Source organism: Echiichthys vipera (genome assembly GCF_963691815.1).
Source record: "Echiichthys vipera genome assembly, chromosome: 7".
NCBI lineage: Eukaryota > Metazoa > Chordata > Actinopteri > Perciformes > Trachinidae > Echiichthys > Echiichthys vipera.
Genome location: NC_139832.1, coordinates 21,041,986 through 21,266,357, shown reverse-complemented (window position 1 = coordinate 21,266,357; position 224,372 = coordinate 21,041,986). Strand labels below are relative to the sequence as shown.

At 41.9% G+C, this 224,372-nt stretch overlaps 9 protein-coding genes across 14 annotated transcripts; 5 read left to right on the top strand and 4 right to left on the bottom strand.

The window, feature by feature from the left end:
- Window positions 1–3,537: 3,537 nt before the first annotated feature.
- On the top strand, window positions 3,538–21,041 carry tshz3a (teashirt zinc finger homeobox 3a). Its single transcript, XM_083917448.1, has 2 exons — window positions 3,538–3,900; window positions 16,890–21,041. The coding sequence occupies exons 1-2, from the start codon at window positions 3,861–3,863 to the stop codon at window positions 20,189–20,191; spliced, it is 3,342 nt and encodes a 1,113-aa protein (XP_083773574.1). The 5' UTR covers window positions 3,538–3,860; the 3' UTR covers window positions 20,192–21,041.
- Window positions 21,042–78,044: 57,003 nt separating this feature from the next.
- On the bottom strand, window positions 78,045–87,358 carry uri1 (URI1 prefoldin like chaperone). The gene is made up of 11 exons (XM_083917462.1): window positions 86,993–87,358; window positions 86,111–86,145; window positions 83,661–83,739; window positions 83,242–83,377; window positions 82,027–82,118; window positions 81,872–81,935; window positions 80,602–80,803; window positions 80,277–80,514; window positions 80,033–80,184; window positions 79,635–79,875; window positions 78,045–78,785 (listed from the first exon to the last, which is right to left on the bottom strand). Exons 1-11 carry the CDS (start codon window positions 87,062–87,064, stop codon window positions 78,597–78,599), a joined length of 1,500 nt encoding a protein of 499 aa, XP_083773588.1. The 5' UTR covers window positions 87,065–87,358; the 3' UTR covers window positions 78,045–78,596.
- Window positions 87,359–89,685: 2,327 nt separating this feature from the next.
- LOC310949871 (protein C19orf12 homolog) lies at window positions 89,686–91,458 on the top strand. Its single transcript, XM_083917469.1, is given in 4 exon segments — window positions 89,686–89,804; window positions 90,197–90,383; window positions 90,386–90,442; window positions 90,444–91,458. Coding segments are annotated over 3 exon segments (384 nt in total). The 5' UTR covers window positions 89,686–89,804; window position 90,197; the 3' UTR covers window positions 90,585–91,458.
- An 89-nt stretch (window positions 91,459–91,547) lies between these two features.
- LOC310949870 (cytochrome b-c1 complex subunit Rieske, mitochondrial-like) lies at window positions 91,548–93,565 on the bottom strand. Its single transcript, XM_083917468.1, has 2 exons — window positions 93,285–93,565; window positions 91,548–92,267 (listed from the first exon to the last, which is right to left on the bottom strand). The coding sequence occupies exons 1-2, from the start codon at window positions 93,394–93,396 to the stop codon at window positions 91,657–91,659; spliced, it is 723 nt and encodes a 240-aa protein (XP_083773594.1). The 5' UTR covers window positions 93,397–93,565; the 3' UTR covers window positions 91,548–91,656.
- Window positions 93,566–93,802: 237 nt separating this feature from the next.
- On the top strand, window positions 93,803–97,464 carry rxylt1 (ribitol xylosyltransferase 1). Its single transcript, XM_083917463.1, has 6 exons — window positions 93,803–93,983; window positions 94,107–94,295; window positions 95,103–95,205; window positions 95,371–95,685; window positions 95,826–95,996; window positions 96,511–97,464. Exons 1-6 carry the CDS (start codon window positions 93,836–93,838, stop codon window positions 96,911–96,913), a joined length of 1,329 nt encoding a protein of 442 aa, XP_083773589.1. The 5' UTR covers window positions 93,803–93,835; the 3' UTR covers window positions 96,914–97,464.
- A 1,190-nt stretch (window positions 97,465–98,654) lies between these two features.
- srgap1a (SLIT-ROBO Rho GTPase activating protein 1a) lies at window positions 98,655–182,878 on the top strand. 6 transcript variants are annotated; one of them, XM_083917452.1, is made up of 22 exons: window positions 98,655–99,237; window positions 131,352–131,547; window positions 140,004–140,166; window positions 146,522–146,584; window positions 150,124–150,303; window positions 151,074–151,202; window positions 152,355–152,576; window positions 153,108–153,209; window positions 157,731–157,928; window positions 158,430–158,514; window positions 159,550–159,577; window positions 162,093–162,126; window positions 163,431–163,491; window positions 164,253–164,330; window positions 164,553–164,687; window positions 167,192–167,297; window positions 167,443–167,667; window positions 168,699–168,778; window positions 173,219–173,399; window positions 175,400–175,537; window positions 178,995–179,370; window positions 180,209–182,878. In XM_083917452.1, the coding sequence occupies exons 1-22, from the start codon at window positions 99,174–99,176 to the stop codon at window positions 180,608–180,610; spliced, it is 3,246 nt and encodes a 1,081-aa protein (XP_083773578.1). In that variant the 5' UTR covers window positions 98,655–99,173; the 3' UTR covers window positions 180,611–182,878. The 6 variants fall into 6 exon arrangements, with proteins under 6 accessions (XP_083773578.1, XP_083773577.1, XP_083773576.1 ...); XM_083917451.1 differs by having other exon boundaries at window positions 178,992–179,370; XM_083917450.1 differs by lacking the exon at window positions 162,093–162,126 and adding an exon at window positions 161,354–161,459.
- A 766-nt stretch (window positions 182,879–183,644) lies between these two features.
- cfap263 (cilia and flagella associated protein 263) lies at window positions 183,645–188,647 on the bottom strand (the record flags this gene model as incomplete). Its single annotated transcript, XM_083916474.1, has 10 exons — window positions 183,645–183,921; window positions 184,099–184,254; window positions 184,539–184,646; window positions 184,758–184,856; window positions 185,074–185,184; window positions 185,982–186,131; window positions 186,212–186,373; window positions 186,715–186,838; window positions 187,793–187,923; window positions 188,639–188,647. 10 exons carry the CDS (start codon window positions 188,645–188,647, stop codon window positions 183,784–183,786), a joined length of 1,188 nt encoding a protein of 395 aa, XP_083772600.1. The 3' UTR covers window positions 183,645–183,783.
- Window positions 188,648–188,764: 117 nt separating this feature from the next.
- Window positions 188,765–196,456, top strand: parp12a (poly (ADP-ribose) polymerase family, member 12a). The gene is made up of 11 exons (XM_083917457.1): window positions 188,765–189,144; window positions 192,271–192,406; window positions 192,542–192,806; window positions 192,907–193,056; window positions 193,156–193,345; window positions 193,879–194,053; window positions 194,216–194,451; window positions 194,572–194,659; window positions 194,916–195,046; window positions 195,513–195,664; window positions 195,906–196,456. The coding sequence occupies exons 1-11, from the start codon at window positions 188,825–188,827 to the stop codon at window positions 196,160–196,162; spliced, it is 2,100 nt and encodes a 699-aa protein (XP_083773583.1). The 5' UTR covers window positions 188,765–188,824; the 3' UTR covers window positions 196,163–196,456.
- A 153-nt stretch (window positions 196,457–196,609) lies between these two features.
- On the bottom strand, window positions 196,610–204,745 carry tbxas1 (thromboxane A synthase 1 (platelet)). Its single transcript, XM_083917461.1, has 14 exons — window positions 204,698–204,745; window positions 204,021–204,171; window positions 203,551–203,644; window positions 202,201–202,253; window positions 201,925–202,021; window positions 201,697–201,813; window positions 201,184–201,272; window positions 200,948–201,096; window positions 200,508–200,638; window positions 200,075–200,428; window positions 199,813–199,901; window positions 198,849–198,986; window positions 198,116–198,278; window positions 196,610–197,632 (listed from the first exon to the last, which is right to left on the bottom strand). Exons 2-14 carry the CDS (start codon window positions 204,119–204,121, stop codon window positions 197,519–197,521), a joined length of 1,689 nt encoding a protein of 562 aa, XP_083773587.1. The 5' UTR covers window positions 204,122–204,171; window positions 204,698–204,745; the 3' UTR covers window positions 196,610–197,518.
- Window positions 204,746–224,372: the final 19,627 nt, after the last annotated feature.

Genomic DNA, 224,372 nt, shown 5'->3' with positions numbered 1-224,372 from the left:
AATAGAAGCCAAAACTTTGCCACATTGTAGGAGATCCGTCCTTCGTTTGGACAGGGCGCTGCTGAATGGGGCTCCTCGTGAGAACAGAACTGTCAGATTGCACTCTGACACCGCGCTGCCTTTTTTGGGCAGGCCATATAACTGGGTGTATGCCAATAAGAGGGATCTGATGGTATTGAGGGATCGCTTGCAGCACACATCTGAAGGCTGAATAGCATTGTGAAAAGGAGCAGCATACATAGATGTCATGAGTACTGCCTCCCGCAGAGAGGTTGAAAGCGAAAAGTAGAGCGCAATGAATACTTGAGTGTTCTGGAGGCTATGAAATTGAAAGGCCTCTCCCTTTTTTGCCAAAAGATTTCAATAGAAAAATAGAGGCAGCTTGTGCTTTTTAATCACAACTTTGAGAGTGATTGGGCGAACTTGTGTGCAAATCAGTGCAGCCTTGACACCCGTTCTTCTTTTATGATAATCCAGGTGTTAAGAGCAAGAAGATGGGAATAATGCAGCAGGGCTAATATAAGAGAGATTTCAATAGAAAAATAGAGGCAGTTTGTGCTTTTTAATCACAACTTTGAGTGTGATTGGGCGAACTTGTGTGCAAATCAGTGCAGCCTTGACACCCGTTCTTCTTTTATGATAATCCAGGTGTCAAGATCAAAAAGAGGGGAGTAATGCTGCAGGACTACCTGATGTAAAAGAGAATCACGCATAGTCCTAAAAGTTATGTATTTATATTTCTTTAATATCCATACTCTCTGTATGAAATTGCATTTCTTAAAACAATGGGGTAAATCACTCAAACAGACTTGTACGCTTTTATTTTTTCTTTAATTAAAACATATTCTGTTTTACACTTTCAACAGCACAATAACAGTAAAGCAGTACAAGCATCCGAGATACAGTTTGCATTTCGCAAATTATATCCATAACGTCCTCTTTTTCATGATGGGCTAAACACCCGACCAGGTTGCAGTCTCTAGGTATCAGGGTTTTAATGCACAGAGCAAAGCAAGACATACACACAGCTGAGATAACTTCCATTTACAGTGTAAGCCTGGGAGAGCCGCAGCATAGAGGCCATATACTATTTATGGGTTAATCGATACAGTAGCTGGATGACACCATGTCCCCGCTACTTTCTGTCATGATGATGGCTCACTAATTTTGGAATGGCTGCTTTCTCCTCCTGCCTTCAGCAGCCTGCAAGTCGGTTTAATTTGGCTGTAAAAATGCCAATCACCAGGATACTTCTTGTTCCTGGGGGAGGTCATGATGGGGGCAAGTCCATAGGAGGAAATATATTCACATAGTTCTCTTAGAGACACTGCTAACCCCTGACATCCCATTTGGGTTGTAATTTCATGTTGTTAAAGTGACAGGGACCCAGCCTCTGTGCTCTTAGAGACAGGGAGGCGGGAGCGAGTCCTGATCAGAGCGGTCTTTAATTCTTGTTCTGCAAGTAAGGATTCTTGTGTGTGCGTGTGTGTTTGTGTGCGTGTGTGTGTGTGTGTGTGTGCGTGTGCGTGAGAGAGAGAGAGAGAGAAAGAGGGAGAGGAAGAAAGGGGAAAGAGGGTGTTGCCATTGTTGTGTGCAAAATGTTTAAGATTTGTATCTGAAAGAGTGAGCACATCCTTGACTCTGAGCCCTCATTACTGCATGTACGTGTAAGTGTGTGTGTGCGTGTGTGTGTGTGTGTGTGTGTGTGTGTGTGTGAGAGTGTGTGTGTGTGTGTGTTTGTGTGTATGATATGTGTGAAGCATTGAGGACCCACACGCAGCATGTTTTGGTATTTGTATGTGTCTTTTCGCTGGCAGGGGTCAGGACACATCAGAGGCACAGGGGGTGACCCGGCCGGGACCATCCCACTCTGCAGATATACTGCTGGCTCAAGAAAAAAGCAAGACGAGTATTGGAATAAAAACTCATTACCTTGGCACTGAGACTCAACGCTCTTTCCTTGAACTGGCTTTGATCTCTACCTAATGTGGATATATGGGAGAAGTGATGCTTTTACTGTGATGAAAGCTAACATTTAACTGCTCACATTAAATTAGCGAGGAAACTGCCTCAGGCATGTTTGCATTTTGGGGCAGTGGTGGGGGTTGCTTAACCATTTTTGAAGCAGTTATAAGGTATATAGACTACGTGAGCATGTTTTCTGTTTTTCAATGAATACAATTACAAAAAATTACTCATGTATAGGTCATTCCACTGGGACTCTTTGCTTTCTGAATGAGCACTTGAGCAAACTAATTGTTTATAACTCCATTTTGGACTGTACATTTTGTCTTGTTTTTTTACACTGTACACAATACAAACCTGCTTGCTCTTCATAAGACTCATTCTTCTGTATATTTGTTATTATTTACGATTTCTTCTCTAACTGTAATAGTTACGTAATTGCACATTTTGTATACCTTAAAATACATCACGTACTACTAACACTACATCACTGATCCATTGTTCATTATGTAAATCTGTTTATCCTTATACATTGAATAATGAAATTAAAAAGGCCTCGCAGCCTTGTGCTTTTTAATCGCATCTTTGAGAACTTTGATTGGGCGAACTTGTGTGCAAATCAGTGCAGCCTTGACACACAGTCCTCTTTTATAATAACCAAGGTGTCAAGAGCAAGAAGATGGGAATAATACAGCAGGGCTAATACTATGAGAGATCAAAGTGTTAAAAAAACATAAATGACTTTAACAACATAAAGGCCATTCCACTAGGGCCCATTACCTCCTGAATTTGCACTTCCTGTTATTTACTGTAGGCTAAATAAAACTCATTGTATTTAACTGTACATTTCGTCTTTTTTACACTGTACATTATACAAACCTAATACCTGTTCATAAGTCTGAATATACTATGTATTGGGCTGTAATAGTGACATAACTGACACATCAAAGCTTCCTGCTGCACATGTTTATTTTGTTTATGCACATAGCCACTGTTTGCACTAAATGCTAAACCACATTTGCTGTGTAATGTCCTCTAATCAAATCAATCAAGTCGAATTATTACATGAACCTGAACATAAGCTTTAAAAATGTGTGACATTCAGTAAAATGTTATTAGTGACCGAGAGTGTGTTTTTCATATTGACACAAAGCCTGTAACAGATGTGTTTATCACAATATAATGCCAATTATAATCACATAAAATACCTGTAAAGGGCCAATAATAGTATTAATAATAGGAAATAAGTATAGCCAAGCATAACATGCATTTCTAAAGAAATATCCCCATGACAGATTAAAACTACAAATGTGACTATTAAAATTCGGTTATGCTGACACATATCTGGAGACATTATGGGCATATTATTCAGATTGTTTGTGGTTGTGTTGGTGATTGTGAGAACACTGCGTTGCAACAATCAGCCCATGAGCTGTAATGCACATATGGGAGGACACTCGCGTGTGGTGTCCGCCCCTCTCTGAGAAGTAAAGAGTTAACGGAGCGGTGGGTTTGCCCATTCTCCTGCTGTGAGTGACGCGATCATCTCTCTTATCCCTCAACTTTGCCTGTTGCCAGACCAGGCAGCCGAGGTGGACGCTGGCTATCACCGCTGACATTCTTAACGCGATCACACACAGACAAAAAAAAAACACAGATCTCCTCCCACCTCGTTTATTTATTTTTTCCGATGACTTTTCCCGCAGGCTGCTATTCCGTAACGATGATTTTGAGTTTTTCTTTCCATCGGACTCCCCGATGTTGTGCAGTCTTCTACACGAAGGCGTGAATCTTTTTTTTGAGTAGAGGTGGATCTTCTTCCCGGATACGGCGAGGGGGTAAATGAAATAACAAAAAAAAGAGAAGAGTTCCACGGAAATCCCCACAAATAAAAAATGCCGCGGAGGAAACAAGAAGCGCCCAAGCGCGCAGCAGGTATGTGTATCCAGTTATATTGTGCGTTAAAAACCAGATTTAGCCCTCTATCATAAAACTGCGGATGTCACCTTTGTTTTGTAGAGCTCACTTTACAGTCACTGCATTTCCGTTTCCACTTTGTGTTTTTTCCCCTTGTTCCCTAACGATCCGCTTTGTCACTCTTGCGAGACCTCATAGAAACTGTTCCTTTTATTAAGTCGGATGTACTGTTTGTGTACAACAATCTGTGATTCTGTGTTTTCGCTCTCCACGCTGTGCAGCTACTGTAGTCCCATCGGATGAGTTGCCTGCTGTAAACTTTCGCTTCCTATTGTTCCCAACTTGAATCCCTGACAGTTTTACCGAGCCTAACCGTCATCTACCTTTGATCCATAGGAGTAAATCCCGTGGAAATAAGTAGTGTCTTCTTGATAGTGAGTGCCCGAGGCGTGCCATAAGGGCTACATAAGGGCTTTGTGCGCATTTGATCCGAGCGCATAACTTCTTTGCACAAGCTGGGAAAAAAAGCCCTACCTCTGAGCTTTTTTTTTTTTTTCTTTTCTTGGGATAAGATAAACAATTTGAGAGCGGACAATGGGGTTTCGTGGGCTGGAAGGAGCCATAATCGACAGTTGCCATGTCTGATTTGACGGTTGATTGATTGGCTGTCATGCGGCTTTGATCTGATCCTTCCCGATTTGCATCAGAAAATCACTTCCCACCATGTGCTGCAGGCCCCTGACGTCACGTTTAAACCACTTTTGAAAGGCCCTGTGTACTTTTCTCTCTCTCTCTCTCTCTCTCTCTCTCTCTCTCTCTCTCTCTCTCTCTCTCTCTCTCTCTCTCTCTCTCTCTCTCTCTCTCTCTCTCTCTCTCTCTCTCTCTCTCCTCTCTCTCTCTCTCTCTCTCTCTGATGGTCAACTGACTCACGAAAAAGTGAAAGGGTGAAGGTGGGGGGGGTTAAAGAAGTGGTTTCACAGTGAGACACACACAAACACACACACACACACTTCCAGTAGAGAACATCGCACTCCCATGTTCACTTGTTCACTTTGAACACAGACACACACACACACACACACACACACCACACAGTGGGTAGAGGAGGCGGGAGGAGTGGGTTAGAGGTTGTAAAAGGAGCCGTGTGCTATGTAATGGAGGGGAGGAATGGGTTTGCTCTGTCAGACCGGGCCGTCACAACGGCTTTGTTTCATGTTTGATTTAATTGTCTCTACCCTGACAGGCCCATTCATCAATGGCTTTAATGGTCAATCAGAGACAGGCTGAGTGAGTGCTCCCATTCTGTTTAGCCATAAGCTGGCCTGGGCTTTTATTTCATCAAAATGCCCCAGCCTAATGTACATGCTCACTGGCTCAGAGTGGCCGCGGGGAGCACATAAAGAATGACTGAAAGCTTTCTGATTTCAGATCAGTGAGAAGGATGTTTTTTTTTCATCCCCTCCTCTCCTCTCTCCTCCCTGCTACACTGCAGTTTCTCTGTTGACTAAAGGGAATAAAAGGCTGTAATATAGATCGTTTTGTGTTTTTAGAAAACAACTTTTTTCTCCCTGAAACCACGCTTCTTTGTTCATTCATTCATCTATTCATTTCTTCATTTTTTCATGCTCCCCTTCCACCCCTGTCAGTCAGCCCGTGCAGCTGCAAGTTATAAAGTTGTCAACTGTTCAGTGGCACACAAAGGGTGATGATGAATTGATTGCAGCACAGAGCATGGTGATAGAGAGAGCAAAGAAAAGGATGACAGATGATGGGCCTTGATTAGGGACTTAGGGGGAGAGTCAGCCCACTGCAACCTTGAGACTTGCATGAAAAATCTACCCCCCTCCCCTCCACATACACACATACACACACACGCCCACCCTGCTTTGCTCTCTCATTGTCTCTACAACACACACACTCTCAGCTTCTCCCTCTCTTTCTTTTCCTTCCTGTGTCTGAGAGGGTTTTCTCTCTCCACAGTACAAAACTTGTTTTGCCTGCTTCATTAGCGTTGGTCCAATTAGCCGTGAGGCTGATGGAGTCCTGACAGGCCCTGTGATTGGAGATGACAAGCTCGGGGTGCCCAGCCCAATGAGGTTTGCCACCACTTTGATGTAATCAACTTGATATTACACAGAGCCGCTCGCCTTTGGTTGTGCTGTAACTCAATTTTCCGCTGCAGGTGACAAATGGGCCTGCCTACCTGGGTCAGGTCTGAGTGCTCTAACAACAGAGGGCAGCTGGCCACGTAAACAGCCGAGCAAACATGAGAAAGAGACTCCAGCTGTGGAAATACAGACCTACTTCCTCCATGGCTGCCGATTAGCTGCGCCACAAGCCCGAGGCCTGAAGCTGTTGAAATGGCTGCAGAAAGTTGAAATAGTACGCGACTTAACAGGAAGTCGAAATGGGCTTTACAATGTGTGGGCAAAGACGTGACTATTTCACTGGAATGTCTAACCTGTACAGTATGTCTGCTGAATGGTGTCTGTGTTTACAGTATCCATTGTGTTGCGTGTGCTGCATGTGTCAGTGCACTGTCATGACATGTCATAACCTGTGATCTGGTCATGTGTGTATGAGTGTGTATTAGAGAGAGTCCGACACAGAAGGAGGGGTGAGCGGGTTAGTTTGATTTGGACCAGGTTCCACAGCAACAGTCTCTTCTTTCTGCAGGGTCAGGGTTATGGCTGCCAGACAGGCACCCATCACTCATGTCTGTGCGTGCGTGCGTGCGTGCGTGCGTGCGTGCGTGCGTGCGCGCGTGTGTGTGTTTGTGTGTGTGTGTGTTGAAAGGAATTGTAACTGTAGACCACCTGCTGGGGTCAGGCCATAATTCTCTGAGCTCTTTAGACCCATCTTTGTTGCTCAGTTTTCTCCTTCTCTTCTTCTTCCCTTCCATCTGTCTTTGCACACCATCCAATGCAGCATATTCCCACTTATAAACACACCACATAGCACACAAACTTGCAGTGTTGACGCCGTTGAAGATGCAAGCATGAACAGCACACATGGGCACATGTTGTGACTGGGTTGTAAAAGCAGCGGGTGAAATGAAGTAAGCTGTTTTTATATCTGTCTGTCTTCCTGTTGTTTATGTGTGAACAGCATGCCCTTACGGAAGCAGCGGGGGAGCACAAGTCGGTGCTTAATTGTTCGGCCGACATACGGGCTGACCGTATTAGCGTATCAACAACGATACGCCTCCGTTGGCGTTTGTTTGCAGGTGTGAGCTCGGCAAATGTTTTGGCCTCACAGGCTCTGTTGCTAATGAAAGTCCTGTGGCTGGATTCCGGCGTGGTTGAGTCACGTCTGTGATCTATGTGTCTGATAAGTGCATACCTAATGAGGCTGTGAGCACCAGTGGAAGGAGGAGGAGGGGAGCTGACAGAGTGTTTCCCACAGGTATTGACAGATGCCTTTTTGTTTTTGCCATAGGCCCTGACTCCATAAATCCTGCCTGTGTAATGATAACAGTGCCACCCTGCCAGCAAGTGAGTGAAAGAGACAGTGTAAGAGAAGAGAGAAAGAGAGAGGGCAGAGGGGGGAGGAAGAAGAGGAGGTGCTGGTGGTGGGGAGGATGAGGACAAGAAGAGCGGGGGCGGTGAAATGGGCCTTCTCTCCTTTTTAACACACACTTGGCAGATGTCAAGCCATAGGGTTGGGCTTTGGGAGAAAAAGAGGAGTATAAGTACTGTAGTAGTGTCACAAATAGAAATCTGTTAGCCATCCACTCTTCCCTTTTCAGTTTTCAGTGTGCTTTCAGCTGAGGTTTTCAGCCGGGACTGCTGTCTGGGCACTGAGTCGGAGCCTCTGTAAAAATAGTCCCACCGCTGTTGTGATAGATCCAGCTGCACCGTAGCGACAATTGGGACAGGCTGGATCCCTCCAACCCCAGCTCCCACCCACCCTCTCTCTCTCTCTCTCTCTCTCCGTCTCCCAACCCTCCCAGAGGTAGTGAGCGTCATAGCCTGGTGAGATGTGTGCTCTTTTCGGGGAAACTGAGCTGCTCCGGTCTTCAGGGGTCCTGAAACCCAATCCAGGAGGAGAATAGCCCGGCCATGCCAGAGAGCCGATTTCCTTTTCAACACAGTCATTTATCACTGACCCACCCTTCGCTTCTGACACAGTGACGTGTGTCATTTATCAAACAGGCTTTACCAGACACACAGAGAAGGAGGTGGATAGGGGGCAGAGAGGAAGAGAAAGAGAGAGTGAAAGAGGGGAAAACAAGACAGAGAGTGGACTGAGAGAAACAAAGAGAAGGAGAGAAATGAGGTGCAGAGTCAGTGGAGAGAGACAGAGAGGAATGGAGAGCTGGGAAATAGACTGTCGTTTGTGTGCGTGTGTGTCTGTGTGAGAGTTTTTCCAAGGAAGAGTGAGTTTTCCTGAAACCCTTAAGGAGAAGGCTTTGGGAGGGGAGATTTTTGCGAGATGACAGAGAGGATTGAGTTACATGGAGTTGTGTTTTGATGAGTGACAGAATATTCTTGTATGACACATCTGTAGATCACTGAATGAAGGGAAGAAATATGCTCTAGGAGTACACAGAGTCCGACAAGTGTGTTGTTTACTCTCTCTCTGTGTGTGTGTGTGTGTGTGTGTGTGTGTGTGTGTGTGTGTGTGTGTGTGTGTGTGTGTGTGTGTGTGTGTGTGTGTGTGTGTGTGTGTGTGTGTGTGTGTGTGTGTGTGTGTGTGTGTGTGTGTGTGTGTGTGTGTGTGTGTGTGTGTGTGTGTGTGTGTGTGTGTGTGTGTGTGTGTGTGTGTGTGTGTGTGTGTGTGTGTGTGTGTGTGTGTGTGTGTGTGTGTGTGTGTGTGTGTGTGTGTGTGTGTGTGTGTGTGTGTGTCCATATGGTGTCAATGTTTAATGCTGTACGTGTGTGCGTGCTGCTCACTGATGAGCGGGGCTGACAGGTATCACTCATGCAGCAGCCTGGCCTTTAAATGAACCCGAGCTGCTCTGCTCCCCCGTGGCCCTAACAGGCTCTCTCCAAGATGGATGCTTCTTTAAAAATCAGATTAATGATGGATACCAGGCTTATAGTGCCATTTATCATGAAGAATATTATTTAGGCCGGCCGTGTATGGCTGTAACTGGAGAGCCAGGACGAGAAGAAGCAGGGTGGAAAGCCTTAGACAGACACTCACTGTGTGATGGATGGCTGAGCGCTCTCTCTGAGTGTTACTAGACACCAGTGCCGCAGCAGTAGGCCATAATCAGATAGCCCAGGGATGTTTATCCCGCAACTACACTACCCAGATTGCCTGGCCTGGAGGGTTGCTTTATGAAAGGTATCATCTATCATTATTATCATCTTTAAAAAGTTAGTGGAAAAATCATGAAAAAACTCTCGACACTGAAGGGCACGTAGACGCCTCAATGGAGTTTATTGCAATTGTACATTATAAAATGATCCATTGGATCCAATCTAACTGACTGTAATGATTACCTAGAAGTTTCCATTAAGCTCAGCCCAGAAGAGTCCCTAGCCCCGCGTCATTCCCCAGCCATCATGAATAAAAGAGTACAGTGAGAGGTCAAGGCAAGGCCAGCTCTGCCGCTGCAACAGAAAAGGGTAAAAAAAGCTGTTGTTTTGTTTTTCGTCCTCTTCTTGTTCCTTCTCTCTGTCTGTCTCTACCTCCTCCTCCTCCTACTCACTACTGTGATTTATGGTGGCCATCCATCTTCAGGCTGCGTCCATCACCTCCTCGTTGCTAGGCGATCATGGCAGCAGCTGTGCGTTGTTGGTCGTCCCACTCCCAAGCCTAGACTTTCCTCCCTTCACCCCCCACCCCCCGATTCAACTTTCAACAGTCACAGTGTTAGTCCCAGCTACAAGCCACAAATGTAATCCCAGATTCAGGCCATAACCCATCCCTTATTTTCAACTGTTTGAGCTCCTGCCCTTACTACAGACCTGACTCAGAAGTTGGACTTTCCGATTACAAGTGAACGCAGCATAACCGTTGGTGACGATCTGGGCCGAGAGATCGCCCGCTGTCAGCAGCGTCATTAACATGGCGGCTTATTTTCATTAGTGGATCATATGACCAATCACCATTGTTTTAACTAACTCTTTGATAGATATTAACTTAAAAGGCAATCAAATAGATTGAAATCTTATGGCGTACAACTTTAACATACGTTTTTAGAGGCAGTGACAAAACAACACACACCTGTGCACCCAGGCAACAAAATGATTAACAAAGACTGCTTTGGTACATGGGACATAGAAAACATGAGAAGATCAGATAGGTCATAAGTAAATTAAGTTTTATCCAGTTTATGAAAACACTCAAATATGAACTTTCCATTAACAAAACGTATAATTGTAAACCATTGTGTGACATGCAGTTTTTCAGTACATAACAGACACTTCAGGAGGGATACATTTTATACACTGTCAAATAGTTAAGATTGTTGCCTTTAAATTGATGTGTTCAAACCCTATAAACTAGTGTTTCTAAGTGTGTTGGAAATAGGGCTGTACCTGACTCGTATCTGAATTTAATTAGATTACTTGAATCAGATTTGGCTGTTCAATATAAATATTTTACTACTAACTTACAATTCAGTCCTTTTTTTTAACAATAATAATCACACAGCACTTTATTGAACTGCCAAATTTTGAACGGTTTGGGTAGTAGTGTTTACGTAATATAGTAGCCTAGTTAGCCCTCTGAGCTAATGCATGCTAATTACGCTAGTGACAGATTGGAAATGTGCACGAGTTTTTTGCAGACACTAGATATCAAACAAAAAGCCATAGACTACAGTATATTATTGGTGTGAGCTGTTAATTAACCATTCCTAACAGAAGGCAGCAGATAAGGTTATCTCTGAGCCTCAGTGGACAAGGCCTCTCCGGGCAGCTGCCTCCGTCTCACTCACCCTGGGTCTGGATCCGCAGCTGCATGTACCGGAGAGAAGTGTTGAAGCCATGAGCTTTCGATGACTCTGCAGCTACATCACAAACTGACTGATGATTCGAATCGTCAACATTCAGGACACAGTCCTAGTTTTAAAGCCGTGTTCTGAATAATTCTTACCTCATTGTGTTTCCACAAAGAAGCGGAAGAGTCATATGTTCACATTGCCTGGTGAACCTTTAACAACATTTTTATGAGGTCTAAACTGTTCGAGGAATGGGCAAATAAGCAGCAATCCTGCTTCATGTAGCTTTGCTTGAGAACTGCCTGAGTATGGCTTAAAGAAGGAGGGAGGGATGTGGGATAGTTTAAGGAAGTCCGCCTGACTACATATCATCAGACTAGACAGGCTCTGTGTGCATGTCGTGCTGGAACAGTGTCTTCCCGTGGCATCTCGATCCTTATTACTGCCCTTGGTTCTGCACCTGTGGGCGCTGCCTGTGTTGTTGTTGTTTTTTTTGTTGTTTTCTCTTTTTTATCGCTTATTGTGGCTGCGACAAGTTTCAAACTGGGATTGGAAATATGAGTCTCCTCGTTCTCTCCTACGTTAGAGTTAGTAACGGCAGGCCTTAATGTGTTTGTGGCTCATCTTGTGTCAGATATACAAGATTAATTTTCAGGTTTTGCAGGTCTGTAGCTTACAGCTTTGAGGTCTACTCATAACACAACAATCAGCAGAGAGTTGAATCTATATAGTCTCTCTCTCTCTCTCTCTCTCTCTCTCTCTCTCTCTCTCTCTCTCTCTCTCTCTCTCTCTCTCTCTCTCTCTCTCTCTCTCTCTCTCTCTCTCTCTCTCTCCCCTCTTACTATGTGCATTGACAAGGTTCAGCCCTAAGCTTTGCCTGGGGCCAGAATGATCTCTCTGTTTTTCCCATCTCCCATATCACACATCCTGCACTACAATCGGCGGACACAATGTATTCACAATGCCATCAGGGGGTAGGGAACACACACAAATAAAAAAATCCCTGAGCAAGGCATCCATGATTGCTTGTAACTTGATAGCCTGAATAGGCACAATGTACTGTAGCAGTGGAGTTTTGTATTAAAAACCTTAAAAAATGAATAGCACCAGATGGCCATCTCTGGTCATATCAGAAAAAGGGAATTATGTCAGGACTTATTAATCTTTCAAATGGCTGCAGATCACCTGTTACATATTTTCTCGTGTGACTTTCATCCAGCGTGTAAGGATCAAAGGGAACGGAGGGAGAGAACTAAGTTTGATTGAGTGTGGTGCTTTGACAAATGTGTGCAACAGAAAGGCATTTTAGGTATGTTACTGATCTGCTGCTATTTTGACAGAATGGGGCTGTTTTAGACTAAATTATTCTAATCTATTTAAAGAGTTTTTGTCTGCTGGGAAACTTGAGAGAGAGTGTGGAAGTCAGTGGTTTGTGGTTTTTTTTTTTTAGTTTGATTGAGACTGAGGTGACTTCCTGTCCTGTAGCCTTCTGGAGCTGTTTCCTGTCAGTAAGAGCCCCCTGCTGAGGGGCCGTAATGTCTTAAGGGCGTCAAGGTCCGGTTGAAATACTGTACACATGTCAGGAAACACTCGTCATGTTGTGACACAGTTTAACTCTCTCCTCTCAGAGCAATACTATCCAATCACAGACTGACTTCAAATAGCTCAGCCCACATATGATCCGAGGTCTTGGCAACCTTTCCTCTGTTCTTCAACTTGATCATAATAATAATAATAATAATAATACACTTTATTTGTATTGTATCTTTAAGCCAGGAAATGCAGCTCAATGTCTACAAGACAAAATCCCATCACACGTTGTTGTATAGTTTATTAAACTATTAACAATAGACTTCATTCCCTGTACTTTCTTTTCCCTGTTTTTTTGTAATCTAAACATTAAGCTGTAAGGGACCACCCATGTCGACAATTTGCTCTCCCCTCCCTGTTTCTCAGTTGTTTTCTTTGTGTACAGTGATTAAATTCTAAACAAAGAGGTAATCAAGTTATGAAACCCATATAAATACAATAGCATTGGTTTCTGTTTTATTTTCGTAAAAATACCTGTAGGAGGTTAGTTTTACATTTTACATTTACATTATGCATTACATGGGTTTATAAAGTAGTTAGCACATGATTTCATGTAATTGTAACTTTGTGTGAATTTAAACAGATCCTCTTTGTAGAAAAAAGAAACTGAGCTAATGTAGCAGACATCTGTCGTCAGTGCTATTCTTTGGATTAAAAAAGATGGTGCAATATTTTACTTATGATGACCGCACAAAGGACTCGCCGTTTTTTTTTCACAGTGCCCTACACATGGATGTCCCTTTTCTTTCTCTCCAAGCATTCATTTGAGTATGAGGGTTAGACACAGGTAAAGTTTTTAATGACACATCCTGTTTACCTCGCTGCTGTGTTGGGTGCGATCTGACTCTCGGAGTGTTTTCCCAGCTGTGGAGGTCAGACCAGGAATATGCACTGTGGTCATCAAGGGACAGAAAGAAAAGGGGGCATAGCGCTGGGGCTGTAGGATTGCGCTTTTCACGAGGATATTAAAAATGTATTTACTAATTCGAGCTGTGATAATCTTTCAAAGAATGAAGTGCATAGATTTATTCTTGAGAAACATGGGATTTATTTTTTATTTATTTATTTTTTTAGGTCTTCATGTTGTCATTCTTGCATTCAAGGCCTATTTAAAATGCAGCATCAAAAACAGACAGTGCTTTCAGGAGCACTTGAGGAGAAATAACCCATGGGACAGAGGGAAAGGCACAGAGAGACACACACTGAGAGGCTGCGTTAGAGGCAGCCACAGCACCTTCCTGCTTAATCACCCCCTGTCCCTGCCCTGTCTGTTGTTCCTGATCGTCAGAGCAGCACTGCAGTATTTCTATCAGATGATCTCTCCCTCCTCGTCTGCGGCCCTTATGTTTATGAAAATGATACTCCACAGGAATGCCTCCTGCATGCCAAGATGTCACTGTCTTTCCTCATCGCTTGCATCTACGTGCGTGTATGAGTGTTTGTGTGTTTGAGTGGGGGGGGGGGGGGTGTCATAACTGACTGACTAGCTTTATTTATAATTACGTGGGGGTGTATTTGACGTTGCATATCTTAAGGTGAAGTGTGCGTTTCTGCATGGAAGACTTATTTTCGGCAGCTTTTGTGTTTGCGCGAATGTGTTCTCGCTATTTCTGTGTGAGCCGTGACTGAGATGTTGATTGTGTGAAAGTGCATCTCGTACCCTTCTTACCCAACCCACCCTGAGGAATCAATCATGGAACCTAATGATTCTTGTCTTTCCCCCACATGGCATCAGCTCACTTTATCATAACATGAATGCACACACACACACACACACACATACTCTCTCTTTCTCATTCACACACACACTAGGAAAACTAATACATTTCCCCTACACCATATGCTTAGATATTAGTTAAGACTGCAATCCAAGAGTATTGTTGTATTCATAATCCTCTTCTTTTTTCTATTCTAAGGGAGCCTCTATACTCCCATCACCTTTTATTAGCTTGATAAATCACCTCTGTTGTCAGTCAAGCCAGGGAGAATAATTGGATGTGGTTGTCGCCCTGTGTGATGGATTATCAGTCATTGGGGATTAAATTAACAGATAGTGCTCAGACATAATGGTTTTTGTTTTGCATTTTAAATTGCCTGGGAGCATGGCTAGACTCTGTAGGTTTTATAGCAGGTCCTTTTGGACCTCTCTCCGCCTCTCTGTGCTATCTAGGCTTAATGACAAATGAGCAATAACCTATAGGGCTGCAGCTCTATTTGTATGAAATGTAAAACATTTACTACCACGTTAAGGCACAGAGATAGCCCTGGGTAAGGTTTACGAATGTGATAACACAACGTGAAATTGGGTATGGCAATAGTTTGATGAAATAGCATGACAATGTGAAGAAATATGTGGAATAAAAGAAAGATGACCTGACAACTTGGTCAAGCGGTGTGCCAGGCTTGCCTGATGCAAGCTGACATCCGTGACCAGCTAGTCAGGACACAAACACATTAACTACCTTGTCCTGGCTGGATTTCCTCTTTCAAATGAGAGTCTGACACAAATGCCTTCCAGAGGAGAAGCAAGAGAGAAAGTAAAGGAAAAGAGGGTGTGGGCAATTGCTTGAGCGCTGGTAGCAGTGAGATATCTTCTTTGCATGTTTGCCTGAGCGTGAGCGATTTACCTCCTCAACCCCTTCTCCATCCTTCCAGACCCCTCCCCTCCCCTCCACATCCACATTATCATAATTGTGTCCAGAACATGAGAGGCCGGGGAAGTGATCATGTCATTTTATTTACACCCTGCTTGGCCTTTTTTACAAACGACATGCCACTGACTGCCAAGCGGACTGGGGCCCGACGACATCTTTTGATCAGGGCTGTCGGGGCCTATCAGCGGAGAATGGCAGGTAATGGATACCCAGTGACAAACCAAATCTCCGGGAGGACGGAGAGTGGGCTGCACCTGCCAGGTCTCCATTAGGCTGGCCTCTCAGTGGGGCTGCCTGCTGACTGTGCCCCCAGGGCCCAAATCAGACCAGCGCCAGCCGCATGGCTGCCTGGAGATTGGCTGTTAGCACTGGAAATGAGAGTTATTTCAGCTATGACATTTTTGTTTAGACTGGACATGAGTGCGTGGGGCAGTGGGGGGGAGGTGTGTGTGTGTGTGTGTGTGTGTGTGTGTGTGTGTGTGTGTGTGTGTGTGTGTGTGTGTGTGTGTGTGTGTGTGTGTGTGTGTGTGTGTGTGTGTGTGTGTGTGTGTGTGTGTGTGTGTGTGTGTGTGTGTGTGTGTGTGTGTGTGTGTGTGTGTGTGTGTGTGTGTGTGTGTGTGTGTGTGTGTGTGTGTGTGTGTGTGTGTGTGTGTGTGTGTGGCGTATACCAACAGCTTCTTTATGTGGCATTTGTCTTAGTTTATAATATTGTCCAAATGGCCACAGAACTGTACACAGGCCATCTACTATTTTCAGAGATTATTTGTTTTTCCTTAACTTGAGCGGTTTCGTGAGTGAGGACAGGAAATGAGGGAGGGGGCACGGTGACACTGCGGCAGAAGGGGGTGAGTGTTGGGTGAGTCTGCGCTGGATGGGTGGATTCAGGAGTTTGTGTGTATTTGTGTGCGTGGGCAAGTACAAATACACACAAACACATGCACACACACTTATCATCCCTCTTCATATAAACAGTTGGCGGCAACATGCAAAGTGACAGATCGCTTATGCATTGCAATCATGTTGACGCTCCTCATTCTCACCTTGTCCTCTTTTATCCATATCTTCCCCTCTTAGTCTCATTTTGTCCCTCCCTTTATTAGTTCTTTTTTTTTATAATCAGTGAAATCTGTTTGCATGACGTTTGACACCTGTTTAAACTGGTTGAGATTTGCTTTTGAATAAAATGCAGCTTGAACCCAGTGTATTGACTGACTATCTTCTATGTATCAAGAAATGAATTAACTTACGTCAGTCCAGATGACACTGTATTCAGCATGTCAAACTAAATTCTGAAATCCCATTCTTGAAATTCTTCAAGATATGCTCTTTGTCTGCCTGTGCGTGTGTCTGTATGTATGTGTGTAATCAGAGAAGAGGCAGATGAAGAGGCGTCAGACATATTAACTGACAGATGGAGGTTGATCCAACTCATTTATTACCCCAGAGGAGAATGCCACAGTGAGATTGGGCTTCATTAATTTCAGATTTAGTTTTCATTTCAAGCTGTTGCGCCCTGAGATAAATAAAATGGTGCATTATGTTTTTGCCAAGATATTTCTTTTTTGTTTTCCTCCAATAGAAGGAGTGAAAAGAGGGGAGGCATAAGTTCCGTGTGGCTGGGGTAGTATATAAATACAGGCTCGCCTAGAGGAAAATAACACCTCAACGGTTGATGAGGTGAAATGGGATGACTGTAATTTCTCAGCTCAGCTTTAAAGGCTCCCACACAGATGGCTCATTTATCCCTGGGAGTCCTCGGGCACACATAGCAGGGAAACTTTTTCTCCAGTTATTCTAACATAGCGTGTTCACTCCCTGCAATTTAACTCATCTCTTTCTTTCTCTCTTTGTCTCCATTCTCCTTGCAGCCTACTCTCCCGATGAGCTGACAGAGCACACTGTTGTGGAGGATGAGGAGGCGGAAGCAGACGACCTGGCCTCAGCCCCTCAGGATGATGAGTTTGTGGAGCAAAGTGTAGGGCCTGCCAAGGAGCAGGCATGTGACCTGGAATCAGCTGGGGCTGCAGAGCTCTCAGGACAAGAGATGGACAGTGAGTCACATGTGAGTGAGACCAGTGACCGTCTCTCAGACTTTGAGAGCCCCTCCAGAAAAGCTGAGGGCAACTTGGTCACAGCCCCTCTGAATGGTGGCACTAAAACACCTCCCATAGGCATGGACACCTTAGAACAAATGAAGGTCATCTACTCCAGCTTCCTGACTGGGCCCTTGTGGTCACCGCTAAACTTTAATTCCACACCACCACAGGCACAGACTTCGACTTCTACAGAGAAGCCAGCTCGCAGCAACAGCACCAGTAGCAGTAGTAGCTGCAGCAGTGGGAGCTACGACTGGCACCAGTCTGCAGTGGCAAAGACACTACAACAGCATCCTCCCCAGAGCCGTCACCCCGCTCAGTCTGAGCCCAGCCTCTTTAGTACGGTCCAGCTCCACAGGCAAAACCCAAAGCTGTTTGGCTCAATCTTTACTGGGGCCAGTAAATTCCGCTGTAAGGGCTGCAGTGCTGCTTATGACACTCTGGTGGAGCTGACAGTTCACATGAATGATACAGGCCACTACCGCGATGACAACCACGACAGGGCAGGCAGTGGTGGAAAGCGTTGGTCTAAACCACGTAAACGGTCCCTGATGGAGATGGAGGGAAAGGAGGATGCCCAGAAAGTTTTAAAGTGCATGTATTGTGGCCATTCCTTTGAATCACTCCAGGATCTCAGTGTCCACATGATCAAGACCAAACACTACCAGAAAGTGCCTCTAAAGGAGCCCATGGCCCCTGTGGCAGCCAAAATAATTTCTTCTAAGAAAAGGGGGTTTGTGGGGTTGGACTTGACTGCCTCACAACGTTCTAGAGAAGGAACCCCCAAATCTAAGCACCTGCAGGCAGACCTGAGTGAAACCTCACAGAAACACTCCTCAAGCCCCTACACCACCCCTAATAACCGCTACGGCCACCAGAATGGTGCCAGCTATACTTGGCAGTTTGAATCCAACAAATTTCAGATCCTCAAGTGTATGGAGTGTGGGAGTTCCCATAATACACTACAAGAGCTGAGAAGCCACATGATGGTGACAGGACACTTCCTGAGGGTGACCAGCTCTGTGGGAAAGAGAATCAAAACACTTCCTGAGGCCACCCCCCCCAACCCAGGGAGGGTTACCACGCCTACTGAACAGAGGGTCCAGTCCGTCCCACTTGCACCATCCACCTTCTCTCCTCCACCTCTTCAAACTGCAACAACTCCCCCCGCTACCTCTCCTCCTCTGAAAGAGATCAAAAAGGAGGAGGTAGAGGAGGAGTGCACCACGCATGAGGCTGTTGTAAATGAAAAGCAAGTTGCAGCTATAGTTGGAAAGGAGGAGGATGCTGAGAAGGAGGAAAAGTATGACATCTCCAAGTATAGCTACCTTACTGAGGAGGACCTGAAGGAGAGCCCTAAAGGGGGCTTTGATATTCTCAAATCACTGGAAAACACTGTGACATCAGCCATCAACAAGGCACAGAGTGGGAATCCAAGCTGGGGGGGCTATCCAAGCATCCATGCAGCCTACCAGTTCCCCAGTGCCCTCAAGCTCCAACAGGGCAGCATGGAAAAGAATTCCCCAATGAAGTTCTTGTTCAACGGAGGGGATGGAGTGTTGTCCTCTCTTGCAAAGAACCAGCCCCTCATTTCCCCACCTCTTAGTCAGTCCTCCCCCTTCCCTTGCAACAACTTCCAGGCCATGGAGGATCTAGTGAAAAAGGTGACTGAGAAAGTAGCAAAAGTAGAGCAAAGGGTGAAGCAGTTGTCTCCTAAGATGGAGAACCACCTCTCTTCATGTAGCAGTGAGGCTGGAGAATCCCATAAGGGAGGAGAGGCTGACTCACCTCGGGAATGGAGGGCAGTCACCCCTGTCAATAGTGACAGGGGAAGCCATAGTGGCAGAGCCTCCCCGGCAACAGAACCCAAGAGAGAGACAGTCAAATCCCCGCTCACCTCTACACTTAGATGCAGTTCCGCCATTATCACTGGCCATACTCCTCCAGAGCAGCCCTTTGTCAACCCTCTAAGTGCTCTTCAGTCAGTAATGAACATTCATTTGGGGAAAGCAGCCAAGCCCTCCTTGCCAAACCAAGATCCTCTTAGCCTGCTCTCTAGGCTTAGCCAGAGCATGGCAGAGAGGGCTGCTGTGGCCGCTACTCCCTCACAGACCAAAAAGCCGGAAAGTGTAGTTGATAATAGCTTTTGCCAGCCCAGCGAAGACCAGCCTATGGACCTAACAAAAGGGAAAAGTGACAGAGGAGGCTCTGTAGGCTCGGCCCCCCTAACCCCTTCATCCACAGCCTCCTCCATCTCCCCTTCCTCCCTTATTACTCCTGCAAAGCTAACAGTTGTCTCTCCCTACACATCCAGCAGCCCTCTGCATGAAAACGCATTGTCGGATATCTCAGACATGCTGAGGAATCTGACGCAGTCCCACCATGCCCCGAAGCCTCCCTCGCGGTCCCGGGTCACGGACAAAGTCGAGATTGTGGGCTCTACTCATGACGATGACGACGCGTCCCTGCACGGCCATAAACGCAAAGGCCGTCACTCTAACTGGAACCCCCAGCACCTCCTCCTCCTGCAGGCCCACTTTGCCTCGAGCCTGAGGCAGACATCAGAGGGGAAGTACATCATCAACGACCTCAGCCCACAGGAGAGAATGCATGTGTCTCGTTTCACAGGCCTCTCCTTGACCACCATAAGCCACTGGCTGGCTAATGTCAAGTACCAGCTAAGGAGAACTGGCAGAACCAAGTTCCTCAAGAACCTGGACTCCGGTCAACCTATATTCTTCTGTAGTGACTGTGCCTCACAGATCCGCACCCCAGCAGCGTACGTATGCCACCTGGAAGCCCACCTAGGGTTCAGAATCAGGGACCTGGCCAAGCTGTGCCCCAAACAGACTCTTAGGGACTCCCACGCTCTCACTGAGAAACTAGTGCCCCTTGAGTCCTTTCTTTCTTCACAATCACAAGATGACTGTAGTAGTAATGGGGCAGTGTACCGCTGCCAGCTCTGCATCCGTAAATTTGCCACTAAGCACGCCATCAAGCTTCACCTCAGCAAGAGCCATGGGAAGTCTCCAGAGGACCATCTGCTGTATGTGAGCGAAGTAGAGAAACAATAAATGACTCTCAGCAGTAGACATGCTGCAAAATACATGTAGGATGGCTGTTAAAAACAAAAAAATAAATAAAAACAGGATGTTTGGAAGTGTGGTAATGCACAAAGATGGCATGAACTACTGTTTAAAATGTCAGCACAAGGTGTTTACATCAATTCGGCCTATAAACATTTCTGATTTCTCTGTATTTCAAAAGACATTTATTTCACATCAAAACAAACTGTAGGTCAAAGATATTCAGCCTGATTCGTTGTCAGATTTGTTGTCTCCCTCACTCTATGTATACCTTTAGTAATGTGAGACAACAGAGGACAGATTCTTTCGTGATCATGGTGAATCTCATGACTTGAAGGTCAGCTAATAACTTGAAATGTATTAACTTTATTGTATTTATTTGTATTTTTGTGAGTTTGGTTTTGATTTGCTGGTAGACTGCATGTTCAACACGTTTTACCGTTACACTTGTACAGTCCTGTCCTGTCCAGATTTTAAAATGCCCTTTCAAACCGGTAATTCTTTAGCGCATTAAAACAGCCAAATGCCTGGGAAATCTACTTTAAAAAGAATCTGCCAAACAGCAAAAGTTAATTGCTTGTTTTTATAGTTTTCTCTGTACAGCCTATTGATTTTTTTTTTTTTTTTTTTTGCTGATTGTAAAAGCTGCCTTGTTCTTATCATTGAGTAAGGGGCACTTAAAATCCAGGTCTGTGTAAAAATGTATATATAGCGTATAAGCTTACAACTTGCTGTTTAAATTATGCATACTTGTTATATTTCCTAATTTAAGAGGACTATGACTATCCACTGGTGCAGAGCCTTTGAAGAAGATTAAAAGGACATTGTTTTGCACAATAGTTTTATAAATGTTGTTTGATAAAAAAAAATACAAATATGTTAATGCCTTGTGCTTCTATGATTAAATTGAATTAACTGCTGCATAAAACATTTGTTTTCTTTCATGTTTACCAATCAGAGAAATGTGTAGATCAAGGTCCATTAAAAATCTCTAATTTAAAGGAGACATATTTTCAGGTTCATACTTGTATTTTGGGTTTCTACTAGAACATATTTACATGCATGTTCATGTACGCACCTGACCAGGCTGGGACTGGTCCAACTAACTGATGAAGCCTCTTGGATGAGAGGTGAAACATCTTCCTAGAAAAATAACCAAGTCCAGTTGCTTTTGACTGAAATTGCTTTGGGGAGTATTTACAGGTCTTCTGCGTCTGCGCTTTTGGTGTCTTTTGTACCGTAATTGCAGCCGGCATATGAGTGAAACAGCATTGTAGCAGCACTTTCTTCATACATAGTATAGTTGTGACATCATAACCGTACAGAAGTTGGTCATTTTCTAAAAAAAAAAAAAATCTTTAAAAAACAGTTTTTCATATTTCTCATATTTGCTGAAACTGTCACTATCCTGACAGTAATATGAGACAGTTTCTGTGAAAAGGGGAGGAGTCTCTGTCTGTCATTATTCTGTCAGATTATAGTGACAATTACAGCAAAAAAGAGACAATTTTTGACATTTTTTTACTTTTTGTGAAACCATAAATCTTCAAGAAAAACTCCCCCCTCTCAATTCCTGTCCCACATTGCGATGACTAAGCATTTACAAATCAGTTGACAGATTGCTCACAAGGCTACATCTGCAGAAACACTGAGCAGAACTTTAAAAATCCTCAGCATTTTCATCTGCAGTTGTTTTCACAACCCCAATTTGTCTAGATATTCCTGGTGATTTCTGTGTCGTCGCATTGTTGTGAGGCGGACTCGAGAGGTGCGAGCAGTGCCACTGCCTGCGAGGCGTCTGGCAGGTGGTGTGTGCTGCATGTAAACCACCAGATGTTTCTGAAACGAGCCACTGGAGGAGGAGGAGGCAGGCGGGCTGCAACAGCAGGCAGAGTGGGCTGATTACCACAGGGGCTTGGATGCCATCAGGAGCCCTGGGCACAGACAGCAGATCTGGCACACACCTGGACTCCAAGACTGTCCCATGGAAAAAATAAAGCGGATGCTATATGTGCGCGCTGAGACAAGCTGACAGTGGTGCAGAATGCACAGACAGGTGCTATTCCCTCAAAGCAGGCTTTTGGATCTAACAATATTACTGGCAGGTGTTGATGCTATCAGAGTAGTCACAATTCAGGCTCAGTGCCATGTAATGAGAACGTTTTTTAAAAATGTTTTTCAGTATGCATGATAATGATATGGTTTACGCACACATTCACATTTACTTTTCCTACCATTTTCTACATTGGTCTTATTTGAAGATGCCGGTGGACATGATGTTCTTTCTGTTATGTTCCCAGGCTTCGCTTGTCATGACTGACTGACTGAGTGACTTGGGGCCGGGGAAGTTATCTGGTTACTATAGTGACGGCCATTTGCCCAGCCTCTAACCCTGCTCGCTCACTCAACAGAGGACAGCTCGAGTGCAGCACACCCATTTACTCTCTTAAATCTCATCATCTCGCTTCAGTTCCTCCCACCCGGGAACAGATTAATTAACACACACACACTGTGTCCTGACCCCGTCTTCTCACACAAACTCATTACCGCCTCAGACTTGCTCCCGGCCCTCCGACGTTTAGGATACATTGGTCTAACGTTGTGGGAGAACCCAGTGATGACTCACATCTGACAAGCAGAATAAAGCCCTTAACAAAGGATGATAATTGAAAGATGGGATTCAGACCGGTAGCCATTGATAATGCAAATGAAAAAGTCTGAGCTGCCTTATTGAATGTCTTGTGAGTTCTTTAAAGCTTACAGAGTCCTTGCAGATATGAAATTATCTCTCAGAGATGATCTTTTTTTCAGCACTGTATGTGTTGATGAATGCTTTAGGCTTAGTGATGGACTCGGGGTGAGGATGGTTGGGGGAGTTAATGAGATAGTTGACACTTTGGGGGTTAATGAGGGGCTGGAGGGAGAGGACTAAATGATTGGACTTCTGCTTGGATGAGCATTATAGTGGCTGCTAGAGGAGAGCAATGTAGAAGCCGTGGATCTGCTGCAGCCAATTATTTAACATGAAAGACACAAAACTCCTATCAATTGTATTTTTCTGCAATAATAAAGAGGAGATTAGATGTGTTATCCATTGTTCTTTTGTCTTGACTATCCTTGAGGGCTGGGTAGTTATAGACGCCGATGCGCCTCAATGCTCCTAAAACAAAGTCAGCAGTGAAGGGGGAAGAAAGGAGGCGGACAGGACAGGGATAGGATAGGAGGAGAATGAGTCCCCCCACTTCTCCACTCCACATATCTCCCATCAGCTCTTGTCATCCCTCTAATGAATATCAGTTAAATTGCTCTGTGGATCTGAGGAGTTTGGATGTCAATGTGATTTGTGTGAGTGTGGCGGATGGAGGGGCCCAGACTAATGAAAGGCGAGTCTAGCCTGACAGAGTGATGAGCATCAAGCCCATCAGACCAATCACACAAGAGTGGCTGACAGCAACGACAGACAGACAGCTGAAGAGGAGAGGCTATGTATTTAGGAAAACAAAATGGCTGCCAAAATAGTGGTGGATGTCTTTAGAGCACGTTGAATGTCTGTCGCTCATGTCTCTGTGTGCTTGTGCAGTTGTGTAAACTGATCCAGGCAGCGGTGTCACATGCAGATACGTGGTTCTGAAAACATAAATCGTGATTTTTCATCAAGATTTATGGAAGCCGGCTCCCTTGTGTGTTTTAATGCATCACGTTAATCAGAGAAAGTCTTAAAATATCAACAGGTTAAGAGGATAAAATGGGTAAACTGCTATTAAAAAGGAACAACAAATCAAATGTTTCTCCAAGTGTCTCTGGCTTGACATCGTAATTTAATAAACAGCCATGTCGTGGGCTACAAATAAGCTGCAAGCCTCCCTTGAACCTTTACATGCCAAGATGGAAGACTGCGTTAGAATCGGTGTCCAATCACCCAGTCTCTAGGAAAGGTGACATGATGTCTTCTGACAGCAGCGAAGGAGTCGTGGGTAGAGCCCAGTTAGCTTCACCTTGGACCTCTGACCCCCATCTCTAATATATGGGAGGAGTCAGATTGCAACTATGACAGTCAATATAATGGTCATTGGCCTGTTTCCAGTCGCGACAGAAAGGGACAAATATCGCCATTTATATCATTTATGAAATTGGCAAAAGATTTAAACCAACAATAGCACTAAGAGATTTGTGCAAGAGCACGTAAAGGAGACGTAGAGAGAAAGAGACAGAGAGGTGAGTGGTCTGATTTCCAAAAAGTGCCTTCACTAGTGAGTGCAGGTTTTCATGCTGCTGTGTTGCAGTGTGCTGCCGCTGCCTGAGATAGCTGTCAGAGGCGTTTTGGTGTGATATCTGACAGATTTGCTAAAGACACTCGTCTCAGGGCACTACTCTATATATCGTTAGTTTAATGCACAATGACATGACCAATTATAGTGAGCTCCATGCTCAAATAGTATGTCAAAACCTGTGTATCAATCCATTAGATCCTGTCTCCCATCACATTAAGTGGTACCTTTAGCTATCTGTTCTGCACGTAAAGGAAAATGCTGACGGAATGGAAAATCTGCCTGTGCTGTTCACAGAGTTGATGTCTTTTGGAGGAGGTGGTTGCCTCTCTCTCTCTCTCTCTCACTCTCTCTCTCTCTCTCTCTCTCTCTCTCTCTCTCTCTCTCTCTCTCTCTCTCTCTCTCTCTCTCTCTCTCTCTTCTCTCTCTCTCATGCTTCCTTGTTTTTCCGTCTCTTACCGCTCACTTGCTCATCCCAGCCACGGAGCGAAAAAAAAATGCATAAACAGTACATCTAGATAATGGCCTGCATTGTTTACTTAGCTCTGAAAATGTATTTGTGCAAAACTCTAAAATGCATTTAGGAGGAATCATTCACTCTGTGTAAAGCCTTGTTGACATTGGGGTGCACTCAAATGCAGGGGAAGTGTCATAACAACATCATATATCACTGTATCAATTGGAATAAAAGGATGTGATGTGTATTACTTGGAACAAACCAGTAGATTCGACCAGTAGCTGATCTGCCTCCCCCAGTATTTCTGCATCAACCTGCTTTGTCGGCCATGACAGTTGGTGGGAGGAGGTATGTGATTTAGTGCAGTTGGTCCTAACGACCTCTCTGTCCTTGTGACGAGGACACACAGCCTCAGGGCGCTGGCATGGAGGATGTGCCTAGGACCGCCTGGCACCTCGCCTGGCACCACGCGTGGCAACACGTCCACAGTCTGCCGGCGTTCTGATGGATTGGCCTGTCTCTGGTGCCACCTTCATGAAATCACTTTTTGATTTGTTGTCATGTTTTTCTCCTTTTTTTCCCCCCGCTACTTGGGTTTTTCACGGGTAAGAACACCCTCTGGTCAGGTATTACAAGAGTGATTAAATTAACCTTCAATAAATCAGCATAATAGAGCATTACCTGAGAGTGTGCGTGCCTGCCTGTCCAAAGGTATGAAGGTGTGCGATCAGGAGGTCAACATCAAATGTCCATCCATGACTACTGTATGAAACACAGTTGCCCCGTGGCTGAAGCTGCTCTTTCCAATGTGCCATTTCACAGGAAACACATCAATAAGGCGTGATTACAAGGCTGACAAAATTAATCTCAACTGTCATTTCATAGAGCTCCAGTTTGAGAGTGCTCTGATCAAGTTACATTAGCGGTAAGCTACTGAATGATTTGGAGAGGAATCAAAATCCATTTGACTTCCCTTCTGTTTGCCAATCGCTTACGATCATCAAGAACCTTTTTTTTTTTTTTATCAGAAATAAATTATGTTAATGAGTGCATATTAATCTAGGTTTCTGAATTTAATACATATAATCCTATAACTGTGGGGCTTTGTTTTATCAGCTAGTGTAGGAACTGACATTTCAAGCAGAGAATCATTAGAATGGCTTTTCCAGTGTGGGTGTACACAGGCTTGCAATGCAAAAAGTCCATTGTCCTTTAAGAAATGATGGAAGTGATATTTTACTCTACCAAAACATAGAAATAGCACACTGTAATGATATTAATAATAATAAATCCCAAGTAAAAGCCCTGCACTCAAAATGTTACTTAAAGCCATTATCATTATCATTATCATCGTAATGAAATCAAAGTCTGTTCATCATACCCTTCATGGCCTGCATTGTGTCAGCAATAGCCAGTTAATGTATTTTATATTCTGTTATTTCGGCTCTATATAGTTTTCACTGGTAGTGGCTGAGTACGCCATACCCGCCCTTAAAATTATAATAAAGATAAAATTTTCCTTCGTGTGCAGAAGGGATTCACAGGAAACTAAGTATGTATGTATTGCAGTTTTACTGTTGTAAGGAGTAAGGAGTTTCATGTTATATTAAACTGCATTTGTTGTTGCCACCAGTTACTAAGAGTGTCACCAAATCAGCCAGGATTAAAAATGTAAGTCTGGGCAATATAGCCAAATTCTTCTATCCTGATTTAGGTGTTTCATATGTTGATAATGAAATATTTACAATATAGCACATTTTCTTCTAATGGCGCACTCACACTGTCCATCGGTACCTTGCCCAAGCATGTTTCACAGCTAAAGTCTAGTTTGTTTGACCAGTGTGAGTACCGTACCGCTCCTAGGTACGCTTGCCGGCCACGGACCGTTTGGGAGAGGTGGGCTTTGTTAAAGCACGTTTGCACATGTACGAGCACAAGCATGCGCACATGTATAAGCTCGAGCACGAGACCTACGGCGGTTTTGACGTCATTTTGTGTGCGCCTGTTCGGACAAAGAAAAAAGAAGGACGTACCATGCGCTGACATTTAAAAAGATGGTGAAGAAAGGGTCACGTTGGTGTGATGCGGAGGTGGAGTGTTTACTGCAGATTTGGTCGGATGAAAATATTCAACAGTTGGACAAGACGCACAAAAACTGAGGTCTATGGAAAGATTTGTAAACAAAGCGAGATATCGCGATGACGTCAATCAATGCGTCTGACGTGTTACAGCGTGATGACGTATAGGCAGGCAAGAAGCATTCTGCCCAGGCAGTGTGAGTACAAACGGGCCTGGGGCGCGGGACGAGAGGGAGGGGGGGACAAGTACCCTAAAGCATGGGGCACGGTACGGATGGACAGTGTGAGTGCGCCCTCATATGAAATAACCACTTATTTAAAAGCCTCTTTTACACCCCTGTGTGACTTAAATACTCAACAAATAAAAAGTACTGAGTATTTTACCAGGCGGGACAGCGATGCTGGTATTGTTTTCACCTTGTGAGTCTGTGTGTGTGTGTGTGTGTGTGTTTATGTGTGTGTGTTTATGTGTTTATGTGTGTGTGTGTGTGTATGTATGTTTATGTGTTTGTGTGTGTGTGTGTATGTTTATGTGTTTGTGTGTATGTGTGTGTGTGTGTGTGTGTGTGTGTGTGTGTGTGTGTGTGTGTGTGTGTGTGTGTGTGTGTGTGTGTGTGTGTGTGTGTGTGTGTGTCTGTGTGTGTGTGTGTGTTTCATCATGGCAAAATGTGGTCCTGGAAACAACGACTGTAATATGACTACCTCAGAGGCGGTTTTGAGTATTTTGCCAGGTGTCATATGTCTGTCGGTCTGTCTGTCCGTCTGTCTGACTGACTGTCTAGCCGTTTTTCAAATACGAACCCCATAGATAATTTAAATAGATAATTTTTATATTTGCAGTGGATGTGTGAACAGGGCTTCTGTCCCTCTGTCTGTCTGACTATCTGGTTGTGGTCCGAGCAGGGGCGCTGGAGGCAGGGAGGGTAGTAGGTAGGGAAGGGGTTTGTAAGGGCCCCCCAACTTTACGCCCCTGGCCTGATAACCATGCAAGATACAGTCACAACATTTCACAGGTGTGTTGTAAGGCTCAAAATGAAGGTTGAGGTCGAAGATGGCTGTGGTCCGAGCAAGGGCACCGGAAGAAGATGAAGGGTTTGGGTACGTAATATATTCAGGCAGATAACTTACTTTATTAAAAAAGTGATACCTAATGTCAAACAGTTCTCAAAAAACAAGCTGAGTTGGCAGACTTGTTCATGGAAAGGGAATATTTTCAAGACTGAGTACTATGCTGTGTGATTTGTTGAGATGAATAAATCCTGTAACAGAAAATCCAACACTATTTTCAACACAGAGCTTAATGTTTCCCATCATAAAACTCATTCCTGACAGTGAAAAAAGCTAAAAAAGCTAAACCTCAGACAACTCATTCTTTCCATCCATGCTGTCTTCGGTGTCCTTCACGAGCAAATCTTGACAGCTCTGTCCAGAGGAAGGCAAACTCAGGACATCTGCTTCTCCGCTTCACAGAGACATGGCAGGGATTTTGACACAGGGTGTCAGGGTAATCTGACAAGACAAGCCTCATGTTTTATCAGAGCGTTCAAAAAATGTGCCGCCGTCACTCTGGCTCGTGTCTTCCGTACATCATTCTGTCTTCCCCTTGACTGTTATGTATTGCGTAGGTGGCATTGAAACGGAATGTCCTGTAAAATAGACAAAAGAGGAGAGAAAAGGAGAGAGAGGGACAATGAGAGAGAGAGAGAGAGAGAGAGAGAGAGAGAGAGAGAGAGAGAGAAAAGGAGGAGTCAGACCCGTGACCTCTTCGGCCGTGCGATGTGTCTGGAGCTGGCAGGGGACGCAATTGAGAGTGACACTCCTGGTTGGAGCTGCCAAACTGCCACTTCCTGTCCTCTTTATTCACACATAGCAGGAGTTTAAGCTGGACATTTGAAGAGGAGAGAACAGACATGCGTCTCCTTGTACAGCATCGCTTCTGACTGTCATTATTGTGGTTCACGACCACTCTATCAACGTCACAGCCAACACCCATCTGTGAAACAAGGACGGCAAAATGGGGGAAATTGAAAGAAGGCAGTGTAATGGTTGGAGATATGAGTTTTTGTGGGGGGGTTTCTCCTTGTAATTGACTGAAATATAAAACTTTCTTTGTCATCCTTGCTCCCTTTGTTCAACTCGTTATGACTCCTCTAGTGTATCATTGGATTTGGGAGTCCTCAGTGGCTCAGTGCGATCAAATTGCTGTAGAATTGGAGAAATTGGACTCATAATTTTGATGTTTTGTGGTGAATAACCCTTTAACTTTGTTAGGATCAAGTTTGTCACTCTCCTTCTTTTGCTCTCTCCTTTAATGGCTTTGTTTTTCTTCTTCCCAGCATCCCTAATCATGCCTTCGCCTGAGATGGGTCACTTTCACCAATACAAATAAGATTCAAAGTCATGTGTCCAGCTCCAGGTTTTCATTGAATTCTGTCCCCTTAGGTCAAGTTTGTTTTATTTCTCTGATATCCGTGTCTCTCCTGCCTGTGTCTTGCCACTATATCCATCTTTGTTTTTGCTCTGTTTTTTCGATTTCTCTTCGCACAGGCACACACCCTCTCACTCACACACATGCATAGACGCACACATTATCCTTGGGCTATTACCAGGATAAGTCAATTTGATCCATCCAAGGCAGTGGATGTCATTTTATTCATATATTTTCAAGCCTAGTGACTTTATTAAAGGCTACTGCTTCAATCTATCCTGAATGGATGAATGCATCCACTGATGAAACACAGGGGGAAAAAATGAGGCCCACACAGCCTGAAATGACCACAGCCAATCAGCCTGTCATTTTCAAACATGTTCTCAAATTCTCTGTTTTATATGCAATCGAAAACAGCTTGGTGATTCCGAAGCTTTTGGCACAATGTTTTCTATTCATCTGCGAGCGAAGAGACAGAGAGCTGCTTGCCCGCCTTCCAATGACAAGAGAATGGCTGTTGAGACTTCCAGCTTGGGGGAAAAAATTAGATGTTACAGTCAGAGGAGGCACGGAGCAGAGAAAGTTGGAGACGAGACAAAAATGTGTCTATTCATGCCAACTGGTGTCCTGACCCTCCTCCAGGCTGCCATTGCCTTCTGTCAGGCAAGAGAATTAAAGGGCCATTCACCAGACGAGAAGACTTCCGCTTCTTTCCAACCAGCCTCATACATTCCCTCTCACCTGGCTCTTACTCCTTTTAGGTCAGCTCTGATACCTAAGAGGTGCTGAAAGAGGAAACGTCCCATTAAGGTTCATTCAAAGATTTAAAAAAGCAGGTTCTGTCTCTTTAAGGTGAGTATGGAGTGCACACAGCCAACTAGTCTTCCAGAGCAGAGGGGAAGGTCATATAGAGTTCAGAGGGAGAGTGATGACTGATGGCTGTAGAGGGACTTTGGTGTCTGTTGCTGCACCTCAAAGACCAGGCTTCACTGACTGTGAACAGGCCAGGCTGAGCTGGGAGTGAACCAAGGACAGCCAGGGCTGAACTCAAGTCAAAGTGCATTCAGACTGCCATTAACTGGATCAACAACAAGTTCTCTCTCTCTGCTGAGACATAAACAAGATAAAATTACATCCATCAGCGAGCCTCACGGCTGTCAGAAGCTGAACTTCTGGAAGGTAACAATGTTATAAACTAAAGATCGTTCTAACTATTCTTTATGAATCTGTCTCATGTGGATCCATGAGACAAAAAGTTCAGTACTGAATTGCTGGAGTACCCCTTTAATGAGAATTGTGGTATTGGTGAAATTGGTTTCATATTTGTCCATAGCATTTGATTCAATACCTATGTTGTAGAGATTTGGTTAACATTAGTCTGGCTTACTGGATGTAGTGCTGAGATAAAGCCTGACATCCGGCAGGGCAGGCATTCACCTCCCCTTCTGTTTTTTGGCAAGTGCACCTTCACTGCATTCAGAAGCTGTTACTGTAGCTGTAAAACCACCTCAACCTGAAATCTACAGCCATTTCTGGAGTTGGGAGATATAGGGCAGGAGCTATGCCATGCATTATAACAGCTGGGTATATCCAGAGGACTGCTTACGTGTTCACCTCCAGTTAGACTCAAAGACAGCAGTTTGGGATAAATAAAGTTTTTCATTGAGCCGTAAGTGGCTTGCATGCTCTAACGGGTGAGATGATAAAATGTCTCTAGAAAGAAGAGAAAATCTTAGAATTTAGATAGGAAAGTAAGGATACTTTAAAATGATATGTGGATATGACCCACATAAGCATATGAGACCATCAGCCAGAAGATTGGCTGTTTCTATATGGTTATTCCTAATGCCACCCAATGCCCTGCAAAATCTTGACATTACAGTATATTTTATGGTTATGGCTGATATTTGGTCAGGATCAGCAACAAGAAAAATAAAAGAATTGACCAAATAATATCATAAAAAATCTAAAAGGGACAATGATAGTGAAAACACGAGTCAACCTTGGCCGTTCATTCAACAGATGGAGGGAATTGCAGGATTTGAAAGGATTCAAAATTAATCTGAGTTTGCTCTCTTCTTCCTGGGCAGTTATGTAATATGTCTGTTTTATTTATAAAACGCACTGTGATACATTCTTTTACATCAATAAATGAATTTACCTTGGTGGTTAATAGGCTCAAAATGGTCACTGGTTGTTGGTTGTTACCGGTGAAACAAACAAAAGTGCAATATCAGATAATTTTACATCATGTATAATAGATTTATGTTGTTTACAAATTATCAGATTATCATGCCAGATTCACTAACTTCTCGTGGAGATGGTCTGGTGGTCAGATGGTCTGAACAGTCCAGTCGGTTAACACCATATTTATATGCAGTCTATAGGAGCGGAAGGGAGGCAGCGCTTCCACCTCCTCCACACAACAAAAGTGTTCTGTCAATATGTGCTCCCTGTTGAGATGTGCTACTTAGCCATTCTGCACTTGCATGGGAGGATTATTTGATAGAGGATTTGATCTATTTAAATACATTATCCAAGAAACTTTAAATAACGCCATTATAATTGAGTATCAAAATATGTTTCCTTTATTCTCACAGTGAACCCTAACTTATGGTGTTTTAATGTTGACGGAAACACACATAAACACACACACGGTAGACAGAAAGGGGCCAGACAGTTGTGGTGCGTTTGAGGTCTATTCTGTTACACAGTTGTTGTGGGTAAATTCCCTCACTGTGGCATCCCCTTATCACTATGCATCCTGCGAAAATCTTTGTTTAAAAAAGTAAAATAATATTAAAAATACAGTAAAAATACTCCAAAACACATACACACATGCTAGCTAGATCAAGATCTTGATGACACACGGAAACACCACGCTCTTGTCAACACGGGCTGCCAAACATCAAATTAAGGTTCCTTAACTTTGTTGCCACATGGAAGTAAACTGGGAAATTCAAAACGTACTGTAGGTGAACACACAGACAAGAACTGGAAGTGGAGGGACATCACAGAGATTTTGCATCCATAGCGTGACACAGATCGAATCAAGCTTTGACGACATCCCATGGTCTTCCCAATGCTTTTTGTTTGACTTACACACCGAGTGATAAACCAGAGGCTCCCACAGCTGTAGAGAAGAGAGATATGTGCGAGAGCATGTGTGTGACAGTTACAGAATCAAAATTCATCCCCTCTTGCCTCCGAAAGCCTCCCACAGCACTCCACCACCCCTTTCCACCCTCCTCAACTATCAGAGCTGTATCGTTTTGCAAACCTCTGCGGTGATGTTGTCAGGCTTCTTTCTGTGAAGTGGCCCCAGCCATAAAACAACAGTGACGTGAGTGATTGATCCAGCAATGAAGATGGCAATACTCCTCTGCATCAATATGAAGGCAGCCTGCGGGACTGGAGCCCTTTCAGACAGCTCTCTGTTTCTCCTCAGAGGAAAAATCCATACACAATTGATGGCAGTTCAAAGAGAGGCTTTATTGTGGGATATCAAATAAAACATCAGAGAACACAGAGAACGGGAGAGAGAGATAGAATGAAAGAGTGCATGTGAGTGAGTGAGAGAGTACGGGTGTGAAAGAGGGGGAGACAGAAAGAGCGATCTGCATTTTGCTTTATCTCCTTTTTGCACCTGAATGGTAATGAACTGGCTTAGATGAAATGGAGAGACTTCATCGTTTCCAGAGGACTTGCAAACAGCAAGTGGATGTCAACAGTATCTATGGCACAATTACACTATATGATCCTACACAAAAACGGTATGCAGATACAGAGACCAGGTGATTGTGTTCGAATGAAGACAGCCTAGATAGGCGGGTAAAGGTGTTAAGTATTTATGGGGTTATTTCAGGATATAACAGAGAAATGCAAGTAAGAGGGAGAGATATCAGTCGTTTCCTGTCTGTTCTCTGCAGCCTGGCCTCCGGCAAACCCCGTTATGATTTCATCAGCGCTGCTTCTAATCCACTTACTTAATGAAATACATAATTAACACAGCATAATTGTGGTAGGGACAGTTTTGACTGAAATAATTTCCTGTGGCCACTGTTTCTGTAATTGAATGTGTTCTTCACACCCGATCAAGACCTTTGGGTTTAGGCAGGGGCTTGGTTGCTATGGCTTCATTTTGTGTTCTTTATGTCTAATTGTTATACCATTTGTTGCATGTGCGCACAGCAATCCGACTTGTTCAGTGATCAGATTTTGACAGTTTGACGCATTCAATTCACTGCTGCAGGTACAACCTGTTTTTATTATACTAAATAGTCCAGATGAGATGCCAAAATTACAAGTCAAAACAAGATAATATATTGAGTCATAACCGGCTGGGTTTCATTCACACAGTGTTTGATGTTGCCTTGGTTTCTTGCTCTCTCGCTCTCTTTCTCTGTCTCTCTTTTGCTTTTTGGTCATGATTGATCGATGTGTCAGGTATGATGGGGCATCATGGCGTTAGAGCGGGTTTGCAGCTCAGTCATGTGACCGCAGCAGATGGCACAGCTGAGTATTAGAGTGGGTTCACCTGCTGTTTGCTCTCCTGCTTCCTGCTTTACTGCTATCAAATACCACCTAGGGAGAGGGAGGCAAGGAAAAGAAGGGGCAAGGGAGTGAAAGGAAGTGAAGGAAGAGAGTGCAGGTTAAAGAAAGGAAAAGCAAAGGAGGGAAAAAATAGGAGGGATGGATAAAGTAAAGATAAAAAGAGGCAGATAAGATGATGGTTTAGGATGTGGGAGGGACGTGTGGTCTTGCAAACAGAGGAGGTGAAAAAGAAGGAGGTGCAGGAGAAGCACTAAAAATGAATGCTGTGTTCCTTCAGCAATCTCTTTCTCTTAATTGCCCTTTGCGTGGATCTGCCTCTCCTTCTCTCTCAGTCATAAGGCTCAAATCATAAGCTCATAATGACGGGATGTGGTCTAGGATCCATTTAACACCCGTTCCAGACCAGTGGATGAGTACAGATAGAAGAGCTTTAGAGACACACAAAGTAACTATGACTGATCGCTGAGCCTGGTGACTCCAAGGGACATCCTCTTTGTAATTCTCTTAGTGTAGCATAATATAATTTATCCAACAAATAGACATATGACCCTGCAGTGCCCGTGTCACTCAGAGTTCAAGACTCGGGGAGTGCACTCGAAGGACAGGGCACAAACTCATAATTACACACAATGTGGTTATACTGCTCGCTGAATTTTACACACATGCTCGGCAAAAATGGTGCTGCACACATAGACACAGATAAGAAACGCCATTCACACTAATACACACATGCTCATTACATATGCATAACCAGCGTACAGCGTCGCAGGCATTGCTGACTAATAGAGGCACTCTATGCGGCCTGCAAACATAAGCGGGTTATCAGTGATGAATTCCACCACACCTACCCACCTTGACAGCAGTCCAACCGACAGCCTCCTCAGCTGCTATCTGCCCTCTACAGCCCTGCTCCTGGGCTGTTTGGAAGAGAGTGGCAGGTGTGTGTAAATGCTGGTGCCGATATGTCACAGGCACCAATCTGCAGTCCCCGGGGATTCTACTGGGAGTTCAGCCTGAGTATCACACCGCGGAGAAAACAATTTCTGCTGCCAATACTCCCGCGCAGATGAGAAATGTTTTAATATTTGCTGCTGCTTTATGGCCGCGGCTGTGACAGTGATGGAGAAAATGTCAGCTTTTTCCACCCTTAAATGCCACTCTTTGTCTCAGTCTGTTTCTTTTCATTGATCTCTGCCTCTGCCTCAGAATCAATAAGGTCCACCAAACAGTCGCTTGTCTGAGAATGCATTGCCGCTTTCTCCTCTCAAACCTTTCAGCGATACAGGATTTTGCACTTTACTTTCTTTGCCTAATTAGTTATCCAATACGGGCGCGTCTTGTGTTAGGCAACATGTACAAAGGGAGAAATAGCATTGTAATTCCACAGCTTATTTAGTTGTCAGTCACTGGAAAGAATGTGTGCCCCCCACCACCAGCAGAGAATAGGCTAATGCAGACATTGTGGTGTTTTTTTTTTTGGGGGGGGGGGGGGGGGGGGGGTGTTTCACTCACTTTACTTTCTTTGGCTCTGAGTTGTAGTTGTGTGTGTTTTGTCTAACTGCAGTAACATTTACCCCAGTAATAGCACCACAAAAAAGACAACAATACCTCCCTCCATCCCTCCAGCTACTCCAGAGCTCGACAAAGGCTTGTCGATAGTAACTGACCCAAACTTGCACCCTCACGGGATGAAGGGTAATTCACTCAGTGTTGCCACTCAGCTGCAGTCCCTCTTCAGCTCTCCCCTCTGGTGCTGCTGCAAAGAGGGAAGAACAAAAGAGATAGAGCAGTCACAGTTTAAGGCTCGAACAGGATGGTGGATGTTCTCCATCGACCGTGGCCCTTAGGAGTAGACTGCTGCTGGAGCCTGTGTCAATCCTGATCAGATATCTGTGATGTCAGTTAAATAGACACAGAAAGTCATTTAAACAGACATTGTTTTGCTTTTCTACGTGAACATACATATTTCATCAGATGACTGAAAGGTTGAAATTAAAATGTGAGCAACAATAGGTCCATTTAGCTGAATCGTTGATTCCGGGGTCATTCAGGGGACGTCAGGGAGAGTGATGATATAATATAACGCATCACTTCCCTTACATGTCGACAGGGCAGACAATTAAAGGTTTGTTCTCACAAGAAATGTCTTCCATTCCTGAGGGTTAGAGGAGGAGGAAGAGGAGGGCAAATGAAACTGATCCCTTCTGAGACTTACCGGACAACGTATTGTCTTTATAGACATGTGTCGATGCATACACACACATTCAATGTGTACTGTATTGCACACAATAAGCTCATAAAATGTAACAATAGACCTACAGTCAGTCTTGTGATTCATCTTTCATTTAGAAAGGAAACGAATGTACAATACCTGGAAGCACCAAACTCTATGCATACTGCAGGCAGTTACAGGTTAATGTTTAAAGCAAACACACCACTTAAAGGGGTTTACAGTTCACTTTAACAATTGCCATGTTTTCCCTATGGCCTACTACAGTTCAATCAATAGCTACAGCATGAGCAGCTGTCTCCCAAATCCTTTTTCTGACCTTTCATGTTGTCCTGCTGACTGGGAAACTGTACAAGCAAACAAGTTGTATTCCAAAACAATGTACACAATGAGAAAGAAAAAGCTTTTGAACAATAAATGGCTGACTGGTTTCAAGAACCCAAAGAGTCACATTGAGGTTAAATACCAAATGAACATTGTTTTGTATAAAGTTTTGTTACAGTTAGCTTAGCATAAAGACTGTAAACTGGGTGAAACAGCTAGCCTAGCTCTGTGTCAAAGGTAGCATACCACCAGCATCTCTGAAACTCACTTACTCACACATTATATCACAGTGTTACTACTTTGTGGTGCCTTGACTACAGGAAGACAGCACCTCTTGTAAAACCACAACATGCCATTTTTACACGTGATGTTTTGTACAAATTAAACGAACAGCATAATGTGTTAAGAGGCGCTGGTGGGTGATTTTTTTTGTGTTTTTTAGATATAATCTGTAAGATGCTGCTAAGTTACTATCTATCAAATGTTGAGTTAAAATATTGGTGATTGATCATATGACCCACTTCTACTTGCCCTTTTGCCCAGTATTCCAATATCCATGTCTGTGCGGACATTCCCTCTCCAAATGCAAATGTGCCGCCATGTTAGTGACGCTGCTGACAGTGGTTGGTCTGCCGGTGGAACTCGTCACTGCCGGTTATGCTGCGTTTCATTGTAATTGGAAATCCGGAACTTCCAACTCCTGAGTCAGGCTTGTAGTAAGGGCAGAGGTTTAACAAGTGTGTGTGTGTGTGTGTGTGTGTGTGTGTGTGTGTGTGTGTGTGTGTGTGTGTGTGTGTGTGTGTGTGTGTGTGTGTGTGTGTGTGTGTGTGTGTGTTTAAGAGGGTAACATATAGAGGGAAGGACCAAAAGTAGAGAGGTAAATGTGTGTCAATAAAGTTTTCAAAAAGGAAAAGAAGTCAAGGCCTCTGAAAGAACAGGCTGCAATTACATCTTACTGCCAAAGAGGCTGCTAGAAACAAGATATCTCCAATCTTACAGATTATGACTTTAACCTTTGGACACGTAGCCTCTCCCAGTCTTTATGCTAACAGTAGCGCGGCTATCGTTTCATATTTAATGGACAGAGTGGTATTAATCATCCCATCTAACACTCAGCAAGAAATTTTCATAAAATGTCTACCTGGATTCATTTTTTGACAGGGCTTTCTTTTTTAAAGATGACTCTATATGGAGTTTGGACATGCTTGGGAAAGCTTTTTACTGGTAATGTATAATACACATTCATTTTTTTTTCATAGCAGTAGCAATATGTGATTGTTTTACAAAGTGCTGGTAAGAAGTTACTACTGCATACAAATTTAAATCTTTACAAGCAGGGACCCTTGAACAATTTACATATTTTTCACTGATTCTCAAAAGGGTGCAAATCATGAAAGGAGCTGACAATATCAAAGACAATTTAATTCAACACCACCACACATTACTTGTTTATAGTAATCACCACCATCTTCCAGAGTTAAAAATGAGACTAAATCTTATCGTCGACGAAATGTCATGCGTGATCATCCAATCAAAATGCTTTATGATTAAGATATCGCATTCTAATCCTAAAACTTATTGATATTCTGTATTAGGAATCAATAACATAAAGAAATAGTTACATATAGCCCCAGAGACACACTCTACATGAGATAACTCCTTGAGAAAACATGAGTAAAAGAAGCTGATGGTGTGTATACACAAGGTCTTCAGAACACTTCAGCGAAGGTGCTACAGCCTGTCAAAGCAGCCCAGTGTCAGGTGAAAGGACATCACGCCGCCTCAGACAGAAATGGCCCAGTAATGTCTTAGCCGATGAACCAGGGGACGCAGCTTTGTCCCTCCATCACAGCTGAGTCCAAACAGCAGCCTGCTGCTGTCACTGTCTGTTAATGTGTCTCCGCATAAACACCTGCCTTAACCGCATCAATGCTTCTCTTTCATGTGACCAGTTATCGTTAACTCTTTGATATGGATCTTTGCTGGTCAGCATTAATGAGACCATACGACATGGGGGTCCATGTAGGAAGTGAAATAAGCAAATTTGCTCAAGCATGCTTTAATTTAGTCTAACCCTGTGTTGCATACCACTGTCCTTAGTCGAGAGAATACATTTTTGTACCCCACTTCTCCCCACACTTACACTTGGCATTCACACCTTACCCAAGCATAATTCACAGCTAAAGTCTATTTCATTTGACCAGTGTGAGTGCAATTGTAGCATGCCTCCCGGCCCTGGCCCGAATGAGAGAGGTGGGCATCGGCATGGCATGACGGAGGGAGAGGGGGCAATCGCACTTATGCATGGCACGGATCAGCCGGGCCAAGGGTGAGTGTCCCCTTACACATGTGGTGTCACGGTAAGGTGTCATGATATGTCTGTAAACAATCCTTTGAGGTGCAGGAGCGGGTATGTACTGTATCAAGTGCAAGAGTTTTGCATGATTAAATAGGCATAACTCGTTCTGCAGTTAGGCTACAACATAGTACTATAGCATAGTATTCTGCTCAATGAAGGACTGTAATATGATGTGTAAAGAAGGTCTCTGTCAGTGTTTTTTGATGAACATATCCATTGAAATTCACATGCATGCAGAGACATTCAATGGGCCTTATTGAACAATTAGGTCCATACATATACTCTGATAGTGAGGACAGTGAGTTTAAAGGAAGTGACAGCAAGGAAGAATTCATCCCAGGTTTCAGAGGCAGAAAAATCCATTTACTCCAATTTCTTACTCCTGAAATATTATCTGTCTGAAAATAAACTGAACTGAACTGAACTGAACTGAAATATTATGATATAAACTTTAGTATAATTTCGTTTAGTAAAAATTTTATTTGAAAATTACCCAATAGAATATAAATTCAAATTAGTCGCACTTTCACAAACTACATCATTAAGATGCTACTAACACAGTAGGCATTATCCTGCATGATGAGCACTTTTACTTTTGGTACTTAAAGCACATTTTTTGCTGTTTAAATAGGATTTGACATCAGGACATTTACTTGTAACAGAGTATATTTTAGTGTTGTAGATCTTTATACTTCCACTACTGCTCATTGGGTTTATTTATTGGATTAACATGGTGAAGAAGTTCACTTGGGTAAGAAACACAAGCAGTCAAACAGTCAGAAAGGTTAGCCAGGAAGGGAACCGTAAATGACTCAACTCAAACTGTCTGTTATAAACATCCGTTTGCAGACTCATTTCCTGGTACAATCTTGACCTATACAGACCTATTTAATTGCATAGGCACACAATTGTCCTGTAAAATGAAGTATGTTGACTGACATTTCAGATACACTCACTTTAAGTTTCACGTCCTAAAAGTCCTGTAGATATGTCTGAGCATCTGCCCACTTGTGTTTCTTTCTATGTCTAACGTTATCATAGAAACAACTGCTTAATCTATGAAAACTGGATTTAAGGTGTAATAAGCCAGAATTATCCTTTGAGGACCATCGTATGTAGGTTGTCTTCCTGTAAGCTATAAACTGTTTTATTGTGTTTTCTTGACTACTCATGTCCACAATAGCCAGTGTCAGATTATGACCAAATATAGTCCTGATCTCTTACTCGTCACAGTCTTTGATGTCCTCATTGGCTTTTGTTTCATTTTGAACAACCATATTTTGCATTGATTTGTGTGGCTAAAACAAAAGAAAACAAGAGTGATCTACTTGAATCTGATTGAGCAAACAAATCACATAGAGAAATACTAGTTGAATTGCATTTGAATGCTGGTATTGTACATGTTTTCTTCTCTGCCACATATCCTCACAGTATTCTGCCTAATCCTCTTTTCCACAGTGTAGTCTGAAAAGGGCCTTTCACTCTATGGCCTAAGGGACATGAATAATTGTTGATACAGAGGCTGTTTCATAGACTCCTAACACTGTAATCACACTCTGACAGGCCTACTACATATGAACACACACGCACACACACGCACACAGACACATTCAGATTTAACCCCCTCTTTCTTTTCCCAGTGACTCACTACTCATATCAGCATAATGACCGCAGACTGATCCAGCCCACAGGGGCTGAGGGTTGGAGCAACACTGGGTTCTGAATAAACAATGAATGACGTGTGAGGAGCGGATGGATGTGGCCGTAAACTAGTGTGTGTTTCACAACATAAAAAGATACTTGTATTCCACTGACACTGGCCATGCTGCACTGATTTAAAAACAGGCCTACTCTTGATTGCAAGACTCATCTGATTCCAGAGAAAGATGTTGTGACAGCATCAGTTTAATTTGCTACATCTCCTGAAACTTCCAAATTTTCTGTTACTGCAGCGGATTATGAAATGAATGACATTTGACCAAATCCAGAACAATAGCTTGCAACCTAACCTTTTGTCCCTTGCTAAGTGACAGTATCCTGGTATAGATTCTGCCACGATGAAGCATGAATAGTAATTGTTTACCTGCAGTTGGTACAATGTCAACGGACTAATCCATCACATGCACCCTGTCTACTTATTTATAGACAAGGGGAATAAATCAGGCAAGTGGATGAAAGTTGAAAAGACAAACACAAGGACACAAATAGGAGTCCCATAGATAATCCTTTAAACATTTTTAATCAAGATGTCAGCAGCAGGAAAGATGAATGAAGCATCCATCTATCTGTAATTAAACTTGTGCATCATCATAATCTAGATATAATTTGATAAACAGCCTGACGGTGATATACTGATACTTATAGAGCAGTGAATGATTTGAGCCTTATCAGCGCTTGAGGTATGCATTGTAATACTGAAGGTAAATGATTTGAGCTATATTGGCATTATGGGTTTACATTGTGAGCCTTTTTGCTGAAGGATACAAACTACTGTAGACTATATATTAAGTATAAGTTAGTGTAGCAGAGTTGATTATTTTAATTATCAACACAAATATACTTTCTGATGAAGTCTAAGCAAACAGCTCCTTTAAATATGATGGACGGTGTAACTCTACTGTAAATACATCCTTAGTTCTTTGGAAGACATCAGCAAGGATATCAACTTTGAAATATTTAAATATCTGGTCCATGTCTTGTATTTCTTTTAAAATATTTATAATCATCTGACTGTTTTCATCTGACCAGTGGGAAATCAACACTTTCCTGGACAACCTTGTTTCCTAGAATGTAACGTTCCCAAACAACAAAACTGCATTCTCAATTACATTTCACGTGCGAGGTCACTGTTTTAAACAAGTGGTTAACGTTGTGAATTAATTCATTTGGCTAATTAGTTTGGTTCATTACTTAGGCTCAAAAAAGATGATGGTTTCGGTTGTAATAAGTCAATTTCCAACATACAGTAATTTAGAAAAGAACTTTGGTATTTTTCAACCAGGACCCTGTTTTCACATGTTTTGGTTTCCGCCTGATTACAGTTTTTTAAACCTTTTGAAATTTGTCCACTATTGAACAAAAGTGTTTCAAACCACTCTGCAATGTAATCACACAGGGCAAACCTGCACCGTCAATATGCATCGACTAAAAGCGCTTGTTTTTGCCACTGATCAGATTGTTATTATAAGTGTTTGAATACATAATCGAAAGATTGGGAAGTGCCGTTCTGAAAACTTGTGAAAGGTGGTATGTTGCCTGGAGACAACAGTGGAAATGTTAGTGAGAGTTTAAGAGAGTAGTGAGCAGGAGAAATTTTGTTTGACTGTTTGAGTATGGAGGCGTATGTTATCTAAAATATTTTCAATCAAAACAATGGTTTGTGTTGTGCATAGGTTGAGTATGTTGTGTAAACATCGGTTTCTCATGGGACAGTCTCCTCCCTGACGTGTTTGTTTGACTCACCCACCGAACCTCCTCCGTACACGGACTTTCCAAGATTCGATTAGAAAGGTATTTGTGATACATCAAATCAAACATGACAAAATACCTTTGACCTAATACAGAATGCCGTTTCATTGTATGGGGATGTAATTTAAGAGACAGGGTTGCACTGGAAGACAGTGTCATAAATATTTCCCAGAACTTGGCAGAAAGGATGATCTCTTTGAAAATCTGCTTGCAACATGATTTTCTTGTGATCCCTCTGACCCTTTCAACACTAATGCTTCCACTGAAAACTCATAATTTACTGGGAAAATCCCCTCGCATTGGTTTATACACCAGAGATAAGGAGACACTGTGAGAAATTACGATGAAATCGAGCATTCATCTATGTTTTTCACATGAGCCTCAATTTGAAATGTTAGAGAAATGCTCTGTGTCACTCTTTTTGTGTCTCCCACGTACTTTGTGTGCTGTTAGGAGGTGTTCTCTTCAATGTCGATTTCATCAAATTCAAGGAACAGGAGACAGTACAACACCTTCAGACACTCAGACATGCACTATGAAGGCTGGAGAAGGAATGCAAAGAGACAGGAAAACAAAAAAACACTGTTAATCTCTGCCAAGTGTGTTCACGGTGTGTTCCTTCACTGCAAGATCATACAGATTTAGGATGATGGGCCTGATTCTATCTGCTCCGAAAAACTCCCAGTACAATACTAACTTTCAATGTCATTGGATTTGTGTGCGTGTTAGGAGAAGGGCGGGGTTGGGGGTAGGGGTGTGGGTGGGGGCCTGAGATTACAGTGAATGTCACCCTACCTCCTCTCTCAATCATCCACTTTCAATCCATCGCCGTCTCGGGTTTGCGAGACAGCTTGGCGATGATGCCAGTAAAATGGGATCAATAGCATAGGGAAAAACGGACCAGACAATCTCTTACCCCCTTGAACTTCTGTACCCGTGATTGATTTGTCCCCTGCCACAGCAGAGGAGACATTAGAGACAAGGAACATGTGTGTGGCTGCACATGGCTGTGTGTGTGTGTGTGTGTGTGTGTGTGTGTGTGTGTGTGTGTGTGTGTGTGTGTGTGTGTGTGTGTGTGTGTGTGTGTGTGTGTTTGTGTATGTGTGTGTGTGTGTGCATGCCTGTGCACCTGTGTACGTGTGTTGAAAGCATGTTTTTGTAAAAGTGGGGTGTCTGGGCGCATGTGTGTGCGTTCAGTGATTGATGATCTCAAGCGCACACACATCATCAGCAAGGCATTTGCGAGGTGTGTGAGTCAGGAGCTGTCATCCCCCTCAGTCTCCCCAAGCAGAGGCCTCGGCTGCTGATTTATAGTAAATCATTAAAATCTGCTTATTATTGCAGCAGCTCATCACCCTCCCCCCTTCCCTCAGTCCCCCATAACCAGCCCCTCCCCCCACCAAAAACTTGCCACGCCACTGCAGGGACACACAGAGAGGAGATTCTCTGACCAGCTCAGCGACACTAACTCATACACACAGAGTGATGGTCAGCAGGGTTCTGGCACATTAAGTCCATTTCTGACGCGTGTTTGAAAAATCAATATACCAGATGTCTTGTTTCATAAACATCAGCTGAAGAAGCCAATGAAGGAATCTGGCTGTGTTCCTGAACAACAGCTGGAGCAGAGTGGAAGTATCTATCCACAAAAAAAAGGGATAAAGAAACTTTCTTATGGGCACTCATGCTCACATGTGCATAAACACACACACACATACACACATCTGCACACCTCTACAGTCTTCTGTCTATGAAAGTGAAAATGTGATGTGACTTGAACAATGACAGGTGTGTTTGTCAAGGATGTGGCTGTCACTTCAAATCAATGGACGGGAGCATCTTCCCAGGGAGACTTTCCACTTCTGAGGGTTTGACTGGTTACACTGCGCTTCAGTGCAGGTTGGAGAACAGTAAGTTGTCAAAGTGGCATTCAGGGAGCTCCGCTTAGGTGTCACCAGATCCCCCCCAAAAATATCAAAACGTAGCTCATTGTAGCTTTTATTTCATCAAGAATACTGTGTATAGGTTCCAGTGGCCGTTATATACTGACTCATGCTGAAAAAAATCATTATCTGGGTATCTATCCATCTGAAGATCATTAACATGAACAAATACGAGAATCACTGTTTTAGAGACGGACTATTCAAGCAAGTTGTGCAGGGCGCGGGATAAAATGATGATAATCATTTCCACCGAATAACTCAAGTGAGAATCAAAGCATGTCTATTGTCGCTTTGCGGTGCGTGGTTTGTCAAATGCTTTTCAATTAGAGCCTTTAACTTGAGGCACTATCAAATCCCCATGAAGTGATTTTAATGGAGTTTGGTGCAATTGTTTGTTATGCGAGACAGGTCTTTTCAGCAGAACGGGAAGAGTGAGAGAGAAAGAGAGGAGGCTTGAAACTCAAATGAACTTTAGGTGATAACACGACACGAGTGGCTGAGCAGGGGAGTAGCTGTGGGCCTAAATCTAGTCACTTCCCATCACTGGTATTTAACTGAACAAGTGTATTGTACAATATGAGAGGGGTTACTCTTCTACACTTACGCCTAAAACTTAAAACATGGGTGCTGGCATATGATTTGGCAGATACAGCATTCTGGGGCCTGATTGCTGCCTCCAACAGCCCCAATCAGTCTGTCCTGTCCCACTTTTCTCTTCCAACCCTCCCTCTCTCCCCTCTTTTTATCCCTCCCTGGCATGTACAGTATAACAATCTCCTCTCCTCCGCCTCTAAAGCTCCTGGATCCTCAGAGCACAGGTGCAGGACTACGGGGCGACAGCCCACAGGCCCTGGACGCTCAAACAGGAGAGGCGAGCCGGCACATGCAGAAATACAACGCCTCCATTTCTCACACTGACATAATCCCCATGTTTTATTTGTCCCCTTGTAATTCTTTTTATATCTTGGGCTTATGTTCTTTGGCATCCGTTCAATCCGAGCCTCGGGACACAGGGCTCTACCAGGCACATATGTGTGCCTTGCTCCAGTTAACGCATATTAGTTCCTTTGTAACTGTGACTAAACTGGCACATCTCAGCCGGGAGATGCACTTGCTTTGACTGACAGCCCATGTCTGGATCCTGTACTTTGAGTCTCACGCAGACTTGTCAAACACGGGCCCTGTCAAAGCATCCCTCACTCTGCTGTCAAGCACAGGAACCATGGAAAGCTGCAGAGGGTTCACAGCTCTGACCACACGGCTCTAATTTACCTTACACTTTGTGTGTGTGTTTGTTTGAGTGTGTGTGTGTGTGTGTGTGTGTGTGTGTGTGTGTGTGTGTGTGTGTGTGTGTGTGTGTGTGTGTGTTAAGATGAGAATGAACATTATCTCACACTCCGCTGTTCCTCAGTGCTACTATTACCAAAGCTGAGTCCCAGAAGCATGTTGCTGGCATGTTCCTTTTTTCCTCGGTAGAGAAAATCCTAAGGGAAAAACCTAAGTGAAACATTTTTCATGCCTGTGTTTTTTCAAGATGGCCTGCGAGTGAAAGAGGGAGAGAGAGAGAGAGAGAGAGAGAGAGAGAGAGAGAGAGAGAGAGAGAGGGAGAGAGAGAAAAAACGGGGGACTTGTATACCCTGATCAGATCAGTCACTAAAATTACATCAAGAAAGCTTTTCCAATAACAGCTTGATATTAGGACTTCAGTGCTGTGTTGATGTATGTTGTCGGCAGAGAAAATCTGTTAAGACTGTGCCATGTGATGCCAACAGTCTTAAATATTGTTTTCACAACTGTGCAAGCTAATTGCCTTTAATTTTTCATCTGTGCTCTGAGGGTTGTAGGAGACTGTGATTAGTGATTCATTACTTCTCATTACCTGGCCTGTCAAACAGTTTCCTTTACTTATTCAGGCTGATTAGCTGAACATGGCCCGCCTCTCTCAATGAGGCTGAGAAAGAGACCTCAAACATGGTCTGCAGATGAGCAACTGTAAATAGTAATAATGATGGGAGGGCTAATGATGAGGAGCATGAAGAAAGGGAAAACAAGAAGAAAAGATTATGGCGATCGTTTTCAGGGTGGAATGTAAACAGAAAGAAAGAAAGAACAGCCAGCTATTTTGAAGCCAGTCTGCATGTTTCAAATCTTAACTTTCACATCAACATTTCACTTAATATCAATAAAAAAATGATATGATCCCGATCTAGGGGTCGATAGATCAGACCCTCGGCGACAGCCATATCAGACATATGAGATGGCATGTCTGCCTCCAGAGAAGGATTATTTATAGGTGTCAGAGAATGAGGATTGATTCACTACAGGTAAACAGGATGTCATTCTCAGCAAAAGGTCAAGGTGAGCCAATAGGTGAATAAAAATACAGGACTATGGCATCTGTATATTTCAATTGTCTGTCAAGCCAATCATCCCTTGAAGACATGACAGTACGTGATAACATACAAACTGCCTCTTTAGATAAAGACACGATGAGTCCCTGAGTTCAAAAGTAAAACACTTGGCAGATGAGAAAAACGGGGCCGTACGCTGGAAAGATGAGCTCTTACAAAGAAGCAAAAGAACCTGAGTATGACATTGACTATGGTTGTGAGACGTTGACTAAAACATTCATCACCGTTAGGAGTAATTAACAAACTTCCCCAGCATTAATTAACGGGCCCTGCTTTAAGGGAAACTGTGCTTAATTAGGAGGTTTGACAGGATGAGGCCTTAGGGATGATCCATATCCAGAGGGCAGTTCGAGGGGTACAAGTGACAGAATTTCCACAACGCTGTGAGTCTTTGGAGCATTTCTCCCACTCGCCACAAAACTCTGTGCCCTTGTTGAACTCGCAAAATGGTCTGGTCCGGCCTGATCTAGGTTGGCGTGGCTCTGAAAAACTATTGACAGGTATGAAAGGTCTCCGATTTGCCAGTCAGCTGAAGACCCAGACCTTGTCACCTGTCATGTAGCAAGATGATGGGTGAGTGAGCAGAAGAGGAGGAGGAAGAGGGCAGAGAGAGATATTTAAGGCAAAAAGAGAGGGGAGAAAGCATTGCTGACAGTGGCACAGAGCGCTGACGGGGTACACACAAATACAAAGGGGCAGCAATAAAGAACACATGTATATCAGGCCTGAGTCACCTGCAGAAGTGTTTGTGAGGAACTCCATTACTAAAACCAGAGGGTTTGAGGATGACAAATGTGTACCCAAAGAATCTGTGATTGGATCGGGGATTAAGGGGCTGGCGTGTCTCTGAAGGGAAACAGGCAGGAGATGGACAGACTGAGAGTGGAAGAAAGAGAAAGAGATGGAAGTGGGACAGTAAACGAATGTCAGACTGCCCAGGCAGGGAGACAGAGTGGCAGGGTGGGTGGGCTTTGACAGACACATCTCACACAGGCTGACAGCTCCGTCAATAGCCGCAGGATGGCCACCCTGATTGACAGCTAGCAGGTGGCGCATGAATGGAGTTGTCAGGCCGACTGTCAGTCAAAGTCACATCACTGTGGCTACAAGGCCCTGGCTGAACAGGCACACAGCTGCCCAAGGTGATCTCTGGCTGTACAGGCAGACTTTTGGCACGGGAGGCTGAGGCAACTCAGATCATACTAAAATGACCGTACATGACAGTAGCGCCATACAACGGCCGTGTCGATCAGGCCTATTTCATAGTAGTGGGCAGATCTGGTACATACACACATGGGTGGTTCCACTCAATTTGCAAAAAAATGTAGAAAAAAGGATTTGAATGTACTATCAATACATCTCTGCAGTTTTTCCATTTCCTTGGTTCCCCTTAATTGAGCATTGTTCCAGCACGAGGCCATGAAGCATAGGAGTTAATGGGCAATAATTATATGTGAGAGAGGCTTTCTCCCTGGAGTGGAATCCAGAACAAATGGAAGCTCCGATGTGCAACATTCTACTTCATTACATCTGCCGTGATTAAAGCCAGAACATCTGGCTCCATATCCTGACAGATAGACAAGTCTTCTGGACTGGAAGGGAAATCGAGCGATATTTACAAAAATGTAACACAGGGTATTTACTGGATGAAAGAACAAGTGCTTTGGGCAGGCACGGTACATTCTCCCTATCAGACAAGTGTTGAACTGATAGATGCGTGTAAACACAAGTAAATCGTTTGGACACTTTTGACAAAATGAACGGCACTAAATACCCTCGCTACACTTTCACATCACAACGGACTTTATTATTACAGGCAGCTTCTTTGCTACAGATAAATACGTACTGTGGCTCTTCAAGTAAACACTGGAATGTACATCAAGGTTGGTTGTTAACTCTTTTTTTTTTTAAACAATTTCAATCATCCTATCCCCTTCAAGGTGAAGCTAAAACAATAACCATAACTGTCTGTATCTGCTGTTGCCATGAAAACATCAAGTCCCACAGAGTGATGTCATGCCAATCTGGTCTCTTCCTGGTGCACAATTATCTCCCGGGATGCTCTGAGGCAATCTGGAAGGCCTCTGCGGCATGTGTGAGCGTCGGAGGCGGCGGTCAGGGTAGAGGCTGTTGTCAAAGGGCTTGCGGTGGACACAGAGGACGTGGGTCTTCAGGTTGCCCTTCTGGGAGGCGCTGTAGGGGCAGTACCTGCACTGGAATGGCTTCCGTGCTGGGGAAGACAAAGAAGGTAAACAGACAGACTTAATACTGGTAGCTGTACTTAAGCTTAATCTCAGCTGATCACTGGGAGCCATTCAAGTTAAAACAGCTCTGGCTCTAAATAAAACTTTCACCGAACGTTTCACACAGTACATGGTTCTTTGTGGAAATGAGCGAGGTGAGATTGAGTTCTGTGAAAAATGTATGTTTATAAATCTGGATGTTAAATACAATTTTGGAAGGTCTTTTCCCCCAGTTTTCTAGACCAGATGTTGGCAGGTGAGAGTTGAACTTTGACTGAAATGCCAGAGAGGGCAATAAAAACACACACATAACACTAACGTTTCAATGGGGCTCAAACTAGTTTCCTATTAGTTATAGTGTGCTTAAGTCACTGTCGTTTTGGAGAAAAAAAGTCAAAATAAAATACCAATCCCAAATTGTGACATTGATATGATCTCATAATATCAATTTGCACTATCTAACACTTCAACTTTAGCATAATAACACTGTGATACCTCATGGGCTAAGAGGTTTTTATAAAAAGGCCAGTAAGTACTTATTCATTGTAAGACATTTCCTGCCCAAAACACAAACACAGCTCTCCACACACACACACACACACACACACACAAACCCACACATACACACAGACACATATATACACACGGACAAATAAACACACACACACACACACACACACACACACAAGTGTTGAGTTGAGGAATGACAGACGTCTGCAGCTGGGAGACAAGGCATGCCAAAACTTCCTGTCTGTCCCCCTCTTTAGCGCCCACTACATAACTCCTCTACAAATAATGTGAACCTTACATGACACAGCACAGAGTGTACCTTTAAGGAAAAAACAACAAAGCATACTCTTAATAGGTTCCAGAGGTTTATCTGACCTCAATAAAAATCAGTAAGACACAAGCCCGAAGGTGTAGCGAAGATCCAAATCTGTGCTGTATGACTCATTTACCTGTCTACCTAAACAGCCATGTGCCCTTGTTCATTGCTGTGCTATTTTTAAGATGTTACCTCATATAATGACTTTCTCTTTTCCTTTCTGTCTAACACTTTAATGTGTTTTCTGTGATTCATGGTTACAGTAAACCATTATGTGCTGATGTCATTTGACATCACTTCCCAAAAACTGAGGGCTGTCTCAGCCTTTTCACCCCCGCCCTCGCCTCTTCCTCTCTATCATGCTCCTCATCAGAGCCAGAGACAGCTGTATGCAGCTGAACACGCGCTCTCACATCTACATAAAAAAGGTGTTTTTTGGGGGGAAAGTGGGAAAACTCACAGACGGTGTGAGCAATAAAAGGTAATGCTCCATCTGTTGGTGTATAATAACCTGATGGCCGTAAAGGACACACACAGGCATTCACACAACAGGATAAGGCCTGACACATCTGAATATTGTCGGGATGGCAAAGAGGGTTTTGTGTGTGTGTGTGTGTGTGTGTGTGTGTGTGTGTGTGTGTGTGTGTGTGTGTGGGTGTTTGTGTGTGTTTGTGTGTGATTGTGTGTGTGTGTGTGTGTGTGTGTGTGTGTGTGTGTGTGTGTGTGTGTGTGTGTGTGTGTGTGTGTGTGTGTGTGTGTGTGTGTGTGTGAGTCTTACTGAGGGAGGGAGGGCGTGGAGCAATGGTAAAAGAAAAACTTTGTCAAAACGCAGGTACTGAGCAATTGTGGTGTAACTGTCTCACGTCAACTTCTCTACGCCCCAATCAATGAAAGTGGCAAAACAGGAAATGGGAGTGGACAGAAAAAATATCTCTTCATCTTACTAACTTAGCCTAACCCTATTAAAATGCTGTTTAAAAAAGGCAAAGCATGTTTGGAACTGAAAAAGCCCATGTTCCCAAATTGTACACATCCTTTGTAATTTGAGAGACTGAACTGATTTCCCTCAATCCTGTTAAAATCCTGTAAATGCACAACATGAACAATCCCATAGCCCATTACACTTTCATAAAGTCAGTTAATACTAAGCCAAAAGGTCTTGCGTCTACATCAGTGGCTTGTTGCCCTGCTTGTCTCCCCCCTCTGCCTCTATCGCCTTCCTTTCTTTCTCTCCCTCCTTGTCTCCCTGGGTCTACTGCTTTTTCTTCCCTCCCACCAGAGGAAAGGGGAGGTCCAAGAGAGGGCAACCTCCAAATAAGTTCCATTAATCACAGGCCACAGTCTAATGTAACTAATATTTTACAATTAGAGGAGACAGCAGTGGGCTCAGAGCCATCCATCTCTTCACCACATGATCCTCCATTCATAGGCTGCTCGAGCACCACACACACACTTTCATGTACATATACAGGGATGCACAAATACACTGGACAGGAAATGAGAGGGTCGGACTGTGTGGTGTTGAGAGAAAGAGAGAAGGAAGAAAAACAGAATGAGTGATTACTAACTTTGACTCTCTGGATAATACTGACATTGGACTGTATTAAAGAACAGTTCGGGTTTATTACAACTTGGGCCTTGTGTAATTTTAGCCATCATTTGGATCTGTTATGATAACATTATACTCACCAAAGTAATTGCTGAGATCTGGGAACACGGCAACATCACTATAACGAAGTCAGACAAGAAACACGGGCAGTCAGACAATCATGGATCGTAAACAAGCTAACAGTACAGTTAGGAAAATCACAGGAAACGTGTGTGCAGCACACATAACTATAGCATGTTTGCGATAGGTCAAAGATAAACCAGGAAGTCAGTCTATAAACTGTGATGGTGAACGATATCCAAACTGTGCTTTGTAAACATTACAATGTACAGTTTGGTCATCGTTCACTTTATACTTAAAAGTTAAGCAAGATTGGGAATTTGTTTAACAGCTGTATGATTGTTTGACCACTTATGTTTCTTGCCTCCTGAGTGAGTGCACCCACCAAGAAAGAGTCCAGTGCGTAGTTGTTTGTAAAACTATGATGTGTCTTTTAGGGATGGGAATCGATATCCAGTTCCATTTGAGAACCGCTAACAAATTGAGTGGGAACCGGAATATTCCTCCAAACTACAGTTTTTCTGAGAGTTCATTGACAAACTCAGATAATAAAATGGTTGCATTGACACTATAAAACCTGTGTAGGCCTACTTTTTTTTTTTTTACATGGGAAACTGATCAGATATCGACAAGGGATATCAATAAAGAACTGTTTATTGTTGTCATATCGACAATCATATCAATTCCCATCCCTAGTATCATTTTTACTCTTGGGTATATGTACAAATCTAACAAACACGTAAATATAATGTGTTTATTACTAAGCTTTAGAGGTGCTGATAGGCAGATATTCCTTTATATCCCATATGCATTTTATATATCTATATATATCATACATATTGTAATAAGTGAGATTTCTGTCTCTTTTTGATTAGAAATCAGGTGCTATATAAATAGTGTGAAAGTATCAAAACACTCAATCCACAGAGAAACAGCTCATATTCAGAAACTGCCTTTAAGTGAGCCGTCAGGACTTCAGAACGGTTGAGATGTCAGCAAAATACTATATATAGTTAGGAAAGGACGTTTCAGTGCAATGATGGTGCACAGACAGCAAGAGTGAAGATGGAAGACCCAGAAACACTGACCAATCAGAGCAGGCTGTGCTTTTTTTAGTTGGGGGGCTTAAAGAGACAGACGCTAAAATGGAGCGTTTCAGACAGAGGGAGAGTACAGGTATAATCAGACAAACATTCTGAGAAAAATAATGTTTTCTTTGATCATTAAAACATAAAAAACCTGTTCCAATTAAAATATATAAAATATAGGTATTAACTTGAAAATTAGCATAATATGTCCCTTTTGACTTTGGACAGAGAAAAGCTAATTGTGACTGAAAATATGTCAGTAGCACAGTCTGTTTTCCATAACCTTCTGGTCAGATTTTCTGTATACTTCAAACAGATATTTACTGATTGAAATATGTATGAAGTTTGCTAATATTTGACTTCCACTAATGCAAAGTTCTGTTATGGGTCTTTAACCGACATTTGAGAACCTTCTTTTATGTCAAAGTGAGGTTTACAAAAAAGTTTTATTTTGGTATTGGTATTGAAACTCAGATATGTTATAGTCAATAGTAGCATAAAATGCCAAACTTTACCCTGCCCTACCTAAGTGCATATTTGCTGGAGTTTGTACGCATGTATTTGTTTGCACCTACATGTATGTTTTCTCGATGTGTGTGTGTGTGTGTGTGTGTGTGTGTGTGTGTGTGTGTGTGTGTGTGTGTGTGTGTGTGTGTGTGTGTGTGTGTGTGTGTGTGTGTGTGTGTGTGTGTGTGTGTGTGTGTGTGGTGAGAGTGTGTTGTGTGTCACAGCCTGAGATAATGACCATGATGGCAGTGGCGGGGCCGACGGGGGCCAGAGGAGCTGAATGGTGACGGATGACACAGAGCTGAGCTCTGATGGCACACAGACAGTGAGTGATGACTGCACATCCTTCCCAGTGCTCCACCCTTCATTATCTCTATGGGGAGAAGAACGGCACAAAGGCAGTCCTCGCTGCCCTCTCGCTGCCCTCAAACGACATCTGCTCATGGAGACAGCCGCACTACCGCTCCTCTTTCACCTCGCTGTCGCTCCATCTATCTCCATCTATGGTGATCTTTCTCGCTCCTTTTCTCTCCCCTTTTTCTCTCGCTCTCTGTCACCCTCTCCGCGGAGGGTATACAGAGGTCAGACAATGAGATAATGACTCACCCCTTTCAACCTTTCAAATCAGGACCCTTTCTTTCTCCCTGCCCTCTGTTATCTTTTCATTCTTAATCCTTTCTTTATCAATCTTCTCATATTTACTTGTTCTCATACATCTGAGAGACCCGGTCTGACGTTGCAGAAGACACAGTTGGTTTAGTTAACGGTAAATATAGATAATACTCTAAACCTCAAGACATCTATGGCGCCATGTGGCTGTGATCTCAAAAAAAAGGTTGTCCTAATTGTGCCTGTGAAAAATGAAAGCATGATGCCATAATACCTGGAACAGAAATATTCAGACACAGACCACATACCTAACTGTTAGAGTGGTAAATGTTGCCATCTAGTGGTGAAGTCAAAGCAGTGCAGAGCAGAGAGTTTCTGTTTAAAACACTAGGGATGGTTCGGTGAGACTAATGAGCATGCAGACAGGTTCAACCAGAGGTCACCATCTGGCCAATTACCACTGCTGGCACATTGGAGCCGACCTGAACTGTCATCACAAACACATCACTCCATGTCCAAACTGCCCGGCAATATGTCACCATGCCACTCGACGTGCCATACAGTATGGAGAGGATGGGGGCAACAGGAGACAGGCCCGTGACAAAGCCACCTGGTCAGCACTGCAGACAGGACAGGCTGCCGGGCCACCTGCTTAGTTCAGTTTTAGAGGACACTCAATGGACTCTCAATGTCAGGTACGCATCTCAGTGTCCAGTTTGACTGACAGGTGTTTATTGTGTCTGGGACATCTACCTCCTCAGGGAGTGAAACAAAAATATGTGGAGGATCATCTGCAGCAATCGGATGCTTGAAATAACTCCAAGCAGAAAACAAATACATTGATCAGACTGCTGAGAAACATAAGCAATAGTATTTGATGCCATTTGTTCTTTGATTTTCAATCATTTTTTAATTGCTCAAAGATGACTCAAAGCGGCCAGCTATTCTAAATGCTGTCTATTTTTGTAATTCAAACGTCATTATACGCAATAAAAGCAAAAGAAAAGAAACACGAACAGTGCGATAGCCATGACAGGAGTTGAATGAGAGGGGTGCTTTTCGGCATATTATAATAACCATCTGTACAATCAAATAGACAACTACATCTTGCTGTTAGAATCATAAAGAAAGGAAACAGATGTTAATCCCTAATGGAGTTGACAGGCACTTTCCTGTCTTTCACATGAACATATTGAGTTTCTGAATAAGAGGGGGATCAGAAGGAAGGTGTATCATGTTGCACTCATAATACATGCATATCAAAGACCCCAGCTGTTGGATTCCCTCTCCTGAGAGACAGTATTATTAAATCTGCACTCAGCAAGCATATCACACCAGCACAAGAGCTTAAGCCTCTCCATCAGTGGGCCTCCATTGGCTTGGGTAATTTGTAACCTATCACACAAGGAGATTATATCATCCTTTAAAGTGTAGGGGTAATCAGTGCCACACACCTGTGTCTTCTTTAGCCTTGATTTGAGATCAGAGATAAGATCTGTGATGAAGAAAAAAGAAAACTAAAGTGCTATAAGTATAAAGGAAGTGTGTTGTTTGTAATTGGCATGCTTTATTCACACACTCACACCCGCTGTTCACACTTCCTCTATCGGGTGATGAGGGTTGAAATACTGACAGAAACTTTTCTGGCATTTCTGTCGCAGCATCCTTGTGGCTCACAATGTCACACATGCTAGTCAGTCACTTATATTTGGAATTAAGTTCACCAATTGTAATATTGTTATATGGTTATCTGCAGTGGTCTATCACATTCAGATAGGGTAGCACAAAGCATCTAAAAGGAAATAAGATAGAAAAGAAATTAAAAGGACCAGTCTTTGTCCACTAGATGGCAATAGATACTTTCAAATCTGAAGGCAGCCCTGGCTACATCTTGATAACAGAGACAGCTGCATTTAACATTCATGATGTATAGGCTGATGCTCACCTGATGCAATGTCTTTCTCCATGTTCCCCCCTTCGTTCAGACTGGCTTTGTGTGTACCCACAGGTGTGCTACTCAGGTTCCCATGGGATCTCAGGTAGGACAGCAGGCCACCCTGGTGCTGGAGTTGATCAGCCTGTCCTGGAGTCAAGTTCTCCAGAGAAGAGATGGGACATTCAGCCACAGGTCCCCAAGGTGCTGGCTTGTCATGTTTCTTCTCACCAGGACTCTGGAAATCAGCCTGTCCCAGCTCCTCCGGGTCCAGGATATTATTTTTCAGCATCTTCCACTTGGCAGCATCATCATTTCCGTCCTCCCTCTCTTGCTCAGATTTCTCAAATTCACCTTCACCGTCGTGACCTGTGGAGCCGGCATTCTGCGCATTCATCTCTTCTTTTGTTCCCTGCGCCAAAAGGTCACACTGATACACAGGTTTCACACCGAGTTCAGCTGCAGCATTAGAGTAACTTTGTAGCCGGCGGGTAATGGAGGAAGAGAGTCCATTGGTAAAAACACCAGACATCTGAACCAGTACTGCCGGAGACATGCCTGAATGAGGTATTACAGACTCTGGCTTGACAGACAAATCTAGAGGCTCATACTGGGACTTCCTTGTTTGAGCAGATAAAGAGGAGTCTACACCTGCATCTTTGTCAGTGAGGTCGGGCTGCTTGTTGATCAGCAGGACGTTTTCACTGTGGCTATCCAGACCAAGGTAGTGAGCTGGGCTCCAGTCATCCCTGGATCGAGGCCTGAGCTTGGAGCTGGGGTTGGGGCTGCTGCTGCTGCTGCTGGATGGCTGCAGTGGAGAAGAAAGATCCCTGCTGTTCTGCCAATGAGGGAAGTGGTAGCGATCCAGATGAAAGCTTAGGGAGGCTGTCTGCGCAGCAGTGTAGTCGCTGGAGAGTGGACACCTGTAGACCCTCTCACCTAACACAGACAATAACAGCAAAGACATAATACAATCTGAATCAAATTAGGAAGCTGCGTATATGAGGCATACTGAGCATTCTGTTCTGAGAAAAGTATGTACCAACAACCGATGTCTAAACATGAAAAATGTTGCAATCCCACACCAGGCTGAGTTGAATGATTTAAGCGCTGCCCTGCAGTAAATCAAGCTTGTAATCAGCTTTCAGCTCCAGTGATCCATCATTTTACAGTATGGACGCCACCACCATGTGCAATAAATAAACCCAAAGATGTTAACACCAAACAAGATTCTTCCAGAAATAATAAACAGTCAAATTCGAAAGCAACTAGAACAAGGCAGATGTCGCAGACAAGAACCTCATTCCATCAAAACCAGTAAGTGGGTTTCCCAGTCAAATATATAACAAAGTCCAACATGTGAGCAGTTCTGATTAACCGCACCGTGTACTGTAGCTGAGTTTATTTTTGCTTCATACTTGAAAAATTGTGTGTTGGCACCATAATTCAAAAAGTACAAAGTGTATTATTGTGGAGAATGACAAAGGGTAATTTTTCTCCTTTTAGCCAGTGAAAAATATCCATCTGGAAACAAGATTTGATCCTTCTCACCATAACTTTTAATTAAAGATAATTTAAATGTCTTCTTCCTTCTGTTTACCTACAGTTTAATCATTATAGTTATCACAGAAACTCCCTCCAGGGTTAAACACACTCCCTGTGACCATTTTGAGTTAGTGATTGTCTGAGACCTCAGCCTTGCACTGTCTTTAAACAGCCCAGCTGTTTCGCTGCCATTCCAATTACAGTAAAAGTCATCCGACGCCATTAAGCCACAAATATTGGCAGTTTATTGCCCAACACTCTCCTGGCATTTGAAGGTCAGGTCATACATTATACTGTGTCTTTTAGGGATGCGTCTGGGATAGGGAGATAAACCCACCACCATTAATTTAATTCTATGCATATTGATGCCTTATTGTTCTTCTTTAATGGACTAATATGTGAGTTACAACAGTGATTCATACCCACCAGAGAAATATCAATTTCATACACCTCAAGATTTGACCCTGAGGTAATTCTCTGAGGTAAATCTAAATCTAATGATCTGTAGTTGTTACTTTACTTTGTTTCCAACTTTAATAGAAACCCCACATTTGTGAGGTGAATGGTAATAAAAGGAGGGCTGTTATAACTATTTCAAAATGTACAAGCCATAAAATAACCCCCATATATTACCTTAAATAGAGCTGAACCTAATGAAATTGAAAAATCACTGCTGAAATGGCAAATCTGTGCCCCTGAACTGAAAGTAGTCACCCCTGTTTGTACTGTACACATGTTTGTGTGTGTGTGTACAGTATGTTTAATATAATGTCTGCGTACATTGAACGTGCGTGACGACGTGCGTGGGTGTGCATGAGCGGGAAAGAGACTTCAACAGTGCCACACCCTTGTCTCCAGTAAGAGACAAAAAAAAAACCCAAACAGCTTAATGGAACTCTTTCAGACACACCATATATCTCAATTATTCTGTGGCTTAAATTACGATGACATTACCGGCCAGCTCCAAATGCAGAAAACACAAATATCTGACCTCATCTTTCAGCGTGGACCTTCCTAAACCCATTTGCCAGCCTACATGAGAGCTGTAAAAAAAAATACAAAGAATGAAGACTCTGCCATTTTTTCTCTATTCCTTTGGACGGGTGCCATCTTTGTGATTGCCTGGTTCATGCTAACTTAATCAGTTTAAGATTTACTTACAGTGCCGAGGCTCACATTATGTGAAGGGAGTAATTTTAAAGCTTAGATTTATCAACCAAAACTCCAATTACTGCATCATTACAAACCCCAGCCTCTCTCACCTAACACAGAGCATCTAATGAAGTGATGCATATGAGTTATCCGCCCTTGCTGGATGTGCAAGGCGGAGGAAAAAGGTAAATAAATAAATAAATGCCTCAAGTGAGCCGTGTCTATGGAAAAAGCATGCAGCTGGGCTTGGACGAGTGATTCATTTCATATGGAAATAGGCTTTAAGATTTAGAACCATACATCACCGTCAATGCAATCACAGGCTCACATGCTTACATAGACATTTGGCAGTTATATTGTAGATATCAAACTCTATATACAGTGAGGTTTTGGCTCTGTCTATATATGCAATCAAGCACCTGAAATGCAAAGCAGAGATACATGGTGGCTGGTTTGGTTTAAGATGAAACAGAGTGAGAGAGAGAGCGAGTCACACATAAGACTGGTGAGAAAAACAGGGGCACCAGATGTTCTTTGATGTTTATAATAGCATATATTATTAATATTAATTAGACCACATAGTCAATGACGCATTTGGGACGTTTCCAAGTCAATTAAGCCAAATGGCATTCAGGAGACGGTGGAACAATATTTCAAGGCAGGTGTTCAGAAGTCCCTGGGTAAATCTTTTTATCTGCATGCTAGGAAAACAAGCATTTTGAGCTTAATTTGAGCCTCATATCTGCAATAATAATTAAAAAGAGGATTAAAAGACAGAAGTGAGAGAGAGACAGAAAAGCCAACAGGTAATCAGTTTAGAGAAACCAGTCAGACTGACTATGATCTCTGCATAAGGGCTGAGTTTGTTAAGCTAGACACAGGACCAAGTTAGATAAGGAGCCGTTTGGTTAAAAGATGCTTTTACTGTCAGTAATCACAAAGAATAGACTGATGTAACTGGAACAGCCAGTGAAAAGTGATACTCTGTGTTTCTGGGTAAACCACTGCTCATATTACCATTCACAGTTTCACTGACGATTATCATTTCAGGCTCTCTAAATGCTTACAGTAGTAGAAGTGTAAAAGCAGGAAAAAGGGGACAAAACACATGTGGGGACAACATCATTACATGGTGTCTGCTCACTGACCTCGAGGTTAAGAGTATTGAATGGGACTAATTAATAACTGTCAGAGCATTTTATGTTTGTTAGGCATGTTTTTTATTCTGAGCTGCGATCTAACTGGCCCAATGTAGGTCAGAGGCCTGAAGCATGCACCCTTCATTAGTTTACCATTTTAAAAAGAGTCGTTAGTCTTAATCTCAGATTATAATTAAAGCCAAAGTGCATTTCCAAATCTTTCCTGATGAGATATTGAGAGAAGTAATTCGTAACACACGCCTGCTATTGAAATCAAAGCGAGGTTTCTAATTTAAGATGCTGGGTATTTGTAGTTAAAAATCTAAATCCAGCACAGTATCTGAGTGTATCGAGTAAAGGAGCCGTCTCTCACTCTGACAGCCATGACTGTACTATATTTGCTATCCATATTGAGAACATCAATAACTTCATGACCACCATAGGCTGACTATGAATAATGCAGCCAGTAATTCTGGACTAATCAATGTTCCTCAAGCTGAACATCTGGCAGTGGTAATTCTTCCTCAGCATCTCCGCTCTCCTGAATTAGAAAAAAAAACTCGCTCTCTCCCTCTCTCTTCCTCCATGTCCAACCATCGAGACAGACAGACTTGATCAGTTACAACCCCCCACCTCCGAAAAACTTATCCCTGTTATTAAACCCTCATCAAGTGGTGCGTGTTCTCCATATGTGTAGGATTTACCTATCTGTCCCGCAGCAGACCTGTGTGTTGAGCCAGGGCCAGCAGCGTGTGATTGTGTTAATTAATCTGTCATTGTGAGCGCAGGGAGCAGCTGCAGAGGTCTCTGGGATATATTGTCAGAGCTAAACAATGCGGTGCTAAGCCCCCAGAGTGAGTCTACCATTACACAAGACTAAGAACAGAGAGAAGAGGAGGAGAAGGGGGAGAGAGAGCCTGCCGGATCCATCATTGACTAAAGCAATGACGCCTGACCTTTACAATGAATTAGTTTCCATGCTTAATATTGACTGAAATTAGAGTCTGATACTGAATGTGCCATCCCAGAACTGTGTGCACTCAAATCCTCAGCTAGCCAGCTATCATAAATGTTTCTGGAAGTGACACCGTATGGTCTCGGAGATAGGGGAGAAGAGGGAAAGTAAAAACAACAGAGCTTGAATATGTTTCTTAAAGAGCAACCAGAGAGGGATTTGGCCATAAACAGCGAGCATTTTACATGTAAATATGCAGATACCAGTATGTGTGTACAATATGGAAACAAAACATCTAATGAGATTAGACCTGATCCATTTATCTCTGCTATACGGCCATCATTTAAGAGGATGCTGGATCAAATCCCACAAGAACGCATCAGACTTGGACCTACATAACAGCAGTAATCCAGTGGAAAACAGCCATAAGCTATGAAGAAATATAATAAAGTTTGGATTAATTCTTCTTCTCTTAACAACACTGTTATAGCAGTAATTTAGACTCATGATAACATGTTCGCAGGATGCCATGACAAGAAAGGCATTTACCCAGAGAGCCGAATCATCCAAATCACCAGGTGGAACAGAAGACTATCAATAAAAATACCAGGTGGTAGATCAAATCATAAAAATCACTGGGTGGTATATATCAAATCATTAAAAACACCAGATGGCATGCATTAACATCTTGTGCCCCCGTAGGCAAGGGGTGGGGATGTGACGGATATAAAATAGAGGGTACTAATTATCCCTACAATTCAACATGATGCCATTATCTTTTAAAGGAAGACAAAGTCCTTGTGGATGACAGTAATATCTGTGTTGGTGTGGCTGACCCTGCGCTTCATGTCCACCTACACTAAGTGGGAAGAAAGAAGAGGACACAGCTGTCACTTAGCCACTATATTTAAAAAAAAAAAAACATATAGAAAAGATTATGAGTTGCAGAAATTAGATTCTTTGCTGTGATATTCTATGTTGGATTGATAAGTGCACTGAAATAAGGTCAGTCTGTTATCTTAGCTCCTATCAATTCTCAGAATAAAAACATGTAATCCTGCAAAAATCCTGTCAAAATATTAAAGGGGCACTCAAGTGATTCAGTATGTTTACTTACATAAAGTTGGGGGATTTACAAGAGATAGATCAAACCATTTTAAACCGCTTCTGGTTCTGATCCAGGTGAGGGCCTCTCTCTCCCTGCATTTCCTGTCTGCCTCTCTACATTGTTAAAGGCAAAAATGCCCCCCCCCCCCCCAAAAAAAAGGTTAAATGTTTAAAGTAAGGTTTTTTTAAGAGGAGTCTAAATCAAAGCAGCAGAGGCCGATATATTCATTCATTCATTCATCTTCAACCGCTTGTCCCTATCGGGTCGCGGGGGGCCGATCCCAGCTGACATTGAGCGTGAGGCTGTGTATACCCTGGATAGGATGCCACTCTATCGATATATTATATTATGACTTTCAATTCCTAATATGCGTCAAGCTCCATAAACACTAGATCCTTTTTTTCCCCCATAATTCAATTGGATAATGTGATTCATTAGCCCCTGATGACATCACCAGGGTTATTTCTGTAAAACCTTGGAATGCTCCCTCTTGAGCATCAAAAGACATTATCTATCCATATGCTTTCCTGCGTACTAGTACTCCTCAAGCCAAGTAAACTGAACTGAAATATGATAAAATGTGTAATACAATTCAACCACCTCTTTAACACGACTTTGAAATAGCCTTCAGAAAAAAATGAGCTCTCCTTGACTGTCTGAATTACCTGAAGCTGGAGAAGAAGGTTGATGGTCGAGGCCACTGCCAGAGTGGGAGCTCCCCTTCTCTGTGATGATCTCTGTCGGCCCATGACGACTCACGCTGCCTGGGCTTCCAGGTCTGCTGATGGCCTTGGTATCTGGGTCATTGAAAGGCACTTTCCCATCATCTACAGGGAGACATCTCTCAGCCAGGTAAGAGGAGCATTGCTGCTGGTCTTGAGGACCGAACATTTGCTGTTCAGCAGGCAGCCCTGGTGTCATGATCTGCCAGCCTGGGTAGCTGCTGCTGCTGCTGCTGCTGTTGAGTGCATCTCTGTTAGACATGAGCTTCTGCAGATATTCCATGCTAGCCGAGCTCAGTGGAGGATGGAGATGGTTTGAACCAAGTAAAGGGGAGCTCTCTGCATCAGTCAAAGGTCCTGGACCTGAAGAAATCATCCTTCCTAACATCTCCCTAACCTTCATATCAATGCCTGCTGAGGCAAGTATCTGGTTGTAATCGTGATGGTCGGCTCTCTCAGCCGTGAGGAACCTGTTGTGAATGCCGGTAATGTACTGCGAGTAGAGGTTGCTCTGGTGGTCTTGCGTCAGGTTGTTCATGTTAACAGAGGTGTCATGGTCAGCAGGGAGATTACGCTTAGCAGCCAGCTTATTGAGGTGGACCTTCATGTGGTTCTTGAGAAACCAGGGCTCTTTGAAACGACGGCCACAGATTTGACAGCAGTGCTCAAAAGAGTCCTTATGTTTCCTCATGTGACCCTTCAGGAACCAGGCCTGGCTAAAGGTCTGGCCGCACACCTCACAGGGGAATTCGCCGGCGGGCTTCTTCTTGTCACCGGCACCCGTGGTGGGCCTCTGACCTGAACCCGAATCAGCAGTTATATGCGTCGTCTCAACATGGCTGATGAGCTCCTCCTCCTGTGAGGCAGCAAACTCACACAATGTGCATTTATAGGGTTTATGTAGGATCCTAATGTGGCGCTCAAGCTCCTGCTGCTTCCTGAACTTTCCCTTACAGAATGAGCATCGGAAGCCGGTGGGTTGGGGCTGGATGGGATCATCGGGGATGGTAGTCATCTTAGGGGATGTGGATGTGTGTGACTGGCTCTCTGCAGCACCAGAGTTGGTGAAGAATAGAGGTTGTGTTGGGACAATCTGTAATAATTGGGGCTTTTGAAGTTGGTTTATGTTAGATGTTTGCTGTTGGCTAACATGACCCGCTCGCGTCTGCCTGTCCCTTAGTATTGCTCTTTCCTCAAGCTCATGAAGCAATCTATTCTCCTCCCTAATTCGCCCACGGCCTTTACCCAGAATGCCTTGCTTGTGAGTACGGAGGTGTATCTTCAGGTTCCCCTTCTGTGCAGCCCTGTGGTCACAGTACGGGCACTTAAAGGGCTTCTCCCCAGTGTGTGTGCGCATGTGAAGGGAAAGGATGCTGTTGAAGCGGAATCGCTTTCCACACAACGGGCAGGGATACTTCCTGTTCTTGCGGCTGTCCTGTTCCTGGGCGGAATTTACCTGGGAGGCGATGCTTTGATTGTTGACTCTCAAGAACTGGGAAAGCTCTGCTCTGCCGTTCATACTGCTGAGAATCCTTGCATCCATGATTTGATTGGCCAGAAGTGCCATCTGGCTCCTAATTGGGTGGGTGGACAGGGTAATGAAGCTGTCCTTTCAGGGACTGGCTGATGTTACAGTATGGTGGTCAGGGGCGTCTGTGTTGGACGGTCTGAAGGTTAGCAGTGAACTATATGTTGACTGTTTGCACTCATTCAGTTGAAACAGGATGTGGATTCATGCTGTTCAGATGAAATGTCTGTTTGTTGTAGCTCAGACCTAAAGAGAAAACAAAAGGAACATTAAGTGCATTCTAATTCTGCCAAAACATATAAATTATTCATGTGCATTCATTTTCCAGCTTGGAAAGCCCAAGAATAGGTGAGTATAATGTCAGTGGGGCTCTGAGTTGTCAATTAAGGGTTTAAATCTGTGCTTTTGCAGCTGCTGTATAATGCCAGTGATGCACCACAAATAGGTCAGGAAATAGAGCAAAGTAGGTTCTGACTCTCGTCATCCTGTGTTAATGTATACCTGTGGTTTTAGATTATTGTTGGAGGCCGTGAAAACGCTGATTAAGTCTAACCACAAAGGCTTCCTCAACAAATATCTCATCTTTACTAAAGGGTAAGGTGAAAATCTCTGTCTTGATCTCATTTTGTTATGACACACAAGTCTAAAGCAGTACAAACATCAAAGACTGTCTGTATCTACTTGCCCTTTCTTTGCATTTCACAAATCTGCGTTGAAAAAGAAAGGAAAGATTAAAGTTAAGCTTTTTCAGCAGGTCTATCGCATATTTAAATAAAACCTTGACCAGGATAATTATGTCACAGGAGTACTAAGGGAAATAAATAACTTCATGATGAAAAAACGCAAACTAAAGTTAAAGGAAGAATATCCAAATGGAAAGCTACAGTATGCTTCACTTCTCCCTTTACCAGCTTCCCCTTTTTTGATTCAACTGCAGCAGCAAAACAAAGCTTCAAATTCACATTGTGCTACAATAGTAGAGGTCACATAAGCGAGCCCTGCGCAGCTCTAGTGCAGCACCAAAGGGCACAGAACAAAGCCTGCACTGTCCACACTGAATTAACACAGGCTTACATCATCCTGGACTGCAACCTCAGTCAGTCATGAAAATGATGTACACAAAACCACACAGATAAAAAGCTGGCAGGCTGGCAGCAGTAGTTGGTGTGAGCAGCGTGCAGATCAGAAATCAATGTTACCATATGGCACTGACCTAATCATATCTGACAGGGAATAAAAGTGAGTAAATTCTATTATAATATAGTAGATCCACTTCTTGTTTCTTAACCTGGTATTCCTCAGGCTAGTGGAATCATTTTCCATTGCTTTCACTCAAAATGCATTCAATGACCAATTTTCCCAAAATCCATGAACTCCTCCACCCAAAAAACACTACATATGTGCATTTATGCAAATTTTTTCAAATGCTAACTTTTTTCAAAACTGTAAAATACATTCAACACAGCACATGTCATGCATTTTTAGATGAAATAATAATCCTTCAAAACACAGTGGATTGCGATAATATAAAGCAGAAAAATATATAGATATAAGATGTGATGTTGATGAGAACTGTGAGTGATTATACTATCAGTGTTTTGAAATTATTATTGCTTGTTTTTTGTTAAATGTTTTTATAAAGTTCATTACTGTATGCAAAGACAGAAAACATAAAGGATACTGTAGTAAATTGCTGCTTTGATGATTTTTACATATACATTGATACAACAAAAAAGTGTTATTCTTAGTCTATAATGTCATTTATGTAATTATCCCTGTAGTTAGTGTTTTTAGAGGCATTTATGAATATTTTTTGTTAGTTTGAGTGAGGATTAACGGATTGCCCAAGATGCATACTAAAAATGCAGAAAAAGTGGCTTCTGTGCTGACTATGCTTGTTAGCAATTGAAAAGAAACCCTGTAATGACTACTGTATAACTGTGTGTGCATTTCTTTTATTAAGCAAGGCACATGTGCTCTTTCTGACCTGTCTGTCACAACCAGCTAGCTGAAAGCATGAGTGAGGTAAGTAATAAGAGAGCTAAACACACCTTTATTATTTTATTAAGACAATGGACTGAATGTAATTAAAGGTCTTCCAAATTAAATGTCTGACTAGTCTGAACCACCTGTGGCTGCTAAAAAATATTGTGCACAAAAGCACACAGATAAAGAGCTGGCGTGCTTGAAGCCATGGCTGATGCGAGCAAGCCTGTCTGCTCTGCACTGAGATCAATGTAAGGATACGGACCTGACCTAATCATATCTGACAGGAAGAAAGTGAGCCAATGATATTAGCATACACTAGATCCACTTCATATTTGTTAGAGTGGTATTCCTCTGATTAACTAAGCATAAGAACGAGGCATAAAACCTTCATCACTGTGTGTGTGTGTGTGTGTGTGTGTGTGTGTGTGTGTGTGTGTGTGTGTGTGTGTGTGTGTGTGTGTGTGTGTGTGTGTGTGTGTGTGTGTGTGTGCGCGCACTAGGTTTTTTAGGAATTGTTGGAGATGGGAACTGTATGCAGGGCCATCAGGTGTTTCTCTGTCAGAGTGGATTAGGCTCTCTTTGGTACAGATTGAAAGAGTGCTTGATTGTTATTAAGCATGGTGTCACAGTAGTGCCTCTTAGGTGTGGCTGCACGTAGACGAACAAGGAGCAGGTGCGATTTAGCACAGCCAATAAAAAGAAAAAAAAATGTGGCACATATGCAATTAAACCAGCCATGGGAGCCTGATGATTTTGGATCTGACAATATCAAACATCGTTACAGTTATTTTTACTGCAGTCAGGCTAAGGATTCTTTACCTCAGTATTTAATCTACAGAAGGATGGAAGTGTGATCGTTTTACTTTGTAGTTGCAGCATATTGTCAGCTAGGATTGATGGACAATATTGTAAATCCATGGAGAGGTGACACACTGGAAGGAAATTTATGGATCAGAAGTGCATATTTCATCTTTCTTAACAGCAGTTAAACAGCATTAATTATTTATGTGGATGGCTGAGCGGAAAGCTGCAATGAATGCACCACAGACTGCAACCAACAGTTACAGTAACCTATCTAATGTTACCTAAAATAAAGATTATCTATAGGGGAGTAGTGTCGGAAAACTAGTAGGCAGTATGGATGATAATATGAACTACGTATCTGATGATAGTCAGACGGTTAACATGGTTTATAACACAGTTATGAACAGATATATTTGTATCCTTCGTGTTGTATATGCTATGATGAATTAAGAGTACAAATTTTCCATGAAATGTGTCAACAAAGGTCTGAAATATTCTGGTTTACAGATGATGAGGAAATGTCTGAATGGCTAGTTTGCTAGCTAAGGAGGAATGATGGGTTATTTGACGATCAGATTTTTCTCTTCATGCATCGTTGCACGCATGACACACTCATAAAAAATGTTCATTCATTCACACAGTTACAGATTAGGATGGGCGATATGGGCCAAATCTTTTATCCATAGCCATTTCATATTTCAATAATGATGCACACTCACTGGCCACTTCATTTGGTACACTTGTACAATCATTGTGATCCAATACAATAGCTCTGCAATGCATTCTGCTTCAACAAAGATGATAAAAGTTCAGTCTGACCCTATCGGATTGGTATTCACTTAACTGCATGTTTATTGTTGAGGTTACAGTGGTGTTGAACTGCACTGCATTATATTAAGAGGCGTTTCTAATATTTTGGCCACCCCATGTACATAGGAGTATTAGAAACGTCTGTTAACATAATGCACTCCAGTACAATATCACCATCCACTATGACCTCAATAATAAATATAAGGCAGAACTATTAACTATGCGACAGTATCAACAGAAACTAAAAAAATATAAGCTTTGTAATTGTAGAATTCCTGGCAGAGCTGTTGTCTTGAAATACATTACATTGCACAGGTGTACCTTATGAAGTGTATACCATGTTAAAGCATGTTTCATGGTAATTCATTAAATAGATAAAATAACCAAATGGTAAAGCCTATTTTGGTATTAATACTGCTGTGTGTTCTGTGTAGTACTGTGTATTTTCTCATTTTATTAACAACTTAAATGCAAAAGGAGCATAACATGCCATGATATTTACATCCAAAGTTTTCAAGTTCACTTTCTGGTTTTTCGACGATGCAATAGAAACTATACAGAAAAATATAAACGATACACATTTTTATATCGTTTTGCATGATATACATTACATCCTCCTATCCCCCAAACCTATACAGATGAAGTGATATGTGAATATATTTTCATGAAATACATATCTAAAGACTTATACATCATATACACTAATGATGCAGTGTGATCTGTTGATGTCCCAGATTCTTTGTGTTCCTGCCTACTTCTTAATCATGCAACAAGAGATCATGACTTTCAAAAATTCCTGGAATTCCCTGACTGTCCCAGTTTGCATATAACAACTGTTGTATTCATTATGACAGAGCAGGCTTATGTGCAGACAATAAAAGCCCCCATGCCATGCGTTATGCCCTGTGTGTCTCACTTCACCCACGCGCCCACCCACCAAATCAGCCAACCGACCGTCCTGTGGATATCCCTGTCAGTGGATGAAGAGCCAGTACACGGAAAAAGGGCAGTGGTAACACAGCTGCCCACCATGACCTGTACAAAAGATAGCACCCATATACTTTCTGACAGCCAGATTAATGAAACCCTATAGGAGCTTCTCTGTAGGCCCCCCAAAAGCCTGACGGAGACAGAATAGTCTAACCAGCACCATTCATTACTGCAGGAGTACAGAGCACAGAAAGAGCACACACAGCACTGACAAACTAGCTCCTTGTGAGTAATAGCTAAAGAACTCATAAAGGAATACATACACATTTGTTGTGGATGCAGTAAATCTATGCCACTCCTTTTACAACTATCAAAAAATCTGGCTCGTGCCCTGTAAAAAATAAATCTGGCGTGCATGTGTTGCAGCGGTGATGTGATGTTATTTGGGAGTCAGCTATTTCGCATGTTTAGTGAAAGGAGGCTGTCGATTAATTTTGTTTGTCTCATTCACTAATGCAAATTAGTGGCATTGAATGCAACAGTGGGGGAATGAGTTCCTCTGACAATGTACTTAAAGCTACAGGGTTCAGAAACTGCAAGTCAGGCTGACAACAGCGGGCCACCAGCTGTTTGTACCTGGACGAGGTGGTGGAAAACCTTGCCTCTTATTTACCATAGGTGTTTCATGTAACTGTAACATGCAACACATTTAGGCAGCAGGCAAAGATGTGAAAAGTGTGAGTGTTCTTTAGCATAACCTTGTGACAGCATGTGTGTCATGTAAACTTTGCATTCATGAGCTTCCCCTGATGCTTTCAATGGCGCTCACACACAGAGCATCGCAGGCAAATATAAACAGTCTCCTAAACTCATCCCCCCTCATGCACATGCAGAGACACCCACTCTCACATGCTGTCTCTCTCTCTCTCATACACATACACACACACACACACACACACACACACACACACACACACATAGGCACGAGCATATAGAATGTATTTTAAATCACTAATGTGTAAACAGTTGCTCTTGTTTGCACAGACCACCTGTTCTTTCTGGACACAAACAAAGCTTTGGCGTACGATGGGGTGTGTTAACAGTGTGGGGTGCGTAGGGGATGCCTTGTACAAGAGAAGTCTATCCACATGGTGTAGGCTGCATCAGATGGTTGGGCCCTGCAGGACGGCAGCCAGCTCCAACAGAACTCACACAGATCTCAAAAGAATGGAGCTTCTTCAGTCTGCAACATACTGACATGCTTTGCTTTCTTTTAAAAAAAAAGTACAACTTCCTCCTCCCCCCGGTGCAAGGAAAGCAGGCCTGCCAATGCAAACTCTTGTCACTATATCATTTAAAGAGACAGGATCCTTTTGTTTGTACATCGTATTTCGCTCAATATTGGCAGAAACCGCAAGCCGAGGGCAAAAATGGAGGAAAAACAAGATGTGTCTACTTTCGATTGCTAGAGCACTTGGAGGCACTAAAACAAAAGTCATTAAACGAGTCATCACAAAATCACAGCAGGAGTCTGGTAATGCCACTTACAGTATCTCATTAAGCTATGGCATCTACAGGAAAAAAACTGACAAACAAAGAGCATAATCCAAGGCACATTAACTGAGCTGATAATTCAATGAACTCTCATTTGGCAGCCATCTTGCCCTTATGATGGTCTTTTTTTTCAGCAGCAGAGCACAGACCCCTCGTGAAGTTCCTCTCTCTCTCACTCCTCTCTCTCTCACACATACACACACACATATATACTCGTCCTCTCGATCTCTCTCTGTGTCTCTGTGTCTCTCTGTGGCTCTATGTCTCTCTCTCTCTCTCTCCTGCGCTCTCTAAAACAACAAAACATCCACCATTAGACAACGGGGTACCAGCGTAATTAGAAAATGACTTCCTTTGCAATCCTAGCTAAGTAGTTTACACACTGTAATTACAGGGACAAAATCATCTTTTCATCATTTCACTGATTGAGCTCATCAACCCAGTGGGATCCCAGGACTGTGCTCAGGCAACATCTGGGCTAAGAGAATTAGCCCTTAGTTTAGCAGGCCTTACACAGTGGCAAGCAACGCAGCATGAACGCCGGACATGGCCGTGGCACGCGTCTCTAATTGAGCCTGGGTTTTTTCTTTGATTGTGTGCTAGTTTGGGTGTTAGACCACAGGCCTTATCACAGGAATCATTCACTGGAGCATTCAGCGTTTACTCACTTTAATACAACAGGACACATTTCAGTAGGAGGAGGGCAAGGTCACTGCGCAGCAACTATCTCTATTTTCCCACACTTCCAAAAATGCCATATCAAACTTTTACTCCCCCTCAACGCACTCCTGTACTCGTGATTTGAAGCATTGAAGATTGACCTTGGCGCACAACAACATGCCTTTTCACGGGGCGCTCTGTTTACCCTAATTCTCGTTGTGCCCTGAGCCTTGACTTTCTAACAAACACATGTGGTCGTGGAGTTGAAGGTGAAGTGCTTTCGTTTCGTCTCTGTCCTGTGGAAAGGGCTCTGTGTTGGCAACAGAGGCAAGTGTTTAATGTGGCAGCTGTTAGCCTCGTGGATTTTCACTAATCACTCTCTCCTGATTACTCTGATGAGTGTATGATGCTCTTAAATAATCAACCCGCAATGAAAAAAAAAATGAAAAAAAGAAAAATAATTATCATCATCTCCCTAAGTAGTGCAGCTGCACCCGCCTGCAATAATTACAACTAGAACAGGGCGCCTTCTCTCGTCACTTACAACCACTTATTATTAAAGATAACGCTAATTGGTGTGGTGGTGGGCGACAATTCTTCATGGGGTTCATCATAAAAAGCCAAACCTTGAAAGTTATGGCACATTAGAGGTCTTAAAGCCAAGGTATGGTAATAAACATTGCATGCTGAGACATGCCGATAACCTGAGCCAGGGGAGTAGTAGACGTCCTATCACTGGCCCCTTGGTTGCCTCCCCGCCTTGCCCTCACTCCACCCTTCCCCCACTCCTGGTATCAGCCTGGCAGACACAATTAACATTTTCATAAAAACAATTCCCTGCCTCCAATAGTCCAATGTAATTTGTTTTCCATCTCTGTTCATTAATCATTGTTTAAATCGGTGAGCCATCCCCTCCACTCTGCCATCTGCACTCAGCTGTGTTACAGATATGACACCTTCCCCCTTAATGGGAGCTGACAGCCAAGAGAGGAGGCCTGTGGAAAATAGCTTCCTGCATGTGCTCTCCCACCTCACATACTGCCAGCAGGTGAGAGAGGGGTATTTAATGGGTTCTGCTTAATCTCAAAGGCAAACAACATTACACTACAATATCATACAGGATGCAACACTACAGTATATACACATGCAACAAGGCAGAGTAAAAAGTAACTACTACTACTAGACCGAAAACTCGTGCAGACATTCTTTATAACAATGGCAACGCATTCCACATTTTGTCGAAGTTGTCGACTGCTTTTTTTTTTTCTCCTCTAGTTAAATTAGTTCAGTGTTCCTACAATATGCTATTGTTTTCCTGGAATTGGGAGCAAGGTTATTAATTATTCACTGTTGTGTTCTCATATGAGGGGGCTATGCTTTTCACTGCATTGCCTCATAGCTCAAATACTTAAGGCCATGGTACTCGGGCAAATTTCATGAGGCAACATCACAGAGATCTTATTATCACAAGGCAGACACTTAGGAGATTAAAAGTTTCCTGAAGAGTTTTCAGCGATTGGAAAGGTTCCGATTTTTCTCTGATAAGATTTCAAAGTTGAGGATTTCTGCGGCCCGCATGGGAAAGACAAATCAAATAACTTTTGTCTTTTTTTACTTTTCCTTTCAAGGGATTTTAAGCCTAAATCTAGGTAAGCTTCGGTATTTTTGAGGAGGGGGGAGAAAATCTAACCCAATGTGGTGGTAAGAGGGTGCCGAAAAGTTCATCTGGCCTGTTGACTTCAGCATGGATTACAGATACTCAAATCATGATCCCCATGTTCAAACAAGTGCCTCTATCGGGGGAGAAAGTTGCCAAGCAGAGCTTTGTCATGTAAGCTGTATGAATTTACTGCAGCATAATGATAAAATGGCTGTGACGCTACATTTAATACAGTTTCATCCACTCCCCCGCCCTCTCTCTAATTTTCTCTCACTTATGATGAGAACAATTTCAGATACCCCCTCTAGTCTCCATACAGGCTAGTTTTTATGTCGTTTTTATAACTGAGGTTCAGGAACAGGACCACACCCCTCTTCCACCACCCACGCCTCAGAAAGCAAACCACATGAATCTCATCAACATAATCACCTGTGCAACATACTGTATAAAACACGTGTCTTAGTCTCTCTCTAATGTCCTCTCACTTACGATGAGAACAATTTCAGATACCCCCTCCAGTCTCCATACATGCTAGTTTTTAAAAAAATAAATGAAGATGCTTTCACCTGAGCATACACAGGTCCCCATTTTTCATCTGGAACTGTGTCATGGTGGTGCACACACGGTCCCAGTTACAAAACGCTTCAGACAAACGCCCCAACTCTTTTTTGGGTGTTTCTAACAAGGACAGCGGCAGCAGCGGCAGCAGCAGCAGCAGTAAATGATGTGTATATTCAAAGCTGAATATTTCATGTTGATTGATCGAACTGACTGCCACCCACCTGCTCCTCCTCCTGTCCCACCGGAGCTGGCATGAGGAGAATTCAGTAATTGAGAAGAGCAGAGCATGGTCTCTCTTTGCTCACATATGACAGATGGGGCATCATCGCTTCAAAGGAGAGCATTTGGAAACAGGAGGAAGGAGGGGGCAGGGGGCAGAGGGGGGGGGGGGGGGGGGGGGGTGGCTTTGAAAGTAGCTGTGCCACTCTGTACAGGTGACACTAAGAAGAAAAAGGGTACATTATCTAAAAGCATGTCCACTCAAACAAATTGTTACAGCTGTAAAAAAAAATAAAATAAAAGAGAGGTTCAACTTTAAAACCTGTGAATAATGAAATTAAATGTAGGCAAACTGTGCATTGCAATGTGCAGACACCTTGCATCGCTATTCTCAGTCACACACAACTTCACTAGCCCATATTTTGTATGAGGTCTGCTGTATTTGGTACTTAACATTTCCCATAAGTCTGGGATTTATGGTTCTAAATTGCACTGGGACACTATATGAAATTAAAAACAAACGTCATTGCGTAATATAATATGATATAATATGACAGAAGGTCGTATTAAAAAAAAAAACAATATGTAAAATGTTCGCGGTCTACTGTACACACGACACCTGTTCAAATGAACACGGAGGAAACACCACATTTGCTTCTAATTTCCCCCGATAACGCATCGAAATTGAATGTTAGCCCTCGCCATTACTTACTTTTTTCTCCCCCACACCCCCCCAAAAAAAGGCAACAGTGGCAGCTCCGGGAAACGCGTGTCTCCGACAATCCGACACGCCAGAAACTTAAAACTAACTCACTTTCCTCCAAAAAAAAAAAAAAAGACTCGAATCTGAATCGGTGATCTCTCTTACCTGGACCAGCTCGAGCGGGGCAGGCGCGGGAGGACGCGAGGTGACAGCTGGAGTTCAGGCGGAGGAGAGTGATGTTGAACTGGATGACTGACTGCTGCCTGACGGACTGTACGCTTCACACGCTTTATCATAAACGCCCAGCTTATAGTCGGACCCAGATTCCCCCCTCCACCGGCCTGAACCGCAGCTTCTCCTCTCTTAAAAGAAAACAAACGCTTAGACGCTCTCACAAGACAGCAGCGCGCGTTGCCTTGTAGTGTTTCCAGTTGAAGAAAGAGGTAATGAAATCTTATAAAACAAAATTACTCGGGATACTTCGACATGTCCCGAAGCCGTATGTCTCCCTCATCTGGTCGCTGGTGTGTAAGTGTAACAGACTGGCACCACCGTGCGTAAAAATGAGCTGCCTCCGTCTCCAGGACGCAGACCCCATCAATCCTTCTCCTGAGATGCGTGCATTTAAAAAGTATTACGCGGTATTACGCGTGTCAAATGTTGTAAGATGATTATCCGAAAGCACTTTTATATTCTTTTCAAAACTTGTGTGGAAGTATGATGGATGGATTTGCCCGTAAAGTTTGCAGGAGCTGGTTTTCTTTACAGGCATAAATATGATGCAGATTATTACACTGACTGATCCCTGTGTGTTGCGTATTGCAGCATCTTGCTTTTATGTACCCGATCAGCTTGTTGGCATACCGTGTAAGGGAAGAAATGATGACTTAAGCTCGGTGATTCAGAGTTTGAGCTGGTAAATTGCTCTATTAAGGAAGCTTAATTGGATGCTTGTAACATCTACCATCCTACTGACCTTCACTGTAGTCTCCTACAAGAAAGTGAGGAGGTTTTTTTTTACTTTTAGTAAGTGAATAAGGCCCACACACATTCTCAGAAAAGAAATATGAAACATTCTGTTTAGAAATATTAAAATCCTAAAAGAAACATGAACAGCAACAGGTCCTTGGTTTTGATGTTGTGGTTTGATTTGTTCACATTAGATGGTTCTTTTTTTCTTTTCATGTATTGGAATATAAAGCAAGTAAAGGCTTCTGCAGGTTTTTAAGCAGTCCGCTTATTTGAAAAGGTAGTAATATAATGATTGCAACTAGTGGTTATTTGACAACTTTCTCAATAAAACAATGGATTATTTTGGTCCATAGAACATCAGAAACTTGTGGAAAAAAGGCCTATCACATATCCCCAGTGCCAGATCTTCAGATTGGTAGAAGTAAAAGTGGAAATCTGTTACATTTGAGAAGCTGAATCCAGATGTTTGACATGCTTGCTCGAGAAATGACTTAAAGCAATCAATTAATTTCCTTTTCTATTTTCTCTTTTTTCTTTTTTAAAGTGTGTGATTTACTTTCTGTCAACCGACTAATGGTTTCATTTGATAAAGTCGTTGTCAGGACTTCTAAGTGATGAATATTGAGTTGAGGTGAGGTGAACTCTGAATGGCTTTGAGAGGGGTTTCAGGATGGAAACATCATCAACACAGTGGCACGTAAACCAAAGTGTCATGAAGCTGCAGAGTTGTGAAGTCCACATTTGTTTCTCTCTCACTTCCTCTTACAGGCTGTAACGATGTATGTACTATATGAGACACTTTGTGGTTGGATCTTTAATACCGGTGAAGCAGATGTGCTGGCTGCTGTTTAATCCATTCCTCTGACATCTGGAGCAACTCTTCCTCTCCCCCCTCTCAGGCCCAAGCACCTGTCTGGACAACAATACCTGCTTGAATCCTTCATCAAACAACTCTTAAAATCCCTCTAATCCCTGAAATGGAGATTGTGTGTGTGTGTGTGTGTGTGTGTGTGTGTGTGTGTGTGTGTGTGTGTGTGTGTGTGTGTGTGTGTGTGTGTGTGTGTGTGTGTGTGTGTGTGTGTGTGTGTGTGTGTGTGTGTGTGTGTGTGTTCCAGCCCATAACATAGTTTGTATGCAAGATTTCTTTGTTATATAGTTCTGCTATGTTCCAGCGTATACCTTCACAGCTTAACCTACATAAACCCATTGATCCATGTCTCACCAATACAACTCCAGTATGTTAAGCATAGCCTAATCTGGCTCATGCTACCTGGATTTTCATATTGGAGAAATAATCCTGATGGAGGGGAGGGGGGCCGAGTCACCTCAGGACCTGTTTAAAAGCTTCTTATCAGAGTCCTACACTCCCACCATTTAACCAAAAGGGGAGTGATAGCCTTTCAACTCACAAGCCGCAGCTTTAATTAAAGCGGCTTGTGGGGGAGATGAAGTACAGTGGTGTGTATGAGTTGCCCCAAAATTACATCAAACAAAACAGCTCAGTCCAGTGTGATCTTTAAGTTCACTAGTAAAGAAGAAAAGTCCCTGGTTTGAAACATGGGACTAAAAATGATTGTTGTAAGCGACTACATACATCCACAGAACATACCAAACTGTCAGCAGCCACAGACATTGACTAATTAGTTCAACTTTATAAATGTATAATTAAAAAAGAAAAACACCCATATAAACGTAAATACAATCATCATTATAATCATACCAAAAACAGTAATATACCCACAGAGTAACAAACAACAATTAAAAAGTTACACAAACACTACTTGAGTACAATACGGAGGCACTTGTACTTTACTATATTGAATATACGTATACCGTATTTCTATTTCTGCTGCTCTCTGCTTGTCACTCAACTACATTTATTTGACAGTTATATATATATATTTCAGGTTATGATTTTACATAAAAGATATACATGATAAGCTTCTAAAATACAGCACACTTTTAAAGATTACACCCCTGATGTCTATGAGTTGGTAGGAGTTACACTAAACTTATCAGATGGTTTTCTTTCACTGTTTGATGTACAGAGGCAAAATTATATTTAAAAAAAGTTCAGAATTCATCACAATACTTCTTTTGTTCCCCACTCATCTCATGACCTCTCGGATTCATATTGTGACCTTTTGTAGGGGTCTGAGCCTTAGGATGGGAACCACTGGAATAAACTACCCACCTGTATAGACCTTTACAAAGTTGTAAACATCCATCCATCCATCTTCAAACGCTTGTCCATATCGGGGTCGCGGGGGGGCTGGAGCCGATCCCAGCTGACATCAGGCGTGAGGCGGGGTACACCCTGGACAAGACGCCAGTCTATCGCAGGACACACGCAGAGACAAACAGAGACAGACAACCATTCACAACTACGGGCAATTTAGAATCATCAATTAACCTAACACGTGCATGTCTTTGGACTGTGGGAGGAAACCGGAGAACCCGGAGAGAACCCAAGCAGACACAGGGAGAACATGCAAACTCCACACAGAAGATTGACTCCTGTTAAAGTGTATGTTAATGACATCAGCTGACAGTAAGTTAACAAGGAGTAAAGCTGGTGCCCAACAATGGAATTCCATTAAAAAGCTCTCTAGAAAATAGTTTGAACCAGTAAAATGCTACTCATGCATTGATGCATATGTGTTAAAATTATAATGAAGTGGTATATATATTAATATATCAGTCACATACATTTTTTTTTTACGTTCGAAGTACATTTACTTAAGTTTTGAGTTCAGAATTTTTACTTGAAATGGCAGATTTAGATATTGTACTGGATCTGAATATGTCTCATGGTCCACGTCAAATCATACAGCAGTGCAGCACATCCTGTGCTTTTCCTCATATCACTGATGCAGATGACATGAATTGCAGACTTTCGTCTGGCCCAAGCAGTTATGTTGTTTCTGCACCTAGGCTAAACTTGATCTGCTGTCACAGTGATTGACTTGGATATTCCTCCCTCTCTCTCATTAAGGCTGCATGTTGATTGTACTTTTGTTATCTGGAACAGGCATTTTGTATTCGGTGTGCTATACAGCTTTAATGAAATGTTATTGCTTGCTTTCAAAGTTTGGCTGCAATACGGCACGGGGATGGTGCTCGACTTAGCTCTTCAAATTTTAATGCGCAACAGGAAATTCACAAGGAGTAACAATAATTCATAAGAGACCATATTAGCTCAGTCAGTGGCTGGCAATAGCCATTTAAAGACCAAAACAATTTACACTAGGTATCAGGAGCAAAAATGTGTCGTTATTACACACCATTACTTTGCAACGTGAGGAGCAATTTGATAAAATCTTTCCAAACTGATATTCAGATACAGAATAAAGGCCCATCACCAGAACATAAATTAAATAGAGACCCAGTACAATATGATAGTTTCTTTGAAGGAAGAAAGGCAAACAGGCCAAATCTAGCCAAAATCATTTATTTTCCTTTAAGTTTCCATCAATATTCTTTTTTTGTCTTTACATAAAGATCGTCACAAAGGTATACATACATTCATTAGGCAGGTCGAGGGAAGGTAAAATGAGAGCTAGCGGGCATCTGATTATGTTTAATAATCAACAACTGGAAAAAGAAACAAAAGAAGGCAACTGATCCTAAATGTAGCCTCGAGTCTTACCTAAACTGGCAAAAGCACTGATCAACAGAAAAGCAGAAGTCAAGTATTCATATGACAGAGAGCAATGGGTTCAAGCAGACCGCACAGATTGTTAAGCGCCATTTAGACTGTAGAAGTGGATAAGCAGAAGAGACAGCATTTACTCTTGTTTGGAGCTTGTTAGAGAGCAGTTTACACACAAGGGGTTGCTACAGTCATACTGAATGACTGAAACCCTGTGGGGCTAGAGGTGAAAGGAAGGGGAGGATGGTTTGTGCGGTTCATCAGTGTTAAAAGAAACATGCTTAAAAAAACAAACAAGAAGTTATTGTGAAATATGGATATTTGCTCATCAACAGTCAGATCTGCTGCAACCTGGCAGCTTTAAACTTCGACACCCTTTTCGGGGCCTGCTGGGGCAGGGCGACGTCAGGCGCCACCTCCTCCTGTTTCCTCTCTAGTATGGTTGGCAGAGCTGGTGGAGCGATGGTCAGATGGGGGACAGCTGAAGGCATCGGGTCTTTTTCTACTACTGTACCTGAAAATGCCTAGAAGAGAGAAAGAAAACATTGTAAAAAAAAAACGGTGTTAAAGGTCCGATGTTATGCTGATTTTCAGGTTCAAACTTGTTTTTTGGGTTTCTTAATGTTCAAAAAGAAATTCCGTTTCTCATACTGTCTGTCTGAAAATCCCTGTATTAACACTTGGTCGGAAACACACTTTAGTGTCTGTCTCTTTAAGCCCCCATTCTGAAAAAAGCCCAGTCTGCTCTGATTGGTCAGTGTTTCCGGGTCCTTCTGTATCTCCACTCTATTTCTGAGCTGGGGAATGACTGTAGCAGCACTGCAGCAGTCCTTCATAACTATATATATATATTAGAGTAACAGTAGAACAGAAGCCCTGACGACTCATTTAAAAAAGAACAGTTTCTGAATACGGGCTGTGTGCATTTATCTGTGGATGGGGCATTTTGATACTTTTACTGTATTTATTTAAAACCTCAACCTACTTTATGAGAAATAAAAAAGGGAAAAAAGGAAATATCACATTTTACAATATGGGACCTTTAATGTGGTGGTTTTAAGGTTAAGGTTTAAAAAAGGGTTTATACTATTTTCATGCTGCGTTTTCTTTTCCTGATACCGCCACTAATGACTCAAATTTAATGATTATTTGACCACATGTAGCTACCATTTTAACTTAAAGAGGCTTCTGTGGGAGTGTTGTTATGTTCTCATTAAGGGCTCTGAGCTCTACAGAGGAAATTATCATAAACTGTTACATAATATAAACTTGTTGCAAATTTCTTCACATTGTAACTGAGATGAAAGACTTTCCAAAAACAAAAAACAAAAAAAAAAGACAGAACTAAAACTAAAAAACCATGTGCCGTTTACCTCAAACCGGCTGGCGGGGTGCAGTAGGACCGACGTAGGGCTGTCCTCCTCCGTAATGCCATCACTGGTATCACTGTGCGTCGCTTCGTCGTGGCTGAAGCTGCGTCCAATCATCCGACGCTCTTCAAAGTCTGCCGCGCTGCTCTCACTCGTGTCGCTGCACACGCTGTTCTCTCGGCTACGAGATTTTAGAATGGACTTTCTGGGGATGGGTTCCCCGTTCTTCACATCCACAAACAACCTGACAAAGACAGCAGACCAGTTTCAGAGGAGAAGAACCTCATCAAACAGACCTCATCAGGGGCGCCACCTAGCTCAACTGGTACAGTGTGCTAAGGCTGGGTCCATCCTGTGGCCCTTTGCTGCATTACCCCCTGGAGAAATTGTTGATGTTTTACCTGTAAATGTCCACCGGTGTTGTGATTTTGTGAAATTCGTGATGGGAGTGTCCGTTATTGTGTCCATTTTTCTTTTTCCTCTTTGAATGTTCCTTCTGCTCTTTCCTTTCGCTGAACTTGAACATGGTGTTTTTTCCTGTGTTTATCCTAACCTGGAGCAAAAGACAGCAAAGAGGCAGTTGTTAAAAAATAATTTAACTGAAAATAAGTTTAAAAAGAATAATAAGTGATTTATTACTCTGACCTTCTTAGGTTCAATTGTGTGAGAAAAAAAGATGGTAGGCAAACAGCTGCCTTCCTCTTCTTCATCATCTTCTTCTGCTATCCTGTCTGTGCTCTGTGGCGCTTTCCTGTGAGGCACGGAGTTCCGGCTTGGCTTCAGACTCAGTCCATTTACTGGAGGTGTAGTATCTGCCTCCTTCTCCTCTTCTGAGGAAAAGGATGATGTGTCCTCACCATTCACTTCTGCATTATCAGATAATCTGAGAAAAACATTTCCAAGAGACATTTTTATTTTGCCCGAGGTAAGAAAATATGCAATCATTAAAGCTACAAGTAAAACACCCTACCTGTACTGCTCATCTTGTAGCTCCTCCAGTTTCTCAAGTTCATCCAATCTAGCCCACAACTCCTCCTCAGTCAGTGTGCCTTTTCTGATCCCGCCATCTCCATCTCCAACTTCTCCTTCATTCTCCTCATCCTCCTCTTTAAGATCCAACACTGCATCCAACCTGGGCTTAGAATTTGGTTTGTGAGCTATTCTTTGCCTTCCTGTTAAAGCAAGCAAGATGGGAAAGAAATTCTTTTTTTATTATATAATAAATGTCAATCAGTTTGGTGTAGAATTGAAAAGGAATGTGTCACCCTCAAAATGACTATTTGAATATACATTACTCAGTGTTACCTTGAATTCAAGGGAAGCATACTGTACCTGCCAACACTCAGGATTTTTAACACTTTCTCCCGCTACTCCCCAGATTTCATATTAATGTACAAATCAAATGGTCGCTTCTCGTTTGTTTCTGTGTGGGATATATGTTGCCAGATCAGATTGGAGGACAGTATGAGCTCCTTTACACATTACCATGCTCATTATGCTTAATTTTGTGGAACCCAGTCTGTAGCATGTTGCCAAACGAGCTTGCCTGACTGCACTCACTCAGCCTCCGCCATTCGCTCTGACACTGGATGGAACTGAGGTTACAATGCATCAATCACTTGTGTTTTAGACGTTATTATCATCAGTGGTTTCAGTGGCACAGATGTCCACCGATACAGCCAGCAGACAATAACCTGCACAAACATACCATACACTTGACCTTTTGGGATTTAAATTTGACAATGACTTTTGATGATAATTTTTGTGCGTTTTGTATGCCTCTGCCTTCATTTATATTTTAATGTGAACTACAAATTTAAAGAGCAATTAAAAGTAATTTTACTTTCACATCCTAGTATTTATTCCATGCATCTGTATTGTAGGATTTTGGGGATGGGGGTGTTGAGGGTAGGCACACTGCCAATACCCCCCAAAACCTCCCTATTTTTCACAACCTAATGTTTGCAGGTATGGGGATGTACTGAGCATGAGCACTGTATAAACGAGACTTGGATTATAGTGCACGTGCTGTGTGTTAGTTTGGGTATAGATGAAGACTTTTCTCATTTTTTTGGTTCTCCGTTAACCGTGGAGGCACGTGACAAAAACAAAACAACAGGGTTCTTTATGAATTCAAGGCAACACTCTGTTGCTTTTTGAGAGTAATGCATTCCTAAACTTTTTTGAATTTGTCAGAAGTTCAAGTAAAATGAAGGCAGAAGAAAGGCTGACAAAGATACCTTTGGTGACAGCAACATCATTGTTTCCGGTGTCTTCTCTAATGTCAACGTAGTCTCCTTTACTCTAGAGAAAGAAGCCAAGTCAATATATTTGTCCCCATTTATGTTGTATGCAATATCTCATCTGTGAGACGACTTGTAGTAATGTAACATACAGATGAGATGGTTTCCAAGTCCTTCACAAGACCAACTCTGGCTTCAAAGTTCTTCGCCGTCTTTGACAGATCATCGAGTTCACTTTTCACATCTGCAGATAACAGGTGCATTATCATCAAAATGTGCGTTCAGAGAGTTGGACGCCAACTGACAATGAGCAAAAACTGGCTGTAGGCGAATGTTGATTTAAATAAATCATGTAATATAACAATGGCAACCAGCTGCTAAAGAGTTAAAATCCTAAACAAGTTAGGGGGGGAAAATTGAAAAATGATGACACAAACAGGTCATAATATCTTCCGCCCTGAAAACTACTCCGGATCATTAAATCTTGACAACAATTAAGCCCTTTTACTAATAGCAGCAGTGGGCCCTTGTTTCCATGGCAATTGGGAGCCCCTCCAGTCAGTGCATCAACTGGAAGTGAGGAAAGGTCAAACACAGAAGGCCTGACAGCTCAGCCGCTGTCTGACACATTTCAGCCAGCTATGTTTGTATTACAGCACTTAGCTCTGTAATAGCGGGGTGGGCAGGGTCAGGAGATATGAGGAGGGGGGAGGGGGGCAGACGGGCGCGGATGGGCTGTGGCAGCATGTTTCTGCTTCACTAAACACTCTAATAATGTTCACATCAGAGATCGTTACTTGGGCCCATTTGACTTGATATGAGATTTTCAGACCTAGAATGAGCAGCGGAAAAAACATGGCCACCCATAACCCGTGTTAGAATAAACACTGTTTTCTTCAAAGACTTCTTGCACTTCATCAAACATTAATGTTGCATTTAAAATACTTGATTTGACCACAGGAGAGAAAAAAGCTATGAAATGCTATTACAAGATCCACAACAGAGGCAGTGACAACAGTGGCCGGTAACATGAGTGCAAGAGCAACACAGTGAGTGAGAGCTGCAAATGTCAAATGAGCTACCCCATGTAGGCTACATAATTTCTATGCACGCTACACAAGATTTCCTTGCAGTTATTAGAATCAGCAACAGTTCACCTAACATACCCTTAAAATACACTTTATTCTAAAAGTGTCTCAAAATTTTGTTCCAAAATCCTATGATAAATAACGGCTCAGCTGACGAGTACGTTTGTCCAGTGATTTTTGATGCAGCAACACCCTCTGCTGGATAAAGAAGAGCAGTGTTCAGCGATTACATCAAAATGAAACAATGGTGCCCTTTTGAGAGAGAAAAAACAGACTCACATTTCATCCTGTGGTCCACAATTTTCTGAGCTTGTTTGGCAGAGCACTTGCTGAACCAGTTGTCGCCGAGCAATACTGTGACCTCGTTTGTGTGCACCAGCTTTCCGGGCATGAAGGCCAAAGGGCCAAACGGCACCTGTTTATAGCAAGGGGAGGGCAGAAAAGAGAAAACCCAAAAGAGAAACAGCTATGAAAGCCGGTGACAAAATGTAGACATTAAAGTGGGAGAAAAGATGAAATAAAACTCAGTGACAATAGTAAAATATGCATAGCTAGGATCAGCTTCTTCAAAGTTAAGAATATCAACCAAGCTCACCACTAACCATTTGGTAAATGGTTAATTTGCCATTTGAAACAAGCATTCATATAAGTTCTCACTGTGTTTTTTCTTGTGTAGTTTTAACAAGGCCAGCACTCACCATGATGTCATAAGACAGCTGATCTGGAAGAGTTTTAAGGCGCTCATTCAGGGCTTCATAGTCTCCTGACACCTTTTCCCTGCAAAGCATGTACTTACAATGTTAGGCCAAAAACTATTGAAATTAATGTTTTTTAGTCAAAGACAGACCTCCTCTAAAGCCATTTTTATTCTCATACTCATATCAGGATGTCAAAACAATGGAAAGCAAATGGCAGCTATGGGGTAATGAGGAAGTACCCCTCCCTCAGGGAAGAAGAGACAAGAGGCCTCAAGATGTCGCTGGTATTCATTTGTATCTATTTGTCACTAGACAATGTCAAACTTCAGAGAAAATCGTGACAACATTGACAAAAAGCAGCTAACATCATATTATGATGCCTTCTTAGATAAAGAAGATAAAGAACACAGACATATGTACGGTTACCCTAAAAGTTTAAAGATGAAAATGTTTTTGAGACTGAAAACTTTCTCCAGTGAAAGTAAAAACACCAGTTTGTAAAACATCTAGGAAGTTATGCAATGGCCTTTGCATGATAAACAACACGCCGTAGCTAGATGAGAGTAATGTGCTTCCAAAAGTGCCTATTATTGACTATCTCCGAGATTTTCCTCACAAGCTGCTCTATTGTGATTTGCTGGAGTAGTACTTTAGCATTCCTTCAAACTTCAACTGTAAATATAACTTAACACCATTACATTTTCTTATTAGCACAACGCTACATAAGTAGGAATCTTATAGAATTTTGTATTTTTGTAAACTTTGTCATAAATGTACCATGTCTCAATTTTTTAGCACGAAAAATACACTTTTCCACAAACTGGGGTGAATGCGGGACTTCTGGACCTACATTACAATAATCGTGCATTACAACGCTTGAATTGACAAACTGGATAGAACTTTTTTTAATATGGTGTTTTGTTGCTTTTTTGACAAAAAAAAGTCACCACTCAGTTTACTTGTATCAAGGACCTTCAATGCAGGTGTTTATTCTGCCTTATTAGTCCTCTGTTCAGGTAGGAGTTAGTCATTTGTCCCATCTTAACATGGTTCAACAAATCTAACATGAGAGTCAGAGAGGTGTCAAGCACAGTCTGTACAAGCCCACGCAGTCTCGACAAGAGCTCTAATCAGCTGAAGTGAAATCACCTGTGTGGGTGCACCATGGTTGGGAAGGGCTTTTCAAGACTGACTGTGGAGCTGCTCCATTGGGATCACAATGAGACTTTTGATGACGGTTTTGCTCAACATTGAGATATGTTTCACCTGTCTTTGAAGAAGTGTTTCATTGTCCTACCTTCGTCTTCACATAATACGTACTGAAGCCTCCCATTATTCACATGAAATCAGACCTTTCAAGCCCTGAAAAATAGTTTACAATGTAGTAAAGTCCTGGTCCAGTCACACAGGTGTTTCCACTAACTCTGCCTGATTAGAGCTCTTCTCAGGGCTGTGTGGGTTTAGTCAGTACACTGCTTGGTTGACATCACCTTCACTTTCCTGTTAGATTTGATGCACACTGTTTGGTTTGGAAAACTAACTACCCTCATGGTTCAAATGAATCGATTTGTGTCACAGTGGCAAAAGCACTGGTGAAAATAAAAACAATAAGTGATGGCTGAATTCCATTTGGCTGCTTTAGTTTCAGGACGCTAGTCTTGTGCAGAACGGCTCACTGCCACAGCTTACCAGGACACTTAAAGGGATAGTTCGGCTTTTTTATTTAAATGTAGTTGTATGAGGTACTTATCCATAGCTAGTGTATTAGCTACAGTAGATGGCGGTTAGCACGCTGCCAGTTTGGAAAAGCAATGTTTTACGCTTCAGATCAGCTGTTTGAGTCAGACTTAATAGGGTGTACGGGATAAACAAATAAAATAAAAATACAAATTAGTGACTATAGCAGCAACAATTAGATGAGCCGGAGTTTACAGAAGAAGAACTTTTGCAGAGGGAGACTTAACGGCTGAGAGAGAGAGAGTGGCAGCTTCTGTAGAAAATGAGGTACGGTGCTGTCTGACAGCAAGGTAAAGTGGTGAATATATTCTAAATGTAGCACACATTTAAGCTGAAATGGGTATTTAGGTGGGCCTTTTTTAGGTGGCTAATTTACATTAAGCTAAACTATGGCGGATGGACAGACATGAAAGCTCAATGTAAGTAAGTAAAGTTTATTTAAAGCACTTTCACAGGCAGAGCCACCGGACTTGCACACGCAGAACACGGGAGTGTTCAATCTAAACCTGGTACTAGTAAAGTGTACCTAATAAGTGGCCGATGAGCGTATATCTCCAGGGAAAAAGCCATCATATCAGAACCTGTATTGCCCTGCTGCTTTTTGCTACTTTGTGTGACATCAAGATTTATTATTGTGAGAAGTCAAACAAAATTTAAGGATGCTACAACTATGAAACTGTTGAAGTAGTACATGAGACTTTCTTAATGCTTACCAGTGCTGAATCCGACTTTGACAGTCTTTCACCACCTGTTTTTAGGACAGATAATGTCAATACAAATCACGTTGAAAATCTATGCAACTTACATAGTCTTGTGTCAAGGCTTTTATAGCCTAAAGGACTTAAAACACAAGCAGATTCACGATGCCTATACATTTTCTGATTAGTACTTTATCTGGTAATGCAATATAGTATTATTGCAAATAAACAACTTAAAGAATCGTCACACACACAGGGAAAAGTACAAAACACCAAACCAGAAGAAGGAAGCAGGAGATGAAGACAAACAGCTGTCCAAAAACTACATCCAAATGGTCAGTACAACTGCACAAACACTCCTTCACAGTGGTGATGGATACAGTTGATTTAACCAAAAGTGTTTTGCATGTTCTACTTTCTCAGTGTTGATTTCATACAGATTTGTCATTAAAAAAATGAAACTTGTTGGATCATACTGGTGTGAATCTTGGACTTCCTGGGTGGGAGGGTGCATGTAATATTTGTTACACAGTTGGCTGGACGAGAGTTCATAACCTTCAAAGTGTGGAGGTCAAAAATCCGACACGCCTCAAAGTAACCCCTAGCAGTACGAACACAGAGGTGCAAAGAAATGAAAGTTAACACACCTCCTCAGCCCAGCCAACTTTAGAGTAACAAGAACATGGACACGTGACTGCGAGAGGAAGCTTGTCGAAAATGGTCATTCAAAACCATAAACTCACAACTGTATTAAATGCAGTTTGTGCACAAACGTACACACGCTTGCGCCTGTATTTAAAAAAGCACTTGAGGTGATAAACTCGTGGTTTAAAGAGCCTTGCTTGTCCACCGCGTGGCCAGCGGTTTGGCTAACGTTAGATAAACTGGTTAAATTACCTTCTCGTGTTCCTCTCGGAGCCTGGCAACTCCGCCGAGATGCTCTTTATTCATTTTACCTTTTTCAGCCATTACCAACCCAAGTGCACCAGAAATGTGTGGGGTTTAGTGAGCCCAAAACAAAAGCTCAGGGGTTGTTGTGAGTCCTAAAGAAGTGTTTATGAAAGCAGCCGCAGCTATTCCGGAGACCCGTTCTGCTCGTATTCATCAATGGGGCAGTGACAAATATTCGCACTTTCGGAAGTGATACCATCTCACACTCTCATTTCAAGATCTCTGCATGATATTTCCAAAAATATCCACGGTTTAATATCCAAAAGATGGGCAAATATTCCTTGTCACTCTCGCTGCGACATGCAACCCTCGGTCCGATGTCAAGGCAACTAGAATGACAACGGAACTTCCGGTCAGAATATTCAAAATAAAAGATTTGAATGACACACTAACAAAATAAAGATTACAGCTGATGAACGGAGGTGAACCTTTCATTCAATTAGTAAATTAACTAAAAAAAAAAAAAATCACACTGTACAATTACAAGTGCAACTTCTGAATTCCAAAAAGGAGAGTATCTGTGCAGCATGTAGGAACTGTATACATGTGCTATATTTATATACCAACATATGTCTGGCTCTACTTAAAAGCTAGATTTTGACCCAGTGCACCTCCTAAAGACCTCCCGGCAATAGACCCACTAGCGTATTCCCATATTAGAACACAAAATTAGTAAATTACATAAGAACCTCCACAGGGTAAGGCCAAGACTTGTGGGGCTCCAACAGGTCTTAGGACAGTTGGCCATCAAGACTTGAGTAAAAGTATGCAAATAATGTCAGCAAAATGTACCAAACATGTCCGAAGTGAAAATACTCATTATACAGAATGGCTAGTGTTAAATTGGACATTATTGTTGCATTCCATCCTTATTATTAATGACTATTTGTTTGTTTTTTTGTGTGCAAAGTGGTGTAAAATTGACAACATTTCAATCTCAAATGTGCTTCATATAGTAATATAACATGGAAACATTCACATAGAGAAACAAAACATCTCAAACTTCCATCCATCTTCAGTCCAGCTGTATACTTTTATCAATATTAAAAATATTATTATTATGATATATATTTTATCATACTTTCATAAGAGGTTCTAATAATTCAACTCTTTGCTTTTATTTTGACGACAAAACATTGCATTTTCCGTTTTTCACCCGTATGAATGCTGCCTTTACACAGCTGCTCTGTGTCTCCCGGTGTACTCTGGGTAAATGTGGATGATTGCAAAAATGTAAACAGTCGACATACTGTAGCGAGCTAATATCCTGCTGCAACGACCAACGCACAGTTACAGAGCGACAAGCACACTGTCATATGTATGTAGATGTATCCATAGGAAAAGTAGGCCTAGCGGTGGGTGGCTTTCCTTGCACCATGGCAAGGTGGATATCTGCCTGTAGTTGCACAGACATCGTAGTTACAGATATTATGTAAACACACGCACATCCACATAATATACCACATAGGTATTAGTCGATGCAAATCAACTTAGACAGGTTAGTTGTGATAAACAACTTTGGTTTGTAAAAATGAATACAGGCTAATCCCCCATGGTTCCAGCCCCCTTCTTGTTAGACGCTCATTGGCTGTTTGTGTTGCCTTTACTTGCTATCGGAAATATTACCATCTTCAATTATATGCCATTATGTGCCAGTTATTACAGCAAAAGCGTGCATTGGGGATCAATAACTCTCTAAATATATCAAATAATCCATAATTCACCAAAGGTCCCTTGATTTTTCCACTCATTTGAAAAGGCACAACACTTATATGTGGATTTGAAAAGCCCTTATTTAATAAATTAAAGTGACTTTGCCCACAAATTACACATTAATATAGGCTATTTGACAAGTACATATTTATTGTCATATTAAGGTGTTGTTGATGTATACAGGCACATACTAAATATTATAATAAGTCAAGCTTGTAACAAGAGGGTTACTGGTTCGAATCCCAGCTTGGGCCCTTCTGTGTGGAGTTTGCATGTTCTCTCCGTGTCTGCGTGGGTTTTCTCTGGGTTCTTCGGTTTCCTCCCACAATCCAAAGACGTGCAGGTGTTAGATTAATTGATGACTCTAAAATTGCCCGTAGGTGTGAATGGTTGTCTGTCTCTGTTCGTCTCTATGTGCCCTGCGATAGACTGGCGTCCTGTCCAGGGTGTACCCCGCCTCACGCCCGATGTCAGCCACCCCGCGACCCCGACAGGGACAAGCGGTTGAAGATGAATGAATTAATGAATGTAATTGACAAATGTTTCCTTAATTATAATTGAATATCTTATTAATGGTTTAAGCATTCCTTCTTAATTGATTATTAATGTACAGTTGAATGCGAACACTTTAAATATAACTAATTAGCAAATAAAAAACTAAAAGAAAAAAAAACCCTTCTAACATAGAAAAGGTTTGGAAAAAAATAAGAAAATAAGTAGAAAAAGGAGAAGAAATAGTAAATATATGATGAGCATATTCAGAGACTTACTGTCATAGGATAAACTCTTAAAACTAAACTTAAAACGCCCTTAGGGGCACACTCACACCTTTTATTTTGTCCCGACCAACAAACAGGGAATTCAGGATTGGCCAAATGTCCCTTAACGCAGCATTTGCGTTGCTCCCATCAGGCATTGCGGCCATAGTCAAGCAAGCACCGAAGAAATCAGGAGTCACCGGTTGAGTACATGGTTGAGTATAGTTGATATAATAATATTATAAATCACACCACAAATATTAATGCGGACTTCACAATACAGCAAGGTGAGTTAATAATGTTTACTGCGGTTAGTACAAACAGGCTGTGCAGAATGTCTAATATTTGGTTGCTCCATCGTGAAAGGTCAACCTTTGCCTTATGATGCTTATTCTATGATGCAATCAGGGCTATCACATACACTGCCACACTGTATCTAATCTGTAGCTGACCGCATTGAAAAAAAGTAGTGTGTCACAATATTCAGTACATGGACCATGTTTGGTGTCTGGTCGGAATTTGTTCATTGATGATTTGTGAACAGCCAGCAACAATAATTATCTCAACTGACAGTATAGGTATATTTAGTGTACTTCTATGCTTATTGATAGATTGTTACATAGCTTACAGTTATATGTATTGTGTCATGTCGTCCTAAAATTATAAATGTCATCCCTAGTATGTGCGATCGGATTGATGATGTCATGAAGCTGTGTTGTGAGTTGTCTGCCCATCAGCAAATCCAGACCACCGTCAAAGGCTCCGGGAAGGGAGCGGCAGCAGCTGGGGGACTGGCCTTCGCTGGGGGGTTAGTCGGGGGTCCTCTTGGCATCGCAGTGGGTAAGTGGAGAGAAATGCAACAGTTCCTCTAAGTCAGAGGTGCCCAATTCCGGTCCTGGGGGCCACTGTCCTGCATGTTTTAGGTTTCGCCCTGTTCTAAGACATCTGATTTGGCTCAGCTTACTGCTCTAGTGATGGGCAATGCCACCCTGAAGCAGCAGCTTACGTCTGCTCTTCTTGGGTATATCTCCAAGGAGCTCCAGGCGGAGGTGCACTATGTGGATTAGTGTCTGTGGGAAAACTGGGATAACCTGACCGAGTGGCGCATATGCTCAGGAGGACTGAGTCTTTAAAAAGAATGTGAACTGTTTTTATGAAGCTGGAGAGACTTTATCAAATGTGATATCATGTGTTGTAAAATTGCACAGGTGCCATCACAGTCCTGGTAACAGGTTACACTGGGTAAAATGAGGTCAACAGATTGTTGTGTTTAAACAGCTGTATAACCGTATTAATTTATTTTGAGAAGTGCACCCATTAGTTGAAGGAATTGTTTATTTATTAAGCCTTAGTAACACTTATAATCATGGTTCGCCTACACTGAATATGTACCTAATGACTCCCAACTGTACAATGTGAAATATTTTGATTTGATGATAATTTATTAGGTTTAAGGCAAGGTTGCTTTGCATTTTACTGATTTCATAAAAAAAATGTGAGAATTTCTTTGGTTCATACAGATTTACATAGCACACTTTGTCATGATTAAGTCTGCACCATCTGCAATCGGAGTGTTATACAAAAGTGCTTTATGTTTCATGGCAGTTCACTCTGCTGCTGCCATTATAAAACTGACATCTTGAGAAAAGGAAAAAAGGGTCCTCCATTCTTTTAAAATTACCGTTTAATCTGGCTGATCTTACAAATGCTATCCTTACTTTTATTGTTTGCAACTAAAATGTACCATGTGCTAGCTTTTGTGAAATTTTTGATTCCCTTGTTGCAGATTTGTTCTACCCTCCCGTTTTTAGCATTTCCTGTCCACAAATTTTGCCTGACATTTTGATTCCTTTTTTCTAGGAAGCACTCTGTAATTTTTTACATAAGGTAATGCTATGTGCAAAATTCATTATGCATTAAAGTGATGTGGAATGAGAGGAATCTATAGAGATAACATCAAGCTAAATAATGCAGAACAATGGAAGAAAAAGACTCACTTTTTACAAGTGGAAAGACGCATAGATCAATCATAGATTTGGAATTATGTCTTTATTACTATAGGCACACATTAAATCCCATCTGCGACTCTCACACAGAGCCATCTAAAAATATATATTACATAGAGGAACTGAGAAGTATCTATCCCACCACGACTGTGTCTTCCTCAGGGAATTCATAGAAGGGAACCTCCAAGTTAAGAGGAGCCGGTCCCTTTCTTATTCTTCCTGAAGCATCATAATGGGAGCCATGGCAAGGACAGTAGTAGCCTCCGTAGTCTCCGGCGTTGGCGATGGGCACACAGCCCAGATGGGTGCACACTCCGAGGACTATGACCCACTTGGGGTTAATCACTCTATCCTTGTCATGCTGGGGGTCACGCAGTTCCCCAATATTCACACCCTCCTCTGCGGCGATTTCCTTCTCGGTGCGGTGTCGCACAAACAGGGGCTTTCCTCTCCACTTGAAGGTCATGTTTTTGCCTTCAGGGATGTCACCGAGCTTGATCTCAATCTTGGATAAGGCCAGGACATCTGCTGATGCACTCATTGAGGAGACAAACTGAGTGACCACTGTCTTGGCTGTATACACAGTAACGACAGTGCTAGCTCCAGTGACAAGGTAAGAGAACAACCTTCTTGACTCACTGCTCTCCTGTGAGGATTTGTTGGGGTCGATAACATCGGAGCGACGGTAGTCTGAAAAGTCAGGAATCTTGATATCTGTGTGGGCGAAGCGGATTCCCACAGGAGCTGGAAATGAGACATGAGATGCTATTGAAAACATAATAGTTCTAATTATAATCAAAGGTAAAGACTTTTTTCTGGTGCATTCATGTGACCTTGGAAACTTCACTTATAACATGGTAATAAAAAATATAATTCTAAGTTTGGATTCAATTGATTGAGTGATATATTGTATGAACATAACATTAGTCTTTGTTACAGATTACTTCAACCAGAAAAACAACATTACACCCAGTCTGAATAATGATTTGAATGTTTTCCCCACATATCATGAGGCACATCAGTTCATGACCAGATCTAGACACATCATGATACTATCAGTATCGCTGCCACTAACAGATGTTGTTTTGTCCAAACAACAGTACAAAACCAGCAAATCTTCACATTTAATCAGATGGAACCAGTGAATAGTCGGCATTTTCTGTTGATCAACTAACCGAATAACAGAGAAATTGTTTAGCTGGAGGTAAACAAACCTGTACTGGATTCATTACCCCTTTTATACCAGTATTTTCTTCTGCACAATAACCAGCCATACCTATATTGTGTGACCTAAGTAGACATTTCAACTGTACTGGCATATCAATGCAAAACACAATGTACTACGTACTGACCCTTTCTGTCAGGTTTCAGATGTAAATTACAACCTCAGCTATTTCCTGCTAAGCACAGAATGTTATTTACAGAAGAATCAGAATAAACTTTACTGCCAAATATGTAAACGGATTACATACCAGGAATTGTACCTGGTGATTTTGTGCTTAGCAGATAGACATATAAAATATACAGAAAGAATACACGTATTTTAAGAAATTACACAAATAAGTTTGGAATTACAACTAAATAAATATGATATAAAATAAAGTGTGCACAAACAGTAGCGTTTGTCAGCGCAGACAAAGAGGGTAAAAATAAAGATACACCAAATACACACGTTGTCTAACATTAACGTGCTAACTTATCAGTATGAAGGCAGTAGGTTACGCTTGATCGTTACATCACACGTCCGTCGTTCGCCCTTACCCGCAGCAGGCACCAAGTCCTTGACCCCAGGGGACACCAGGCTTCTAACTGTGTGTTTTGTCGCCTGCAAGTACGGGGAAAGAGCCCCGGGACGAACCGCTATGGACATCATATTTGCCCAAAATTATAGACCCCCACACCACAGCCGGTAGCACGACCAGAACACGACTTTGCGGGGTAGAAATCCGTGCACCACTCTGATGTGCTTTACCAGAAACCCGCACCGCCGTTACAACGTTCCGCATTACGTACGCTCTGATACTGGCGTCCCTTTCATTCCCCTTTACATATCGAGCTATTACATAGTTATACCGTTTTTAATTTATAACATAATTATAACCTTATATACTTAGAGATCATCTGGGACAATACTTTCACTACAAATTGCTAGAAACCATACATATCTTTAAAATATCGGGTCATTTGGTACAGGCATTTTTCTAAGTCAGCTTTATCTAAGCGGTCTTCGTGATGTAAACAAGGGTCCTAAGAAAAAATATGGGTGGCTAGCTACACAATGGTAACCTAAGCGAAAAAATAAATAAATAAAAATGAAAATACCAAAAAGAAAACTATTCCTTTTTATTATTTTTGCGTATGTGGCATTTTCACTCTACGCTGCGTACAATGTGTTCTTCAGCACCAAAGTAATCTCCCGTGTCCACAGGGTGGTGAAGAAAGAGACGGCAGCCCTCCCGGGTAACATTCTTTAAACTTAGCACAGCCGATATCTAACGTCAGCTACTATTGCAAATAACAATGCCTAACAGACAGAAACTCGTGTCCATGGGCTGAATGAAGATTGTGTGTTGTGTTTCCCAGGTGGTGTCAGAGATGGCGGTGCTGTTGCTCCATTTTTAGCAGGTGATTGGAACCCGTGGGAGGATGAACAGGTGGATTACAACTCTGCTCTGACCAAGAAGAGGGAGGCCTTCAAACAGTACGTGGGCCGAATTGACAAGAACAAACCCAAAACATACAAGGTACAAATCTGGGGGAAAGCTGCTATAGGTAAGTCACGAGATGCTGTTAAATCTGTCACAGCCTGCAGGGAAGGTCCGTGTTTAGATTTGGGCGTGAAATGAAAATAGTGTGTAACTGAATGCATAGCTATTAAACCTCACAGAACTAGATATATATTAAAATAACATATATTGTGGGAATTATTTATTCGTATTCATATTTATCGAATTAATCTGAGAATCTGGATGTTATTATTACGTTACAGTGTTATTGCAGAGGGCAGGACGAGACTTTGGTGATGGAGGTGAACAGTGTTTAGATAGGGAGATTTGTATTTTACAGTTGTGCATGTGTTTTAAACAACATAAATAATATATAAGAAATGTACAAGACATCTTGAATGTCTTAGAAGTAGATACAGTAGTAATATTAGTATTAATCATAGTTGTGTAGCTCAGAGTGTAAATAAAAGTCAACCAGATTAAAAGAGCAAATATCAGAGGAACAAACACCAAAATCAAACCATATCTCAAACATTTACTGCAAAAAATATATGTAACTAATAATTCTTCTTTACTTGAAACTAAATTCTTGTATTACAGAGGAATACAGTTTTAATAGACCCTGTAAGAAAATTACATCCTTCTATTTATTATTTGGAATGATAATGGTCCCTTCCCCTTTGCTGGTTACTTAATTATTCACATGCAAGTCCAAGTGAGGCCAGATTGTGCTCAGTATCTACACATTGTATAACACCTGATGGTATCAGGAGTGTTCATAGGCAATGGAACTTCACCTGTTGACACTTTTACTCCTCTAGCAAATGGCATTGAACCCCTTTTTTCTCCTCAGGACTTTACCTTTGGGAACATATATTAGAGGGACCCCTCAACCCTACTGACAAGATTGCACAATGGCGAGAGGGAGAGTTGCAGTTGGGAAAGATTGCTTTCAGGTAACAAGTCAAAGATGGGATTCTTCAAAACTTCCAAATGCAAGCATGTACTCCGCTTTTGGGACTATGTGAAATAAACCACATTATACAGTATAATAACCACTTAATAAGACAGAGCTATCAAATTTACCTTTTCTCCCTCCATCCTTGCCTCTCCATCATTAGTTTCTACACAGGTCCTGCTGTGGTCCAAGGTCATGTCCCTCTGGATATGAACAGCCTTATTTTGGTTTTGAACGGCCGCGAGCAGCAGAAGGTCTCTTATTCCTCACGGTGGTTGGAGCATGTCCAAGCGTTGGTACGGTCCCACACAGTGTCACATGTGGCTGTGGTCCTGCTGGGCAATGAGCACTGTAACAACGACTTCATTGCCCCATATTTAAAGAGAAATGGTGGCTTTGTGGACCTGCTCTTCCTAGTGTACGACAGCCCCTTGGTCAACGACAAGGATGTCTTCCAGTGGCCTCTTGGTGTCGCAACGTAGGTTATTTCTTAGTCGTGCGTGTGTGTGTGTGTATATAAAATCAGTGCTCAATATCAGCACACTAAACTGCAGGTTGTCTTTTTTAAATAATTCATTTTGTCTGACATGTTGCTCTGTTTTGCTCATCTCTGTGCAGATACAGGCAGTTTCCTATGATCAGGCCGAATGCCCAACTAATTACCTCCAACAGGCCATACCTCTGCAATTTTCTAGGAACTGTTTACAAAAATTCCTCCAGAGAAACTCTCATGCAGGTGCTGAAACAATCTGGTATGGACAAGGAATGCATCACCACTGCCAGGGAGAAGTAAGTCATTGTTTAGGACTGATATGGAATGATGAAGGTACTTTTGTTAACAGTCATTGGGGTTCTCGCACTTTCTGAGACATAAAAATTCGATGGCTTTCAAATTATTTTCAGGGTCGTATAAGGGGAAATTCATGTAAAATTCAATTTCAGGGACTGACATGACATGACATTAGTTAGAATTAGAATGTATTTATGTACAGAGACCCCTGTCACTTATACTTGAATTGTGTTATACTTCCATGAAAGCACTTTATTGATTTTATTTTTTGTTTCACCAAAGGGGAAATTATTTTGCACAGCACCATACACTTCCAAAAACAACAGCTCAAAGTAACATCATATAACACTACACATTCAGGCCAGTTCAGCAAGACCTCCTAATTAGGACAGCTATGAGCGTTTTTTTAACTTATTCAATTATAAATGTAGTTGAAGCCAGAAAATGAATTGTCTCGCTGGAACTGTACTGCGATATATCTTGCATATTTATTAACTTTATTCCTTACCTCAGGTGGCTCCCTCAGGAGACGTCAGACAGTCTGAGACGATATCAGACAGCTCTGGCCCAGAGCGAGCTCACTCTGTGCCCAGTCGGAATCAACACAGAGTGCTACCGCATCTACGAGGCCTGCTCTTATGGCTCAGTGCCCGTGGTGGAAGATGTACTGACACCTGGGACCTGTGCGGCCGGGCCCAGCTCCCCACTACGCCTGCTCAAAGCTGCAGGAGCACCCTTCATTTTCATCAGTGACTGGAAAGAACTGCCGGCCATCTTGGAGAGGGAGAGAGGGATGAGCCAGGAGCAAAGGGTGGACAGGAGGAGGAGGCTGTTGGAGTGGTACGCCGGCTTCCGTCAACAGATGAAGGAGAGGTTCACTGAGGTCATCGAAGAAACTTTCTTCAAAAGCGGCTGACCGTGGTGCTTAATTAACAAACATTTGAAAGATAAACAGGGGTAGATGTTCAATATTGGTTTAATTTATTTTGTGATTTGTTGAGAAATGTGACATACTACTGGTGATGTGAACCTGATGATGTTCAGTGTAATATTGCTGTGGGGGTAATATTAAAAAACAATGTATGTATGTTGTAAAGCTGCCATTATTAGTCAGTAAAGGGCCCCATTATATTTCTGTGTATTGATCATCTCAATGTTTACAATGGTGGAATGTCCAGGCGTTAAGAAATACTAAATGACAAACTGCCTTTTTGCAATTTGAAGTCCTTATATTGTTTCAGCCATGTTTTGTATCCGTTTGTACACACTTAATATTGTGATTTTTAGGAAACGCTAAACATTAGGAGTAGAATGAGATAATGTGTTTTTAAGCTTTGTTAAAAAAATTGTATTTAGAGCTATTATTTTGTAATGTGAGCGACTTGAAAATGGATGTTGTTGGCATTTGTCACTTTTCTGACCAAAACATAACATTATTTATTTCTTTGTTCTATTTATTTCAGTGGTGTGCTGCATGGATTTATTAAGACAGTGCAAGAAAATAAATTGGTGTGGAATGAGAGATATTAGTTGATGTGCTTGTCCTGGGCTTTTATTTTTCCCTGCAGATGGCGCTGTGGACCGGTTATTTTCTTTAGTGGATACAGTGATCTCAGTTGAAATGTAAGGCAAAGGCTTTTGGTGTGGGGAGACCTGTCAACTAAACTGAATGAACACATATCAAGTAATATAATGATAAAAGCATGGTGGTATCTTTAACGTTTGTTAAACTTTTACTAAGAATGTATTTACTATGCATCGTCTTTTTGGAATATTCAGTGAATAACTTCATAATAAAATATGTGATGTTATATCACCTATAATAACTCACTTGTATATGGGAGTAGCTACGAAATACGGGACCCCTGAGTATATATAAACTGTGGGCCCCTACATATTGCTGGATATCGGTATATTTCAAACATATCCTGTGTATGGGATCTTATTTTGGATTAAATAAGTGTTAACATAATTGTAAAGCCTTAATATCATTGTGCGCATGTACTTCTGAAAATGCCACATTTAAGCCTGGGTAATAAAAATTGAAACACTACATAATGGCAGAGGTGCCGCTTGCCAGCATGCAAGGCAGGCAGCTGTTGGGGTCCAGTATGGGGGGCCCCAAGGGCTGACAAACTTTAAACTACAGCAGTGGAAACAACTAAAATGTGCACCTTTGAAAGAAAAAAAAAGTTTACATTTCGCAACTTTTTGTTGGTGTCAGATTATTTATAACATAATGGCGATGAACGCTGATTTAAGGGGCCCCCTGTGAATTTAAGCCGTGGGCCCAAACAGACTCTAGAATCACCTCTGCATGATGTTTTTCCATTACAAGTGATACTAAGGAAAACCATTATATAGACACTGCAGAAGCCATTAGTTACAGTGAATATTCTGTTCCAACTGCTGACTAATATGGACAAATAATTAAAAAAAAAAAAAAAAGTCTTCAGATTTGGGAGCAGGAGTGTCAGTCCACTGGTGTCCACTAGCTGCATGTGAGTGCAGATCCCTCCCTCTCCTCTCCCTGCCTGGCTCCAGCTCCAGCTGCTGTGTGCTGCAGTCGGCCTGCCCTGTCTGCCTCTGAGCCTGCTGGGAGTTTGGGGGGAAGAAACCGTCGAGGGAGAGCGAGCAAGGGGGGGGAGTATGTGTGTGTGTGCGTGTGTGTTTGGGTGGGGGTCCTAAACTGGAAGACTCTACCAAAAAGCAGTCGACTTTAAAGACCTCCAGACGGGTTGTTGGCACTACTTTTTTCCACAGAGAGCGGCGAAAACCCGCCACGGAGACCCTGAAACTTGCGTGATTGTTTTTTCTTCTTCTGTGGTAGCAGCAGCGGCGGCAGTGCTGTTGCGCCGACTGCTCTTATACTTTGAGTGGATTCATTGGTTGGAGCAGCATTGCGCAGTGGCCCCGCTGTATCCACCGCTTATCCAGAGGGAAGAGGAACAATGAAGAACTAAACGTTGCCTGCTCGCTCCAAGTCGCGCTTGTTGCAGAGTTAAATCCTTTTCAAAGTGTCGTGTTTTTTGACTCGCGCCACTTCTTTTACCCCCGCGTTCAGTTTTGTCGTCTTGTGTAGGATGCGTCGCCCGTTGTAGGATCCCGCTTGTTGACAAACATTTATTTCCATTACAAGAAGTTTACAACAAGCTTCGGACACAAGAAGACGGAAAATGTCCACGCCGAGGTTCAAAAAGGATAAAGAAATCATCGCGGATTACGAGAGTCAAGTGAAAGGTAAGGAAGAGTAGACTAGACCAGGACCAGGCTAACGTTAGTTCACCGCTACCTGCGTATGAGTCATACTTAGTGGTGTGGTGTGTTACATTTAAAAAGTTGGTGAAATATGACCTCCTATTGGGGTTTATTCTAGACCAACAATCACATCTTTTAACCAGAACATACAATCTTAAGTAGGCTTCTGTAAAATGACTCATAGTCCTGGTACAATTGAATTGCATGTCGGTATGACAAAGGTTTGAACTTAATTAGCAAAATAAAAAGATTGGTAATTCAGTTCAAGAGTGGCTTTTTGTACTTGCAGTTTTGCATGTGAGAGCTAGTGAAAGTGCTAAGCAAGCTTCACCATTTGCCCCAAAGAAGAGATCCTTTTCACAGATTATAGCCTAGTATGGGGCAATCTGCTATGTTCAGGTTGTATAGTCCAATCAGGCCAACAATCTGTATCTGCTGCCTGAGACGCATTTGACTACTACCTCTTGGTCTGGTGCATTTGGCTATGTTGATGTGTTGAACAACCTGTTACTATCAAGAGTTGGTGTGAGATTGTAGTTACCACACTGTTCCCACGGCATTTCAGCATGATCATGCTGAAGACAGGAAGAGCACATGTTTGGACAGCACACCTGTATTGAGATTCTGTGAGTTGCTCAGGGGCACCTCGGAAGAGCTGGTTGCTTGTGCTGGGTAATTTTCTACTATTGTATGCCTTATCTGTTGTGCACATTAGCCTCACTCCTAAACATAAAACTGCCATGTGCCCTGATTTAGGTGAGTGATTTTAAAGGTGTGCAAGCTGCCATAATGATGCCACCCTAACTTTTTTTGTCTCTTGTGTCTCTTTCAAGCGCCCCCCCCCCCCCCCCCCCCCCATGCACGCAGAGCAGAGTTAGTTTATTACTAGATAGACATGCAGAGGAAAGAGGCAGTTGCTGCTCCAGGGTAACCATGGGGATTTGGATCCCAGCCAACCAGCTCTGTTCCGTTGCACCTTTAGCATTCTGGAACACCACAAATTCACATCATGACACGTGTGTGTGTGTGTGTGTGTGTGTGTGTGTGTCGTGGAGTTGGAGAAGAGAAGGTGCCGTTGCTGCTAGAGGAATTACAAGACTGCATGTGTTTGAGCACAAGCTCTCATTTGCAGGGAATGTTCAGCACCCGTTCTTCCCCCTGTGAGGATGACTAAGGGTCTCCAGTCTATAATAGAGGATGATGGACACTCTTCGGGAATGCTGAACAAGAGATGACAAAGCCTCCCATTTGCATCGTGCACAACCCAGCAGGGTAATAACGACAACCTGATGCTGCTGAGAATAGCTGTTGCTAGATGGGGCCACCAGAGCCTCAGTAAATAAATATCAAGGTGTTTTGTTTTGTTGAAGCAGCCAAATTCAATTCTGAGGTTAATGCGCTGTGGCACGTCATGCGTTGTAAATATCCTCAAAGGTAGTGCATAGCTATTTGCATAATGTACTGTACTTGTTCCCTTTGCATTGCAAATAGCTTAAGATATTGAATTTTAAAGTTTCTTTATTTCTTCATCATTCAAATGTATTTTTTGTGGAAACACATTTTGAGTTTGTATTCAAACTCAACTGTTGTTAACCATGGAGAGACATTATGTTACATATTTTCACACTCAGCATACCCAGACATACTGTATCATCTCTACAAATCTATGTTTATAGTGTTTATGCTTGTTGTCAAGCAAAACAACAAGTCTTTAGTAGATCAGATGACTCCTGCAAATGCAAACCCTGATTGTTCTGGAAAAATAGCTGCCAGGCTTGTTGGGATGTAAGCTGTTAGCAGAGGAAGAAAATGCACTCAGTCCATATTAAGTATTCTGTTTTAGAGCGGCTCCTGATTTTGCAGCTGTAAGTGTTTTATGAGTTAAGAGTTTGCGGTGATAATGAGTGATATCACATCTGCAGTGTAGATAGCCAGAGGCAGCTTCAGGACATTGATTACTCAAGAAGTAGAACGACAAGCAACCCAGAACAGCCCAATCTCATGTTTGTTCTTTTGGCCCAAATCCTCTCTGTCTCACAGTTTGAAAGTTCGTTTTAATTCACACAATGTTTCGAAAAATCTCCAGGGGCCAAGTTTTCACTCATCTTAGGTAACCACTTTGATCTGTATTCTGACGCCTTCTGTCTCAATTCTTACAAATGACATTGGGGCGGCCGTCTGCCATCATCCATCCAGTTATTCAGCAGTTATGCAGATTTACATCAACATCATTTTTTTTTATGACTATACATTTTCAGTATTTGTCAATGTCCTGACAGCAACAGTGTGCAGAATGGCATTGATATTCAAGGCAGTAGATGTGAGGTATTAAAAGCCTCCCTACGATGGCTGACACTACTGTTCTCAGGCTCGACTTGTCATTCAGCTGACATTCACTTCTTAAGTACCTCCAAATAGACGTTTTAACCCTCCTAAAGATAATTTTGGCAATTCTAGGAAATGATCATTTTAGTGAAAGAGCTCTGTAGCATGGGGATTTCATTTTTGCTAATTGCTCAAATCAGCATCTACATAGAGACTCAACTTGTTTTGGAAAAACAAAAACATCAAGAAGATTGGGTTAAGACAGTGGAATTTGTTTGTACTTTATGGTGCGCATCAGTTGCAGTCAATTTAATCCATTTAAAGCAGACCAAGGGAGGGTTGTGGGTACATTGGTATTCCCTGTGGGCCTCCATTTCTGTGGACTGGTGGACCTGGGCATAGCAACACTGCCGTGTCTTCTCTTGTGCAAAGTGTTGGTTTGATGTCAGGCTGTGGCTTGCTGTTTGTGGCCCGGGGGTCGTGACTCTGATGGCAGAACCCCCTTGAGCCCCCGTGAGGGGTCCTCTCCCGGATCATCATAAAGGCTGCCCCCTTTGACCTGCCTCCACTGTTGTTTGAAATCTGAGTCCCTTTGCATACTCAAAGAGAGTGGTCTGCCCACGTTTGTTTGGGATTTAAGGCAGGAAGGTGTTTGGAGGTGGTCTGGTGAATAAATAAGATTTGTCTTGTGGTTAAAAGTCATTACTTTATTTAGAATAGTAATAGTGGGACTGGGAGTCAGTGTTGTCCAGTTGCGTCAAAAAAACGATGAGCATGTATGTGTTGATCACTGTCCTCCACGCATTCCAGATGTCACACACACGTGACATCTGAATCATTCAGAGTCAAAACGGTAACTTTGCTTCAAATTGGTCTTCCATGTTTTAAAAAAATAAATCCAGACTTCAGCATGTAATGATGTAGAGAGAGTGGTGTGCTGAAAATGCCTTCTCTTTATTTAGAAAGATTCTTCAACGCTCAACGTGCTGAAAAAAAAAACTAGATCATGAACTGGGAATGCTTTAGAGTACTTAAGCAAATAGTGTCTTCAGGGTAATAAACACAAACAGTCACTTGTAGAGAGCTTTCACACAAAACATCCTTGAATCTCTTTTTCTTCACAGCATCATTACAGTCAGTATTTAATACAAAATACAACAGCCTATAGCCATTCTGCGTCGGAAGTTTTTAGTTACAGTACAATATCATGATGTTACTCGATGAGTAACCTAAACTTATCAGTGAATTCTATCTATTGACTAATAGGGGATTGTTCTAACCAGTGCTTTGCATCAGTAACCCAAAATTGGCCTCACCCAGGGGTTGAATGGGAAAATTATGGAGTAAATCGACCTCCGGTACAGTAGGTGGCGCTCCGCAAACATAAAGCTGGACCGAATAAAGCTTTATTTCTGGTTAACCTTTGTCAAAATCACAAACAGCCGACATTTGGACAAAATTACGTTACTTGCCGTTAAGAAGTCCTCCCTTGGTTTAAAGGTAATGCTCTATTATTGTTGTTTTTTTCACGTTGTTTTTGCGCCGTTGTTTCCTGGTTTATTCCATTTCCTGGTCAAAAGCCACGGAGCGGGGCGCATGTACAGACAAGAAGCCCGATGATAATATGAGAACGTTGTTTACATGCACGAATAATCTGGGAATAGAAGGAGTTCTCTAGGTCTGTTAACCGGGGAGTGTCAACCAGTGTCTTCACCTTGGGTACAAGTCCATCTTTATGAACAGATACACTAAATAATACAGATTCTTTAAATCAGACTCCAGCGTCTTTATATCACAACTAGTCTCTTGATTAGTAAATATTGTTAATTGGGAGTTTGGGAGCATTAGAAGATATGAAGGCAGCCGTCACTATAACCTGACCTTTGTTGATAGTCACATTTTGTCCCATTGCCACTATGCTGGAGTTGTAATGGGATGAAGGTTCTCTCTCTCACTCTGCATGTTAAGCAATCCAGAAATCTGTTGTGGGTAAATAAGATACGTAAAGATGAATGGCAACTTGGTAACCATTGCTTTTGTGGGCCATTGAAATGTTACATGTGAAACTGGATAAATGCAAAAGGCTCTAATTTAGTAATTTAACATTTCCTCCCACGGCCCAAAGACGTGCATGTGTTAATTGATGAATCTAAATTGCCCATAGGTGTGAATGGTTGTCTGTCTCTGTTCGTCTCTATGTGCCCTGCGATAGACTGTACCCCGCCTCACGCCTGATGTCAGCTGGGATCGGCTCCAGCCCCCCCGCGACCCCGACAGGGACAAGCGGTTGAAGATGAATGAATGAATAAACGTTTCTTCTTTCTGGCCTTTAATGAATCTAAATAGCCTTGCTACATTATTTCATGTAGCCAAGCAGGCGTTGGCATTTGTGTCACTGAGGGCGCACTCACACTGTCCTTCCGCACCCCGCCAAAACCGTTTTTTCGGGTCAAGCCTAGTGCGTTTGACCAGTGTGAGTGCACCCGCTCCACGCATAACTGCGGCCAGCGTCCACGGCCCGCCTGAGAGGCCTACGGCGGTTCTGACGTAATTTATGTGCGCCTGTTCGGACATAGAAAATAGAAGGACGGACCATGCGCGGCCATTTAACAGCAACAACAATGGCGGCAAAAGGTTCACGTTGGTGTGATGCGGAGGTGGAGTGTTTACTGCAGATTTGGGCGGATGAAGATATTCAAAAACAGTCGGTCTATGGAAAGATTTGTAAACAAAGCGACGCATCGCGATGACTTCAATCAATGCATGTGACGGCGTGATGACGTATGGACAGCTAGAAGCATTTGCGCGAGGCCCAGGCAGTGTGAGTACAAACGGCCTGGGGCGCGGGGGGAGAGCGAGGGGGGACAAGTACCCTAAAGCCCGCGGTGCGGAAGGACAGTGTGAGTGCGCCCTAAAACAAATTATTTTACACTTCCTGCAGAAGTCTAGTTGTAGCTAATACTCTGCTGTTGATACTGGTTGATCTGTGATGCCGCATCTTAGCAGCTCCTCAAAGGTGTTGATGGAGGTTAGAGGTTGCAAGACTGATGGAATCCTGCCCCCTGGAGCACTTCTCCACAACCTCACACATCCATCCACACACTCACCATCTGTTTTACTACCCCTCCTCCTGTGTGTGTCTGTAGTGTGTTTGCGCCTAGTGGTATGGCATGGGGTGTGGCATTGGTGTGCGTTTGTGCGCATGAGTGTGCATATGCATGGGTGGACGGCACCATCTGTGGCCACTCACCCTTTTTTGCAGTTTTAATAAACTCAGCTGAGCACAAGCAAGGCTTCACTTTTCCTGCAGTGATTTTCATTGAAACCTTAAAGGCCACCAGGACGTTACTGAATACATGAATCATACAGACTGGACTGAGAACCGTTCTTTTGACAAAGTTGCTGCACATGCCATATTTTGTTGTAGGTCCTGTAGGTGGTGTTGGGGCATCTAAGAATCCCGGAGTGGGACTAGAGTGCCTGGTAATGAGCTGGATCTGATTAAGTCTGTAGCTGTACTTCATTAGCTAATAGAAGATACAGGGTGTTAATGAAATTGGATTGTGCTTAGAGAAAATAAAATCTAGGCATTAAAACTGAGTTGAAAAAGGGAAATTAAATGGAGTGTTGGAGGGGGATTTAGATCGATTTTGGCAACTTTCTTGACAACTTTAAATCCTTTGAACCACTGCTGGGGCCCGGCAGATGGACAGACAGGAAGGCAGACAGACACAGTTTGACCATCAGGCCATACTGCTGTCTGCCACCCAGTAGGTCTGGATTAAGTGGAAGGAGATTGGGGGATGGGAAGGGATAGTATGTGGTCAATGGAGGAATAAGTGAAGGCAGAGGTCATAAGCTCTGACTTGGTTGACTTGTTTTAATCTGCGTCCAAGTGTGTTCAGCCCATTCATCTGCCAAATGTAAGCCGTTTATGTGTTTAGTGGTGGCAAAAGCTTTTTTAGATGAGCTCAAACTATGCTAGAAGTCGCAGGTTCTTATTTCCTGCGTTCACTTAAACAATGTGACATCTGCCACTCTGGCTTCCTCTTTTCTGTGTTAAAGCTTTGAATGACGACAATCTGTTCACAGGCTGTGTCTTTACTGTTTGGCTCAGGTATCCCAGGTTCATCAACCTTCCGGGAACCAAATCTTAGTTTTATGATGAAGTTCTTCATCCACACCCACTTTCAAAGCCTCACTATGCTCAAGATGTTGCCTGAACTCTATATGGGACTGCTTCTCGTTACATTTACTTTGAATTTTTGGATATATGAATAGTTTTACCCAGGAACTCTCATGCTTTGTAAACAGTTTAATTTCTATGTGATAAACTAGTTAATCATTAAGTCATCAGATTTCACACTGTTTTTACATCTTCGCCACTAATTTGATTATGACCCAAGTAAGTCACATCTCTGATTATTGAAACAGGTCTGTGGTAACACGTAAATAAGGTTTTCCTACTTGCATTAAGTTTGTAATTGTACCAAGTACAACCAGAGTAACAACCGGTTTACTTATTTGTCCTGAGTTTTGGATTTGAAGAAACAGTGGCATAGCTGTATCACAGTAGGCAGTAGTGGAAAAATGTAGCCGATATTTTCGGAAAACAGCCAAACAACAATACCACAAGTTTTTTCTATCCCTATCTTGGTTGAAGCATCTCTGCAGGCGCACTCACACTGTCCATTCATACCCTGCCCACGCCCGCGTCACGGTTAAAGTCTAGTTCTTTTGACCAGTGTGATTACAATTGTACCGCGCCCAGGCACAGCCGGTTGAGAGAGGTGGGCTTTTGTAAAGCACGGATGCACATGTACAGGCACAAGCGTCGCAGGTGTACGAGCGGGAGCATTGATGGTGGTCCTGATGTCTATTTTAATGCGCGTGTTCTCCGCGACGGACATTTAAATAGATGCGCCGAACGGTTCGCGGGGGATTGATGCGGAGAAGGTGTGTTTACTACACATTTGGTCAGACGAAATGTTCAAAAACAGTCAGACAAAACTAAATCTCCAAGGGGTGATGACGTACAAGCGGCCCAGATCATTTCAACTAATGTGAGTACAAGCAGCCCTGGGCCTCAGGGGGAAGAGGGAGGGGAGACAGTCACCCTAACACTGTTATCACTTATTGCTCCTTATCACTTATTTAGTTTGTACTTATTTTATTTCAATATGCTGCTAAACTGCACGGTGCGTGTTGTTGTATATTGTATATACCTACATTTAACCACAATGTCCGTTGCACTCTGTCACATCTAGTTCATTGTTTGATTTATTTTATGTTAGCTTTATTTTTATTTAATTAATGTTAGCTTATTGTTACTCTGATCCTTCCCCGTCTTTGTATTGAAACTGTTGCACAATAATTTCCCTCGGGATAAATAAAGCTTCTTGAATCTTAAATCTTGACTCTAAAGCATGGGGCATGGTACGAATGGAAAGTGTGAGTGTGCCCTGCATACATTGGCACATTACTGCCACCTTTAGATCAGTGGCATCCTGTGCAAGGAATGGGTATTGCATCAGCCGTGCACATATGCGAGATCAATACAACAGGGACCCACTCATAGACAAACAGCCTCATTGTGCTAATAGAGGTCAAAAACTTAAATAAACAACAAACTTTTATTCTCACTACCAACACAGCTTCTATAGACTCTGGTTGCTGGGTATTGACTGTGAAAAATGTAAAAGCCTTATGGAGGCACTGTACACTCTTCAGGGAGGACCAGTTAGAAAATATGGATGTCAACGAGCTAGAAGCTTGTTTCAGTGAGCCATGCATTCGTCCTCAGTAAAACCCACTGGAGTGGTGGAAGGTGGAAGGCACCAGTACAAAAAGTACTAACAAGAGTGTTGTGGCAAGGCTGCTGATACCAGCCACCTCTGTGCCAGCGGAGCACCGGTTCTTCACAGTGGGTCTGATCATTAACAGAATGTGAATGCGGATTTAATTACATTTTTGTAAGGAAACAATGTTTTAAAGTTGTGGTTATGAAAAAAATAAACTGTGACTGTTTGATTGAGAATCATTATTGGGTAGGCTGTATTGTTGTGCATTATTATTCCTGCAGGAAGATGCGCTTAAAAATAGATTTGGAAAAACAAGTGCTCGACTGGCCCTTGAGGAATTGATGCGATCCCTCGATCTTGGAGTTAACTCCTCGTGCCCATCCCTACCAACAAGTTATAAACTTTAGTTTTCCTCTAAGAAATAGGCTAATTTTGAGTGCCTCATTGAGAACTCCAAAGTGATAAGAAGTGCCTTTAAAAACTAAAAGATGTACAGTCGCTTAGTAACTACAACAGAGAGCTGAAGTCACCTTATCTGATCCCGGGCCTCCACACTATACACAGATATCCACATTGAACTGCCTTCAGCTGGCGTACTTCCCTGCTTTGCTGAAACAATGCAATTCAAAACAATCTAATGTTTGGCAGGAATGACAACTAAGCAGCTTTTATTGTGCTGACAAATCAAGCATCGTCTGCGTTCGTCAATAGCCTCATTTCCTGCACCTGACAAAGACAAGCCAAATTACAATTTACTGAATTGTAGAAAAAGATAATGTTCTTATATCATTCCCACTGCATGCTTAGGTTAGTAGTAAATGCATGTAGATGTGCAGTACTAGTATTTTATGCAAAAATAATACAATTCTGAAATCAATCCCTGTTGTCAGCAGTCGAGCTCCTTTACCGATACTTTTCATCGTTAACCGTTTTATCTCCCTATTGTCTTGATGCAGACTTTGAGTCCTGGCAGTGTATAACTCCCAACAAGCTCCTTTTAGTTTTAATCTCTACCGCAATTTCTTGAAAATGTTTAAATGCCACTGTGAAGTCACGCATATCTGACCTCAATAATCTCACAGAGAAAAAAAAAGATTCTTTTGGGTCTGATAAATGAGATGCATGCAATGTGATTTACATGAAGTGTAAAGTTTCGCACATTCCTCCCTCCTCCCTCCGGACTGACGAACAGAAATTTAATTTACTGATCACACGACTCATCCAGGTCCCTTCCCCCGTTTTCCTTTCTTCTACCTTGACCTCATGACCTGAGGGAAGCAGGCTCTGAGGTGGCTGCCCTCCTAATCAATAGTCAGAGACCACCCCTTGAGGCATTGCTGTCAAGTTGGGCTGCTGTCACGAGGAAAAGTTTGGGGGCGGGGGGGTAGTGTTATAAAAACAAGCGGTCATTGAAATGTCAAAGAAAGGCTTCATCCCCTTTGTGTCTGTAACTAGGATTGATTATAGCTTAAAGCCAAGAAGGAAACCCTGTCTTATACTTGAAAATAAAATGCAGTCTTGCTGCTGCGTACATCCCAAAATGTCCAAACTGTTTCATGTGGTAACGTCTCCCTCTTGTCTCTGGTTCCCTCAATGCACTCTTGTCTGTTTTAAGTAGGAAAGAGTTTCTCATAGTGTCTCAGCTCTTAGAGCATCAGCCTTACAATAAAGGCTTATTGGGGGTTGCAGCAGGAGGAGGCCTAAGTCGAGTATGCAGCCATTGCTGGTTGTCTGAGCAGCCCCAGGCAGGTCCTGTGAGCTCTGGCCTAAACTCTCCTCCACCCTCCCCCGAGATGGAAACTGGAGCCATAGCTCGGTTCCAGCCATGGACTGGGGAGCTTGAAAAAAAAAAGAGCCATTTACGGATAAAGATCTGTCAGCCATGTTCCTCCACTGCTCATTGTGTTCCACTGCCAGTGGTCACACATGGAGAAAGTCTCAGTCTTTCTCTGTCTGCATCATGCCCCTTCTCACTCACTCAGTTTCTAAGCTTCAAAGAGGTTTTTTCTTCTTTGCTAATAGTTCATGTTCAACTGTAAAATAAACTAAAGGTGAATGATGTGAAGACGTGTTATGCATTAATAGTTCTTTATCTTTTGAAGAGTTTGTGAAGCTTTTACATTCCCTGAAAACTCTCCAAGCTTGCTTTGCAACGTTGGTCAGTCGTTCTATAAATAACACAATCATTTTATTGTCATGAGATCTCATGTCATGCGGTTATTATGCAACAGATGAAATTGCTTTCTTTGTATCTTCTTTTTGCCCATGGTTTACAGTCAGATGAAAGGAAGGAATGCGACTGAGTCATCAACTATTTCTGGCACACTTACACATTAACACAAAGCAGACTACGTCATATTAGAAAGAGTTGATAAATAAAATGCTCCTATCATGTAACTTTGCTGGTTCTCAGTTTCTGTCTGTCCTGCCCTTTATTTCCATCCTCTCACTGACCCCCTGCTGTCAGCCTTCTGTCCAGGACAACTTGACCCTCTGGTCACCAAACCACTGACCTCTGTGCCTTGACCTTAATCCTCGGATCACAGCTCTGTTCAGATACGTACATGGGTGTGCCTGTCGTGCTTGAGATCGTGGATGCCCGTTGACCATTGAAATTAATAATTCATGAGTTGTGGCTCCTATGTTTTTTGAAGTGAGAGTGAGAGGCTGATAGCATAACAAAGTCGTAACCACATGAATCTCCTAATTGTTTTAATGATGTCTACATAAGGTAATCCTGGGAAGGAAGCATGGTAGAATCGCATATAGCTGCAACTCAGTTCTTGGAAATCTTTGTCACTATGTTGCTTCTTCTTGGGGACTTTATTTAGGTTAAGCACATTGCTCTCTGTAAGAACAAGTCCCTGCAGTCTCCGGATAGCCTATTTTATTATAGTTCAATAGGAGTGGCATGAGCTGCAAAGTTAGTTTTTTAGATCAGACTTCTCTGGAAATAGAACAAGTGTGACACTGTCCTGGTCTGCCCCTTCTCTCATAACCCTCAGTAGAGCAAGGCCTTTCTGACAGAAATGGTCATGAAGAAAATAGTATGGAGGACTCTTTCTTTTAATCTCCTCCTTAATTATAGATTGTGATCTGCTCTTGAACCAGGATAACAGAAATTGCTGAAGCACCATTATAGCAGGGAGAATAAGATTGTTTGGAACAATTCAACAATGTCCACACACGTGCAGGTGTGTGTGTAGGTTCGTGTGTGTGTGTGTGTGTGTGTACGCGTATACACATACACTTGCTCAGTAAGCTGCCCAGCGTGGAAACAGACACTGCGGGCATGCCTCATATATCTTACTTTTTAATCAGGCAGTGTGGAGGAAGCTACCGTCTCCCCTGGGGTACTGTGATTTGTCCTGTTTAATGGCGTGTCACAGGGGTGTGATGCATGGCAACCTGGCGTGTGTGTGTGTGTGTTTGTGAGTGTGCCTGTGTGTTTGTGTGTGTGTGTGTGGCACAAGCATGACTGGACTGTGGTGTCTGTCTCTCGCTCTCTCTCTCACCAACACAAACACACACATGCACACAAGTACGGCCTCTATCTCCCGGCTCTGTGGGGGACAGAATAGAGAAAGCCCTAGTCTTGCTCACTATAGTGTAGAGAAACAAAGAGCAGTGAAAGCTGATCTGTCTGTTCTTTTCTTCTTCCTCGGTCTTTGTCCCTCGCTCTCGCACTCTGAGCAGCTGCCCTTAGGTCCATCACATTCTCTGACCGTGCTCGGCTCAGATCTCAAGTAGTAAAGCATTGGGTGGATTTGTGAGGCTATGCCCCCTGCAGGCAAAACGGGCATTGGATTTCACCTGTCCTGTCTTGTCAAGTTTGTGTTCACACAGGGACGATGACAAAAGCTTTTAATGAGACAAACATTTTTTCAGTGGAAGACATGTCATCTCAGTGTCTGAGAGCCAGTCTGAGAGCCTGCTCTCAGAGTCAGCCACTGGTACTTAGAAAAGTGGGAGAGGACTGGCAGTTAAAGCCTCCCTGAGGGTAAGTTGGAGGAGATAACAGCACCTAACTCGCTGTCACTTCCGCCATATTGGCTTCCACTATAATTATCTGGAAATGAGGTCTTTGTGAAGCCTCCTCATTCTCTCTTTCTGTGTATTTGTATTTGTGTGTGTGTTGGTCTTTCTTGGCCTCTGGTGCTCTGTGAGGAAGGGGTCTATGGGAGGCGTCTTTGTGGACTTCCTCATTCTCCACGGCTCGGTTTTCACTGAAGATGCTTTGTGAGAAATGAGTCCCTGCTGGCTGTGACTGGGACTGTGACAAGGGGACTGATTGGGCCCCAGGCTGCAGTGCAGGACGTGGTGAGGGTGCTCAATCTGAAACCCGAGTAAGGGGAAAGATCAGGATGTGATTCGAACTACGTCTTTTTCAGAAATACTGGGCACAGAAAAAAGACATATGAACGATCAAACTGCACACATGTTAGAGTCATTAATTTGTTGTGATTTCGGAAATGTTGTCATTTTCCTAGGCCTGGAAGAAAGAAGTTTTAGAAATGACAGTAGCTTATTATATAAAGAAAAGAAAGGCGAAACCTATAGCTGACAAAGAAATTGGTGAATATCAGCATTGTCGATGCATCCATTCAGTCTGGCCACCTCTTTTTGTCAAGTTTTATGTACATAGATTGCAATTATAAGTAAAATAAGATATGGGTGACCCGCATCTCTATACATGGTTGATGAAGGCGAGTTAGTCAATAGGGTTTAACTCTTTCTAAAAAATCTACCCTGGTTCAACTCTGGTTGAGCCCTTTAGTTGAAAGGGTTATAAGTCTACAGCCATGCTAGCACCTGTGTGGGGCTATAAGAGCTCTGACACGCCAGGCTGACAATCGACTGTCTGTCAATTTTGGTCCGTCTGTGAGCGTCTGTCGTCCTCGTTTTTGCTGTGTATTACCAACCTTTGGCCTAATTGACCCCGTCAGCGGGTTTTTTGGATGATTCAGCATAAGAGCGTTCTCCGACAGAGCGTTTCACACAGAGGTGCTGCAGACAGGGGAAAGCATGTAAATCTACCATTGTAGCTGACCTGAATATATAATATGACCCTGAAAAAACTATCATAATAGGGTCTCTTTAAGAGTTACCTCCTCTCACGCAGGCACAAAATGTTTGGCCTAGTCTTTGCAGTGTGTTCAAGTGCACCTTTTTTGGCAAGACACAGGTGATGTGACGCGATGCAACAGTTGGCATTTGTCGCCACTAGTTCTTTAATGTCATGTTAGTGTATGGGCTCTTAGGCACAGCTGAGCAATAAGCAAACTGCTGACTTCAATATGCTAACAAGAACTAAACACGTAGTACTGTTTAGGCTTATGGGAATGTCATTAGTTTTGCAAGTGTTTGGTGAAAATTAAAGCCATGACCTGATGATGCTGCTAACCAATAGTTGTTGCGACAACATGAATGTTTGCACAAAATCCATCCAGTAGGTGCTGCGTTATTTTCATCCGGACCAACCGACCAACATATTCATTTTGCTAATGCTTTTTGGCCGGAATTTGCCACTCCTATTGCACAGGGAAGTGTTAAGCACATATTCAAGTTTAAGGGAAAAAAAGCAAAACCTCCATCTTATCAAACTACAACTGATAAATGTACTCTATCGTTGGGGGGGCTGTCCTCAATCTGACAGGAGCATGTAATTATCCTGCCTGTCTCTGCCCCTCCTCCTTTGTCAGGTGAGGATGTCTAAAGTTGATCTTAAGGTTTGAGAAGAGGAATGTGTAGCAAATATGTATCCGTGCCTCAGTTTAAACCACCAAACTCGACTGCACTGCAGTGAGCTGTCTTGATCAAGGCAGCCTCATTATTATGCCCTTGCAGTGCGGCTTTGGCCTTACAGATGTTGTTGCTTCAGACTGAGAGCATATAAACTCAAATCCTTCAGTACAGCATTAAAATCCTTCGCTCTTTTCAAGTTTACTTTGAGCTGTCAGTTCGGTTAGTTACAGCTCAAGAAACATGGGGTTCTACTTAATATTTTGTTAGATTCTTGGAACATTTGAACGTGCATGATAATAAAATGATAATGATTGTAGGCTTTAGATGGTCCCTCTTTCTTGCCCTGATAATTCATTCACAGTCCTCAAACAGCCATAAAAAATGCACGTGTGCATATTTGGTTGAAACTGTGAAGTGTACTATATCAGCATAATTATATCTCTTTGATTTTAGATTATGCTTTCTCTTTGAAGTTTGGCTCTTGGCAAAATTTCCACGGTGTTTACCTGTGGCTATAGGAAAAGAGCCACCACAAGTGTCTGTGTTGGTGGAAATCATCTTAAATATACTTTTTTATTAGTTCTCTTGTTTTTGTTTAATGCCAACATCAACTCTGCAAATTATAGTGCCCTTTTAAAGTAAACAATATCTGTTCATTTATTGTGAACCAGTGTTATGTATCCATTTGTCCATATCATTATTTAGAGCCGTTAATCAGATTTGGCTTTGTGCATGAGTAGTTTCACTGTGGGGAGTCCTCCCTTCTTGTGCATGTGAAATGACTCTTAAAGCCCCCACCACTATCCTCCACCTGCCCTTAATTCTCTACCCTCAATCTTCAATCCCAGCTTTAGCTCACCCATCCATGCACCTCATTACTCTAACCCCCAGCCTGCCCCGCTCAGCCTCAACCCCTGTGCCCTCAATCCCCAGGACTGTGACCAAAGTCATACAGATGCTCTTCCTCTGAAATTCAGACTGAGTTGAGGTGTCAGTGGACCGGATCATTATATATAGAGGTCATATGACCAAAAAATATCAGTTTAGGCCAATATCCTCATCCTACATTAATCCATCATTTTATTTTCAATCAATTTACATTTCTGTCTCTCACACTCACACAAACAGCAGTGTTACATATAAATGCACTGATCATAGCAATAGAATGCTTTTTACACACTTATTTCAAAGTGCCACCAAAGTGTGCCCTGTGCCTGTGCCCTTATTGTTGACAGTTGCCCCCCAAATATTTATTTAATTTCCTACACTGATCGTAGATATATAAATAGTTGATTTGTATATAATCAAACTGAAGAGCATATTCAACTTTTGCGAAGTAAATATAATAATAAAATCACAGTGTGTAGTATATGATACTATTATTTTATAACAGAGGTACAGAGTCATAGCCAAACATACCCCAAGTGAGGCAGACGACTGAGAACGTAGGAGGCACACTTTAATCTGACTCAGTTAGCTCCAGCTCTCCCATTCCTTTAATGGGACGGCAGCTGTCCAGATACATCAGGTGTGTGATCTGCCTTCACTCTGATCCTTATGTCCCTCTGAGGTGAAGTCATCCACTGTGCACAGAGATGACCACATAGCATGTGACCTAGGTAAACTCACTGGGAAGCAATGTTGAAATAGTTTTCAGTTTAGTAGTGCCGTTATTTAAGTTTGTTTCATATGGCTAATTGTTAATTGTAATTTAGTGTTGGATGCTCTGCAGCTGACTCATGTAGCAAACTGACTGTTTTCCTGCTAATGTTCACAAAGCTGATAAAGAATAAAGACTCTAACCTTGAAGCCCTATTTAGATTTAATTAAGTCAATTTTGACACATCTATTAATATTCTCAGTGCACTAATACTGATATAACTGTTTGCTTCTTTACAATCTCAATAACGTTTATTCATGCTCAAACATCTGAAACACTTTAATGAAGGCTGTATACTTTATTTATTTTAGAGTTGGAAGACAACTCTTATATCATTCTATCCTTCCTGCTAGACATCAGACTCAACATTCCCCAAAGTGAATATGTTTACAAGAGGTTGAAGCCATCTCAAAGAGTGGATTATTTCAGCTGTCGCAACAATGAGCACCAGGTGACAAAAGATTAACTGATTTTCCTCAAAGGACTTTTAGTTAGGTTTCTGCTTCTTGTCCAATGGTTCAACCCATTCACACTGCAGAAAAGTTTAGAATAGGAGGATATACGTCCTGGTTGTTAATGCAGGAGTGATATTTCCTGCTGTCTCTGTTGCCACTCATAGCTAGCTAGCTAGCTATGCATTCATCTTTACACCATCTTTTTGTAATGCCCTATATGGTCCGCTACCTTTAAAAAACAGTTGCAAGTCCGACCGTTTACTTAATTTTGGCTCAGCTGATACAGCTATACTGTATTCATCTGCACCATAATATAATTAAAGTACATATGTGTGTGATTCATGTAACTCCACTGCTGCACAACATCTCTCATGACCAGGAAATCTTTTTTGGTCAAACGCCCCATCATTTATTCACACTGAAAAATGGAAAAGATGACTCACAAATGGCTCACACACTCACAGCACATCACTAAACAAACATTAATACATCCCATTAACACTCAAAGGGCTACCACACAAGTATGCTGTTTGCTACTTAGAGTCTAATTTAAAGGCATTACCCTCGTAATCAATACTGCTGGCGTGTAGACGAAGTGGGCTTTGTAAAAGTATTTTTAGAGAAGGCTGAATGGGCATGTAGATATGCGCGTGTATGTAGTGTACATAGAATGCGTACGATATGACAACTTTCAGCTGTGCTTTGTCTCAGCCAGCTGCTCCTTTGAAGATAACATGTTTTGTCCATCTTTTTTGACCTTTAAAGTAGCCTCGTCTCTTTAAACTTGTCCCATGAAGTTCTGAAGTACAGACTGGAGCTTATAAGTTTTGAAAGTCTCTGAAGGGATCCATCTTTTTGTTGCATCTTTCACAAACTCTTTGTTCAAATGTATAAATTCAATTTGGGGACATTTTTCTAAAAGATAAGTTTAAAGTGGGAGATAAGCAATGAACAGGAGCAAGAAAGTTTACTTATGTAATTCTCAGATTTATAGATTAGCTAAAGGAGAGCAACAGATGGTAGCCTTTGTGTACAATGGAGAAAAAAACCTGATTGTTGTGGAGTGAACATTGACATGCGCAGTCCTGCTAACTTTCTATTGAGCTCTTTTCCCACCAATGAAAGTTGTTGTATACTAAAAAAGTTCAGTTTCAGTTTGGTGTCATTGTCTTTACGGTTGGTTTACGGCAAGAATGAAATCCCTTAGTGCCTTTGCATTCCTTTGTCCTGGACAATTTAATTCAGTTTATTTAAAGTCACCTTGGAGTTAGTCTTTCTGTGACATTTATATTGGCAGAAAGAATTATACAGCCTGCAGCCTCCACAACAAACTATGAAACACCCTTTTCAACTAATAACCGGCCATATGCCATTTCTGCCTCCTCTCTTTTTCCCCAGCAGGCTTGCAGCACTTGTCCTTACCTTTTTGAATTAGAGACTTGGTCTTGAATATTAGGATTGTACCTCTTCTTACCCCCCTGCTCATCTGCTAGCTTAACCCTATCAAAGGCCCAGAAACCACACATCCTGTGGGTGAGGGGAGGGGCGCAGGGAGGGGTGGTCAGTAACAGGAAGCAAACACATGAACAGAGGATGATGTTTTTCTTTGCTGTTTAGTGGATACAGTACAAATCCTGAAGGAATGCCTGATGTTTCCCATGTGGGTTTCTGCCCTGCATTCAGAGTATTTGGGTGTCCCTCTGATGTCGGCCCTAATGCGCTCCCCCATGCAAGATTAAGGTTGGTTGTCGCCTTCTCCGTTCCTGGCACACACATGCTGGCTAGCCGTTTGCTGTCCTGATGGTGTCATCGATCAGAGACCCAACCCCAGACATTACAGTGAATAGGAATCAAACAACATATCAGTGGAGCTATATCTTTTCCCTCTCCACTGTAGGAAAATAACCACATACTGATCACATAATGATTTACTCCTCATTCACTGTAAAATGACTGGCTATGTTTGGAGGAAATTTGCTCCATATGTTAACGTTTTGTTGTCAGAAACTGTCCAGCATGTATCTTTTATAGTAGAAGGGGTAAAGTTGCAGTGTGGACTATTTCAGATTTGGCCTTGTTTATTAGCCAGTCTAGCCTAATGGCTCTGGAGATGGTTGTGCCAATCGGTCTGTCGGCCCACCACTTTGGTCCACACTGAAATAACATAGTAACATATATTGGATGGATTGCCATGAAATTTGAAACAGATATCCATGGTGTCCATAGGGTGAATCCTAATCACTTTAGTGAGCTTCCCTTTTAATCTAGTGCCACCAGCAGGTCAGAGGTTTCACATATGTTGGACTGGCACAGAATTTGGTATCCATTTTGCGCTACAAAATGATTCCCCTGCCTTTGCCACAACCACAAGTTTGACTTTTCAGCTATAATCTATTCTATACCTGTAGATGACAGATCTTAAAAGGAGACTGGATTTTCAGCACTGGCCTTGAATCATTTGTAAATAGTGTCTCACACAGTGATAATGCAGGCAGTGACTGCAGGACAAAACTCAAATTGAAAATCAAACCACGAGGATGTTCTTGCTACTTCATTGCTGTTTTGTGTTTGTGTTTATAAAGCACAGGCTTGAACCTTCTCCGACATTAACATATTTTTGAAGTTCACAGCCTCCCTTCATCTACTGATCTTTTCTTGGAGTCCTTATGAGAGTGATTAAGCTAATAATGGGCCAGTCTTTTCACTGGTATTTGTTTTCATTAAGTATAAAGATGAAATATTTGAGCATGAGAAGGAGAATGCAAAATAGGTATGTTTACCCTTTCACTGCTGCGGTAATATGTAGAATTAATTTAAGAGAGCTGTCTACTATCTCAACGTTTCTGAAGAGTCTGACATCAAGTCAGGTTTTTATGGAGAATGGAGTGGGTAATAAGTAGAGATGCACAAATCCCGTTTTTTCCTGATCCAATCCAATACCTGGGCTGAGGGTATCCGTCGATACCCGATACCGATCCGATACTACTGTTGAATGAATGAACTGTATACGAGTGAAGGCATCAGGCTTGACACTTAACACACAAACATTTAGCTTTGTTGAAAAAAGGTAACAAAATAACACAGATACAAATGTACCTAATATTATCTACTAACAAATAACAAAGTGTACATTAGCAGCAAAAATGTAATAAAACCCTAACCAGTGTTGCAAACATAAAATTGAAGTGACTAGATCGCTGTAACTGTATTGCTGTGTATATTATTAATAGAAAAGAAAAGACTGATCGGAATCCTGGATCGGCCTCTTTCATCTGATATCCGATTCAGATAATTAGTCAAAATCGTAGCCGATATCCATCCGGGCATCGGATCGGTGCGTCTCTAGTAATGAGGGTGACTGGGAGACTTCAGCAGAGATCTCTGTGAGACTGGAACTACTTTCTCTAAGCTACTGAGGCTGTTCTAACCCGGATGTTAGCAAGCACTCAACAATAATACAATAGCTTCTTAGCCTATTGCATGGTTCCCTACATCATTTGCTTTTTTGTGCTTTGCTTTTCAGCAATATTAGATGGATCTGCTGCATGAGGCGAAGACAAAACATTGAACTTGTAACTATTCAATTCAATTTTATTTACAGTGCCAAATCATAACAAAAGTTATCTCAGGACACTTTACAGAGTAGGTATATATAACTGAAGGAAGCTCCTTGGCTCTGAACGATTGGCTGCAGTTAGGTCAGAGTTCATAGGAAGTTGAATGCACACATACCCGAAAAGGAAAGTTTGCCACATCATCCTAAATGGCTACACAATCATCTTAAAATATGATTGAGTGCACTCTTCTTTTTTGGTTGTATGTTGGCTGGGTGGTCCCCCTTTGTCAGTGACACCTCAGCTGTAGCTGTGTACAGTCATCTCCTCTCCCCGCTATACTCTCCTCTTGCCCATTGGTGCCACAGTGTCCCGACTGTAGGAACACGTTGTCAACCCAAGCTGGCAGTGGCTCCAATTGGCACTCGGCCATGGTTTCTGATGTCCCTGCTCAGCTCTGGTGTCCCCACACTGCTATGTGGGAAGACAAAAGAACAGGCCTTTAAAATAGAGGTGTACATACTTTGACGGAAGGCAGATGTACAAACACACCAGGGAATTGGACAGCTGGACATACAGACAGACAGATGGCATGATAGGAAGGCAGCTATTTAGATGGTCTGGACAGAGACAGGCAGATGGATGGACAATAGAGGCATGTAGTCAAACAGGCATCAAAACCAAAATCAAATGCCTTATCAATTCCTTTCAACAATGGTAACAGTTTCACATTGAATGGCAATGATGTCAAAGTCTTGGTGGAGGGAAAGAAACTGTTCAAAGCATGGCGTTATAACAACTATAGCTCCACAAAGGTAGGCCTAGAAAACTTAAATCACATCTACACTGTGTTCAGACTACGTTTGACTGAAAACGTGTAGATTGATTTTTTTTTCCACACAAAATTGATCAGAAATCGAGTCAAGAATCAATAAAGAATCAGACCAATTAGCAGAATCGATACCTGCATTGGTATCAATAAAATTATATCTATTCCTATGCTTAACAATCAGAGCTGTATCAGAGCATCATCCCAGTTGAACTTTGTATATTTGCACAATACAGTTCTGTATTAAAATACAAAAATTAAGATCAAAACGTTTTCTATTCCCTCTTTAATTTATATATATATATATATATATATATATATATATATATTTATTTATATTTAAACACCAACTGCAATCATAATTGAGTGACACTTTAACAATACAATTATGATTTTATTATTAGTTTAGTTGTCAACAAAAACAATCTTTTTTCTCCTGTGTATTTAATTTGGGTTGATCCGAAAATGAGGTAAATGCGCTGTAAGGGCGTACTCACACTGTCCTTCCGCACCGCGACCCGGGCTTTAGGGTACTTGTCCCCCCTCCCTCTCCCCCCCGCGCCCCAGCCCCGTTTGTACTCACACTACCAGGGCCTCGGCCAATACTTCCTGCTGTCCATACGCCTTCAAGCCGTAACACGTCACACGCATTGATCGCGTGTGTGTGGCTTTGTTTACAAATCTTTCCATAGACCTCGGAGTTTTTGTGCGTCTTGTCGACTGTTTTTGAATATTTTCATCCGACCAAATCTGCAGTAAACACTCCACCTCCGCATCACACCAACATGAACCTTTCACCGCCATTGTTGTTGTTGTTAAATGTCCGCGCATGGTCCGTCCTTCTATTTACATGTCAGAACAGGCGGACATAACGCTACTGCCGTAGGGCTCGTGCGCGTGCGCGTGCTCGTACATGTGCAAACGGCTCCGCTAAAGCCCACGTCTTTCAAGCGGGCCGTGGACGGTCCGCTGGCCCCAGTTGAGCGCGGAGCGGGTGCGCTCACACTACTTAAAGGTACTAGACTTTAGCTGAAAAACCGGTTTTGGCCGCGGCCAAAAGGACAGTGTGAGCACGCTGTCACACTGCCAGGGCCGGCCAATGCTTCTTGCTGTCCATACGCCATCACGCCGTAACACGTCACACGCATTGATCGCGTGTGTGTGGCTTTGTTTACAAATCTTTCCATAGACCTCGGAGTTTTTGTGCGTCTTGTCGACTGTTTTTGAATATTTTCATCCGACCAAATCTGCAGTAAACACTCCACCTCCGCATCACACCAACGTGAACCTTTCACCGCCATTGTTGTAGTTAAATGTCCGCGCATGGTCCGTCCTTCTATTTACATGTCCGAACAGGCGGACATAACGCTACTGCCGTAGGGCTCGTGCTCATGCTCGTGCTCGTACACGTGCGCACGCTGGTGCTCGTACATGTGCAAACGGCTCCGCTAAAGCCCACCTCTTTCAAGCGGGCCGTGGACGGTCCGCTGGCTGCAGTTGAGCGCGGAGCGGCTCCACTCACACTGCTTAAAGGTACTAGACTTTAGCTGAAAAAACGGTTTTGGCCGCGGCCAAAAGGACAGTGTGAGTAGGCTCTTAAAGACAGAAATGAGCAGCAGAATCGGAGGGAGTCCCATCAGGGGCCCTGACAAACCTGACCTATGTCCAAACTGTCGAGTGTGCCACGGAGTGAGACCTGTGGAGACCAGAGGTCAGGAGATACACAAGAAAGTTGGGAACTGAGGGCAGGGAGCTTGTTAGTGACAGAGCTGTCACATAGATTATTCTCCAATGGAAATTTCTCAGAAGTCTGGTCTGCATACCTGTAATGTACTAAACCCCCACACAGGTGCAGGCACTGGCCTCTGTGTGTGCGTGTGTATGTGGCTACATTGTGTGACTTTTCATTTGAAATCCCTCTTTTTCTCTCCTCCTCGCCTCCTTGGGGCCCATGAGGAGGAAATATATCCACAGTGTCTTGAACAACCCCACCTTCAAACGACGCTTATCACCGCAGGCCACATAACGGCTCTGCCATTCTTTAGGTTCATCTTTCAGAGTTTGTATTATTCAACTCTCTGCCAGCATGCTTCAGTTTGCATTTGTGTACTGCAAGGGGAAGTAAATATTCCTATAGATGAAAGCTTCTGCTCCTCCGTTCCAGATGTTTCTCGTGTGACACCCTCTTTTAAAGGCTTTTATCTCTTCAGCTGTCCAACCGCAGACTTTTCATAGTTTTTTTTACCCCAAACAAACATCCCAACTGTAAGAGTTGTAGGCTTGCCCAGCCAAGTCTTTTGCCTGAGGTTAGCTTTGTTTAGAATGAGAGGCTGCCTGGCTGCCTTGACATATGAGCTTTAGCCCCTTTATCTCTCCCATCAGTAATATCCCCAAACAAAAGGACAAAGGCAGGCCAGATACAAGATGAGGTGTCCTTTTACATTTGAAAAAAAAATAAATAGAAAAAGCCAGTACATCTGAGGTGTAAACACTGTATCTCCAGTGTAGTTTTCTAAACTAGACTGTCCTTAAAATGAAAACAAGAGGGCCTTTGCCTGGACTGGTATTCAGTATAGGGATTATCTACGTCTCTTTTACTTTCTTTTGCACACAAACACCGGCACTGCTCCCTTTAGGGCAGCAGATAGAGCAGCTGGGCATGGTCTAGAGATGAATGAGAAAAGTGGGTGAGGTTTGGCCAAGAGACTGAAAGAGATCAATGTATTTCTCACAGATTCTCTTTTCTCTGATGTTGAGCCACACAAACGTAACCACTTCCAGGCAGTATTACTCGTTCACATTTTTATCCCACTCAGTGTTAAGGTAAAGCAGTGTCAATAATTTTGCCCCTCGTTCTGCTTGGGATATTCTGCTGAAAATCAATGTTTTGAGTATCAAATTATAACTCTCTACAGGCCTTGAAAAATGCGTAGCTTGCTTCTTTGCAGAGCACGGCAACTGTGGTCTGCTTTGATTCACAGCAGTTACAAAAGGATTCCACTGGTGACCCAGAGTTACAGCAACAAAAAAAAGAACCAAATCGTCCATAGAAACATTTCAAACAGCCTTTGAGTAAAGACCTTGTCACACCAGTATGTATAAAGGGCAAATCAAAGAAGGTTGGCACGAATGTTTGATGTCAAATTCTACATTGGTGACCTTTGACACAAATGTAAGCGTCCAAAAATGGAGAAAACTATCGTAGCTTATCAGCTGTGTTTCACCATTCACTTATCTAACAAAAAAGCGATGGTTTGCAGACTTAAAAATATGCTTTTTTAATAAACTGTGTGTCCTGTTAGTGGCTGAGCTAACAGCCTTGCTTACTGAGTGCTCGTTAGCTCACCATGGCAGCTAACTACAGAAGTTACGCAACTTGCCATGTGAGTAGTCAAGTAGTAACCACATATTTCACAAAGGCGTGGGTGAATTTCTGTACTAGTTCCTGGGGTGAATTTAATCCCAAAACGCAAACGAGCTATGAGGAGGCCAGAGCACAAATAGCAAGTATTCAGCTATGTTGTTTGGGACACACCTAACAAATTATACTACAGGGGTGACAGTAACAGTTTATGTGGGTGTTTTATTTTTGTCATGACTCTGGGTCACCATTGCAATCCAATCCTGTGAATCCAAACCAACTGCAGGTTCTGTTCTTGGGGAAGGAGCAAGCTACACAGTTTTCAGATCCACTCTACAAGCCTACAGGAGAAGCGTTCCTTCACCAAAGTGTAAAGTGTTCAGTGTAAACACATGCATGCATATATCAACGCACATAAATGACACCCACAAACATACACATACTCAAACAGGCACACACAACTGCAAACATCCAGTTACATACATTTCGGGCCATTCCATCTGATAGACCAAACACACCAGACTTGTGTCCAGATCAAACAGAATATCTCGATGTTAGCCAGCAGCTGAACAAACAGTTCTGCCTCTAAAGTGTGCTTACTTCTCTCAGCATTCAGCTCCTCATTCTATTTTGTTTGGATCAAAACGATGGTCCTCACAGGCCACCGTAATGTCAGTGGTGATTGATCTCTCACTGCACACTGCAGGCCTCTCGTCTGTGGGGGTGTTGCCTAGGCAACCATGGCTTTTTGGCTTCTATGCCATTTGGGAGAGCTGAATCTAATTATCAGAGATTATTACATTTCACTTATTGAAATTACACATTAAAATATTACCTTGGTGAATGGAACTGACATAGATTTAAGAGTTTATTTTTGCCCAGTCAGAATCGTCTAGTCTTACATCTGTTTTTTGACTGTTTGAGTGTATTGTGTTTGAACAGTAAGCACAGTTAGCCACCAAGGCTGAGCTGTTTCTGAATCAGACTATTAAAAACGCAGAGCACAGGAAGGAACCTGAGCTCTTTGGGTCTGCCCCCACAATACTCCTAGGACCCAAGAGAAAACACAAGAACTCAAATCACCGGCACGACTGCATTTCCTGCGTGCGTGCGTGCGTGCGTGCGTGCGTGCGTGCGTGTGTGTGTGTGTGTGTTAAAGGAAATCATCATTTATGTGCGCTAATCACAGCTTAAAGTATTCCTATCCTCAGCAGTATGGATGTGGCAGCAGTGACCAACAAACAAAGCTGCCGGTGCAGATAAGCTGCTGTAAAATGCACCTCTTGTAAATCACTTCAAACGAGTAGCGGCACACTCATATTTGATCATAAAATATCCCAAAGGACGTTGGTTCAGCTCAGTGTTTGAAAGAAGCAGAAGATTTTGAGCTTTTCCACTCTAATTTAACAGTCATTCTCTGGATCACAGTAGCCTACAGTCCACTGGAACTTTCTCTGTGGTTTTGGAAGCTGCCAACATGTCAGTCAGATGTTGTAATGGGGAGCACATTGCCAACTCTGAAATAGTTTGCGATAAAATGCTTTAGTAAAGCTGGCAGTATGCGGTATGTAGTTTGGCTGCCCTTTATGTGAGAGAATCTGTTCAGCCTGGTTGGCAAGTATGTGTTACTTCAGGCAGACCTGGCTATTCCTCAAGTCGTAACTGTGTCCCTGACAGCTTTATTCCAACCAAAAATGGGGTTTGTCACTTTTTCAGTGTTTCATCACAGACAGAGTAGTCATGACACATGTTGTTGGTAAATACGAGGTTATCTCGATATTAGTAGTTTAATCTCAGATAAAAACCACACAGGAATCTGTGACACATTCCAGCAGTCATGCCCAGATGTAAGGCAGAGGGGGTGTCAGGGTCCAACAATGTCCGACATACCAAGCACATGATGAATTTCTTACCAGTCCCACCAACGTAATGAAGTCATAACACAAGGACAACGTGTGATTTCGATAGCTTTAGTCACTGTACAGTGTGTTGTAGAAATGTATTGAGTGAGACTCTGCATCATCACTTCTTGGTCCAAATGAGTCAGGATGTCAAATGCAGAAATTTGTCATCTGGTAAGGCTCTTCAGGATGAAGTGAGCAGTGGACATAGCCTAGCCAGCACTAGTGCTAGTGAGCTACAGCTTACAGGCCTCCATTGAGGGTTTTGGCTCCATGCTGTTTTTGAGATTTAAATTATTACAAAAACAACATTTCATAGCCATTTTACTACAGTACTGTTGAGCTTGGTGTGCGCCTCCATTATTATTGTTGCTAAGAACTAAAAACATCATCCTAATATGCGGTAATACAAAGGATAGAATATTGATTTGATGATCCTTCAAATTTCTCTCTTGAACCAATTGGTACAATGTAAGAAAGGCTTAGGCCAAAAATATACATATGTAACCAATCATTTGTTCATATGGCTCTTCATGCTTCTAGTGAATTTAGTTACATTTACTGTACTCCGTTTCAACTCACAAGACACTTGTAGGTCATGGTAGCAGCCTTTCAAGTGTCTCTCCATCTGGTCTGGGGCCTTGCATGCCATGCAATAGTGACAGAACAGCCCATGGCAGCCTTGTGGGACAGTGCTGGTATAGTCTGTCACCCTGCAGACCTTTCATTCACATGCATCTGCCTCTCGTTAACAATGGAGAGAGAAAGCGGAGAGAGCTTCAGGTAGCAGGAGAAGACCAGAGGTGTATGAAGGTTCAGAGTGTTCACAGTAGTGTATTTAACATCTGGGAATACTATGGAATGGGCCTCATCAGTTTTCATCAGTAGGAATCTCTTGACGATTGCATGGATTGTGCTGGTAGCTTCATAGGCACAGGTGTGTGCCACGTGCTGCCATAGGTATGAGTCCAACTTAATGTCTCCCACATTCCCATCTACGGTCCTTGCTGGATGTTTCTTCTCTTTAATATCTAATCCAAACATTGCGTGTATTTATAGTCAACTTTTGTACTGGCGCATTCGTGTATTAACAACAAGAGGGCATTCTTCACAGGCAGGCATTCAAATGAGTGTTTAGTCTATTGTTTGAAGCACTCCTAACAAAATGTATACAGAGACAACAGATCCCTAGTCAATGCCAGACTCAACGTAAAAACCTGCTTGATGAAAATTAGCAACGTGTTAGGCCCATCGTTTGCTAGTCCAGTTGCTTGGCGGGAAACAACTTTTTGTATAATATTTGCCACATGGCATGCATTTACCAAAGAAGCAAGAACATGAATGCTTGTCCCGCTATAATTAAATATGGCAGTAGAGCCTTGTTGGATTATCAGAATACTCAAAAAATGGAAGGAATAGGAAGGCGCACTGCAGATGCTCAGCTCCTTCTGGCATCTGATCCCACTCCAACTGTAATTGAAAGCTTGTGCTCCGTTAAAAACTGAGCTGCCATTTCATAATTACCTCTGATGGTATTTATCCTGTCTTGTATCCAGCCTCCAGAAGAGGCAAGGACAACTCCCCCAGTCCCAAACCAGAGATCTGAAGCAGATGGCGGGGCTGGGCACCCCCTTGTATCGTCCCTCCGCAGGATTCAGCTTCTATTTTAGGTGCTGCTGATGAGCCACTCCGTATGTGGAAATGCAGCCCTGGGAATGATGTGGTACGACCTGTCCCAGATAGCTGGTATTGGAGACTGTAATCAATGAGGAGAAACTGCAGAAAGTCTGAGGTTTTGTCTGTCTGTCTTACGGTACCCATAGATGAATACGTTGCTACACCGCAGAAAATGTACGATGCTTTTTAGACAGATTAATTCATAGCAAGGTTAATTAGGGACACCAAGAGAGAGCATTTTGTTGGGTTGAAGAGAGAATGACACAACGTATCTCTGTGGCCCTCTGACAGTGGGTGAGTTGTTTTTACTGAAGCCCAGTTTCTCTCTCTGGAGGTCAACAATGTGGGTCAGTACCCATCCTGCTTACAAGGCAGTTTCTTTGACAATAGAACAGGCCTATCTGGCAAATCAGAAGCCATTCTGAACTGCAACTTTGGACATATCTGTCGCCATGAATGGGGTTATAGAAAGTATGCGATGTGGCCTCCAAAGGAGCAATTGGATAACATCCAGTTCAGAAACAAAAGGGCTCTGGTCCAAACTGATCACTACAAAGAGCCAAACAGCGCTCTCCCATTGTCCATATCGACATCATGTGCATTCTGGGCCACATTGACTGGATGGCCATCAGTCAGCTGGAATTGTTGCTGACAACTTTATAGACCCTGCCTTAATCATGCAAGCTGCCATCCACTCATGTCAACATGTACCTGAATATTGTTATAAGCCTGCAGAGCTCCGGTAGATTGAAATTGAGAGAGAGAAAGTTATTATTCTTTGACAACATAACACTTTTTATTTCTGTATCCTGTAGTGTCATTTCTCAACACAGTTCACAGGTGCTCTCATCTCCCTTCAGCTCCCTAGTTTGAAAAGAATCACAGGGGGCTTGGGCTTGGAAGCCACCCAACCCACCTCCCCCCGGCCCAGAGGCCTCCACACGTGTTTACCATACAGATGACCTCAGACAGGAATGCACCGTATAAAAGTAGAGCACTCGCTACGACAGTTAAAAATTGATCTTGCTTGAGAAAAACTTTGGATTAAAGTTGTTAGATTTTTAAAGTGCAAGGTCTCTTGTGCCAGTCGGCTGGTCGTGTTCCCTCTGTAAGAAACCAATCAGACAGCTCATGTTGCCTGCAGCAGGGGATTCATATGTAGCATCAGTATGATCAAAGGGAGCTGTTTGGCTCTTCTTAAACACTAAAGGGACTGGAGTGAGTATTCTTTCCAAATATTTGCCTATAGGATTAGATAACTTCTCTTATGTAATTGTCAGGCTATAGTCTAAGGTCATGTCCACACTAAGGCAGAAAGACCTGACAAGACTTATAACATGTGATGATGACTTTTTCAACACTTTTAGATTGTTTTATTTTGGGGCACGACCAACATGGATTTTTTAAGGCTGATACCAATACTGATTTCAAATTCACTATTTACCAATATGGTGGCCAATAAAGTATGTAGTATAATGTTTCGGCTGGAATCTCTTCGGTGTAGATTTTGCACCAATATGTAGGGCTGGGTGACAATTTGATTTGATCAATGGATTTCAAATGAAAGGATTAGGTGTGTGACGAGACACTACGAGAGAGGATACACGATACTGGGCTCACAAGAACTGATTTCAAAACTATTTTAACTTTCAGTATATTCTTTACAGGTGCGCTTGATTTTAGCAGAAACTGTGGTGGTGCTGCAGGTGTCTTTGCATAGTGCTCGTATTAGCCGAGGTGTACGGCGCTCACGACCAGAAAGTATTTTATATGCAAAGGGTCAAAGGTCAACTTCACTGTAACATTAAAATGTTTCTGTCCAATATTCTCACTCAACTCAGGAAAAGAAGGGGAAACATTTGGTCGGATACTGAATTGGTGGCACTTTTCTTGAAACTGTGGTGACTGTATAGATCTTCTGTGCTGCCTGGCTGAAAGTGTGTGAATCACCGGTGGCCGTTAGTGAACTGCAGGCAGCATCTTGCAGCATAGTTGCACACTCCATAGCTGCAAGCAAGTACAGGCCAAAGCGGTGAGACTAAACATAATTGCCATGCATCATGTTGGTATAATTCTGTAAAATATCTTACAAACATATTTACAATAACACTAACACGCTGTTTGCAAATCACTCCATCAGCCAATGCCACAAAACAAGTGACGGCAGATCCATGCTGCGCAGCCGTGCTTCGATCATGGCTAACCTAGATGATCAGTAATTCCCAAGCGGCTGTAATGTTACCACTCATTAAATCCCTATTTTAGATCAACCTAACAGAAAACAAATGAATGACAACAACTGTGCTGTGTGATTGGCTATATTGTTCAAAATCAGCAATCACAGAGAGAGAAAGATGTAGGTGACAGGAAGTTGCCTTGTGAACAGGTCTGTGCAGGTATATGGAAAGCACTTTTAAAAGCATTGATAAGTGGTTTAAGAACACCATCTTAGCTTGTAAAAAAAAAGGATGCATTTTCAAATGTGTCAATGCTACTCTGTTCATGCCAAAACCTGATATTCCTAAACTAAAAAGGGATTTTTCATATCTCATCCCAGTTTCAGGAAGTGCCAGACCTGTAATTTTCTCTGACAGGTGATTGCCTTTCAAATGAACTCCTCCATACTCGAACTTAGTACTACAGCTTCAGTGGCCAATGTTTGACTCTGAAAATGAATGATTTAATGAGTTTCCGTGTGCAGTCATGAGTGTAATTGTGTTAAATGATCCAGTACACTCCTTTGTGTCAGTGCCATGGCAGCTTTGTTTTAATCCCCACATCCTCTGGAGATGGAAGCAATTGCAAAGTTTACCCATTCATCAAAAAGGCATGGTGGGCTCTAATGCAGTCGCGTTTAAAACCAACTGCCTTCTTAATGCTCATTGGTGGTCCTTCAGTTTTGCCAATATCCTTGTGTTTTCGACGTGGATTTTTGAGTTCTGATTGCAGTCAAGCCTCTGATTCGCTGTTGAAATACCATCGTCCGCATCAATGATGTTCGTGGTTCATTGTGTTTGAGTTTAATTGCTGTGATAAGCATTCATTCAGATTTAGAATTGCTGAAAGGCCTCCCTTGTGTCCATTCTGTCTCTATCTAAGTGGTTTATTTCTTTGTGAGTGCCAGAAGGAAGGAGCTGCTACTTGGCAATTCAAAAATATAATCAACAGTTTCTAAAAGGCCTGACGTCTATCATTCATTTATTAAGATTGTGAGGAGATTTAATGCTGATGAATGGAGAGGAGCCTTTTGGTAATTTGATCAGTGCATCGAGGACACATGCCCATGCATGCTCACACAAATGCAGCCCTCACTCCTATTTGACTGGAAGCTTCCTAATTGAGTCAGCAGTTGATTGGCCATTAAGTAGCTTGCCATACTGAACTATTGATGGTATCCCATAAAGGCTCTTAGGAATTTTTTGAGGCTTTTTACAAGGCATTTGTTGTCTAATTGTTTCGTCAAATACTTATCTTTGTTTCCGTCCACTTTACTTTCATATTAATGAAAGTATTCATTAAGCAGCAGGTTGGCCAGATTCAAACTTTCGGCCAAGCGTGCAATTTACAGTTGCGGTTCCCCTTATTCTAGTTTAGTTTAGTCTCCAGTTCAAATCATGTATTCTATAAATAAACTTAAATATTTCTGTTATCTTTACAGCTCATTAGGTGTTCAGAGTGAGTGCTGTTGTCTAGGCGCGGTACACTTGCCGGCCACGGCCTGAGAGGTGGGCTTTTGTAAAAAAACGTTTGCACATGCACGAGCGTGTGTACGAGCACGAGACCTATGGCGGTTCTGACGTCATTTTATATGTGCCTGTTCGGACATAGAAAAAAGAAGTACAGACCATGCGCGGACATTTAAAAGAATGTTGCTGCCTTGCAACGTCGACTAAACGGGGTCGTGCCGCATCACAATGAGTCCAAAAAAAAACACAAAGCCAAAAACGTTACCATGTTTTCTGCACTGCTTTCCATTATGTGGCCAAAAGGCAGCGCGCTTTTATAAACAAAGCGACGCATCCCGATGACGTCAACCAATGCGTGTGACGTGTTATAGCGTGATGACGTATAGGCAGGCAAGAAGCATTCGGCCAAGTCCCAGATAGTGTGAGTACAAACGGGCCTGGGCCGCAGGGGGAGAGGGAGGGGGGGACAAATACCCTAAAGCACGGGGCACAGTACGGATGGTCAGTGTGAGTGCGCCCTAAGTGTTTTTTCACTCTAATATTGAGAGATCTCTCTGTGCCCCTCTGTATTTGTGTCTCTGTGGCTCTAAATCACCTTATTAATCGGTTTTCTCTGCTGAAGATGTCTGGGCCAGGCTGCCTTCCATTAGGAGAAATCCATTATACTTGGCCCTGGCCAGAGAGGACAAACAGAGGAAACAATTTGTGTATGGCTGTGTGCATTTAAATGAGGCGCGCTCTGACAGGCGTGATGCCTCTGAAAGGACTTCTGAGGGTAATTTACCTGCATATAGGCTTGTTTAAGCGAGCCTGCTGTCGCCCCTCTGCTTTCATAAGTGGCTTGGGTTTTCAGTCACAGGCACTACTCACAAAAATCACTACTGTTGCAAATCTAACTGTTAACAACAGTTGATGTTCATAGGTTGGCTGTAGTAAAACATGAAACCCTTTACTTTTTTCCCTTTGTGTGGCTTTGTGCGCTCTTTACTACAGTAGCTATGCTTTAGTGAAAGATGGTTTCCTTGTGAAACAAGACACCTAATTTCTCAGCTTTCAGATTCCTCCTTACTAATCTATTTGTTCTCTTCTGTGGTCTCCACAGAGATTCGGGCCCAGTTGGTGGAGCAGCAGAAATGTCTGGACCAGCAGACAGAGATGAGGGTCCAGCTGCTGCAGGACCTCCAGGACTTCTTCAGGAAGAAGGCAGAGATTGAGATGGAATACTCCAGAAACTTGGAGAAACTGGCTGAACGATTCATGGCAAAGACTCGCAGCACTAAGGATCACCAGCAGTACAAGTGAGGAGACGCTTCCTTAGTGTTTGTCTGCGCTCAGCATGTTTGTGATGTCATCTGGATACATTTGTGGGTCTGAAAATACTCTTTTGGATTGTAATTGTCTGGTCTAATTATTATTATTATTATTTTTAAGTTATTTTAATGTGGCAGCCAGATGGAAGTCATACTGGATTTCAGTGCAATGTTGATAGGGGTGATCTATATCAATCTTTATTTCATATTTAAAGCCAGTCAAATGAAAACAGAATTGCAGCTCAGTGGTGATATTTTTGCTTCTGTCCCTATGCCCTCTCAAAATCTAGATCCAGACTGCTCTCTTTTTCTCAGTCCCATCTTTCCCTCTCCAGAAACTAATCTGTACAAAACTATTGCTTTGTTTCACATTATGCAATGTTTACATACGCGCCTGTGGTTTAAACCCATTATGTCATACTAACGTAGCTGTGGAGCTTAATGAATAATCCCTCTTGACTTTTCGTTTAGTTTCATGTGCCACCACAATACAGTACAGTTCAGTAGACTTTTATAGGGAGAATTTACTTTTTTACATCTCTTTGATCTCTATTTAAAGTCTACAAGGGACATATTTCGTCCAGTACTGGCAGAGTATTACGTTTTGATATCCCTTCTTACTTGTATATACTCACTACAAGATCTTGAGGAGGTGGTCTCGGTCCGGTTACAAACAAACTCTGGTACGCTTAGGGCGCACTCACACTGTCCTTCCACACCGCGCCCCGGGCTTTAGGGTACTTTTTTTTCTATGTCCAAACAGGCGCATATAAATGACGTCAGAACCGCCGTAGGCATCGTGCTCGTGCTGGTACACGTGCACACGCTCGTGCTGGTACATGTGCAAACGCGCTCTACAAAAGCCCACCTCTCTCAAATGGGCTGTGGACGGCCAACTAGACGCGGAGCGGTTGCACTCACACTGGTCAAACGCACTAGGCTCTACCCGAAAAACCTGTTTTGGCCCGGTGCGGAAAGACAGTGTGAGTGCGCCCTTAGGTACAGTTTGTATGTGGTGAGAACGTGATCTGACGCAACTACCAATTTAGCTACCAGTAGTTAGTTCTGCTTTGAAATCTGACTGCAGTCAAGCTAGCCACTGCATTTCTGTGGTGAAACCCACTGCCGCCAGAGGTGGAGGCAGACAAAGGCAAAGCAGAGCAAGGTCTTGGTTAGTAGACGTAGTAACGTTGCTCGCAAAGCAATGATTTAAATGAAATGAGCTGGTTTGACCACGGAGATTCGAGAGATGACTAGCTTGACTATAGTCAGAAATCATATGCTCAGAAATACACACTAGTCAGAATACAGGACCTTCATCCTGTATCTACTTTCTTACTCCCGACACAGACACATGACCAGTGAGTGAAAGGAACAATCTTGGATCTTTTGCAGTGATGCATTTTGGTTCACTTGGATTTTTTTCTGTGAAAAGAAACTGAACCAAGGGGAAAAGTTTACAAATTCCTAAACTGTTTGGACCAAAGCAAATGAACCATAGTTGTGAAAACACACCTTTATTTGTCTGATTCATACCAAATCAGGCGTTCTGGCAAAAAAGTTGCGCAACGAAAGAGAAAAGATGAAATTAAATTAACTTTTGGAGAAACACAACCTGATGTCATGCCAATTACGTAACATATTGGTGATAAGACAAATCGCATTGGTGGGGAACACAAAGACACGGATGGGCCATTTAAGTGACACTCCCACAGGGCTGCACAACCGTGCGCTAATCCCCACAACGCCTGATTTGATGGGAGTTCAGCCTTAACCTGGCTGAGGTACATACAAAAAGATCTATTGAAATGAGACTTCATCAAACAGTTTAAAGGAAGTTATTCTCGCTCACTCACCCCTCTCCCTCTGTCTTCATGGTGCATCACAGTTTGAGTCAGAGCCCTTCTGAGGATCTTGACACAGTTAAGCGTGCTGTAGTTTTTGGCCTTATTACACCGTAGAAGTCTGCCCATGGAAAAAGCAGTCATTAGCATATTGTTTGAACTTGTGGTGGGAACCAAAATAAAACGTGTGTTTGTCCTCGCCGTCTGCAAATAACCCCTGTGCTCTGTCTGAAACGCCAATGGCTCTAGCAGCTGTGTGTGTCCATGTGTGTAACTGGTGAAGGGACTCTGGTATGGGGCTGTGTGGTTTTCATCGCGTGATGTACAGTCTGGTCATTTCATTCACAGGGTAAACATTTGGCAAGTGCCTAGGAGCATATTTCTTAAGTAAATATAAGACGTCTGAATTACATTAAAAACCTTCCTTTGGGGTTTTAAATCATTTGGCCTGTATTTTTGTATTCACATAAACAACACAAGTACAGTAAAGCTTCTGTGCTCTACATATTCTCCAGGTTGTTTTTATTGGACAGACTTGTCCGCGGTGTGAAAAAATGAATTTTCATTCTGTCTGTCTGTCTTAGGCCAGTATTCATAAAACCGGTGAGCTTGGCGTAGCTGCACAATGCTAAAATAGCACTAAAATGAGAAGCTAAATCTGTGGCTAATTAGTATAAACAAGCTGCATTCAGAAGGGGGCCACTGCTGTAGCTGTCAGTGGAACTGCATTTTTAAAATCTGGTTTACATTACGGATGTTGAGACAAGTTGACAGTATGTCATTTTTAATAGTCAAGAGTGCATTAATATACATTATGCATGACATGTTTAGTTTGTTTGCAAGACCACAGTTCCTGTATAACAGCCACATGCCTCCTCAGTACACAGGAGTATTTGTTTCAGCTGCCACTAAGAATCTTCACCAATGGGGCGTAACACAGGTGGCGGTTAATGCTATCCCTCAATGGTGTCAACTCCCTCCGTACGGGCGATGTTGCTAATGAAGGTACAAAGACCTGATCCCACACTTGCTCCCCATCAAGCTGAAAACATTGCCATTTGTGTTTATTCATGACCAAGCTGGAAGTATTGCAACTAAAGCTGGTAGAGGGGGAATATTTTCCAATTACACCACCATATTCTTACACAGGTCTAAATCTGCCTCTCTCTCAAGCTCCTTCAAGCTAGGAAAGGGTTTTGGCACATTAGGTGTTCAGCCCCGAATCCTCTATGAGATAAAATTATTGTTCGTCAGAAAGCACAGACTTTGTGCCACCCGTGGGAGTATTGAGTCAGCTCACCGCTGGAGAGGAATTCATCCTGTTTCAGGAGAAGTGTCGCGCGTTGAGCTGTACTTCTGTGTCTGAGTCTGACAAAACTGGCGTTGAGACAGCAGTGGAAGATGGATGAAGCCAGCTCTAAAGTAAATATGGATGTTTTCTCAATATGCCTTCTTATTTTTATTTGAATACATCTGTTTAAAGAGAGAAATTAAGAGCAGATTAATAACAAACAGTTTAATATTTGAAATTATAGCCTGTGAAAATACCATACTATAAATAACTATCATTTTTTTAATAATAATAGTAAGTTGTTTCTGAATGGTGAGTGTAGCTTCTGTGCAAGATACAGTCAAGAAACATTACAGATGTGTAGTTGCAATCAAAATAAAGGTCAAGTTTGAGCAAGGATGCTGGAATTAGAGACTTTTAGCGATAGTTTGCTGGTAGTGGCCTAATTTGGTGTCATGCCTGGTGTCCCTGTGTAGTTTTATTTATATAGTTTATTTCTTTTCCTATTTTTAGTTCTATTAGTTGTATTATTATTCTGATTAGATGCCCAGTCTTAACATGCTATTGTCTTTGCCACATTCATAAGTTACTGCTGTTTGTTCTGCTGCAGGTTTGGCTTTACATGCCGGAAATCATATTCTCCATTTGTGTGCAAAACCCATTTTAACAGCTGCAAAGACATATTTGACAAAATCACTCCTCCATGTATTAGCTTATATACTTTTTTCTGGCATGACTGTGACTACATCAACTACAATAACATCAAACATTGTGTGTTGGATTTAGAATTACATATGAAAAGAAATGTTTGTGTTTCTGCTGCAAGTTTTCTTTTTCCTCTTCATTACTACCAGAGGAAAATGCAGTGCACAGTAATGGGGAAAAAACTGGAGAACCCCAGTTAAACTTGATAATTAGGTTTTAGAAAGTTGAGTCAGGAAACTCTACAGAACACATGCTGTTCAGCATGATGTTTTATGTTGGTCAAAGCAGCAACATGTCTGTGTGAGCTGTTGATAATGACTCTTTGAAAACAGTTGGAGCTTATAGCATCCAGGGTGTCAAGCTACACTGCAGCTGAAAAGACTGTGACCGCGAGTGACTGTAGCAGATACATCTATGGGTTAATGATGGTTAGGAAAAAGATTCAATTCCACTAGTGTCTTCCTTTTCCTTCCTGTGAGGAAAAAAACAACAGATGCACACTACGGTGTCCAGCCCACAGCGGCGGTCTGTGCGAGAGCCATTCATTCCTTTCTGCCTCGTCCATTTATGTTTCAGTAGCTGTTTGCAGAACACACACACACACACACACACACACACACACACACACACACACACACACACACACACACACACACACACACACACACACACACACACACACACACACAAATGAACAAATACAGACAAACATTCTCCTCTGTCTGTCTCTATCGCTCTTTCTTAAACACACACACACATGCACACAACCACCATACTGTATTATGCAAAGTTTGTTCAGGGAGGGACATGGAGATGGTGTGCAGAGTAATCATTGAATTATTTATATTGCCAAAGCCACAGCTGGGATCATCTTAAATAGGCGGCTTTTATCCAGAATTTAGTGTCTGGTTAAGGGACTTCCTCTCTTTGTCTATGAGGATAAAAAAAAGGTGTAGAACATAATGCAGCTACATACTGCCAGACATTACTGTCTGCAGCGCATTCACCTTGAGTTGAATAAAGTTTAACCCAATTTGTCTTGACTTAACTAGAATTAACAATTAGGTGTCGGCACTCTGTTGCATGCTTTTACATTTTTAAGCTAGAACCTACCTTTTCGTGATAGACTTGGTTCATATTGGTCTTGCAGTGATCACTTTTGTAGGAACTGTACGCTTACGCTGCAGGTGAACGCCAGTCACTGTGCTGCAGCTATAAAGGCTGCCATTGCAGTTCATTAATGAAAGTTGTTATCAGTTTGGCACTAGAGTACTTTTTGCCATTTTGCGTCTGATGCTGATAAGGGCTCATGTTTCAATACCCTGCATACTTATATGGTAATTACCCTACATTGTCAGCATCCTGCTACTGTATGAGAGTGCAAGTATGTTGGCGATGACTCCGTGACTCCTGGATCCAGAATGCATGAATGGACAGAACCCACACACACTCACACATTGAAGACCCAGTATGTAAAGTTGCTAATAAGTTCTTTTTAACAGGCTGCCCCCCTGCCTGTCCTGGACATTAGTTTTCCCTCTCATACCTGTGTCTTAGCCCCCCGGGGGCCTGCCTGTCTGTCTATGAGTCTGTCTGACCAAGTTCCTGCCCTGGCTGAGGGGGAAATGATGACATTGAGAGTATTTTCCTGCCATTATGTGGGGTAAGCAACTCCCAGAGGTTATTTTGTCATCATGGCCCATGTCAGTCCACTCCCCTTTTTTCTTGCTCTGTTCTCTTTACACTGCAGGCCTCTGGTTTGATTTAGTAGGTCAGCACAATAACAAGATACTTCAATAACTGTTTGTGTGTTTATGGGAACTCTTGGGTACATCAATGACTTCCCTCAGAGTTTGGTAATTTTCTCCACTGTGTGGCACCATTTTGCGTTATTTTATTCTTTGAATATAATAATAAGAATAATCTTTTGAATATAATTTATAAAGAATTCTGGGTTATTCCTGTGTTTGATGTAGCCATTCATTAAAAATACGTTGTGCGAAGGAAGGGTGCTGCTTTTGTTGACTGTCTATTATGTGACACTGGATTTTTCTAAGACTATGCATGTACTGATGTGTTGGTCAAACTTTTCACAGTGAGTCATGTTGTTCTTTGAGCAATAAGGTGGGATAAAGCAAGAGGGAAAAGGCAATTCAAGTCCTGACTGAACATTCTCTGGCTAATCCTGCTGCTTTCACTTGAGCTGTTTTAGATCTCCATTAATCAAAAAAATAATAATAATTTTACAATTGGCCCAATATGATCACAGATGGACAAAGGGGCATTGGGCAAAAACATTTATACACTTTTGCAGAAGCTTGTGGTGAATTACGTCCAGCTTCATGTCAGTGGCCATCTGGGCATTATGCATCTGCACATGCAAAAGTGAGCATGAATTCATAAACACATACACAAACACACACACACACACACACACACACACACACACACACACACGTGCTGTCCTTACATATCTACAGTCACTGCCATAGAATGGAAGCATTGCACTCTGCTGATACATAATGCAGAAAGGACTTATAATAATTGCTGTTTCGAAGTGTGTGTGCGTGCATGTGTATGTGCCTGTGTGTTTGAGATGCTGTCCAGCAGTCCTGCTGCTGTAGCTTTGGGACTGCTACGCTTATTTTATTTTTTTCTAGCTTTCTCTTCCTTTGCACGTGTCCTGCAGCCCGGGCATGTGGCACCAGTTCACCACTCATCTTTTTGCTAAATCCGTTTTTCATTCACTGTCTTCCTGGTGTCTTTGAAAAGCGTCTGTGCTCTCGAAAGCTCTCGGATGTTTTCCATGTCAGCGTGTTTGGCTCTGCCTTTATCAAAGCTAGTTTGTTTCCTGTTTTGCAGAGTCTCAAGGAACATTTCAGCTCGTGGAATGTTTGTGTCAGTTATTCATTTGGAGAAACGCTTTATTTTTGCTCTTACAGCAGATGTTGTGCCAGGGCTGAATGCTAGTTCAGGGCTGGGTCACTTGACAGTGAGTGCAGAGTTTCACCTGTTGTGTTGACAAGTGCTGCCTGTCTATGCAAACTACGTTGTGAGGAGAGAGCAGAGGCGAGCCTACATATGGTTCCTGCAAGACATGACCCAAGACCCCAAACTTAAAGCCACTCCCTGTTTCACACGTGTACACACACACACACACACACACACACACACACACACACACACACGCTGTGCTGCTCTGCAGGCAGGAAGAATGTTTTAGGTTAACCCAGAGGAAGTAAGCCTGCAGGCCGGTACTTATGCAGGGCCCCAGCTTACCCTGGCCTGGACAATGTCCTACAGTTAGCTTGGAAGCAGCCGGCACACAGCACAGGAAACAGCTCTCAAGCTCCGCTGTTAAGCTATATTTTGCACTCAGATCGCTATTTTTTCTCCTTTGCTGTGACATCTCCTCCCTTGCTTGTCTGTCTTCTGCCTCTTCTTCCTCATACGTAATTCTACTTTTCAGCTGTATGTATTTCACTTAAAATACATCCACGGCTTTTCCAACTTCATTCCACTAAGTGTATTTAAAGCCTGTGGCACACTCTTCCCAGGTTGTAGGAAGCCAGTTTGGCTCAGAGCATTACAAGAGCTCTGCCCCAGAAATGTCACTGATACAAAGTATTTCTAACTTAACTGCATAGCCCATGTAATATATGTAGAGCTTTTTAGGCCCAGAAGCAGCAGTATATGGGGCATTTAACACCAAGGGAGGACTATGACGCATCTCACTTCTGCTTTTGTAACAGGCCCTGGTGCACTTGAGGTGCTTGTAGACATCCTGCTATTCAAGGAACTGTCACACTCTCCTTGTGAAAATGAAAAATATTGTTTAAAGAAATTCGGGCTGGGGCATTGACAGGGTAGCTTGTCATCACCAGACTTGAATTTGTCAGAAAGGAACCTCACAGTTAATTTCTGATTTCCAAGGGGAGTTATCACCATTGCCGACAAAAATGCCTGTGGACGCAATTAGATAGACCTACAGCCAATCAGAGCAATGCAAGTATGTACGGACCAGTCCCATTTTTGACAAATTAGCTGGAACAGGTATCAGATTATGAACCATATCCATGGACCGATCCATTGAATGGTCCCGAGCGGCGCATGTGCAGCATCGTGAGCGGTACAGTTTATCAATTCAACAATGGTATCGGATTGGAATGGGGTATCAACCGATATGCAAGGCCCGGGTTGAGAATGCCATGCGCTCGGTAACTAGTACAATAAAGTGTGATGCTCCTCTGTCAGTCATCATTTTAAACCCTCGCCCCACATGGGATAATGGTTGTGATTGGCCCAGGAGCTGGCCAGCTGGAAATCGGTCTGAATAGGAGCAAATGAAACATGAGCTTGGCAGATTCGTCTGGTTCCCAGTTTATTGACATGGAAGGCACACAGGAAAATGTTGAAACGCACTGACAAAACACATAAACGCATACGAATACTTTTACATACCTGCTTGCTCGTCTCCTCTATGGAGTTTCAAGTCTGTGACAATGTGCATCATTGTTTTTTAACAATGTGACTTAACAGTCAAGAAAATGCTGAGTCATCAAAACACAATTAATTCATACTGACTGTTTCCCTGGTTTATTTAGGAAAGACCAGAACCTGCTGTCCCCTGTCAACTGTTGGTACCTGCTGCTGAACCAGGTGAGGAGGGAAAGTAAGGACCACGCCACACTGAGTGACATCTACCTCAACAACGTCATCATGAGGTTCATGCAGATCAGTGAGGATTCCACACGGCTACTCAAGAAGGTGAGGGTGTAGTATGATTGTCAAGATGCTTCTTAAGGGAGTTATTTACACACTTACCCACATTTTGATCATTGTATGTGATTTCCTTATGGCAACCAGGCGATGTGTAATGTCACACTAGGTATGATGTAATCTTTCAGGTCTTAACGTTATTTTCCAATATGATCAAAAATAGAATTGCATTGTGCTTGGGGAGGATAAAATAAAAACATGGCTTTTAGGTGTTTTGGCTGACGGATAACCCAAATATTGAACAGACTGAAAATAAATCAATATTTGAAATAAAATAGCTAATGTGACGACAACAAATTTGCACAGAAAAGTCATGAGAAATGTCTGATATAATATACACTGCTTTACAAGAAGGTAAACACTTTCTTTGGGCTAAATTAAACATGTTATGTTTACAGGCCGGGTTTACCACAATGCTCATTTCACTATACTAATGGGTTGTATGTTACATTAGTGAATAATTTCCAGTTCCAAACACTCCGGGAATGTAGCCTGCTGCCAATACGTACTAGCCATATCCTTGTCCCTTTTATGCCCATAAAGTCTCTTTTTAACTTCTTCAAACCCACTCTCTCTTTTTAAAAATATTATTTTAATGTTCTACTTTCTACTGTACTGCTGTTTGACCTCTATTAGAAGAGGTTAGATGTGAGTTTTCTTTGATCAACAAAACAGAAGTTTGAACTCACCACTAACACAGTCCAGATTTTTCACAGCGGTCAGATCGGGCAGCAGAATCTCCAGTCACTCATGTGATATAAACAGCCCTTCACTTTCAATTAACCCATTCATTTGACAACAAAGTATATTTAGTTGCATGATTTGCAGGATACATACAGTATATATTCAGCCTGTGTTTGATGGGATGAAACTCTGCTGGGCTCCTGTGGTTTAGTTTTGTGAATTAAGAGTAATGCAGAGGAACCTCGGTCACCACAGTTTCAGATCAGTCTGCCTTCACTCTCCTGTCTGAAACCTGTGGCTTCATGGCTGAAACCGGGCCTCTGTTGCCTTTTCCACCACAAAGACGACAACTCCCTAAAAGATTATGAGCTCCTATACTGCAGGAGTCACATGAACTCGCCACAGACCTAAATTACAAAGTGGCTTTTCTTCAGAGGAGCGCCTTTGTGTCAGTTAAGCTTGTGCGATTTTTTTCTATCGCTGTTTCTCCACTCTCTCTCTCTTTTTCTTTTTTTTCTTTTTTTGCTTCATTTTACTGCAAACGCTGACCATCTAACCTCCAGGTTTAAAACGTACAAGTGAGACTTCTACATTCGTTCTCAAATCAATAAACATCTCTTGATGGTTGTGGTTTCATCTGATTGCATGGAGGCGTGGTCTTCAAAATGTCCTTTCCCTTTTGATAATGTTTCAAGGCTTATGGTTCTGCTAATAAGGCCAGATGTGAAACATTTTTCACATTACTCTCTTTGCCTCCCCTGACTCAACACACTTTGATGAACATTAGTGAATGCTGAATTGCATATTTAGTATAACTGTTAAGAGACTTCCTCACAATCTGCAGAAAAACACCCACACCCATTAGTCCTATCATTCCTCCACCTGCAGCATCAGTACTGTGGAATCTGCAATTTCTTACTACATTGTGTGATATTTCCCCCTTTATAGTTTGTAATGCTGTTTGGTCAGTGGATCCAGGTGACATTGTGCAGACTGGTGGGAGGTCCCGGTTCATAGGAGACCCGAGACATCGCTCACCCTCTAATTAAAGCTTCCCTGAGCCCTTGATCTCAGCAGAGCTTCAGTAACGAGGCACAAACAGCAGAGAAGTCCCATGTTACGCGGGCTCCCTCACAGCTTTGAGGAGACAGCTGTACCGTTGTCATCTTTGCAGCACATCAAAGACCTGTGTTTTTATTTCCTTGTATGTTAAGGTCTCATGCTGTGAGGTGGAACAACAGAGGAGAACCCCAGAGTAGCCCAGTTGGCTCCGTCGACATCCTTCGGTTGAGCTTTTTGCCATGTGTGCTTTTATTTCTTCAGTGCTGCATTGTGGTCACAAATTATTTTAGAAACACCCCATTACATTTTTGCATTTTTTTTTTTAATATATATATATAGGAGTCAAATAGTGGACCTTTCTGTCTTTCTCTCTTTCTTTATGCTTGGGTAGATCTTATCACATGCATTCAGTTTTCATTATTCATACAACAGGCTCTTTGTTTTACTCTGCCCTGTTTTATTTATGGAAGTCACGTTCTGTGGCTGCAGCTACAAGGTGGAGATCCCAGTTTTGGACTTTTTCTCAGGCAAAACATGTGCTGAATAGTGTTCATTTAAAAATAAATACTTTTTGTATTTCATTGACAATCAATTCTAGAAATGAAAAATAAAATAGATAGCTAAATAAACATCATGTTCGTTATCAGTCAATTGCCTACCATTTAAATAAATGTTCTTTTTCTCACAGTGAGGTTGCCAGTTTTGGTACCATTGTGCCTCATTGTGCTTCATGATAGCACCTGGCAACCTGCGCCACAACAAGAGGCGCTGCATAGAACTACGTACAGATGGATAAACTTTAAAATACGTAAGCTCACCCTTAAACATCTAGTTGGTGTTTTTTTTATATATTTCTGTCCAAGTGTGAGTTAAACAACCAAGAGGCATTGTGTAAATGAACAGCTTAAGGTGTGTTCGTAGTTGAACAAAGCCAGGTTATCTGTTTCCAGTCCACATAATATGCTAAGCTAAGGTCTCCAGCTCTGTACTCAATTTATAAAAATGAGACTGATTATACAAATAGTTGTATTTCCCAAAATGTTAACTATAACTATTCTTTTGACATTAAGATCAAAGGATATGTGAATTTGGTCGCTTAATGAAGAACATCACCTTCATCACCTTGTCAGAGGTCCTACTGTGTATGTTAGTTGTGTGACTGTGTTATAGTGACAAGACATTCAGATTTACACACACACACACACACACACACACACACACACAGAGGCCCCCCAGGGTATACAACTGCCATCTCTAAACCATGATTAATGTCACTGGCAATATGAAACCCACCACCAAAGGCTGACTTGGTTTCTCCCTCATGGGGTTGTTTCATCTCTCCAATGTGGTTGAAATACAGATGGTATGATCTCTAAAAGGGGAAACCCATTTGTAGGATCTTTTTTAATGATTCAGACCAAATTGGACCCCCCCCCCCCAAACTGAGATTCCTTTAAAATGAAAGAGGATAAATTGTGCAAATTAGATCAAAGTCTTCAGTTACACAACAAAGCATTTAGTGAACAGTCCATATTGCTTGCTTGCGTGCGTGTGCGTGCGTGTGCGTGTGCGTGCGTGTGCGTGCGTGTGCGTGTGCGTTATGTTAGGTGTGGCTTTTCTGGTGAACACACTGTCTGAATGTAATGCCTCTTTACTTTCATCTGTCTTTAGTTCTGTGTCTCTCTCTGTCTCACACACACACACACACACACACACACACACACACACACACACACACACACACACACACACACACATACACACACACACGCACACATTTGCAGCTCATGTGATCCCTGAGTAGGCTTTTCATTGAGCTCTGGATCACTTCCCAGCCTTCTCAATGGATAAGAGCTGACGAGTGTTAGATCTGACAGAAAGTCAAAGCTTCTGTCCTCTGAACTCATGGCTGCTATAATGTGTTTTCCCACAGGAGAAGGCATGTGTCTTTATGATCTTTATGATATGCAATGACCCACAATTAATAGGCAGTTTTCTTAAAATGCGGTAATGCCAGGTTTTGCAAGATACAATTACAGATCTACTATAAACTGAAGGACCAGATCGTCCTGTAATTTACCAAAAACTCAAGACCCTCCCCTAGCTCCCTTATTTACACACCATTCTCAAACTGGCCAAGTTTGGTGCTTTTAAAGCTCTGGTTATCAATGCGTATGCACTGTTTGCACTCTGATTAGGTAAGAGCTACAAATCAGGGAATGGACAGACTAAGGTGGAGCTTGGGAAGATGTTGCCAAGCGGTCAGGCCACCAAGCAGCATGGCACACTCTAATTTCAGGCACCAGCCTGGCAACCAGTAACTGAGAGTGTAATCCTCTTTGCTGTTTATTCACAGGCTTGGACATTGCGTAGCTTTACCTGTGAATGACTTGTGAAGAACAGGAGTAAGAGTTTATTTGTGCACACAAGTTTTCACAAGATTGCTTCTGTCTTGGTCTCTTGCATGTTGGCAGTTCAGCCGAGTCCTTTTAGAGCTGAATATTTGTATAACTATGCGTCAGAATGAACATGCCTGTAAACTTGGGATCAGTGAGGTGTGTGACCTCAATACAGCCTCCAACCTGTTGCCAACACCCACATGTGTGCAAAGCAACAGAGTATGTGTGACTCATGTAATCTCAAGTCAGGACGTCCCATACATGGTTCAGTCTTTACGGTATTGTTAACCTACAGTATATAATTAACAAGAAAATGTTGAGGTTGACAGTTTATGATAATTTGGCCTTGGTCATAGCTTGTTTGCTTTAGATTACTTCTGTGTACGTGATGGACCCTGCAGTGAATATCAGCAGATGGACTGCTCACACCTTCTGGTTAGCATAAATTGCAACCTTTAAAAAAAAATCACTCAGAAAATGCCTTTTTAATTTATATTTTATAAAGTTCTGATTTATAGTACCAATTCAGATGTGGTGAGTCTGGGAAGTGCTTGAATTTTACTCTTGAAAAGCTGTCCGAACTCTGCAAGAAGCCTTACAATGTACTATTTTAAAAAGGTTTTCCTCTCACTATCAATCAGGCCCCCTCTCTGTGTACAAAAAACATCTCTGTAAAGGTACCTGGTGGATTTTTCTTGTAAACAAACAAATGTTTCATGTTTTACACCATGCATTATTTACTTCCATGTTTGTAAGCTTGTAGTCTTTTTCTTTATTGCCTTTGTTTTTTGACTTCCAACTGCCGATCCGTCAAATAGCTTGAAACCAGTGTCAGGAATGTGTATCACATTGCCCTGATGTTTGCACAAGATGAAAACAAATTTAGAATGACCCTTAAAAACATCACTCCATAATAATAATAACAATAATAATCATAAATAATTATTATCAATTACAATCTTTACATGGTAGAATAACTGTCTTACTGCTTGCAATTGGAGATCGAGATTTAGTTTACTTTTGACCACCATTGACTGTTAAAAATGCAATGCAATGCACTCCATTCAATTCAATTTCAGTTCAGTATTATTTATAATGCCAAATCATAACAAAAGTTTTTTTTAGGACACTTTCCATCTAGAATAGGTCTGGACTAAACTCAACAATTCCCCCATGAGCAAACTGCAAGTTGCAAAACAGCTACTTGGAAACAGTGGCAAGGAAAGCAGGCCCTTTTTAACAGACAGGCAAGTCTGAGCAGACCCGGTTCTGTGCTGGGTGGTCATAGCAGATTATGCTAGATTCTTGATCAGAAGTAATTCACCACTTTAGCCCACTAAACTAGGTAGTTCAATACCCTCGAAGAACACTCTTACAGCCTTTTGCTGGGAGCTGGCTCCCAGAATGAGATTTGTCTGAGGATAATTGGATTTAGAGAGAGACCTGGAGTGCGGGACAAGGCTGTAACAGCATCCAGGTAGTGTGGTATCAACTGTAGTAAGAGAGATCAAAAATTCATAGTCCTGACTCATAATCTCATAAACATATGATACAGTATGTGAGTCAGTGTGAAGGAGGTGTGGGAGCTCCAGGGTTAAATTAATAGTAAAAACCTCTCCAAATCCATCACTGTTAAACTGTATCCCACAACCGTGAGGTGCATTAATGTTGGCGTGTGTGTGATAGTATTACTGAGTCAGCCTTGTGGCATGGCTGATTGAGTTAACATATTTGGGAAAAATCTTTCACGTCGAGACGTAGAAGCGAGTTAATGTGTTGAACATGTGGACGATGAAACTCGAGCTGCATTTGATGGTTTCAGTGGAAAAGCCGTAGTGACACTGATACTATTTTTTTGCTCACAAACACCGTATTTGACACAGGATGATAAATCCACTGTTCTGTTTTGTATTTGTAGTACTGAAACCACAGGTCAATGTCTGGTCATTGTCCACTATTCATATAAAACCTAATATATAGTAATATATAACTGTGTGCTTTAACAGGCTTGTCAAGTTTCAGTTAAATAAAAATAGTTGCTGTAGTGTTTCGAATGGCAATTCACCATTTCAGACAGTACTAACCAAACATTGCCGTTGTGTTAGCTGTAACTTTTTTTTTTGGTGTATTTAATTGTTTTAATTTACTGATTTGATGCAATGATCTCATTGCTTGTTGTTCTGTGTTTTTTTTTTCAGAGCAAGGAAATAGCCTTTCAGCTCCAGGAAGACTTAATGAAGGTCTTAAATGAGCTATACACAGTAAGTATTAATGACATTTTTTAACTAAGCCAAGTACATTGGTCTTTGCTGTGGTTGAGACTGGTTTATAGCAGAAAGATAACTAACTCCAAACTATTTGTAACAGCTTAGATTCTTTAACCGTGTCGCTTAGAAATATACTGGGGATCAAATATTAAACTGTCAAGCAAACAGACAGCTACCAAAGTGATTACTCAAACTGTAGGGGAAGTCTGTCTAATCTCTTTTACAGCACTAAATGAAATGCAATCTCTTTTACCCTAATGAACTGGATATTCCTACTGTGAAGTATCACCATTATGTTTGCTTGACTCATTAGAGTTCATATTCTCTGTTTTTTCTCTTCAAAACAAATTCATGCAAAGCCACACCAGGCGTTGGGAGCCAAATAGCAACTCGTGGATACATTTTCTTTCTTTAAAAAGATTATGTGATATTGGCGTTGTTGCCTCCATTCAAAAGTTTGGAGAGAGTGACATGCAACAGATGTCCCCAGGTCAGGTTGTGATTACATGGTATGCACCTTAGTCCACTAGCTGACAGTAGCACCCACCGTTATAAATTTTGAGAAACGCATAATCATAAACGGAGCAGTGGCTGCAAACCTTTGAACCCAGAGGTTGAATTTCCTCGTGGTGGGGGGGGGGTCGGGTAACATTTCACCAGACCATCAAACTTCTCCATCACACAAGCTACAAAGCTGCAGTCTGGTTTTGATAACATCCATTTCATCCCCTCAGTTCAATTGCTTTCCTGTAAGTAGTTTCTGTGTGTAGCTCTGACTTTGGTGGAGAATAATTCAATCATGAATCAATAGCTAATTCCACTGCCTCAATTGCTCCAGTCAGTCCTGCAAGCCTAATTGCTTAGTTTAATGCCTCAGACATGTTGGACAATTAGATGCTTGTGTATTCTTAGAAAGGACGACTGGATGTCGCTTATATATGATTGCCATGTTTATCGTCATATAAGCTAATTTATGTCCCTCACAGGTATTAGTAATGACAAATAGCATATTTCTTAATAACATCACAAGAGTAAAAGTATTAGAAAAATTAATACAATAGAATTCATTCATACTGTTAATCTGTGTTTTTTTGCGTTATCAGTCAGTCCTGTCATTCCTCCCTAACGATCAGTGACATTGTGTTGAACCACCTTGTCGATCATCATGGTAACCTGGGATGTAAACAGATGTAGATACAAGTCAAGGGAGCTTCCCAAGAGTTGAAGTGAAATGCAGCTCAGTTTGTTGATTCTGTCTCCAGTTACTCACTATAGAGACTTACAGTTGTTCCACTTCCAGTCGATGGCCATGCTGCTCCAAATGCAACAAACGTGTTACTCTAAAACTCAATGTGTGTCACTCTCACCACAGTCCACACTCCAGATTTGACCGGGTTTACCCTCTGTGGGAAGACACACACACACATACATACACACACACACACACATACACACATACACGCACACACACACACTATGTAGCTATTGCATCAGACAGCCACAGTCCTGATGTCGGCCTTCGCCAATGAAATAACAGGTCTGCTCTGTCTCTAAATATGTCCCTCTAAAAGAAACACCAAAGTAAATACAGCAGTGGCAGACTCCAGACCAGTAAGTGAGGAGTACAGGGCCCAAGGTCAGTCACCCAGCTTTAAACTGGTTCCAGTTAGGCCAAACCCCACCAAAGGCAAAGGGCTCCAGACAAATCAAACTTTGCCTCGTTGTTCTACTCATACAGAAATAACTCGGTTTGGGGGAAAGATGTTTAGATTTTGAGATGGGTGCGTCTCCGTTTATACCAAAGTTGAGGTTTTGTGCAGACACGTGTATTGCATGCACAGGTTGTGGAGCTGTAATTTGTTGGAGTTGGTTCATTTTAGGTGAAACCACCGGTGCCCTGTATTGCGGCCTTTCTCCTGGGAGTTTGAATATTTTTTCTGCCTTTGTTTTCAGTTCAGCACATTTGGCGGGGTGCCGCAAACCCGGGCTCATGTAGCTTAGCAGAAGAATGTTTGACTAAAAGTTTTCATTTTTTCTTTACCAAAGCAAATATCACTAGACAAGCATGCAAAGGAATACTTTCATAATCGATCTGTTTGTAATGTCAGGATAATTATTTGGAAAGATAGTTCTGTAGAACAGAATAATAAATGCCTCTCCCATCCTGTGTTTCATTTGCTTTAGAGTTCACCTTCATACCAGCATTCTGTTTGGGAAAGTAGTAAGGGGATGGAACGTTTCACTGCAATCCGTATACTTATCTTATATAAAAATCAGTCCTGTAAATGCTCATTGTTAATTTTCATGCATGTGTGAGTGTCAGTGAGTTCTCTTGCTGATGACTATATGTTCGCGGCTTTGACTTGATATTACTCCCACAGCCAGTGATTCATTTGCCCTGTCCTCAGTGACCCCACATGTGTGTCAGTTCTCCATTCTCCCGACGACATTAACCAGTGTTCATTAAACTTTTATAACCGCTGATCTCGCTTGAAAAACTTCTGGTTTGTGTTTTGTGGCTTACCTGCTACTTAACGATTGAGTCACTGTCTAATATGTCCATGGAGTATGTATGAGTAACGCTCACACTCCATCTGTCTCTGAAGAGGATTACTCAAGCTTCAGGAAGTAGTTCTAATCAGCCATTCACCATCAAGTTAAAGCATTTCCCCTGTACTAAATAGCTACATGTTAAACAAAAATGAATATCAATAATTAACATCTCTTCGATGCTTTAAAACAACGATTTAGGCATAACATATTACAATCTAAAGCCCTTTTTAATGTGTTGTTAATCCCATTAACTTGTTCTGAATTTACTTTTATCAACTGCAAAGACAAGAGCTCAATTGTCATGCAAAGAGCAGTCAACCTCCCTCTTAAAGAAGTATTTTACCCAATTAAATCCAGATAAAGCGTTTTATGCGTCATCACTCTCTGAGGATTGAGGCACATCTCCGCTGTTCCGTTCTGCGGGGACTTCCGTCACTGAGGCCGACAAACAAAACCGTTCATCTGAACACAATGCCGACATTGCCATGATACAGACCTTGGTTAAAATGGATAAAATATAATTTAATAACCTCATTCAAAAACCCCAAATCTTCTTTCTGAATGTATATTTTTTCCAGACACAGACCAATGAAGGCAGCATGTTAGATTTAGCTGCAGTGGTGGTATGTGGTGGTTGTGGTCGTACGAGGGCCTCATATAAAAAGGCTGGAGAGAATCTGTCTCTGGTTTGTGGTTCAGGGAAAGACGAACTGCCTGCTGTGAGATGAGTTAAATCGATTTGTGATGAATGAGCGGGTCAAAGGATGGAAGCTTCAGTTGTGGGTAATAAGAGGTCGGCCTCGACTATGAAGATGAATTAATCTGACCTTTGACCTCACAGGAACTGACCCTAAACTCACACTAACACAGCAGGGTTTCATGATGTTGCCCTTTGCCAGTCTTGAAAAGGAAATAATGACAAACAGGACAAAAAAATATTTTTCTTTGCAGCTTATTGACACTTTTTTGATTGTCTTCAGGTGATGAAGACCTACCACATGTACCACGCGGAGAGCATCAGCGCTGAGAGCAAGCTGAAGGAGGCTGAGAAGCAAGAGGAGAAGCAGATCGGCAGGGGAGAACCGGTCTTCAGCATCCGAATGGAGGACAAATACCAGAGGCGCAGCTCTGTGAAGAAGATTGAGAAGATGAAAGAGAAGGTAAAATGCCAGGATTTCATAACAATGAGTTAACAGTTTAATCCAGTTTGTGACAATAGCATTCAAACTTAGTTATTGGTCATCAGTATTCACTTTTCCATGAGATGTTTTCTTTTAGTAGTTTGAACACAACAAAATATCTGATCTGAAAATCGTGCTTAATTTGGGCCACAGCACAGCTTTTTCTCAGAAGTCCCGCTGACCTGAGTAAAGGAAAACACACTGAAAGCATTGTCACAGCCAAAGAACAGGCTTTGAATTCTCAGAACAGGCCTGCTTTCTGTTAAATCTCTGTGACAAATGATTCAGTGGCTTTTCTAACACGACTCTTCCTGGAATGCATTAAGGAAGTGTTAAAATATGGACAGTTTGGACGTGTGTGAGACAAAGCCCATTGGTTAGTGGATAGTGCCTGACTAACAGACTTGTATTTGTCTGGTAGAGAAGAAGTATAGGATAAAGACAGATGGCTCAGACTGCGGCCTCCTCGTTGAAGTGAAAGACACAGGCTGTTTTTAGTTTTGCCTTTTCTTTTTTTAGTTCTTGTTCCCTTTTTTGCTATTTTTAACAATTTAACTTATTTCTCCTCTAATCTTTATTGAAGCTGTTGTTTTGCTGGTAATTCAGTCTCAGTTCTGAGATGCATGCAGAGACATAAAAGCACTATCAATTGTCAAAAAGGCAATTCTCGACTCATTAAATTCATCCTCCCCCGTTCGCTCTTTTGTTGGTCTGTTTCTCATTCTATATGCATCCAATTCTCTCATCAGCGTCAAGCCAAGTACTCAGAGAACAAGCTGAAGTCGATCAAAGCGCGGAACGAGTACCTACTGACACTGGAAGCGTCAAACTCCTCCGTTTTCAAATACTACATCCACGACTTGTCGGACTTAATTGATGTGAGTATAAAACCACATGCATTTGTTACCTCGTTCTTGTTTGTGTCCAATCAGACTGAGAATTTTTTTTTGCTGAGGTCGTTCTTGCATAAACAGAACACATTCTTTGAAGTCAGGTAGATTTTTTAATGCAAAAGCCTCATTGCTATTCAGTTTTTTTCAGAGACTTTTTGGAGAACATTTAAAATCATGATCACAGGAGAGACTGATTATTTAAGCAGCCGGGCCTGATATAAAAGAGATCTTATTACAACAGACGGTGGGATGGAAATTACAGTGCAGAGCTGAATTAAAGCAGCTTATTAACTTTCGTGATGAAAACTATTCTTTGCACTTTTCCTTCTCCATGTTATTATTGAAAACCCACATATTATATTAAGTTCTACTGTGTTTTCCTTTGTCACTGTTAAGAAACATTTCCACATCTTTCTGAATACACTGATCTTCAAAGCTAGTGTTTTCTTCTCCTGTACAGTTGTGGGTCATTAGTCCGTTCACTACAGCACTCACGTCTGTCTACTGTACGTTGCAAGCAGTTTACTTTGTTTGACATTTTTGCTACCATACCGATTAACATTTAAACTTATTTGTGATATGGCTCACCTGGGTTATTATTATTTTGTTATAGAAATAAACTTTCATGGGTGTCACTTTTCTAAAGAAATGGGGGAAGGCCAGGTTTTTAGCTGGGGTTTTATATTTGGTGTGCGTGCGTGCGTGCGTGCGTGCGTGCGTGCGTGCGTGCGTGCGTGCGTGCGTGCGTGCGTGTGTGCGTGTTTTCTCCTGCCGTTACTACTTTAAACAAACCTTAATCAGCACCAGAAGATGTTATTAACTGGGATTCATGCTGTTGTATAGAATTGAAATGGTCTGGTTGATGTTTTCATTTGCCTTATGTGATAGAATATCAATCATTTTTGGCTTTTGGACAGTTGATCAGACAAACCAAGCTGTCTGAAGATATCAACTTAGGCTCTAGGAAATTGTAATTTTCTTATAATTCGTAGACCAAAAAATCCATGGGCAAAATAATGAGCAGGTTATCAACGAAAATTAGGAAAATAACAGTTGGCTGCAGCCCTAGTCCAATGTTAGTTGGTGTTTTAGAAGACCTGTAGGCTCACACGGACCCTCTTCTTTCCTCTCTTCCAGTGCTGTGATTTGGGTTACCACGCCAGCCTTAACCGGGCCCTGCGGACCTACCTGTCAGCAGAATACAACCTTGAGACGTCACGGCACGAAGGGCTCGACATCATAGAGAACGCCGTGGACAGTCTGGACCCACGAAGTGACCGACAGAGGTTCATGGAGATGTACCCTACGGCCTTCTGCCCACCGGCAAAATTTGAGTTCCAGTCTCATATGGGAGACGAGGTACATAGTTCAGTCCGCGCTAGTAGCTGTCATGATCCACTGAACTGAAAAACTGTATTTGGAGAAAAAACTGCAAAAATAAACCATATTTATACCATGCACTTTTAAATGTTCCCGTCATCTTCTGCAAATATACCGAACAACATGGAAGGAAATTCAGAGTCGATAAAAAAACAAGTCTCAGGCTTAATGAGGTCTGAGTTCAGTGGTTTAAGTGTAGCGTTTTACTGCATCTGGGCTGCCAGTTCAGGTTTTATGGGGCTTTGAATTTGACAAATCATGTGTTAATTCTCCCCCTGCAGTCATGTAGCTCAACATGTGCTAAGAGTTTTACTGTTTACTGGCTGGAACTACCAACACTGATATCATGTCTGTTTACTAGCTGTTGTGGGGCTGTCTGCATTCAGTTGGCAAACGTCACTGTGGTTTACTCTGTAGCTGAAGAATTTGAACGCCTGCTTGTTCTTCCATTTGGTTGTAATTTCAGGTTCCTAATCATCGACAATATATTTCCTGTGTTTCTCTCCCCAGGTGTGTCAGATCTCAGTGCAGCCACCGGTGAACGGAGAGCTCATTCTGAGGTTCCAGCAGCTTCAGTCTCGCCTGGCTACTCTGAAGATCGAGAACGAAGAGGTAAAAGCAGCGTGAATGAATTCAATTCTTTACAAAGGTATTTGTGCTGTGCGGGGGTTTAGATATGTCAAACATGTCAAAACTATTTCCTGCTGCTCCGGCATTGTTGTCTGCCAGAGGTTCAGGGTTTTTGTCTTGTTGCTATTTGTTGGTTAATGCTCTGACAGCTGGGGAGCATTAAAGCAACTAAAGAAAGTTAACTATAGCCAGAAGTCATCCAAGGTGAGACGGAGAAACAATTGCTGGTGATCTCTTTAGAATCAAAGTTTTTGTTGCGTATACACACCACACAGAGTCACACGCACGCACACTCTGTATTTTCCTCTCTCTCTCCTGCAGGTAGCCATCAAAACCTCTCTATGAAGCCTCCATTTTCGGTCCCACTAGTAGAATTCACTGTCTCACTTTTATTTGAAAAAAACTACGCTGCTCTGTTTTGACATTGGATGAGCAGCTCCGCTTCTCAGCCTGTATTGTTTTAATTTATCTGCAGCATACTTGAGTAATGCAACAATTTTTTTATATAAAACAAAAACCAATAGGGGAGAAATACCATGATCACCCCAGTTTCCCAGAGTGCAGTCACGTCCATTATGCTGACTTTTATATCACTTCTGACCTGCCTCCGCTCTATATGCTCTCACTGCCGTCTGTCTTTATTCTCTCTATTTCTCTCCTTACCTCCATATGTCGTGTACTTTCTTGCTTTCTTTGATCTGGCTACAAAGACGAACAGAGACACAGGAGCATGTCACTCAACTTCCTTCCGCTGTGAATTCAGATTCTTTTTGATCATTGACACATTGTGAAATTGACTGAAAGTACAACTGGTGGAATTATGAATGTTGATGGATAGCATAGCTGTATTTTGGGGCTTATTTGCATTTTACAAGAGGTGAAGCAACTCAGTTAATTGACTGATAGTCAATTGATTTGTCACAATTTAGATAAACGAGCAGAAGGGCCAAACATTTATTGGTTCCAGCCTTTCAAAATGTGCTGCCTTTCTGTGTTTTATATCAAGCTACCAATTCAACATGTACACCATATTTTGTGATGATTAGTAGATTAATAGAAGTAAAATCAGATAAGCTAATAACAGAAATAATCCCTAGTTGCAGTCCTACTGTGTGTGTTATTGTATCAGGGTTGCTCAGGGTCCTGCTGGTGTCATCACAGTTCACAACGCCTGCAGTATATACAATATCTCTGCAACTGGGCACATACATATGCACCTCTGTGTGTGACTCTGTGCGTGAGGGTATGATGACAAGCCCTGGTTGCTTCATGTCCTTGTGCTGCCTGCCTCGCCGAAGCGGATGTCCGGTGGGTCAGAATTGGAGGGTGCTGTTGCCTTGTGTTAGGATCACCAGATGGCCTCTCTTCCCGGGCACAGCATGCCAGATACATCCTTGAAAAATGAACTTTCAAAGTGCTGTGAAGACCTACAAGCACGACTGTCAAATGTATAAGAGAGAAAAAAGTCTGTCTTTATCCAGCCAGGAAAGGCTGCAGGGCAGTGCCTAATAGAAGTGCAGCTGTTTCCTCAAACCCCTTTGACTCCTATGAAGGAAAACATTGCTAAATAATTTACACTGCATCAGTGGTGAGTGGGGTGCAAAATGGGGAGAAAACTCTGGATCTCACTCTACTAAAGGGTTGGGGTTAGCGTAACCCTGCTTGGTGCCTCATTGCAGAAATTACAATTTAATTTTGTTCAATAAAAAGTCTGCTCTCCGAGACCAGCGTTCATTTTGGCTCCTCAAAGTCAGCATGGTTCATCTCATTTTAAGATTATATAATGTGACCATTTAGATCTTGTTTGCCACCGTATAAACCAGAGCTCACACAGGCTGATTTTCCTCTCTTTCGTATTCTCAAGACGTTTCACACAAAACTCTGGCAATCTAATACCATCTCCTCTGCTGGGGAGTGTTTGTTTTCCTCAGATAAATCTCAGGGAAGCACATCAAAGCCAGCATGTGAGTGTGTATGTGTGTGTGTGCGTGTGTGTGCTCGTAGCAGGATGATCAGCAGATTACACACTTACTACACAGTCTGTTGAAAGCTATGGACTGCAGTCTGCCTTTTGAGCTGTGATGACAGATGTTGAAATAACTGTAAGTGAGGTTTTCCTGCTGTCCTGCACAATAACACTGATTTTAAAGCGTGTTGAATGGAATTTTTGGGGGATTTTTTTTGACAGCGTAGGAGTTATTTTCAGTCCAGAGAATGACATCTGTAAATAAGCCGGACTGATATTGAGCTCGTCGTAATGGTGCACCGTCTGTGTAGCAACGTAGGAAGTACATGAGTCATGGTTGCTTATTGAAAATAAACTTAATTCAATCCCAAGGACTTTCTCGGGGTCTGCTGTGCAGCTGAAGGGACTAATGGGCATATCCACCGAGTCTCTCTAAGAGCTCTGTTGTAATTGAGCCCAGCAGTGAACATTGGTAACTATTCGTCTTCTGAATAATGGATAAACTCAACAGCTTTTTCACTGGGAGCCATTCTCTCGCATGCATGGGTCCTGTCTTCATGATGACAGCTGGGCCTCTCGCCTCCACGGGGCCACCTTGGATGAGAATGGCAGGGACACAGAGAGAGAGAGACCAACACACTCATAGCATATAACTAATGACTGTATGTCGTAGTAAGTTACATATTTTAGGCACCTGCCATGAATCAAACTACAGTGCATTCATGTGAAGTGATGGTGTAAGTGTAGATTTCTGTATCTTTTCTCTGTCTACTGAAGGCAGCAGGCTATTTCACTCCTTTTGATCAGCGAGTGATGATCCCAAAGACAGGGTGATGTTTTTCCAAAGTCTTACGTTCACAGAATCCCCCATTTCCTTTTCCACGCTGTCATTAGTCATGTTCAAACCTGCCGTATGTTTTTGCTCGATGGGATGGATGACACTAACTACATCCACATTGTGTGCCCAAGCATGTGTGTCAGCACTGTAATCCATCAGTGTAACACATGAAAGAGATGAACTCCACCTTGCTTTTCAGGTATTTATTTTTCCTTTTTGAAGGCCGAATGAGTCATAGGTCAAACTGCTGGGGGGGGCTTTAATCTACTGTCCGTGTGTATAACAGTTGAACAAGGAATCCACCTTGTTCTTTCATCAGCACTGAGGTCAGACTAACTTAATGACTAAGACATGGGGTCACTACCTTTAGAGTGGGGGTCCTCCTGACCATTAAGAATAATTAGGAGGACTTCCAGCTGTGTCTCACTCAGGGCATCGTTGACCTTTGGTGCACACACAATTGAGCTGCTGGGGTTACAGCACTTCTATCCCCCTCCAGCGTGTCTCTGTTGACCGAAGAGAAGCATTTTGCTGAATTTTTCCTCAGAGGTGGTTGTTAGTGTTTTTTACATCAGCATGGCCTCTTTTCTTCTGCAGCTTTTCCACATCAGTGGTTCATACTCACATGCTTCACAAGCCCTAGACTCTTCCTCTTCCTCCTCTTTTTATTATTTTTATCTTTGTCGTCCCACTTCTCCTTGTTCTGCAACGACTCATTGACTTTTGTCTGACCCCTGGTTTTAATACGTTTTTTTATGTCTTTCCACCATGTCATAGATCACACATCCAATTACAAAAAAATGAAACATTTGTAACTGTCACAATTAGGCCCTTTAATTTTTCAATTGGGCCTTTCTATGTACAGTAGATCAGACTTGGCTGTAGACTTTTTTGTTTTTTTGAGAAGATTCTCACTTTTTTCACAAAATATGACTTTCTTGAAAAAGGTAAAACTTTATTCTCATAACACTATTATAATTTATAAAATGACTTTATTCTTATAATATCATTTTCTCTATAAATATTAGGACTTTATTCTTGACATCACAGTTGTACCCAACAGTGGGCCTAATACTCTATTGTACCATCGCGTCTGTGTACTGCAAGTTCTTTATTTATAGTCTGCACAGACATTTTTGTACCTGCTTTTTGTCTCTTAAACTTACATGCAGCTGTTACAAGCTCATTTGCCCTCGAATTTGTTTGACATCTCATGTTCATCATATACTGGACACAGTCGTGGCCTGCAACACTTGCACTGACCAAACATCTTTTACAGTAAGTGGTGGAGTACGCTCGGCAAAATCCTGACATTTATAAGTTCCGGCAGAAGCACTCCTGTTGACAGGAAAGAGGCGGTTATGGAAATGAATTTTAAAAGCCTGCAACTGAATGTACCATCTCAGACAGACAGTTTTCACCTCTGGCCCCTCTGAGAGCATGCAAATTGATTGCTTTAGCTAGGAGTCATGTTCATGGGCTAGTGAATTTTTTTTTTGTCTTGTCAAAAAACACCTACATTTTTCAGTGTGTCATGGGATAGCGAGAAAGGTTTTTAGGGAGCTTGACGACAAGCCGCTAGATATGCTGTGATGGTAACATTGTAAGTGTGAAGAGAAGACGTCTAGCTGTTAAATGGGCTGCTTTTTGCAATCCTTCAACCCTTTTTCTTCTACCCCCTCATCCCTTGTGTCTCCAGATCAAAAAAACATCAGAGGCCACCCTGACCACCATCCAGGACATGGTGACCATTGAAGACTATGACGTGTCTGAGTGTTTCCACCACAGCCGTTCCACGGAGTCGGTTAAGTCCACTGTGTCCGAGACATACCTCAGCAAACCTAGCATTGCCAAGAGGAGGGCCAACCAGCAGGAGACAGAGCAGTTCTACTTCATGGTAAGTGGAAATGCAGCACAAGAGAAGAGGATGCTGGTGGATACGAATGAATAAATAAAAAGGGAAAAGATTTCAGAGATGTCTTTTTATTTCTGTATGAAAATAGAAATATGTCTCTTTTTGATCCCCTGGTTAGCTTTCTATACTTAACTGTTTTAAAAGAAGTGTGAATATGTTTTTTCTTCACTGATTATACACTCTGTTTAATATCTGCTACAAAATCCTGTTAAATGAATCTGAGAAATTTAACCCAAAACTTTTATCTTAAACTTTAAAAACTCTGATCAGCTGGCAGAGGGGCAGCACTCAAAACATTTCCATTTTGTAAGGCTAACTGCTGTCGTCTTCCAGTGTGAAGATGGACATGCTCGGATAGAGGCTTTAAAAAGACTCTCACTGTGTCCTTTGCCCTTGGCTTTCTTATCGTAGATTGCTGTCTTAAGAGCGGGTGTTCTGGCTGGCACTTAGGGCTGCCGTGTAATTACTCTCAATTCTCCACAGAAATTCCGGGAGTTTCTGGAGGGCAGTAATCTCATTTCCAAACTGCAAGCCAAACATGACTTGCTGAAGAGGACACTTGGAGAAGGTACAGTCACAATCCATTTACTTTTATACTCTTATAGCTCACACTGTCCCTCTCAATGTTAAATCCACTTTGTGCATTGGCTTCATCAAAATGAGTGCTTATATTAGCCTTCATCAGTGTCCAAACAGCCAACACAACTAATGATTAGTTATGGAATTTTGCCTTTTTTATGGCAAATTTCCCATCTATTGCCTGCTTTTCCCCACTACTCAAAGCTCTTAGATGATAATCTGGGTTTTAGTCAGGGAAGTCAGAGCTGAGGGAGGATTGTGAACTTGTGTTATCCGTCTTAGTGATTGATTTGCTCCAAACTCAAGGCACTGCCGTGTATTAGAGGGGTGGCAGTCATCACACTGGTCTTTCCTTGGTCTACATTAGTGGGACCACCTCAAGGCTTCAGCTAATCCTAAGTCAACCCAGAGAGTGTCAGTCCGTCATTGTTCTAACCAGCAGTCCCGGTGGTCTCAGTCAGACTGTCTGCTCTATGAGGAATGGAGCTGTGTGCTAACGAGCATGAGAAAAACCTCCTGCTTCTCTCGTGCCTTAATCATATTTTTGTCAATGAGCTAGAGTACAGTATGAGTCACTCAGACACACAGACAGGTCAGATCCTGTTCACTGGAACAGATGGCCACACAAACGAAACTACTCCTGTTCTCCAAAACCATTTGGACGCTATTTTGTGCTTAATCATACTCTGCCTGTCCACACTTGTAGTACTGTGTATTTCTAGAATGATTAGTGTGTCTACGTCAGCTGTAAACTTTGTGTCTGGGGGATGTTTGTTTGTAACGTAATTGTAATATAGCGTAAGTGTTGCCTGTTTAAGTCTCTGTGCAAGCTATGAGCTGGCGTGTGTAGGTGTGCGTATGGGTTTTGTTTGTGCTGCTCAAGAGGCCAGTGGTTGCGGACAGATGGCAGGCTTCAAATGCTTCAACAGCCGTATGCAATATGCACCTCAGGGAACTCACAGACAGGTCCTGGCATGTCCACACATCTAACTTCCCCTCACATCTCTTCTCTCTTCACCCGCAGGCCACAGAGCTGACTACATGACCACAAGGTAAAGTACACACACGCACTTCAGGATCGGTGCACATTCAAGACACACATCAAGCGCACTTTTCTTTCAACAGCAACAGAAACATTCATGACATGTTGCAGCTCATAAATGCGAGGATAGTTCGCCTCAGGATATTCTCGTTTAGTCCTCTGTGACCATGAAGGCAGAGGAGTCTGTAGTTAGGCTCAGGAGAGAATCCTGGAGAGCACTTAGCAGATGTGCCGGCCTCCATGGTTTTTAAGCCCAACGCGGTATCATGTGACAAGGTGACTGTACTTCCCATTCTCTACTGTGCAGAGGGTCAGGCCTGTAAAACTGAGAATGTTTAGAAAGGGGGAAAAGAGGTAGGAGGAGAAACAAATCACATGCAATTTAAAACTTTCAGTTTCAAAATCCAACAAAAGAGGTTTGTTAATAAGGAGCAGATGAGTCAGTCGAAGCCTTAGTTCAGCATCCTTTGACAGTTTAACCAATGGCACATGAGTAATAAGTGTGGCCCCCCATCCGCATGACAAATGACCTTCTTCACGGCCATTGGCAGGTGCATGGCCTGTTATTTACATTAGTTTGATTGAAGACCCGCCCTCCTCTGCTTCTGATGACTAGTTCTTGTTGTCACAGAATGTGCAGCGGGTGGGGAAAAAAGTAAAACTGCCGGAGCGATGGCAGGCTTAATGTTGATATTGTACACTGATTAACAAGTCACATGTAATTAAGTAGCTTAGATACATTTTTACCATTTTTTTGGTCACTCAATTTAGTGAAGTTGCATGTTCACTGACATTTAACTTTACAAAAATTGTATAAACGTATTTTCAGCTCTTCATGAGCATGAGAAAATTGCTTTTACTTTGACTCTGTTGTTTAGTTTTTTTAATTTGAATCAAAACAATGTACATTAATATTATCTTGCCTTTTTATAAAATCACTGGGGGGAGGTCACATCAGGTTATCTGTTCTGAAAAGAAACCCAAAAAAAACAAAAATCTCCTACTTCCAGCTTGCTTTTCTCTCTTTTATTTTTTGTAAAGGGAATATATGTTGGTTTTGGACTGTTGGTCAGACAAATCATGGCACTCAAAGCCGCCCTGAGCTCTGTTATGGCGGTTTTACATTATTTTCAGCAGTTTAAGAAAAAATATTGGCGGATTAATCGATGATGGGAATCATTTTCAGTGTCAGCCCTGCTCTTGAGGAGAGATTAACACTAAACAACTAAAATATCAGTAAAATAAGTGCTAATGACAAAGTTGTATTCAGATTGCAAAGATTTCATCTTTTGTACTGGTTTGTGTTAGTAGAGTAAGTCTGACACTGTGATTGAGCAGAAGAAAGGACCAGAGTCCCAGACTCTTAACTTCTTTCAGGTCACAAGAAGCCACACTGCATTAAATCATACACACCGAGACACACACACACACACACACACACACACACACACAGACTAAGAGAGGCAGTCCCCTGCAGGGCCTGTCATGCGGAGGATGCTGACACATACGATGCTCCCAGCGGGTCTGATATTTCACTGGCCTTCGATATCTTGTGGAGAAAGACAAGACAGGATTATAATGAAAAAGTTGATTCAAAGGTTTCCGCGGTGTCTGGAAATGCCCCCATTCACCCACCTTCCATCAACTTGAGTTGAAGGGTTTTAAGGATTAGCCTCAACTTCAGTTCAAGTTTTTGAAGGACTTAAAGGTTATTGGAGAATATATACTTCACTCTGAAAGGAAAACTACATGGTTTACTTATTCTAATGCATTTTTTGTATTCTAGACATCCCAATGGGCCACTCAAAAACCACACCGGCACCCGGCGGGCTAGACCCCGCTCTGTTTTTAATGTTAGGTTGTTTAATGGCAATTTGGAGTCATTTATCAAGGTACTGATTACCAGTCTGCTCGCTTGACATCGCTCCTCCTCCTATCTATTTCCTGTCTTGCTCTGGCTTTCTGGCCATAATGGTGGGTTCCCCCCCAAAACATTTTAGCTTTGATTTATCTTTTACCAACAAAAACAAACAACAACATAATTTTTGGATTCTGGAAACCTTCCTCATGAGTCAGTGAGCCCCGGCGGTCTGCATCTGTGATGTAATGGTGGCTCTTGTGGATTTGGAGGGCTGCAGGAGGAGAGGAACGGCAGTGGGAGGGATAAATATTCTCAGTCGGCTCCCCTGACTCGCTGCTGACCTGGCATCACTGAGCTGCTCTGCCAGATATAGTCTCTCCTCCTCCTCCAGAGCGAGTGTAGAGGCCAGTGAAAACAGGGAGCAGATGCCAGACTGATATGGTGTGCTGCCTCCCTCCTTTGGCCTCTTCACTGCCTCTCACTGGTGGCCGTGTCGGGTCCTGCCTGGTCCTGTCCACTTCCCATTGTTTCTTCGGGTTTGATGCCAGCACAGAGTGGAATGAGGGTGCACTCTTAGTTAAAGCTTTGGTGGGCAGCTGCTGTGGTCCTAATCTGGGTCTTGCTTCTCTCTCTCTTTCTGTTTCTCTGCGACACGTCTCTGTAGCCGCGGACGACGGAACTCACACACTCGACATCAGGTAGACACTTTGAAGCATCTTGGGGGGGGCCCATGTCACTTGCCTACGCTTATTTCTTTTACCTGTCCTGCCCTAACATTTTCACCTCAAACTGTGTTTGTCTATGTCTTGTTTGTGTTCCCTGACTTCTGTGAGTAGACCGAGACAGACTGAATTGAAGGTTTTCTCCTTAAACAGAGATATTGCAGCAAATTGTATCTTTAGTTTCAATTGTGTCTCCCGGCATGAAGCACTTCCAACTTCAGAATTGGTAGTGAATTTACGTGATATAAAGCTGTCATCCCCAGTTTCACATATCCAAAGAAAGAGCATTACATAATCCTGCTGATCCAGACCTGTGCCTCAACCCTCATGGCTCCACTCCAACAATTGATAGTCGATTTTGGCATGGTGGCTGTGTTTGGACCGTGCGTGTACCCCTGAGGGCTGTAAACAGATCCACTGTATCATTAAAAGCATGTACTGAGTCCCTGTCCAGCACTGAGTAGCTGGCACAGAGGCAGAACAAGAAGCTGTGCAGTCCAAGTCTAAAGTGCATGAGAGGAATGTGTTTTCTCTGAAGGAGACAGTGCTCATCTCGCCACTCCTGCCCCAAGCTCCATACTGAGTGTGTGGCTCTTTATTTAAGCTCCTTAATTTGAACACAGGGTGCACTTGATAGCTAGCATAAGAAAACACACACTATTAGGCAACACCGGAGGCAAATCAAGACGTGTTAAGTTGTACATGCTGGTTGTCGGAAGTCAGTAATTTTTGTATATTTTCTGATATTTCATGATCAGTAAGTTATAATTGGGAGACTGGGCATGAACAGATAGCTGGTAAAGTCAACTCAGTCTGTCTCAAAAAGGTAACCCTCACATTGTATCTAAACCTTCAAACTTCACTTACACTGGGTGTGCATGTTTATATACTTTTAACATCACGTCAAACTGTTTCTTTTAGAGCCCGATCGATACGTCAGCAGACCAGTATCATGTTGGTCCTGATTTATATTTCCATAAATACATGTCTATCTATTTGTAGTTCTTTAAAATAATTTAAATATCAATTAACATTTACTATTATCTCATATTTACTTGTAAAAAAGTATTGTAGAATTTTTTCCTGTTAACTTTGATATATCTTTATCACTGAATGTATATTATGTATTTATGTTTTATTAGATTTTTTTTATTATTCTCTGCTATTGATAATTGAAAATGCCAGTATCTGTCGGGCTCTAGCTTTTATTTGTAAACAAAAAAAAAAAGGCAAATTATTCATGATGTAACATTTGGGTATTGTTTACTTTGCCTTCAAAGGACTCTGGACAAGCTATCCCCCGTGTGGTTGAAAGCTGTATTCGCTACATAAATTTGTATGGTGAGTTGGTTGTTGTTGTACTGTGTATAGACATTTAGTCCCTTCAGTTAAGCAATCATAATTTGATGGCTATATTTATCTTTGCTGAATTATTCTTTTAAACTACAGCCTGCTTCCCTTAAAAGTCTATCCTAATTTAAAAGTGACACTTTCAGTGATACCCAGACATTAATTGTTTGGGGTGTGTACGTAGTTTTTCATGTTGAGGTTTCAGTGTGTTCAGTCATGGGAAAATGCAGATTCCATCCTGTTTACAGAGGTGCAGCCTTTTTACACCCAGCTTCCAAAACAAACAGTCAGACGGCGATCTTGGCGTGGCACAAGTGCTGACTTACAATATTGCTTTTAAACCAGATTGAAAAAGCCACTAAAATCTTAAGCATTTAAGATGTAACAGTAGTGGGATTTGATGGTTTGCAGGCTCATTCGCTGCGTCTTATGGAGCAGCCAATGGATGACGTACAAATCAAAAAGAGACCAACAGCAGACTAATCATGCCTCCTCCTGACCCTTGACTTCTCCCCTTATTAAGTCCTAATCCCAGCAGGAAGACACTTTAGTAAAGCTTGATTGCAGCCTCCCTGACTCATTATTTATCTTTAGTTAGAAAAGTGAAGGGGCTTAACGGACAGGATGTGCCATTTAGGTCCAACTATAGTAGGCCTTATTTGCTGAGTGAGAGGGTTTCTTTCTGTGAGTGGACTTATGAGCATGTTGAGTGTCTGTCCTTTTATCCTTTGTCTTGGTCTTTCTCTACGCAGGCCTCCAACATCAAGGGATATTTCGTGTGTCTGGGTCCCAGCTGGAAGTGAATGACATCAAGAACTCGTTCGAAAGAGGTACATTATGTCTGTTAAACTTCTTTAGCAACGTGTCTATTAATGATCTGTGCTTTTGTCTCATTGTTTTCAGATCCAAATTAGGAATTAATCATGATACATTATATTAACCATATTAAGACAGTGTTTTTTTTTAGTTATTAGGTATAGTTCACATAAAATCATGTAGATTTCTAATGACTAAGGCCTTCCGGCTGACCTGCTCAATTGTCTGTGTCTTAGGAAACGACCCCCTGACAGACGATGAGAACAATCATGACATCAACTCGGTGGCGGGCGTTCTCAAACTTTACTTCCGTGGTCTGGAGAACCCTCTTTTCCCCAAAGAGAGGTTCAATGATCTGCTGTCCTGCATCAGTAAGAACATGTTTGCTTAGTATCAGTAGTTGAGTGCATCTCTTTGTTGTTGATCTGGCAGCTCCATATTTTAATATTAGAAAAAATTGTCTTAATCTCACTTGCCAAGAATTTTGATCCTTCTGTCTTTTTACGCACCTGTCAAAATAAATTACAGTTTACGGTACATATGAAAATACATTTCCCAAATAAATAGAAATAGAAATTTTGAAAAGCAATTATAAAATTATAGCAAAAAAAAAGTTGCACTTTTAATAATCAACCTAAAACACAGGCTAAAACTTTAGTTTCTCACAACCTCCTGTCCACAAGCTGTAGACCTACAACCTATAGAACTACATTATGCTATGTGGTTGAAGCACTGTCTCTATATTACTTTCCAGTTGTCTGTAGTATCTGAAGTAATGGTCTTATTTGTTTTCATCATTCACACAGTGTGTATTCTTCATCAAATATAGTCCTCAGGTGAAACAGTATAATTAACCGTCTGTAGTGTTTTGTCTGCAGAATGGCTCTGACATCTCCTTGTCTTTGACTCTGTTGATACTGCTCTGTGGTATTTGGTCGGGAAGTGAGAAGGATATTATCTGTCTTAAGTGGCACAGAGCTGGCCACGCTTACAGGATCGTTGTGGAATGTTAAATGTCCACAGCACTGAGCGGCACCTGAATCTAGAGCTGAATCTATACTGAAGTCCTCATAAGAATAGTCACATTGTCATTTTGCAGTGACTCAATTTGAAGACCTGTCAGCTCTTTGTGTGGCTTTTTCTGATCTTTTGAGAAATTATATGGGGGGCTTTAGACTTGGAGAACAATTGAACATGCAGAGTCACATGGGCACAACGTCTGCTGTAATGCCTCGTGCAGTTTTGTGTGTGCCATTTTTGTGTTTTTGTGTTCACGCAGGCTTGTGTGTATTCACAAGTGTGTGAAGTGCGTCCGTGTGTGTTTCCTGGGTGTACTTTTACACATTTGTGCAGGATGAGTGATGGGGGGATTCCCTGTTTACATTCCCTAGCTCAACATGCCAGTGATTGCAGTGTGGGCTGAACGCCCAGCAGGCCCCACATTAAAAACCCTCTGCTTAGTCCATATGGGGCAGCTCAGACCAGCTACAAGATCACTTTTCCGTTCAACTGCTCTCAGTTGACTGCATGTTTTCACCACAGTGGCGTACTGCAGCAACGGATAACTTTGCAGCAGTAATGTTTTGCGCAGGTGTTCTCACATGTGCCCTTGTAGGTGGTATATAACCATACATTAGAAATCTTTAAATAGGATCTTCTAAAGTGTTCAGGAGCCTAGCAGAATCCTAGTTATGTATTCATGAAAAATGAAATACATCACAAGTATCCCAGAAGCCCAAATCCCAGATGGCACAAAGTGGCTAGAGGGTGACAGGGCTATTTTTAGCAGCCAGCAGAGCCCCAGCTCAGCCAAATAAAATAGGCTGCTTCAAGTGGCACAGCGGAACAAATGAGGTAGTAATGAAAGACATAAAGGTTGGCAGTCTTGCATGTTGATAAAGTAGAATGATTTAAAAGTCTTTGTTATGATAATGTTCCTGCAATAAACATGTTTGAGAAATAGTTACTCATGTGTTACTCATTTCTGCGAGGCAGAAAGAAGAGTGAAAGAATGGAGAACTGGACAAAATGGTTTTAGGGAAATGCTGTTTTTATTTAGAACAGGAAAATCAACTTGTTGCCCTTGTTATTAAGTGCTGACAAAGAGTACTGACTTCCTTCTCCTTTTCCTCTTCGGTATCAGCAGAGGAACACAGGCCAAGGTTAACACAACCACCACAGAGTTGATACATTGGCTGTGGCCTCTACAACACACACTTTTTACACATCACTGCATTAGTAAAACTTTGCTGGTCCTCAAGGGACTTACATTAACTTCTGATGAGTAATTAGCTCAGCTTCAATTTGCTTTTGTATTTCTATGCTGGTGCGTGGTGTTCTGATACTCAATAAGTGGACATCATCAGTAAGACGAGGTGGTGCATTTGATGTATCAAGAAGGTTGTGTTTTTGGCTCGGTTTGTTTTTTTGTTCGTTTGCTTGTCAGCAGGATTAGGTAAAAACTAATCACCTAATTTTCATCAAAGTTGAAAAGATGTAGCATGGGCCAAGAAAGAACCCATTACGTTTTGGAGTAGATCTGAATCACCTGGCAGATACAAAAATAATTTTTCACTTTCCTTAGCATTGCAAGATGGGGATTTTGTGCTGCATTCATGCGGTGTCTACAGAGCCCAGGAGGTACTATGAGCGAGAAAAAATGTGTCACATGTCACCTTCAGGGCTCCGTAGGTGAAAAAATGAGTTCCTTGACAGGGAAAATTTACACTGCATTAACATTGTGAGATAGGACATGCCTCGGCGGAGGTCTGCGCCCTCTAAGTGCCCTTGTAGTTTAACAAAACATATATTCTTGTATTACAGCATTTTATTGTATTAACATCATACATTCTCTGTCATTGTCTTGCTGCTCTAGGAATAGAGAGCCTGTATGAGAGAGCGCTGTACATCCGTAAGATCCTCCTGACCATTCCCAGATCAGTCCTCATCGTCATGCGCTACCTCTTCGCCTTCCTCAACCAGTAAGTTTATAAAAACTAGCTAGTGATTCCATCTTGTATATCACTTCATAAGGATTGCCCCCGCTTTATGAAATGTCCACTTGATCTCCAAGTCTGTCCCCATCTCTCCTTTCCTAACTTTTTCCACCTACCCTCCTCTCTCCAGCCTGTCTCAGTACAGTGACGAGAACATGATGGACCCGTACAACCTGGCCATATGCTTCGGCCCAACACTCATGCCCACACCGGACACCCAGGACCAGGTCTCCTGCCAGGCCCATGTCAACGAGATCATCAAGACCATCATCATCCACTATGAGACCATCTTTCCTGATGCCAAAGAGCTTGATGGGCCCATCTATGAGAAGTGTATGGCTGGAGGAGACTATTGGTGAGAAATTATGCATTTAGCTGCTATTAATATTAATTTATTAAATCCAAGGTTAAGTTATTCTTTAGCCCCACTGCCACCGGTGTCTGAGGGTCTAGATGGAAAGCATTCTGATGAGATCACCTCATGCAGCTGCACAGTTTTCCTAACAGACGCCAGTGGTTTTCTTATTCCATTTAAAACAATTTTTTTTACCATGAATGGAACAGAGGCAAGCAGCCAAACCTCCTTCATTAGGGACTCACTCGACATGCAGGTATGCATGCACTCTCAACGCTGCAGCTGTGTCAGTAGTATGTCAGTGGAGTTGATTTGAGTAATAACACTCACTAATTATGTCTGTGTGGTTAAGGAACATGACAAGGTAGAACATGTTTCAGTGCTGACTTTAGTTGGTGAACTCATTTCAAACTCTCTCACTTTAATAACGTGTTCACAGCAGGAGATAAAAATAAAGGTCACCTGTCAGGATGGTTAGGTGAACTGCAGCGCGTACCAGAGTGTTAACAGATCAAACTGTCCCTTTGCATCTATCGCTATGTCTTCTTTCTATGCCTCCACGTCACCACAGGCTGACAGGGATTTATCCCTGGCTAGAGCTAATCACCCCTCTCAGCCAGTCCTAGGCAACACATAATATGAAGCCCTAGGGAGATTTGTTTTTTTGGCTTCCTCCCTTTCTTGCACAAGAGGAGGTGGCTGGTGACATGCTAACATGGGAGGAGAGACTCAATTCATGGCATGGGTAATCTATGTGTGTGGCATTACCACCAGCTCTCCCAGCATGATGCCAGAAAAAGACCATTTAGAAAGAGGCCCAACCACAGTTAGAGGATCTAAGCCTCTCTCAGTATAATGACCGGTATGTGAACTTCCTCTTGGTCTTATTAATTGTAAGAAAAACCTCCCTTCCTCCCTGTCATCTTCACTGGAATTACATTTGACTGTTAGGTTCACACAACTTTCATTTCCTTCTTGTCTGTTTTGAAACTGTCCCTTGAGCCGTAAACCTACCATGTTGTGCCCAACAGTGAGAGCCCCTACAGTGAGCATGGAGCCCTGGAGGAAGTAGAAAATGAGGGAGGGGCAGAGACGCACACCAGTGAGGACGGTGAGTAACTATACAAACATTCATGTATACATGTTGTACATTATGACACACATAGTTGTGTAATGGTTTAAAGGTAAGTGTAAATAAAGCTGTATGGTTAGGCTACTTTTGGGGATAAAATTCAGACTAAAGACCAGTTAAAGATTAGGGGGTAAGGGTAAGGCGAGTAGTGGTTAGGGTTAGGGTAAGTCTCCAGGACGTGAATGTAACTCAATGTCATGTCCCCAAAAGTGACCTGTCAAGATAACAATTTGTCATATTCTGTTTAGTTTTAATTGCGTGTCCCTCAGTTGGTGACATGCAGTCACATATTATGCGGCTAAATAAGATGCATCTCTCTCTCTCTCTCTCTTTCTCTCTCTCTCTCTCTCTCTCTCTCTCTCTCTCTCTCTCTCTCGCTCCAACTTTGAACGATGTGTTTACAAAAACTAACTTATAACTATAACTACCGCGCCACATACACTTACAACTTTTCCTTGTGTCCATCATTCTGAGAGGGTTGAATCCAGTTCTCTGTATCGCTGCCACTAATCCTGCCTTTCAGCCTGTAAAATGCAGTAACCTTGAAGGACCAGGGAAATGGGCTCACACTGATGGACAGCCATTCATATTCTAATGATTTTAAATCTCCCTTGGTGTAATTCCACATTCCCCTTTTACAAATTCCAGTGATCTACACCGGGTAGATCCTTTTGGGAGAGAAATCTTGTTTTCTAAGAGTCACTGTTTTTCTTTACAATGTATTTTTTTTCAGTAATTTGTAAAATAATAGCAATACTATGGAGTTTGTGTCAAAAGTGTCTCAAAAGGTTTGAATGGCTTTCTGAATATTATATGGTCTGTTTTTTTCTGTTTAACTACACTTCCATGTGTCTAAGAGAAATATGAAGAAACAAAAAAACACCAGGCTCATGTAGTCACAGGAGGATACAATAGACTTCTCTCAGACATGGTGGGATACTGTGCATTTGTGTGATCGTACATGTGGTCCTTTGTTTGAGTGAAATGAATACCAGTCAGTCTGGTCCAAATCAAATAGTGAGCGAGTTAGTTGAAACCAAAGTATCAGCTGGGGTCAGACATTGCTGTTAACATCCAGGGAAAAGCAGAAAAAGACAATAAAACTTCCAGCTCATTAAAAAGTCATAAATATCTGACAGACAGCTGACCAGATGTAGGTGGTGTGAGCCAAAAAGAGTCAACCTATAGTTGAGCCGAGCTTCATATTTTACCATCCCTAAAACTGTTTCCATGGTGACAACTTCCCCAATCCTGTCTCCTTTTCACACCCAAGAGGATTTTTAGGACCTCCATGTCACCATTCGTCATCAGTTTCCATAGAGAGAGTATGGAAATCTGGTAGATCTCTTATTATATCATCTGTTAATCACTCTGCTTCCAAATTAAACTCATAATCTGGGTGTCCTTTATAAATAAGAAAGGACATCTGATTAGAAAAGGACATTTCTCTCTGTAAGGATTCCCATTGTAAAATGCAGATGGCAGCTATCAACTCAGAGTAATTATTGGAAAATTATGTTTTCCAGAAATCCCATGCTGCCATGGTTTTGTTCCAAAAGATTCTCTGAGCGCACTGGGAGGATGTCCTCACTGACTCAAGTTCCTCCCTGCAGAGTCTTGAAATGTGGTCAAGTTATTGTCGTCAGTTATTTTTAAATCCATATTACCTCATTTGGATTTCAGCCACCAAAGCAAACCTCTTTTCCTGTTTGGTTACCAGCACTTGATTCTGCAAACTGAAATAGTTATGTTGACTCTCTTCTCAAGGCTCAAAATGTGTTTGTCCTCTTTGCCCTCAAGGTAAGTGAACACAAGACAAACAGAGGGAGGAGTAAAAGTCAGTCCACTTGTTGATCTAAGTAGCTGTTTGAAGTAGCACATTGGCTTAAATTATCTGGACAGGCCAGATTTATACACAGCACACACAGAAAGTAAAGCTACGTGATTGTTGCTTTAATCAGATGGCGTAGAGGACAATCTGGATGACCTCACTTTGTGCCTCTCATGTGATCTTGTCACAGAGGTAAGCATCTGATTTACCAAAAAATAAACAGAAAGTCATTAATTTGCCATGAAGGTTTGTACAGACATTCATGGTCCTCAGAGGATAAAGCCTACTCTAACGCCAATAAAAAGGTCAATGTTTTATTTTCTGTCTAATTTGGTAAACACATTCATGTCCCCCTCAGGATCAACTGTAACAACTTTTAGAGATTTTAGAATGAGACTTCACCATCTTTCCATAATGTAGACACCTACACTTACAATCTGAGCCTGTCAGCGGCCAAAACCAAGCATTTTTATTAGACGTACATTGGCATATTGTTATCACCCAGCCTTGCTTTAGTTTGTGAAAAACTCATAACAATCACGTGAGCCTTACCTTCACTTTGTGATTTGTGCTAACTGGCAAATGTTAGCATGCTAACACACTAAACTAAGATGGTGAACATGCTAAACATCAACATGTTGTCATTGACCCTCAGCATATTTCTGCTCTGGGCGGACACATGACAGTTTCATGGGCCGCTGCTTTCATGCCTGGAGATTAACTGTCTCGCACACCATCAATATATCGATGTTCTATCTGCTGGTAAATTTGCTACAAGGTCAGAGGTAAACTAAGTGGTACATTGATTTTTATAACCCTGTTGCAGGAGGGTAACAGGATGTCCTTGTTGTCAAGTGCCTCATGAATACAATAAACTACTATAATACTTTAGAGAACTGCCTCTAAGCTGCTATCAAGTCCAGCAGGATGTTCACTGCTCTGTTTGTAGTAGCAAGCAACTGAGATTTATATTTGTCTTAAGGGAAGAGGGTGGATAGGAGAGAAAAAGTGTCTTATATACTCTCCTATTGTATTGATATTAACAATATCTCACAACAGGCTTCTTTCTGAACTTGGATGTAACATCCACCCTGACTCTGCTCCACTGACTTGTTTAAAACATCTGACAGTCCGTATCTCTTACACCACAGGCTTCCAGCTCTCACGGTAGTGTGTGCGCATGCGTGCGTGTGTGTGTCTCCTCGGGTGGCTAGGTCTGAAGCGATTCTCAGTTATAATTGCACAACATGACAGAGGGGATCCTATACCACACCGAGTTTTAACCACGTCACTGCTGTGTGTGTGCCTGCCTTGGATAAATATTTGCAGGCCGGAGGATGGATGGATGGATAGGTTGAAGTGAGAGAAAAAGATGGAGAAAATGGAGAGCAAGAAAAATCCCCTCCACAGATAAGGGCTCTGTCAACTTTATTAACAGCCTTGTCCACTGCAGTGCAGCCCAATTCATTCAGTCAGTAAATTCCTGCTTGTCACATTTTATTGGAGCCACGTCACGTCCACCCTGTCAATCCCAACAACCAAGTGAAACAAGGAAAGCAGCAAGTTAAAGGTTGGGAAAATATGTAAGAGAAGTAGATGAGGTTGAACAGGACACTGAGAGAAATGAAGAAAGCCCCACTCTGCTGAGAATCACAAATGTATTTCTTCTCTCACATGGCCTCTCTGCTCATCTGGGAATTACTTCCAAGCTCCTGTGCAAAATATATACCATGATGGCTTTTCACAGCCAATACAAGCTTCAGCCATTTCCTCTGTTCGTGTGTATATAAAGGACCCCGTTAGGGTGACGCTGCGTCTGTCCAAAGGGTTCGGCTGACTTAAAGTGAGATGGGAGGAGGGCAGAGGTAGGAGTGAGTGAGCTATTTTTAGACCTGTGTTGCAGTAGTGCATGCATATTGGCCCGGAGATGTCGGTGTATCTTTTTGAACAGGAGAGTCGACTGTTAGCTGTTGTTGAAACCACAGATGTTTTCTTCAGAATAGACATCAACATAAGATCGATTTTCCATGATATAAAAGATAGCAGACCTGTTTAGAGCAATCAGTCCAAGTACATTTAAAAAAGCATAATACTGACTACCACTACCACTGGTTATTAACTTCTGTAACTTTCCCATGTCACTAATCCAGGGATGTACTTGTACAGTTATTGAGTAGGTATCAACCCAGTCTAATGATCCATACAGTGACTGACATGCCCCTGAGTCATATAGATCTCTTCTCACCAGCTTCTATAAATATCCTGCTAAAGCTCCTCAGGGCCTGTTGTTGCCCCGGCTTGGTGTTGTAGAGCCGGGTTACTATTGACTACAACTAACTGGCTCAGTACACTTGAGCATCCTGGTACACAAACATGGCAGTATTTGACCCGACTAGAGTCTCCTGTATCAGAGCCAACATGTATTTAACTGCATGTGTTGTCTGTCTGGATTAAGATTTTTATCTCAAAAGACTGCACCATTTGTAACCATCATTAAAAAATGTGTGTACATGTGATAATAGCCTTGTAGTTGATGTCTTTGCCCTGTTTGACATACCTAACCTGTCTAATCCTCTCTCTGTTGACAGAGGGTGAGCCCATTGAAGCAATTGCCAAGTTTGACTACGTTGGTCGTTCATCCCGAGAGTTGTCCTTCAAGAAGGGCGCCTCCCTGCTGCTGTATCAGCGGGCGTCAGAAGACTGGTGGGAGGGACGCCACAACGGCATCGATGGCCTGGTGCCACACCAATATATTGTGGTCCAAGACATGTGAGTGGTTTTCATCGAGCATCATTTCAGTAATGCTGTACGATAGCAGATGGCTTTCTAATGACCACCATACAATAAAGGTTGCACTGTTGTATTCAGATATGGCATTTTTACTTTTTTTTTTTAAATGCGAGTAAAAAGGCTGCGTCATGCATAAAGCTTGCATGCAAAGTGAATACTAAACCAATCCGATCACCTCTAACAATCTACAACAATTCTTACCGTGAGCAGTTCTTACTTTTTGCCAATATGCTTTTGAAATAGAAATATGATTTTGAAGACAAAATGAAGAAAAGAAGGGTCAAAAAACATAGAGATGGTGGTATTGAAGTAAAAATTGGATACTCTTCAAGGATAGTCAGATAGTTGAGTAAAAAAAAAAAAAAAAAGGACTGTCCAGTTTACTTTTTTACTTTTAACTCAAGGCATTCCATAGTAAGTCAGCGTTTTTATAGAGCAGCCTTTTTATATAACCTACGGGAGTGCTGTAGCCTTAAGGTGTATTTAACTAGTGACATGGTTCTAGAGATATTAATATCTGTCTGATGACCCGTCCACTATTTTGGTCCTACTCCTAATCTCCACAGTGCTGTTTCAGTGCTGACAAAAAGTCTGCAGCACCACTTACCATTCTTACATAGGGAGGAAAAAGTTCTGGTTTGTTTGTATTCCATTAAACCAATCACAATCATCCTGGCCAGCGTTCACAGAGCTACATGCATGGCTGTAGAGTCTAGACTCAACAGTCTTATTTTCATGTTATTTCTACAGGTGGTACACTGAGGAAATGCTCCTTTCTACTACTACACTACTACCAGCTCTACTCAGAGCTTTGGAGTTGTGGTCAAAGGAACAGTCCTCCAGCTCTCCCTGAGAACACACTTGTCCTCGCTGGCTTTGCTTTACAAGAGTCTGCGGGCCATCAGTTGACTGTAGGGTCGTCATAGAGTACTCTCTCAGCCTCATTTGTCCTGAACGCTGCGGTTGTCCCTTCCCTATGGAATTTTCTCCATCTCCAGGATCCTCAACCAGCTCTTCTATCACTGTCCCCCATTCTCTGCACTAACAGGCATGGTGATTGTTGGTGCCTAATGGACTGGATTCACTGTCTTGTTAGAACAGTAACAGAATCACTCCAATCACTTAGTGGCTGCCCGACAAGATGACCATTATTGCCTTCCCCTCTTTCCTCTTCTGCTCCTTCCCTTGCTGCAGTGCTGTCAATGTGCCTCTTATCAATAATTCACCAGGAGGGGCAATGCTGATTGGGTGTCCTCTTAGTTAATGAAAGAGCAGGGGGATTTACTGCTGTACAGGGTGTCCCCGAGTGTAGTAACATCCTGCTCTGGACTTAAACAGAGCAGGCTGAGGAGTATAAGAGCACACAGGGTTGTGATCTTCACTTGTCACATAAAAGAGCCCAGAATAAACCATGCAAAGGGAGGTCTGAGAGACCACTTCAGCACAGGGTGTCTCTCTCAAACTTTCTTGTCTGTAAATTTTGTTTAGTGCCACCTCTGATGTGGAGAAGCGCTCGTCCTTGGTCTGTCTATGTGTGTATTCATGTAGATAAACTAAATAAGTGACTGTGTTTTATATCAAATAATACACATTATCAGAGGGAGCAGTGCACCTCTGATTACTGCCACCTGACAGGCACCAACTGTACCACGTATCCTGTCGTGTGTGCGTGCGTGCGTGCGTGCGTGCATGTTTGTGTGTGTATGTGTGTGCACCTGAATACAGAAAGGCAGAGGAATATGACTCATCTGACTCTCTGGACCTTGGAGGGGGGAGCGGGAGACATGCTGACTCATAGGAAACTGATATCAAATACTGTTATCCCAGAACGCTGAAGAAATGAAAGATCGACTGATTTGCTGATTTTTCCTTTTCAATTATTTATTTGATTACTTATTTTGGTCTGTTGTTGATTTTTTTATCTGTCACTTCCTCTTGCTCTTTCCATGTCTCAATGTCACTCTGTCTCTGTTTCCCAGAGATGACAACTTCTCAGACACTCTGAGTCAGAAGGCTGACAGCGAGGCCAGCAGCGGCCACGCCGGAGAGGATAAATGCTCAGGGAAAGACATCAGCTCGCCCTCTGACACCAGGATCTCTGACGCTTATATTTCCAGGTTGGTTTTCACACGACTGTAAATCTGTTTCTACAAAGGGATCCTATATTAGGAATCTGGCTCTTGAAAACGGCATTCTCTGTAGAATTCACAGAAAACTGAACAATTGCTTTTTTAAACACCTGAAAATGATGAGTTTGTGTTTGTGTGTTGTGTGAAGATTAAATAAAGAGCACCATCTTCAGAAACTTAATGACCTGAGAATCTGAAGGAAACATCACAATATATGACAAGAAACAGCGAAGATGTTTAAGCAAAGTGCATAAAGGTGCTTGAAGTATTTTAATGTAACTGCGGTCATTATGAAGATTTTTTTTCAAGTTTATTAAGCATCCCAATATGTTAATCAGTGCCACTCCTCCTGATAACGTAGTGACCGTTATATGACCACACACACACCTTGGCCTTCACATTGGCTTTAACTAATGCGACACGGCCAGTCCAATAATGACAGACAGTCCAGCAGCATGTCTGGAATGACTTCAGTGCTGCATCATCATGATGAGAATACCGACATGCAAACTTCAGACACTTGGAAAATGAACACACTTTAAATATTTTATATGTAGACGAGGGGAAAAAATCCTTGTTTTCAACCTTTTACTTTAATGCAAGCTCGCACTGAGAGCTGATGAACAGTATCTTATTCGCGTGTTACAAGAGCAAGACTGAAAGAGGCAGGAGAGACATGTACAGTACGCACCCAATCCTCCTCGTTACATATGCTGCTTCCTCTAGTCATTCTGTATCCTCAGCTCACCTCTGTCAGCCTAGTTGCCCCTGGAGGAATCAGCTTCTTCAACTCTATTATATCATGATATAGTATAAGTATTAAATACCATATGGTCACAGTAGAACATACTGTATGTACATGCACATGGAGGGATAGCACACAGAGAAGAGAAACTACAGTCACACCTCAGACTGTTTGGCAGGCTCCGCTGACGGCGTGCCAGAATTTCGTCTCCCCGCTCCTCTCTTCATTGCTGCATTTCTGGTGGTGGAGTAAGCGACCTTGAAGCGTCTGTTACTGGCTCTTGCCAAACACACGAAGAAATGCTTTTTTATTCAGAGCCACACTCACTCCCCCTACTTCACTGTTGAAATGTTGATGATTCACACAAGAGGCAATATTTACACCACTGCAGGTATTTGTACACGGGCGCAGAGTAGACAGGAATGAATTGTCTTTTTCACATCAGCCTTTAATGAAGTTCTTTACCTGTCACCAGCTCCCAGGTGAGCCCCCACCTCTCTCTTCGTCTCCTGTCTACCTGTCTACCTCCCAACACATACACACACACACACATACGCACGCACGCACTTGCTCATCCGTTCAGATGAGCAAGTGCACAATCCTTGTGTGTTAAATCATTTATATCCTGAGCTGTATTTAGATCTTTTTCTCTCCTGGTGTTCCTTAATCAACAACACACCCACCAAATGGGAAGTCTAGTAGACTTTGGCATCACAAGCACAGCGAGTGTCAGTAAACAAATTAGCACCTCTTCTAGTGGAGAGGAGGCACATTTGAAGGGACTATATCAAGTATTACAGTTGGTCTGATTTTGATTTTGAGGCAGGGGAGCTCCTGGAACGCCGTGTGATTTACATTATTATTAGCCAAGGCCATATAATAAATACAAAGGGTGAGCTGTCAGTTTGGCAACAGCTTGCAGAGTAAGTTGCAGTGCCTGTTGTTGTACACTCTCCCTGAGGGGCACTGGTGTTGTTATGAATGTAGACTGCTCCCCCTGCTGGTCATCAGTGGTTCCTGCAGTTGTTTACTCATCCAGATTTCTCACTGCAGTCAGGGGGGAAAAAATTCTCTCACCAGGCACACAAGCCCGCACCACTTCACTGACAGGTCTTAAATTTTCAACGTGTAAACAATCATCAGTAGCCATTAGTGCTGTCATGTTTTTTTTTTTTTTTGGTGCAGATGAATTCATATTTTACCAGACATTTTGTTCAGGCTCCAGAGTGTTTTGCAGTGTGTGAGCAGGTGCTGGTTTCAGAGTCTTGCATAAGCATACCTGGCTGTTTGGATTGAGACATTCTGGTTTATGTAGACAAGTTAGTTGTCTGTGAAGAAATTATGGCATTGGGGAGATGCATGTACAGCTGCAATTACATGCTCTGAGACCCTCATGGTCCTTTATATCCGTGCTCATTATTACTTTTTTAGTTTAGCGCGGTGATGAAGCTGCCTGTAAATCTTAATGATAATGGCTGAAATGGCGTTCATTATCCACGTGTAAACTCTCCAATGAGGCTGTTTGCCGCTGAGAAGTGATTAAGGGGTGAGTAATTCACTGCTTATTCATCATCACAAAGAACTAATATTGCAGTATAAAAATAGTTAACCTGGCATGTGTTGGCTTTCAGATGTTACTAAGTTAATATTTCAAGTTGTCAACATTTCAGAAAATGTTATACCAACTGATATGTGACTGCAAATTAGTGAAATTCTAACATTAGTTTTTACTTTTTTACTTTAACGTCATGTAATAAATATCAGTTAACTTCATTATGAAATTCTCTTGATTTATATTGCAGTGCTTTGCCAACAGTCATGCTCAAATACCTTCTCCTGTCATCTAGCTGCTAGACTTTAAATGGTAATAGCTGCTTTGATTAAACATTACAGCTCTTGACTCTGTCTGGATCTACTGTAGCGCTGGTAGTCATAAATATGCAGAGCCTATTAGAACCATACTGAGGAGGATGTGGCCTTTTATGGTGCAATAGAACCGCTTCAAGGGAGGATATGTTACTGTGCAGAAACATCATGCTTAACTCAGCAAGCATGCGTCTGTGCGAGTATGAAGGAGTGTGTATCTGATCAGACACATGCATTCACATTCAATTCTGTCTCTCCATGTTTCAAATGCATGTGTCATATTAGGTGTGTATGGTGCTTTGCTTGTCCGGGTTCAGATAGAGGGCAGCCGTAGTGCTGAGGCAGCTGTAGTCTGTTTTGGTGACCTGACGGATCACAGGCCTCCCTCCTCTGGCTGGTAGCCAGTTTCATTCTACCTGCTCTCCAAATAAGCTGGTTGGAGTTGTAAGGTACATCATTGTACCTCTCACACCACTGTTTTGTTTTTTCCACAGTGGCAAATGCTTGATGAGGATGCATGCCTACTTACTGTTATATAGAAAACCTTACTTAAAAGTTTGCAAGAGAAAAAGTATGTTTTTCTTTTGGCCCGGATGACCAAAATGTTGTATTTCTGGGGGAAAGAAGTTAATTGTGAGTATGTCGGAATTTTCTCTTCTTCTGTCTATGGACATGTCCTTGTACACAATCTTTCCACAAGAAATTTAAGGTGTTTTCACACTTTTCAAATTTGTTCCTAAAAAAAATATTGCAATGTTTGGGTATGAGGTAAGATGTTAAAAGATGAAAGCTGTAATGCAATAAATAAACAGTTTGCTTTGTTGTTCCCAGCAGGCACAAGAAAAGATCAGAACCACCGTCTCGGCGGCCCCCTGCACGCCCCAGTGATGTCCACTGCATGGTGCATTCCTCCCAGCATGGTCACGGAGGACACGGAGGCACCACAGAGATGGGCTCCCCAGTTCTAGGCCACTTCAGCCCACGAGACATGCTGCGGAGTCGCAACCACATGCCTATGGACAGCCCTGAACGCCGCCGCCGCACAGGCCACGGCAGTCTGACTAACATCAGCCGCCACGAGTCGCTGAAGAAGATGGAAAGCCCCCCGATCCGCCGCTCCACCTCTTCGGGCCAGTATACAGGCTTCACTGACCCCCACCACCACCACCACCACGGTGGCAAGCCCCTGGATCCGGAGACCATCGCACAGGTCAGCGCTGGACGAGCGGCGACCCGACCGCAGCTCCCTCCAACATCAAAGCCCTGCCCCGCCCTGTAAAAACATAGTCAGTCCCTGTCTTCTGCTTCCTCTGGCTGCAACTGTGTCCGTGTGCTAAATACACGCAAAGACTAGCTTCGCAGGCAGACAGCAGGGAGCATAGCTCTACACTGGGACTTGTCACAGTATATTTGCTGTAGTCTTCCTTGTGAGCATACAGAAAACCCTGAAGTATATTACAGAATATATATCAGTGCCTAACTGGTAATCATTTGTGTTAAAGTAGACATCCATCTTTGCATTACTGCTGATGGGAAGACTGTGGCTCAAATTAATTTTCACATATATAGTATAATATTAAAGTCATGCATGACAATTGTAGAGAGCCTCACTTAGAAAGCAGAGGCCACACAGAATACTTAAAACTGTGCTGGGCTGTCTGTCTGCCTACTGGAAGTATGCTCAGATGAACCTATCTCGTCATCTCTGCATCTCCTGCGCTATCCAAAAGCCATTAGCATGCAGAGGGAGAGGTGCCCGTGCAAAGTTATACTCTCTACTAACTCACTCCACGTTTAATGCATGCTTGCTGTTTTCTTGTCACTGTGCTCTCCTGTTAAAATCACTTTTTATATTTTCTTCTATAACATTCTCTACATCTCATTTCTTGCTCTTTTCATTTCTCCCTCCTACCTTCTCTTTTTACTTTTCTCTCATTTTTAACCCAAACCTTCCTGTCTGTCGCTCATCTCTCTCACATCAGTGTTATAATCATCCTTCCATAGCACCCTGTCTCCTCTCTTACACTCACTCTCTCTGTCTCCTGCAGGACATAGAAGAAACTATGAACACTGCTCTAAACGAGCTGCGTGAGCTGGAGCGGCAGAGCTCAGCCAAGCACGCCCCCGACGTGGTGCTAGACACCCTGGAGCAGCGGCAGACCTCTGGCGGTGGTGGCCCCACGCCGGCCAGCTCCAGCGAATCCTTAAGCCCCATCCATGGCGTAATGCTGAGGTCCACCGCCAACACTGAGCCACCCATCCGCCGCAGCACCAGCTCCTCCAGCGATACTATGAGCACCTTCAAGCCTCTAGTGGCTCCACGCATGGGGGTGCAACTCAGACCTCCAGCCTTAAGGCCCAAGCCCAGTGTGTTGCCCAAGTCCAACCAGGCCTCGCAGCCTTCAGCTACATCTGCTCAGGACCCTCTGGACAAGTCCTGTACCATGTAACCTCTGGGACAGGAACCAGAGATGTAAAACAAAAACTCTCAATCACTTCCACTTCCAGGGGGCTGCGAAATGCTACCAGTGTCTCGTCTCAACAGACATACAGCATATACGATCTAAGAGAGTGTAAATGACATGGATCTGGTCAGGAAACGATGTTCCTTGTGGTATTTTGAAGCAAGATCATTAAGAGGACTCTGGCAGGATCTGAGAGAATCATGTAGGAGTGTTACAGTGGTGACGGATCTTCTGTCTTAATAACATGTACACAGCTATGTGTTAATATGCTTAGGTTAATATAATCTAACAAATGTCTTTTTTTTTTTTTTTTTTAAAGAAATTCAAACAACAAATCACAAAGGCTTCCTTCAATGTACACTAGTTAGTTTAGTTTCCAGAGATTGTGACATGAACTGTGTAGCTTTGAAGAAAACATGCTGCATGTAGCTCCTCTGTTTACCACTGAACCTGAAGTGGAGCGTGATGAGAACGGCAGTGACCACAGTGGCACTCCCCAGATATTGAACCAGATTATTTTTTGCTCTTAACTAGGAGAGCCATTGAAGGTGTTGTGAACTGGTTTGAAGGCCTTGTTGACTTTGAGACATAGCTGATTTCCCATGCTGTGCTGTGACTACCTGGACAGAATGGTTTAAGATTGGACTGATAATGGGCCTGAAGAGCCCTTAACAACTAACGGTACTTTGTTAATAGATAATAGTACTGATAGCAGTGTGCTTTCTTCACTGGTGTGTAAAATCTGCAGCTTTTTCTTTCTTGGCGAGGCATACCGCCAGTTGTGTCTCAGAAATGTACAAAGATCACCTCTGTGCTGGATTCACTCAAATTTATTTTTAACATGCCTGGAATGAGATATGAGTGTCGGATAAAACCACTACTTCATTTATGAACGTTGTTTGAATTTGATGCATTCTTGAATCCCTGCATCAATAACTCATGATGCGGGCGCAAAATATGCCTAATAATAACTTCTGCCTTTGCATCTGTATAGCAAGGGGAGCCGTGTGAAAAATTCTGATGACAAATCATCTCCTTCCTCCAGTGTGTACAACACATTTGCTATTACATACCATAGCTTATTTCACGCCTTTGCTTGGTTTTATCTACCCAAAGACATGACTGTACAAGTTAAAAGCATGGATGTTGACCCTCCATATATGATGTAGGCTTTTTTTATATTGACTCGTGTATAGACTCATGGCAGCGTCTGGTTGGAATGCTGCCGGTAGCCATGGACCTAATGACTGTTAGTGTGAAAGCTTCCAAATACGTTCACCCTGCTTCCTATGCTTTAAAACAAGCAGCTTGCTTTGCGTCCACCCTATCTATATTATGTTCAGGTGAGGTGAATGTTAATATTGTGGTGTTTTTTGTGTTGTTCTCTGACGGATATTGAGGCTCTCTCTGTGGATGTTCTGCATTTGTGGATGATGACACCTCTGAATGCCTCCAGAGAACAGGAGCAAGTCTCACACAATATGTGATGGTGTGTACGTGTGTATGTTTGTGTGTGCAGGTAGAGTAATCATTTCAAATGCAAGAGCCCCCCCCCAAAAAAAAAGTATGTGCCAGAGCTCCAACTGTGTGACTGCAGCCCCGTATGTGATTTATTTTCAAAATAACCTCAGTACTGTAGGAATAACAGAACTGGGTGCATGTCCTGGGAATGTTTGGCTAGCATAATAAAACACAGAGAAAAGACTTTGTTTGCGATGAACAGGCAGTGCTCTCTAATAGCAGGTTTACACTATCTTTGACTTGACAGATATTGTGTGTATAATAATCAAAAGATGACTAATTTCTGACTTACTAACGTTCATTATTTTTGTAATCATTTTAGTGTTTCTGGGTAGAAATGACTTAGAACAGATGATGTAGAATAAATATCCAGATATAAAGTATGAAGCCAGTTGTAAAGAAAAAAGTGTGCTTTTGTCACTGTGTTATGGTATCATCTACAGTAGGACTCAGTTATGCCGTCTGTAGGCTTTTAGCTACTCTGTGGTGTTATGTACATCTGTAGTATGTACTTGTGAAAGTGCCTTTGAAAATGTTTTAGAGGAACTTCTACATTCTGTACTGTTGCATTTTCATGTCTGATGCTGTTTTGTTTTTATTTTAGAAAATGCAGTGCAGGCAGAAGATAACATGAATAAGTAACGATGCCATTTTCCAGTTATATGACAGAATTAATAATAAATAAACAGCTTACCCATTGTGACATTGCACTTTTATGTATATAACTGTATATATGGCATGTAACATCATAACATTTAGAGTTCTTTGAGGGCTTATACCTCCAAGGATTTCTTTCTAATAAAGGAAATAGTTTGGTGGGTCTGAGGTGGATTCTTTTTACCCCACTTTTTTATATCGAGTTTATTTATAGTCAGTGGTGGAACTAGAATTTGCATCATATTACTTAGGTAAACATATGACGATGGAAATACCCGTCCTGAATTCAAAACTTTTGTTCCATTTATCCAGAATGGCCTCTTCCACTGTGTAATATTATTATATATGGATGATTGGGACCGTACCCATGTAGTAATAGTCATAAATATGGTAGTAAATACAATGATGGTATTGAGGTTGCTAATTGCAGTTGCAGTGCAGAGCTTTTATTGCAAATGAGATGTGCTAAGGCTAAAATAGTGCACAAGAGAGCACAAGTTGCATTTTAACATAGGATACACCATATTTCTACTAATACATGGGTATTGAAAAGTATTTTTTCACCTTTTTTATCATGTTAAAAGAGACAGTATTACGCTATAAACAACTAAAATTGTGCCTCATAATACCAGAAGGATAATAAATAAATACAATTTCTATTATTTAGCTATTTATTGTGAAAGCAATGCAGATACAATTCCAAGCATTTTCAATCAAAAATTCAAGCACTTTTCAAACCTTGAAAACACTAAAAAACATTCAACTTCAAGCATTTCAGTGATTTCAAGCACCCGTACGAACCCTGTACCATGATACAGAGAACATTGCTTGATGGAGCAAGGTTTTAAATTTATTGAACATCTACAGTTAATTCTTAAAAATATCCCAAGAGAGTGTGAGTGAAAGGAAACTAAGACATGATAAGGATTCAGGGTGTATTCTTTCTATGAACCCAGTAGGCTTTCTGATTCTCTGGTTCTCTATGTGCTGTGTTCTGCTATGTATGGGAGCTTGACTGGGATTTGATGTTCCCCAGATCTATCAGCCTCAGCTCTGTATGCAGGAGTAAGAGTGGCTCTCTGTGTGCTCCAGGCTTTAGTGTGGGTCTTCAAGGCCATCTGGTGAAAACAGAGAAGAGAGAGCCCATTGTACTGGATCCTGTCACACAACAGTTTTTTTCCCTGAGATAGACTCTGTGTGGTATGATAAAAGTGGAGAAACAAATACTTGCAAATCATGAAAAAACAATTGGGAGAGAGCTGGGTGTATATTGGGGAAATTAAAATATGGTTTACCTCAGCAATCCCAACCTTCCTTTCCCAAGTGTGAATGCTCTGCTGCAGCTTCTTCTGTTTGTCCTTGACGCGCATGTACTCGGTGATATAAGGAGCCTGATAATCTGTCATCTGGCGGCGCAGGTGTTGGTTGAGGGCCTCTGCCTTTAAACGCTCCTGAAGAGAGAGAAAATGAAGCAGACGGGAAGTGCACAAACTGAATAAGTTTAAAAGAGCAGGAGATAAGTATGGTTTAAAGAAGACTGGAGATAGAAAAGAGAAATGAGTCTAGTATTAACTGATTCATTCATTTTGGTCTGTCCTACGTAATTTAATGCAAATTACTCCTACTACTCTAGTGGACTGGACTATGCCGGAATAACTACAATTGATTTGGGCGGTCACACTGGACTTAATGATGGGTCCTTAAAGTTTTACTCATATTCGGACAAATAACAAACCTCCTCTGTATGCTGTATCTCTTCCGCAATTTTTGCCAGCAACTGCTTCCTGTTGTTGATGTCATCGCCCAGCTCTGTGGACTCACATGTCACACTCTGCAGCTTCTCCTGTTGACACATACAGACAGATTTAACTTCCTGGAGCTGAGGTCAAGCTGTACGGCAAAGGTGGTAAGGAAAAAAGATCCCCCTCTCACACATGCATTCCTACTGAGTTACCTTGTGTGAACTGAGGAGACGCTGTACTTTCAAATTGTTGACTTGAAGTTCATCCAGGTTTTTTGCGATTCTCTGCTCACTGCACTCCTGGAATATGTCCTAAAGCAACACAAAGCTCCATACAATGTTACATTTAATAACAACCAAATAAAAGGCACTTTGCAGACTGTGACTGACTGTTCTCTTGCATAAAAGTAACTGGCAAACCACACAGTCGACTGGCAATCATTTGAGACACAAATGAACAAACCTTCTCTTTTTTCCCAGCTTTCTTAGCCTCTCTGGATATACATAGCCTCACACTTTCATTGTCTACCTCATACTTGACTTTTCCCATCTCTTTCTTCTGTTGAAGCTGCTGCTGGAGCTTCTTCTCTTGGACCTTCAGTGCCTGGTTCTTAAGAGTAAGTTTCTCCAACTGGGTGAGCTGTTTGAGTTTGTGAATAAAGCAGATAGTGTGGACAAAGGGAGGAATATGATGAATATGGGTAGGAGTTGCGTAAGTACTGGATAAAAACAGACAGCATCAATCAAAAAAAAAAATACTATAGTCACTCAGTATCCCAGCCCTTTGTCCTTCCCATTTAGTACAATTAAACAACAAGGTAAATTAAAGTGATTTGCATAAAACATTAAATGCAAGCAATGAGGAAATAATAAGACATATAATAACATTTAAAAGATTGTGAAAAGCAAGAGAAAAAAAGTTACAGTGCAGTTTACTGAAAAGCAGCAAACAGAAAAGTCTTCAGTCTTGATTTAAAAGAACTAAGACAGACCTGCAGTTTTCTGGAAGTTTGTTTTTATTATGTTATGTATGATTATTATAGTATTTGTTGTTTGACCCCTCTAGACTTTGTCTTCCGTATGAAGTAACAACTGGTGAATTAAAACATCAGACATTCAGTGAATATGGAGTATGGAATAATAATCGTGTTAGTTTGGTATTTTTAGTTGGAAAGGGGAATATAGGAGCAGACAATAATGAAATATGTTGACAAAGAAAAATAATAAAATTCAAATGATCAAGTTATTTTATTAACATTAACATGTTTTGGAAGTAAATATGAATGATTTGAAAGTGTATGAAATATTTTAATTATGAGAAGTTAAAAGTATTCACTTTGAACAGCTGCAAACAAGTTTTAAGTTAAAATGAGTCAAAATATGTTCTACTGCTACTTTGCCACAGTTTGATGTCATTAGACTGAACCGCATATTTACCATTGACTTGTCCTTGATGTACTGGAACACCTTCTCAGGCTCCTTCAATTCCAACCTGTTGTCCTTCATAGGTTTCAGCAGCCTGCGTTCAAACTCGTTCTTAGCCTTCCTGATTTCTGCAAGACGCAATTCTGCTTCTTTCAGAGAGGCCTTGAGAGACAAGAAGAATTACTAAGGAAAAACTCTCTGTAAGTATACATTTGTTTTTTTGTGCAAGGGTGTCTTGTAACCTTGTAGTTGTCCTGAATTCTCTCATGTGTCTGTTTGAGTTTCTCCTGGTCTTTTCTTGTCTCTGTTACTTCTCTCTGTGCCACATAAAGTTTTTGGTCCAAGGTCAGCTTCTGGAGGCGATCTGATATGTTGGACCAGGACTTACGCCTCCATCTGCGGACCTGACAAGGCACAGACACATACAAAAATGATGTGGGGCGCTTTAAGGAGTGGGCCTGGAGGTCATATGTCCAGGGAACAGAGGAGTCAGGATTGTCTCTAAGATTGTGGCAGAGTTCATCTTGTGCTGGTTGTGATTTGAATTTGTAATCCTGTTTTGTGACTTTGAGCAAGAATAATTCTATAATCCGAAAAGAAGTGTAGCTCTCCATCTACATACTGTTTATTTCTCTATCTGCAGAGAGAATAAAATCTGTCCTCCTGTTGCTGTTTGTTCATTTTCACAGGGTACTGAGTTAAGCCTAAAGATAGCAAAGAAGTCTTGTCACTTGGCATCACTCACCCCAGCTGCTGCTTCTGTCCCTGGGCCGTTTCCCCCACTATGGGAGACAAGGTCCTGAGGATCCATGCGAACAATGAAGCGTTCAAACATGTCGATCTCTGCCAAGAGGGCTGCATTGGAACACCTTGAGTGAAGCGAAGTGAATATCAACAATCTCAAAGTCAACTAGAGAAAATGCTAGAAGCTAAAGGTTTGATAGAAGATGGAAAGGTAAACCTAGCCACCAGTCAAATTTAACTTATTCAATATCTCCAGGGAAACAGAAGCTCAGCTCGTGCAGTTACGTTAGTAGGCCTACCTGATATTAAAATGCAAAAGAGTGAAAGAGTGAGAAAGCAGGGACCCCCTACTACAAATACTGTATTAAACTGAGTTGCATATTAAATTGGGCTTAACAGCTAGGGCGGCCTAAGGCCTATACACACAGCTTTTATGGTGCATACAATACTAAGATATTACAATGATCATTATAAACATATTCCTATATGTATACAGTACATCATATGTTCATGTTAAACATACATTTAGAAGACACATTGAATCATTGAGCTCAGTTGTAACTGCATGGCTCCCTTAGTGGCTGCCTTGCTTATAAACTAGTAAGCCTATAATCAAGGTTGTGCGAATGTATTTTTTTTTTTTCACAAATTTATATTTTCTAATGATACGTAGCATTCATTTAATTGTATATTTTCCAACATATTTTTAAAGATTATCAAACAATTTGGCGGACCCCCTGCAGTAACTGAGGACCCCCTGTCGATGATCACTGGTTTGAAATCGATCTAGTACTTCTCTTCTCTTAGCTAATGCCTCAATGATATATCTTAAATTTATATATCTATATATTCTAGTCAGTAAGTTATGCTTTCACTAGCTATAGTAATATTTAACTGCTATACTGCTAAGTCAACCTTATTTCTAAACTACAGGACTAACGTTAGCTATTTTAGCGTTTACTTAGCGATCAATGTTAGCAGCTTGCACAAAGTGGGTTACTTGCGCTACTACAGCCATCTTTAGGTTAACAAACGTCGCGTTTGAGCCATTGGTGTTGTTGAATATTTATTTTCATTACTTCAGTTCTTCGACTTGGTTGTAGAGGAGTCCTTTTTGTTCTTGTGTGCCGTCTAATTCGCCTTTTTCTTCCATAAACGAAAGACTATCCTCCATGGTTGCTAGGGTAACACTAAACCCTTGGAGCGGTTGCTAGGGGCTAGTGTTGCCTTCATGTGCTTGCATAAACCTGTGTAATCTGTAAAATTAGAATAAAAGATATATTAAAAATGCGATTTTTTACAATCCTCCCACTCTGTCGCCTTGTATTAATGTCAGGACTATATTAATAGATGTTGATTTAACTCATAATAATTCTATGGAAACATTCACGTGACGTGAACAAAAGCTTATTGATAAATTATTTTAATCACTGGCCTGCCATTATGGATGCTACAGTAAACATGACTTAAGTCTCAATAGATACCTGTATAAAGATGTAAATAAATAAAATAAATAAATAAATAAATGCAGAAATAAATAAATAAATGCATGAATACAGGGGACCTCCTTCCTCATTGACATATAGACAGAAATACAGAAATAAATAAATGTAGGCGAACAAGGCAAGGCAACTTTATTTGTATAGCACTTTTCATACACAAAGCAGACTCAAAGTGCTTTACAGCACATGTCATGAATTCAAATGCATTACAGAAAGACAGAGAGAATAAAAACATAGACAATAATAAAAACAGTGCGGACGTTAAAAGTGCAAAGATTTAGCAGAAAGCTAAGGTGAACATAAAAGTTTTCAGTCTAGTTTTAAAAAATAAATGTAAAGCATGTATCTAATTTATCTTTGTATTCATGCATTTATATGTATTCCTGTATTTATTTATACATTTATGAATTTATCGAGACTTACGTAAGTCATGTTTAGTCCTCCGTGTGCCACATTTTGTTTGCTTTTTCTGTCCCTATTTTCTTTCTTGTTTTAGAGTTTCACTTTCATTTCCATGTAAGCGGGCGTCTCTCTCACTGTGACCGTGAGGAGTTTGCAGCGCCGCTCTCACAACAGTGTAGGAGTTATTCGGCTCAAACTCATTTCAGGATGACTTCGGTCATCTCTAAATTTGTCATCAAGACCCTGTGCGACCATCAGGGAAGTTTGGACTTCAAGCGCCTGGATGAGAAGATCGCGCAGAGTTTCACTGTTGCCGATCGCATCCTGCAGAGTGTCCTCTTCGACGACGGTAAAATAGCCATCCAGGAAGGCAGGCAGAAGGTGTCCGGTAGGCAGATAGTGAGCCCGGACAGCCTGATAGTGGCTAAAACGAACCTGCGGCTCTGTCAGAAAAGACCCGGAGAGTGTCTACAGTGCGACGGGCTACACCTGTGCAGGTATTATGTCTGCGGAGACTGTACCTTCGGGTAAGTAGTTTACTGTTGTGCTACTTTTGAAGGGTTTGTTTTGTGTCCTTTATCAAGCAGGAGCCTATTCAGAGTTACAGTTATTCAAGTTACACAGCACACGAACACACACAGGTCTTTTCACTTCTGTTCGACTGTTTCGCTGCACTCTCTGGGTGTGGCAATTACACAGAGATTGACATTTCCCTCACCTCGCGTCACACCTTTGGCATCTTTGTCATCGCCCTTATTTGTGCAGTACTCAGAGGTCTAATCAAGAGTGACTGAAAACACCTGTGTGGGCCTGCAACTGGTCTTAAAGGTACATGGTACACAGGTGGTCCATTATGCAGCTTAAATGTTTATTTGGGCCTCTGTGGAAAACAAAACACATTTTGACAAAGATGTGTATTTATTAAAGATCAGAAACAAGAACGAATTATATATAACATGAACATACATAATTGGAAGTCTTTTGTTGACCAGAAGGTGGCAGTAATTTGCATCATGTTCAGACCCAGAATAACCCACTCTGACAGTGTAGGCCATAGACGTAAAGAGTAGACGCCTCATCGAACGTTGGGCCTGTTGGCGCTGACGAGCGGTGGAGCCGCCATCTTGGCCCGGTCGCCCGCTCCACTCAGTGTAAGGACAGGACACGGTTCAGCGTATTTTAATATTCACAGTGGGATTAACAGTAATAGAATATTCTGATATATGATATATGTGATGTATGATAGGTGTTTTACAAACACTATAAATATAAACACAACAATAGAAATCATTTATAGAGTATTAATAGGCTATATTTCATACATGAATACATAAATCATTCTCTCACTCACTCTCTCTCTTTCTCTCTCTCTCACACACACACACACACACACACAAACGCACGCACACACACACACACACTCAGAGAAAATTAAAATATGTATCAATACAATTAGGTCAGAGAGAGAGATGACATTTTGGACACATCTAAATACAAGTCAAACAGACACACTTTCATTTAAAGCACTAAAAAAAACAAGAGCCGAACCCTATATGTTTATAAATATTCAGAAATGATCCATGCTCTGCCAGTCGCATAGTCGTGGTAGTGGAGAGGAGAGGGAGCGAGTGTGTGTGGTATAAAAATATATATAACATTTTGTTAAATCGATCATTTTCACACTGTTTTGTTCTTGTTTAGAGTGTAGCTCTAATTGGTAAAGACAGTGATGTTGTAGGAGTACTTTGTATAGTATCTAAAATTACTGTGTCCTTGTTTTTAGGCAAGGTCTAATTATGTGAATGTCTTCTTTATTACATATTTTAATTATGTAGTAATTGTATTTAATGTCCAAACAAAAACACGGGGCATAGTTCAGTAATATCAATTTTAAATTATACAAATGATTTAAGATTTTTCCTTAGTTCAATAAATTTATGATTTTTTCTTTTCAGACTGTTTCAACTTCTGTGGTACAACTAAACTAAAAAAGCCTGGACTCATCAGTTCTGGTTTACAAACATGTGACGTTCGTCCTGCTTTAAGTGGAGATGTGGAGAACCAAGTAAAAATGTATGGGACATTTAGTTCAGCTGTGAGAATATCGGGCACAGAGTGGAAATACATGTTCACGCTTGCCTCGTAAATCTCTAATTCATTCTTTATAATAAAGCCCACATCATGTTGCTCCTGTTTGATGAAACAGTTTAACAGCAAAGGATATTGATCAGATTCTGCCACTTCTACTTTGATAGTCTAAACTTTAAAAAAAAAAAGTGACATGACATGAAAAATGATCTCATAATTCATGTCAATGTCATGTTCAATATTTAAAAAAACAAAACTGAGAATATCTGAGGTGACCTGAGATGAACCGTCTCTGAGGTGTCTTCCTCTCATGAAACCACAGCACATCCTCCCCTGACCTACTGCTGGAAATGTGCAATCCATTTACACTAGACCACATGTACGACAACCCCTCTCCTCCCTGCTTCTCCTTTCATATCTACACAGGCACACACACACACACACACACACACACACACACACACACACACACACAGGCATACACACACACATCTGGCCGGGGGGTAAATTAACTAACATTCCCACAGAGGCTAATCTCCACGCCTCTACTGTGACAAGATAATAATAATAAAATAAGGGACAGCAGCTCCTCTGGCAGCTAAATATGTATCTACCTGCCACAGCCTGAGGGACTCACTATAACATTCAAAAATTTCTGGATTTATGTATAATTGTTTAAAATTGTACTGTACCGTACTGATTATGAATTGTAATATTGTAATATTAGATTAGAGCAGGAATACGCTGCTCAGTGCTCTGGCATCTTGTTCCTTCTGCTGCTCAACTCAGAGGCTCAACGAGTCACTCATAGAACTGATCTGGGAGAAGGACCGGTCCAAGATGGCGGCCGCATTTCTCGCGGCCCAACGTTCGATGCGGCGTCTACTCTTTATATGTCTATGGTGTAGGCTACATACTGGAAGAAAACAACCAGAAGAAGAAGAAGAATTCCTTTATTAATCCCGCAAGGGGAGATTCAATTTTTTCACTCTGTTATTATTATTATTATTCAGGTTACACACACACACAGGCCCGAAATACACACACATGCACAAACAGGACCTATATACATGCAATTAATGGAGACGTCAGAGCAAGGGGGCTGCCAATGGATCGGCACCCCGAGCAGTTGGGGGTTAAGTGCCTTGCCCAACAGCACCTCAGCAGTGCCCAGGAAATGAAATGGCACGTCTCCCAGCCGAATCTGGAGCTGTTCACAGTGAAAGTGTGTCTTGTGCCTTATATAACCCTCTGTAGACTGAAGGGGCTAGCATTGTGCTCGTAATGAAAAGCTGGATTAAAAAGCACGGCCACTACCTTCATAGAAAACAGAATGTAGTTTTATGTATGGAGTTGATTTTGTCCAAGTAAGGAAACACAATATAGGATCGCTGCCACCCAACAATAATAGCAACCCAAAATGTTATAAAAAATGACAAAGACCTAAAATGCGTAAGTTTTAAATCTCTGTATTTACAGGAACCAGATGGATACTTGTAAGATTATTTTCAGTGGTTATTTCAGTCAAACTAAAAACATATATTTTATTCATTGTTATTTTTCAGACTCAAGTGTAAAAACCCCCATAGGCTGGATTCTCCGTACAACACAGAGCTTTTGAAAAGATACGGTCTTCATGATTTGACGGAAAAACAGCTGTTCCAGCTGTTACTGCAGAATGATCCTTATCTGCTCCCTGAGGTAGGTCGTACTGGCAACAGTAGGACAAAGGTAGACATTCTGAATCTCTTGCTGTGGTATAGAAAGTGAAATTTGTAAATGAACTTAGACCTAGTCATACACTTTCTCCGTAATGATATGTTCACATCGGTCTAGGTCTGCCCACATTACAACAAGGGCAATGGTTTGCACGGTTCCTGCAAGTTCACCACCACCTGCACCAAGCTTCACGTCTGCCAGCACTATCTCAATGGTGACTGTAAATTTGGCTCTTCGTGCAAGAGAACCCACAGTATTGATGAATATGGAATGAAGTTTCTCAGAGGATTCAGTCAGGAGAATATTAAAAACCTTCTTGAGATCTACAGAAATAAATTCATCGTCATGGGTCAACAGGAGAGACGGGCTGCTGCTGTTCCCGGTAAATAATAAGGACTATAATAGAAACTTTTTGAACTTTCAAGTGAGTGGTACTGTAGCCTGCACAATAGATTTTATATGCATGTGTGTGTTTCCTGCAGTGCTGCCAGAGGCGAGAACCCCCACTAAGCAGCTTCCCAACAGCGACCCTGGATCCCCCACTAGTTCTGCTTGTCCGTCTAAACCCATGAGCGATGCTGACAGAAATGAAATCTGCCTCTTCTTCATTCGCAGACACTGCAGCTTTAAAGGTAACACTCAAAGTAGTTACATCTACAGTAACTTGTCAATACAGATGTGTTAATTAACATGCCGTCCACCACTGTCTCTGTATCCTTGTTTTTACCTAGACACGTGTGCTCGTGTCCATTGGCACTTGCCTTACAGATGGCAGGTGTTACACAGTGATGGAGTGACCTGGAAGGACCTGCCAAATATGGAAGACATTGAGAAGGCCTACTGTGACCCAGGACAAGACACAAGCTGCACTGATCCACCATCGCCCTCCTTAGGGATTTTCAGATTTCTGAGTTTACAAAGGTACATAAAGAAAAAAAAAAACACCGCATATATTCACAAACACTTCTCATCCTATTAGTTCAAGTCTTTGGAAATGTCTACACCCCCTGAGGGAATTGTTGATTTACTTTCAGGCCCTGTTTCCAACAAAATATTTGATCCAATGTGCTCTGATCTGCTCACACTGGCTCCCATCGCGTACACGTTTACATAACATCCACGTGCAGTACAGGCAAACAACGATAACATGTCGGACTATTTCCATCAGTCAGACATTCAAGTTGCCGTGGTGGGGGGCTGCATGGAGAGAAGCAGAAGGAAGTGTCTACACATGCACAAGCTTTTGGTGGTGTTATGTGGCAGTGCTTCACAGCAACACCTAGCCACCTTACATTGAATTTCACACACTTTTGCGTCACCGTATGCGCAAAGATACCCCCCCCCCCAGGGACGTTTGTCTAAGCGCGGAATAGAAAGTGAGAACGCAACGCCACTTTTGCATTTCCTGTCCAGATCTTCTTCTGTCTAAACAGGGCCTCACTGCTTTCTTTCAGCTCTGCATCCTCCATGGAGCAGGCAGTTGACTTCATGACAATGACATACGGAGGGTCTCCAGTTCGCCGCCTTTCCACTGCCTCCTCTGTCTTAAAGCCCCCTCACTTCATTCTTACAACACAGTGGCTTTGGTACTGGAAGGATGACAGCGGGAAATGGCTGGAGTTTGGACAGGTCAGTCAAACATGTACCAATAATCCAGATTTGTGTCTTTGTTCTGATCCTTTATAGTACCTGTATGAGGGAACAGTACATTTAGATTTGCTAGTCCTTTTTCACTCTTTAACAATTCATTTTCCCATTTTATTACTGGTAATTGGTAAAACTCTTCTGTAGGGTGATGGTGACACACAAGCCTCTGTCACTTCTCAAACTCTGGAGAATGTGTACCTGGCTGACAGAGATACAGAGATTCCTTTTGGTGCTGACAAACACCAGTATATCCTCCACTTCAAAGATGCACCGGGAACGCCACAAATGTATCAGCAGAATGTAAAATACAAAACCAAGAGAGAGGTCAGAAGGAGGCCTCACTTCCTGTCTTCTTCTGATGTGGAGGTGAAGCTGAAGAGGTATTTATAATTTAGTTTTTTGTGGAGATGAGATAATCCCCGTAATTCTTGCTTTTTTGAATTTCTCTGTTTCTAAAGTGACTTCACTAGTCAGACAGTTATTCTGTGCTTCCTCTGTAGTGTGTCGTCACAGAGCTCCAGCTCCTCCACAGCCGAAAGTTTGCCATCACACTGGGACAAGAATGCGCAACCTGAATTTGGATACAAGGTATCTTCTTTATAGCATGCATTACTGTGTGTGAATAGGTTGCTTTTCTCCCTGTTCCCTCAAATTAACAGTGTTTTTTTGTGTCATTCCAGTCCAATGTTTCACTTTATTTCATAAATTATCAAACAGGTTCTAGAAATAACATACCGTTCTAAATATTTCTTTTTTTCTTGTTTTGTCCCTAGTTTAACATTGAATATATATTTATTCCCTTCTTTAATGACCCCTTTATCTGCAATGTACTCTTATCTTTCAGCTTGTACGTCTCTCCAAATCTGCAAAGGAGTATGATATGATTGAGAAGCTGTTCAAGCGAACAATGCCCCTGAGTAAAATTAAAAACATCCAGAGGATCCAGAACCCCTCTCTGTGGAAAGTCTTTCAGTGGTAAATCACAGATCTGTCCTTTTTGTCTTAAAGCGACTATTATATATATTTTTATAACAACATATCAAATGACAAGGGCATGTATAAGGATTGACTCGTCTCATCTTGATGAACCTTGGGAGAATTAACAGCTGAACCTGCAGCTTCCCTTACCTTTACAAAGCTTTATAGTGAGTTCCAGCTCGTTTTTTTCCCGCTTCCCAACTTTACTGTTTTATTTCACTATCACGGCATCGTTTTCAGACGAAAAGCCTCTAAACCCGTAGATGGCCCACAGTCAGAGGCTAGCTTATGATAGTAGTGAAGCATTAGCAGAAATAGAGCAACATATTTTTCTACATTGGCAGAGACCAAAAATAGAGCTTATAAAAGCAATTATTCAACTACGCAAAAAGTAGCTTTTGATTAATCAAAAGTGAAAATAATTAGTTGAACATTGTGTTTGTTTTCCGTATTGGTCATTCAGGCAGAGAGAGCAGATGAAGGTGAGGAACGGAGGGAAACCTGTGAATGAGCAGTACTTGTTCCATGGGACAGATGACTCCCTGATTGAGGCCATCTGTGAGCAAAACTTTGACTGGAGGATGTGCGGTGTCCATGGCACCGCCTACGGCAAAGGTACAGTACAACAGCTTCAACAGCCATTCCAGTAATATTATGACTATACAGTATTAACAAGCCACAAAAAATGTCTTTTCCTCAAATGTATTGTTGTGATATTTTGGCATTGATGCAGTAAATAGTGCAATTCCAGGTTCATCAGGCTTTTAGAACTGAAAAAGCAGCATATTTAACCACAGCAGTAGAAAAGAACCCAACCTTGAGCTGTGTCAGAAGAAATCTCTCTTGTTTTTTTTAGGGAGCTACTTTGCCAGAGATGCATCCTACTCAGACAGATATGCCAAGGTCAAAGCAAGCCTGAACAAGATCATGTTTGCTGCTCTGGTCCTGGTGGGGGAGTACACCAAGGGTAGCAGCAGCTATGTCCGGCCCCCGCCAAAAACAAAAGGCAAAATCCTCTACGACAGTTGTGTTGACCGCGAGAGCGACCCCAGCATCTATGTCATCTTTGAAAAACAACAGATTTATCCAGAGTATCTTATCGACTACTCTTAAGTCACAATGTCGTTGTTTCCTTTGCTGAAGATTTTGGTCAGGGGTAAAACTCTGTTATGGGATGTTCTTTACTTTGACTAGAAGCAGTTGCTTTATGTGGGACAGGATGTATGCTGATTCATTTCTCATGTTAGAAAACACTTGTTTAAAAAATGCAGAATATATAGAAACAAATGAATGCTTTCTCGTGGTGTCTGTAGTGATAAGAATGTCTGTAACAGGTCATCAATGCAAGTCTTAATGAAGCATGCTGAGGGAGACCTATAATATAGTATTCAGATATGGAATGAAATGAACTGGTTTTTATGTAATAAACATATTATAAACTGCCATTGAAAGTAGTCATGCAATCATTTAACAATAGAACAAAACAAAGAGAAATCCCATCACATTATTTAATTACACACAAGTAGCATTTGAGCCATTTTAAATGTGCGTCATTCAAACAGGCAAATTCAGTCCTTTAATAACATCTGCTGAAATATGCATGATGATATGCACATTTGAATTAATCATCAGTAAAGCACTCTTGTTGTTTAAATAAGTAGGCCCAGTTTCCTAGTCTGAGACCTTCGATGAACACTAGCTTTGCTCATCAGGAATAACAACAAGGAGGATTTCCTTTTCTTTCACTCTAAAAATAGCAGTTTTCATTTGAGGAGATTAAAGGATGCAGAATCACAACAGTACTGCATGAGCCATCATGAAACAAAGTCTCCAGTATATTTAAATACAACCATTAACACCTAACACAAGTGATAGTTCTATCCTCTTGCCAAAACCCGTGCCTCTCTATGTAAACCTTGGAAATCTGTGACTATATGATGGTTAATTACAGATAATCATTCCTTGGACCTTTCTGGCTGAGTTTGTTCTGTAAGCTCTATTTTTATACTATTTTATAACATACAGTGCATGATTCATAAACAGAAGTAACTTGTGAAACCCATAAAATAAGTTTATAAGTTTAGTATTATTCAAATATACCACTTTAAGTAGTTAAACTCATTAATGGTTAATGAAAAAAAGGCCTTCCCTTAATAACCTTTTCATGACAGACAGCAATGCTGTAGCCTGTTCAGAAGACATTTTTAAAACAAAACAGTATTGCTACATACTGAGGTAAGCGGCTGAGAGGCTCTTCTTTTATCCACTCCCCTCTTTAGTCCACTTCCTGGTTCACTCAAGATGAGTGCTGTAATAGAGGTGTACAGTATTATCGTAACATTTTACTGGCTCATGTTTAGGTTACCTATGGAAATATTTTCAGGTAAAAAGAACAAATCCTGACCAGCAGAATGCTTTGCCACTGTTCATAGAATGTATCTTTCATTCATGATGATGAACGGTGAGTTTCTAACTCTCTGGTAGAGAATTCACTTGACCTTCTCCCGTGTCTCTTCTTTTAATTTTCACAAATATGCCATTTTTAGGTCCTAGAGTGCTTGATGACTTCAACTCAAGAGGAACCTGCACAAAGAAAAGACAACCATATAAATAAAAGCAACTTCTCCCATAGGATTATGTTCACAGCCTCATGTGTAAACAGCTGACAGATGCATATTGAATTTTGACTATTAGATCATTAGTCACTGGTTAAATTGTGCAAATTACAGTAATCTCAAAATCCATAAATATTATTAATGATAATTATGCATGTTGACAAGAGAAAAAAATTACATTAATATGGATAGTCCAAGCAGCTGTTCCCCAGCCCAACAATTTTTGAATATTTCAATGTATTATAATATAACCAATGAGAGCATGCTGATGGGGTGTTAACAAAGATAAATGCAGGCATGCATTTATAGTTACTTTCACTGCAGGACTAACTCTCAACAGATAGTTCTTTTCATTTTCACCAGACTTTAATGAAACGTGACCGGCTGTTCATGAATCATTTCTAAGACTCAAACGGATAGTTGTCTTTAGTGTTTAAAGTGTCCGACTCACCTTGGTCTCAGAGGAGGCCACGATACTGAACCTGCGGAACAGACACACTAGAGCCATTTTGATTTCCAGTTGGGCGAGCCTCATTCCCACACAGTTACGGGGACCGGCCCCAAACGGCAGGTACACAAATGGATGTCGACTGGCCTTTGCTTCCGGTGTGAATCTGGAGATTGACCATAAAATCAGTAGAACAGGAGTCAATCAGTATTAAAATAATGTGTTAAATTTAGCGCAATACATTTCATTACAGCAGTGTTGGGTGTGTATGGTGATATACCTGTATACTGTACATGTTAATGCTAAGGACTTCAATGATACCAAGACCAACTAGTTTAACGATGAAAAAAGTGTCAACGGATAACTTTACTGTTTCACCATATCATTATGACATTAAGGCTAACTGGAATATGTAGTGGCTGTAGAATAATGACAACACCTACGGTTGTTACATTGGTTTTCTATAGCCTTGCTTTCACTATGCAATTGTCTGCCACCAGGTACAAACTCCCAGGAAAATGACGACTAGCATTACAGCTTCGCTACTTCGTCTTACCTTTCACAGTGTTGTAGCCTGTTCAAAATACAAATAGATTAACATTACACCGCATCACTGCTTAACAGAGAGCCTTTCACTAAGAGGCAAGTCAACAAAATAGCTGACAGTAGCTATCATCAGGTAGCGTGAATGGCAGGCGGTGGAACAATTAGATTAACTGTTAGAACAGCCTCCTACCGCTCAGGGATGAACCTCTCAGGCTCTGGCCAGTGCTCTGGGTCATAGTGGAGAAAGCCTGCCGGGATCTCTAGAGTCGCTCCTTTAGGGAGGAACTGGCCATTCACCACACAGTCCTGGTCGATGTCCCTCGCAAACCTTTGTGGGGCAAAGTTGCATGCTGCATGATTCCGGTATGATTTTGTTAAGTATAAACATATCCGGTATGAAAAATGTACGGTATGTACACTGCCATCCAACACTTTGGAACCACTTGTTATATTGATGTTTTTCTTCTTTCCTGCAAAAACAGCTATTTTAGTAAAGTATAATTCAGACACCAAATGTATTTACATTGGACATAGTTTTGGCTTCCGAAGAATAATAATTATATAATTTAAACTTTCATTTAGTGGATGTCACCACAATGTAGTATGACAGGTACTGGAACCATTTTTACCCCAAATACCCTTTGATTATAAAATATACACAGTGGTTAGATTGAGTAAGCCTTTGATTTCTTAGTGCATAGTATGTTCAGCTGATGTCTGAAGAACACGCCTGTTATTTCCAGCTTTGACACTGAATCAGGAACCTGTTCCTTTTTTTTAAATCGGCACACATCTTGATGCTAAGCTTCCAATTCATTTAAAATCTGATGATTTCTTATATTCTTATTGAGCTGCTTGGAGCTATATTTGTCCAAAGTAAAGCTTTTTGTTCTCCATGAACAAAACATTACTTTTTTTTTAAATAACATATAGCCTATTTGTAAAGTGGACATTCTACAACCTAAATTTATGAAAGACCATTAAAAAATGTAGAATAGTCCGCTCAGCTATCTGAATGTACCCAATCAATTTGCTTTTGTAGCAGGTGATTCCAAACTTTTGACTGGTAGTGTATGTACAGAAATAAGTGAACTTGTTCTTTGTGACAGCACCGCATCTAATAAAAGATGAATCATTTCAGGTTCTTAATTTACCTGAATCCAGGAGGGTAGAGGCGCAGTGATTCACTTATAACCATGTCTAAATACTTCAGTTCCTGGACATTTGTGTAATCTGGTGACTCCTACAACAAAAGGAAAAATTGATCAATTAAGCCTATTTCAATAACGGTTTTAAACATAAAAAGGAAAATATAAGTATTTGTGCACTGAATTTGAACTGTCCACAACTAAAATCTTATATTGTAAGTAGCTGAAGAAAATGAGATCAGATAAAAATGTAACGCAGTCCACTCACATGTCTGGTAAAGAAATCATCCACCTCTTCCTGTACTTTGCATTGACATTCGGGGTGGATGGCCAGGAGGTAGCAGGTGAAGGCCAATGTGTTACTGCTGGTTTCGTAGCCTGCCAGAAGGAAAACAAAAGCCTGACCCACGACCTCATCCTCAGTTATCATCTTTTTCTGTGGACGCCTAGAGGAAGGCTCCTGTGGGTGAGGACGGTCGTCCTGATCAGAGGCGGACGGTTGTGTCTGCTGGTTCCTGTGATCCAGCTCACCAGCATGGTTTGCTGTGTCAAAGTGTTCCAAAGACACACACTCCTTGCTGGTTCGTGCGTCTAACATCAGCTGAAGGAAGTCTCGACGCCTCTACATGTAAAAAAATCAATACATTTATTTTTCTGTAAAAAATTTGTATTTAAGATTATTAAATGTCCATGTGATTCACCTGCTCAGGAGGCTGCTCCTCTCTCTGCTTGATGATCTTCTGAATGATGTTGATGAAGAAGTGATTCATTTGGTCTCGTCTTTTGTTGGGGATGAATCTTACCAGAGGAGCCGTGATGAATGGAAAAGCAACTGGACACACAAATCAAATGATGGGGCAACTATACCAGAAATGTCAACTGTACACACTTCAGCAATCATTAAATGTATGTATTTATTTTTTACATAAATATATTAACATCTTTATTCTATGCTTTATTTTTGCCCACTTAGGAAATTACTCGGGAACCCAACAGATAGACATATCTATGTAACAGAAGATAGTGAACCCTCTCAATATTATTTTTCCCTTCATTGCATTTCTATGTAAATGCCCTATGTAAATGTCTTAAATGTAATAATTCATGCAAACCAAATAACATCCAAATAGATTTGACTGACTGAAAAACAGCATGATGGGCCTGAAGAAAGAAAAAGAGAAGAACATCTGTGCATGGCGGACAAACGGGTCGTCTGGATTGTTCTGAGAGTCCACCTGAGTTCCAAATGCCACACTGGCAATGACATCCATGGTGAAGCAGCCGAAACACCTGCAACACACGCACATAAACAAAAATATGAGCACTGAAAATGACACCATAGTACTAACAGCCTTTGTTCACTGCGTGTGTGATTACCTGTGGATGTCAAAGGCCGCTCCTGACTCAGCGAAAACATTCAAGTTGGTCATCAGGGAATCGGTGGCTGTGTTGATGAGCGGAACCATCTACGGGAAAATATAAGAAATTAATACTGGTCACAGTTGCTGAGACTTTCTTGGAAAGGGAAGACACACACACATACACATATCTGAACAATTGGTCCATAAATACCTAGAAAAATGTAGGAAAAGGTTCCACAAATATGAAAAGCCCGCTCACACTACGCAACTGAAAATACCTTTGAAGACCAAAATACTAATCAATACACTGATAGACTCATACTTAACACTGAAATGATGCGTTTTAGCTTAGTATATACTGTAAATGCTAAGAAGATTGTTTCAGTGTGGCTCAGGTATATTCAGACAGACGGTATGATAATAATGATTAAAAAAAGCATATATACGGGACCTTTAAGACCACAAAATAACATTGTAATAAAAATCACCTCTGCCCGCTGCCCGATCAATGTACACATTCATATTTCACCTCTTTCATCTTAGCAGCACTGAATGACGGGGTTAGGATGCTCCGCACTCTCTTCCAGTCTTCATTCCTCAGCATGAGCAGACAGTCAGTCATGGGCTTGCTGGCAAAGCGAATAGTCTGCATAGAAATACAGGACAGTACCGGCACAAACATGTGTTATCATTACATCATTAACAAGCATGAGTGAGCACAAAGTGTACATGTGGACACTTTAGTTCATGTCTTCACCATTCTGTTTGGGAAGCTGCTGAAGTCCCTGACCATCACTTGTCTGAGCATGTCAGGGTCCGCTATCACCACCACCGGTCTCCGACCCAAATAATACCTGAGATAAACATCATAATACAGATATACAAGTCAAATCAAAGTCAGTCAAATCAAACAACAATCTTGATGCTGATAACATACAAGTGTTTTCATTTAATTTTACAGTTTGAAAAAATATAAATTTTCATACCATCATTTCATCACATGCTGAATGTAGAAACTTTTTCTTCTACTTACCCACAAACTCTGCCATGTGTCTTTATTAGATCCTTGATAGGGTCAAAAAAACCCTGGAAAGAAAAGAAACAGCAAAGTTTTAAGATGCAATAACTCCATGTTATAGATTGATATTTGGGCTGTTATCATAATGTAAATTATGAACGGGTAACAATATGTATGAATGTATTTATTCCAGTATCTATCAAGCTTATATAACCTAAAGGGTGTAGGTTGAAACCAAGGCTTATATACCCTACCCCTTTTACTTTAAATTACACTTAAATTTCTGATCACAACAAAATAAAGAATAGAGCCCAGTGCAAAACCCAAAATAGTACAAAAACATTCAACTTAATTTGACATAAGGTTTGGTGATGAATTTGATATGATCATTCATTGGCCTTTGTTTTTTTTGTGCAATATTTTGCGTTTATATTTTGCACTAAAGTCCCTAAAATGAGAAAATACTTTTCTTTAACATTTGTTACATAGACAAAAATTGGACTTATCATGTGGTGATTTCATACGGACTATTTATTGAATTAAGAGAAGACATGCTATATCATGATATATATATCATTAGGGCGATATGAAAAGACTTATATCGGGAGAGAAGATTTTGGCTGTATCGTCCAGTACTAGTATGAAAGCTTTATGACTCTTAGGGAGCTGCATAGATACAGTTTTTCTAGCTTACTTGTTTATCAAAAGCCTGAAGCAACTCAAAACTGACGATGACATTAACTGTCATTGATCATCTAACATTAATCTGCATTGGAAAGGTTTTAGGATGGATATTTAATATTGTTTATTCAACATGAGGCTGTAATGTTAACGCACAGCCGTATGGTAGAAGAGGAAATAATGTCTGAGTCCGTGAAGGCATTGGTCTTCTCAAATGAACCAGAGCAACATACACCAATCAGGAACAACAATTTAAATGTCAGGAAACCCAATGTGAGAACATTTCGTTTGGCAACCATTACTGTCAATCAGTGAGTAAAGGAGAGACACTGAATCTTTCTGGTTTTCTGGATGTTACTAGAGTGACGTGCCTCATTTCAAGAAACTGAAAAATACCAGCAGTGGGAGCTACAGGAGCCATGACCACCTCATCTGACAACTGGGTAATGATAACCAAAACATATCTACTGTGCATAGACACATCCACAAAAACCTAATTGTTTAATGTTATATAACACAACAGTTACGCAATACATAAAACATTGCTTATTATTGTTGTTCTTCATTGTGGAAATCTGACAAGCGCAGTAAAATGTTGGAGGAAGATTTTTCTTACATCAGTGGTTAAAGACAACAAACGGGTTAGAAAATCTCCGTTTGATGGAAATTTCAGCAATCTTTTACCTGGCGAAACATGAATATGTTGCCCAAAAAAGGTACTGGCTTTGGATGTTTGATGCCACATCTAGAAAGGACCGAAAAGGGGTAAACTGAATACCTAGAAGATAGAGCACAGAGTTGTGTTGATGAATGAAAATAATCACAGCAAATACAGTGAAGAATATAACATTTCCCCAGATGTTCAGCCTATTCATTTATCATCAAAGCCTTTACCCTGTCAGCTCAACAAGCATTGACTGAAGTGTGCATGTGCTTGTTTTGGTTTTCATTAAAGCATGATCAACCCTCCGTTAATGTTTCTTCAAGTGCTTCCCCTTAAAAATACTATCAGAAACCCCACATACAAATCTGCAAACAATCAGCTTTGATAAATAAGGAGTTGCAGATTACATAACCGACTCAACTTCCACAGCAGCTGCAGCACGACAAGCAAAACAGGCACACAAAATGTTCAAATGAAAGCATGTACTCGCCAGTAGAGAAGACCCAGAAAGATGAGGAAGAGGCTGAGAGTCACAGATGATCCACTGGCCTTGATGTGGAATACATTAAGGAAGTCAACTAAAGTCTCCATAATGTAAAAAGTCAGCTCAGTGCTCTACTATATGCATTAGATCAATGCTCCTGGGAAAAAAAGAAAACAGAAAAACAGATCAACATGGGGAAAGCTCATGACAGTTACAGCCCATCTCTTTCTGGACTTTACTGTGGTGAGTTTGTTGGTTTCCAAGACAACTTGTAAATTACTTGTTTTAACAGCTTTGTCTGAACCTCTGATAGTGCCCACCTTTCTCCTGCATATTTAACAATGGGGGCATGTCTATTCTTCCTAAACCCACCTCCTTCTGACAGTTCAATAGCAAAAACCTACGAATACCACTGTTATGCATAAACCACATCAACAGCTAACCACATAGCATACCTCCTTAAGGTGAAATAGAGCATTGAAAACCCGACGTCATACTGTTGTAGGTCATGTGAGGCTAGGCTGTTAGCTACAGCTAAATATCGCAGGTTGTTTGCTGCGTGTCGTCCTTTTTCGTGCAACATGTTAGCGCCCTTCTTTTGCCTGGAGACGTTTAGCACTGTTACGCTCACAATTTGGCAAAAACGGACGTGTGCGTGTACACTCGCACACCTATGCACTCACCTCATACTCTCCTCACTTGGCAATATTGTTATGTAGTCCTTTTCGTCCTGCGAATAAGTGGCAACACAACAGAAAGCTGAGTTTCATGCTGCCACCTACTGTACAGGAGTGTCACAGCAGCCAACACGACTTCACTGGCGCATGTAGGCCAAGAGTCATCAATAACTGAAGTGTCTTTCAGTTTGGAGATGGTGAGATCTTCTTTTACACACTCTCATCTGATGAAGTAGACGAGGACGGAGAGACGCCGGGTGACTGTAGTTGACACCATGTCAGATGGGGATGACGATGACGTCGCACCGCACTCTCCTCTCCTCATTCCCCACAGCAGCGCTTTTGGCGGACCAGATGGCAAGTTTTCCCTCCTGCTCCTACTGGTGTCCCTGTTCCTTTTGGTTTTCTTGTTGGTGCTCCGGTCAACCTTCATCCTTCTTTTGGCATCAGATTGCTGTTCTTTAGAGACTGATTATCAGGCCCCTTCAGGTAGCTGTTCAGCATTAGCAGCCTGTGGAACATCAGGAACTACTAGAAGATTAACTGAGAAGTCAGAGTCCTAACTTCTGGCGTCAGCTCGCCCATGAAAAAGAGCAGTGAAGAGAGTCAGGAGCAGGTAAGTGTGAAGAGGCCAAGGAGGTTTTGTGAGTAGACCTCGGAGGGGCAATGCTCTGGAGACCAAATTCCACCTACTTGAGGCCGCAGCTCCTACACAAAGAAGAGCAGAGAAGAGAACTGCATCAAGTAACTGCTTGAGGGCGGCAGTTGTTCAGTCTGTGGGGAATTGGCTTGGGAACCAGAGATTCAAGTCCAAGTGGATAATGGACAAGTAACTGGAGAGGTAGCAGTTCACCTCCTGGGCGCTGCCAAGTTGTCCTTGAGCAAGGCACCTGACCTCCAACCGCTTGAGGCGCCTGTTCCGTCTTGGCTGCCCTCAGAGAAAGCATTGATAAAACGACTAATTAATGTCTAATAACTGATAATGTATTGAAATGGCCTTGAGAGGATAATATCATAAAGGTATCAGCACAACAATATATGTGCATTTGTTTTGCACATTACTTCTATATTTCTGTGTGAACGGGGCAGGTCATCTTACACAGCGAACCAGGTCTGAAATCATGAGAGGACTTTAAAGGAAAGGATACACCCTCATATAGACTGCTCTGACATTTCATGAGTTATTTTGTCAACATCTATTAGAACACAACAGTGCTCTCACATGTGTTCAGTTTGAGAAGGTGTGTTAGCCTTACATTTGTACGTAATGGTAGCATGGTTACCATTGGGAAAGTTTTAAGTCCAAAGAGGTAAGAGATGAGAAATATTAAAGATGGTAAGTAGGAGGTTTAGCACTTCTATCTGTTAAGTCAAACCCTGTTTTGATTTAACAGATAGAAGCATATGGTTATTGGACAGTATACTGTCCTATCAGATAGGATGAAGCAGACAGCTCCAATCCTGCTCCTGGGGGGCTTCTGCCCTGAGAAACCTAAAACATGCAGGGCAGCGGCCCTCCAGGAGCAGGATTGGAGATGCCCGGGGTAAAGTAATAAAGTAAAGATAACAGTCCAAAGAAGCCTTGAAGAGGGCTATATGTCAAGTTATGCATCATTCCTGCAGTGGAAAAGGCCTAAATGTGATCTCTGGAAATCAAAATGGTTTTAGTCTTAGTCTGTCTATTGCAGTTCCTCAAATTGCCTGTAGAGTGCATTCACACACCATATTACCTATGTACTGAGCATCAGCCAGTCAGTGTCAGATTAAGAAACATTTTTTCAAGGAGATCAGAGCTCAATCAGAATAGAAATCCCACATATAAACTCATCAGTTTAAACTACAGTAACCAGCCAATTTCAACATGCACGACCCCTTTTCTTAATTAACTGTGTATTCTGAGTAAGCATGTTCACAGGGCACATTAAACAAATGATTCATTAGTTAAAGATATTGTAAACATGTTTCACACATTTGTCTTTTTAAGCCTGTGAATGTTCTCATTCGTCCAGGTCATCGTTATCCTCAAATCAAATTTCGGTCAAAAGCAACTGGACTGGTTGTTTGTCTAGGAAGACGTTTCACCTCTCATCCAAGAGGCTTCATCAGTTCATGTACGCATCTGACCAGGCTGGGACTGGTCCAACTAACTGGTGTGGAGATCCAGGTATTTAACCTCTCACCGGGCCGATGATGTCACTGACACCCTTTGTGCTCCAAGTGCCCACGACCGTCATTAGAGTGGCAGTCGTTGGTGGGAAGTTGGTTTCGACTTAGTTAGTGCTCCATTGAGTCAAAACGACCGTCGTTGTCTTTGTCTTTTTGATTTGTTTTATTTAGAAAGAGAGAAAAATGATTAAATATCAATTGTAGTCAATGTGGCCTGAATTACTTCCTCTTCAACCACTTTGATAAAACAAAACTGGAGAAAATGTGAAGACCCTTGGCATATACTGGCCTGCCAATGTGAAAAATTAAAGTTAAACTACTTCATAAGTGTCCGCAGCATAGAACAATGCAATGTGTACTACAACTCAGTGCATTTTATCCATCCACAGTTTTTATCCACATATGAAGAAATGAATCTGGTTTTAATGCAAAAAAGTCAACAAGCAAAGCTGCTCTTTCAGTGACATACTGCTGATGTGCACAGTAGTGGCTATTCTCATGAGTTTGACTTCTAGGAAAAGTGGCAGATCACTGGGGCAACTGGGCTATTTGGATTCAGATGACATAGTGTCCTAATTATGCAGACTCAATGACAGTTACTTATCCAAATCCTTTGTGGTGTTAAACAAAGCTGACTCTACAAGTTTAGATAGTGTGTGTGTGTGTGTGTGTGTGTGTGTGTGTGTGTGTGTGTGTGTGTGTGTGTGTGTGTGTGTGTGTGTGTGTGTGTGTGTGTGTGTGTGTGTGTGTGTGTGTGTGTGTGTGTGTGTGTGTGTGTGTGTGTGTGTGATGTGACACTTCACATGTAACAGTGTAGCAGTCATAGAAATATATTTTCTTATGATCTCTGAGAAAAAGCTTGATCATTGAGGGGGGCAAGAGAAGCAAAGTTATAGAATACAAAAGGAGGACATCTGGATTCATAGGAGGCTTTCTCTAAAAGTTCACTCTCCCAAAGCAGAGATGCACAATATTTCTGGTCTGATAAACATGTGACATCCTTTGCGCAGCACGCAGCCACGCAGGAATAACAATGGGAGCTGGAGCGGCACTAAGCTATTAATAGTGAGACTTGCTGAGGAAGAAATAAGGAGTTGAGTATCGCCTGCTCTGAGGACCGCCAGAGGGCAGCGGGAGCCTGGATTTGAAACATGATGAAGACCCCTCTCCCCCTCCTCTGCCAGTCTACTACCACTGAGACTGCCTAAAGCCACTGGGTGTCAAAGTTTGATGTATGGCTGAATGCAGTTTGAAAGCAACATTGCGAAGATAATGCCCAGTTTGTAGCGCAAATAGGCAACTAGGCAACTAGGCAATTATATACAATGCACTCTTTTCTATTTGTTGACCTGGGTTGTTTTTTTTCCTCTCCCCTCTCCCCTCACCTGGTGAAATGTGGACCTCTTCGGAGACCTTCCGACCCTCTTAAACCATTCCTGACTCCATTAGGGCACAGTCTGGAGAGCTTTTAAAATGGCAAAACACCAGCAGGGCTTCCATCATACACACAATCATAGCCTGCCATTATATCGCTGCTTTTTTTTATTGCTAGTCCTTGTCTTGTTAAGAACAAAACATCAAATTCAAATAGGAATGTAGTTAATTTAGAATTCAGACTATGTATGTCAATGTTGCCTCTAAACAAGACAGCCAACTTATGTCTTAAATTAGAGAAACATAAGAGTAAATTGTTTGTGCACCGAATACTTTATGAAATGTGTAAATGCTGGAGCTCATATAAAACATGACAAGTGTGCAAATTTATAATTCATGAGACAGAGCTATTTGTGAGTTTTTAGCATTCTCACATGGCTGTTCAGGTTCATAAATACTGACTGATCCAAGACCTCGAATAGTACAGCTGAATTCTATTTTAAAGTGGATTTTCCCTGCAGGAGGAGAGAGAGAGAAGAGAAAAACAGATTTCAGACAGTTTGAGCCCTTTAGGTCTTTATTAAATAGGCCCAAAAGAAATTCTTAATAGGTTTGAATTTAAGCTTGTGAGAGATAAATACATTTGCACCCTTTGACGTCGCTGCACAAGAGGCTGTTGTGTTCTTGCCCGGACTAAATACTCAGTTTAAGACAAATGTGCACCATCTAATGGAGGGGATTTTTTTAAGGCACAAGAGAAAAGAATCTCCCAGCTTTGGCAGGTTATTCAGAGAGGGCAGACCTCAGCATGCTAACAGCCTGAACACTGGGGGAAACGTCTCTCTGATGTGTCATTTCTGATTCCTAATGAGTGCAGGTAAAATGTTTGCTGTGAGACAGGGGCAAGGGAGCTAATGAAATCCCTACGACCCTGCTTTCAGAAGCAATTACCTCAAAATAAACATTAACCACCAGACGACGTGTCAAATAATGTCTAACAGCTCAAACGCAGCGTTGTATTAAAAATTCACAGAATTTCCTTGAATATTTCTGTATTCAAAAGAACATCCCCAAAAAATTCAAGGGGCATATAGCGCTGGCCATGCCTGAACATTAAACAGCCTTTGAATGCTTTTAATAGCTTTTCCTCCATGAAATGAGGTTAAGAAGAAATAAAAGCATTTTTTTTTTAAAAAAAGAAAGAGATTGGGATGCATTGCAATCTCTGATCAGTGGTCTGTCTTGTAAGAGCAGAGGTGTCCTTTTTCTATTTTATTTCCAATCCAATCATTAACAGGCTCCATTTGATGGAGACAAAAACAACCTTTACTGTGCAAATAATGTGGGTGGCCCTCCCTTTGATGCCCCATTTGTCTTTGTGTTCGACCCTCCGTGTTCCTTTGTCTTGCCTCCCATTCCAGTCGGTGCCCTCCTGGTTTCCCGAACCGGGCTGCTCCCACTGTAGTCTCGTCCGGGCTTATTTACATTACATTACACCATGTTTAAATGAGGCCTACTGAGAGATGAGGAGAGAAGTAGACGGAAACCGGACACACACAGTGCAGAGCAAAATCTCACAAAATCCCTAGTCTATTTAGAAGAATTCCTTTATTCGTCCCGCAATGGGGAAATTCAATTTTCACTTTATTTTTTTCATTTTACACACACACACACACAGGCTCGAAATACACACACAGGACCTATATACATGCAACCAATGGAGAGATGATAGAGCAAGGGGACTGCCAGGCCCCGTTTGGTGCCTTGCTCAACAGCACCTCAGCAGTGCCCAGGAGATGAACCGGCACCTGTCCAGCCACCAGTCCACGCTCCATTCATTAACGTTTTAACGTTTTCTTTCCCCTCCTTGCTTTCTTCAACCGGGTTTCCAACCACAGCGAAGCAAAAAAGCTCTCAAAGCCCTGCCCAGCACAACCTGTCACAGAAATATTTGAAATAACCACAACCTCTTAACGCTGTGTCACATGGTGTGCCAGTATTTAATGTGTTAAAATGGTAGTCAGATCTTCACAGCACTGTGTCAGCTCTGGAGTATGGTCTGGCTACACCACTTATCATTCTGGGATAGGGGAAAAAACAATTTATATTTATGTAAGATCATGGTTTGGGTTAAAATAAGTACATTTTTTACGTGATTTATTGTAAAGTTCCTGCAGTGTTAAGGGTGAGGGAAAATCTACATTTATCTAATGATCAAATACCAAAGAAAAATGGTAGTCAGTTACAATTACAGGAGCAAGAAATAAACACTTGAGTGGTGTCTCTGTGCTTTACAAGAAGTAATTATTCTAATGGCCAAATTGTTAATTAGTTTGAGTAATTGCAGAAGGTGTGTGTTGGGAACTGGGGGGTTGATTGTATTATTGTCTGGCAGGAGACGAGAGAGAGAGAGAGAGAGAGAGTCACTGTGAGTTGGTTGTTCAGTTTCACTAGCTAGCCACCCTTAAGACATCAGAGAAATGCGAATCAATTAAGATAATGATTTGAATGACAAAAACATAAAACTACCTGTCTGGCATACAGTACAAATAACACCACATTTGCCTATCAGGCCATATGCCAAACGGAGGCAGTGGGAAACAAAGAACAGAACATGAGAGTTGTTCTGGGAAAATTGATTTAAAACGTAAAAAAAGGATAGACAAGGTTCCAGTAAAATTCATTTATGCAAAGACTTATTCATAGACATTCACTGCTACAAATGTACAGTCACACTCACCCACACCGTTCTCATAATAGCTAAAATAGTGAAGAGTTTTAAAAAGGGTAACACTTAATCTAAGAAAAATAAGTTTCCCAATCTATTAGCATGAGAGCCAAGTCTTTACTGATGTGGGATGAAAAAAGAAGAGCAGTGTAGAGGAGGAAGGTGCAGAACTGAATTCACTCTGACTGAAGAATATACACTTCACATCGTCACATTGCATAAACACCAAGCTTACTCTCTTACGACTGAACTGTAAATGATTCTGCCAATGACTTGTGATGGGATGATTCTCTCCTTGTTCATTATCCAATAAGGCCTGGGATTTCTGGTTGAACACAGGTCATCATCCTGTATCTGAAAATTACCATTTCAATTACCGTGTTAGCGGAGGCTGCTGATGGCTGCGGCATACCATCCATCAGCTGCCTTTCTTCTCAACTTCACATTTATATACAGTAAGCGGATAATCATGGCAAGGAATAGGGGCAGAAATCACAGTTAATATTACCCGAAGTAAAAAAAAAAGGGTGTAATTTCTTCATAATTCTTTTTTACTCAAATCTGACAAAAGCAGTGTGAATTACGGCGTACACATGTGATGGTAGGCTATATGGTACTGACGGTGTGTATTGTTTTTTATATGACACAACAGAAACATATGTGAAATTCTTTATGTAAAGAAACAAAGAAGCCTGATCTATTGACAGCTATGAGAAACCCCCACTGAGTGACATGAAAGAGTGTGTGAAGCCATGGGGTTTCCCTTCCAGACTAGCAGGGGGTCTTGTTGTGAGCAGTACACATGCAGGTAGTTGGACAGTAATTAAAACAAAGGTGTTGTTTAAAATATACATTAAAAAAAAAATTAAGTACTGTAGAGTGGGCAAGCAACAACCTCCGGGACTGAAAAATTAAGCCAACCAACCTCGAAAGTGCCAAAAACTGCAGTTCTCTGAATGACCACTTGAGGCCGGCTCCAAAAGTGAGTCAATCCCCATAGAGCCTCATGTTAAAATGCCCAACTTTACAGCAGAACATGTTTACAGCCTGGTACAAAAAAAGCTTTTGATCTATAATCTTCCCCTTCATGATAACTGTATACAATGGATGATTTTTTTTATATATATAACTCACCCAAGTTATGCATAATTAAGGGCTATCAAGTGGATGTCGTCACAGGTGGTTGGCATAGACCATGGTGTAGGTACTTTGGGTTTAATTGGATCAATAGTGACTATCAAATGAAATATTTGATAAGGAAAATTAATTAAAAAAATTACTAAAAATTAATAACTTCAATTTATTAAAAACGTCACACGGAGAACCAATCAAATATAGTGCCTTGACTCACGTTCAGATTATGAGATTGAGTATTCTCAATAAACTTACCGTTAATCAAGGAAATATTAGTTATCACCAATAATTATCAAAGATAATAATAAAAATGACTCTAGTTAAACCAGAGTTCCTCGGGGCACCACCGTCATAGACGGAGTGATAACTAATATTAGAGTCTCATAAAATATATTAAACTACTAATTAAGGGTTAAACACCGATAAATGTAATAGTTTAATTAGTTGAAGGATTTAAGAAGTTCTTTTCTTAGTAGAAGCTGGCTCATTCATCTTTGTGTAATATTAAATAATCAGACATATGGTAAACACAAACATTCATTAACAAATTAATAAATGCAACAAACAAAACACAATAAACTAACTAAAGCTAATAGCAAACGTATGTTTGTGTGTATGTGTGTGTGTGTGCGTGTGTGTGTGTGTGTGTGAGAGAGAGAGAGACAAAGAGAAGAGGTGGGGGCTCGAAGAAGGTGTGAACATTCTCTTTGTTACACAAAGGCCGGAAGCCTGATCTCTCAGTTCTTATGACAAAGTTACAATGGTATCTAACCGTCCATAATGTCCTATAACATGAATCCAGAAAATGAACAATCATCTTTGGGCGCCGGTTGCACCTACAATGGTAAATGATAAATGGACTTGTACTTATATAGCGCCTTTCTAGTCTTCTGACTATTCAAGGCACTTTACACTATTTCACATTCACCCATTCACACAGACATTCATGCTGATGGCAGTGCTTACCATCTAATCTAATCTAACCATTTACACCACATTCACACACCCACACCCACACAGAACATTGAGCAATGTGCGGTTCAGTGTCTTGCCCGAAGACACTTTGACATGTGGCTTTATTCCGCCCACTTCAGCTTCACCCAAGGCGGTGGCTTGCCAAGATGGCGATGGCCAGAACCACCCACTTTGAGCTCACAATGGCTCTTCAGAAGCCTATGGGTGACGGCACTATGTCACTATTTTATACAGTCTTTGATGTGTCACCATCGTTAGCCCCAAAGAAATCCAAGGCAAAAGCAACTGGACTTGGTTTTTTGTCTAGGAAGACGTTTCACCTCTCATCCAGGAAGGCTTCATCAGTTCATTTACGCATCTGACCAGGCTGGGGCTGGTCCAAATGTCTGCTGTGGAGATCCAGGTATTTAACCTCTTGTGAAGGCGTTCACAAGGCCGATGATGTCACTGGAACCCTTTGTGCTCCAAGTGCCAACGACTGTCGTTGGAGCCACAGGAGGCTTTTGCGAACAGTTGTCCTTTGAGGTTAGATTGTTGAATCTCCTGGTAAGGGATGAAAGGGCTGCATTGATTTGTTGGAGATTGGAGATAAGTGGTGTCTCAGACCCCCTCCTCTGTTTAGCGATGGTTTCTCCACTTTTACATAGATGGCTTCTTTTACTCCTCTTTCAAACCATCTGTCCTCTCTGTCCAGGATGTGGACATTGTTGTCATCAAATGAGTGGGCTTTCTCCTTGAGATGTAAGTGGACAGCAGAGTCCAGGCCTGAGGAGTTTGCTCTCCTGTGTTGGGCCATGCATTTATGCAGTGGTTGTTTTGTTTCTCCAATGTAGAGATCATTAGAGCATTACAGTGTGTTCACGCATCTGTGCTGCAATACTTGAGAAGAAGTGCATCGACAACAGCCACTGAGAGAGGCTGCCAAGACACTGACTTTTGCCTTACTGCTCGGGCTGTAGGCCGTCGTCTGCAAACGTGTTGTGAGTGTCTGTCTTCCAATTGCTTGCCCCACAGGAACACATCTGTTGCTCATGATGATGCTTTTCTGGTGAGATTCTCTCACTGCTTGATCAGTCAGGAGACACTATAGAGATGAAACTGGACTCTAGGACATATTGTACATTTTTTGAGAAGAAATTTGATCATCTCATAACTGTTTAAATTGTTTCTAAGTTCATTTCGAGGTATCATCGGATTAACTGGAACTTGATGCAGTGAATATCAAAATATTAGTAATGCCGTGCTAGAACAACTGCTTTTATGGAGCAATTATCAAAGCGTGACAACAGAGCTAATTTCATACACAACATCTGACATGGAGCCTACTTGGGTTTAGAAATGGAAAGAAATCCCTGACATTCACCGCTGAACAAACCCCTTTGATTCAGAAACAAAACCCCAGTTGTCTTTTGTCAAATTATATTTGACTGTAATCACATATATTTTCATCATATTTCCAATTCCATCCGAAATGCAAAGATATAATGAATCCGATGCTGAAACCTACAAACTGTAATTGTTTTTAAAAGATGACAGCATGCATAATTTTCTAAATGTAACTTTATTCATATCATTTTAATTTTAGATTTGATTCTATTTTCACAACATAACTGAATCATCCACAAGGCTTAATGTGAGAAGGTCTTTGTCCATACAAGCCTTTAGGTGTGGTGAAGCAGACGGTGAAGAGAACAGGCAGCTCACTATTATTGTAATACAAGAACTTCAGCACAATTAACTATGCATGGAGAAAAACACAAAATGAGAGATGAAGGATCCATCTCCTTGTTACCCTAACTGAGCATTGTATTTAATGACAGAGAGGAAGATAATGTGTGTTTGTTTGGGTCAACGTCCCATGGGTTCACTTTATGTGACAATGTGCACTATACATATGACAGCTGTCTGTTCAAAACAGTCAGAAATCCACCGCTGAATAACTCCTCATTATGTTTGGGACCATTCAATTTTATTTTTTGCAGAATTCCTTCTCAACAAAGAGCCACCTCAATCCCAGTTGTCCATCATTTTATTAGAGATGGCACAATCCAAAATACATAGCCTACACTAAGCCACTAAACAAGTGAAGTAAATGTGCAGTTTTGCCTAAGAGAGATTACATTAACATGTGTATTACAGAACAGATACATATTTTAAAATAACAGCATGCCAGAACAAACCATTCACCGCGAAACTCAATTAAAAAAGGGTGAAGCTACAGTTATTGTGTGCTTGTCAAATGTATTCATCCACTGAGCCAGGGGTGATAGTTGCTTTGCCCTGTCGAGATAAGATCTGTCTAGGTTGATGCTGCTTGTGTGAATAATGCATCAGAGATGATGACCCCTCAGTGGCCAAGAAATGGACAGAAATAACACTGACGTCAGCCCGTGAGCCTCATGGTACCAGCCAGCACGAAGGGGGAGTATAGAAGGGATATTAATCCTGTAGTGCTTCTCGGGGATCAGCTACACCTCTCACTGCGCCTGTCTCTCCGTCAGGGGGGATGCATCTGTGTCAGGTTCTCCCTGTCCCTTGTTTTTTCCTGGTGACGTGACAGGCATCTGTGAATGGCAGGGAGCTGAGAGGAGAGGCCCCTCGCTGGGATGAAATGGGACTGCGGAGAAGTATTTTTGCCATGTGCCCACATGCACACACACACACACACACACACACACACACATTTTCTATCAGGGCTGGCTACCATAATTCAGTGGGCTTTTGCATTCCCAAGCCTGTCATTTTTCCCATCACCTCCATCTGTCTCCTCACTATAGTTTCATGTCTTTATAACACACTTTCCACCCTCTCCCCGTCTTTTCCTTCCGTCAGGGTAAGGTTATTGTGTGCTCAAGGGTCAGTGGGGGGTGTAGGTGTTGGATGTCTACAATTAGAGGCTTACTGTACTGCTCTTATTCTTATTCAGCCTTCTGTCTGCAGGAAACCCCTCAGGGATTTTCCTGCTCTGCTACCCTCTATATCAACCTCTGCACTCTTTCATAGAAAGCCCACAGTCACAATGCAGGGCCACTCAGCCAGCCACACATCAACAGACAACACCAGCATACAGCACTCATTTTGTGAGTAGCCAGTGTAGTGTAGTGTAGTGTAGTAGTCAGCCATGACAGAAGAAAATTCCCATTTTGGACGATTATTATTTGTAAACTATCTACCGCCCGACCATGGTCACAGTGCTTTCCACTACACTTTGATTTTCATATATCATTCAAAAATAAGCTCAACATGTGGACTTCTACTTCACATTTTCCAGTAAATATCTCTTTCCATAACGGCAAGTCAATGAATACTAAAAAACTATAAGAAGCAGAGAACCTAGAGCACAGTTATGGGTCAGAGGTCAAAGACCGGTGTTGAGAGGTGCTTGGCATCCTGCCAGAGTGGCCTCATTTTTGCGTATATCATAAATTCTTTAATTTCCCTTGCCAAGTTTTTTTTTCATAGCTGATAGAAGCTTTTCCTGTTTTTTTGTTAATGAGGATATTTTAATTGTAACACATATTCTAGACTGCTAATTCAGTGGGTTAAGATCTGAATTCACTCAAGGCAATTTGATATTAGGGACTTTACTTGCCTCTTTAGTCCGCTGTAAATCTGTAAATGAAAGGTATTCATGTGAAGTGGGCCAGCTCTTTAACTGACTTGGGTTCAGAATTACTGTAAAACTAGTCTACTCATCCGGGGTTCTTCTTGCATTGTGCAAATAGTCTGCAAGACCTCTGAAATGTGTTCAGAGGAAAAGCAGAAATCAAAACACATATTTACTCTTTTATACATTAGGGGAAAGCGATGCATATAAAATTGAAGCGCATAACTGAGTTTATCTTGATCTGTATTTTTATCAAGGATGAATCAGTTAAAGCAGAATTGAAAAAGAGAGAGACACAGAGAGAATTCACTCAGAGAGCTCTCTTTGTGGAGATTCCCTCCTCTGTGCATGGGGGAAAATGAAGCATTAGAGTGTGTGCTGGCATGGCAAAGGAGAGATGAAAGAGCGTCTGACTCCAGTCACTGAGATCTCCTCCTCCATGTTTGATCCTGTCTTCCGGTCGACTGGCTGCTCGAGAGCAGTGTAGAGAGCCAAGGCCACGGTCAGGGCATTAGCATAGAGGAGAGGACAGAATGGCTTTCATAAGCTGCAAATGTATCCCCAAAGGTGCACACACATCGTGAAATACACAATTACTCAGACATAATAGGGCAGCTTGGTACATGTATTCGGTCCGGACCAGTCGGCAGGTTACAGGACGTTAATTTCATCCAATGAAACAGATAATTGCAATCTCTTAATCTAATACAGTCTAATTACAGAGAACACTTGACACATGCAAAACATGAATTCAACTGTTTCACCCAGAGCTTTCAAAAATGTCACAAAAAAAACTAATTTAAAGCATTTACTGTCCACCATTGTATTTCAGTGTCTTTTGCTGTATCTCAATTTGCATACTTCCATACATTCCATACACTTTTTTGAGTGCATTCACACATATGGCAAAATGAAATGCGCTATACCCGGATGCTGACCCTTAATGGTCACCATCTTGGCTATGTGGCAGAAAGGAAGGGTCCACCAAACTTGTGAAAATGATGCCAGAGGATCCTGCAGCGGTTGTAGCTGGCTCCTCAGGGGAACACTTTAGGACAGTGGCGTTATCAGGCACTGCCAAGATGGCAACAGGAGCCGCACACTCCAAGCTTTATTTTGGCTCTTAAGGAATCCATGGGTGACATCACAAGGACTTCCGTATTTTATACAGTCAATAGTTACAGCACATAAACAGAAATTCCAATTAAAACATTAACTAATGTTAAAATAATTAGTAATAAAGTTACTAGTTTTTTGCAGCTCAGTAGCTGGTTAATCAGGAATGATTTATGAAGAAAGTGGTCAGTATGAACGATTCACAGATATTCATGAACTAATCATTACTTAATTATGAATTAATATATGATTTTGATGAGTTTGTTCTCTAGTAACTCATAATTATACTATATTGTCCTAAATTAGTAATTATTAGGGAAGTATTTGTTTCTTCACTTGTTTCTCAATTAACTATTTATTAACTTATAAATAAATAATAATTTGCTACTCATAAAAAAAGGAGATTAACTAATAATTCACTTATGGTTAGTTCATCATTCATTCCCCATTGGTTCCCTGGTAACTATACTTGTTTTTTTAAGTGTTACTTATTTCTTCTCATATAGTAATATTGAGGTGAATAAAATCACAAGTGAACAATAAATAATAAATGCACATGTTTTACTTTTATAATAGCCTTTGAGATGCTGCTTTTGGTTTTCAAATCGCTCTGTGGGTTGCTGCCTGAATACATGGCTGATTATCCCTCCATTACTGTTACACAGACCCGTAATAAGACCTACAGAGAGGAAGGTTTAGAGTCTTTGATTTGCACCTCTGGAGCAGCCTGCCAGAGGCACTGAAGGCGTCAGAATGTGTGAACGATTTTTAAATAAAACCTTACAAAATGTCTTCTCAGTCTACCATGTATAGTCAATCAAGTCAGAGTTACTCTGTAGTTAAATTTTGCCTCATTGGTGCTATGTAAAAAGGGGGATTTGATTTGATTCAATTTGATGTTTTACAGTTTAGAACCATGTTGGAAAAAGAGGACAAGACAGAAAATGTTTGGAGCGGTTCAGGATCAGCTCCTCTGCCCACCTCTGTCTGACGAGTGTAGGATACACGTACGCCAAATAACTAAAGCAGCTAAATCAATTAAAATCCCATTAAAGTCAGCACCATTATTGAGGTCATTACCAAGGGGGAGAGACGCCTGATGATGATGGTGGATCAAACAAGATCTAATTAATACATTTATTCATTAATGTGCAGCTCTCATGCAAGCATGGTTAGAGCAATGTAATGAAAATGGAAAGAGAGTCAGACATCAAGTGCAGTGTCTCTGCAGAAACATCAAAACTGACATGAGAGGGAAAATATGAATATGAAACGTGAACACAACATCAAAGGAAAATTATTGCCAGTGTAGTGTATTGGCTGCTTTTCAAAAGACACTAAAACACATGAACATTTTCTGGTGCCACAAAGAACAGCTGCTTTCAACTAGGTTACCCACATACACACTAGGTGTCAGTCTGGTTGTGGAGAATAGAATAGGCATAGAGTGAAAATAAGTCCAAATAAGACAGAGGAAAGGAGGCAACAAAATAGGGGAAGCTTCCCACTCTGTTTCTCTGCTTTATCTCCAACCCTTGGAGCTGGGATTGGGGAGCAGCAGACAATAACGTTTGGTATTGATCTCTTCTCAGATGGCTCTGGGACCAGAGGCCAAGGAAATGACAGAAACAGGCTATGCTGCTTCCTCAGCCTGGAGATGTTGGGCTGGTGGAGTGCTGTAAATGGTAAATGGACTTGTAGTCAAAAGACTAGAAAGGCGCTATATAAGTGCCTTTCTAGTCTTTGACTACTCAAGGCACTTTCACACTACTTGTCACATTCACCCATTAAAACAGACATTCATACAGATGGCAGCGGACATACCATCTAATCTAACCATTCACACCACATTCACACGCCCATGCGCAGCATGGAGAGCAATTTGGGGTTCAGTGTCTTGCCCAAGGACACTTCGACATGTGGACCGAGGGAGACCACTGAGCCACTGCCGCCCCGCCCGGTGTGTATGTAGTGAAAGAGAGGCAAAAAGATAAACAGGGGAGAGGAGAAGAGACATGAAGTGTTTGCATGTGTTTGCAGGAGTGTGGTTTCTCCTGTTTGCATGTATTGAAATGTTTTAATTATGACTCAGCCCTGTTTCCCCTCACCATATCTCGCTATCTCTTTCTTCTTCACTATGGCACACCATACTACTCAGCCATCAATACATGCTGGATCAAAAGAAAGATGAGATCTATCCACATTGGTGGAAAAGATAGAATACCGTGTTATTTCAGGAGTCCGTACAGGTCAAAGTCATGTCCTCAACAGGATGACTTTCATTTCTGCAATCTGACAAAACACATTGACATTAAGTAGGATTTGACTTGAAGTTAAGCTGAGATGTAGGGGTTTGAGTGCAGCAGGGCTGAGAGAGGATGCCAGGTCAGTGGCTGAGGCAGATAGGGGGGGTAGATGAAGACGAACAGGAGAGCTGATTGGACGTGACAGGAGCAGTGTCCTCCTCCTCTGCAGCGAGTGTCCCAAATGAAAATCTATATGGCATGACGCTGGCAGCAGACCGTCGCAGGCTAGAAGAGGCCACTGGTCAGTCAAACGTTGGTGGACTGTAGTGCACACATGCACGCACACAAAGACCCATGCACACACACAGTGTGTCAAACATGATACACACAGATAAACAGAATTTATATTCTAGCAGGAGAGGACTGTCTTAAAGAAGAAAACACAAATGACAGTAGAAAGTCCTGCTTTTTACAAATATCTAATGTTGGTCTGATGCATTACTGAACACAGACATATTAATATGCTCATAACCACAGACACCCATAGCTAAATAGAATCCTGTTAATAGTAAATCAGTCAATAATTATAAGCACAAATCATGTTTTCGTTCACATGTTTTTATGAGCATTTTCAAATATCGCCTTAGAAAACCTGAATGGAAACGTCCGACTGAAATTGGTGAGCGTGTTCTCTGCTTTCTGATAGGATGCTGGCTGTAATTACTTTTAGTTAGTTGTTATTATTATTATTATTATTATTATTAAGTTTCTATTATAATGCATAATGGCCATAAGCTTAAAGAATCATAGAGCAATTTGGAAGGTTCAATAAAATAATACATTTTTTTTTTTACATGTGTACTCTACATTGAATCAAGTTTTAAGTTGTCTTATTCAACATTTACGCAGTTCCCCCTGTTGGGGGCACTGTTGAAGACTTGGTTCAGGTTGAAAATCACAAGAAAGGCTGGGCAATCATTGTTGACAAAAACATCTGAAACTTAGACATAGACCTAAAACAGACAACACAAGGAAAGATGAAAATAGTGGAAAATGTGGGTGAACATTGATGTGGCCTTTTTTTTTTTTTAATGAGCAGCTCTGAAGATAGACAGAAGGACTTTCTAATGAGGCCAATGTTGCTTATTATCTTTAGGACAGGTAAAAGATAAATAATTTCATAAACTCTTTCAAGATTTTTAAATGTGGATGGTACTCTGTTCTAATCCCACAGTCTATCTTTTCTTTCTGCTGTTTGTAGCCAATTGCAGTCTTGCCCCTCCTGGTCCAAGCTTCAATATCTTAAGGTCCAGCATCCAACTCTCATCCTATATATAATATATTACTTACATTAATTTAGGATTAACACTGCTACCACAACTGTTGTGCAAGAAGTTATTCTACCATCTGGCTTCAAGTAGAGGGACACTGGTCCGCTACTTATTGTGGTGCCCAAACATTCTTTCTCAAAATTATCCTCAGCAGTAAGAAGCAAGTCGGTAGTGGATTTCATATCATGGCGTAGATTGTAATATGGCTCCTTAACTACCCATTTTTATTATCCTGCAGCTTCTACTGATTGGCCTTCATCTAACAGCTGTTCTCTGGTTTTGTTTACTTAATTATTTCCCAACTTGACGTGCATCATTAACTCACCAATCGCTTGGTGGCTTGAGAGATAAACCAAATATTAGTACTAGGTTGCTGCCCTTCCTCTATCAGCTGCCCTGGTAGCTGTTTTTAGCTGACCTGTAATCACCAAGTGCACCAAGTTTTGACACATTTTTATCATCTCCATCCATACACAGTCGTCGTCGTCAGCCTCTATTTCATTCCCCTCCTGTTGAAAGTAAGCTATGCGGTCTGACGTAACACCCTTTCAAAATACATTTTCAGACACCTTTTCATAAATAGGAAAAGCAGTAAAAAAAGAACTCGGATCTGTTCAAACAATGGGGGACACAGCACTGCGGCATAATATAGTAAATACAAGGCTTGGACCAGCTTGGACCAGCTTGGACCGGGAAATGGTAATTTGAAAGGCCGTTTAGTTACGACTTAACAATCTGAGTGATGAAAAAATGCTTTAAATTCTGTATCTCTTTGTTGTGCTTTGTGCTGGGAGACGAGGTGAATCACTCATTCTATTTGATGGTTTGGATGATGACGTTTGTATCCGTGGTGGCTCTGAGCAATCAAATGGCTTTTGATGGATCCAAAAAAATGAAAAATCTGTTCTGAAAATGACAGAGTTTCAGAGTCAGTGTGTCAACGTGACTGACACAAGGTGAGGTCGTTATTAGTTTTAAGTGTGCAACAACTTCCGGTGAAAAATACAGACTTGGTGTGTAAAGGCCTTTAGCCTCCCCTCTTGTGCTTATATATTATATTGAATAATATTTCAGGGCATTGTGTGATGTATTATTTAAACAAATTGGTATTCCTCATAGATCAGACATTTGAGTTGATTTTGCCTTTTTTGCCTGTCAGCTGTCTGTAAATCACTTTAGTGTACTCTAGAGCTGCACACAATCCTAACCACTGGCTCGTTCCATGTCGCACCGCAAACACAGCAAGCAGGCGTGAAGCAGTAAACAGAAACTGTGCTGGGCAACGAGATAACATTTGTGAGAGTTAAATGTGTTTGTTTGGCAGGCACTGTAGGGTCCGTTTAAGATTTTTTTTTTCTTTTTACAAACACACCAGATCATTGCCGCTGAACTCAGTATGTGTGAATGGGAGAGAAACATAGACGCAGACATGAGTGTGTATGTCGACCCAAGTTGTAATCATCTCATTAATCTGCAGGACAAAGTGTAAAGTGGACAAAGATATTACAGTCCTGCTTACAACACAACATTGCAACTGCACACAAATGCACCAGCGACCGCCAACATCAGCCCAGACAAACATATTTATGTAAAGAAGAAATGAAATATCCCTAATGCAAACTAAAACAGTAAATAGTGATTAACTCTTATTGAACTGAGCACAGTCCTGGTGTTGTGCTGAGCTCCCAGCATGCCTTTCAGTTTCTTTCATGAGCTATTTTTGCATGGCATGAATCACACGTACAGTTCAGTTCTCAACCAAAGCCCTCCTCCCCAGGAAGCTAAAAAACACACATGTAAACACACAGCTACAAGTTGAATGTGGAAAATAGTAGAGCCTTTGGTTGATATACTGTAAACAGATAACAAGTAAGTACACTGTCCATGAACTGCTTGCGCATGATTAATGGCTGACATGAGAGGAGGAAGCAGCTGAGCCGAAAGCAAAACATCGGGTCAGCGTGAATGAGGGAGTGAAGACAGGAGGGAAAAAGAAGATATGGGGTGGGAGGAGGAGCTACATGAGTGAAAGAGGTCCGAGAGAGAGTATGAAAGCGAGAGAGGAGGATGAAAAAATAAGTGATGAGGGAAAGAGAGGGATAGAAAAGACATGAGGGATGAAGGAGGTGGAGGTGTAAAAGATGGAGTCACCTGAGTCTTCTACTTTGTCACACACACACACACACACACACACACACACACACACACACACACACACACACACACACACACACACACACACACACACACACACAAAGTCTCCATGGTCAGGCTGAGGCCAACGGTGGCGGAGGTTGCTATGGCGACATCCCACCAGAACGGTAATTACAATTAACATCCCTTCTAAATGACCACCTCTCGCTCCTCTCCCCCTCCGTCTCTTGGGTAATTACAGACTTCAGCTCAGCTCACCCAAGCACTGTGGTTGGCCTCTTTTTATCGTACAGCTAAATAATCCTGTCTGGAAACAATAGAGGCAAAAAAAGAATTATTTTCTTCAAGGCTAAAAGGCTGTTTGCTGTTTCATTACATTAATGATCCTTTGTCGTCATCAGCATTAAAATGAACATGTGCTGCAGATTTGTGCCGAGAACTTCCCTATTCATGCAGGCCGCGGAACACTGCTGAAAGAATATTGCTCCATTTTGAGGTGCTACATTATAGTACATGAGCTCCCGCCGCATAAACATTAACTGAAAAGATGCCGTGAATTGTACCTGCAAAATTAAAAGGCTGAGGTACAGCAGTGTGAGGTGTCACCACCACTTATCTCTCTATCGCAGAAGGGCACAGACAGGTGAAAAAAGAGGTGAAGAGGGAAGCCTATGAGTGCTACAGAGGCACAGAAAACGATAGACCCTCACTGCTATGTTCCAGGCTGAAAAGGAGCCTCATCAAATGGCACTCTGTCAATGCTTCCAACCCAACACATGCAGTGGTCAAGGAGAAAGGGGGACAGTGATACAGTGGCAATGAGGAGAGAGGTGTTGGAAATCAGATACTA

What these genes read in the sequence shown, in the direction of transcription:
- tshz3a (XM_083917448.1), top strand. Translation starts at nt 3,861, where the DNA reads ATGCCGCGGAGGAAACAAGAAGCGCCCAAGCGCGCAGCAG. An exon ending in AGCGCCCAAGCGCGCAGCAG is followed by an intron (nt 3,901 to 16,889) that starts GTATGTGTATCC and finishes TTCTCCTTGCAG; the next exon opens with CCTACTCTCCCGATGAGCTG.
- uri1 (XM_083917462.1), bottom strand. Translation starts at nt 87,064, where the DNA reads ATGGCTGAAAAAGGTAAAATGAATAAAGAGCATCTCGGCGGAGTTGCC. An exon ending in CAAAGTCGGATTCAGCACTG is followed by an intron (nt 83,740 to 86,110) that starts GTAAGCATTAAG and finishes CATGCTTTGCAG; the next exon opens with GGAAAAGGTGTCAGGAGACT. An exon ending in ACACAATTGAACCTAAGAAG is followed by an intron (nt 80,185 to 80,276) that starts GTCAGAGTAATA and finishes CTTTTGCTCCAG; the next exon opens with GTTAGGATAAACACAGGAAA.
- LOC310949870 (XM_083917468.1), bottom strand. Translation starts at nt 93,396, where the DNA reads ATGATGTCCATAGCGGTTCGTCCCGGGGCTCTTTCCCCGTACTTGCAG. An exon ending in GGACTTGGTGCCTGCTGCGG is followed by an intron (nt 92,268 to 93,284) that starts GTAAGGGCGAAC and finishes TCTCATTTCCAG; the next exon opens with CTCCTGTGGGAATCCGCTTC.
- rxylt1 (XM_083917463.1), top strand. Translation starts at nt 93,836, where the DNA reads ATGAAAATACCAAAAAGAAAACTATTCCTTTTTATTATTTTTGCGTAT. An exon ending in TTGGGAAAGATTGCTTTCAG is followed by an intron (nt 95,206 to 95,370) that starts GTAACAAGTCAA and finishes CTCCATCATTAG; the next exon opens with TTTCTACACAGGTCCTGCTG. An exon ending in TGGCCTCTTGGTGTCGCAAC is followed by an intron (nt 95,686 to 95,825) that starts GTAGGTTATTTC and finishes ATCTCTGTGCAG; the next exon opens with ATACAGGCAGTTTCCTATGA.
- srgap1a (XM_083917449.1), top strand. Translation starts at nt 99,174, where the DNA reads ATGTCCACGCCGAGGTTCAAAAAGGATAAAGAAATCATCGCGGATTAC. An exon ending in GAAGAGGACACTTGGAGAAG is followed by an intron (nt 158,515 to 159,549) that starts GTACAGTCACAA and finishes CTTCACCCGCAG; the next exon opens with GCCACAGAGCTGACTACATG. An exon ending in ATCCGGAGACCATCGCACAG is followed by an intron (nt 179,371 to 180,208) that starts GTCAGCGCTGGA and finishes TGTCTCCTGCAG; the next exon opens with GACATAGAAGAAACTATGAA.
- parp12a (XM_083917457.1), top strand. Translation starts at nt 188,825, where the DNA reads ATGACTTCGGTCATCTCTAAATTTGTCATCAAGACCCTGTGCGACCAT. An exon ending in ATCCTTATCTGCTCCCTGAG is followed by an intron (nt 192,407 to 192,541) that starts GTAGGTCGTACT and finishes ACATCGGTCTAG; the next exon opens with GTCTGCCCACATTACAACAA. An exon ending in CAGACACTGCAGCTTTAAAG is followed by an intron (nt 193,057 to 193,155) that starts GTAACACTCAAA and finishes GTTTTTACCTAG; the next exon opens with ACACGTGTGCTCGTGTCCAT.
- tbxas1 (XM_083917461.1), bottom strand. Translation starts at nt 204,121, where the DNA reads ATGGAGACTTTAGTTGACTTCCTTAATGTATTCCACATCAAGGCCAGT. An exon ending in ACACATGGCAGAGTTTGTGG is followed by an intron (nt 202,022 to 202,200) that starts GTAAGTAGAAGA and finishes TGTTTATCTCAG; the next exon opens with GTATTATTTGGGTCGGAGAC. An exon ending in TGGCCTCCTCTGAGACCAAG is followed by an intron (nt 197,633 to 198,115) that starts GTGAGTCGGACA and finishes TTCTTTGTGCAG; the next exon opens with GTTCCTCTTGAGTTGAAGTC.